Source organism: Panthera leo, chromosome C2, assembly GCF_018350215.1.
Source record: "Panthera leo isolate Ple1 chromosome C2, P.leo_Ple1_pat1.1, whole genome shotgun sequence".
Lineage (NCBI taxonomy): Eukaryota > Metazoa > Chordata > Mammalia > Carnivora > Felidae > Panthera > Panthera leo.
In genome coordinates, this window is record NC_056687.1 from 81,724,753 (window position 1) to 81,969,111 (window position 244,359).

The 244,359-nt window shown below is 39.7% G+C and overlaps 3 protein-coding genes and 1 long non-coding RNA gene across 11 annotated transcripts; 2 read left to right on the forward strand and 2 right to left on the reverse strand.

Annotated features, from left to right (window-relative positions):
- Window positions 1-611: 611 nt before the first annotated feature.
- On the forward strand, window positions 612-45,551 carry LIPH (lipase H). Its single transcript, XM_042903690.1, has 10 exons — window positions 612-806; window positions 18,722-19,089; window positions 20,322-20,430; window positions 26,159-26,260; window positions 27,921-28,010; window positions 31,133-31,300; window positions 32,624-32,719; window positions 34,564-34,675; window positions 42,935-43,108; window positions 44,502-45,551. The coding sequence occupies exons 1-10, from the start codon at window positions 758-760 to the stop codon at window positions 44,587-44,589; spliced, it is 1,356 nt and encodes a 451-aa protein (XP_042759624.1). The 5' UTR covers window positions 612-757; the 3' UTR covers window positions 44,590-45,551.
- Window positions 4,257-52,865, reverse strand: LOC122198845. Its single transcript, XR_006193182.1, has 3 exons — window positions 52,529-52,865; window positions 48,588-48,802; window positions 4,257-6,000 (listed from the first exon to the last, which is right to left on the reverse strand). It is a non-coding gene; the product is annotated as an uncharacterized LOC122198845 (long non-coding RNA).
- Window positions 52,866-52,951: 86 nt separating this feature from the next.
- TMEM41A (transmembrane protein 41A) lies at window positions 52,952-62,339 on the forward strand. Its single transcript, XM_042903691.1, has 5 exons — window positions 52,952-53,162; window positions 54,675-54,828; window positions 57,599-57,760; window positions 58,387-58,525; window positions 59,916-62,339. Exons 1-5 carry the CDS (start codon window positions 53,044-53,046, stop codon window positions 60,134-60,136), a joined length of 795 nt encoding a protein of 264 aa, XP_042759625.1. The 5' UTR covers window positions 52,952-53,043; the 3' UTR covers window positions 60,137-62,339.
- A 1,712-nt stretch (window positions 62,340-64,051) lies between these two features.
- On the reverse strand, window positions 64,052-234,805 carry MAP3K13 (mitogen-activated protein kinase kinase kinase 13). Of its 8 annotated transcripts, none has more exons than XM_042903684.1 (18): window positions 234,719-234,805; window positions 232,701-232,827; window positions 207,226-207,334; window positions 126,352-126,438; window positions 110,435-110,994; window positions 102,924-103,107; window positions 97,862-98,053; window positions 94,715-94,873; window positions 92,885-93,043; window positions 92,328-92,436; window positions 84,421-84,530; window positions 83,339-83,455; window positions 82,510-82,647; window positions 76,499-77,285; window positions 72,060-72,130; window positions 69,320-69,617; window positions 68,092-68,189; window positions 64,052-65,971 (listed from the first exon to the last, which is right to left on the reverse strand). In XM_042903684.1, the coding sequence occupies exons 5-18, from the start codon at window positions 110,907-110,909 to the stop codon at window positions 65,836-65,838; spliced, it is 3,033 nt and encodes a 1,010-aa protein (XP_042759618.1). In that variant the 5' UTR covers window positions 110,910-110,994; window positions 126,352-126,438; window positions 207,226-207,334; window positions 232,701-232,827; window positions 234,719-234,805; the 3' UTR covers window positions 64,052-65,835. The 8 variants fall into 8 exon arrangements, 7 of the variants coding, with proteins under 7 accessions (XP_042759618.1, XP_042759616.1, XP_042759617.1 ...); XM_042903682.1 differs by having other exon boundaries at window positions 207,226-207,353; XM_042903683.1 differs by having other exon boundaries at window positions 207,226-207,353; window positions 232,701-232,834; window positions 234,719-234,736.
- Window positions 234,806-244,359: the final 9,554 nt, after the last annotated feature.

Genomic DNA, 244,359 nt, shown 5'->3' on the forward strand with positions numbered 1-244,359 from the left:
GGTAATTAAATTACCTCATAGCCAGGAGAACACAAGTTCAGTTACTTCCAACACTGAAGTGGATGCATTCTGGCAGAACTCTCTATTTAAAGCTTTTGCATTTAATTTTCCTTTAGAAAGTAGGAGGCAAGGGTGAGGGAGAGATAGGCTCTGGATAGGAAGAAATAAAAATATGTATAATGCCATAAAAATGTTCCTTTAATCTGAAGCGTATCTGGACAAATACAGGTATATGAATGGACTTAATGAAATGTTCTTAACAAAATATAAAGACTGCCTGATGAGGAATGTGTGTGTGAATTAACATAAAAACTAGTTTTGTGGACACAGACCAACAGAATACTCATTGATTTGTTTCACTCACAAGAACAGGGAGGCAAATATCTCAGATCACACTTGATTTCAACATACCAAGCCAAGCCACTAATAAACCGCCCACAAAGAATGAAACTATTTTGAACTCGTCATTCTACAAATACACATTATAATATTAAGATATGCATAAAATTAAAAAAAAAAAAGATGTGCATAAAATTGTGTAAGGTAGAAAGTACTCGACCTTCCACTGAAAAGAGGAGGAGTCAAATATCCTGAAAGGGTTGGGACCCGCCTGCAGTCCCTGGGAACTTCCTGTTGTCACCACACCTCTGGTGTAGTTATCTGAGCTCCCTCTGAGCAAAGCCCTCAGTGGAAACTCCAAGGCTCTGCAAAGGAAATTATTCTTGTGAATGTGACACACACTCTCTCCAGTTTCCATATGCTGAGATTATCCTTCTTCTTCAGTTTGATCTGCTTGGTGAAAACAGGTAGGTCATTTAATGAATGGTTTACTTAATTATTTAAAAAATATTATTTTATATTGTCACTTTGCATTTTATCAGCCCACTCCCTTCAGTGGACTTTTTGAATCTTATTTAGTCATTGTGAAGGAAAGAAGATACGGATTAAATGAACTTTCTAACCCTGAACATTTTTTTTTCAGTAATGAAAGAAATTATTATTCCTTTGAATTAACTTCTTCTGATGTATGAAAAATAAATGTGTTGGGAAATCTAAAGGTTATTTTCTTTCATAGTTAAGTTTTCTGTGCCTTTCCACCTCTATGAAATAAAATCATTTATGTTGTAGAAATTTTAAGTTTTGTTTTATTGTAATATCTAATACATAGAGGATAGGTTTTTATAAGCTTTCATACACTGAGGGTTTATTTAAATTATCTTTTAGGAAAACATAGTTTTATTATGTAAACCCCTTGGAATTGTGTCTAGCATATTGATAACTTAAAAATTATTAATGATAATGAATAAAAATTAAAACAGTGACGTACAGGGGCATCTGGCTGGCTCAGTTGGAAGGGCATGCAACTCTTGATCTCTGGGTCATGAGTTTGAGCCCCGCGTTTAGTGTAGAGATTACTAAATAAATAAAACTAATTTACACAGCAAGATAACAAAAATAAAGTGAAATGCTGTTTTATTTTTATTTTAATTAATTAATTAATTAATTTTTGAGAGAGAGAGAGAGCACGAGGGGGAGAGAGAGAGAGAGAGAGAGAGATTGAGAATCCCAAGCAGGCTTCACGACCCTGGGATCATGACCTGAGCCGAAATCAAGAGTGGGAAGCTCACCTGACTGAAACCCCCAGGAGTCCCTGAAGTGAAATACTTTTTAAAAAGAAACTCAACACTTCTCAGCCTTCTTAGGAATCCAGTTCTTTTTCACATAGTTTATGGTAAAAAATTGGTACAGTTTTTTGAAGGGAAATGTGTTACATACAGTATCCGTAAAAATGTTTATGCCATTTGAACTACTAAAACCATTGCTGAGAATTCATTCTAAAGAAATAACTTTTGAAAGGAAAAAAACTTGGGGCGCCTGTCTGGCTCAGCAGGAAGACCACGTGACTCTTGATCTTGGGGTTGAGACTGCAAGCTCTACACTGAATGTAGAGATTACTTAAATAAATAAAACTTAAAAAAATAAGAAAATAAAAGAAAAAACTCATCTAGGAAGATGATTCTAACTATGTTATTTATAATAACTTGAAACTAGATATAGCAGAAATGTTTCTACACACAGTAATGGATAAAGTATCAACTTTTTAAAAAATGTAGCCTTTAAGATTCTGAAGCTATGCAGAAATGTGCAAACATGTTTATAAAATAATGCCAAGTAGACAAAACAATTCACATTTATAAGTCAACAAAGATAACAGCTATGTTAAAATCACGTATGTATGTCTGTAGATAAAGTTTAGGAGGGAAATGGAAAAATTAGCTGTATTAGGATTTCAGGCTTATAAACAAATTTTTCTCAATTTGTGCTTTTGAAGCTGATTTAATAGTAAATTAAAATTATGCTAATGATGATATTTTTCACCGAGAAGTCAACCTTTTAAGAAGTGTGTGTTTATAATAATTTTTAAATTTAGAAAATGAACATAAATTTAGAGATAGTTTTAGGAGAGTGGAACTAACCCTGACACAAAAGCCTGATGATAATTTGTGGGTACTTTCTTTGAATCTCGCATTATGGATCTCTATACATAAAGTTGGAACTTAATGTTTTTGTGATCTGCCTTTTTACTTAACATCTCATCAGCAAGGTCTTTTTTAAATGATTCTAGAAGACTTACTGCTGAATGACAGAATCTAAGGAGAGACACAGCACAATAAACTTCTGTAGCTAGAAGGAAAAAAACATAATTATAGCTGTAAACTAAATTTAGATTTCTCAGGATCTGCAAAACCATGAACTTGCAACTTCCAGGAGAGAGGGTTTGAATAATAGGCACCTGATAGTGGAAATTATTCATCACAAGTACATCGACTTTTTGTGTTTCCCCTTCTTTAGCTTGCCGTCCAAAAATCAACAACTATTAAGATGTGATTCTGAAATGCAGAGAATATAGGTCATTCACTTTTGGAAATCTTTGTTTTGCTCTAACCTTTGTGATATCATGGCAGGAATATTTGCCGTAATTTTACCAGTGAATAAAGCAATCGCTAGCAAGCTCTAGTGTGCACCAGAATCGCCCGGGGATTTGTTTAAAATGCAGAACACCCTCAGAGATCCAGACTCGGTGGGTCTGGGGCGAGAGCTTAAAATCTGCATTTCTTCTAACAGACCCTCTGGTTTTTCAGCTGCAGGTGGTCCAAGGAAAAAAGTTGATAACTATTTTTCTAAATTAAGGCTGTTGTCATAAATATATTTTAAAGTTATTCTTCTGTCAATATTTTGGCTTATGGCAAATTTGTATAAAACTATGTAGATATTTGCCTAGGACAAATAGCTTAGTGCCAAAAAAACAGAATTATTTCCTCAGATTTGAAATCCTCTACAGATAATTTATAACTCCATTTTTGGTGTGTGTGTGTGAGAGAGAGAGAGACACAGAGAGACAGAGAGACAGAGAAAGAGACAGAGACAGAGAGAGACTCCTCTGACAAGGAGACAAAGGTGAGTAAGGGGGTGGAGTGTGAATGTGCATATTTATGTACATGATTAAGAGAAGAGAGTGAGGAAATCTAGTATCTCTTTTGTTTTCTCAGTTGTATTCTTAAAAAATGCTGGTGGTTCGAAGCAGATATGTCCAACCAAGAGAGCATTTTGCCCATATACTTTTTGCCTATAGTTATTGGGGTAAAAAATAAACAAGAGGGGCGCCTGGGTGGTTCAGTCGGCTAAGCGTCCAACTCTGGCTCAGGTCACGACCTCACAGTTTGTGAGTTCGAAAGCCCCCACGTCAGGCTCTGTGCTGACAGCTCAGAGCCTGGAGGCTGCTTCAGATTCTGTGTCTCCTCCTCTCTGCCCCTCCCCAGCTCAGCTCACGTCTGTCTCTCTCTCTCTCTCTCTCTCAAAAATAAATAAACATTTAAAAAACAAACAAGAGATACTCCACCAGGTTTGGCCCTAGTCAACTGTGAATGTTTCTGTTGGGGAGCAAGAATTTCCTGTCCCCTTCAAAGTGCTTCTAGCAGGTCTAAGAATCAAATCGACAGGAGACAGATTAATAGGAGAAAATCAAATTCCACACAGACATGGAAATTCCAAAGACAGGCAAGATGAAGCATATCTATCATTCTCAGCTAAGGAGAAGGTAGGGGTCTAGGAATGAATTCACAAGAAATGAATTCACAGGAAAATGAAAAAGAGTTAAGTGTTTGGTAAACATGTTTGCTGGACCAGTCAGAAACAATGCGACACAGAGAATTTTTATTATTTTATTTTATTTTATTTTGTTTTGTTTTGTTTTATTTTATTTTTTTATTTTAGAGAGGGAGTGTGAGGGAGAGGAAAAAAGAATCTTTAGCAGGTTTCATACCCGAGTTCAGAGCTGAAAGCAGAGCTCCATCTCATGACCGTGCGATTGTGAGATCCTGACCCGAGCCAAAATCAAGAGTTTCACACTTAACCTACTGAGCTACCCAGGACATACAGAACTTTGATCAAAGAGGCCTTGCTAGGTTACTCCCCATCTACCACACCTAGTTCATAACAGAAGGGTTACCTATGGTGATAGCTCTCTTCCTGGAGTAGGTCTTCTATCTAAATCCTTTTAGGGCGTTGAGGGGGAGGTAAAGAGCTTTTTCAGAATCTGCTGGGTTTTGATTGTTTTGTACCTGAAGATAATCTTCATGCCAACGTGGCCTGTTTGGAGGCAGCCTGCCCTTGGCCCCTACACTTCACCATCTGGCTCAGAACAGGTTTTTGTGTTTTTGTTTTTAATTAAAGTTCATTTATTTTATGTATCTATATCTATCTATCTATAGAGAGAGAGTGTTAATTTCCAGATTTAAAAAATGTGATAGAATTTCATGGTAGGTAGATATTACTCCCCTCCCTCCCTTCTACTTCTGTTAAAAATAGGAGTCCAACTCATATTCTGATCTCTCCAAGGCAGTTTCTGGCCTAAAGGGATTTTCATTTCTGGGACTTTGGGAAATTACTTCAGAACATTGTTTTCAGGCAAGCATTAAAATGTGCTCTAGTGTGGGTTGCTGGAAACATGCTGGCTTCACCAATTAACATGTGGTGAGCTGTGTCCCAGACATTGACTAGTACCCGTTGCCCAGAATGCAGAATCCTCAACAGTGTATCCCTTAACCTTGGACTCAGTAAATATTTCAGGAAACATCAAGTCAGTATGCCTGACTGTGGACCTCAGTTCTAAAGAAGGTATGAGCACATCTGTGTCATGCTGGGGGGTAAAAGAAATGATTGCTTGAGCAAGCCCCGGAACCCAAAACTTGAAATAAAAGAAGTGTGAGTCAGGGCCACACTTGTTTCACTTCCTGACTACATACCATGCATCAAGATTAAATTAGGTGGAATTTCACGCCCGTCGCTTGGGTTTGGTCACTGGACTACAATTCCCCAACCATAAATCTAAGAGAAACTGATACTTTTCTTTCTAATCAATTGACCCAGCCACATTGAGAGGCTTAATAGGAAACGACCTGTGCTTATTGATTCTCATAGAATCTCAGAACTTTCTCTCCCCTTGCCCACACGTACAATTGCTTCATCAGTGGGTTATTTCTGTCTACAGTTCCATCTTCTCTTTTCACTGACAACTCTTTGGATCTGAGTCAGGAGCCTCTGCCTTTTTTTTTTTTTTTTTTTTTAGCCTCTGCTTTTTGTAGAAGTTTTCCCCAGGCAGAAATGTGGGAAATGAAATCCATCCCCAAAGCAGGTAGAAACTAAAAAGCTAGAAAACTGTGTGTGACACCAGAACAGCATGCTCCAGGGCAGTAGGCCTTCTGAAGATAAAGCAAAAGTATCCCTTGGAAGCTTCATCAGAAAAGGAGTGGGGTTGTCAGTGATCAATCCGAGGGAATCACACTTTCGTCTCCAACTGGGACTCAGATGAAACAGGTCAATCCACGGAAACAAATGTCTGTTTAGTCTCTTGTATCCTAAATAAATACAGCCAGTGGTTAAAGGTTGGAGATGTCCTTCCAATCAAGAGGGCGTTTTGTCTATCCAGTACAGTTTTCTCTGGCAAAGATAAAACAAGATAACAGCTATAAGTAGTTCCTCAGCCTGAGAATAAGAGTAGTTTATTTTGCACAGGAACAGCCACAAACCCTCCTCAGAAAGGCTGACTGAAATGGGAGTTTTATTTAACCTCCAGTGGTACGAAATGGAGGTCCATCGGAGAAAGAAAATGAAGCTTGTTTTGATATTGACACAAAAAGAGAAACTTCTGCCCAGTTACCTCCAAAAGACTTTTCATCTTTTCACTCTGAAAAGTTGGAAATTATAGGAACCATTTCTTAAAACAGTTGTATTGAGATATAATTCACATACATGTAATTCACCCATTTAAAGTGTACAATTCAGTATTTTTACTACATACACAGATATATGCAACTCTCACCAGTCAATTTTAGAACATTTTCATGACCTCCAAGAGGAACCTGATACCCTTTAGTTATTGCACCCCTGTGTCCCCATCTCCCTTCATCCTCCAGCCCCTAGCAACCACTGATCTACCTTCTGTCTCTGTAGATTTCCCTATTCTGGATATTTCATGGGAATGGAATAGTATGATTTGTGGCCTTTGGTGACTAGCTTCTTTCACTTATAATGTTTTCAAGATTCATCCTCATTGTAGCATATTGTTGCAGGATTTTTTTACCTCAATACCCGGGGTTCATTGAATAGCTGCTTCGAAGAAGGAACAGGAGGACACAAAATGAGCAGCAGGAAAAAGTTTATTAGAATATAATATCAGAAAGGATATTCGAAAGTGAATGCCCACAGCTATAGGCAAGGGTCCTTGTTTTATAAGGTTCTGGTCAGCCCTCCCATCCCTACCCACTTGTTCCTTCTTAGGCCCTACCCTTATTGGCTTGATAGCTCTAGGTGCTGGGTTGTCCATCCTGATTGGCTCGATTCTGTCGTATGAAGGGTGCTCTATGGCCATATCATTCCTGTGGGTCATAAGTTTTATGATCTACTACTTATTTTTAGTCAGGTCTTTTGTCAAATTCCAGAGGGGAACCTGAGGGGGAGTAGGTGGGTCTGTTACATTCTTAAGAGGAACCTTATGCCTGAGGGAGTTTGCTGTGGTCAGATACTCCCAGCATTGTTCCATAATATGTGTTTTTCCCCACCCAGGGACCTCAGGTTCTAATTCTTCCCCCTCTGCCTAATGAATCCTACCTATCTTTTCTTATCATAATATGGAACTATGAATATTAACTAAAGGATATTTAATAAGCCAAAAAAACCTGCTTAACATAAAGGTGACAAAACATCTATTTGGTCAACATTTTAATTCCAAGAGTAAAGTATGATTATGTTCAGATCTTTTAAATAAAATTAAAAGAAAATTTTAATTTCTTGCTACATTAATTTTTTGAGATTTGGGTTGTCTTTGGTCAGTAAGACTCCCCTGGAAATTTGTTTTCCTAAATAGAAGCCTCATGTCCTTTCAAACCAGCTAGCTTGCAGATCTTAGAATTTTGTGTCCAAAAGGAATGCAAGAGATTAGCTAAATCTCTAAGGAATGAGGAACCAATCTCTCAGTGTGAGAAAAGGGATGGCCCAAATAATTTATTTGTTTTGTCTTGTTAATGACAGAGCCGGAACCAAACCATGTTCTCTGACCAGGTAGAGCACTGTTACTAATATGCTTCCCTTTTCCAAAATCCTTCCAAAATGATGGAAGGAAAGTAATTGGTACTTACTGAGCACTTGCTTTATAGCAAATCCCACGCTAAGCAATTTACTTATTTTATTTAGCCTTCACAACAACCCTTTAAGATCAGTACTATGTTGGGGAGCAAGAATTTCTTGTACCCTTCAAGGTGCTTCTAGCCAGACCAAGAATCAAAATGACATGAGACAAAAGAAAATCAAATTTAGGGGCGCTTGGGTGACTCAGTCCATTAAGTGCCTAACTTGTGATTTTGGCTCAGGTCATGATTTCAGGGTTTCATGGGTTGGAGCCCCGTCTAGGACTCTGAGCACTGGCCTCAGGGAGCCTGCTTGGGATTCTCCCTGTTTCCCTCTCTCTCTGCCTCTCCCTGACTCATATTCTGTCTCAAAATAAATACATAAACTTAAAAAAAAAAAAAAAAAAGGAAAATCAAACTTAATTTAGTACCTATGGAGAATCCACACAGACATGGAAATTCCAAAGGACAGTCAGGCAAAATGTGGTATATATGTCATTCTAAACAGAGGAGAAGCAGGTATGGGTCTAGGACCTCAAAAGGAAGAAATGAATTCACAGGAAAATGAAAAAGTAAATATTTGGTCATCGTGTTTGCTGGGCCACTCAGAAACAATGGGGTAGAAAGAATTTTGGTCAAAGATGTCTTACTAGGTTCCTCCCTGTCTACAGTACCTACTTTATAACATAAGGTAGTCATCTATGGTGATAGCTATCTTCCTGGAACAGGTCCTCTATCTAAATTCTTTTTAGGCAGTTGAGGGGGAGGTAAAGAGGTTTTCCTGAATCTGCTTTTTGATTGCTTTTTAACTCAAAATAATCTTCATGCCAAGTAGCTCATGTTGGAGTGGACTGCCCTTGGCCCCTGCAACTATTAACCCAACTCATCTTCCACATCATCAACAACTATTAATTTTTAAGCATTTACTGTGCACCAGTGAATGCTTGCCTTATTAATTAATTAATTAATTTATTTAATTCTTTTCTTTCTTTCTTTCTTTCTTTCTTTCTTCTTCTTCTTCTTCTTTTTTTTTTTTTTTTAATTGAGAGAGAGAGGCAGAGAGAGAGAGAATCCCAAGCAGGCTCCAGGCCCAGCTAGGAGCCTGACCCAGAGCTCAATTTCATGACCTGACAGAAATCAACAGTTGGACGCTTAACTGACTGACCCACCAAGGCACCCTGCAGCTAATGCTTTAGATACTTCATAGACATTATGTCTATTTCTCACAACAATCCTGACAGCAGGGCTAGGATCAGGGTAAAGTCAGTGAGGCACTCACCAGGTGCAAATTTAAGGGGATAAGGGACACCTAAACTCAATAATCAAGATAAATTATATTTATGATTTTAAAGCAATAAAAATTTTATCTTTCACGATATTTTAATGCAATGTGCAAATGCTATTTTAATATTTAAGTGATACTTTACTGCAAATAATACTATGAATATCATTAATAATGCATTCTCACAATGCATAACAAATGATTTGGATAAGTGATACTTTTTTGGCATAAGTGATATTTTAGTGTAATGTCTTTGAGAGATGAAAATCCATGCAAATAAGTCAATGATGAAAAAAATCAAAATTTTAATAAAGATAGACTGTTTTACAACTCTGTGTTATTGTATAATGGAAAAGGTCATTGCCAACCAGCCAGCCATTCCTGGGTCTGTGCCATGTTCCTTTCCTTGCTAGGTGGTTTGGTTTATGAGAGTTAACAATGATATATAAACAGACTGAATAACAAAGGGCTATATCTATGATCATGGCTTTAAGTTTACTTATTTATTTTGAGAGAGACAGAGAGAAAGAACGAGCTGGGGAGGGGCAGAGGGAGAGGGGGACAGAGGATCCACATCGGGCTCTGTGCTTACAGTAGAGAGCCTGAAGCAGGGCTCAAACTCATGAACGTTGAGATCAAGACTTGAGCCAAAGTTGGACGCTTAACCAACTGAGCCACTCAGCTACCCCTATGGTCCTATGTTTTGACTGACTGTAGAGCTTTTACAAACTTTTCCCACTGGTTCAAAATCTGGGAGGATATTTTGATAAGTATATATATAGTTTTTTCTCTTTTGCCTCAGGCTCAATATGGCTCAGCAGAGCACTGCCTGACAGATTGGCATTACTATGGTCATTTTACACATGTGAAACTGAGGCTCAGAGAGGTTAGATAATTAATTACCTGAGGTCACATAGCTAGGAGGCAATGGAGTTGACTTCAAGTCTAGATCTGACTCTAAAATCCGTGCTTCCAAATCGGATTTGGGTATTATGTTTATGCCATTAGACCAGGTTGGCAAACTTTTTCCATGAAGAGCCAGATAGTAAATATTTTCAGCTTTGTGGGTCATTGGTCACTTTTACAATCACTCAACTTTGCCTTTCCTTATAACAGGAAAGCAGCCATAGACAATACATAAATGGTCACGGCCAACTTGGCCTGTGGGCGACCATGCATTAGATCATAACAAAATACCTCAGGCACAAATATGTTATTTCTGAAGATGTTCTATCCAGATTTCTTTGACATCCTATCCTACTCTACTCTTATCTTTGGCTGCTCTCCATAGGAGTCTGAATTCCTCATTGGATAGGAGATATCACCCATCCGATTGTTATTTTCCAATTGTTAACAGGAACTGGCACTTCAGAGTAATTGAATTTCAAAATAAGCTGAAGAGGAAAGGCCATGTTTTTCCGGCTTCCAATAAACTCTAATAGAAGAGGTTAAGCTTTAGAAACCAGTTTAACATGCTCTGGGTTACTTGGTTAAAGGCTCTATTAATACTACTTCTGAGTAAACTTGACTTTGTACCAAAACAACACAATAACCAAAAGGAGGTTTGCTTTCTGAATTATTTTAGAAATATAAACTAGAAATTAAATATGAATAAAAAGAACTATATTTATGAGGGTAAAGCAATTTAACAAATTTGCTATTCACAAATATCAGGTCCTTGCATGCCCTCCAAATTGTCTGAGAATTTGGGACCCAACAAGTCAAGTTCCTGCTCTAGGTGCTGGGGCACAATAATAGACAAAAAACAACACAGCGTTTACCCTCAAGGAACTTAAACTAACTTGTAACATGTCCAAAATAAACTTAAACTAATTTGGAACATAATTCCAAATTAAGATAAATTTATGTCCAAAATAAGATAAATTTAATATTTTCCTTTAAAATGTTACTAATTCTTGAGGGGAAAATAATGAATAACCTTAGGTAGTTTTAAGCAGAGAACATCAGAAATGGAATGCATAACCCATTTTTGTTTGCGTATTATTTTGCAGAGCTTATCACCTGCAGACATATTTTTTACATAGTTTCAGTCATAATGCATGTGTCACTTCATACTCCATTTATGTTATAAACATGACATCATACACTATTTGCAGCGTTCAGATGGATCATTCTGAATGACTGAATAATGTGTTAACAGGTTGATATTCGCTTCTTCATGCAACGTTTATTGGTGCCAACTCTAAGCCAGACTCTGTTGTTGGCACAGGGTATATACAACAATGGATAAACAGATCAGTTATCTTGGAGCATCTACACGAGCAGCGGAAATTATTTCAGAACAAAGAAAGAATGCTTCAGGCGTGTGGTAGGAAAAAAGCAAGTAGCATATAAGGGACAAAGTTCTCTAGAGTGGAATTCAATATAAGAAGAAAGTAGAATAAATAATAAATCCTGGGGGAAAGAATACTGTTCGAAGCCAGGTCGTCATTTAGGCCTAGGAATTCATTTATGGATATGAATAAACTTAGGAACTATATTACCCATTAACCCTTCTTGAAAAGGCAGTAATATTTAAAAATAAATATTTAAGACTCTACGTATTGATGTACCCACAGAAACAGAGAGTTTCTGTTCTATTTACTCAGAGTATCTATTCTACCTCCTCATTTTCTACCAAGAAAGGCAAGAAAGTTTAACACACGTTCCCTTTCACACCTTCTCTGTTCCCTCCTTCAGAACATACACACACATTTTTAAAAAATGTTTATTATTTATTCTGAGAGAGAGGGAGGGAGAGAAGCAAGTGGTGGGTGAGTGGGGTGGGGGGGAGGCGGGGGCTCAGATAGGAAGAGAGAGAATCCCAAGCAGATTCCACACTGTCAGTGCAGAGCCTGTCACGGGGCTTGATCTCACAGACCGTGACATCATGACCTGAGCCGAAATCGAGAGTAGGACACTTAACCCACTTAAGACACTTAAGCCACCAGGTGCTGCTTAAATATTTATTCTGAAACTCAAAAAGGAATCACTAGATGAACTAAAAAGAATTTTGGAACTAGTGAAAAGCAGGAGGTAGACACTGGATCAGTAGAGAGAAGTACTGAGTGTGCTGATACCATCATCATTTTTTTTATTTAAAAAATTATTTATTTTTTTAACGTTTATTTTTTGAGACAGAGACAGAGCATGAGTGAAGGAGGGGCAGAGAGAGAGGGAGACACAGAATCCAAAGCAGACTCCAGGCTCTGAGCTGTCAACACTGAGCCCCACACGGGGCCCGAATCCACAAACCATGAGATCATGACCTGAACTGAAGTCGGATGTTTAACCGACTGAGCCACCCAAGTATCCCTTAGACACTGTCTGTCACTAACTCAAGGACTAGAGCAGAGTAAGGGAAGACAACTGTTTTGACCAAGGACAGCAGCAGGAAACATGGCAGAAGTTAGAAACGTGCTCCCCAGTAGTCTGAAATACAGCTTCCAGATCCCCAAGAATTCTTGCTAGGGGTTCACACCGGTGGATAATGAAGTCTGAATAAATATACCCATGTTTGGAATCTGGAGCAGCTCTGTATGTAGTCTGCTTCTGGCCTACAGTCCACACATTTACATCCCATGAACAAAGATGTGGGTATTTCATATCAAGTTATAAAGGTAAACACCAGAAAAATTAAAGCAGGCAATAATCTTCCCAGTATGAGAAAGAATACGTAAATGAGAACAACAGAGTGAGACAACAGGGCAATCCATATGGCAACAGATGGTAAAGCAAGAATGCACTAAAATCAGAAAACATAGCATTACAGTATTAAGTCCATGCGTGTCAGCTGGGGTCCTCCCAGAAGCAGACACCGTCACGGGGCTGGACACACGAGCGATCTACCTGAGGAACTGTGTGGGAAGGACAAAGGAGGTGGGGGCAAGCAGAGAGAGCCTTTCCCCAACAATGCACATCTGACATGCAGGAAAGTGGGGGCGAGGAAGGATTGCACAGGAAGAGCTCAGCACAGTTGTGAGGATCCTTCAGCCAGGCTGATGGGGTGTGTCTGAGCCAGTTATTGGAATCTCACGTGAGGCAGGAGGAGCCTGCCTGGCCTGGCTCTAGTACCCCACTGTGGGTACTCAGTCACTGGCTGGGAGCGGCCTGAGGGAGCCACGGCTTCATGTGAACACTGTGGAGTGGCCGGAGGCACAGGTGACTCAGCCGTGCTCCCTGCAGCAGGGTCTAGTGAAGGCAGATCTGAGACAGGCACTTCTATGGCCTCCACACCAATTATGTCTGTTAGGCCAATAAACGTGAACTCACCTATTTTGTTTAACATTTTTTATTATTTTTTTTATATTTGAGAGAGAGAAAGAGACAGAGTGCGAGCAGGGGAGGGGCAGAGAGACGGAGACAGAATCTGAAGCAGGCTCCAGGCCCTGAGCTGTGAGCACAGAGCCCAACGTGGGGCTCGAACACCCAAGCAGTGAAATCATGACCTGAGCCGAAGTCGGATGCTTACCTGACTGAGCCACTCAGGTGCCCCTCATGTATTTTGTTGGAAAGCGTTCTCAGATTGGGCCATAAAATAAAACCCAGCTAGATGCTATATGAAAGATCCCTTAAAACACAGGGATTCAAAGGTTACAAAGGATAAAAACACGGTAGGCAAATGCTAACAAAAAGACGGTCTAGTTATAGCTTGTAATATTATTTGGTGGAATTCAAGGCAAATAAAGCACATAAAAATGAAGAAGGATATAATACCTGAAATATTAAGTCTAGGTAATAAAAGTAAAAATCTATGAAAATAAAACTTAATAGTTTGGGAACTTGAATTTGTCCTTCAGTGTAATGATGTTATACTTTGCTAAAGGGATCTTCCATTCTTAGTATTTAAATACATTATTTCACGATGATGTAAAAGAAGATTCTTGATTCCCAGACCAGGTGAAACTCCCCGTTTAATCCTCATTTTACACCATATTTCTTTTAACATGGCATATATCACAAGTTGCAATTTCATACTTGTTTGTGTGTTTTACTTCATTAATGCCTGACTCTCCCTCTAAAATGCCGCCTGACCCAGAACCTAGGAGAAAGAAGACTCTTGTTGGATGAATTGCACATTTCTTCCGAGGATGAGAGAAAATATATATAAAGCTGTTATAATATTTTGTACTAAGAGAAAGGAACGAGGAAATCCATTTTTCACTCAGTACTTACAATGGGCTTTTCCAGAGCCCAATGCATGCATTGAAAAATACATGAAGTCAGAGTGGTTCTAGCAAATGAAAAATAAATATCAACTTGTTCCGGAGGCTCCTGGGTGGCTCAGTCGGTTAAGCATCCAATTTCAGCTCAGGTCATGATCTCACAGTTTGTGAGTTCAAGCCCCACTTTGGGCTCTTTGCTGTCAGCACAGAGCCTGCTTTGGATCCTCTGTCCCCCTCCCTCTCTGTCTCTCTCTCTCTCTGAAAAATAAATCTTAAAAAAATCCACTTGTTCTGTCCTTTTTGCCTTTCAGTAACTGTCCGTTGTAAAGGGTCTGGTAAAGGCTCAGCAAGTCAAGGAGGTTGGCTGAGCTGTTCCATAGACATGAAAGGTGTGGCGGATGTGCTGAGAAATAGCTCTGGCCCAAACTTTACGACTCTTACCTGAGCCTTCCAATGACTCAGATATGTGACTTCTGACACACTGGCCTAATATTGCTCAAAACAAACAGATCTCTTCTTTGGAAGGGGATCTCTCCCTTCTCCAGTATGACCTCATTTGTGATTAATCTGAAAGCATTCCTTTCTGGGGCAGGTAGGTGGCAAGTGAAAGATGGCATGATTTCCCCAGGCCACCTGGTGAGTCAGTTACACAACAAGGAACAAAGCCCAGTTTTACTGATGGCTAAGACCAAGAGGCTCAGCCCTACCTCATGACACCTCCTGTTCAGTAAAATGACTAATTAAACAGTCAATTATGTGCTCTGGGTCTTGCTCTACAAGCACCAGACAAGTTTCAGTCCACGTTCTCCAGGAGCATGCAATCTACAGGAAGAGAAAAATGAAAGAGGCCAAGAGATGGAGAAAATATTTACATAGGTGAGTGAGTAATTCTGGCATTTAAGGCACAACATAGTGACTGTAGTTAATTATACAGTACTGTATACTTGAAATTTGCTAAGAGAGTAGATCTAAAATGTTCTTGCCACATACACAAAAATATGTAACTATGTGGGCGCATTAACCTTATTGTGGAAATCATTTTATAATGTACGCATATATCAACTCATCATGTTTTACCCTTTAAACTTACTCCAATGTTACTTGTTGACTATATCTCAATTAAGCTGTGGGGGGGGGGGGGAGGACAGACAATTGTAAGCATGCCTCACTGTATATACTACTTGCCAGTGTAGAGCAAAATGAGGAATATGTGAGTTTGGGGCTCAATTTTTAACCAGTATTTTCTAGGGTGAGGGATTTCAAAGCCTCAATTTTTAACCCTCTATTTGAGCTTCTTCTGCCTCTTCTATTTTGGCACTTCATTCATTGCTGAGTATCCAGAGCCTCTGCAAGAAGTTTTAAATAAAAGAATACATAGGGGAGCCCGGGTGGCTCAGTTAAGCGTCTGACTTTGGCTCAGGTCATGATATCATGGTTCTTGAATTGGAGCCCCACGTCTGGCTCTGTGCTGACAGCTCAGAGCCTGGAGCCTGCTTCAGATTCTGTGTCTCCCTTTCTCTCTGCCCCTCCCTGCCCCCCCCCCCCTTAAAAATAAATAAACATAAAAAAAAGCATACACGAATGGACTCAGGTTATTAAGAAAGGGTAGAGGGGCGCCAGAGTGGCTCAGTCAGTTAAGTGTCCAACTTCAGCTAAGATCATGATCTCACAGTTTGTGAATTAGAGCCCCGCATCGGGCTCTGTGCTGACAGCTCAGAGCCTAAAGCCTGCTTTGGATTTCTGTCTCCCTCCCTCTCTGCCCCTCTCCTGGTCTCTCTCTCTCTCTCTCTCTCTCTCTCTCTCTGTCTCTCTCTCTCTGTCTCTCTCTCAAAAATAAGCATTAAAAAAAAAAAAAAGAAAGAAAGAAAGGGCAGAGATGCCAGGATGAAGTCTGTTCTGAGGCTCAGAATGAGGGAAGAGCAATTCCTGGGTATGTAAGTATAGATTGACTGAGAATAAGGGCCCAGGACAAATGGTTCTTAAATTTCTACTGGAGGAAGACACAGCAGGTGTTTCCCAAGGTACTCCTGTCTCCTTTTGGCCAGTCGCAAGTCAACAGTCTTCTTCTTCTATGCCCTCCCACGAAGAATGGTCATCCATAGGACCTTGCCCCCTCTACTGAATAGCTAAAGGACCATCTCCAACTTGTACCTAGGGACTGTTTGTTGTTCCACTTCACCTCCTTCTGGACTCTTCTCTCTCAGCCAAGTAGGATGTAGGAGAGTGTGCCCTAATAGTTTTAAATCGTTTTTGTAATTAAAAAAAAAAAAGTTTTCTCAAACATCATATTGTTGGGTCTGCATGCCAATGTTGACCTGAGCTTTCATTTGATTGAGATTCATGATCACGGCCTTATACAATGTTGCAAAAGTAACACTTTATTTCAGTACTCAAGGACCCCAAAGCCCTCCTTCCTTCCTAACTCCTCTTTCAAGTTGCATCTTGATCTTTAGTTTATTTCCAACTTCCTGTTCCCTTTCAAGCAGATTTAAGCATTCTTGCCTACCTTCATTTTCTGATATCAGAACTTGCAACCTCCCTCCTGCTTTGCATGCTACTGATACGGCTCTTGCCCTTTCTTTTTTCCTTTTATTTAAGCTTTTCTTTGAAAATAATTTTAAACTTACAGAAAAGCTATAAGAACTCTTTAAAAATACACAGAACACCAATAATCCTTTACATGGACTCAACTACTGCTAACATTTTGCTACAAATGCTTTATCATTTACTGTCTCTCTTTGCCTCTAATTTTTTTTTTCTGAGCCATTTGAGAATAAGTTGGCCATTTAGTTATAGATAAACACTTTAGTTGTATTTCCTAAGAATTCAGATTTTCTCCTACAAAACCACTATATAGTTATCAACCTCAATTAATGTAACGCCAATACCATAATTTTATCTGATTTAGTGTTCATAGCCCAATTTTGTCAATTGACCCAATAATTTCTTGTATAGCAATTTTTTTCTTCCATGGCAGGATCCAGTCTAAGACCAGATAACTGCACTTATTCATCATCCTACCTCTTCAGTCTCCTTTAATCTAGAGCATTTCCACAGTCTTTCTTTGTCATTTATGACATTGATGTTTTTTAAGAATAGAGGCCTTTTTTATTTTTAATTTTTAAAACTTTTTTTCTTGAAAAAAAATTTTTTTTTTTGGTGCCATAAGCCCCCTTCCCTGGCAGCCTGGCCACAGCTACATCACACCCAGCTCCTACAGGTCCTTTAAAAAAAAAAAAAAAAAAAAAAGAATATTCCTCGTTTTGTGTTTGTCTGGTTTTTCCCCCATAATTAGGTTCAGGTTAATACATTCCCCACTGGAATACGACAGCAAGAGGCACATGTGTCCATCTGCCCCTCAATGGTAATGTTTAGTTTGACAACCTAGTCAAGGTGTTGTTCCATTTCTCCATTGCACAGTTACTACTTTCCCCTTACTCATTAGCAGTCTGTGGGAGGAAGTTTGAGGAAATACACATGTGCTCCTTCTCAAAATAACCACCTCCTCAGTTTAATTCTTGCATAACCAATTTATTATGATGGCTGCCAAATGATGAGTTTCAACCCCAGTGTTCACTCCACATTTACCAGCTGGCATTCAGCACTACACCTTAAGAGTCCTCCTCTCTCTTCCATTTATTTGTTTCTTTGCTTGTTTATCTTGTTTCTTTGCTTGTTTATCCTGTTTCTTTGCTTGTTACAGAATCGTGGATCTGTTGTTTCCCTAAAGGTCTATAGTTCATTACTGTCCTTAATTATTTTGTGCTCAAATTATCCCAGATCTGGCCAGCAGAAGCCCCTTCAAGCTGGCTTTCTAGGTCCTTGTGACATGTTTTTAAACACTCGCTTACACTCTGCCACGGCAAGATGTTCCAGCTTCATCATTTGCTTTTCTCCACCTCATCCCCAACCTTTCTCCTAAAGCCATCCTTAGAGCTTACTCAGCAGGATGAATGCTAGGTTGCTTGAGGAACAAAGAAGGATAGGGTCCAAGAAGGCACCGTGGTTCAACTGTTTCAGATGCTACTGAAAGGGTCAGGGCAAGGCACATCACGTTCTCCACTGTTGTCCCAGGCAGGTGCTCTAGACAAGGAAAGAGGTATTTGGACCATGCAGATGCAGTTACTGAGACCTCTACTAGGTGCTGGGCACTGTGAGGGATACATGGATTACAAAACACCATTCCAAGGAAGTGGGCCAGCAAGATAGACACACATGTACGTAAATATCCATCATGCACCCCTGAAAGTGTTTTCATTTTGCTGTCAATGAGACATACACAAGGTTTTGGGGAGTTCTGGGATGAAAGAGTATTAGGGCTGGGAGAGTTGGAGGAGGCTTCATTGGGGTGACTTTTGGATTAGACCTTGAAGGACAGTAAGACTTGGAAAAATGGTTTTCCTGCTGAAGAAGAAGTCACTACTTATGTGTGCTGAATAATGTATGACTTTGCAACTTCATTCAACTAGATCCAGCCTCCTGCTGGGTGCTGTAAAGCACAGAAGGAACTCCAGTGAATGTAGGGCAGCACTCTTGTTTGACGCCCAGCTAAGGAAAGAATTGTCATGCCATCTAATTTTTATTTTCAGACACAGATGAAACATGTCCTTCATTCACCAAACTGAGCTTTCACAGTGCAGTGGTCGGTACAGGACTAAATGTGAAGTTGATGCTCTACACCAGAAAAAATCTGACCTGTGCACAAGTCATCAACTCCACAATTTTGGGGAACTTGAATGTGACCAAGAAAACCACCTTTATTGTCCATGGATTCCGACCTACAGGCTCCCCTCCAGTTTGGATGGAGGACTTGGTACAGAGTTTGCTCTCCGTAGAAGACATGAATGTGATTGTTGTTGATTGGAATCGAGGAGCTACAACTGTGATATATAACCACGCCTCTAGTAAGACCAGAAAAGTAGCAGAAGTCTTGAAGAAATTTATCGACCAGGTGTTGGTAAGAGAGCATTCTCTGACATCATTCAGGGGCAAATTGAAGCTGGCCCATTATCTGGAGATTTAAAACCAAGAGATAGCTGCAGTGAACAGAGGGACTATTTTAAAAACCTGAATAAGCCCCAGGGAAGCTAGACTGAACGCCTAGAGGGAAGGCCCATAGATATGGTTGTGCAAGTTGTGCACTGCACATCTAAGGGAGCACAGCTGTCATTGTACATGTCACAGATCTATATATTTATTATGATATTGTCCCACCAATAACAGTAAAGTGTCCTCAGGAAGGGACATCTTTTCCTAATTCACATAAAGGTGTCTTACGGGTCAGAGAGATTTTTGTCTAGGGGTTTTCTGGCTTCACTGGAGAGAGATTCCTCATCTTCTATAAGTATTCCTTTTCCTAGAAAAGCCTAAGATTTACTGACCAGATTATCCAAAAACCAAAACTGATGAACATGGTCTGATGAGAGATTTGTGTGTGTGTGTATGATTTATATTTTTAGAAGACTCACAAAGATTAAATAGATCTTGAATTTTATTTAGTGATCTATCTCATGAATTGCCCCCCTTTATAAAAACAACAACAAAAAGTTACTTTATATCAGGACTATTTCAGAGAGAATTAGGTCAGGTGGCCACTGTGGCCAGAGGGAGCAGAAGTTTCACAAAGCTTTCCACTAAAGACACAGCCCTGGGAAAGTGAATATTAAAATGACTCATGACAGGCTGTCCCAGCAGACTGTGGTCAGTGTCGTCCCCCACCCCCACCCCTTCCTTTCCTTCCTTCTCTCTCCATGGAGAATTCATTAACTGAGCCAGCCTGAAGATAAAGGAGGTTATCAAAATGTTTCTTTGCCCTTCTCCTCAACTGGGAGGGATTTAAAGATGTCTCAGCTTGGTTTCTAGCAGAAGCATGAATAGAGACACCATGGCATAAAGGTTAAGGCACAGGCGTCGAGTTGAACAGACTGGTTTGACTCCTGCTCTGCCCCTCCCCAATTGCCTGATATTGGGCAGGTTACTTTGACGCTGGGCCTCAGTTTCCGCATCTGTATAATCAAAGAAGAATGTTTACTTTGTTGTTGTGACATTTAAATGAGCTCATAGGTATAAGTTGCTTAGAAATGTTTCTCCAAAGAAGTGTCTTCAAAGTCAAGTTTAGGCAATTTCTCCAAATGTTGTCAACTCCATGGCCCCTCACAATTTATAACGATGGACCTCTTAAAATTCCAGGTAGAAGGAGCTTCTCTTGACAACATTTATATGATTGGAGTAAGTCTAGGAGCCCACATATCCGGGTTTGTTGGAAAGATGTACAATGGGCAGCTGGGAAGAATTACAGGTAAGGCTTCTGTGAATGGACATGGGGTAGTTGGCCTGGGCAGGATGTTCACTGGGAGATCATGATACAGACAATTCAAGTCTTTGGGTTCAAAGCCAGCTCTTCCAATTATTTAACCTCTCTGAGTGTGTGTCCTTTTGTGCAAAGGTGAAGCCATGATAATACTGACCTCAGGTTATTATTTAATAAAATATGTGCAAAACACTCAGTAAGTTGTATATGCCATAGAAAACGTTGGTGGTAACTTTATTTCTCTTATGGTTAGGAATAACAGCTATGTCCCATGGGGATTTGATCTGTGCTGTCCAAACAGCGATCTTCCTTTCATTTAATCTAATATAGCCTGAACTACATACGTAATATGTTTCCATCCCCAGGCACAGCTGGAATCTCATGATAGGAAAATGAGACGGGAATTTTGATAGAGGGGTTTACTCTCTGAATATCAGCTTTCAGGACAAAGCTAAATGAAAACTCAGAAACAGCAGGTGAAATCCCAAACAAAGGTTCCTTTGCTGGGTTCTCTTGCCTACTGCTCCAGTAACTTTCCACAGCTACAGAGGATGGGATGAGGGAGGCTTTCTGTTTCAGAGACTCAAGTCTTCTCCCCCCATTCATACCCTTCCCAGAATCCATTCTTACACACAGAGAACTATTTTCAATCTAGGAAATCCGGAGGGTAGTAGACAATGAGGAAGAAGAGATTCAAACCAACTATACTTGTGAGGTAAACTTTTAGGGCCACTGTTTCTAAATGTGCTTCCTGGTACCCCTGGGCAAGTCATTCTCTCTCTCTCTCTGTGTCACATGTGCGCGTGCACACACACACACACACACACACGGGCGCGCGCGGTCACGCGCATCATGGATGTCTCCTTTAGCCCTGCTATTTGAGGTCACATTGTTCTGTTTTTCCTGGATATTTTCTCTCACTTTCACACCAGGGGCCAAGGCCTCCCTCATCTTATTTACCTGCTTTCCTCGGGAGGCAGAGCGCTTTTTTACATTTTTCACATTATTATTATTTTTGTTTTAGACTGCAACATGTCCTTTTAAAAAATTTCATTTCCCTTATGGGATCAAAGGACAGGTAGCTTGAATCTGCTTGTGTCCCTTATCTGTTGGAAACTCTTCTTCTGATGGGTGGGACTCTCCCTGAGAGTGTGTTAAGAACCTGAACAGCTCTCCAAAAAAAAAAAAAAAAAAAAAAAAAAAAAAGTCCTGATTTTTAGTGTCTGCTGATCTCCATGGTCTGAATACTCTCACCACTGCTGATTTCAAGCTACCAGTCTGACATTAATAACCACAAAGTTTGGGAAGAGGTGAGCAAAATCTGCCCTCCAGTCCTGGGCCTGGAGGGCTCCAGCCCACCACTACTTCATTCAGTCTCACCCCCAGCTTGGTTCCCAGCAAACCTGCTCCCATGACTATTGTGAATGTGAGTGCAGTGTAACCTGCTTTCTGACCGTGGAAATTCCCCAAGCCAGTCTGCCTTCCACTCTGGGCCCACGTGGCCCGGACTCAGCTAATGGTCCACAGCTCAATTTTCTGTGGCCCCTGACTTTCCCATGTCCTCCGGATTCCTCATCCTCTCTGATCCCCAAAGTCAAATCTCAGCTGTTCTCCAGAGCGGCTTCAGGGGTGAAGTGTTCCCCTTCTCTGCTCACCTTCCACCACCTTTTCTGACTGGGTTCACCAGATTGTAGAGTGGGAACTTAGTCTGTTGCCTAAGGATGAAATTCATACCCAACTCCCCCAATTGGATGGTTCTGCTTTTAATTATCTGGCCTGTAATGGTGGCTTTTTTCTTCCATTTCTCTTTCTTCTGACATTTTGTTTTTTTCTCTCCAGGCACATCTCCTGGTTTCTCAGTAACTTCTTAGTTTTTCTTTTTCTTTTTTAATTTTAAGTAGGCTCCCTGCCCAGTGTGGGGCTTGAACTCATGACCTTGAGATTAAGTCTCATGCTCTACCAACTGAGCCAGCCAGGCACCACTATTTCTCTTTAGCTTCTTTAGCACAAGATGGCAGAGCATAAGTGGATTTTAAAATATTCCAAGTACCTACATCACTTGATAATATATTACATTTGCTTCTCAAACTTAAGGGTGTAAAAAAATCTCCTTAGGGGTGCTGGTTACAATGCCAACTTGCTGAATCAGCACTCTGGGGGTGGGGTCCAGAAGTCTACTTAAAAAAAATTTTTTTTAATGTTTATTTATTTTTGAGACAGAGAGAGACAGAGCATGAATGGGGGAGGGTCAGAGAGAGAGAGAGGGACACACAGAATCTGAAGCAGGCTCCAGGCTCTGAGCTGTCAGCACAGAGCCTGATGTAGGGCTCAAACTCACAGACCGTGAGATCATGACCTGAGCCGAAGTTGGAAGCTCAACAGACTGAGCCACTCAGGTGCCCTTAGAAGTCTACTTTTAACCAGACAATGCAGGTGGTCTGAACACCATACTTTGAGAAATGACCATAGAGCTATGCTGTCCAATATAGTAGCCACTAACTAACTACATGTAGCCACTGAGCACTTGAAATGTGGCTAATGCAAACTGAGATGTTCTGTAAGTGCAAGATACACACTGGATTTCAAAGACTAAGTAAAAAGAAAAGGATATTAAAAATCTCAATTTTTGTATATGGAGTATATGTTGAAATGATAATATTTTAGATATGCTAGGTTAAATAAAATGGGTTAGATACAATGTATTATTGAAATTAATTCTCCTCTGGGTGCCTGGGTGGCTCAGTTGGTTGAGTGTCCAACTGATTTTGGCTCAGGTCATGATCGCAGTGTCATCGGATTGAGTCCCGAGTCAGGCCCTGTGCTGAACATGGAGCCTGCTTAAGATTCTCTCTCTCCCTCTGCCTCTCTCCCTTGCTCACAGGCTCTCTCTCTCTCTCAAATCAATAAATAAAATTTAAAAAAATAAAAAAATTAATTCTCCTTAATTCTATTTACTTTTTTAAAATTGGCTTCTAGAAATTTTAAAATTATATACGTAGCTCACATTATTGGACAGTGGTGCCTTAGAGAGTTCATGGTGAGGTTGGGGATGGGAATATGAGGCCCCTGAAACTGCATGCAAAATGTCAGCTGTCTGTCCTGGGGAGAGGTATATTTTGGATGTCCAGGGAGAGGTCTAGGACTTTCATCAAATTCTCTAACTGGTTAATACTGTAATAAAAGCCAATGAGGGGCACCTGGGTGGCTCAGTCGGTTGGGCATCCGACTTCAGCTCAGGTCATGATCTCACAGTTCATGAGTTTGAGACCCATGTCAGTCTCTGTGCTGACAGCTTGGAGCCTGGAGCCTGGAGCCTGCTTCAGATTCTGTGTCTCCCTCTCTGTCTGCCCCTCCCCCACTCATGCGCGCGCGCGCGCGCGCGCGCGCGCGCTCTCTCTCTCTCTCTCAAAAGTAAATAAACATTAAAAAAAATTAAAAAATAAAAGCCAATGAGCACTATCTAGACACTTTCTTGGTGATCTTTAGGCAATAAGAAAGAGCTCCATTTTCCCATTTTGTTTCTAGTCTATAATAATCTCAAAATGTTCTGGATTCAGATCTAGGAGTCCTTTTATATGTCTTCTGAGGTAGCCATTGATTCCACCTCCATTTTGCAGATTAAAAAAAACTGAGGCTCAGAGAAGTAAAGTGACCTGCCTAAGGTCATACAGCTGGTTGGTGCTAGGTTTGGGGCCCCACGTCACATCTGTCTGACTCCAATGGTCTCTGTCCACACAAAATATATTGCTTATTGGGCACTTTAACTGTGATTTTTGGCTGACATTGTAAGCTGATTATTTGCTACGAATTGTCACTAAGGTGATCATATATCCAAGCTCACTATCCCTGTCTCCATTTGTGCCTTCTGTCCTGACATAATTGTCAATAGTGCCCTCATCACTCTCAAATTTGCCCTGGTTTGAATGTTATATAGTAAACCAATTTATCTGCTATAGATCCAGAGGTTGCTACAAACTGGGGCTCTGACTGTTCCTTAGACCAGAAGGGCTTCCTGACCAAACTCTTTCCAAGATTATGAGTTTCTCACGCTGTGTTGAGGATGTCCTGCCGACTTGGGTGTCTGGGTGTTCATCCATCTCACATCAGTTTCAGTTGAGAACCGACCAAGGAAGAAGAAAAGCTGGAGGGGTGGGGAAGAGAAAGATAAGGAAAGGAGGCAGATAAAGACAAGCCTCAAGGAAGCAAAGTGTTGGCAGAGGAGAAATAGAAAGATTGAGGCTAGAACCAGGGAAGTCGAGGCAAGAATGCTACCTCTTGGATTTTATATCTAACCCCAGGGGATGGAAGATGCTATTTAAAATGTCTTTCACAGGGGGCGCCTGGGTGGCACAGTTAAGTGTCCGACTTTGGCTCAGGTCACGGTTCGTGGGTTCAAGTCCTGCATTGGGCTCTGTGCTGACAGCTCAGAGCCCTGAGCCTGTTTCAGATTCTCTGTCTCCTTCTCTCTCTGCCCCTCCCCCACTCACGCTCTGTCTCCCTCTGTCTCAAAAATAAAAAAAACATTAAAAACAAAATTTAAAATGTCTTTCATAGGTTAAAAATTTTGTTAAAAATTTTTTAAATATTTATTTATTTTTGAGACAGAGACAGAGCGTGAAGAGGGGAGGGGCAGAGAAAGAGGGAGACACAGAATCTGAAGCAGCTCCAGGCTCTGAGCTGTCAGCACAGAGCCCGACGCGGGGCTCGAACTCACGAACTGTGAGATTATGACCTGAGCTGAAGTCGGACGCTTTACCGACTGAGCCACCCAGGTGCTCCGATAGGTTAAAAATTTTGAAACATCCTTGAAACATTCTTCACTCCAGGTAGGTTTCTAGTAAGCAGGGTTTTGAGTATCTCTGGTGTTTTCCTGTTATTGTTTTAAAGTTGTTAGCTGTGGTTAGAACCTGGCAGGAGCTGCACTCTTGTTTTTCCAGCTGATGGTTAGGAATGCCCAGCTAACAGTGACCAAGGGCAAGAAATCAGCTCAGGCATTTATGGAGTGGGTTAATTCTGCAGGAACTGACACCCATTTTTTATCCCTCTTTGATATCTGGCCTGACCAGTGAGTTTCATACTTTCCCACTGAGCTTGCCAAACCCAGTGCAATGAAACCAAGAGCTCCATAGAGAGAGTTCGTTGCATTGTGAGGCTGCTACTCTGGTTAAAATACTTCAACTCCCCGAACCTCAGTTCATGCATCTGTAAAATGGGAATAATATCTACCCTGCCTCCCTAACAGGCTTGTGATGTGGATCATATGACTTAGGATATATGAATAAAAATTGAAACTGTACAGGAGTTTTATTAATAATAAGAAGGAAAGGTTGAGTGGGGTTTCTGGATCACTTAAAATAGAATCAGGATAAGTATAGCATCTGCTTTTTATATGCACCTTCAGGTGCTTTTTCCCAAGGAACCAGTTTATCCCCATGTCCCTGGTCCCCACGTCTGTGTGCTCCCTGCTATTGAGCCCTGCACAAGATATAGCTCCTAATGGGGTCTGGATGCCATTCTCAGAGGGCACCACCTCTGCTGTGGGAAAAGGCTACGGGGCTGTAGAAAGGAGGCTGACAAAGCAGGAAGGGAATGCGAGTGCTGGCCCACACGAGCGTGCCCTGCAGCCTACTTGCCATCCTCATGGAGAGGGATCAAAAGCCTGGCTGCAGGTGACTCATGGCGTGGGGCTACCAAGCTGACTCCGTTTTCTTTCCAGGTCTCGACCCTGCGGGCCCTTTATTCAATGGGAGACCTCCCGAGGACAGATTAGATCCCGGTGATGCACAGTTTGTTGACGTCATCCACTCCGACATTGATGGTAACATTCCTGTCCTTGTGGGTCAGTGAGCACCCGGCTCCCAGACTCCTAAAGAGTCTCCCCCTGAGGGGATCCTCATGCAGGGGTGGATCAGGTTCTTCCAGATTCCCTCTTTTCCTGCGGGGCAGGGTTCCAAATCCACCCAGGTATTGAAGGGACACTGGTTTAATGCAGGGATGCAGGATGTCTTGCTGGAGTGGAGGTTTCCCATCAACTTTTCTTATTTTTAAAGTGACCATCTTGACCAATCAAGGACAGGGTGATTTTCACACTGTGTGGACAAATGTTTCCACATATGCAGCAGGGTTTGGATGCATGATTTCCATTTTTTGGGTTTTTCTTGGGTCTTTCTCGTTTTCTTAAGCTGAAAGATAAGTTCCAGTGTTGTGTCTCTCTCTGGAGAGCGATTCTGAGCCATGTTTAGCTCTCCAACTTTCTCTGGATCTTCCTGGCCATTTCCATCTTTTATGATGCTGATTTCATAGCTGGGATTTGGTATAGGATATAGGGTTTGGGTGATGTTAAAGGTGAGTCTTTATATACAGACGTCTAGGACAAGAACTAGAGTAGGGACCTTGGAAGGCTGAGGGGACAGAGCAGAGTAGTCTTTAATAATACACCCTCTTTGTGATACAGCCACCTGAAAAACCCTTGATCACCTATCATGGGCTCTCTGATGTGGTATTCAGCAATTGTTGGCTTAAAGGAAACAGCTGCATTCTTACGACGCAGTTTGCAAAGCGTTACCTTACTTAAGTGCAGTACCTCGATGCCATTTTAATGCTTGATGGAATAGAGTAATTTATTTTTTATTCCTGGAGAGAAAGTGAATTTTGAGGAAAGAATAAGCTTTGCAGTCAGGCAGGGGTGGACTCAGATCCCAGGTTTTGTCCTTTCTAGCGGGATCATTTCATTCTGTAAGTCCTCTGATCCTCAGTGTCTTCATCTGTAACTTACTTCACCTGAATTTACCAATGGCCACTTTTTGGACAGTGTGAATGTTAGAGGAAAGGTGTATAAAAGGTATAAAAACCCCCACAGACACATGTAGGTTCTCCATATATAACAGGTATTATTATTATTGCAATGGTACACTATGTATACATGTATAAAGTCTTTTAATTCAAGCATTTGACCGATTAGTTTGTAGTTATAAGGTTAAAAAGAATAAGCAATTATTAAATCAATCTATATTTTTCCTGGTCCCCGTTTTCTAGAAGAGTTTCCACTTAAAAATTTTTTTTTCTTACAAAGTAAAAGTTCATTTTTTCCTGTTTCTTTCTTTTTTTTCTTCATTTTTCCCCCCATTTTTTATTCATTAAAGTCTGGCACAAATGCAGTTAGAGACCCAGGAAGCACTGGCAATTAGAAGGTTCCAGCCAAATATAAAGAAGAAACATACAGTTTTATCAGTCTTGCTGTGAATGACTGACCAAAACTCCCTTACATCTTGAGAAATATTGGAAATAGGTTCCCCTACTGTCTTTATAATCTCCTAGTTGGAAATCCCTGCTTCCTAACTAACTAGCTGGGTAGGTTTGAGCAAAATATTTAAATATGTAGAACAACAACAACACAAATGCCTGCCTATATCCTTCAGGCAAATGAGCTACATGATGTGAAAAGTTCAAAAATAAAACCATAATATATTTTCCTTTAGCACTGGGCTACAAGGAGCCATTAGGAAACATAGACTTCTACCCAAATGGAGGATTGGATCAACCTGGTTGCCCCAAAACAATATTGGGAGGTAAGGGCAAATACTTTATATATTGTATAATAGTGGTTTTTAAAAAGGCATATTTCAAAAATCTGATATCATTCTATGGGTAATAGTTTTTAATAGAAAACAAATCATCTGAGAAGATAGAGAGAGTATAAATATAAATGAAAAATGAAAAATTATTACTCAAATATACTACTTAAAAAAAACAAAACATTGCAGCATTATTGGCAATAATGAAGATACGGAAGCAACCCAAGTATCCATCGATAGATGAATGGATAAAGAAGATGTGGTATATTTACACAATGGAATATTGCTCAGCTATAAAAGGGAATCAATCAAATCATTTGCCACAACATGGATGAATCCACAGGCTATTATGCTAAGTGAAATTAGAGAAAGACAAAGGGGAGATGGGTGAAATGGGTGAAGGAAATTAGGAGTACATTTACCATGATGAGCACTGAATAACGTACAGAATTGCTGAACCATTATATTGTACATCTGAAACTAATATAACAGCGTATGTTAGTTATGCTTCACTTAAAAACATTTTTTTAATGTTTTTTATTCATTGTTTTTGAGACAGAGAGAGACAGAGCATGAACGGGGGAGGGTCAGAGAGAGAGGGAGACACAGAATCTGAAGCAGGCTCCAGGTTCTGAGCTGTCAGCACAGAGCCCGATGCGGGGCTTGAACTCACGGACTGTGAGATCATGACCTGAGCTGAAGTCGGACGCTTGGCCGACTGAGCCACCCAGGTGCCCCAATTATGCTTCATTTAAAAAATAAATTTAAAAAATAAGTAACCATAACCATATGATTAAGAGCTATTATGAATTATTGCTCTCTCATGAAAAGGTGTGTCTTTGACCTAGAAATTCCATATCTGGAAATCTCTCCTAGAGAAATAATGGAAAATGTAAACAAAAATCAAAGTGTAAAAATATCCGACATAGTATTATTTATAGTAGCTGCATTTTAAGAAATAATCTAAATATCCAACATGGAAAATTGTTAACTAACTATGATATGCCCACACAAAGGAATATAATTGCCAAAAAGTCATATTTTCAGATTAATGAAAATGCTTACAATGGGATGTTAAGTGAAAATGACACAAAACTATACAGTATCATCCCAATTTGTTTTTTAAATGTGTATTTGTACATGTGTAAGTATAGAAAAAAAGACCAAGCATAAATGCTGCAAATAATTATTAGGGGTGAACTGTGGATATTGGACTTCTGGGTGATTTTTGCAACATTATTTCCCATTATTTTGTATTTTCTAAATCAACATGTATTATTTTATAATAAGAAAAACTTCACAAAGCAAAAAAAAAAAAAAAAAAACGGTAGATGGCAACATAAAATAGTAGTATTTTATTCCGATAAAAAACCCATCCCTAGGTGCTCTTAATCTGTATTTCATCATTGCCAGAGAAAGTTAAACAATCATGGATATGATTCTAGAAAAAGGTAATCTTGTTACAAAACGGTAGCTGTATATGGCCCCATGGGGACGTGGTGTTTGAAAATGATCCAGATGAAATGGCATAAGTAGGGTCAACCATATTTCACCATAAATGGTGTGTGTTCAAATCCTGTCCTGTAGGATGTAGGGTAAATACCTCTGAGGAGCCAAGATAATGTGATTTGCTTATAAAGGCCATTCTCTGTATTGTTATCAACATCATTGTTTTGGCAAGTGAAAGTTCCAGGAACAATAAGTAAATATTGACTTGTCAGATTTGTTCCTGTCTGGCTTGGTCCCATGCCAACCCAAGTTTCTCCTCTCTTGCCCTAGTTTATTTCTGTCCTTCACTGAGCTCCTCTATGGGCATACATAAGTGGACTGTGCGGAAAGAAGAAACATTGTTCTGACTCAAGCAACAGTGCTTCTCCAAACCACTAGCTCACAATCATAACTCCTTTCTTATTTGGTTCACTGTTTCCTACTCAGATCCTCACCTCCTCTGATTACCCATCTTTGGGACCCAGTTCCCCTTCATCATCTGACCCATCAACCTTCCAACTACCTCTCAGTTTTGTGTGCTGCATTGCTTCATCATGTCCAACTCTCCTGACGCCGTCTCCATGCCTTGCTGGCCTCCTGTCTCACCACTGCATCACCTGGCACCCGCCAGGAATTAACTAGAGGCTTGCCTCTCGCCTCTTGTTGCCCATTCATGGCTTCTGGTGCCACCTCCTATTGTTCAGTTCTTCTCATTCCACCCTTCACTCTGTAGCAGAAACAGAGCCCCTGCCACTGGGCTTCTCTCATGAATGTAATCCCATTAGAGACCCCTTTAGGTCTCTGCCATGTCAGCCACCACCTTGGCTTGAGAACATTCCAGAGCTGTCACGGAGCCTGGTTAATTGAGTACAAGGTCCAGGAAAACTTGGTTACTTCTCCATGGCCCTCAATAACGTCACAGAATCCTCATGTTTATCTCTTGCCAACTCCCTACAATCATTCCTCATGCTTGTATCCTGAAAATCTCCCCACCTATAAACCCTCACCTCTTAGAGGTGATCTAGATTTGCCTTTTTACCTAGATTAAAGATCTCACCTGAGGGAGCCATTCTATGTATCCTCATTTTAGTTTACAAGGTCAGTCTTTACATTCTTGTTTCCTTCTGCCCCCAAGGTGGAGGCATCCCCCATCCTTTTTCAAAGCTGTCTCCTGTGCCTGCCCTCCTTGGGGATCTTCCTCTAACAATTACTCCTCAATGGCCCCTTTCTCTGATGTCTTTACTAGTTTAATGTGCTCTGCTGAAAATCTCTGGGGAAACTCTGACTACCATTGAATCTTTCTTGTTATTTTCACTGACAAAGGAAGGACATAGGTTGAATCCTGATTCAACCACATAACAGTCGTGTGACCTTGGTCAAGTCATTTAAGCTGAGTCTCAATGTGCTACTAGGTAAAATGGGGATGATCACGCCTATCTTCTTTTATCCTGCCATGTGCCAGTATGAATGCTGATCTATAGGTTTTTGTAAGGGTTAAATGGAAGCTGTTAGCACAGTGCTTGGCCTATAGCAGACAGATGGTGAACTGTGTGTGCCTATAATGTGTGACATATTATTGTTAAATGCTACGACTGCTCTACTCTTTCATCGTTCCCTTTATGATCAAGGATTGCAATATTTTAAGTGTGACCATCAGAGGTCCGTGTACCTGTACCTTTCTTCTCTGAGAGAGAACTGTGCTATCACTGCATATCCCTGTGACTCCTACCGGGACTATAGGAATGGCAAATGTGTCAACTGTGGCATGCCACAAAAGGAGTCCTGTCCCCTGCTGGGTAAGTCCAACAAGCAATTTTACCCTCTGATTAACAAATAGTTCATTTTGGGTAGAATCCGAGCACCACTTTACTATCTAAAAATGGGCCTGAAAATTGTGTGCTTAAAAAAGAATTTACTTAGCTTTTTCTAGCTAATTTGTTCTGTGAAATACTCTTGAATGTCCTAATCAGAAACCGTGTTAGAAAAGCCATTTATATACAATTTCAGCTAGAGGGCAGTACAACCTCCCTGGACACTCTAGCATAAAAAAGAAGGTTCCAAAGAGTTTCCAAGCCCACCCAGGGCAAAGTCACCTTATATAGCCTGCTCCCATGGGGACAGAACCTCTTCACGTACACAACCTCTCTGCTGGGGGAAGGTCACAGTGAGCTCTGACTCTCCTGTCAAATGAGCCTTGCAGAATGATCCCTTCCAACAAGCCTTGTCTGTAGATGCCCTCACGCCGCACCCTGGTTTCTATGTGCACATTCAGGGCGGGGTAACAGATACTGCGGAGGCTGCTTGGGTATTTGCTAAGGGTTGGTAGAAATATTCCAGATGGTGAGGACTGGAAACGGGATGATGATGAAAATTTTCTGATTGTTCTAAGGAAAAATCCAAGTTAACATTAGAGCATGCTACAGACAAGGGGTTCTCAACCTTGGTTGTGCAGAAATTAATTGGAAAGCTCTAGGGAGCTTTTAAAAATTACCAATGTTTCCATTCCAGATCAATTAGTCAGCATGCAAAGGCCATTCTCTAGGGGTGGGGACAGAAGAGAGAGAGAGAGACACCTCACTGATGTGACTCAGCTTCATTCCTGCAGGCACAGAAGTGAAGAAGAGTCCCCTGCTGGTTGACATAGTCACTTAGCAAGCTCAGGTTCTGTGGGATTTAGGGGCCTAATTGTAGTTCTTCAGGAAAGCACAGTGCTTTGCAAGAGTGATGCTATTTTAGGTATAAACCTGAAACTGCTTTAATCTATAAAATGAATGTATTACTGAAAAATGTCAGCGCTATTCTTAGCCTACCCAGTGTGTGAGAGAACCAGCACGCTACTGAGAACTAGGGTGATGTAATGTCAGGGAAAGGCAGGAGGAGCCACTGTAGTGTCATGTTGCCTGTCCCAGCTCTGAGGGACAGGGCAGCGAGCAAGATATGGTGGATGCAGGGGAGGCAGGCCCTGGTGGCCCTGCAGGTCCACCCCCACAGGGGTGGGTACGAGGGAGATTGTCTTGGTGGTGTGGGGGCTCAAACTCACTGCTCTCACTACCACCCCAGCTGCTTTTACATTTATAGAATGCATGCTAATGTTACATTTTTTCCAACTTGCTTTACAGGCTATTATGCTGATAATTGGAAAGAGTATTTAAAGCAGAAAAAGCCTCCTATGACTAAAGCGTTCTTTGACACAGCCGAGGAGAAACCATTCTGCAGTGAGTGGTGGATGTGGTTGTTTGCTTTTGCCCAACCCCCCCCCCCTTTTTTTAAGTTTATTTATTTTGAGAGAGACAGAGACAGTGTAAGTGGGGGAGGGGCCGAGAGGGAGGGAGAGAGAGAATCTCAAACAGGCTCCGTGGTGTCAGCGCACAGCCTGATGTGGGGCTTGAAGCCACGAAACCGTGAGATCATGACCTGAACCAAAACCAAGAGTCAGACACTCAACTGACTGAACCACCCAGGCACCCCCCAAACCCCTTCTTTTTAAAAAATGGCTGAGTCTCAGCTTCCTGGCTACCTCTTGGCAAATGAAGGGCAAGTTAAACTGTGGATTTTGGAACTGGGAAGACTTCGGTTGAATCCTGACTCTATCACATAATAGCTGTGTGACCTTGGTGAAGTCATTTAAACTCTTTGAGTCTCATTGTCCCGCTAGGTAATAATGCCTATCTTCTGGGTTAAGGATTAAATCTCAACAAATCGTAATTATTAGCTTCATTGGATGGCTATTCGTTTTACTTTTTTAATTAAAAAATTTTTTTTAAAGTATACTCTATGCCACACACAGGGCTTGAACTCATGACCCTGGGACCAAGAGTGGCATGCTCTACTGACTGAGCCAGCCGTGCACCCCTTAGATGGCCATTTTACTCACTAAGATCTTCCAGAAAATTTGCTTGCCCCCCAAAAGACATGACATTTCAGCTAGGTAAAATCAGGTGTCAGCTACATCCGTAGGTCAGTTTCAGCTCCAAAGCAACCATGATGACCTTCTACAGACATTGAGAGCTTGGGTATTCCAGATGGGGGCTAAGTGGGGCAGCAGATGATGAGATGTCCTGGGAAGTAGGAATTTTCTTGGGCAGATGGATGTCTTACAATCTTGTCCCCCTTTTCACTTTTCTTAGGAGCAACTCTTATAAAAGAGGGTGCAGATCAGTGGGGTTCCTTCCTCCTTTGGAGCCATGTGTGGCAGCCCAGGGATTGCTGTCTGCCTGGTCCAAGTGAGGCAAGTGCCTGAGTAATAGTGGGCCATGAAATGGCAACTCCAGGGTGGATCTTATTCCTTTGTGGGCCCAACATCTCCTGAGCTTCCTTCCCTTCCTATATTTCTCAGGCAATATTTGTATACATGTACCCATATATTTACCACTTTTTTGATTATCATTTTTTTCATGTATTTCGTAGATACAGGTAAGTGTGCTAATGATGGGAGAACACCAGAGCATGAGAAGAACTCAAAGAGGCAAACCTGACTTAGTCTAAGGGTCAGTGAAGGTCTCCTGGAGGAAGGGACTAAGCCAAAACCTGAAGGATGAGTTGGCAAAGGGGGCAAAGTAAGAGTGTTCGAGTGGGGAGAAGGCCCAGGAGCAAGAGGCAGCCTGGCAGTGCAGGCGACACACATGGTGTGGCATGACTGGGGAAGAGATGATGGCGGCTGGTGGACATAGCCCAGATTGCAGACAACCTTGTCAGCCGTGGAGGTTCTCTACATGGCCACCTGCTTGGTTTATTTTAAAAGGCAGGGAATGCAGTGAACCAATCATACTCAGCAGTAGGCCACCTTATCCTCAGTGAATAAGGTGGAATACCAATCCAACTGTGATGCCCAAACATGACAACTGGAGACCATTGGATTCTGCCATCATGAAGGCCATCTTTACCAAAAAGAATGGAAAGGAATTTTAGAAAATTCTGCCCAGATCTTTGCAGAGAAACTAGAGAGGAAGAGAACAAGAAACTCAAGTTATGAAGGAGGTTGGGTTTTTAGGAATTGACCTATCAGGAGAGCAGTTGAGAGTCTCTCTCTCTCTTACTGTGCTCTCTCCTTGTTTTGCAGTATATCATTACTTTGTGGACATTATAACTTGGAACAAGAACATAAGAAGAGGATCCATTACAATCAGATTGACAGACAGAGCTGGAAACACCACAGAATCCAAAATCAATCAGTAAGTTGGGCTGGGGTAGTTCACAGTTTGCTATTTCCTTTTCTGACTGGAGAAATTAAATCTCAAATATATCTACTTTCTTACTTATAGGTCTGTACTTATCTTTGTTCTACAAAAACATAAGGGGGCATTTTTCTTAGTTGCTTCTCATGGTTCTTGATCTTCTAGGCTCTGTACAAATGGAATTGGTACAGGGATTTACTTTCTTTCCTTCCTTCCTTTCTTTCTTCCTTCCCACCTCTCTCCCTCTCCCTCCCTCCTCTCTCCTTCCCTTCCTTCCTCTCCTCCTTCCTTCGTTTAAACATTTAATTACCAAAGTCATCCTTGCTTGCTGTGAAGGATTTATACAGTAAAGAAATATGTAACATAAAAGTGCAAATACTTGCCCCAGCCCAACAATCCCACATCTAAAGGCACTCACCCCCACACACATTTCAATCTTTTTATGCGCTCATAATATACATATATATAAACATGTAAATGTATGCTTCTCAAACTCAGAAAATGTGATGTGCAATAATAGAAAATTGGAAACACACTAAAAATCTAACAATGGGAAAATGGTTACTTAAATATTCCCATATAATAAAATACTATTCATAGGTTAATTTTTGCAACATATTGAATGAAATGCTTATAATATGCTAAATGAAAAATCCAGGATATTAAATTATATAAAGTACAAAATTAGTTCAACAATGTAAAAAAAAATGAAAAAGAAATATGCCTAACATGTTAGCTGGCCTTTGGGTGGTAGGAATATGAGTGCTTTATTCAGCTTCTCTTTACTTTTCAATTTTATATGATATTGTATATATAGAGTTTAAAAATAGTTAATCATTTTCATCAATTAATTTTATAATCAGGAAAAAGGGGGGAAATAATTCAAAGAAATTTGAGGTTCATTTTATTCATTTACTCAGGAAACATTTTTGGGGGGTCCTGTTATCTACTAGGCACTTGGGTTGTCTGTTGGCTTCACTCATAGAGGACCAACTAGAATGTCATCTGAAACTGGCAATTGCCTATAGGTTCACCATGTAGATGAATAGAGAAGGAGTGTGTTGGTGGCCTGGAGGTGACTTTTTTTTTTTAACATATCCTTGGATGATAATAACAACAGCCTTTCTTTATTGAACTAAACACATTACCCATGCTGGCTAATGCAATTCACACTAAAACCCTGTGAGGTGGTATTATAATCTGTATTATATACATAAGAACACAGGCTTAGAGAGGCCAAGTGATTGGCCAATATCACATGCCTTTCAGCACCAATGTCCCCAAACCCAGTGGTGCTACATTTTCAGGGAGGGCACGGCTAGGGGGCGCATCTTGAACAACCAGCGTCAGGTAGTTTATGGGCTGTGATCTTCAGTAAGGAAGCTGGGCAGAGACCTCATCTGGAGACTCTAAGAAATAGCAAGGGAAATTGTGCAGTTCTATGAGAAGTAGTGACCTACAAAATTTGGTTATTCATGCCAGTAACTGATTACATATTGGCTTTACATGTCTTAGCAATTTTAATTTTATGTAGTGAATTTCTCCCAACTAGGACTTCCTAACTGCAGAGGGGTTTTTTTCTCGATTAAGATAGAGACCTTAACCTCTCTATTTTATTCATGTTTAGTTGTTCTTATTTTAGTCATGCTTGTGAAAAGTCATCACCAATCAGAGAATATATGGAAAAAAAGGAAATGGTTACTCTATTACGTGGTGAGATTATCTCTACCCTTCTATTTTTTGCAAGGTAAACTATTAGATTTAGTGTTTAGTATTTTTACAATTTAAGAAAAGGAAAATAATATCAGAGTATGTGCCCTAAGTTTATTTGGTCTTACCAGACTATGGGTACAAATATAGTCACATTCAAGAATATTACCTTCCTGGTGACTCTCCCTGTATCCATGTTTTGGATGTATTTCTTTTTTACTTTATAACCTTTTTTTTTTTAATTGAGATATAATTCACACACCATCAAACTCACAGTTTTAAAGTTTACATTTCAGTGGTTTTGAGGATATTAACAAAATGTGCAAACGTCATTACCATCTAATTCCAGAACATTTTTTTAAAGTTTATGTATTTATTTTGAGAGAGAGAGAGAGAGAGAGCATAAGCAGGGGAGGGGCAGAGAGAGAGGAAGAGAGAATCATAAGCAGGCTCCGCACTGCTTATGAACCACAAGATCATGACCTGAGCTGAAATCAAGAGTCTGATGCTTAACCAACTGAGCCACCCAGGCGCCCCTCCGGAACATTTTTATCAATTCAAAAAGAAACCCTATACCTGTTAGTAATTCCTCATTCCTCCTTCCTCCCCACCCCCTGTCAACCACTAATCTGCTTTCTGTCTCTATAGATTTACCTATTTTGGGAATGTCATATAAATGGAATAATATAATATGTGGTCTTTTTGTGTCTGACTTTTTTTTTGCTTAATGTTTTCAGGATACTATAGCAATACTTCATTTTTTTTATGGTCAAATAATATTCCATGGTATGGATATGTCCCATTTTATTTCAATCCACTGACCTCTGGGTTATGAGCCCAGCTCACTCCCACTGTGCCATTCTGCTCACACATACCACATTTTATTTATTCTTTCGTCAGTTGATGGACATTCGGGTTATTTCCACTTTGGGGGCTATTATGAATAATGTTGCTATGAAAATGTGTCTCCATTTCCACGTAGACATACATTTTCATTTCTCTCGGGTATATACCTAGGAGTGGAATTGCTGGGTCATATGATAACTCCATTTCACATTTGTAGGAAATGCCAAAGCAGCTACAACATTTTACATTCCCACCAGCCATGTGTAAGAGTTTCAATTTCTCCACATCCTCGCCAACACTGTTATTATCTGTCTTTAAATTTTGTTCTTTTTAATTGTGATTGAAAAATGCAACATAAAATTTATCATCTTAATCATTTTTTGAGTGTACAATTTAGTAGTGTAAAGTATATTCACATTGTTGTGAAACATTTCCAGAACTTCTTCATCTTGCAAAACTCAAGCTCTATACCCATTAAATAACAACTCCCCCATTTCCCTCTCCCCCTAGCAACTACCATTCTAGTGTCCCTATGAATTTGACTACTTTAGATACCTCATATAAGTGGAATCCTACAATATTTATCTTTTTGTGATTGGCTTATTTTACCTAACATAGTATCTTCAAGGGTCATCCGTGTTATACCTTGTGACAGGATTTCTCTTGTTTTTTAAAGGCAGAGTAATATTTTGTATGTATATGTCACATTTTGTATGTCTTTATCACAGACATATCCATCTTCTTTATTGTAGCCATTCTAGTGGGCATTATGGTATATCTCATGATTTTGTTTCGCAATTCCCTAATGATTAATAACATTGAGGCTTTCATGTGCTTACTGGACATTTCTAGATATTTTTTTGGGAAATGTCTATTCAGGTCCTTTATTCATTTTTCCCCCTTTTATTTATTTTTGAGAGGTCGGGGGAAGGGCACAGAGGGAGGGGAACAGAAGGTCCAAAGTGGGCTCCCCTGAGGGAGACCAATTCGGGGCTCGAACTTACAAACGATGAACTGTGAACTAGGAGATCACGACCTGAGCCGAAGTTGGATGTCCAACCGACTAAGCTACCGAGTGCCCTCATTTTTTTCCCTTTTAAATAGACTTCATTTTTTAGAGCAGTTTTAGATTCACAGCAAAATTAAACAGGAAGTGCAGAGATTTCCCATATACCCTCTTGCCCACATACACACAGCCTCCCTGCTATCAAAACCTGATAATAGGGTGGCATACACACTTACAGCTGAAGCATCTACATTGACACATCATTACCCAAAGTCCATAACCTACATTAGGGTTCACTGGTGGTGGTGTACATTCTATGGGTTTTGACAAACGTGTAAGAACATATACCAACCATTATAGGATCATGGAGTTGTTTCACTGCCCTAAAAATCCTCTATGTTCTGCCTATAATATCCTTCTCTTCCCTAACCTTTGGCAGGGAATGGTCTTTTTACTGTCTCCATAGTTTTGCCTTTTCCAGAATGTCATGTAATTGGAGTCATACAGTATGTAATCTTCAGAGTGGCTTCTTTCACTTAATAATAGAATTTAAACTTCTTCATTTTTTTTTCATAGCTTGCTAGTTCATTTCCTTTTAGCACTGAATAATATTCCACTGTCTGAACGTACTACAGTTTATTAATCCATTTTCCTGATGAAGGACATTTTGGCTATTTGATAATTCTGAATAAAGCTGCTATAAACATCCGGGTATAGGTTTTTTGTGTGTGTGTGCCTTAGTCACTTTATTTTTATTTTTAAAAACAGGCATTTATTATTTTATTTTTATTTTTATAGTTTTTGAGGGGGGGGGCACAAGTGAGCAAGAGACAGAGAGAGAGAGAGAATCCCAGGAGGGGGAGAGAGAGAAGTGGGGCTCATCCGAAGCAGGGCTCGAGCTCACAAACCATGAGATCATGACCTGAGCCGAAGTCAGATGTTTAATGACTGAGCCACCCAGGGGCCCCTCACTCACTTTAAAATTGAGTTATCTTTTTATTGTTGATTTGCAAGAATTTTTTTTGTACTCTGGACACAAATCCTTGATAGTTTTAGGTCTCACTTAGGTCTTTGATCCATTTTGAGTTCACTTTTGCATATAAATGATGTAGGATGTCCTACTTCATTCTTTTGCCTTTGAACATCCAGTTGTCACAGCACTATTTATTGAAAAAACTATTCTTTTTCTGTGAATGTCTTGACATCCTTGCCTAAGTCAGGTGACAGTGAATGGGAGGGCTTCTTTCTGGACTCTCAATTCTATTCCATTGATCTATACATCTATCCTTATGCAAGTACCACATTGTCATGTAGCTTATAGCATTACTGTGGCTTTCTAACAAATTTTGAAATCAGGAAGTGTGAATCCCCGAAGTTGGGTCTTTTTCAAAGTTGTTTTGACTATTCTGGGTCTCTTGAATTTCCATATGCATTTTAAAATTAGTTTGACAATTTCTGCAAAAAAAGAAAAAAGAAAAAAGAAAAAAAGGCAGCTGGGATTTTGATAGGGATTGTTTCTGTCCCCTTAGGTGGTAGGAAGTTTTACTTGGAAATCATTTTTAGTTCACCCCTCCCCAGAGAGTCTCCTATTCAACTCCCCTCCATGACTGGCTTTGTTTCATGTCTGATTGCACTGCACTGAAAAAGACAACTCATTACTAACTTTGAAAAAAGGCCAACAAAAGTGGATTTCAGTATTTCTGCCCTCACATATTTTTAAGGTTCCTCAGTATTCTTTACTTTCCTCTTAGTTCAGTGTGATTCAAAAGGGTTTTAGTTTTGTTTTTGCTTTAATTGTATCCACCATTAGGAGTTTCCAGGGTGGTTAGTGTACCTACTACCAGACACAAACATCTGGCTCCTATTATAGGTTCGCTGGCTCTTGTTCCCTTTATTCTTATATGAACTCAATACCTTGGTTTGTGCCTCCCCGTGTATTTCTGGACATCCCTCCAGGTAGAAGAGGGGGTCCTACCTGTACTCAGAGACAAACTTCACCAGCTCCAAGAGGTCTTTTCCCTCTCCTGCCTTCCATCTACCCCCACGGGGTTTTGCCATCTGCAGGGTGCCATCACCCTCTCCTGAGTCTCTGCACTCTTGTGGTTCCACAGCTGCTCCTGGAGAGGGATCCAATTCAGGATCACTGACTGAGGTTGGTTATCCTGTCTCTTTAGTCTTCACATAGGAATAGTTCGTCCATCTTTCCTCGACTTTCCTGACTTTACAGGTCAGTTATTTTCAGAATGTCTTCCATTTGGGTTTGTCTGATGCTTCCTCATGATGACATTCAGATCATGCATCTCTGGCAAAAACTGCATATAAGTGACGTTATGTTTGGCTCCGTGTGTCCTATTAGGAGGCCCACACTTTGGTTCATTTCATTAACTTGGATCAGTTTATTACGGTGTTTTTTTCCCCCCAGTTTCTCCACTATGCAGTTACTGTTTTTCCTTGGTATTAGTAAGTATGTTGCAGGGAGGTACTTTGAGACCCATTATTCCTAAAATGTCCCATTATTCCTGAAACTTTTACCCAATAGTTTTGATGTTTTGTGGTTGGATTGTTACTATGATGGTTGAATGGTGATTTTTCAAATTCATCATTTAGGAAAAGCTTTCTTTTCCTCCCATTTATTTATTCATTTATTTGGTTATATCAATATGGACTCGTGGATTTTTATTTTATTTTAAATGTTTATTTATTTTTGAGAGAGTGGGAGAGAGAGACGGAGACAGAGTTCTGAAGTGGCTCTGTGCTGACAGCAGAGAGCCCAACGCCGGGCTTGAACTCACGAACCATGAGATCATGACCTGAGCCAAAGTTGGACGCTTAATTGACTGAGACATCCAGGCGCCCTGGATTTTTATTTTATTAATGGAGACTTATAATTAGTTACTACCATTATTTATTTATTTTGATATTTAAATTGTCTCAAATCTGGCCATTAGAAGCTCTTCAAACTGGGTCTGCACGCTTTTTTTAAAATGCATTTTTTATTGTGATGGAAACATATAATGTAAAATTTATCATCTTAATCATTTATAAGATGTTCAGTAGTGTTAAGTGTTCAGTAAGTGTTAAGTAAGTTCAGTAGTGTTAAGAATATTCACATTATTGTGAAATAAATCTCCAGAACTTTTCACCTTGCAAACTGAAATTCTATACCCATTGAACAACAACTCCCTTTTCTCTCTCCCTCCAGCCTCTGATAACTACCATTCTACTTTGTTTCTATGAATTTGATTACTTTAGACACCTTATATAAATGGAGTCAAACAATATATATCTTTTTGTGATTGGCTTATTTAGCGGAATGTCCTCAATGTTTATCCATGTTGTAGCATGTGACAGAATTTCCTTCATTTTAAAGGCTGAATAATATTCATTGTATGTATCACATGTTGATAATCCATTATCCACTGATGGGCATTTGGGTTGCTTCTACCTCTTGGCTCTTATGAATGACGCTGCTATGAACATGGGTGTGCAAATATCTCTTGGAGACCTTGCTTTCATTTCTTTGGGGCACATACCCGGAAGTAGAATTGCTGGATCATATGGCAATTCTATTTTTAATTCTTTGAAGAGACCCCATACCATTTGCCATTGTGGTCGTACCATTTTACATTCCTAGCAACAGTGCACAAGAGTTCCAATTTCTCCGTATCCTCATCAACACTTCTTCGCCATCCTAATTCACGTGAAGTGATTCTGTATTCTTTTGAACATTTCCACCATTCTGTGAGCATTCCTTACTTTCTGGCATACGGCTTGTTGCAGGATCACTTTGCACTTTCCCTGACCTAGCCCTGGAATCAACCATTTCTCCCGGAAGCCTCCTACCCATTCCTTTTAGCGAGGATGGTATTTAGAAACTAAAATCTGGGCACCTTTCAGATTAGTTTTACTTGTGGCACTTTTGCTCCTCCCAGGACTCAACACATGATTCTAGTGAGGCTGGGGTGACACACACCCCCTCACCCTAATCCCCACCTCCAAACTGATGATTCATTTCTAGAGCAAGTCTCCCATTTCTGAACCAGGGGGCTCGCCATGGTCTACTTCTCCAGGTCCCTAGAGGGACACTGACCCAGTGAACCTCCCCAGTGGATATTCCGTAGGCTCAATTTGAGATTCCAACTGTAGGAAGCATCACATACATAGGAAAAAGTATTGGAACTTAGGATTTAGCTATTTTATTTGAGAGGCATGACTGAAAAAAATATTTGCTTAAGTATAACTTCTAAATTAGTATCTAGTTGGGCTAAACATATACATATGCATCTAGCAATGCAGTTTAATGGAAAGATTATAACTTTGAACTCTGAACTGAGTTTGAATCCCTGCACTGATTCTGATAAGCACTGTGACCTGGGTGAGTTTAAGCTCTGCAAGCATCTGTTTCCTTGTCTGTAAAATGAAGATAATAATAGTCATCTTGAAGAATTTTTCAGGGGAATGGAGACATGTGTCAAGAAATGAGGATGCTATCCGGTATATAGTAGGCAGAGCATGCCTCTCTTATGCCATAATATTTCATCATTCCTGGGGCCAGCAGCTTCACTTATGCAATCCTCTGAAATCCAGCAGACTGTGGGGTCAAGGGACCACCTGCTTATGAGTGATTTGTAGCTTTTGAAACTGTTTTCTTTCGTTAGCAATCTATATCCACTTACTTCATTTCTTCTCTCCAGTGAACCTGCAACTTTTCAGAAATACCACCAAGTGAGTCTGCTTGCAAGATTTAATCAAGACTTGGATAAAGTTGCAGCCATTTCCTTGGTGTTCTCTACAGGGTCTACAATAGGCCCGAAGTATAAGCTCAGGATTCTCCGAATGAAGTTGAGGTCGCTTGCCCATCCAGAGAGGTGAGCCATCAGCAGCGTTTGACAAGCTCTGGTTTTCCAAAGATGCTGTTGGTTTCTGTCCAATCTCCTTGGTCTGATGTTTTAGTAGGACCTCATCAATTACAATGAAGGAAGTGGAGGGTTTTCAAAAAATAGACTTGATAAAGATGAGTAGCCCCATAATTCAAGACAATTTTACTGGTAGGAGCTTAAAGATAAATGGCCCAATTAATCCAAAAAAAATAATATTGCTACATGCTTACAGTTATATAATTCTTCCCTAATCACTCCACCCACACTGCTTGCAAGCTGGTATATGTTGTGGAAAAGAAAGCCTCATATAATCTGGCAAATGCACAGCCTAGTATAAAAAAAGGTACAGAATAATTGGAATATTTTATTCCATGGATACAGTATGAAAGTACTACTCCAGGTTGAATTTGATAACTGCCCTGAGAATGTGCTTGTTCTTAGGAAATACACACTGAAGTATTACGGGGTAAACAACCTATCTTCATTGGTTCCAAAAAAATAAGCAACAGAGTGTGTGTGTGTGTGTGTGTGTGTGTGTGTGTGTGCACGTGTGTATGTACAGGGAGGACAGAGTCAAAGGGGGAGAAAGAGCAAAGCTGTGGTGGCATGTACGTTTTGTGACTAATGCCACTCCAATGTATAGTCCTAGCATACAATGTATGGACAAGACAGAAAATGCTGTGAGCATTCAGCACTTTATGCTTATTGAATTCTTTTTAAATTTTAATGTTTATTTATTTATTTTGAGAGAGAGATTGTAAGCAGGGGTGGGGCAGAGACAGAGGGGGAGAAAGAGAAAGAATCCCAAGCAGGCTCCATGCTGCCAGTACAGAGCCCGATGCCAGGCTTGAACCCACAAACCCTGAGATCATGACCTGAGCTGAAAACAAGAGTCAGAGGCTTAACCTACTGAGCCACCCAGGTGACCCTGGATTCCTTTTTCCTGAAGGCAAACATTTAATAATGCAAGTTTCTTCTAAGAGGACAGTCATTACATCTTAAAACCATGAGACTTTTCAATACTTTTTTTTTCCGGACTACCAAAGGAATACATGTTGATTTTATAAAATCTGGAAAGTGCAAAAAGTGTTAAGAAGCAGAAAAATACCATCCATAATGTTATTATTCAGGGGCAACAACTGTTATTTCTTTCTAACCTCCTTTCTATCATTGCTTTAAACCTGGAAATAGGTGGTAAATAAAATTTTATACCTCATTGTTGTTGATGTGGGCTATGCTTATTTACCATAAGCACTTTCCTGTAATGTTAGAAATAATTGCTCCACAATTTTATAACCTAAGGATATAATACAATTTATTTTTCTAGAATGGGATATTTTTACTACTTGATTGGCAAGGATATCCTGTCTTATTTTTACAGGCCCCAGTTGTGTCGGTATGATCTTGTTCTGATGGAAAACACCGAAACAGTCTTCCAACCTATTCTGTGCCCAAAGTTGCAGATGTAACATGTCGGGACACATGGGCACCAGTGACATCAAGAAAGCTACAACTACAGGCTTTTTTAAAGCGTCACCTCACCTTTTCCTCAAGGCACATGGACGTATGAATAAGCAGGGTTTTTTCCAGCAGCGTCCCATGGATGTCACATTGCAAAATGTCAAACGACCTTGGATTATGGAACAGTCCTGGGAAGGGAGCCCCTAAGTAGGGCAAGTCAGAAATAGCCAGGCTCCCAACAGCCCAGTGCCTTGTCTGGCTGCGTCCTGGGGCCTCGTTTGTTCTGGCCTGTCAGTTCTGCTGCCAGTCACTCAGGCAGCTCTGCTCATCAAGCATCTTAAAGGGAAGGTCTAACAGGAGACCTCACTCTGGACTCGACCCCACATGCCCTGTGCCAAACTCCTCCAGGTCCCTGCATGCAGAAAGGAATGGAGACTGACCTACCTCACAGGGCTGCTGTGTGGGTTCGGGAGGCAAGTCTGTGAAGGGTTCTTTGAAATCCCATGGGGGCCACATCTGTGAGTGGTTTGATAAATGTGAATATGCTTTTATTTATTTTGCTTTGGCTTAGCTAATATGCAATAAGAGAGCTCCTCCTTATTGACAACAGCCTGTCTCTTGGGCTGTTTGCTCTGGGAAGGCAGGAAAGCCACACCCCAGCTTCCTATCTCCTCTAAAGTGGGTTGGTGCTGGAGGAAGTGGGGACAGAGAGACAGCAAAGGGGGCAGCTGCTGGGACTAAGATAGTAAGTGGATAAGGGAAGAAGGGCAGATGAAGAGAGTGACAGCCTTGCTTACAGTGACAGTGGATGGAGAGATAGGAGAGAAACAAATGGAGCTTGTTTTTCAGTTGAAGTGAAGAAGGGTCACTTTACAGGCCAATTCTCATTTTAAGCAATCCTTAAGAAATGTTTATCTTTTGGGGCACCTGGGTGGATCAGTTGGTTAAGCAGCCAACTCTTGATCTCAGCTCAGGTCATGATCTCACGGTTCATGAGTTCGGGCCCTATGGTGGGCTCTGTACTGACAGGATGGAACCTGCTTGGGATTCTCTCCACCCCCCCCAACCCCTCCCCCACTCTGGCTCTCTCAAACTAAACTAAAAAAAAAAAAAAAGAAATGTTTATTTTTCTTTGTTACTGATGGAATCTGTGGTTATTTGAAGGAAATTTAGAAAATACACAGATGCAAAAAGAAAATATGCTATCTACAATCCACCTGTTGGGGATAATTAAGGCAAACCTTTTGGAATGATGCTAACTTGTGTTGCTAACAGGTGAATTCAAAGCATACACTGGTTTGCTCTTGGAGCACCGGAGGCCTCCAGTTTGAGAAATTCTTAGGCTTCCCCAGGAGTAGGTATGATCAGTGAATGTAAATTGACAACAGCAGCTAAAACAAGAGACGTTGGAGGGCCAAGGCCAGAACAAGGGACGACCATCCCAGGACCAGGGTGCCCAATGCAGGCAGTCACAGGGGCGGGCACCACCCAGCCCATGACTGTGGCCACTGCAGGCGGGTTCCTGAGATTCCTGAGAGTCACAGGCTCTATAACCTCCTCCTTATCCAAGTGACTGTTCTACAGCTTTCTGTGAGAATACCCCTTTTAAAAGAAATGGACTCTTCATTTTATAAACTATAGAGCTCTGTAAATATATTCCTGTGTGGCACATCATTTACAGATTTCTACGTGTATCACATACACTCTTCACCTCGATGAAGGGTGCCTAAAGTGAATGCCTGATCTTGGAAAGGAATGAGGCTTCGAGAAGCTTCTGTCCACTTGGATATCATCTCACCCTTCATCCCACTTCCCACATTTCTTCAGCAATTTGTGCACAGACAGATCAATGTGCTGATAGGCCCTGATTTCTTTTTAAGGTTCTACTGGTCCCAAAATTTGATTAGTATAGCCATTTCTTTGTCCTTTCCCTTCCTTGTAGGAAGGGGGCCAAAACAACAGTAGGAAAACATTACGAATAGCATTTCTATCATTTATAAACTTCTCAGGCTGGAGGGTCTCTCTCAGCTTTTTTTTTTTTTTTTTTTAATGTTTATTTTGAGAGAGAGTGCAGGAGAGAGGCAGAGAGAGAATCCCAAGCAGGCTCTGCACTGTCAGGCAGAGCCCGATGCGGGCTCAGTCTCATAAACCATGAGATCAGTACCTGAGCTGAGATCAAGAGTCAGATGCTTAACTGACTGAGCCACACAGGCGTCCCTTTCAGCTTCTTCCCTAGTGTCTCCTAGCATAGTACCTGGCTTACTGGGGAATGGGTGGATGGATGGACCAATGGATGAATGAATAAAGGAAGGAAGTTTGTTCCCTGGATGGAGATGAATTTCAATGAGTCTCACGTGATTTGGAGAAATGAAAGCAGTTACAGGTGTGGCCACTCCCTTTGTAGATTCTCCCAAGGCCCCTGAACTTCCCGCTCTCCCTTGTCATCTTTGTTTCTTTTCCCCTCTCTTTGTCAGAGTGTCTGTCTGAATCCCAAATCCAAGATGCAATTAAATTGTAGTCTACCCACTTCCCTCCATCTTCACCAGTTGTCTTCTACTGAGTTTTGTTTTGTTTTTTTTTACATTTATTTGTGTGATTATTTGATTAATGTCTGTCTTCTCCACTTGACTGCTCTGCAAGGCAGGGGCCATGTGCCCACTGTGGCACCTACGATGTAGACTGTGCCCAGGAAATATTAAATGAACACTCGCCATTATCTTCGGAGCCCTTAAACCGTGTCCAGTTCCCTCTACTCCCAGCCATTGCTCATTCCTGAGATGCCCACCCTTCTCTGCCTTAGCCTTCTCTCCCAGCACCTTTTTTATTATTGTTTCTGTTCTCTCTGGCGACCCATGCTCCATTTCCCAGAGTCCCTGGGAAAAAAAAGAGAGGTTGGCTCTTTCTTCACTCATCTTAGAACCTTCCAGATGGTCCTGACACCATTCTTCAGCAAGCCCACCTGTGCTGAATGCAAAGAGATTTTGCTCTCTCCCACTTTCCTGTTTCAGTGCCTCAGCCAAAACCCTCCAGGTCCTTCCAGAATTCCTGGATGACTCCAAGCTGTGGTCTGAAGTCCCCCTTGCTTTCCACAACTCCCTTCTGCCACCTGCTTTGCCGTTGACTTTGTATGTGCATCGTCATTGCTTTTATTATGTTATATTGTAATATATTTCTGTGTCTGTACCCACTCTGAAACTGTGAGCACAAGAGCAGCTGCGGGTTATTTGCTGCCCTAGTACCCAGCACAGTGCCAGGTACAAAGCAAGTGCCCAATAAATGTCTGCCAAACAAAATGGAATGGATTCATCTTTACAATTTGAGGGAGGGAGTCACAGCCACTCAGATTTAGACATCAACACTTAACTGTGGTGCTTCCCAAACCCTAAACTTCTAACTTCTCATCCTTGGATCCCTGCTCCATGCTCTCAGTCCTGCAAAACCCTATCTTTGCCAAGGAGACCTTGGATAACACTAACAGAAATCTACTCATACTAACCCAAATTTTACTAGAGAGGACTTGTGGAAACCCGAGAGCTGAACCATCAGCCTTCAAGAAGAGCAGGGATGGGGGCAGCTGAAACCCTTTAGCAAGAGTTCATGGACCTTTATTAACCCTGTGCTCTGCCATGAGTCTCTCTGACTCAGCTCGGTTCCCTCACAGGGCAGCTGTGGACCACTGCAGTCATTAGTACCATTGTGTCCCCAGCTATTCAATCACTAGGTGGCCCAATTCCAAAGTCCAGGGAGAGGAGCCAACCCTTAGATCCTCCTCTTGGGGAAGGTGTCCATCCTGTTCCAATCAGTTATGGTTGGAATGGGGATAGGGAAGCTAAATCATGTGGTCCTCGAGCTACTCCTTTCAATTGCTCTGTGCAGATCCAATTAAGCCAGTAAAGGAAGTTGAGCACTATTGACAAAGAGCCTCGGTGAGTGCCTGGCTAATTCACTCTCACTGGAACCTCTTGCCTTTTCTTCCCTCCCGCTTCCCTGAGCCATTGGCACCTACCTGCTTGTCCAGCATGTGTCCTTGGTAGGGGGTCACCGTTGTCCTTTGTCAGGCTGCCTGGGCATGTGCTGTAAATGAATGGTCTCAACGGAGGCTGGTGTAGCTTGCAGGTGGTGCGCCAGTGGGTTAGAGTTAGGTCTGCAGGTGCTGGGTCAGGAAGACAGATCAGCGTGGAGGTGGGTTGGGAGTGAGAAGCGCAGTCCAAGCCTTCTTCCCTAAGCAGACAGGTTGAGCAGGAGAAATCAGAATAGGAATCCGGGAGAGTGGGGCAGGTCAGGCAGCAAGCAGAGGCTTGGGTAGTGAGCCTGAGGAAGTTAGGTTTCCATCTCCCAAAAGAGTTCTGTTAAAGGTCTCTTACCAACGCGGGTCAGTGGAATCCCACAACCTTCATGTCTCTTTGCTGGGTTTTTCCATGGACTTGGACTCTGTACACTGGTTCCTTTTCTAACAGGGTTCCTTGGACTCTCAGGACACTTGTCCCCCTCATCAACATCCCTAAATAAACCATCTTGTTCTCTGGTTCCATGATTTCCTTACCAGGCTTCTGATCTCAGTCCTCTCTCAAGAAGGTAGCATAAGGTAAGAGGTTAGGTTCTGGTGTGTGACTTCTGTTGACTTAACTCTTCCTAAGGTCCCCTTTCCTGGACTGTAAAGTGGGACTATTAAGAGTCCCTGCTTCACAAGGGGTGTTACGTGGCATAAATACATTTATGCATGCATGTAAAATGCTTACCGTGGAGTCTGGAGTGTACTAAGTTCTCAATAACTATCAGCTGCCGTTACTTTCCAAAGTCTCGGTGTCTCCCTAGGAGATCTTCTCATCTCCCGTTTCAACTCTCTAGACAGATGACCCCCAGATCTGAATGCAGTTAGAGCTCTGGATTTTCACCTGCTTGTTGAGAGGCAACAGGGCAGAGGAAAGAGCATGGGCTCAGGAGGGGCAGACAGGGGCTTGAGTCCTGTTCAGCATTCACAACTGTGGCCCTCAGCAGCATTCACAAGAGTGCCTTCCTCTGAACACCTGCTCATCCACTCATCATCAGTGGATTAATGATACTTGCTTCTCTGGAATTGAATAAGCTGAATAAGTCACGTCCATTTCCCTCATAGCACCTATTATACTCTATAATTATAACTCTCACTGGAGCCTCTTGCTGTCCCCCGACCAAAGGGAAAGTCAAGTCCTTGACAGTAGAAGCCTTGCCTTCTTGTTCACTACTGTTCCTTGTCCCAGTACACTCCTGGCATAGGCTCAATAATGTTAATTTTTCATTTACTTTCTCTCCTCCTATATTCCTTTGACTTCTCAAAATCCATATGTACCAATCCAAACAACTAATCATTTCTTCACTAGACCTGACCCACTAATTTAACAAACATTTGTTAAATGCCAATTTTAAGCCAAACACAGGGCTAAGAGTTGGGACAACAGACAGATGAGACATTTATTTATAGAAATGTTTACTGTAGGGGCGCCTGGGTGGCTCAGTTGGTTAAGCGTACGACTTCGGCTCAGGTCATGATCTCGCGGTTTGTGAGTTTGAGCCCCATGTCGGGCTCTGTGCAGACAGCTCAGAGCCTGGAGCCTGCTTCAGATTCTGTGTCTCCCCTCTCTCTGCCCCTCTCATGCTCTGTCTCTCTCAATAATAAATAAACGTTAAAAAAATTTTTAAAAAATGTTTACTGTCTACTGGGGAGGTGAATAATGACATAGTATTTGCAATAATAGTAATACACTCACAGGGAACCCCCCACACAGAGAAGGAACAATCTGACTGTAGGAGCTGGATAAGGCTTTTCAGAGGGGGTGACAATTGTCCTGGGTGGTCATGAAAGAGTAGCAATTTTTCTGACAGAGATTGCCAGACAGAGGGAAGAGTGTCTTTAGAGACATGAACTAACATGGTGCATAAGCTCAGCTGGAATGGAGGGCTTGAGGGAAGAAAATGAGAATGAAATTGATAATTTCCCCACATTTTTAAAGTGGAAAATTTCCAACATATACAGAAATAGAATAAATGGCATAAAGATCTACCTGCATGTGCCCATGATCCAGTTTGAACAATTATCAATTCAATGGCCAATCTTGTTTCATTTACATCCCTACCCACTAAACTCCCATCCCATTGTTTTGATGCAAATCCCAGACATTGAATCATTTCATTCATAAATACCTCAGTAAAGCATTTCAGTAAAGCATACCCCCCTTTTTTTCCCTTTTTACAGATGTGTCGTAGTACAGATATATCCTATCAATGCGACTTGTTTGTTCGATGTTCATCCCTGATATGTCTATGGTGACTGCACTATATCAGGATATACAGACTTGGCTCCCTCTTTTAGGAAGCTACTTAGTGTTCCTTTTGTGACTATTTCACAATTAACGTCACCAGTCCCCAACTGATGGGCATTTAAGTTGTTCCCAACCTCTTAATAACAAAACAAAGCTGGGAGAATACCCTTGAACCCACACCTTTGTCTGCGGGCGTATCTGTAGGTTAAATTCCTGGACGTGGAATTGCTAGGACCTGGTACACTTCGAATTCTGACAGGCACTCCCTATTTGGCCGAAGAGGTGCTTTGAATGATATGGTGAGGGTGCTTACTCTCTGTTGTCTAGGCTCGTGGCATTTTGGGGTCCTCTCTGCCTCTTCTCCATGTAATCAGTCATATGTCCTACCAGCTCAGCTCCTCCTTGTGTGTCCATCCTCTTCCCTTCATTCCCATTGCTGTGGTCCTGGCTCAGCCTGCATCCTTTTTTTTAACCAGGACAGTTGCAACTACCAATTCAGAATGTATTTTAATCATCTGCCAGAGCAAATATCCAAAAACGGGAACTAAATCATTCCCTTTGGTGTCTCACCGTGTACCATATTGAAAAATCCACCTCCTGAGGCCGCTTCCCAGTGTTTTCCAGTTTGTCTCCAACTTCTCGCTCATTTCTCATACAGTTTAGGCTTCACAAAACTGGACTCTGGTGCCTTACTTGGGCCCCCAGCTCACCTTCTCCCTCCTTTCTCTGTTGTGGAAGTCCTGCTCATCTTTAAGGTACACTCAAACCATGCCTCCTCCATGAATCCACACAGTGTAGGACCACTAATTTTGGACGCAGGTTGACCTGGATTCTAATCCTAACACACAAACTGTCTCTTTTAACATCTGGAGTCCTCTGCTCACGAGAGGAATACGTTTTCATTTGTGAATAGGATTACCAGCTTTGGGCTTATGAATGTCTTAATAGTTGAAGGCCTCAGAGATACATGTTTTCCAGGATACCTAAGACCCCCTTTTACTGTTCTTAAAATGATTACAGCTGCTACCCTTAAACCTCACTTAACAATGTCAAGAGCCTTATCAATAACAGAAAGTTATCCACATAAGGACCCTTCTAAATATAAAAACAAGAGCTGTGGTCATAGCCAAGGCTGCCATCTTCCTGAGGAATATTCCAGAGATCAGTTTAGCTGATAATTTAGAATCATAGGTTCATGGCTTGAATCAGGCACAGCAGACCTAGAAATTATGATGAGAAATCTTACCAGAAACCTTAACAAAATAAGCTGACTCTGCCGCCGGAGCTATCAGAGACTAGCAAAGATCTTGAGATGCCCTAGCTCAGGTGGTCCTAGACAACAGTAATCAGGGCTTTCTTCTGGGGGGATGTCACTTAATCTGAGGCTCAGATTTTTCAGTTAAATAAAGACAGGGCGCCTGGGTGGCTCAGTCAGTTACATGTCCGCCGCTTGGTTTCGGCTCAGGTCATGATCTCACAGTAACGGGTTCGAGCCCTGCATCTGACTCTGTGCTGACAGCGCAGAGCCTGCTTGGGATTCTCTCTCTCCCTGTTTCTCTTTCTCTTTCTCTCTCTCTCTCTGCCCCTCCCCTGCTTGCTTTCTCTCTCTCTTAAAAATTTTTTTTAAAATAAAGACAAAAATACCAACCTTGTGGGATAATGGGCATATAGTAGGCGCTGAATAAAAAGTAATTTTCATCATTTTGTGGTGACTATGACCCTCCCACCGCACTTGATTGGAGCACTGGCTGTATTTGCTTTGTATCACAGCTGGTTGTGGACAAGAGTATCTTGAGCACTAGACTGCAAGCCCGCTGTGGGCAGGGCGCGTGAATCACCCCTGATCTCCCAGCGCCTGGCAAAGAGCCTGCAAATAAGCAAAGAAAGAGTCAAAGGTAAACGTGTAAAAAGATGAGCGGATGGGAGGTCAGACGCACCCGTGGAGCTGCCCGAAGACAGGGTTTCTCTGGAATCTCGACCGGCAGGCACAACTTGCGCAGCGCAGGCCGGAGGCGGGGCCTGGATTCGGGGGCGGGGCTTGGTGCGGACCCCGCCCCGGTCCGTCCGTGAATACGCTCCGGAGGCATAGGCCAACGCGCAGCCTCGCCCGGCGCTGCCTGCAGGCTCCTCTGTGGCCCGGCGGGTCCGGTCGCCGGCGCCGAGATGCGCCCCCTGCTTGGCTTCCTGCTGGTCTTCGTCTGCTGCACCTTCGCCCTGTACTTGCTGTCGACGCGACTGCCCCGCGGGCGGACGCTGGGCCCGGACGAGGAGACTGGAGGCAGGTGCGTGGCGCGGGTGGCGAGGGCCGCGGTTCGGGTCCGAGGAAGGGAGACAGATACGAGGATGGGGTCTTCGAATCGGAGATTGGGTTCCAGGATCGGAGGCGTCGGGGGCCGGGGTTCAGGTCTGGGACTGGAGATCAGGGTCGGTGTCCTGGCCGCGTCTGTCCGGTCTCGGGCGGGCGGGGTGGATGGGAGTTGTGGTCCGCCCGGACTGAACCTGCGCTGTGCTGGTTGCGCGGAGTGCAGTTTCGGCGCGCTATCCGTGGCTTTGCACGCAGGGCGGTGATTTGCCGAGGGAAACGCGGCGCCTCATGCCGGCGGCACCGGTTCGCGCACCTCTGTCTGCGCCGTGGCATCACCACGGGAGCCGGGTGCCGATCGCCTTCCCGGCCCAGCCCTGACCCGCATTTTCAGCCGACCCTCGCCCTTGTGTGGTCCCGCAGCCTCATCTCTACGACCGCTTTCGGCCTCCCTCCGTCGTTCTTCCCACCCCATCTCACTTCCGTCAGCCCTGCCCTTGGGACTCTACGGCATTCGGTCTGCAGAAGTGTTGCAAGGACCTCTTTAAATATTCACGAATTAATTATCGGAGCCGCCCCTCTTCCTGAATATCTCTACTTTCCCCCTTCTCATGACCATCTGGGTGGGGCTGGAGGCGGTGCAATTCCTACCGGGCTGGTTTGCCGTCAGTGTTGCATACTGTTCAAAAAGTTTATGGAAATGTGCCTGCCACAGCATGGCGTTCACAAGAATGTTACTGATATTTGAATATGAGGGTAACTTTTCGGTTACCCTAGTTGGGAGGTTGGGAAGGCTCTGCTGTGTGTGTCAGACACACTAAGAGAAACATTCTGATGAGAACTAGGAGGGTGTGTTCATAATTGATCATTGATAGATTCAAGGGTTATTCTTATGTCAGAGGCAAGGTAGCCCTTACACTGTCACCCTTGTATAGGGTTCAGAATGCACTAAGGGCCAGATAAAGAGCGGGGTGAACAAGCAGCCTCTTTGAAAGGATTAGTTCAAGCTTGACATATTATCAAGAAGGTTATGTTTGTGGTGTGGGACAGATATACTTTCCAAGAGAATCTTTAATTGGCTTGTTAGTGACTGATAAAACAGTCTTTTACCTAGTAACTCAGGAGCAGTGTGAAGTTTTAATTGTCCTTGGCCTGAAGTTTGTGGGGGAAGGGGTGTTCCAGGAAGGGAAGGCAGTTTAGGACATTTAGTTCTTGCCTGAAAATTAATCCATTTGTCTCTTAAGAATAGATCCTAAAACCTGAGAACTAAAAGGAAACTTAACACTCATTTTTTCTATAAGGACCCCGAGGCCCAGGGACTAGCCTGAGATCACACTACTGGACAGTAGCAGAGTTGAGATGTTAACCCAGGTCTCTTGCTTCCAAAAGCGGGGCTCTTATGTCTGTGTCTTTGGAAAGAGGACACAAAGGACTTTTCTAGGTGCTAGGCTGATCTGGTCTCATGTTTCCATCTGCTTTTCCAAATCCCCAGGTCACTGTGGTTCCCCTCAGACTTGGCCGAGCTGCGGGAACTTTCTGAGGTCCTTCGAGAGTACCGGAAGGAGCACCAGGCCTACGTGTTCCTGCTGTTCTGCAGTGCCTACCTCTACAAACAGGGCTTTGCCATCCCTGGCTCCAGCTTCCTGGTCAGTGCCTTGCCCTCCTTCTGTGTGTGCTAGAAAGCTACCTTCTGTCTTATTTATTTATTTATTTATTTATTTATTTATTTTTATTTTGGAGAGAGAGAGAGCCTGTGCACAAGCAGGGGAGGGGCAGAAAGAAGGAGACACAAAATCAGAAGCATGCTCCAGGCTCTGAGCTGTCAGCACAGAACCCATCGTGGGCTTGACCCCACAAACTGAGAGATCGTGACCTGATCTGGAGTCGGATGCTTATCCGACTGAGCCACCCAGTGCCCCCTCCCCCCCTTTTCCCCAATATTTATTTATTTTTGAGAACACAAGGTGGGGAGGGGCAGAGAGAGGGGGCCAGATGATCCAAAGCGGGCTCTGTGCTGACAGCAATGAACCTTATGTAGGGCTTGAACTTAAAAACCGTAAGATCATGACCTGAGCTGAAGTCAGATGCTCAACCGACTGAGCCACCCAGGTGCTCTGCCACCTTCTGTCTTTGTAGAGTCCGCCTCAGGCTGCAAATCATATGGTCCAGAGCTAGACTACTGTGGCAATGATTTGATGACAGCTTCCCAAGTGTCAGACACTTTCACAGTTGCCTCACTGACCTTAGTTAATTCTCCTAACAGCCTTATAACGTGGGCCTGATTATCACACTTTACAAATAAGGAAACAGGCAGTGAGAAGTAACTGTCCAAGTTGACAGTGAGGAGGGGCAGGGCTGGGGTCTGAGCCCATGTCTGCCCAGCTCCAGAGTCTCAAATGTGCTGTTTTTGTTTCTAAGGCATTGATGGCTGTGTGCTGTCCTGGACACACACACACAATCTGAGCTGGCTCAGCTGTTCCTCCTCAGAGCTTCCATAATGTTCTGATTTTGGCACTGTTTTCTGTTATTTATTTTTTTTAAATCCGTTTTTTCCACCAGTCTTTGAGCTTTTGGCGAAGGAACAGGCCTGTTCCTTACTCTCAGCTTTGTATTTCTTTGCCTGGTACAGGGAAGTGCCTTCACAAATGTTCGATGAACAAATGCAAGTTGTTCATGATGATGCTAGACTGGCGAGGCTGGAAGCTTCTCTGGTGTGGGGAGGAAAAGTTATTTGGAATTCCCAGACGGCCCCCAGCACTCGGAGCCGCAGTGCTGGGCCTAGACATGTGCTCTAGTCGCGGGCTGCTTCTCATCCACCCCTACCTCAGATTCTACAGAAGAACCTTGCTGTGCTCCCTGCAGCGTTTTAAGCTGCTGCATGTAAATATGTGTATATTTTAGGGCTTGGGGTGGGTTTGAATCCCAGCTGTGTAACCATGAGCCAGCCCTTTAACTTCTGCAACCCCATTTCCTCATCTGGAGAACGGGGATACTCACACAACCCCCTAGGACTGTTGCGTGGCGGAACTGAATGGAACGTGGGCATAGAGCAGCTGGCTCAGTGATGGTGCCTGGCATGCAATGGCCTTCAGCATTTGTTGAATGACTAAGAGACTGAGCAGGAAATCCCTGAAAGCTTCCTTCTGTCATGCTTCTTTCTCCTGCCCTGGCATGGAGCCTCCTCACCCCAGGCTCAGCTGGATGCACTTAAGCAATCTCTTTGTTGGAAACTGGAAGAAAAGCAAACATGTCCATGCCGAGAGAGACAGGGGAGGTGTGTGGTCCTGGAAGTCAGGGGCTGGCTTCTTGGGGTTGCCCCTGTACCTGCCCTCCCTCTTGAGCTGATCCCTCTTCAGGGCAAAGAGTCAGATGCTACCGGAGGGTGAATCCTGTCTCTGCCTAGTGTGAGCTTGGGCCTGATACTTAGTCTCTTATCCCCGTAGAATGGTGTAAGGATGGCAGATGACACAGGGTCATCATGAGGATTAAATAAGACATACAGTCAAGCACTTAACATACAGTAGGTGCTCATCAGACCCCCACCTTCTCACTTCTAACTTCCCCTTTTACTTTCTGTCTTGGATCCCATGTTGACAGGGTGATGTCTACTGGCCAAAGTGTGTTTAGGGCATACCGGTTCACTTTCCATTTTTGTTAATCTAAGACTTTGGTGAGTGTCAGCTAGAGCTCTCATCAACATGGAACCCCCAGTGTTGTGTACCACATAGATGTAATTCCAGCAAGAAGCAAAGAAGGAAGACGTTTTATATAGCTTATGTGGTCTTATTGAAGGAGAGAATTCATGGTTTGTGTTCATTTAAGATAGTTAAAATAATGTGTGAGTTCCATTTCTCCCTTCTTGGAGCACCAATGTTTGCAGGACCTACTACAACCCAGGCAGCAGGCTGGGGGCTGTATACACTGTTATCCCATTTAATTATCACCTGCCTTCTGAAGTGTTAATCTTCCCTGTTTAAAAGGTGAAGAGACCAAGGCCAAGATTGGAGTTTCCAGCTCTTCCATCACTTTTTGTTGACACCTTTAAAATGGGAGTTGAGGGGGGCGCCTGGGTGGCTCAGTTGGTTGAATGTCTGACTTCCGCTCAGGTCGTGATCTCGCGGTCCATGAGGTCGAGCCCCGGGTCGGGCTCTGTGCTGACAGCTCAGAGCCTGGATCCTCCTTCAGATTCTGTGTCTTCCTCCCTTTCTGCCTCTCCCCCACTCACACTGTGTCTCCCTCTCTCTTTCAAAAATAAATAAACACTAAAAAAAAAAATAATAAAATAAAATGGGAATTGGGTTTTGGTTGGGAAAATCACTAAAAGAGGGGGGAACCTATGACTCTTGGGCTCCAGTACAAGGTGGCTGGTAGCCACCAGATGTTCTAATGGCTGAGGGTTTTGTTTTGTTTTTGCAGAACATTTTAGCTGGTGCTTTGTTTGGACCATGGCTGGGGCTTCTGCTGTGTTGTGTGTTGACATCAGTGGGCGCCACATGCTGCTATCTGCTCTCTAGTATTTTTGGCAAACAGCTGGTGGTCTCCTACTTCCCTGATAAAGTATGCCTGCTGCAGAGGAAGGTAAGCGGAGGGGCCACAACTGAGTGCCGGGCCCTGGAGTGTCACCTCAGGGCCCTGCGGAGTTTCCCACTGTGCTCCTCCACCCTGCTTTGGAGCTCCCGGGGGTTCCTTTTGATGTGATCAAGAGTCACAGACCTGGGATCAAATTCCAGCCTCATCATTACCAGCTCTGTGATTTGGGGCAAGTTCCTGACTTCTTGGAGCTTCAGGTACTTTCATTTAAAAAATGAGGAAAACATGGGGCGCCTGGGTGGCTCAGTCGGTTGAGCGTCCGACTTCGGCTCAGGTCATGATCTCACGGTCTATGAGTTCGAGCCCCGTGTCGGGCTCTGTGCTGACAACTTAGAGCCTGGAGCCTTCTTTGGATTCTGTGTCTCCTTCTCTCTCTGCCCCTCCCCTGCTCATGCTCCGTCTCTCTCTCTCTCTCTCTCTCTCTCTCTGTCAAAAATAAACATTAAAAAAAAAAAAAATTTAAAAGATGAGGAAAACAATCTCTACTCTGGAGGGTTGTTGGAAGATTCAGGAAGAGAATATGTGAAGTATCTAGAAAAGTGCTTGGCACTAACAGATTGTCATGTCTAGAGATTCTTTCTGCTTCTTAATGACCTTGTCTTTTTTGGCTACAGGTGGAAGAGAACAGAAACAGCTTGTTTTTTTTCTTACTGTTTTTGAGACTTTTCCCCATGACACCAAACTGGTTCTTGAACCTCTCAGCTCCGATTCTGAACATCCCGATTGTGCATTTCTTCTTCTCTGTTCTGATCGGTAAGAAGCTGGTGGGTTAAGTCTGTGTCTTCAGCATGGTCATGTTGGGGGCCTGCCCTGGGTTATCAGCCACATGGGCATGTGCCTGGCTCTGGCCTCTGATTAAGATCTGCCTTGAAAAAAAGAGGTGGTGCTAGTGAAGTTCTTTGTTGCCTTTTGACAATTGTATGACCTTCAATAAGCTACTTACCCTCCATGAACCATTTGGCCAGATGAGGGGCTGGGACCAGAGCAGTGTTTCTCAAAGTCTGTGCCTTGGTTCGCCTTTATCAGAGTGGTAATGTGCTAACATCCTGTAAAATCAGTGACTGTTGTTTTCTCCACACTAGAAGTAAACCAACCCTACTTTAAGCCTAGGCAAGGATTGCCTCTCTTAAACCTACTTTAGAGCATGGAGGGAAAGACTATTCAGGGCTTCCAGGTGGAACATAACAAATCTGTGGTTGAACAACTGCTGTTGATAGGGAATTCTTGAGAGAAAGTAAGATCTTAAAGCAAAATTGACCACAGCTCATTCTGGTCATTTTGGCTTTCAAACAAAGTGCCTCAGTACCTCAGTTAGCAGCCTGTAATTACCTAGGTGGCAGAAGGCTTGGCAAGACTCTGGAGACCGGGGCTCCAGTCCCCCTTCTGACAAGCTGTGTGACCTTGAGTACTCTATGAACTTGAGGCATCTACTGTAGGGAAGGAACAGGTTGTTAGGGGGTCCCAAACCAGTCAGAGTCTCCGGGGTAGAGGTCAGGAAAAGCTATTAGAGTTTCCTGGGTTTTACTCCAGGCCCAGGTAACCAGAATCTCTGTGGGGAGCCCAAGAATGTGTTTTTAACAGCTTCCCCTGGGATTGTTATATAACCAGCCTGTCTGCTACCAGTCAGACTTTTGGGATCCAGTGGATTTGATGATCGCTTAGAGACAGTATAGAACATGAAAGTAGTACTATTTCTAAGAAACGTGTTTTTCTCTTAGCATGCTATAAATCTCATAATACTGATACCTCTCATTACTTAGGCTGTTGGATGCTCAGAACCCAGTTTGGGGCACTTCTAGCAAATTGGTGAACCTTATACTTTTTGTACTAACTGTATCTCCTGATTAACTTATTCTTGACTTTTCTTTTTCCTATTAAACATTTTTTGTCTTATGGTAGTATATGTGTTTTTATAAATCATCTCAAGCCTGTTTGTTAAACAAGGCAGTTGTTTATGGGAAGTGAGGAAAGGAGGGGAAGGAGTAGAGAGGGAGGGAAAGAGGTAATGTGCTGAGGGGTCAGGAGTTAGGAAAAAAAAAAAAAATTCTGGAGTCTGGGTTGTGAATTCCTGGGGACATTTGTGAAGGGCTATTATTTTTTATTTTGCTGCCCCTAGTAACAGGCTCTTTCCCTTTTCTTCCAGGTTTGGTCCCATACAATTTTATCTGTGTGCAGACAGGCTCCATCCTGTCAACTCTGACCTCTCTGGATGCTCTTTTCTCCTGGGAAACGGTCTTCAAGCTTTTGGCCATTGCTCTGGTGGCCTTAGTTCCTGGAACCCTCATTAAAAAATTTAGTCAAAAGGACCTGCATTTGAATGAAATAAGCAACACTAATCATCTAAATAGTAGAAAGGACACGTGATCTGGGTTTTTGGTTGCCATGTCCTTGGACTTTGTTGTTTATTTGTATAATGGGTGTGGTCCTGTGCAGCCCGTCATTGTTTTTTAATTACCCTCAACAGGTGATTTTGGACACTATATATCTGTGTGCAGTGTTTTTATAAAGGACGCTCTGTTCTAGAAGGTGAACTGTATCAGGTTCTCAAACCAGTCCTGGTTTAGCAGGGTACTCTGTGAAACGGATGGCCTTCTAGAAAATCCTATTTGTATTTTGTTGAAAAACAAGGAACTCAGGATGGTCTGTTGTATTTGTCTCTCAGCAAGCCCCGCGCTGCTTCAGGAGAGGATGCTGATTGTCCTTAATCCAGAGTGCCTCTTCTGCAAAGTGATAGGCTGTTGTGACAGGTGTTCTGTTAAATCCCTAGTGGATGTTACTGGTGTAAATGATGTGAACCCACATCACTGACATTACCTTTTATCCTGTTAGTCTCATGGAGAGTGTTTTCTTCTGTATTTTTTTTTTTTTTTTTTTTTTTTTTTGCCAATGACCTACCTCTTCCATAAACCAAGGGGAACTAGCTGACAAACTGCATAGAACTTTCACATACAACTCAAATGCACAGTGATTTCTGTGATGCTTTGTGTTCAGATGCACTGATGTTACCAAACATGTCAAATCTCTTGGTTGCGTGTTCTGACAATTCAGCTGATTGCAAATAGACTATTAAATATGAATGCAGCAAATTCTGCATGTTATGGGTATATTCTGGGGACACTCTTACCTGTCTGAATGGGGCAGGGCCCCTTGACTCACTGGAACCAAATGACCTGTCGGTACATTTTCTAATCTGTCCTTTCTGTGTGGGAATCCTGTCTCTGTCCTGCTAGGAGAATGGATTCAGTACACTCAGCTATCAGCCAGCATAGCCTCTGAATTTTTTTCGTTTTGTCATTTGTCAAGAATAACTGAGGAATAATTCTATTTTATCTTTTAATCCAAGGGGGAGAACTTGGTTTTGGATTACTGTGTTGTGTTGTATTTTTAATGATCTGTAGCTGCTGCTGCTGCTTACAGCTGCAGTACTGAACTGGCACAGACCTGGGTTAATGCTTCCAAGTACAGGAGGACCTTGGCACCTACACTGACCATCTCTGGGATCCTGTACCATACAGGACTAACTCGTCATTTCTTACCAGAACCGTTGCTGTTGGGCATCCTCTGCTGGGTTTTGATTTGGTGCGGCCAAGAATCTTGCCAAGGCTTTCCCTCAAGCCACGTGTTCTGCATGAATTCTTGAGAATACTCCTGTTCAGGAGGAAGAATGAATTCCTAAGCAGTGTTTTTTGGACAAGCTATGATCCAAAAAACACGACAAGGACTTCATTTTTAAAGGCATATTGCTTTAGAAGAAGCATGCTTACAGGAGCAGGGGTGAGGAGAAGGCTGTGTGAAATCTCTGGCTCTTTGTGTTCTGGAGGAGCAGGAGGCAAGGGGAAGCCAGTATGTTTTCTACACGACTGCAAGTGTGTGCCCTTTATCAAGATCCTTATGTTTGTCTCTCTCCCTCTTGCCTCGTGATTTTGCTACACTGTGCCTTACCAGTTGTGAGTTTACAGGCAAAGCAATTTCCCAAATAAATGGATATAAACGTTCTGTATGGGGTGTGTTGTACATGTTGCTCACGTTCAGTTCCCCTTGCCAGCGGGAATCAGGATTGGCTGAAAATCAAACAATCCAAAATGGTGTTTTAGCATCACTCTCAGGAGGCTTCTTACCAGTATGATTCCTTAGAAGCCAGATTTTCATTTTCACCTTTTCCTTCTCTACACTTACTTTATAGTGGAGTCACTAATGAAGAGTAGCTGCAAGATGGGCAGCAGGAAGGCCATGGGAAAAAAGAAGGGCACGTGTCCACCACCAAGAGGAAACTATTAAGAGAGGGATGGTTGTCCCCTCCTTCTGTAGGTGTGTCTGAAACCACAGCCACAGAAACCTTCTCCACACCCGGCTTTCCTGGCTGCAGGCCACCCTGCATGTGAAGTTTTCCTTTCCCTACAGCTCTGACAAGTGCTGAGACCTGTGAAGGCAGCTTTCGGGACACAAACAGAACCTGAGGAAAAGACACGACCAGAAAGGAGTGAAGCACGCTTTTTGTTTAATTCCATGCATTGGTTTGCTTCGATAGTCGCTCTTGTTCCCATCAGTGTACAATTATTCAGTACAAATGGAGCTGGCATCAGAAACCACAGGGAGCAGGGGACTGACGGTACTGGAGGTCCAGGGAGACAGATGAGGAAGCTCATTTTGAGACTTAACCCCAAAAAAGAATTTGCTCCAAGTTGATAGGAACTCAAATTATTGCAATAAAGAATCAGAGTGGGTCTTCCCACTTCCAGAGTCTGAGAAGAGGGCACTGGAGGTGGAAAGCCACCCAGATGATACGGTCAATAAGGGATATCTTCTTGGGGCACCTTGGTGGCTCAGTTAAGCATCTGACTCTGGGCTTCGGCTCAGGTCATGATCTCACAGTTCCTGAGTTTGAGCCCCATATTGGGCTCTGTGCTGACAGTGTGGAGCCTGCTTGGGATTTTCTCCCTCTGTCTCTCCTTCTCTGCCCCTCCCCTGTTCTGTTAAAATAAATAAGGTTAAAAAAAAAAATTGTGAAAAAAAAAAAAGGCTATCTTCCTAAGAGCTTGCACATTCTGGCTGCAGGGTCCCTCTGTGTATGACCATTGGAGGACCCCGTCTGTCAGGTCACTGGGCAACAGCCTGGGGCCAGGAGGCAGCATTCCCGAGTGTGGTGAAGTGGCTCCAGAGAGTAAGCCTGGGGGTCGGGGGTCTGCCGAAAGTTTTCTTACAGTGGCCTTGCATCTGCCTAGGGGCTTGTCTCTACGAAATCCTGCCGTCATGTTCTGGTCATGTGACAAGTTAACAAAAGCTTTAGTCCAACTCCTTTGGCGTAACCCTGTTTTTCAGAGCAGTGCTTTCAGAGCTCCCCTCTTGTGCCACCTGTCCCTGAGAAATGCTCCAGGTTCCAGAAGGCTCTTCCACTTGGCAACCTACTTCATTCCAGTTTGAATAGGCTCTTGCAGTACTGGCTGGAACATGCAAACAGACTAATGTAATTCTTACGTGCTAGTCTGTGAGGTTGGTAACATTGGTGATATGAGTATAGTAAGTAGGACATTTATTCTATGAAATCAGCAAAGAAGAAAAATCTTGCTGCCTGGAAAGGCACTAAATTCATACTGACAGTACAAGTCAAAGTCTTAAGAATATCACACTGTTTTGATACATTAGCCTCACAGAGTCTAAGAAAGAAGCAGGTAACTGGGACCTAACTTTAGCTTTCTGTTTATAGAAGGGGAGGGAGGAACATGCCTATTTAACACAATGAAATGACGTAAATGAAGAGACACTTTGGAATTCAATCCATCAGTGACTGGAAATTATTCAGTTGGAATTGTAGTCCAAAAGGGCGGTGGGTGGAAGCAAGTGGCCTTTTTCCTGCCAGTGGTGCTGACCTCCACAGCCACAGGGTGGGCTCCAAAAGGAGAACACTGGTGTGGTCCTGTCATTCTCCCTTCAGGGCTAACTCAAGATCTCAAACCACCTTGAGAAAATTGTGAGGTTCGAGTTGGGATGCTGAAATAGATGTCCCCTTTTCCAATCAAGCTGTCATTGTTTCTCCAAGTGCTGTGTTATGAGAGGTTCTGAGGCTGTGTCCGGGCTGGGTGGGAACGAATATGGCGATCAAGAAATAACATCAGTCTTGGGTGTTAGGGTGGAGGTGGTAGGTGGCGGTATGTGATAGTATATTGGCTTCTGGTTTCGTGGAAAAACAAAACAGCAAACTGTACTGCAGAGCAAGGCAGGAATCCCTTGCATTCCAAGTATGTTCTATCCTAGAGAATTCGGTTCCAGGAAGTTCAAGTAGGAACATTTTACGAAAAGGGGGAACACTTGAGACAAAAAGTCATGGGGATAAAAAAGTAAATTAGGTGATCAGTGAGGATGCATTCACACGGAAAGGATGTGTCAGGGCTTCACAGTAGGGGAGGGCATTTAAAATTGGGTTGGTACCAGGAAAATTCCAAATCATCGTATCTATTACTTAGGATAAGAGGGAAGTTTAGCACAATGAGGCCCTGAAATATATGTCCAGTACCTAGTACGTCCTACAAAAAAATCCTTAATTCTAGAAGGATGGTTTGTTGATACTAAAGTTTTAAATATCTGAACTTCAAGTAGGCTATACCAAATCCTTTTTGAGTAGGAGCTCCCCCAATCTTGCAAACAGGTCTAAACTTCAGTGGCGGTAAGGTCTATTATGATTTCGAAGTGAATGTTGGCTTCTCAGTCCCTCTGCAAAGCAATTTTAATAGGAATTGTTACCAGAGGACATGATCTAGAAATAGATGAAAATCAGAACCAATGTTCATCTGCAACACAAATTAAAACTCGTTATCTTGCAGTCAGTCAAAAACAGATGCTAAATGAATGTGGACACTGATCCCAAGGGGGTTAAGCTTTCCATCAACAATGAAGCTTGAAATCACAGTCTTTTAAGGTTCCTTAAAGCATTGTGGCACAGTCCTCAGGACTGAAGGATCAGCTCTTCAATTTCCTGAGCTCTAAGATTCAGCACTCTTCAGAGGATGTGGAGCTGTTCTCCAAGAAACACACACAGATTCAAAATTGTCCTGGTTAGCTCAAGGCAGGCAGTGAAGGGCAAGGCTGGGATAGAGAAGGCATTTCTCTTTTTAACCTAGACTATTTTTAACCTAGACTTTTCTGAAGCCTCTCGTCACTTCTACTAAAAATAAATAAATAAATAAAAGGGTTCAATGTGGAGCTTTATTCAACTCTCAACAATACAGTGAATGACTCATGATTCAACACTGTCTACTACCCTAACATGCTTATAACAGTTAACCCAGATAGGTATATGGCATTATCATATTTGGGAATTCAAAAAACATCAAAGTTATGAGGTATCAGGTGTAGGTTTTCGAGGAAGACCATCACTGAAAGATGTAAGACAGAAGCTGACCCTCCTGTTTCCTTTTGCCACTACAGGTGGGCAAGAACTGGACGAGCTAAAGTGTGTTCTATGGTGGAGAGAAAGGGGACATAGACTTGTTCCCAGAAGAAATGAACCAGAGAGATTCATAGTTTAGTGTGGTCTGAAGTCTCAAGAGATGAACTCTCAGTTCCCAGAAGAAATGAACCAGAGAGATTCACAGTTGAGTGTGGTCTGAAGTCCAAGGATGGAAAATATGGCCTTTTAAGGTACTTTTCCGGCCCAATCACCCTCTAAGTGAGTAGGCCTCCTTCTAGAATGCCTCTAGTCTTATTACGGGATGACATCATAGCTAGGCATTTTATGTCAATGTCATGATATACATATTCTTTTTGTTTGCTTGTTTCTTTTTATGTTTCCCTGCTACTCCCAGCCAGGAGAAGTAAAAAGCTGGTACTATGGGACCTGGAAAGAAGGAGATGACAAACTGTGCTGCCTGCTCTTGAATCTGCCTAACCCATGGGCCCCGGGCAGCAACTCTCAGGTCGGCTCCTCCCAGGGGACTAAATAATTCTCTTTTTGCCTCTAATGTAGTCCCATGATTTTATTTCTTAAGAAACTTGAGAAAGTTTACAGCTTTTGAAGTATTTGTCCATCCACTCAGTCATCTGCCCACCCGGGAGCTTTCAGGATCAAGTCAAAGCCACAGTGCATCCACTGGCCTCCAGGGCAGAACCCGCATCCTCAGATGATTGTTGTTGCACACAGAAAATGAGGGAATACAACTAAGATGAATACCAGGGAGCTCCCAAATGGCAGTTCCATTTTCATTCCTTCATAAAAATCATAAAAACCCATAATTATTCATGGTTAGCAATAAACACAATCATTGTGCTACACTGTAAAGCCACACCTTCTGATCGACAGAAAATGAGAATGATAATTATTATAAAACAAAATAACAGTGATAATAATGCCATAACTTAAGATCTTTCATGTAGTCCAGCTACAGAATTTATACAAAATGGAATAATTTAATGCAAACAATACTGCTCTCTGTATAAGTTAAACATTTTCCTTCATCTTACCTAAGAGCTATAAATTATAGACACTAAATTTTAAATCAACGACTCAACATAAAGTGTAAACACATGGAGGGATCAGACAAGCAAAGGAAGTGCTCTAAATTCCCTCCACCTTTCCTTTTTGGCTGATGCAATCGGCGACCCCCAGCGGAGGGCAACGTTTTCAACTTTGCTGGAAATAGTTTAATACCTGTAATGTGTAAGTCTTTCCTAATGTCCAACGTGATGCAGTGTCAAAGAGTCAAGCCATGTTCTTCAGGTCTTGAGCCTAGAGAGGTTGTTTGACAGTAACCTATCTTGGAGACAGAGATGGAAACTAGGCCAACACCCGTTTTTATATAAAATTCTAGATAAAAATTTCCTTGAAGCTGAGGCATGATGAAATTCCTTGGGATGCTTTTCAAAGACTGTGACCCCAGAGACAAGCCAGGACCTCATGTCTTGGACAATGTAAAATCTCTCTAATTGCTGCTCAGCATCAGTTGTTCTTTCTATAAATTTCCAGATTCAATTATTCTAACTGCATTGATCCAAAGTGCAGTAAAATACACTTTACCAGTTGCATTTAACAAAAATGCTACTGTAATGTGGGAGGGGTTGACTTTTACAAGTTGCTTATGCTGCCTTTATCCTGATAGTGGTAGCCAGGCACTAAAGCTTCCCAGATAGAATGAGTTAATGAATAAAAACAAGGGGGTGGTTCGGGATTGGACTTTGGACAGACTCACACACACGCTAGCTGCCTTCAAAGTCTGTTCTGTTTGAATCAATATGACTCTAGTAGACAAGTAACCTGGTTCCACAGAGGGGTGATCTGATCTTCTTCACGTAGCTGAACTGAGACATTGTGAGAATGCGCTTTCACAAATTCCACATTTGCTTTTCTAATACTGTTGTAAATTTCCTTTTTCTCTTTTTGGCACCCCCTGCCTTTTTTCCCAAAGGAAGTGGTCAACAGGTGGAAAGGAAATAGGCTATACGAAAATGGCACTTGAGTCTGAAAAATCAACACATTGGTCAAGGTAACACATTTGTCAAGGTAATGACAATGACAGCATTAAAAAGGGAAGCATTTGTCAAAGACAAGGCTTGATGCTATCTGTAAGTCTCACTACCAAATGCTGCTTCAAGTTCTTAAAATGAAATCAGCTTCCAGATGTGTAGTTGTCTATTTTCCTCCTAGAGGAAGCACATGCCCTCAAGGACCTTGGGTGCAAGTATCTGGTCATCAGTCTCTTCTAGATCATTTCCATCACCCATGTGGGCAAGCTGGTTGAACTTAATGTGGTCTGTTCACAAGTTACCTGGAATTGCTTTTCTTTGTTTTCTAAAATAATCAGTATGTCTTGCTCTGGCTCTTCTTCGTCTCTTATGGCCAAAAGAACTGGTCCCCATTGTTCAAGTAGCAATAATATCTCCTGGCCCCACAAATTCCCAATGATGTTGCTCCTAAATTCCACTTCTTTCTTTTTTTTCTTTCTTCCTTTATTTCTCTCTCTCTTTTTGCAAGAAATTATTGTGTCTGTCTCTATATCATATATAGTTCACTCTTTACAGTACAAAGTGTTAAAATGTCAAACAAAAATAAATATCAATGTTACAGTAGCTAGAATATTCAATAAAATAGATCCCTGCCATTCTTGATTGAAATGTTCAGTGAGACTTAATTTCATTTGGATATTTTTTTCCAAGAGATTTGCGAAGTCTCATGTTCCTGTTATTGCAGCTCATTTCTAGGGGTAAGAAAGAGGGGGCAGCTCTCTTCCCAGACGAAAAAGCAGGGAGAGAGTGGGAAGAGTCTGGGGGTGGGATGGATCTGAAATGCCAGTATAGTCATGAGATCTTCAGGATGGGTTTTCTTTCATTACCAAGTAGCAGAGTTGTAGTGTTTATTGGTCCTGACTGTGGCATCAGAACACTCTCCATCTGAAGAGTCACAGTCCGATTCTTCAAACTGCATAGGATTCTGCAAAGTTGAGACAAAAGAAAACCTGAATTTGTTTGGGAAATCACTTAGTAAACATGTATGGAACACTTCCCAGAGGACAGGCACTGTGCTGGGTTGCTGGCTATGATACATGAGACCAGGTCCTGTCCTTGCAGGGCTTCTGGAGAGACAAGACATATAAACATGACATGGCCTTATATGTGGAATTTAAGAAACAAAACAGATGAACAAGGGGAAGGGAAGGAAAAATAAAATAAGATAAAAACAGAGAGGGAGGCAAACCATAAGAGGCTCTTAACGACAGAGAGCAAACTGAGGGTTGCTGGAGGGAGGTGGGTGAGGGATGGGCCAAATGGGGGATGGGCTCTAAAGAGGGCACTTGTTGGGATGAGCACTGGGTGTTGTATGTAAGAGATGAACCACTAAATTCTACTCCTGAAGTCAATACTAAACTACTATACTATATGTTAACTAACTGGAATTTAAGGAAAATCTTGGAAGAAAAAAAATGATGATGTCGATGATGATAGCAATTATAGCAATACCACCTCAGCCCCATTTACATAGTGTTCACTATGTGCCAGGCACTGCTGTAAGTGGTTTTCATCTAGGGAATTCATTTAATCCTCACAAGCACCCTAGGAGATAAGTGCTGTTAATCACTCCCATTTTACGGATAAGGAAACTGACCTACAGGGAGGTTAGTAGCTTGCCCAATGCTGTGGTCAGTCAGTAGAGAACTCAGGCTGGGACTGGCATCTAGGCAGTCAGATTCCACGTGTAAACTTACAACCACTCTGCTATCCTGCCTTCAAAGGCAGCACTGGACAGGCATTGAAGTGTTCCCTGTGCTATGAGAGCATCATCCAGGGGACATGGAGAGGGGAGGCTCATACCCTTAACCACAAGGGAGATGGGGTCAGGAGAAGGAGATGTTTGAGTTAAATCTTAGAAGAAAGGATGCCCGAGCAGTTCGATGTTTGTGCCTCATTTAGGAGAACTGCCTTTATTTCAGGGAGCTCTGTGGATCTCTGCACTTCTACTTACTTCCAGGAGGCAGTTGTTTTATCTTATACCCTAAATGACTTGAGTATGCTCTAAACCCAAAGAGCTACAGTGATCAGAGGAGAAGGCAGGAGAAGCCCCACCTCGTAGCCACGTTCCTCCGCACACAGCTTGCCCAGAGACATCTGCGTCTTCACGCGGCGCACGGCGCACTCCTTGTCAGAGAGCCCATCTGAATGCGAGGATATCTCAATGGGGATCTCTGGCGTCTGGGACAGCAGATCATCTAGCTTCTCCGCCAGGCGGTCTTCCAGTTTATCCGCTAACTCATCAGGACTGTTGGAGTGGTCGCTGGTATTTCCCTCCTCTCCATCAGACACAGAGAAATTCTCAGAGCTAAAGGTTGAATACGACTGGCAGCTGCTGATACAGCGATGGGGCCTAGAACCACAAAAAACCAGAGGACCTTAATCACAGGAACAGCTACTGTTCTTAGACCATAGCCTTGGTGAGAGGTTTTCTAGGTTCCTCCCTGCCCCCGAGGGAGACTCAAAACTCCAGGTGGATAGACACTATCATATTTTATAAGACCAGTGCTCTAACCCCTGAGCTATGGAGCCAACACTATTAAATTTTAAAGCAAACGAGAAGGAAATTTGCATTTCCTGTTCATTTGGTTTGTATGTTTATGTGGCTAAACAGTACACTCCACTGTTGATGGCTACTACTGGTCTTTGAGAAACTCAGCAGCTCTGATCACAGTTGTGTACACGCATGCATGGTATGGAAAAGTTCAAACTGAAATTCAGCTGCTTATACACAGACCTCCCAGATTCTTACAGGTAAACGAGTCTTGAGAGATTCTTTGGTCTAACTCATTTCTCAGGCCATAACACTAGAGCCAGACAAGGAAAGTGACTTGTTCCAGGCCACACCATCAGAGAAGGCAGAGCTGCAGCTTGGGCCGGGTCTACGCATACCCTGCTCAGTGTCATCCTCTACCAGCTGCATTTCCCACTGGGCATGGCGGCTGTGGAAGGCCACGTGTGTCCGTCCTGTCAGCCAACCCCCAGTGCAGATGAGCTTGGAAGGAACGTTCCCTCTGCAGCTATGGCCACTGCCTAGTCAGCTAATGACTGATTCCTGTTAACATGTGGGTTTAGCTCAGATGAGGCAAAATCTTCAGGGGGTGGGGAGCAGAGGGAGAATTTGCAAAAGTTCTTCAGTTTTTCCCCATTGTTTATAAGTAGCCTAGCAAATAAGAATGCTGTTAGTTCACTTTGGTTTCAAAAGAAAACAAATAATAAAAAGAAGACTGACTTTTTCCTCTGTCATTGTCAGATCTTTCTGTATCTCTTAGTACAAAGTGATTTTGATGGCATACGATCTGAGCCTCGCCAATGACAAGGTCAGGTGATAGGCTACAAGGCTGGGGGGATCAAGGACACCTGAAAAGAGCCTGTGGGAGAAGGAAATTAAAGTAGGACTTACACAACATCTCAAGGCTAGGAATCCAGAAAAGAGATAGGGAGCAAAATGTTATAAAAAGGAAAACCATGCAGTAAAAACATACATATAATTTGCATCATGGCCAACAAGAAAGGCGGGAAGCCATTAGGTGGGCTGAGTGTATGGTGTGTCATGGGAACAAAGCTGGGAGTCACGTAATTGTGATGTCGGTAGAGTGAGTTCAGAGAACGAAAAGACATTTTACTCAGATTCAATCTCACTGCATAGGAGAAACCAAGGAGGCAATAAGGCAGCAATAGCAATGTGGCAGGAATAGCTCAGGGGATGAGAACAGATTTCAATTCTTTGTACAGCGTTGGGACCCAGAATACAATTTACCAAAGGAATCCCTTGGTTTGCAGAGAATTCCTGTTTCTGGGCAGGTACACAAACCTTTCTGGCAGATTCTTAGAGCCATATTCTTCAAGAACAGAATGCCTAATTGCAGAAAAGGCTTTCTTGGAGGAAAACTACCTTCCCCACTCCTACATAAGGGCAGCTCTTTTCTAGAAGTAGGGGGATGTAGTACTTCTTTAATTTACAATGACTATTTCTGGCTAAGCACGAAGCTATTTTTAAGGCTGGGTTGAAGGAGGACTCAACCTAATTAATTATACTTAACTTGAGGCATAAAATCCAAGGCATGGAGAGTGCTATGGACTGAACTGTGTTCCCTCCCACCTCCACCCCAATTAGTATATTGAAGCCCTACCCCAGTGTGACTGAATCTGGAGATAGGCTCCTAGGAGATAATTAAGGTTAAATGAGATCATAAGTGCAGGTCCAAAATCCCACGGGACTGTGATCTTATAAGAGGAAGATATTTTCCCTTCCCTTCATTCCCTTCTCCACCTTCTCTGTCCCATACTCCCCCACCTCAACCCTGTAAGGACACAGCAATAAGGCTGCTGTCTGCAAGCTAGGAAGAGAGTCCTCACCAGGAACCTTGATCTGGGACTTCCCAGCCTCCAGAACCGTGAAAGATAAATTCCCATTGTTTAAGCCACCCAGCCTGTGGTATTTTGTTATAGCAGCCCAAGAGACTAATAAAAGGAGGTACACCAGAAACGAATGATATTATCCACAAAACAGCATGGCCATCTCTCATAAAATTCCCACTACATTCTCAAATGCACATTGAATCCATATTTATACTCCTCATCTTGAAGTTCCTAAGAAATGAATTCTGATGAACTAGAATCTGCTGTGCATAGCCATCCGCCAAAATGTGGCAATGGGAAAGGAAGAATTGTGAGTTCAAATCTCCCTACCAGGTGGTTGTTCGAAGGTGATCTGTGACTGAACAGGAGGTATGGCAAACTCAGGATTTTCCCCATTACAATGAAAGCAGTCACAGGTGTTTATTGGTTTTACCTCTGTCTTCGTGGAAATTCAACTTCACTATCTACTTCCCCTTCTTCTTCTTCTGAGGAGTCATCTCCACTCTGAGGAGAACAAGGGGAGAGTTTTACCTCAATCTGTCTCTGTCTCTCTCTCTCTCTCTCATACACACATACACACACACACTCCATATAAAAGATTTAATTATAATAAAAAGGCATTGAATAGTAGTTTGCTGAATGTCATCTTTAAACATATATAAACATATATTTATTCATTCAGCAACTTTTCCTCAGTGTCCATGATGACTGGGTCTGTGCTCTTTGCTGGAAGACACACAGACCTGAGTAAATGTGAGCCTTGCCCTCAGGTAGGTGAGGACTCCATGAGACTGTCCAAGGTGAGCGATGAGGAGGGGAAACTAGAGACAAGGTCTGGATTTGGCGGCAGCCTTATAATTATTGTTATTCATGGTTCCAGGCCCTGACACAGGGACTCCACCAAGAAGTGATCTTTCAATTCTTCAAAACCTAACAACTACTTTCCCCCTTTTATGTCACCAGTCACCTTTTCACTAATATTATAGTTACTATGCTTGTATCATTTGCACTACTAAGGCATACATTATTTGAGGGTCAGGCCATATCTTGTATTGTATTTCTCATTCCACCATGAATACCACACTGCATACACTGCACTAAACAGGTGCTCAGTACATTATTGAGCCCGCATGTTGGCCAGGATAAAGGAGCTCTGCTTGGGACATCTGAGGCCTTGTGATTGCTAGGGCTCTGAGGTTCATCTGGAAGTCTGGGTAAGTGTCCTGAGAAGATGATCTTCCTTCACAGGAAGAGTCCATTTCTCTTTGAGGACATAAGAACAGTCACACTTAAAATCAGCTGTCCTTACCCACAGAATCATGATGCACTGGATTACTATCACCCCTTGCGAGGTGGGTAACTGGGCCCAAGTAATCGTACCAAAGTTTGAGGATAATTTACTTTTAAAGTCAGGGTTTTTAAAAATTTTTTTAAAAATGTTTTTATTTATTTTGGAGACAGAGAGTGACAGAGCATAAGCGGGGAAGGGGAAGAGAGAGAGGGAGACACAGAATCTGAAGCAGGCTCCAGGCTCTGAGCTGTCAGCACAGAGCCTGATGTGGGGCTTGAACTCACAGACTGTGAGATCATGACCTGAGCTGAAGTCGGACGCTTAACCAACGGAGCCACCCAGGTGCCCCTTAAAGTCAGTTTTAATATCCATCACTCTTACCAATTTGTATTCTGATATGCCTTTTTGAGTAGTAAAGACAGGCATGGGGTTATACTGACTGCCGAGATGAGCATTTACCCTAGGTATACCTCGGAAGTGTATCCCGGTCGAGAGAAGTTGAACTGTCCTGTGGGAGTGCTGTTCCAGGGAGGCCAAATGTATGGGGTGTGTGTTTCCTGGCCCGTGGGCCCAAAGAATGCATCAAAATGGCATCAGAATGGCTCAAAGATACATGTTACTTAGGAGGGGACTGGGGTGACTGCTAAAGGGTGCGGGGTTTGTTTGTGGGATGATGAAAATATTCTAAAATTGGTTGTGGTGGTGACTGCATAGCTATGAATAAAAGCACTGAGTTGTACACTTAATAGGAGAGCTTTATGGTATGTAAATTATATCTCAATAAAGTTGTTACTGAAAAAAATACATGTTACTGGCCATATAGGGAGTAAGAGCACCCAAAACACAACTTAATCTCTGGGAATGCTTAGTCACTCGGGAGAAGCACTCGGGAGAAGAAATACAGTTCTGAGATAGTAGCCCTCAGCTTCAACTTCTTTTTTTAAAAATTGAAGTGTAATTAATTTTTATATAAGTTCCAGGTGTGTAACATAGTGATTCAACAAGTGCATATATTATGCTATGCTTGCCAAAACAAGTATAGTTATCATAGGTCACCTTACAAAGTTATTACAGTATTATTGACTATATTTCCTATGCTTTACTCTTCATCCCTTGTGACCTATTTATTTTATAACTGGAAGTCCGAACCTCTTAAACCCCTTTACCTATTTCACCCATTCCCCCACCCCCACCCCTTTGGCAACCACTAGTTCTCCACATTTATGAATCTATTTCTTCTTTGTTCATTTGTTTTGTTTTTTAGATTCCACACATAAGTGAATGATATGGTATCTGTCTCTTTATGTCTGACTTATTTCACTTAGCATAATACCCTTTAGGTCCATCCATGTTGTCACAAATGGCAAGATTTCATTCTTTTTTTATGTCTGAGTATATCCCATTGTATGTATGTATGAATATATGTATGTATGTATGTAAGTGTGTATGTGTGTGTGTGTGTGTGTATAAGTGCACACACACACACACACACACACACACACACACACACACACCATATCTTCTTTATCCATTCATCCATTGATGGACACTCAGGTTATTTCCGTATCTTGGCCATTGTAAACAATACTGCAATAAACACAAGGGTGCACATATTTTTTCTAATTAGTGCTTTCGTTTTCTTTGGGTAAATACCCAGAAGTGAAGTTACTAGGTCATAGGGTGGTTCTATTTTTAATATTTTGAGGAATCTCCATACTGTTTATCATAGTGGCTGCACGAGTTGACATTCCCACCAACACTGCACATGAGTTCCCTTTTTTCCACATCCTCTCCAACTTGTTATTTCTTATCTTCTTGATGCTAGTCATTCTTTTTTTATTTAATGTTTACTTATTTTTGAGAGAGAGACACACACACACACAGAGTGGGCGTGGGGGAGGGGCAGAAAAAAAGGGGATGACAGAATCTGAAGCAGTCTCCAGGCTTCCAGGCTTCATGTTGTCAGCATAGAGCCTGACATGGGGCTCGAACCCACAAACTGTGAGATCATGACCTGAGCTGAAGTCAGATGCTTAACCAACTGAGCCACCCAGGCATCCCTGATTCTAGTCATTCTGAATTATATGTCAACTTCTTTTAAATGTCTAGTTGACCAAAACAAGCTCATTTACATTTTAGACCCTTTCATTCCTTCACCTGAGCTCCTGCTGAATGTTGCTGAAGTGAAGCATTACTGAAGGACTGAGTGGGTATCTGCCCTGTGCTAAATACTTTTCATACATAATCTTATTTTTAACTCATTAGCAAAATGAGCTAACATTTTTGGAAGATTGTTATGTTCCAGGCCCTGTTCAAAATGCTTTATATGTATTAACCCATTTAATCCACATCAGCCAGTGAGGCAGGGGCCAGTATTTGCCCCATTTATAGACAAGGGCAGCATAGAGGTTCTAAATGTAAGAGCCTTGCTTTGAACTCATTTCTCTCTGGCTCCCAGGCTCATGCTGTTAACCACTATGGTAGACTGCCTCCAAGCTAATAAACCCTAGGCATCTAGTGGGTGAGGAGGAGAAGAACAGGTTTGAATGACAAAGAACTCGCTGGGTCATGATGGTTATTAATAAAGGCAGGGCTTTCCAAAATATACTGTTTTTCTTAATATTTTATTTTTTCTTAAGTAGGCTCCACAACTAACGTGGGACTTGAACTCATGACCCTAAGTTCAAGAGTCACATACATGCTCTACCAACTGAGCCAGGCAAACACTCCTCCAAAATATATTATGAAGAAGGCTAGTTCCATGGGATATTAATAGATGTTATTTTTAAAGCCATTATGGCCAACTAGGTGAGGAAAATGCTGGATTAAACAAGGTACAGTATGATTTTTTTTTTTTCCAGAGAGAGGGTACAAGTGAATGAGGGGCAGAGAGAGAGGGAGAGAGAAAGAATTCCATGAGGGGCAGAGAGGGAGGAAGAAGAGGGTGAGAGAGAGAAGCAGGGTTCAGCTGATGCAGGGTTCCAGCTTACCCGAAGTGGGACACATGCTCACCCAAAGCGGGGCTGGAGCTCACCGGATGTGGTGTTCAAACAGCTGAACTGTGAGATCATGACCTGAGCTGAAGCCCAATGCTTAACCGACTGAGCCACTCAGACGCCCCTGTATGATTTTTTTAAAGCCTAGGATTTGCTGATGTGCACAAGGAATCTCCAAGAGAGGACAGAGAATACTGTTTTTCAAACTTGTTTTATAATGGGACCCTTCCTTCTTGCAACATCCATCATGACTAGGCTAGGGTAGTTCTAGTTTTGATTACAGATCCCTGGTTATCTATTATCTATTATCTATTATCTATTATCCCTGGTTATCTATCTATAACTTATATATATTTGAACCAGTCCTCTGGGGTCAGTAGTTCCCAAAGTGTATTCTCTCTATCACTTAAGCAGTGTGGCAAGAGAGCATCTAAGCTAAAAAAAACCCTTCTGTTTATGCTTCTGCCATCTCATCCTTTTACAAAACGGACACGTGTTACACATGTTTTCCAATATGCACCACACGACAGGCTCTAACATTCCATGAAGGCCGTGGCACACACTGCTGTTGTCATTACGGCTTACCTTTTGCAGGGGCCTTGTGTTTCGAGGTAGCACTGGGGGGGTGACGTGATGAGGGATGCCAAGGGATGATGCAGACCTACAGCCTTTGAATTCATTTTCTTCCATTTTCTCAGAACCCTGGGCATTTTCCGAGAGGGGATTGTGTGCTGGTGACTTGAAAAGGTCGGGTCTCCTCCCCACTGGCTCAGCAGAGGGTATGTCTAAAGAACCACACCGTTCTGGCCTGCACTGGAGGCAGGGGTCATAAGGGTCAGCCTGACAACAGCCCCAGGGGCCAGCTGGGCCCTCGTCAGGCTCAGAACTTCTCCAGCAATCTGCCGCCATGGCTGTGGAGATGAGGTCAGGGCTAGAGCCAGGCATCTGTCTTTGAGCATGGTTGCTGAGTGGGCTCCGCAGGGCTGCTGCTGGGCCAAAATACCTCAGGTTGTTGGCGCAGGTTGCAATGTCCTGTCCGTGCATGTTGAGTCTGGGATGGTGACTCTGAGGCACGGCAGGAGGGCATTGTTGGTATTGCTGCTGCAGAGGATTATGGTGATGGGAAGAAGGGTACTGGGATTGAGCTTGGTGTACATAAGTGGGATGGGGTGAATTTTCTTGCACTGGCTGGTTTTTCAAGATTGCTGCAAAGTCACTATGGCTGCCTCTGCTATTCCCTCGGCGGTGGCGGGGTTTGCTCCGATATCGGCTCTTGCTGCTTGAGGTGGACATTTTGGGACTTCCAGACAAAGGGGACGCGGCGGGAGCCACCTCCATACTGGGGATACCTTCAGATCTCAACAGATCTGGCCTGGGAGAAAACAAAAGGTTGAGTTTTAAACGTATGAAAATACACATTCAAGTTAGGGGAAATGTAACCCAAACCTTAAGATACACACACACCCTGTGATACAGCAGTCACGTAGGCAGGGATTTATCCAGTGGAGACAACAGATGTGCATGAAGATGTGTGTCTGAAGATGTTATGTTATACCATAGTTTAAAACACCAGAAAATTAGAAGCAACTTAGATGTTCACCCATAGAGGATTTCCTTTATTCCTTTTGGATATTATTCTGTGCCTCACTAGCTAAGGTGCTCAATCCCTTTAAATTCTAATTCTACCCTATAGGCTTCTTAATCTCTTCCTTATAATCTCATCTATCAGCCTGGTGTCAATATGCCAAAGCATAGGCATGGGTTTGCCCATGATCAGAAATCTGTCTGATGATGGATCTAGATAGATCCCACAAAAGATCACAAATCACAGGGGTCTGATACAAGAGAAGGAAACCTCAGATTAATTAGGCAAGAGGCTAAGCTTAAGGATCTTGGTTTAGACATGGTCTCCTGGGTCTGGGACTATGTCCATCCATCTCTGTATGGGAGGGGCATTAGCAGGGAGCCCTGCTCACACTCAGTACTCAAAAATGTTTAAGGAAGACTGAGAAAGGGGTGGAGCCAGAGGAAGGGGAAACAGTACGGAGCCTAGGAGGTTGAACAGACCCAGCAAGAGAAGGGCCAGCGAGGAGTGACCTGGCATTGTCCTGGCTCCTTACGGGAGGAGGTCCTCTCACAGTCCTGTTTTCAAGTGCTGTCTGGGCTGGTCATGTAGGTCATGTGCAAGAGGAAGCCAGAGCTTGAAGGTAAACCTCACACACACTGATTCCAGGGTGCACAGGTAAACAATAGCTGGTTTCTGATTGATGAATGGGTATGGGCAGAGACTTGAGGATATCAGGTAGGACCACTACATCCTTCCTTCTTTGGGACCAGATAGACACAAATCAGCAAATTACAGAGCAGGAAGACCCAAACTTTTTTTAAACAACAGAATCTTTTTCTTAAATGAATTATGAAAAATTCAGTATATAAAATAGATATAGTAAGAGAACAGACTGGTAGTTTCCAGATATGGGGAGTAGGAGAAGATGGGTGAAATGGGTGAAGAGCATCCAAAAGGTACAAACTTCTGGTTATAAAATATATAAGTCCTGTGGATGTAATGTACAGCATGGAGACTATAGTTAATGATACAGTTGATCTTTGAATAACAGGCACGGTCAAAAATCCAAGCATAACTTTTGACTCCAGAAAACTTAATAATAGCCTGCTGTTGACCAGATGTCTTACTGATAAGATAAATAGTGGATTCATACATATGTTGTATATTATATGTATTATATACTGTATTTTTAAAGTGAGCTAGGGAAAAGAAAATGTTAAGAAAATCATAAGAGAAAATACATATACCGGACTGTGCTGCAAAACATTCATATATAAGTGCATCTGTTGGAAACCATGTTGTTCAATCGTCAGCTGTTTCAAATATTGCATATTTGAAAGTCTCTAAGAGGTCTTGAAAGTTATTATCACAAGAAAAAAATGTATTTATTTATTTAAAAAAAATTTTTTTTAATGTTTATTTTTGAGAGAGACACACACACACACACACACAGTGCAAGTGGAGGAGGGGCAGAGAGAGAGGAAGACACAGAATCCGAAGCAGGCTTCAGGCTCTGAGCTGTCAGCACAGAGCCCTACGCGGGACTCGAACCCACAAACTGTGAGATCACGACCCGAGCCGAAGTCAGACACTTAACTGATTGAGTCACTCACGTGCCCCCAAAATGTAATTATTTATGCTGAATTATTTATGCAGATGAATGGATCACATAACTAGAGTTCTGTGATAATTATTTCAAAATATATACATGTTTATTGAATTGTTACATTGTACACTTGAAACTAATATGATGTTTTATGTCAAGTATATCTCCCGCCCCGCCCTACCCCGCCAGATATAGTGGAACAGTTGAAGAGGGGTGGCAGAGTAGAACCCCCTCCCAGGGCTCCCCCTCCTCATCTTCTCTACTTCTGCAGTAATCCCTGACACCTCTATGCGGGCCCAGGGGTGTCTCAGACGTTGCTTGAAAACCACAGATACAGTCCCGTCTTCACCTTATGTGAGGAGGAATCCAAAGCCCAAGTGTCTCATGGTCTCACAGTGCATTACTGGCAAAATCCAGACAAGAAGTTTCTCCTAATTTCCAGTCTGGCTTATCAGAGATTCAGAGGACAAGCTTAAAGGTACCTACAAATCACTTGGGGCTTATTAAAATGGTTGAATAGGTCAGGTCTGGGGCCTAAGAGTCTGCATTTCTAATAATGTGAGCACACGAGCAGGGGAGGGCTGAGAGAGAGAGGCAAAGAGCGAATCCCAAGTAGGCTCTGTGCTGACAGTGCAGAGCATGACACGGGGCTCGATCCATGAACTGTGAGATCATGACCTGAGCTGAGAAATCAGGAGTTGGATGCTCAACCGACTGAGCCACCCAGGCGCCCCAAGAGCTAACACACTCTCAGATGATGCTGAACTGAGGACTGCATTTGAATAGCTAGGGCTCACCGGAAATTAGTAGGTATCAGGTTGTAGGAGATGGGTTTTTCTTCTTTCTCAGGAGGACGGTTCAAGGCTCATCTTAGAACAGAAGTTCCAGGTAACACTGGTATATAATAATGTGGGCAGGGTATTGTGCTGCTATAAGCGTCTTCCTGCCTCAGATTCATGGTTCTGTCGTCACCTGGCCAAATTGTGCCAGAGAAAGTATGTGAATTGAGGAGGTCCTGGGGCTTTTACTGAGGCAAGAGAGCCATCCAAGGCCCAGTTATGGGTATCTACTTACACAGTGATTGGCCAGGGTGGGACCTAAAAGAGAGCTGAGGTAGAAGTGTCCCGGGGCACTGGGTGGCTCAGTTGGTTAGGTGACCAGCTTCGGCTCAGGTCATGATCTCACAGTTTGTGAGTTTGAGCCCCGTGTCGGGCTCTGTGCTAATAGCTCAGAGCCTGGAGCCTGCTTCAGATTCTGTGTCTCCCTCTCTCTCTACCCCTCCCCTGCTCACACTGTGTCTCTCTCTGCCTCTCAATAATAAGTAAACGTTAAAAAAAATTAATAAGTGTCCTAAGTCAGGTGAAGCCTGCTTTTATTGAACCTAGCAGTACAAACATCACAGAATAACAATGATACAGCACTTCACCATTTACAAAGCACTTTATAATGTATAAGACACTTGTTTCCTATGATTCATTTTCCAATATTCATTTTACAGATAATGGCACTGAGGGATCCTAGAGGTTAATTGGCTTGTATCCATCACAAAATAGGTTAAATGCCAGGACTGATAACTCAAACCCCCGTCTTTTGACACTAAGGAATAGCTCTTCCCCATTCCAAGCTTCTCTTTATTTTGAGGTGTTTGGACTATTGTACTGGATTATACTTACTTGTGATAGGCTTAGTGGATCCATACTTGAACTCTGATTCTCTTCTTTTTAATCCCCAACTGAACCCAGACTGACACACCATAGATGGTGGATGGTTTTTCCTCCCTGATCTCCTCAAGGGTCACTGGGCTTCTAACTTAATCATTGGATTGTCCAAATAATCTGAAACTGAAATCCTCCAGGGGCAAGTAGAACTCTTTGCAGCTCAAATACCTGTTCCAGGTTGCCTTCCTGGATGAGTTCAGTTAGCTTGGAGACTAAGCATCTGCTGATGATGGCAAACTCTTCCAAACATATTCCTCATAGCCAAAATTAAAAGTAAACGTGAGCTCATACTATTTTCTCCTCCAAAGCTCTTAGTTTTATCTGTAGCAGAATGGAGGGAGGAGCCAGAAGGTGAACTCTGTCCCTGATTAATACAGCAAAACAAAGAGGTGTTGGGATCTGCAGAGGTTTTGCCAGGTGCCATCTGCAAACAGTTTCTCAGAACTGACTAGAAGGTGGTCAGGGGTGGTAAGTAAAGGCAAAATTGGAATTAATCCATGTAGTTACTCCTTAGTAGTTTAGATTTCTATTAGTCATGCTATGGTAGAATGGCCACCATTCTTAAAGCCTTAAAATACATTTTTGGTTTTAATTTTGTCCTTACTTTGATCCTTACTGCATTGTTCTCAAGTCTCACCATTGGGACTATACGCCAGGTTTAGGGACATTTCTCTCCTCTACATTACTTGGCTGGAACGGAGTCCACTCTCCATTATTTGGGAGGAATGGAGATCTAGCAGAGCCTGATAATAAAACAACTGACTAGAAGAGCATTCTAAGATTAAACTAATACAAGGAAAATGTGCTGTAATTAGTGGAAAGGGCAATCTTTTAAAAAATTATTCAAAAACTAATTTTTAGTACCTATGGTTTATAATTTTATCTTAAAAATTTTTTTTAACATTTATTCATTTTTGAGAAATAGAGTGTGAGTGGGGAGGGGCAGAGAGCAAAGGAGATACAGAATCCAAAGCAAGCTCCAGGCTCTGAGCCGTCAGCACAGAGCCCGACGTGGGGCTCAAACTCACAGACCATGAGATCATGGCCTGAGCCGAAGTCGGACGCTTATCTGACTGAGGTACCCAGGCACTCTTCACATTTATCTTTTTAAACTTCACAGAAGTCCCATGCAGGAGTAGAAATGACCGGACCCACACGGTTTGGTATAGGTAATTATCAAAGCCCCTCCTTTTGTTTTTGGTGGTAGATTTATAGACACTTACTACATTATTAAAAAGAACTCAATGAATAAATAAAAGTGGGACATACATGGACCAATGTTGCATAAAACAAGAATTATGATGAACCCAATTCTGTGTGCTACGGGTCAAAAAAAGAAAAAGAAATCTCATGTGTGATCGTTATACCATTTTACCTATGGGGTTGACAGAGGTCAAGTGACATGACCCACATCATGCAGTTTATCAGAGGCAGAGCTGGGATTTGAATCTAGGTCTGTCTGGCCCCCAGTGCTTTTTCTTTTCACTATTCCATGCTAAGTCAATAAACATCTCTGTCCTCAGACAGTAAAAACTAGACTCCTAGAGTTTGTGACGCATTCTCTCACTTTCCCATCCTGTTTTATCTAGAGCCAAGCGTGCCAATGATGAGCTACGGAGTGGACACACCAACCATGATGTGATAATGTATTTTTAGGGAGATATTTTCCCATTTCTCTGAATACCAGGTTGGGACAGTGTCTCACCGTTTGGTCTGCATCCCTGATTTATGAGGCGCACCTTTCCTCTTCATGAGTTTCTCCATGGCGTTGGGGTGGATTATTGGACGGACGGGGTGTCGTTTGTAAGTTCCAGGGTACTTCTTTTCTACTGCTTGCTCACGCCTGCAGAACGAAAGGAAAAGCCACATCTCAGTCACTGCAGACAGATGGGCAGAATGTTTTCACAGGCTAATTCCACTCACAGATGCCGGGCACACTTAACAGATATATGCTCTTTGAATTACAAGGTTACTATTCAGGTTAAAAAGGGGAGAAAAGATACGAAATTCAACGAATGTGACTTAACTGTGCTCTTCTACTCTCAGGTGGACTCAGGGGCTGACCTTCCCTCCCCCAACACACCTCATGGGAGACACAATGTGATGGTAGATGACCTACTTATTTTCGGTTGCTGTTTTGGTCAGGACCAGCGGGTTTTCTTGCCCTTGTCAAGAATACCTTAAACCACTTTCATCAGCCACCTTACTTCCCTGGGGGGGCAAAAAGCTCCCACTCATCCACACCAAGCTTTTCTAGAAAGGAGGACTCTTTCTTGGGGTCATTCAATAGGGTGAAGTTGCAAATGGCTATCAAGTGCCCATTTCTCTACGACGAGCTCTGCAGCAGCTCCACCCAACTGAAACTTCTTCAGGGGAAGAGACCTGCACACAGCACGTCCCTTAGGGAATGTTGGGTAATTGAATAAAGTATTTGCTATTTTTAGTTTTGAGTAGTAGCAGTGTGGAGGAGCAGTACATTTCTGCTGATTGGTAGACCCAACTCAGTAAGGACAGACAGAAGTCTGGATACATACTTAATGAGCTCCTTCTCCCGCATTTCCAGCTGCAGCATGATGGCACTCAGTTCCATGTATAAATTATTAGCCCGCTCAAGTTTTCTCTCATAGTGTTCACGAATATCCAAAGCATGCCTATCAAAGAAAATACAGCATCAGCAAAGCTGGCTACCTTGGGGGAGAACAAAGAATCACACTAGTGAAATAAGAACCAGGATGGTTTATCTCAAAAACATGGGTGTGGGGCGCCTGAGTGGCTTAGTTGGTTAGGCATCTGACTTCAGCTCAGGTCATGATCTTGCGGTTCACAGGTTTGAGCCCTGTGTTGGGCTCTGCGCTGACAGCTCGGAGTCTGGAGCCTGCTTCAGATTCTGTGTCTCCCTCTCTCTCTGCCCCTTCCTGGCTCGCACTCTGTCTCTCTCTCAAAAATAAACATTAAAAAAAAAAGCATTGGTCTGAGTGTCATCTAAATTTAAGGATGCCCTTTTTGATGTAATGACTCTGACAAGTTGGAGTGGGGGATGGGAAACCCAAGCTTTCACTTGGTTTATCCTTAGGGGTCACATCGAGCTATACAGAATAGCCAGGAGGGCCACAGATAAAATCTGAATGTGATTTGTGTATAATTTGTAGCCTTTGTGCAGTGTTGATGGTATCTTAATAAGAATACTATATGTTAATGGGAATATGCAATCAAGGCTGACCCCATGACCTTGCACTTATCTGTGGTACAGATCTTGCCTAATACAGTGGCTATCTATGATTGTGTCTTGTACCTCTTCATTGATCATAAGCACCTTGAGACCAGGCGCTATGTCTTATAAAGTGCTGCCTTCCAGGTCACCTAGGACAGGCACTGAATGAAGAAAGAGCATTGCTCCAAGAGTGTTTGCTGCAGAGATATAATAAAGGAGGATAACAAGATTGCAAGGAGAAGACAGAACAGCAGTATAAAGGACAGCTAACTTTTAAAGAGAATTAACAGTAAGTAGCACAGGTGAAAGGTGTGTACGAGGCAAAATGGTGATTCACAAGGAGAGTTCCTGCCAGTATCTGAAGATCTAGGGACAAGAAGAGATGGGAAGGACAGAGCGGCAGACCTGAGCTCTTCTCTGCGCCTCCGAATCAGTTCTTCATCTAATCGGTGTATACAGGTTCCCTCACTTTTGATCTTCTCAAAGTGTTTTTTCACCTCTTCTCTCCATTCAGCCTGGGTAGGACAAATTAGACTTTGTTAATAGTCTAGGAGTGTTAATCCCTGATAGAACCATGGGGTCATGTGCAAGATTTTTTTTCCCTGAATGCTTTTACTGAAGAGACTTAACAAATAAATGTTCAATAACTATTAGTTGATTACAGCAAAATACCTCATGCTCTGCTATCTGCACCCCCCACCCCACACACCATGACCTTATTTTCTGTATTTAGTCCAACATGTGATGCTGTCTCTTTTTCCAGTTTTCTTGTAATACTGGCCACCAGAAATATCACAGCTGGCATACTAGCCATCACCCCTGGAATAAGAGCTCAGTTTTAAGTGAAGATGGTGGCTGAGGTGACCTGGTTAGAAACAAAGGCTCTGATAACCCTCTGTATAAGTATATGCTAGTGAGAATATGATGATGTTTACAATTGGCTCCAGAAGTCCTCTTAGGTTCTGTTTATGAAAATACCTTGAAAAAATATTGGTAGAAGACCCAAGGGGAAGGAACAAGAGGAGTTGGGAATAAAAATATAGGAAATTATACAGGAATTTGGGTGTGAGGGAAAGAACAGGAAAGGAGAAAGAGTATGGCTAAACTATTTAATAGTTGGACAAAATTTTTAGAATGGGGATAAATGTCTAATATGTGAGTTCAATTGTTCAAAATGTGAGCCCTTTCCAATTTCCTAAACCGTTAGTAAAGTCTCTGACATTCACCTTGACTTTGGATGAGTGTTTTTGTTTTTTTAGACATCAAGGAAAGGTGCTGAACTTCACGTTTGGGTCAATGACAGGACAAAGATAGAGAAACAACCACAAGATGGCAGGGATGGGGCCCCAAAATTTTAGAAAGGTAGAGCCAGAGGGACCAGGAAATTATAAATTTCCCAGGAATTCACAGAAGCGTTAGGACACGGGACTTTCCACAGAGCATGGAATTCCAAGCCCATTTTATCTAAATTTTAGGGAATAGAAAAACCTCTGCTGCAATATAGTCTACAGGCAATTTCTAGAAAAGAGCTAAAAGAGATATTTCCTCAAATTACATATAAACTACAATCCCCAAGAAGCTAATGAGACTAAGATAATTTCCAGTAAAGGCTAGACATATAACTAAATGCCTCTAATTACATATTCTTCCTCTGGAGCTATTCTATTACTTTTAGATTCATGTTTAAAATTATTTCTCTAGATCATGGAAGAAGTTATGCTTAAGTAATTGTGAAATTCCAGAAGGTTTCTCCCCAAATTTGCTATTTCTCATTTAGTTTTTAGAGGAAATCATATCATACGTATTTAAAAAGTGATCATCCTGCTAATCTATTTATAATACGCTAGACCTTCCTGTATCTCTCTATATATGTTGACTGACCATTGGAGAAAGATTTCTGTCAGTCAGCTGACTTTTGGGCACCAAACCTGCCGAACAACGTCATCAGAAAGTCAAGGTCATCAGAAAGTCAGATCCAGAATGCACTGCCCATTGTTTGGTAACAGTCTTTGACAGTATCTAAGCAATAAATGCAGGTTTGGTTGAGCTCCTAAAGTAATGCTGTTCTGTCAATCATCAGATCAAAGTCTGAAGTAAAAAGAATATCTGAGCCTCAAGAAGCCTAAGATCGGGGTGCCTGGGTGGCTCAGTTGGTTAAGCGTCTGACGTCAGGTCAGGTCATGATCTCACGGTTTATGAGTTCGAGCCTCACGTTGGGCTCTGTGCTGACAGCTCTGAGCCTAGAGCCTGCTTTGGATTCTGTGTCTCCCTCTCTCTCTCTGCCCTTCCCCCCACTTGCACTCTGTCTCTCTCTCTCTCTCTCTCTCTCTCTCAAAAATAAACACTAAAAAAAAATTAAAAAAAAAAAAAGAAGCCTAAGATTGACAATCAAGAGATGTTAGACCAAAAAAGGATAAGGGAGCTGGCCAGGTCTGGGCCTTAAAGTGTCCTCTTTTGTGCAAAAATATATCAGTAGATCCTAGTACAATACCTAAAAAGAAGGGACCAGGAAAAGAAACATCTCCCTCTGGTGGTCAGGAATCAGATGTCACAGAATAGATTTTTTTTTTTTTTTTTTTTTTTTTTCCCATTTCTTGAGGAAATAAACCCTTTTGAAGATTGGAACCTGTTAAAAAGGAGATTTCCAAAAAGAAGTACCCCCTTCCCTATGAAGACGGAACAAGATATATGGGAAAACACCAGTACTGATTAATCATATATTTTCCCAGCAGGTATAGTGTTACTGGTAGATGTTAATTTTGGACTTTCACCACATTTGCTTAGAATCTTTACATTATAGGAGTTCCAATTTGCACTTAATCTTCAGTGCAGACATGTCTGGGTATATCTGAAAAAATGGAAGGTGGGTAGGCCTGAAACCAATTTGTAAAGACTGAGGTGCCTCGGAGAGAACATATGGCATGAGAGAAGGAGGAATCCTACATGAACCTGACCTATAACAAAGCCACGATAAGAGTGGAGAAGCATTTCCCATTGTTTCATTAAAATGCCTGTAAAACACTGGGCCATAAACAGCACTGCTCTGTTACCTTTAACAAAGTGTAACTCACCAGAGAAAGGAAGAGGTCATTGTGTAAATAGAACAATATGCAGCTTTGGAATCTTGAGAATTCCAAGCTTCAGTTACAGCAGGAAATGGCAGCACTCAGTGGGTGATGGCAGTGCCTTAAAGATACGGCAGCACCCAATAGATGCCAGCTGGGGACTACGGTCTTGTGGCAGAAAACAATGCTAACCCATAAAGTAATATCTAGCAGATACTAGGCAGGAGACTACTGTGTCTGGCCATTCAGTGGAAAGCAGAGCAGATGTTACAATGTATGAAGTTACTGAGATCCCCACTCTTTACTGGGGATTCCCCCAAAATGCACTGGGGGGCAGTGAAGGGAGGGAACACGAGGTGCTTCACAAGGTATTCTTGCATAAGCAGGTAAGGGAAAAATCTAGTGACACCTAGGTTATTACCATTAATGGGATCCTTTAAAAAATTTTTTTAGTTCTTTTTAAAAAAATGTTTATTTTTGAGAGAGAGAGAGAGTACAAGCAGGGCAAGGGCAGAGAGAGAGGTGGGGTACAGAGAATCCAAAGCAGGCTCTGCTGACAGCAGAGAGCCTGACGTGGGGCTTTGAACTTAAGAACCACAAGACAGTGACCTGAGCTGAAGTTGGATACTTAACCAACTGAGCCACCCAGGCACCCCAACTGGATCCTTTTAATGTCCCGGATAAGGCCTGGGAAAGGTCACAACATTTAAAAGGTTTTTGTCTTCTCCAGCCTTCCAGTTATTCAATCAGTAGATTGAATATGTAAATTCATAGAGACAGAAAGTACAACAGAGATTACCAGGGGCGAGGGGAGGAGGGAATGGGAAGTTATTGCTTAATGGGATGATGAAAACTTTTGGAAATTGTGGTGACAGTTTCACAATGTTGTAAATTTAATGAATGCCACTGAACTGTACACTTCAAAATGGGTAAAGTGGCAATTTTTGTATTATATGTATTTTACCACAGATTTTAAAGAGGAAAAAAAGAAGTTGAGCCAGCTCCAGCCTAGCTGAAGGAAGAGAGAAGCAGGACCGTAGGAGGCTAAGTGGCTGGAAACCATAGATTCTGAGTCAGAAAAGACTTAGAGGTCATCAAGGACAACCCTTTACTGGCACATGAATCCCCTTTACTGCCTTCCCAGGTAAGTAAGTGCCCAGCCTCTGCCCAAGTACCTACTTGCTCATGAAATAGCTCTTTTTTTTTTTTTTAAGTTTAAAAAATTTATTTAAGTAATCTCTACATTCCATGAGGGGCTCGAACTCATGATCCCAAGATAAAGTATTGTATGCTGTTCCAGCTGAGCCAGCCAGGCACCCCGTGATGAGATTACTCTTGAGGAGCACAGTCTGTCTCTATAATGAGCTTGGTGTATGCAACTCCCAGCCCCTGAATTTGAGTGGTCGCAGTGGTACTCAAGAGGGAACCAGATGGTACAAAAAGCAGAGGGTGGTGGGAGAACTTAGAAGCAGGGCACATGGCCCATCTAGCAGCAGGGATCTGGGACCCCCGATAAAATGTTTCCTAAAGACTGATATCAAATGCAGTTGAATACCAGGAACAATAATTGCCTACTGGGAGGAATGGGTTATTGTCTAGGAACAAGGCAGTGGCTTTGGCAGAATCAAATACTGTACTGAAATTGGTTGCTTCGTTCATCTGTTCTGTGTGTGCTGCATCTTTATACGTGTGTAGGCTGAGCAACAGCTAAAGCAATTTCTCTCAGAAAGAAGTCAGCTGGGCTCTTGCCGGTGCTCTTGCCTGACAGTTTTGGTGGAAAGTGGAGACCTGTGGCTAACCACTGCTGATTGATGCTGACAGGGCTTTGTCAGCAGGCAGGAGGAGGGGAAGCCTCAGGTACGAGGGGCACAATCAGCTCTTCCCCTTTGGGATGGCATAAAACCAAGGCACCGTGAAGAGGAGTTCCCCAGCTGCCATCTTATCTGTCTCAGGAGCTCGACAGCATGTAACAACCTGGAGGAAGCTTCATTTCCGTAGCTTTGTGGGCCATGAATAACATCTTAAATCGGATAGTTCTTTAGTTTCCAATACAGTTGCATTTCTGTCTTCTCATTTGATCCTAGCTAAAACTCCATAAGGAAGAGAAAAGATGATTATCTTCATTGTTTAGATGAGTAAGCTGAGGTTTAGAGAAATTTAGCAACTTGTCTAAGATCATAGGACAAGGGCTTAGACTCAAGTCTGTTGCTTTTCTGAGTACTTCAGTACATAAATTCAGTTCATAAATACTTTATCAGTAGCCAGAGATAGTCTGAATTTCAAACCCAGAGACAAATCAGCTTGTAAGTATCTGAAATAATTCTAGGAACTAGCAAGGATAGCAGATTTGGGGCTATTTAAGGAGAGGTAAAATTTCATGTTGGGAGAAAAATGTAGAAGAATTGATGAATATTAAAAGATTTCCAATGTAATGTTTTCCCTTTCCTTTCTTCCCCCACTTCTTCCCTTCAAGAATATGTTTATTTATTTACTTTGAGAGAGACAGAGAGAGAGAGAGAAAGCATGAGCAGAGAAGGGGCAGAGAAAGAGGGAGACAGAGAATCCCAATCAGGGTCTGCACTGTCAGCACAGAGCCCGATGTGGGGCTCGATCTCATGAACTGTGAGATCATGACCTGAGCTGAAATCAAGAGTTGGACCTTAACCGACTGAGCCACCAAGGTGCTCCCCAAAGAAACTTTTCTGAGTTCAATTTTACTCGTAAAAGTGAGTTTGTACAAATAAAGATACCAAATGTGGGTGCTTAGTTGCATGACATTGTACTTTGCATAGGGTGGGTACTCAGAAAATGTGTCACTGGCTTCATAAGTGACGTTCTGGGAGCATTCAGGTAAAATCTGCCTAGAATTTGAAGTTTTCCAAGTATATACAGTTATGCGGTCTCAATGGCTTGTGAGTTAGTACTGTCACCAAAAACTGCTTTTCCAAATTCTGGTATATATACTTTTATGGTAAGGGAAGCAAAGCTGTGATTGAAATCATATCCTAAAGTCTGAAAGACTCCCTAGAAAGTACTTACTATTACTCTCTTTCATTTCACGAAAGGGCCTAAGTCTTTTTCGGAATACTAACACAAAAAGAAATTGGGCAGATTTCTTTTCCAGTGGCCCTTATTTATGTGTATTTGAATAGAGAGGTCATGGTTTTTGAAAGTTCTAAGGGAGTTTATTGGAATGCACATCAAAGGACATAGGAAATGATATGATAAAGTCAACCCCCCTACATCCTTGCGTTTTCTCTGAAACCAAACACTTTGCTTACATAATAATTCCTCAGAAACACTACAGATCTGTGGGGGCAATCCTGACTATTTAAAGACACAGTTGTGAGGAGAGCTATGTTTGTGGACCATAGAGTGTGTGTTGGAACTTGGGGCAACAAGATAAAAGTCTCTGATTTATCAGTCCTTAGGCGGTCCGAGATAAAACAAAACAAAACAAAAAAACAAACAAAAAAACCCCCACCTTGTATTTTTATTAAGGTATCCCCTAATGTCTGATGGGCAGTGTCTGCATTTATCAGACATGTGAGAAGCAGGTACTCCAAGCCTCGAGTCGGGCCAGGTCGTAAAGCATACTGGAGGGCTTGTTGAACTCGTAGGGATGATGCCCCTCCCAGTGCGGTACTCTTTTCAACACATACTTTCCTGGTAGGTACCCTCATCACCCACTGGAGATGGGTGGAGATGAGGGGTAGACTGAGATACCAATTGTTAATAAAACGTCTTCTCCGAGAATGACTCTTTTAAGTGATACTGCAAGTGAGTGCAGAGATGAAATCCTTATGACGTTACAGCATTTTTATTCAACAGTCACAAATTGTTCCCCCTCTGCACCCATGCCCTCACAGAGTGCCAGGGCAGATTTCCTCGCCAAGAGGTGAAGTCTGCTTCTCATCCTGGGGTTGGCCTGTGACTTGCTTTGACCAAAGAGACATTAGCACGCATGGTGCACACCTAGGCTTGAAAATCCCTTGTGCCCTGGGTCTTGCTGTCTTACCGAATTTGTGACCCTGATAACAGCTTGTGAACAAGCCCAAGCTAGGCTGCCGAGGGACAAGAGGCCACGTGGAAGAGAACCGAGGTGCTCTTGGTGACAGCCAGCCAATCACCACACTTGTGAATGAAGCTGCCGAGAACCTGCCAGCCTCCCAGGGGACCCAGCAATGGACTACAGATACGTGAGTGAGCCCAGTGGAAGCCGGCAGGAGAACCGCCCACCCAAACTGCGGACCCACAGAACCATAAGCTAAACTAAAGCTTATTGTTTTAAGCCATAAGTCTGGAATGGTCCGTAAGACAGTAAAGGCTAACAGATACATTAAATTACATTTTATCTGGGGCACCTGGGTGGCTCAGTCAGTTGAGCGTCTGACTGGCTCAGGTCATGATCTCACAGTTCTTGGGTTTGAGCCCCGCATCGGGCTCTGTGCTGATAGCTCAGAGCCTGAAGCCTGTTTCAGATTCTGTGTCTTCCTCTCTCTCTGCCCCTCCCCCACTCGCGCTCTGTCTCCCTCTGTCTCAAAAATAAATAAACATTTAAAAAATTACATTTTATCTGGTGCTCGTGGGTGACACATAAAGGTAGAGGAAAGGTTCTCTCTGGGCCTGATTCCATCATGGGCTCTCTCTCTCTGGTATTTCACTTCCCTCCTCTGTACTTTAGCTTTTCCCCTTCAAGGGAAGCAATCTTTTCATGAAGGTCAGCAGTAATTTTTTTTTTTTTAATTTTTTTTTAATGTTTATTTTTGACAGACAGAGAGAGAGTGACAGAGCATGAGTGGGGGAGGGGCAGAGAGAGAGGGAGACACAGAATCCAAAGCAGGCTCCAGGCTCTGAGCTGTCAGCACAGAGCCCGACGCGGGGCTTGAACCCACAGACCGCGAGATCATGACCTGAGCCGAAGTTGGACACTCAACTGACTGAGCCACCCAGGCGCCCCTGGTCAGCAGTAATTCTAATTCAAATATATTCCTCTTTACTCTTCAACAGTTTCACCACTATGAGGATGACATTCCAATACATGTTCCTTTCAAATGAGATAATGATATATCTTAAGTGTTTAAAAAGCTCCAAAATTTCCTCTGTGTGAGGGATCATAATTACTGCTTCACAATGACTAGGGCTGTATCATTGTTACAAGAATCGGAATGGTTCTGAGTTACTCTTTCTCATCGAGACCTCCCTGTCTGTGTGTTCAGTACACTCGAAGAGAGTTTCCAGACTCACCTGAGACTTGAAGTAGGTTTCTTGTGGGGTGGCAAGAACATCAGCAGAAGCGATGTCTAAATGCATGAGCGTCTGTCGGAAAGAAGGCCGGTTGCGAGGTTTACTCTGCCTACAAGTTAAAAAAAGACAGCTTGTGCACTGCGGAAGTTGGATCCAGGAGGATAAAGATTTTATTCTGCTTTATAAAAAACATTTTTGGCTCCACACCTGGCTATTTCTCAAGCAGTGTTCATGCACTGAGGAGCAAAAGGAAAATGTAATTATGAGAAACCTATAATAATAAAATGGAAATCTGTAGGATCAGTGACCTGTTTGATAATAATAGTCCCTTAGGACAAGTAAAGTAATAATAGTTACCATAGCTATCATTTATTAAGGCCTATTGTAGCAGGATATAACAAATTCATTATTTATAAATAACTCCAAGTCCACCAGTCTTTAACCAGTTGATTTGTTCCAAATCCATATTAGAGACTTCCCTGAAGTTTTAGAGAAATTTTAAATGTGGTTTTGAGGAAGAAGGTAAAAGAGAATATTGGGAGAAATGTATTTCTTACCATGTCTGTTTCATAAGGATTTTGAATCCATCAGGGCAAGTGGAAGGAACTGGAAGGTGTAGGCTATTGCTTCCAACACCCCAAATGATGGCTGAAGAGTCCACATCTTTGTAAGGGATCTCTCCTGTCAGCAGCTCCCAAAGCACCACTCCAAAAGACCTACAGTAGTACCAGGAACAGGTACCAAAGACACGGCAGAAAGACTGGTTTGTATTTTTGTTCTCTATTCATTTTTAATCAAAAGTATATCCAGTTTCAAAATTCTAATACTGCCATAAGAAGAACAGAAACAGAAAAACTCTGAAAAACAAATTCAGTAAGGGGTAACCAACGCTGCTAGATATTAAGACATATTATAAGGTTTTTATAATTAACTCTGGCACGTGAATAGACAGCCGGACTCCGTGAATGTAATAAAGATCCATAAATAGGCCAAATACATATGGGATTGAGTATGTGATAGAAGCGACATCCCAAACCAATGAGGGAAAACAGACTACACAATATATGCCATTGGGACAACTGGGGGAAAAATTAAATCTACATCTTACATCAAGATAAATTCCCAAAGAATCAAAAATTCAAATGTGAAAAGAAAAAATGAAGCCATAAACATCCTGAAAGAACACATGAGAATTTTTTTTCTTTTTACTAATCTTACAGTGGTGAAGGCTTTCCAGTTATGAAATCCAGAAGCCATAAGGGGAGAGCATTTTCAAAAAAATCTAGCATGGAGAAAGAACACCATAAACAAAATAGCAAAGGTGAAAAGTATCTGTAATTCCTATACACAAAAGGCTAATCTCCTTAGTGTACAAAATACACTTATAAATTGATAAGAATAAAGATCAGAAAGTTTAGCAAGGGATCAGAATAGTTCACAAATAAGGAATTACAAATGGTTTGTGAACATATGAAAAAATGAACAACCTAACTTATGAGAGGAATGTGCATTAAAGCCACACCCAAGATACCATTTGTTACCTAGACGGTTGGCAAAAATCCAAAAATTTAACACATTTTGGTGGTGAGACTGAGAAAACACTTATACATTTCTGTTGGGAATGTAATCGGTATAATCCCTAAGGAGGATGCGTTGGTAATAATTACCCAAATTACAAATGATCCCACATTTCTACTTTATCTTATTCTGGTGTTACATGTAATTTTAATATATGCTATTATTTTGTTTTTAAGGCTAAAAGTTATTAGTAGCCAATTTTAAGAATGGAAGAAAAGTAACTACAGGGAAATATACTATTAATAGTAAAGATTCATAATCTCAAAGGAAAAACTGGTAAAGATTTTAAAAGGCCAAAAAAAAAAAAAAAGCATAGCTCATAGGGACTGTTTATTAAAAGGGCAAATAGTCCTATTATATACTTTAGATAGCTCTAAAGCACATAAACTGTATTACAGCAAAGTACATCACTGATATATCCAGTGATGGTCTGAGTCACCAAGACTAAGTAAACTTTGTTTAATGTATTTTACTTAAGAAGTTGAGAATTATATAATATATTTCAGAAAGACTTTGATACTAAATGCTTATTTGAAGTAAATTTTCGATTTTCCAGAGAGTTCAGCACATTCTGTGAAAGTCTCCAAAACTGATGATTTACTAAATACATATTCACCCTATTATCTCTCAATCCTTCTTAACACATTCATCGTTACACTGGTTAGTACCTCAGATAAGAGGAGACTGAAATCAGCCAGGAGCGAGGGACACTAAAGAATATTTTGGGAAAGCAGAAGAGTTGAAGGAGGAAAGGTCTAATAGGGTGAAGTGGGAGAGGCTTTCTAGTTGGGACAGATGGCACCACTCACCATATATCGACTTTTTCAGAGACAGGTTCATTGCGTATCACCTCTGGTGCCATCCACGCAACTGTGCCAGCAAAGGACATCTTGGTACTTTTGTCACTGAGTTCCTTAGATGTACCAAAATCTGAAATTTTTACTGCATCTGTGTGAGTCACCAAAACACTTTAAAAAGAAATAGAGAGAACATCCAGATCATTAGTACTAATAAACACCATGACTGTAATTGGCAACTTAGTTTGCTGCCTCCTACTTGTGGAATTCAGCTTGTGAGTTCCAATATTACTGGGGCATCAGCATCACTCAAACATGTGAGGCAGCACAGCATAGTGGGCTTTTTCTACCTGGTTTGAGCCTGCCTCCACCACTTACTGGCTGTGTGACCTCTGCTACCTAATTCTCCGAAGCTGGTTTTCTCATTTGTAAGATGGGGACAATTTGGGTCACAGTATGTTCTCCAGAATTCAAACATGCAGAAAACTCTGAAAATAGTATATAAATATTTTCTCATCTATATCAAGCAAACTCATTTTATTTATCTGTGGCTCATTAGAGAGTGTTGTCCTAGACTTTGCTGGGGGTGTGAGGTAATGCTATCTGATATCCTCTGACTCTAAGAGTTTTGGATACGGAACTATGAGCCTATAATAATGGCCTTCATGGAATTTTCATTTGAATTAAATGAGATTAGATATATAAAACACCCCTCCTCTATAGATATCAGTTTCCATCCTTGCCAGTCTCAGACAAATCACTAAGAAAAACACTTCTTTTAAAACATTGTTTAAATAACGGCCAACTAAAATCATGCATGGAACCATGACACTAAAAGCTAATAAGGAAAAGCTGGGACACATTTAGGCTTAAGCAGATTCCACACAAGTCGTGTTCTCCTTTTCACGGTATTTATCTGAAATGTTACCTGGGGAAAATTGCTCGTTTAGCAGATGAATACAATCTGGTACCAGTTGAATCCAAAATAGTAATATCCTTACACACCAGACTGAATTCACTTGAAATAACCTGTTTATAACTTTAGAATATTCATGAGTTAGGGTTTCAGAGGCTTAATGATATAGAGACCTATTTTTAATAATAAGAAGGCTTGATATTCAGAGTATCAGAATTGAGGTGGCTAGAAAACAGGAAACTTCTCTATCTCCTCCCTTGTCTGAACCAGGGACGTCACATTTGCCCCCCTCTCCATCAGTGTCACATGGCTTTCTATTTACCAGATTTACAACTGCTTTAGAATACCTTCATCCACATCCTACACCTGACTTTGCACCTGATATGTAAAATTTACATAATTTGCACACTTTGATTTAATGGTGTTAGTCTTGGTGAAAATGCATAAGGATTTAAATATTATGGGGTATCTGGCATAACTGCAGAACTGATGGCATCATATACCATGAAAGTCAGAAAAGGCAATAAGCCCCTAGAAAGAAAAATACTAGACGCTTCCTCTTCTGTCTCTTTTGTGCTGCTCACTATGGGATTTCTTGGCATGAGAAGAGGGAATGGACATGGGGACAGACTAAAGAGCACATGAGGTTGGAACTTTTGTCAGGTCTTCTCTGAGACAAAGCTGGGGTCACACAGCCTAAGATTTAATGGCAGGTCATGGAATCTCTCTTTACTACAAGCCAGACTGATCTTTGTCTTCTCAAAGTTAGCCTGGAATGCAAAGAGGCCAAGGCTGCTGGAAGTTCAGGGGAATACTGATAATGGAGGGAAAGGCTCATTGGGTGACTTATTACTCTAATCTCTAAATGAGAGGAGTTAAAGAAAGTAGCATGTGACTTTATATATTCTAAAATTTCCTGACCTCTTCCTCTCAAGTGAATTCTCCAGGAGAACAACGTGGTTAAGGAGACCATTCAAAGAGGCCTTGGGCAGTATTTTGTGTCCCTTATGTGTATGTAGTGGATGACAAAAGCAACAGGTTGTGTAAGAATGTGAACATATGCAATGAAATAGAGTTCATTTGCAAGTAAAGCAGGAGAAGGTTGTTCAGGGAGCTAGTGACTATGATAAGCACCAATGAGAATCATGGTGACAAATTAGAGCTGCTTTGAAGTTTATAATCGAGGATTGATTGGTGTCTTCCATCGAGAGGATTCACTGAATCCTTCACTTTCACATGATGAGGTAGAATTTAGACTTTTTGGTCTAAAAGTTCTGGGTTCAAGTCCTAGCTCCATGACTTCAGGCTTTTCTAATATAAAATAAGAATAATTATACTTGTTGCAGCTGCCCCACACAATTTTTGCTAAGATCAAAGCAGATGTGATTACAGATATTGAAAAAAATACTGTAGACTATGAAAGTGCTAATTTTGAAAAGAGATTAATTCCTCTCTCCTTCTCTAAACCAAAAATGTGATGAGAAATAATAAAAATAATGTTTAAGTATAGGAGCTACAATGAAATCTATCATTTTATCAGTTCCTTTCTTCCTTTCATGCAGTTTGCGGGAACTGAATTAACACTCCTCTTAAAGTGGTTAGTGATGGCCAAAGAACAGAAATTACTAGAAACAACCTGTTTCTCTTAAATAGCCAGTTTATATTATCTTATGGATACCATGAACCTTGAAACTATGTATTTCCTTCTTTGCTTAGATTCTACGAAGGTCAAAGCCAAATCCATAGTCCACCTCTAACAACTGTACGGAATCCTGTGGCATACATGTTGTGAGCAAGCTTTAGTTCTAATGCTCGTATTTTCTCTTTGCCTCAGTCTCTTATTTATCTGTTTTTATCCTGTTGTATACATCTTTGAAACTTGGTTTCTAAAACTTGGGTCTTTGGGGAAAACACTAGGAAAACGACAAAGCAAGCCATTAGATGGAAACATTTGGCATTAATTATCTGAGATAATGGAAAGTGAATACTTCAGTTAATAAAGAATCTTGTTTCACAGTTGCACAATCAAAATGCAACCAAAAGGAGAAAACTAGTGTCAGGTGCCTAGAGCTATCTGCCATTTAGGTAAGTCAACTGGTCAACAATAATCCAGAAAATATGCAAATAGGGTACCCTCCATGCTGATTTAAACTGAACTGAAAGTATGATGCCTGAAAACTTCAACTATGCTCGATAAAATTCCTTATTTTAAAGCAATACAACAAAACGGATGAAAAACTCACTTAGGTGATTTGAGATCACGGTGAATAATTTTATGGAGGTGCAAATAATTCATTCCACTTGCAATTCCTGTAGACCAGTCCACTAGCAATCGGGGTGTGATCTTCCTGCCAGCTCGCAAAACCTCATAGAGTTGTCCGTGGGCACAGTATTCCATGATGATGCAGTAACATGGGGCCTGAGTACAAACACCCCTTTCAAGAAAACACAAGCACGTTTATAAATACACACATACATACAAACATACATATATCCGTATTTATATTTTAAGAATATTTAATAAATGTACTAATTAAGACCCAGTTCTTTACCTATATAATTTTTAAAAGGCATAATCTTTCCCGATTCATCAATTACCATTAAAACCCCTCTGGTCTACAGGCTTCCCTGTTATGCGCATAGACAATTTTCATTAATTTGATTCACTCCAGATTATCTCTGTTTTGTGCTGTATCTGGTGCTTTTCTGTGGGTCCATTCCATTCTGGAACAAAGAGCACCTTTCCTGAGACATATGTAGGCCAAGGATTATGTTGTTTTAGATCTTTAAGAATAATTTAAATATCTTCCTGTTAAAATTAAATAGAGGGTTTTATATATAGTGTATAGGGAGAATTCAAATAAAACATTGCTATTTTTACTATTAATAATTGAATTTTGAATTTGCCAAATTTAAGATAACTAGACTGAGGACCCCAAAAAGAGTTAATTTTCTGTATTATATAGTCTTTGAAAAACATTTCTGTTTTAAAAATATTTAAAAATATTTTTTAATGTTTATTTATTTATATTTGAGAGAGAGAGCAAGAGGGGATACACAGTGAGAGAGGGAGAGAGAGAATCCCAAACAGACTCTGTGCTGTTTGTGTAGAGCCCGATGTGGGGCTGGATCCCACAAACCATGAGATCATAACCTGAGCCAAAGTCAAGAGTTGGACCTTTGACTGAGCCACCCAGGTGCCCCTAGAATAAAAACAATACTATACAATGTATCACATATCTATGTGGTCTGTGCTTCCATCAATTCCTACATCTTCCACAAAGCCTTTTCTGATTATTCCAGTCCAAGAAGATCTTTCTCTTCTATAAATTCCTATGCTACACAGGAGCCATTAGTTTTTTATATGCAATTTTCCTCTCCCCATACAGACTATAGGCTCCTTGAAGGGAAGGTCTTGGATTCTTTGGATTCTTTTCTTTCTACCATGAGGCCTAGAAGTTCACAGCAAGTCCTTTGCAAATTTTTTATTTTTTTGAGAGAGAGAGAGAGAGTGAGCAAGTGGGGTAGGGGAGAGGCAGATGGAGAAAGAGAGAATCTCAAGTAGGCTCGACGCCCAGCATGGAGCCCAACCTGGGCTTGATCTAACAACTGTAAGATCATGACCTGAGCTGAAATCGAGGGTCAGATGCTTAACTGATGGAGCCATCCAGCCACCTAACTTTGCAAATATTTTTTTCTTTTTCTTTCTTTCTTTCTTTCTTTCTTTCTTTCTTTCTTTCTTTCTTTCTTTCTTTCTGCAAATATATGTTTTTAAGTTTATTTATTTATTTTGAGAGAGACAGAGACAGCACAGTGGGGAAGGGGCAGAGAGAGAGGGAAATAGAGAATCCCAAGCAGGCTCTGCACTGTCAGCACAGAGCCCGATGCGGGGCTTAATCTCACAAACCATGAGATCATGACCTGAGCCCAAACCAAGAACTGGAAGTTTAACTGACTGAGCCACCCAGGTGCCCCATTTTTGCAAATATTTCTTAGCTTCAACTTAACTTTCTCTGCTGATAAAATCCTTCGCAGAGACACGTGCAGATGCAAGGGGTAGGAAGAAAGGAACTAACATGGAAGAACATCTTTTATTTGTCCAGAATATTTCCATGTTTATTTGTCTTATTTAATCTTCCCCAAACCATTGCACAATAAATATGACCTTCCATTTTTACAGGTAAGGCTCAGAGAGGGAAAGTGACTTGCCCTAGATCATAGACCTGTGACAGGGCTGGGATTCAAATCCAGTCTAACTTCAAAGCCCATGCTCTTTCCACTCACCATGTTACAACTGCCTCCCTTTTTTTGCTTTTTAACTTCTGTATACATAAGCATATTGGGGATTCCTATATTAATGCTCCCTTAGAAAAGTGGTAATAGTCATATCAGCCCTACGTCACACTTTTGTTCTGAAGATGAGAAAAGAGAAGAAAAATTATCGTATGCAATGATATGATGATGAGAAGATTTAGAGGCCATGGCTTGTGATCATGTGAAAGTCTTATAACAAAGGCAGGTCATGAAGAAGAGTAATTACTCTTCATTTCCCCTGCCTTCATATGCCTGTCAAATGCCACAAAGCTGTTTCTATTACTCTCTTATCATTTTCTAAGCTACCCAGAATTCCCACCCTCATTTCTAATGAAAATTTTTTTCAAGTTCCTGTTACTTTTTAGGAGACCTCAGTGGAGTACAAATATACCACAACCATAAGCAGGCAATTTAATTTTCACTACAGAAAAACAATGAATAGGCAGGAACAATGTAACGTGCTCAAGGATATCAAAATAAATATTTGTCTGAAGCCACTCAGCAGCCTATTCAAGTATGTTTTAACCTGTCACACAAACAGACAGAAAGGGTAACAGTGATATGTTATGTACTTTTCATGTTTCTTGACTAATGAATGAGAAGCAATCATTCCATCAACCCTGTACTATGACAAGGCGTCTTAGTAGCTATAAATAGCAGCTCTATAATCACTTCTAATTGCTACCTTTTCTTCCCTTTGGCACCCGATGCCATTAGGAACAGTCAGGTTGGGTTTTTTCAAAGATTGCTTTCAAAAAACTGGGGAAAAAATACATAATTCTTCGCTTTCACTTCCCCTTCTGTATACAGTTCTTAACTTCAAAGGAAGCTGTAGGCACAGCAATCAGTATCCAGAGAGACATACTGAAATCTAATCATGCCTTCATATCTTCCAGACGGTCCTGAATGATTCATTGGCCAAGCAACACATGGCACAGATGGCTGCGAACATAACACTGCACAATGCCTCAAGAGTGTGGTGTAATGGGCCAGGGACACAGTCTCACTATTGTTTTCCATGTAGAGGTAAAGACTATTCAAGCATCTTTGGCCTATATAATGGGGTACCGGCATGGCAATACTTGCCCAAAATGCTGAAAACTGCAAATGTAGGTAGGAGGGTCAGAGGAGTGAGGTGGGGAAAAGGTTGTGAGGAAAAAGGAAAAAGCAAAAGAAAGGAAGGAAAAATAAAGCTTCTCACACCCAATACTAAAGGTAGGACACATTTCTACCTTTAGTTACTCAGGACATCTTGCTAGAAAGCCTTCATACCTGGGACCTACAGCCCAGCTCACTTCAGGACGCCAAAAAGCCATGCTAATCTATAGAATATTCTGTGTCTCAAACTCAGTATCCTAGTAATCTAAGCTTAAAAGTTTAGTTAAATGGAAGTTAAATGAAAGGCCCTGCCTTCCACTTAGAATGTAGCATACTAGAAGTGATGATTTTCTCAGGGAAGGAAAATGAAGGAAAGAAGTGAGTCTCTGACAGTCTGTCTACAAATAATTCTTCAATTGTCTTTTGAAATTTATCATCTTTGGAAAGATTATAATTCATCTCTATAGTATTTCATTTTCATCTCATATCCTCCTGCCCTAATAGGACAACAAAAGATCGAATCATTACAACAACTGAAGCTCTCTCCCATGTCCACTGTATTGATGTGCCTTCCACAAGGAAATAAATCCAAGCATTTCAGTTAGTATCCCAGCTGAATGCTTCTCTTCTTTTCACACCTCTTTCCCTTTCCATAAAGGGGTCTTGTTTGGGAATCAAAACTCAACATCAATACTCACTTAAACGCATTCTACAAAACTGGTACCCAAGATTTCTATTCCTTAGTTGAGGGCTGTGATTCCATTGAAATATCATCACATGACCTGTTTACCTTTATAATGAAAGTTTTATCAAGAAAGGATCCCTCTTGGGGGCTGGGAAAAGTTCCTCCTAGTTTAGGGAAGGGGAATTTGTATATTATTCCACTTTTAGCTGTAGCCTCATCAGTCATACTATTTTCCAGGATTGAAATACATATATATATGTATGTATACATACATACATAAAATATATATATTTTACACACACACACACACACACACACACACATATAAAATATACCAAGAATCTCTAGTTTCTAAACTTTCCTTCTACCTAAAGGCTAGCTTTCCTATTCTTCATCGTCCTTCCTGTAAAGTCACTCACCATTCATTTGTTGAAGGCTAGGGCAGAATTTGGAGGTTGGCAAGACAGGGAACTCAAGAGAAAGGTACTGGCAGAAGAGATTACACATATTTAGAGTTCAGTACTGCTAAATTTGGGGAATTCAGCAAATTTACCTTTGTGCCTCCCCTTTTTACTAGTGGTTCCTGCTAATATTATGAAAATAACAGTCTGAACTAGAAAGATATATTCATACACTCTTGGAAATGACTACTTTCTGGAATGAGCATAGCATACAACTTACTATGCTTGAAAAAGGATCTAGCAAAACTTGAGGCAAGGAGAAATACTCCGAAGGTGCCTGTTATTACAAGTTAATATTTAATAAGGGAGGCTAATAGAAACTAATAAAAAAAATACCTGTCTGTTGCACAGGGACCAATTGTTCTGTGATCACTTCAGACATTAACTTTGTTTTCTTAAGTGAATTTTAAGATGTACAGGTTATCTTGAAGTGACTTCTGTCATCCCACTAATAAATGGGGTTGATTCATCAGATCTGACTGCTTCGCAAAAATCCACCTTCTCTCTCTCCGTCCCATGTACATCCTTTCTGAGAAGGGTGTACTCTGGCAAAAAGAGCTGCTAGATTGTAAGATCCTTAAACCCATGACTTTCATTGAATCGTTCTTTGGTATCCTCCCCAAACACCTAGCGCAGTATTAAGTCTATAGAGTATTCTTAATATGTCTTTCCAAGCAGGAACTCATATGTAGATACTGGGGCAAAGAAAATCTCTCTATTTCTTTTTTAAAAAAAGCCTTGACCTACTTGAAAGCGATGATGTTAGGGTGCTTCAACTTCCTCAAATGCTTGATATCCGTCTCATTCTGTTCTCTCACTTTCTTGATGGCCACCTCCTCCGCTCGGAACTTGCCCAAGAAGACAGCTCCTTGGGCTCCACTACCCAGCCACTGCAGCTCTGAGATCTCCTCAAATGGCACTTCCCAAGTATCTAGGCACACAAGCGAGAAACAAACTTAGAGGGATCTCAGAATTTGCTCAGGGACCATTCTACAAGGCCGCTCCGGAGGTACCAACTTCAGCATCACCCAGAGTGATCTCTGCACTTTGACTCCTACCTGGTAACTCACCAAAAGATATAACCTTTCTACAGGTCTTGGTACTACAGATCAGATGTTCTCACATATTAGTTTGTATCAGTTTTTAACCAATGGAATCATGCAGATCAGAGATCTCCAATAGACTCTCCTCCAAACGAAACATATTTTGATATTCCCATGGCCCCACCTCACTTCAAGCTTCCATGTTCGATCCACTTATTTTGTCTCTATACCACTATCCCTACTCCATCACCCGTGGTACGTGTTGTTTTATTCCTCTTTGAATTTCGAGGCAGATGTTCAATTAATCCTTGCTGAATGAATTTTCAATGATACTCTCCCAAGGACCTAATTATGCATAATATTTATATTAATATTTACCTTTTATTGAGTACTAGTGTAGTATAGAGCTTTACATCTCATGTGCCTATTCTTTCAACAATCTTATAAATCTGGCCTTATTATGGTTATTTGTAGATGAGAAAACAGAGACAAGAAGATTAAGAACTTACCCAAGGTCATAGAGCTGGTAAGTGGCAGAACTTGGCCCAGAACTCAAAAATTGGCTGATTCCAGGGACAGTGCTTTTTCCACTGTACCACATTGCCTCTCATTAAGTAACTAAGAGGGTCATTAGCCATGATAGATTTACTCATATAGATGCACTATTTTCAAGCTTCTCTCTTTCTTAGATTTCGATTTTTTTGCACCAAAAAAGTAACAGGGGTCATTTCTAAGTGGCAACATTATTGATGATTCATATTATGTTCTTTATCCTTTTCTGTATTCGTTTTTTTTTACCACGAGCCTGTAATACTTTTATAGTGAATAAAATGCTATTTTAAATAAGGCACTTCAAAAATTCAATCAATATGTGCTTTAATCTCATGGAACTTAAAAAGAAGAATATGATCCATTGATGCTTCTCCTTGCCCCACTTTTTATCAGTGCATTGTCACTACACTGCTAAGAAATAAACATCAAAGTACCCGAAGTCCCATGGAGTGAGGAGAGGATGATGACAATGTCAAAGGTTATGGGAGATTTTCATTAGATCACCAATCACTAAAAGGTCACTGTTGGCAGAACACTGAACGAGGTAGTGTTGAGTCAGCTTTGAAGATATTCTGGTCTTGAAAGCAAATCAACTCACATCTACTATGGTGATGAAGCAGCAGAAAGAAGTCATCAGTACCTAGAAGGGAAATGTATTTCCTTCTTCTCTAACTTTCTCAACCTTAAGAGAAAAGAAATTCTGTAAATTCTTAATAAGATGTGGCTTCTCATTACAGCGGTCAAAACATGACCTTCCATATGATTACATAGAGCTCAACAAATAAAAGGGAGGGTGGTTGATAGCATAGGTATTTAACCCATTTTTCTGCTATGAGCAGATTAAAGGTTTCTGCTCTATTGAAGTTAGATGGATGTTATCTAAAAACAAATTTCTCTAAAACAGAAATAGCTCACAATTATGAAGTCACCACACAAACAAATGATACCAAGTAAGATGTGAAGGGAAAGAGTAACTTAAAGCCTTGACTGCTTCGAGTATCTTGCTGGCTTCGAATGACTGACAGGAGTTAAGTGTCTCACACGGTCTCACTTCCATCCCCAAGGGCTTATCTGTGCAGCACACACAGGACCCGGATATCGATGGCATACTGTCAGAGGGGTTTAGTGGTTAGGTGTCCAGTGAAGAACTAAACACAGTTTCATTTTGGCCATTCAGGGCTCAATAAAGTACTCTTACTGGATTCTGGGACAAGAACATACGGGGCAATATTTTTCTGAGAAACTTCATAAATGCCCAAGTTATCCTAATTTTTAATATAATAACTACTAAAATTAGATATCTTTGGGTGTTTTTCCCCCTATTTACTCAATTTTTATTTACTGTTAAATGCTAGAAACACTAGAAAATATTAGAAAAAACAACAAAAGAAAGTATTTTATCTGCAATCCCATTCTGTATTCAGTTTTCATCTAACCTTCTGGTCTTTGCTTGTATGTATATAGCTGTGTAAAAGTTGTATGTGACATATAACCTTTTCCACTTTTTTCATGTATTGTGTATTTCCCATGTATTTACAGGTTTTATTATAGGCTTTAATAGTTGCTTACTGTACCCTTTTACCTTTTCTTTTTCCATCTTTTTGTTTGCTGATTTAAATTGGATACTTTTTTCTTTCTTTATATTATTTCCTCAAAATCAGTCCTTAGGTTAAAGAGTATAGATTCCTGGCTCTTCGTATACCATTCAAAACTGCCATTCAACAGGATTTCGCTAGTTTTTGCTGACAGTATTAATGTATGAGTGTGTTCCTTTTACTTTAACTTTGCTAGCAATGAATATTGTCAATAGTCTTTTTGGTTCTAATTTATTTAGGTGTAAAGTAGTGTTTTATAAGTTCGCACTACTTTGATTGCCAGTCATATAGAATATTTTCTCCACATCCGTTTAACACTCACATCTGCTGTGCATGAATGGTCATTTTTATCTGTTGTGCATTTATCTGTTGCGGTCTTACAGTTCTCTAAACTGGAGGGAGTTTTCTATTTCTTCGATACATATGAAAAGAATATTTTTAAAAAGACTTTTTCTTTGTATTTTACTATTTTTTGAATGAAATATTTTCATAGATGCATGTCATTTCCCTTGAAATTTCTTCTACTGCCCAATCAATCTTCTAAGAGTGATCTATAGTTGATTTTATTTTAAGTTTAACCTTTATATCCATCTGGAGTTTATTTTGGTGTATGGAGTGAGGACCAAGGCAAGTTCATTTTTTTCATATTGTTATTTAATGATTCCAAACCAATTTGTTAAATAATTCTTTCTTTTCATATCATTTTATACTGTTTATATTATAATTTATTATATTTTTAGTGTATATATGTTTTTAAGCAATCTCTATGCCCAACGTGGGGCTCAAACTCATGACCCCTAGATGAAGAGTTGCATGCTCTACCGACTGAGCCAGCTAGGCACCCCTATGATTTATTATATTCTTATTTTTAATGTTTTTATTTATTCTTGAGAGAGAGAGAGACAGAGCATGAGTTGGGGAGGGGCAGAGAGAGAGGGAGAAACAAAATCCGAGGCAGGCCCAGGCTCCAAGCTGTCAACACAGAGCCCGATGCAGGGCTTGAACCCACAAACTGCAAAATCATGACCTGAGCTGAAGTTGGACGCTTCACCGACTGAGCCACCCAGGCACCCCTAGTATATTTTTAAATAAATAATTCCTATTATTTATTATTTTTATAAAATGAGAAATAAATTAAAATACAAATGATAAATACATTTGACACTCAAATACCAAAAAGGTTGATGATTCAATACTAAAGGATAAAATTTTCCTGTGCTAACAGTAGCTCATGCCTGTGTTATTCAGCTATGTTTAGCCAATTCTCAATTATCCATAGAAAAATAGAGGGGACCACACTGGAAATTCAGGAACCTTCATATACTTCAACCACCTTCCCATCAGTCTGTTTACTGGACAGAAGTATCAGAAGTAAAAGTGATTGATGTGGTTTAATCCTCTTGTCCCATCCCAATGTCCCTGTCAATATCTAGTTGGCAGCCAACGAATAGGAAAATGATAGAAAAAAGAATGTTAATAATGAGGACGTGCAAAATTGGAGGCTCCCGACAGTTGATGAGCGACCAACCTGGCTGTGTTCGGTTCAGGATTAGTCCCAGACTTTCTACTGCTTTTATATCTGTTCATTGGTACTATTCCCCAGCTTTTATCTTATGATTCATCACTATGACTACTATTTTAATTCCAATATCCACTGTGATCCGTAACCACATGCCCCCCCACTTTAAGGCATAAGTTCTCCTTAGTTTGTGTTCAGACTTCACTATGACAATACTTGCTATAAGACTGGGAACTATTTGGCAGTAAAAGATTTCAATTACACATGCTACCTTACTTGGACTTCACTACCAAATACTAAATGAGAGATGAAGATGTCATTAAAATTTTTGAAAAATCAAGTGAAATTTCCTTGTAAGTATACCAAATGCAGAGACACATCTGTTCTGTGGGCTATCCTCTGGTTGACTGTAATCCAGGATTAAAGATTAGCTCCCTGATCCCAGAGCTGACAAGGAAAAAAACTACACCTAGTTTCTGGCTAGTGAATCTCTTTCACGGCCCACAGTAACACCAGCCTGCAGTGGGGTATCCTGTCATCTGCTGAGGAGTTAGGCAGCTATAATCTGCCTTGTAAGCTTAAGCTGACCAGGCCGGTTTCTTATTTACTCTTGAAATAAGCCTTTCTGAAAGTCACATAATCAATTGGAAGACAATTAAATACAAGTTTACAGGATAATTCAAAAGTTTGTAAAGCTCCTGTTGACAGACACATAAGATGTATCCGTTGCTCCTCTTTATGAGCCTGAACCTACATTTGGGTCCTGAGACCTCCAAATTACCACCAAAATAATTATTAGACTGGACAAGTTAAGACCCTAAAAACCAAATGCAGTTCATCACATAAGCAGATATTAGTAGGTTTTATGTCTAAGTAGAGAAGAAGGAACTTTTAAAGTAGTAATAAATTGAGGGCGGTTATCTCTGGGTTGTGGGATGACAAGTGATTTTTATTTTCTTCTTTGTGTTTATCTTTATTCCCAAGTTTTAAAATAATAATACTGTTTAACATAGAAACCCCTAAAGTTTGTGTGACAAGGGACAGCTTTTTAACTTCCTTGAAGGCTTAAGACCATAGCGGGGGAAAGAAAGGTGGAATGTGCAGGGTGAATGGGATGGGAGGATGTATGAAAGACAGAGAGAGAGAGGCAGACAGACACATCCTGGGGACTGACAAAGAATTACTGCATGGAGCAGGAATGGATATTGTGATTGACAAATCCTGGAAAGCACACCTGGGATCGACAGATTTGCCAACAAATCCCAATACACTTATGGGAAAGGGGTATAGAAGGAGAGGCTGGTATTGGTTAAGAGAAGGTATTTCAGAAATATGAGAAAATGAGAAAAGAAAAATGAGACAAGTGGTGACTGATGTCAACTGGCTGTTGTGGAAAAGCCAGCAACAGTCTCGACTGAAAGAGATGAACATATTTTTAAGAGAGTCACAGAGTCCAACATGCAGTTATAAAATAAATAAAACAGTCTCATTTCTGATCTATATTTCCGGTCCTTTCCAAAATGTCTTGATGAGAGAACTGTTAACCAAATCATTTACATGAGGCTACCAAGATACCTATCAAAAGCCTTAAAAAGCCACAAACCCTCTTAACCCAACCACTCCCTCTTCTAAGAACTTATCCTAAGGAAACCAAAGACATGATAAAAATAATCACAGACATAATCAAAGATATGTGTGAAAATTAAATAATAAACAGATGTTCATTGCAGTGTAGCTTATGATCACTAAAAACAGCAAACTGCCAAGCGATTGAGGATTGCTTAAATAAATCTTAGCACATTCATGCAATTTAATATAATGCAAGCATTAAAAATGCTGAGGAAGTATGTTTCATGATATGGGAAATGTTCACAATGTGAAGTGAAAAAGCGTAACTAGTTTAACTCTGTATCTATTAAAGCACACAAACACACACACAATAAGACTAATATATATACCAAAAACATTAATAGTGGAAACTAGGGATCACAGATAAATAGTTTTACTTTTTGGGGGAAACTTACCTGTAAGTTACCAATCTTTCTACATATATTACTTTTGATACAAGGAAGAAAAAAATTCTTTTAAAGAATATAAATGGAGTTATAAAGAACACTAGGGCCATGTGTTCTCTTCAGATGCATAATGCTTGAATCGGTATATATGAATATGTAAATTACACAATGATGAGAGTTAATTTACTTTTCCAAAAGCTGTGAGATCTAGACATAATAATGCTTCTCAAGATTGGTTAGATACTTGTTCTTTCCTCACAATGTGAGCTTTCTGTGACCTGGCTGTAAGAAAATGATTCCTTTTGGGGAGCCTGGCTGGCTCAGTCAGTTGGGCGACTGACTTCAGCTCAAGTCATGATCTCACAGTCTGTTCTGTGGGTTCGAGCCCTGCGTCAGGATCTGTGTTGACAGCTCAGAGCCTGGAACCTGCTTCAGATTCTGTGTCTCCGTCTCTCTCTTCTCCTCCCCCCCTTGTGTTCTATCAAAAATAAACATTTAAAAAAAATAATTTAAAAAAAAAGAAAATGATTCCTTTTTACTACAACCTACGATAGGGCAGCAATTTTCAGGCACAGAACCATGTGGCTTCTGTCTGGCTTAGAATCAACCCAGTGGCCATCAGAATTTTTGACTGAATAAATTTTCAATAAAAAAGTTTCCATAGGCTTCATGCCCAGCGTGGAACCCAACGTGGTGCTAGAACTCACGACCCTGAGATCAAGACCTGAGTTGAGATCACGAGTGGGACGCTTATCCGACTGAGCCACCCAGGTAACTCCTCAACAAAAAATTTTTAAACATGCATTCACTGTGTGATTTATTTATAAATTATGTATCTGTACAGCTTTATTCAAATACCAAATATATATGAAAACACGCATGAAAATAGAAATTTAAAATGATGATAGGAGGAACAGGAGCTCTAACATCTTCTTCCTCATAACGCTGTGGATTGTCTTTATGTACCTAACTTGACACCACTTGACTGGACAGCTGCAAAAGATGGGCTTCAAAAAAAAGACCAACCAAATGTGAATCTGTTCCAGTCAGAAGGTTTATAGGAGATTGGTATGGGGTATTCATCTGATACTAGTTTTCTTTTTAATTTATATCAAAGTTAGCTAGCATATAGTGAAACAATGATTTCAGGAGTAGATTCCTTAATGTCCCTTACCCATTTGGCCCATCCCCCTTCCCACAACCCCTCCAGTAACCCTCTGTTTGTTCTCTATATTTAAGAGTCTCTTATGTTTTGTCTTCCTCTCTGTTTTTATATTATTTTTGCTTCCCTTCCCTTATGTTCATCTGTTTTGTATCTTAAAGTCCTCATATGAGTGAAGTCGTATGATATTTATCTTTCTCTGACTGACTAATTTTGCTTAGCATAATACCCTGTAATTCCATCTACATACTTGCAAATGGCAAGATTTCATTCTTTTTGATTGGCACCAGTTTTTTAAATCAAAGGTTGTCCAGTGAATGGTGGTGGTATGTTTATACAGGAAATGTTTCCCAAATCCACACTCTAACTTACCTTGCTGCTGCAATTTGTAATCAGTGGAATATGCCTTGCCAATGATATTCCATACAGGCCTCAAGCATCCAAATAGTCCTTCCAGAAACCCACCACTGCCGCTACCCGACCTGCTGAACTGAATCTTGATGTCTTCGGTTCCACTTGTGCTCTCTCTGTCCGTGGTGTTGCTGTTCCCCTGAGACACGGCCATTTCCGATTCATCTTGTTCCCTTAGCTGAAGAACGCTGTTCTCAAACTGGTCCCTGGAATCTTCGCTCACACTCGTCAACACTGTTGTGGTGATGGGGCTGTTCATGTTCTCGGTTAGCTCTGCGTGTACTCCCCCCTTTTCCTGCGGGTCCTTAAGAAGCTTGGGTGAAGGGTGGCTCCCCGTAGGTGTGAGCTCATCTTGTAGTCCATTGAAGGTTCTGTTTTCACTCAAGGGTAAGTGTGGGGAAGAGGAGCAGCTCAGGTGCTCCTGAGGGTTGGCCATCGTGCCATGAGTGTGCCCAGGATCCTGAGATGACACTCAGAGGATTAGGAGGACAGAGTTCTGATGCAAGAGAGGGCTCCAAAACCTGGGAAAACAGGAGGAGGACATGAGTTCACCCTTCCTTTCATCACCCACACTACTACACTTCTGTTTTTAATAACAAGAATATTGAAACAATGGGGATTGGTTAAATAAATACATCCACATGATGGAATACTGTGCAGCAATTAAAAATCATGCTGTAGAAGAGTATTAACTAACCTGAGAAAACGTTCAAGACATGTTAATATAAAAAACAGGTGAGAACAATATGTATAACATAAACCCTTACATTTTTTAAAAATTCGTATTTAAATTCCAGTTAGTTAACATACAGCATAATAGTAGTTTCAGGTGATATAATATGGTGATGCAACACTTCCATACATCACCTGGTGCTCATCACAAGTGCACTCAATCCCCATGATCTGTTTAAACCATCCCCCAACTTTTATTTGAAAAGACACATAAACACATATTTGTGTGTGTGTAAGAAAAAAGACTGGAAGAATACACTCCAAGAATTAACTATTGTTAACTACTAACTTTTGTTAATTCTAGGTGGTTAGATTTGGGAGAGGCTTATGTCGTTGTGTTTCTCAAAATATTCCAAGCATTCTACATTAACGTGTTGCTATAAAGTGAATGTTTGTGTCCCCCTCCTCCAAAATCCGTATGTTGAAACCCAATTCCCAATGTGATAGTATTTGGAAGTGAGGTCTTTGGGATGTGATTAGGTCAGAAAGGTGGAGCCCTCAGAGGATTAGTGCCCTTATAACAGAGATCCCGGAGTGAGGCATCTGGGTGGCTCAGTTGGTTGACTGTCTGACTCTTGATTTCAGCTCAGGTCATGATCTCAGGGTTGTGGGATTGAGCCTGCTTAAAATTCTCTCTCTCTCCTCATTCTCTCTTGCTCAAAAAAAAAAAAAAAAAAAATACTGGAGAGCTCCCAGTATTTCCTCTTCTGCCATGTGAGGACACAGTGAGAAAACAGCTGTCTCTGAACCAGGAAGGAGGCCCTTACCAGACATATAGAATATGCCAGTGGCTTGATCTTGGATTTCCTAGCCTCTAGAACTGTGAGAAATACATATTTGTTCTTTGAGCCACCTGGTCTATGGTATTTTTGTTATAGCAGCCTAAACAGACTAAGACATATATATTAGGTTTATAATCAGAAAAAAAAGTTTCCCTTCCCAAACAGAAATTAAATATCTTGATACACACACTTTTATTAAAAACTATATCCTGCTCATTTTTTCCCTAATTTCTTTAGTGTTTTATCTATTGGGGCATTGTTTTGCTTTCTAAAGTATTCATTAAGTCATTTAGATAAATGTCTTCTGTACGTGACAAGATAAATTCCTAAGATATAAAATTTGTTTTTACTGTACTAAACCAATTCTGGGGCACAGACTAAGCCCCAGTGCTTTAAACTTATTAATTGCTTTTGATATGTCCATTAGCACCAATTTTCCAGGGAAACCCAACCTCTGAAAAGAAAGACATGGGATTGCTCCAGATTGTCCAGATCATGCAAATTCAATCTTAAATTTATTCAATGTATGTCTATTATCAGAAATTTACTTTCTTTACAAATCCCTATATAATAGTTATTCCTTTCTTCCTTCACTCTGTATTAAACATCTAGAATACATTAGAAGTCAGGGTATGAAGATAATCTCACTTTACAGAGGAAGCAAGAAACAGACCAACAATGACTGACAGCATAGTGCTTATAATGAATCAACCACGTGCTCTAGGGGCACAGAATAGGGAGGGATACTTTCAGAGCTAGCTACCCAAAGGTGGTAACTATTGATCAGTGTTGGAAGTATAGAACCTCATCAGGCATGCAGGAGAGGGGTGAGTGAGAGAAGACGGAGAGGGTGCCACAGGTGTGGGGAAAGTATGAACGAGGGCATGGAGGCATGAAAGACTATGGAGTATATGAGAAATCGAAGTGGATGGAATGCAGGTTATATGTATACATAGAAAGATAAGAATGGAGAGAAAGTCAGGGTCTATGTTATAAGGAGCTTTGTATGCTAGGCTAAAAGACTTGGATTTTATGCTGAAGGTGATGGGGACTCAATAGTATCCTATATTAAGGTTTGTGGATAAAAAGAAATTATCCCTATTTTATTAATTTCTCATCTGCATTACGGAGACCCAAAATTTTTAAAGTTTTTTTATTTATTCATTAGGGGGGAGGGGCAAAGAGAGGGGGAGAAAGAGAATCTCAAGCAGGCTCCCAACTGTCAGCGCAGAGCCTGATGCAGGGCTTGATCCCACAAACTCTGAGATCATGACCTAGGCTGAAATCAAGAGTCGGACACTTAGCCGACTTAGCCACCCAGGCACCCCTCTGAGACCCAAATTTTAAGCCTTGTTTTCATTGCCTATGAGGAGCTTGTGTGAATGAACCAATGAAAATACCATATCCTTTGAAGTCTCATTCATTCATTTAAACATGTATTGAGCTCCTATCACATGCTATACAATGTGTTAGGCATTAATGAATGATACATATGTTTCTACTCTATAGGAACTTAAAATCTAGAGGGAAAGACCAAATGATGAGAAAAGCCATATGGTTAGATATGTAGTACACAGACATGAACAAGGTGCCATGAGGGCTCAGGAAAATAAACATCAAATATGTCTAGAGATGTCATAGAGGAAATGCTGTTTGGGTTGGAGGGTAAACCAAGTAAAAGTGAGACCTGACATTCCAGGAAGTCAAAGTTGGGTGTCCAACTTTGGCTCAGGCCATGATCTCATGGTTTGCAAGTTTGAGCCCCACATTGGGCTTTCTGCTCTCAGCAAAGAGCCCTCTTCGATTCCTGTCTCTCTCTCTCTGCCTTTCCCCTGTTTGTGTGCTCATGCTCTCTCTCTCTAAAAAATAAATAAATGTTAAAAAAAATAAAAAAAAGAGGTAGGACTTGAGATGAATCTTTGAAAAGAGGATGATTTGAGATCCATAGAAGAAAGGAAGTCAGGTTGGCTAAGGGAATTAGCAGAGGCAAGCAGAAACCACCTGCGCATGTGTGAGAAGTTTGGTAACTCAGAAATAATGGAATAGCCAGCTAATGTTGGGGAGCAGTTAAGGTAATGCCTTTCCTTCATATATGGGTTCTGAAAGTTCATAAAATGATGCAGATGATTTTTCCTTTAAATAAATCAGAGAGATGAGGTTGGGTTGGATGAGGTTAGCTTAGAGGTGGACTTAAATTCTAGGGAATGGAGAAATTTGGGAGCTAGGAAGCTGCCTGGGACTATAAGGTTGGGGGGAAAAGTAATAAAAAGAAAAGCTGAAGCCCTCTGTTACAGCAATAGCTGTTTGCAGAATTGACCCTCATTCCTGTCACCCTATCCTCCCCACCCCATTCCTTTTGTGCTGATCTCTCAGCTTTCACATTACTGATCCCTTTGTTTTGTTTTCCTGCTGATTTCTTGCCACAACCTTGAGCTCTCTTGACTTTGCCCTCTCTTACCTTGCTCTGATTGAGGTCTTTTAAGACTGCTGACTCGATACTATCTGCCCTGGCCACTGCCTCAGCAGTTACTTCCAGTCTACCTTTCCCAGTTGGGACTCATGGTTATGCTATACAGCACAGGGTGTACATCGTGCTTTTGGCTCACATCAGACTTCAGGGTAATGCAAATACCCAAATGAATATGTGAATTTCAGCCAAACACCTATTTGTGCAATTTGTTCTTTGAATCTGACTATAGAACTTTATGTTAATTCCTGGTGAATTTCCATTTTTGTCAGTTTGTATTCTGAGTTTCTCCCTAATGACACCACATTGTAATGAGTTCATGCACTAAAAGTTAGAAAAATATGTTTGTTTTGTAACCTTTTCCTACTTCTAAGAGGTTAAGGGTGCACATGAAGCAGACTAGTCCCCCCTGGCACTGGGAATGAGTCTAAGGAAGAGAACTTCAGCATGCTCATCAACTTGGTTTGATTTTTTTTTTTTTTTTGAAGTTTATTTATTTTGAGAGAGAGAGAGAGAGAGAGAGAGAGAGCACATCAGGGCAGGGGCAAAGAGAGAGGGAGAGAGAGTCCAGGCAGGGTCCATGCTGTCAATGCAGAGCCTGATGCAGGGCTCAAACACACCAACCGTGAGATCATGACCTGAGTAGAAACCAAGAGTCAGGCACGTAAACTACTGGACCACCCAGGTGCCCCTTGGTTTGACATTTATCAAGGAATGTCTAGCAAGGAATATGGTCCAAACGACTTGCTTTACCTATGAGAATAACATTCATATGTTCAAATTCAAATTCCTATGATATTGCTGACCTGCTCAATGCAACAGCTAATCAGTGGCAGAGCTGGAAATGAATTCTCCTTCCTCATCCTACAGTCTTTCCCTAGTCTGGTTGTTTGTTTATTCAGACAGAGAGATACAAATAGCTGTGGTATCATGATCATTGATGACAAAAACAATAGTAATTCTCACTGTTATTTTATTTTATTTTATTTTTTTTTTTTTTAATTTTTTTTTCAACGTTTTTATTTTTATTTTTGGGACAGAGAGAGACAGAGCATGAATGGGGGAGGGACAGAGAGAGAGGGAGACACAGAATCGGAAACAGGCTCCAGGCTCCGAGCCATCAGCCCAGAGCCCGACGCGGGGCTCGAACTCGCGGACCTCGCGGACCGTGAGATCGTGACCTGGCTGAAGTCGGACGCTTAACCGACTGCGCCACCCAGGCGCCCCTCTCACTGTTATTTTAGATGCACTAAAGACACTCTCAAGAAAGCACAAGTATCCACCTAGAGGGATGACTGTACCAGTCAACAGAGCCGCGACAGGCCATCCAGCTACTGGCAACTCAGCAGTGCTCTGGGAGGGGGCACAAGCAAGGGGAACCTCAAGGCGTGTATAAAGATGTGTACAGTCCAAGAGGCTTCCCTCTGTTCACCAAGAATATCAGGTCCAATCTCAACCAACAAAGGCAGAGAAATGGAGAGGCACAAGAACAAAGGGAAATAAATCATTCCGTGACTGTCTTAAAATATGAGCAGAGCTGACTACGTTTAAGAAGAGTGTAGGAGGGTAAAGATAGCTAAATTTTACCTGTGTGTATGTGAACACACCCACACACTGCCACTGCACAGTGAAGAAGCTGGTAAGTGCAAACAGGCAACACAGGCAGCCCCACTCTAACTGCTCCTTTGCCATCTCAGTGCCTCTCTCCCTGTCCAGATTTGGCTCAGGCACCCTCATGGCAACTGTTTGGATCTTTTAATTCATGAGAAGTCAAAGCTAGTATTGACCAGAAAATATTAAAAATGAAAACAGAAAAAAAAATGAGGCAAAATTTTTAAACATTGAGAGTCAAATGGAGAAAGATAAGGAAGAGCAGGAGGGTAAAAGGGAAAGGTTGGAATGTCACCTTTCTCAGTAGGAAGCTCTGTGAGCAGGGGTGCAGGGGAAGTGATGCTGCTGTTACCTTTAAGGGCTTTTGAATCTGCCAGAGGCACAAGGTAGTGCTTCCATATCTGCCCTCCCGGCACATTTCCCTTGCCCTGTGAATTTCTCAGCTCCAAGAGGAGGAAGTGGTTTGTGCAAAATTAGTAGGTAGGGGCTGGAGACGGTAGCAGCTGTGCATTTGCCAGGGCACTGCCAATTTCTGGAAATTACCTTGGCTTTGTGCCAAAATGGATTCGGCACAGAGAAAAGGGAATGGAAGAAGCGATGTGGCCAGATAGCCCTTGAGTTCTTGTGTTTTTCTTATATAATACAAAAATTTCCAAGTTGCTAATAAAGGGTACTTTTATAATAGATTAGGTTTTGAGTTTTATACCATAAATATGAGTATGTCAAAGATTTTGGAAGAATTTGCCCCATAGATAAAGTTTTTGGTATAACTAAAATTGAATAAAATTATAAATTAAGAATTATTGCTGAGATTTCTTGAATGGCATTAAGCTATCCCCAAGCTGTCTTCTCTTTGCTTGGCATTTTCTGGACTTAAAATAAATCCAACTCTTCCATCTCTACAATTCATATAACAGTATCTAGGGCATAAGAGACATTTCTGCTACTAAGGCATCATTCCCATTTTAAAACTGGGATTAAGCTACTTGTTTGTAGTAATAACATAAAATTGATCTCCCCAGGCTAGAGGTCTGTTAATAAGATCCTGATTTGAACTTAAAGAAAAAAATAGATAGCTTTTTCTAATGGAACATAAAAAATCATAAGTATGTGATTTAAATTAGATCAAAAGAGTGGCCTACACATCCCTACAAAGCAGCTCCAGCCACTTCTCATCCTGCAAGCAGCCCCAGCAGGGACCAGCACCACTGCAAAGTGACTCCTGCCCTGGAAAGGGGAAGGTAACCACACACACCAGTTCCACTACAGCCACAGGAGGCAAACCTTATAACTGACAGCGTGGAGAGTGCCCTGCCAATCAGTACATCTGTAGCCCCAACATACAGTCTGGGGGCAGTCATCTGATCCTACTGCTGGCCTTGCCTACCAACAAAAACCTCTCAAAGGCAGCATAGGGAGAGAGCCCTGGAGTTCAGGGTCACTGCAGCCCAGGCAGAGGGATTGGAGGCAGGTATCCAGTTTGTCTGCAGGACTGCCCATCAATGAAAGCTTCTCAGGGGACAATGTGGGGAGAGTGTCCTGCATTTGATTGTGGCCTGGGCAAATGAACTGAGGGCAGGTATCTGGTCTTACTGTTGACACTGACCAAATACAAGCTTACAGCAGCCCCAGACCTGCCCTTTAGCACAGGAACCAAACCTGGCCCACGACAGGCAAAGTGGGCCATTGCAGCTAAATGGACTGAAGGCAAATGAGGCTCAGCCACAACAGTAAGGTGCACACAACCCACATAGGAGATTCCCCTGAAGTGCTGGTTTTGGTGAACAGCGGACACTATGCTACAGGGCACAACAAGACCTCTTCTTCAAAAGGCCACTATTTTTTCAAGATCAGGAGACATAAATGACTTTCCTAACACACAGAAACAGACACAGAGAGATAAAATGAGGAGACAGAGGGATATGTCCTAATGAAGGGACATGACAAAGTCACAGCAAGAGAGCTAAATGAAACAGAGATAAGCAATATGCCTGATAAAGAACTGAAAGTAATGGTCATAAAGATACTCACTCAACTTGAGAAAAGAGTGAAGGATCTCAGTGAGATCTTCAACAAAGAGATAGAAAATATAAAAAAGAACCAATAAGACATGAAGAGCTCAATAACTGAAGTTAAAAACACACTAGAGGGAATGAGGAGCAGATTAGAGGAGCAGAAGAACATATCAGCTACCTGGAGGACAGGGTAATGAAAAGCAATCAAGATGAAAAGCAAAAAGGAAAATGAATAATTAAAAATGAGAATAGGTTAAGGGAACTCAGTGACATCATCATGCATAATAACATTTGCATTATAGGGATCCCAGAAGAAGAGACTGAAAAAGGAGCAAAAAAATTTATTTGAAGAAATAATAGCTAAAAACTTCCCTAATATGGTGAAGTAAACAGAAATCCAGATCCAGGAAGCACAGAGAGTCCCCAAACAAATCAACCCAAAGAGGTCTACACCAAGACACATAATTATTAAAATGGCCAAAAGTAGTGATAGAGAATTTTAAAAGTGTCAAGGGAAAAGAAAATAGGTACATACAAGGGAAACCCCATAAAGCTATCAGCTCATTTTTCAACAGAATCTTTGTAGGCCAGAGGGAGTGGCATGAAATACTCAAAGTCCTGAAAGAAAAAAACCCTGCAACCAAGAATACTCTATCCAGGAAGGCTACCATTTACAATAGAAGAAGAGACAGAGTTTCCCAAACAGAACTTTGAGAATTCAACATCACTAAATCAGCCTTACAAGAAATGTTAAAGGGAGTTCTTCGAGTATAAAGAAAAGCCTATAATCAGAAGAAAGAAAATTATGAAAGGAAAAAATTTCACAGGTAAATAGAAACATAATAAAAGTAGTAGATTAATCACTTATAAAACCAGTACAGAGGTTAAAGCACAAAATAAATAAAATCAATTATAGCTATGAAAATCAGTCAAAAGATTCACAAAATTAAAGAATGTAAAGTATAAGATAATATACATAAAACGTGGGGCGAGAGAATAACAATTTAGTGCTTTTAGAATGAGTTCAAACAGAGGCATCTGGGTGGCTCAGTCGGTTAAGCACCAGACTTCAGCTCAGGTCGTGATCTCACATTTTGTGAGTTCGAGCCCCACGTCAGGCTCTGTGCTAACAGCTCAAAGCCTGGAGCCTGCTTCAGATCCTGTGTCTCCCTCTCTCTCTGCCCCTCCCCTGCTTGTACTCTGTCTGTCTCTCTCTCTCTCAAAACTAAATAAACATTAAAAAGTTTTTTTCTTACAAAAAAGAATGAGTTTAAACTTAAAAAAAGAGTTGTCTACAATTGCACCTTACCTCTAACTTGCTCTCTTAACTGGGAATCGTCTACTGAAACTCCTATTTGAAAGGACAATAACCTCATATCAACCAAATTCACTGACCTACCTCATTCCTCATCTTTATAGTATTTCATTCAACAATCATGCATTCAAAAATATTGCTTCAGTGCCTAAAATTTACATATATTTTTCATTAAGATTATGAATACTTAATAATATTGAAAGTATGCTATAGCCAACAAAATATAACAATTACAAAACGGCAAATTCTCCATGGTAATATTACTTTCTGAACACTAGTACCTATAAATACAATCATGATTAAAGCTAAAATAATTTTTATGTAGGTTTTTTAAATAAAATTTTTAAATGTTTACTTATTTTTGAGATGGAGGGAAGGGCAGAGGGAGAGGGAGACAGAAGATCTGAAGCAGACTCTACCCTGTCACCACAGAGCCCGATGTGGGGCTCTAACTCACAAACCATGAGATCATGACCTGAATCAAAGTCAGACACTTAACCGACTGAGCCTACCAGGCACCCCTATTATTATGTAGGTTTAAAAATGAATAAAGATGCTTTATTTTCAGAGTTGTAGACTATAAATTTATCAAGAAATAGAAACTTGTGAGGCTTCAAATATACCTTAAATGCTAAATGCCTCAAATGCTAAACATATTTCTTGACTAAAGAAATGATTTCCCCATAACTTCATAAGTCTTTAATAAATAGTATGGACTATGGTAAGTACAAATATTCCAGAATAGAATCTACATTTTCTGACCTAAATCTGACTTGTAGTAGCTAGATAAGTTTACTTAAAATGTCTTAAATAGTAAGATATAGACATATATGCCTTTAAATATACAAACATTAATAAATACAAAAATAATTATATATGCATTCCAAGAACATAAGAAAATAGGTTTAAAAGGTCAACAGTGGTTATCACTGTTGTTCTTTTAAATGTTTTATATTTCCCCAAATTTCTAGTATTAGCATGCATTACTCTTTTAGTAAGAAGTTTTCAATCCAAATATCTGTTGCTTTATACACATAGACTAAAAGCTTTACTACTTTTGCATATACGAAAAATCATATGAAATGTTAAGGACGTTGTTGAGAAACCTGTCAGTGTTTGCTAAGGCTTGCAAACAGCTTAAGAATAATTATAAACTGAAAACAAAAGAATAAAAACAGATGACAACGAGGAAACAAAAGTTGACAACTCCTATTTTGTTTTTACCTTTTTGACTAGTAAGGATCATAATCAAGCTGGAGAAGGTAGCATAATCATGACTAAGAGACTGGAAACTCAAGACAGATGAAGAGACAAAGGTGTATCTAAGTGTTGTGATTATTTCCATCTTCTAAGGTCAAGATGAATAACATGCAAAGGCACTAGAACTCTTGCATTTAGGATCACAAAAACGCCCTTTGGTAAAGGATTACCTTTAGGAACTGTGAGCAAAACAGCTATCCGTGGAAAAGTAGAAGATAGAGAAATACCCTAATTAAAAAAAAAAAGGAAAAGGAGGCTTACAAAATACGTAGAATTATGAACTTGAATTAGTCCCTGGTAAAAGCTTCCAGTACACAGTAAGCACTCAATGAATGCTAGTCCCTTTTCTTCTTTTCTTTGCCTATTAGTTTATGCCTTCCCCTTCTCTTTTTGGATATCTATGGCTCTAAGATAAATAATTCATCAGACTGGTGGATGCCAGAGGGAGGTGGGGAAATCGGCAAACTGGGTGATAGGGAGTGAGAGGTACAGGCTTCCAGTCATGGAATGAATAAGTCATGGGAATACAGTCAATGGTATTGTAAGAGCGTTATATGGTTAACAGATGGTAGCTACAATAGTAGTGAGCATAGCGTAGCATATAGAGTTATTGATCACTATGCTGTGCACGTGAAACTAATGGAACACTGTGTCAACTCTACTATCCTTCAACAAAAACATAACAAAAATAAAATAAAATTTTAAATGACTAATAGCATAAAAAGATAAATAGTTCAGGAGGACAACTGAAATGACAGTGGAAATTAATTTAAAATTATTATTTAAGGGGCGCTTGGGTGGCTCAGTCGGTTGAACGGCCAACTTCGGCTCAGGTCATGATCTCGCGGTCCGTGAGTTCGAGCCCCACGTCGGGCTCTGTGCTGACAGCTCGAAGCCTGGAGCCTGTTTTGGATTCTGTGTCTCCCTCTCTCTGACCCTCCCCCGTTCATGCTCTGTCTCTCCCTGTCTCAAAAATAAATAAAACGTTAAAAAAATTTTTTTAATTATTATTTAGAATTAAAATTATTTTTAAAAATTTGGGCTATAATGCACACTTTAAAATTATTTCCCAATCAATTCAGAACCTTCTATATACTTCATGATATGGAGAGCAATATTGTGAGGGGATAGGAGGGAAAGCACTGTAGGAAGATAGACCTGGATTCAAATCCTCATCATTAACTTGCGCTGAACTCTCTAAACCTCAATTTCATTATATCCATAACTGGTATAACACCAGATCCCACGCACTTAAGAGACTAGAGAATTGCATGAGATCATGTATAGATAACACACCCAATACGCACTGAATCCTCAATACTTGCTAACTATCCAAGTCTTTAACTAGAAAAACTAGAATAAGAAGACATATGTCAATATGCTCAATATATATGTGAAATCAAGGGACATGAGAAAAAGGGAAAATGGAAGGTAAGTTTTTCGTAAGTGGAAAAGTGAGAAAAAGAGGAAAAGAAGGCGGGGAAAGATCAATACACTTAGAAACTGAGACACATTGAGCTTTTTACATTCATATGAAATTATAAATGAAGACACAAAGAATCAATAAACAGAGACATGGGGTCAAAAGGGCAAAAGTAAGATGGAAAACAGAAGAGGATAATCTCAAGTGTATGCAGCTTCTTTTTCATATTTAATTTCCTTTGTCTGTAATTTAATTATAGCAGTTATTTTTATTTTTTATTTATTTTTTTTACATTCCAGGGTTTAATTAAATTGAAAAAAGAGGGAAGGCTGTATGTAGCTATAGTAATGTTTAGGAGAGTATCAATGCTATGTCATTTCAATATTTGGGAGAAAAAAATTGCCATGTTTCTAAATTGCTATGTTAAATTAGGAGTTAATTTTATTGATTCAAGAAAATATCTCTAGGAAAAGGATGCTTATACTTTAAACAAAAGGGCAATTAGAACATAAGAGAATCATTGCAGAACCATGGTCCCAAGGGAGATCATGGAATGTTCTTCCCTAGAGATATGGATGGTTTCACACCATGTTAGGTGCTCTGCCTTTCAGGGATTGCCTAACCCCACTCTTGTGTCACCTAACTTTCAGCAATGTTACTACCTTCAGGCAGTTTGCCTTCACTTTCCTAAGGAAGGCTTATGTCCAGGGCAGAGTCTAAAAAGTTTGCTGTAGCTCTAAGCCTAGAGAACTCTGTACAATGGCAACTTCCCACAAACTTAGAAAAATTATAAAAAATAGTCCTTACGTGATAAATTTAATATTGTAGTAAAATGAGTGAGCTCTGGATTCAAACTCTCTGGGTCCTAATGCTGATTCTGTCCATGGGAAAGTTTCTTATCTTTGTGTGCCTCAGTTTCCGTTACCAAAAACCCTCATAGGGTTGTAATGAGGATTAAATAACACTTGCGGAGTGCTTAACATACTACCTGGCACAGAGTAAGCACTCAGTAAAAGTCTCCTATTTATATTTTAAATTAACAAACATTTTATTTTTAAGTAAGAAAGTATATGCTTATTAATAATAACTATATAATTAAAGGAGTAAGATCAAATAAAAACATATATTTTATTTTAAAATTTAATTTAACAGTTAAAAAGGCAAGAAAGACTTTATTTAAAACTATTGCAATAGGGGCGCCTGTGTGGCTCAGTCGGTTGAGCGTCCGACTTCGGCTCAGGTCATGATCTCGCACTCCGTGGGTTCGAGCCCCGCGTCAGGCTCTGTGCTGACAGCTCAGAGCCTGGAGCCTGTTTCGGATTCTGTGTCTCCCTCTCTCTCTGACCCTCCCCCGTTCATGCTTTGTCTCTCCCTGTCTCAAAAATAAATAAAACGTTAAAAAAAAATTAAAAAAAAAAAAACTATTGCAATAGAGGAGAGGGACAAAAAGCAGGAGGATTTGTAAACATTGGGGTAAGCTAATGAAAAATACTTGGAGGACTGTGAGGTGTGAGAAGTGGGAAGTTTGGTCAACGAGATTAGGCCATCTATGAAAACATATACTTTATTATTATTATTAATTTATCTTTTTAAAATTGAAATAGAGTTGACACAATTCATACAACATAGTGATTCAACAACTCTATATGTTATGCTGTGCTCACCATAAATGTAGTCGCCATCTGTCCCCATATAACGCTAGTACAATACCATTGACTGTATTCCCCATGCTGTACCTTTCATACTCATGATTTATTCACTCCATAACTGAAAGTCTGTATCTCCCACTTCCCCTGACCCATTTTGTCCATCCCTCCTCCTGATTTCTGGCAACCATTAGTTTGTTCTCTGTATTTATGAGTCTGTCTCTGTTTTTTGTTTGTTCATTTGTTTTGTTTTTTAGGTTCCACATATAAGTGAAATCACATGGTATTTGTCTTTCTCTGCCTGACTTATTTCACTTAGAATAATACCCTATAGGGTCCATCCATGTTGTCCCAAATGGCGAGATCTCATCTTTTTTTATGGCTAAGCAATATTCCTGTGTGTATGTGTGTACACACACATATATACACACCCACATACACATAAATACACACACATACCACATCTTTATCCATTCATCTAATCAATGGACACAAATTGCTTCCACATCTTAGCTATTGAAAATAGTCATGCAATAAACATAGGGGTACATTTATCTTTTTTTTTTTTTTTTTTTTTTTTTTTAATTTTTTTTTTTCAACATTTTTTTTTTATTTATTTTTGGGACAGAGAGAGACAGAGCATGAACGGGGGAGGGGCAGAGAGAGAGGGAGACACAGAATCGGAAACAGGCTCCAGGCTCCGAGCCATCAGCCCAGAGCCTGACGCGGGGCTCGAACTCACGGACCGCGAGATCGTGACCTGGCTGAAGTCGGACGCTTAACCGACTGCGCCACCCAGGCACCCCTACATTTATCTTTTTTAATTAGTGTTTTCATTTCCTTTGGGTAAACACACAGTAGCGGAACTAACTACTGGATTGTATGGTATTTCTGTTTTTAATTTTTTGGGGAACCTCTATACTGTTTTCCACAGTGGGTGCACCAATTTACATTCCCACCAACAGTGCGCAAGTGTTCCTCCTTTTCCATATCCTCACCAACACTTTTTATTTCTTGTCTTAAAATTTTTTTTTAATGTTTATGAGAGAGAGAGAGAGAGAGAGAGAGAGAGAGAGAGAGAGAGAGAGAGAGAATGAGTGGGGGAGGGGCAGAGAGAGAGGAAGACACAGAATCCAAAGCAGGCTCCAGGCTCCAAACTGTCAGCACAGAGCCTGACGCAGGGCTTGAACTCACGGACTGCGAGATCATGACCTGAGCCAGAGCTGGATGCTTAACTCAGGCAACTCTATTTCTTGTCTTTTTGCTTCTAGCCATTCTGACAGGTATAAGGTGATATCTCATTGTGGTCTTGATTTGATTTTCCTGATAATAAGTGTGTCTATTGGCCATCTATATGTGTCTATTGGCCACATGTCTATTGGCCATCTATATGTCTTCTTTTGAAAAATGTCTATTCAGGTCCTCTGGCCATTTTTAAATCAGATTGTTTTGTTGGTGTTAAGCTTTATAATTTCTTTACATATTTTGGATAATAACCCTTTATCAGATATTTCATTTGCAAATATCTTCTCCCATTCAGTAGGTTGCCTTTTTGTTTTGTTGATGGTTTCCTTGACTGCACAGAGAATATTAAAACAATTTGTCCTCAGTTACTTCATGGCTATAACTTTGGAAAAAGAAAACCTTAAGGTTGTCCCAAAGGATGGCTATTTCAATTTTATAATAAAAAGAACTTTCCTTTCTTTAGAGAGAACAAGCAAGCGAGCAGGGGAGAGGAGCAGAGTGGGTGGGGGGAGAGAGGGGGAGAGAAAAAGAAAGAGAGAATCTTAAGCAGGCTCCACAGAGCCCAACACAGGGCTCGATCCCATGACCCTGGGAACATGACCTGATTTGAGATCAAGAATCAGATGCTCAACTGACTGAGCCACCAAGGTGTCCCATAAGACCTCTTATTTCCAAGGGGTTAAGTAGAGCAGCTTAGCCCAGAAATAAGTAATGGCCTAGCCTGCAGGATTTGACATCACTATTCATTGGCCTGAGGCCCTGAGTCTCCTCTGACTATTCTTGTAGTCTCTATGCATTTTCTAGTTTTCAAAGAAAAAAAAAATCTTTTTTGGATGTAAGTTGAAGAATTACAGCTGTTGAGACCATAATAATCCCCAAATTAGGAGACAGTATGAGTAGCACAAGTTAGTACTTTGATGTTGAGGATAAACACATAATTAATAATTACTTCTTATAAGTATCAGAGTCTTAGGATACACATTAACTACATTTGTTTACTATGTCACCTGTATCTTCCTTTGTAGATGAGGTATGTTTCTAAAGAACAAAATAAGCAGAATCCAATTAGAGATTAATTCATATTCCAAATGTGCTGGGGACGAAATTGAAGGAAATTTTTTATGTTGTGTATAATCATTTTTCTGACTTAGGATTTTCTGAAGTATGTGTGAATACTGCTTGCATGATGAGCAAGCAGTAGAAGCAGGCACTATCACTGAAGAAGGACCCTATGTTAGCCCAGGCCCTAACAAATGGGGCAAGTGAGAATTTAATGAGACTGCTTACAAAAGTCAGGACAGAAAAAGCCACAGGGATGGTATTATGCCCCAAAGCTAGTAATAGCCAGTAGGCTTTAACTGGGGAGGGGAAAGAATGCTCACCAGAACCTGGAGAGTGTAGCTATACAAGAAGGTCATCCAACAAGAGCTGTGGCCTTTGGTAGAGGGATGCAACCATGGTGCACTGACCTGATAAGGAGAGAGTCAGTGGAGTTAATATTGAACCACAATTTCACTTTCCTTTTGCTTTCAAAGACCCTGCAGGTGTTTGCCAATGGTTGAACCCAACAGAGAACCAGAGGACGAGAAAGTCCACTGATGCAGTCCAGACAAGTCAACCTCCAGGGACACAGAACAGGGTGATTTGAGCAGGACAGAAAGTGGATCTGATCCTAAGCCCCACACCAGTGGAGATCCTGCTGCTACAGGTAGACACATAAGGGTCAAAGTTGGAAATGCAACCCACTGTGCTGAGCCTCAGCTATTAAGAGGTCTACATCTGGCTTCTGAATTTTTTGGTTTGGTGAGAAAATTTGAACTCTGGTATCAGTCATGGGCTCTACAGCAGTTGGGTGTCTGTTGGACAACTATTCCTTCCGCCTGGGCTGAAGTATGGGGGGTATTTTCCCTTCTAAACATGCAAAATTCTATCCATGAGTCTCAATACTATGTAATATGTTCCAAAAAAAAAGTATTTCATCAATAAAAACTAAATGATATATAGATACTGTGATTAAATACTTATAGCGGAGGCCGTCTACTACACATGGGTTCTGAAAAATGGGCATCTTCATAGGACTTATGTGAGTATTAAATGAGATAATAGGCATGAAAGAGCTTTTTAAGCTATGAAGTAGTATTCTGATGCTAGTTGTTCCTATTAAAATATATGCCAACCATAGGGAGGTGAGGGATAGTGTACTGCTTGGTAAGACCTCATTGGCTCTGCAGTCGGGAGCTACTGTTTATGACTCTCAGCAAGTGAGAGAGGAGAAAATATTTTTTAATAAAATTGTATTATTAAAGTTCTATTTTCCCATTAAATTTACTGTCATTATTTGGACTATTTAGTTGGATAGTAAAATATAACAGAAGTAGAGATACGAATATAATGCATTCAATACTTGTTTTATGCTATATAACATTAAACCAAATAATACATTGCCACCTTGGTATAACAGAGCTATTGGAGAGCATCAGTAAAAGACTTCCAAGGGTATATTTGGAATTTCCCACAAAGCACTAGGTCCTGCATACTGCTCCTGGGCAAGTCCTACATGTACTTGGCAAACAAGAAGTCAACAGGGGTCCTTCTGCCTTCCCTGCATCACTTAGGAATGATAGAACCATAGATTGTTAGAATTGCGGGGAGCAAACGTTAGGTCATGACTCCCATTTTTCAACAGAAGTAACTCATTCTCATTAGTTTGTCAATTCACTAGGAGAATGCAAGTATCATTTATATCTGTACCTCATCCCTCCTCTTTCCCTTCCTTCTAGCTTCAAAATTTAGTTCAGAACCTGATATAATATGATGCAGTTTACTTTTTGGATGGGAGAACTTTACATACACACCAACACACACATTCACACAGAGAGAGCAATATGAAAAACAATATATTAAAATCAATAGCTAACATTTGTTGAGATTATTGCCACTCATTCTTCTGCCCATGTCACCTGTATTAACTTTTTTAATCCTCACATCAACCCTTTGAGAACAGCATTATTACTAACCTGATAAGAACTGATAAGAAAGTGATGCACTGAGAGTTCAAATAATTCACTACAACTACTAAGTGGTAAAGACAGGAGGTGAACCCAGCTCCAGTTCCAGTCCCAAAGCCTGGGCCTGAGCTTTTAGTCCAAGCCCATGGCCCCACTCACAACACTCTACTGTCAATATTCTAATGGGCTTCTATTTAATTAAGAAATGTCTAAGTCAGAAAAATATGGACTCAACTCACGTTTTGCTTCAGGCTGAGGTTCTACATTTAGGATAAAGCTAAAACTTCCTGGTAACAAATAAAGATAAGTGGAGAATTCTAAAATATGCCCATCTTCTGTAGGGTTGACTCCATTATATTTTAACACTAAACCTCTATGCCTGCGCTGTCTAATACTGTAGCTTCCAGTTACATGTGGTTATTTAACTTAAAATCCATTAAAATTAAATTAAAATTCGGTTCCTAAGTTGCTCAGGTCCATTTCAAGTGCTCAGGAGCCACATGTGGCTAGCGGCAACCATACCGGACAGTGCAAAATAGAACATTTCCATCACCACAGGTTCTTTGTACAGCTGTGCCCTGTGTGTTTTATTCACCTGAATAGATTTGTTTGTTGTGAGAATTAATAAGTATTGTGGCTTCCCTTTGTACATGAGGCTTTGCTAAATGCATAGAACTCGATTACTTCTTTTATTTTTTTTTTATTTTTTTTTTAACGTTTATTTATTTTTGAGACAGAGAGAGACACAGCATGAACGGGGGAGGGTCAGAGAGAGAGAGAGGGAGACACAGAATCTGAAGCAGGCTCCAGGCTCTGAGCCATCAGCACAGAGCCCGACGCGGGGCTCGAACCCACGGACCTCGAGATCATGCCCTGAGCCGAAGTCGGCCAGTTAACCGACTGAGCCACCCAGGCGCCCCACGATTACTTCTTTTAAAATAACAGGTTTGCTCTCATATTTTAGTAATGCCTGTGAATTAAATGCTTTAAATACATCTCATCCCAGTGATGGTTTGCCAGGATTAAATCTGAGATTTTTTTTTAAAAAGATTTTCCAGGAGACCATAACCAGGTGTCCAAAATAATGAAAGGAGCCAAAGGAATAATTTTCTTTTTTTTTTTTCCACCCAGAGTCCCTTTTATTCCAAGGTAATATTAACATTCAATATCCTTCCAGTACCTTCTCTATACCCATCCAGACATGCACACTCACATACAGACATATGCAAAATCTCATCTTTTGAAAATGAAGTGTATTGTACATATCATTCTGCAACTTGGCCTTCTTGCTTATCACTGCATCATGGACACCTCTCCAAGTTGGCAGATAGCAATAAAATATATTTTTTTAAATAGCTGCACAGTCTTCTCTAGTATGGATGTGGCATAACTAATCTCTCCCTGATGGCAGAAACTGATTTGGTTTCCAGTTTAGAGCACTGGAAGACACTGAGGCAAATGAGCTGTAACATGCATCTGATCTCTACCTCCTGATGTTTGCTTTTCAGAGATCCTCTGAAATTGGATGGTTAAGTCAAAGCATATGTATATATTTTTTTATATTGCACAATAACTTTCAAAAATGGTAACAACCGAATATCCAGCCAGCAATGTGTAAGACTGCCCATTTCCTAACATGCTTACTAGTAATGGGTACTTTCTTTTTTTTTCAATATATGAAATTTATTGTCAAATTGGTTTCCATACAACACCCAGTGCTCATCCCAAAAGGTGCCCTCCTCAATACCCATCACCCACCCTCCCCTCCCTCCCACTCCCCCATCAACCCTCAGTTTGTTCTCAGTTTTTACGAGTCTCTTATGCTTTGGCTCTCTCCCACTCTAACCTCTTTTTTTTTTCCCCCTTCCCCTCCCCCATGGGTTTCTGTTAAGTTTCTTAGGATCCACATAAGAGTGAAAACATATGGTATCTGTCTTTCTCTGTATGGCTTATTTCACTTAGCATCACACTCTCCAGTTCCATCCACGTTGTTACAAAGGGCCATATTTTGTTCTTTCTCATCGCCCTGTAGTACTCCATTGTGTATATAAACCACAATTTCTTTATCCATTCATCAGTTGATGGACATTTAGACTCTTTCCATAATTTGGCTATTGTTGAGAGTGCTGCTGTAAACATTGGGGCACAAGTGCCCCTATGCATCAGTACTCCTGTATCCCTTGGGTAAATTCCTAGCAGTGCTATTGCTGGGTCATAGGGTAGGTCTATTTTTAATTTTCTGAGGAACCTCCACACTGTTTTCCAGAGTGGCTGCACCAATTTGCATTCCCACCAACAGTGCAAGAGGGTTCCCGTTTCTCCACATCCTCTCCAGCATCTATAGTCTCCTGATTTGTTCATTTTGGCCACTCTGACTGGCGTGAGGTGATATCTGAGTGTGGTTTTGATTTGTATTTCCCTGATAAGGAGTGACGTTGAGCATCTTTTCATGTGCCTGTTGGCCATCCGGATGTCTTCTTTAGAGAAGTGTCTATTCATGTTTTCTGCCCATTTCTTCACTGGGTTATTTGTTTTTTGGGTGTGGAGTTTGGTGAGCTCTTTATAGATTTTGGATACTAGCCCTTTGTCCGATATGTCATTTGCAAATATCTTTTCCCATTCCGTTGGTTGCCTTTTAGTTTTGTTGGTTGTTTCCTTTGCTGTGCAGAAGATTTTTATCTTCATAAGGTCCCAGTAATTCATTTTTGCTTTTAATTCCCTTGCCTTTGGGGATGTGTCGAGTTAAGAGATTGCTACGGCTGAGGTCAGAGAGGTCTTTTCCTGCTTTCTCCTCTAGGGTTTTGATGGTTTCCTGTCTCGCATTCAGGTCCTTTATCCATTTTGAGTTTATTTTTGTGAATGGTGTGAGAAAGTGGTCTAGTTTCAACCTTCTGCATGTTGCTGTCCAGTTCTCCCAGCACCATTTGTTAAAGAGACTGTCTTTTTTCCATTGGATGTTCTTTCCTGCTTTGTCAAAGATTAGTTGGCCATACGTTTGTGGGTCTAGTTCTGGGGTTTCAATTCTATTCCATTGGTCTATGTGTCTGTTTTTGTGCCACAAAGGAATAATTTTCAAGTACCTAAGCAGTTTCAACAGTCATTTGTGGAGAATTCAGAGTTGAAATTGTGTCATTGCTATTTTCATAGTTACCCTTCTTTGAACTCTCTAATCACAGGACGAGTGAAGGTAAAAGGCAGAGAAGTAGGAAAAGGCTAATGGAGGGAAGAGTGAACACAACCAGAAGTTGCTACTAAATCACCAACAGCTCTTGTCACTTCTCAGAGATGACTGCATTACAGATAACCAGGATAAAAATTCCAAGAGGAGCAAAGAACTCTAGACTCTGGATCCAAGGTCCAATTCTAACTGAGAAGTAATTAAAATCACAATAAAATCCTATTGCTTTAGACTTTTAACATTGTTCTGTTCTCCTCACTTAATACTGTTTTTGCTCACAGAAGCAGTCCTAAGTTTTAATTTTTTAAGATAATGATTCAATCCAGATGATACCCTTCAAAATGTATGATAGAACATTTTGGGTTTTACCAAGAATAGAAATTTGAAATTGGCAAAGATCAATCATTTTTCACCTGTCCCATGTCATTGTTTTGGAACGTGAATTTGACTTTATGCTAGAGAGTAATCTAAATCTGTTACTTAATTATTCATTGGGGTAGTTTCCATTTCTATTCCCAATATATAGCTGAAATTTGCAGACTACTAAAGGATCCTTGATAAGTCCCATCTGTTCAAGGTGAGGATGACAAAGAAGAACATCAATAAATATTAAATATTTATTCTAAGTGTTAAAAAATAATAAATGAATAAGACAGTTCTAATGGAAAGAAAAATAAATGTCAAATAATAACTGTGACAGAAACCAGGATGTAGTCCCTCAATACAAAGATTAATATTACATAGGATGGAATTTAAAGATGTATTTCACTGTCTCCCTTCAGAAATTATAATCTGAACTCATTACAAGTGCATGTTTTAAAAATATCTGTCTCTAAAAAGTGGTGCATAAATCATTTTTTTAAAAAAGAAAACATTAAAAAATTCCCAATACAAGTTACTATTTGAAATAATACTGGTAATGGGGCGCCTGGGTGGCTCAGTCGGTTAAACGTCCAGCTTCGACTCAGGTCATGATCTCATGGCTTGTGAGGTTGAGCCCCGCGTAGGGATCTGTGCTGACAGCTCGGAGCCTGGAGCCTGCTTCAGATTCCGTGTCTCCCTCTCTCTCTGCCCCTAACCCACTCGCATTCTGTCTCTCTCTCTCTCAAAAATAAATAAACATTGAAATAATACCGGTAAATCTATTTACAAAATGGAAAATCCTTTTGAAATCCTAATGATTGCTTTATTATTGTACTTGTTTCGTTAATTTGAGTTTTCTTCTGTTTCAGTGTCTGGTTTGAAGCCACTAGTTAACTCAGGAGCCATCGCTTTTCATAGCTCTTGGTAAATCAGCCTGAGTAGTTAATATATCCTTATAATTTGTCCTGGGCTTAAAACCAGATAACCAAACTTGTTAAAAATATGTGCATAATAATAGCAATTTTTTTTAACGTTATTTATTTAGTTTGAGAGAGAGAGAGCACACCCGAGAGAGAGTGAGCAGGGGAGGGGCCAAGAGAGAAGGAGAGAGAGAATCCCAAGCAGTTTCCACATTCAGCATGGAGCCTGACATGGGGCTGGATCCCACATTGCGAGATCACGACCCGAGCCTCACACCTGAACCAATATCAAGAGTCAGTGGCTTAACCCACTGAGCCACCCAGGCACCGTTAGCAACTGGGTTTTATACGAAGGCTTGAAGAATCTTCTTATAAGTAAACTATAAGGGTTGGTACATGGACTTTATGATGCCTATTCTGGCTATGTGGAAGCATCCTCCCACTTTTCTGGTTCTCAGTAACTACTGGCATGTTTAGCTGTTCTTAAAATATAGCATGATCTATAGCCACAACACCTTGTAAAGTGAGGACAAGAAGAAACAACTCTACCCAAAGAACGTACAAAATGCCAGTGGCCCTTTTGGCCTAAAAGTTTGTCTGTGACAATAGCTTTGAAGGGGCTGTAATTATTCTTTTGTGAGTACTACTTCCAAAAGGAATAGATATAACATAATCATCATCTGCTTCCCTTCATAATCCATTAAAAAATCTTATTCATCGGGGCGCCTGGGTGGCGCAGTCGGTTAAGCGTCCGACTTCAGCCAGGTCACGATCTCGCGGTCCGTGAGTTCGAGCCCCGCGTCAGGCTCTGGGCTGATGGCTCGGAGCCTGGAGCCTGTTTCCGATTCTGTGTCTCCCTCTCTCTCTGCCCCTCCCCCGTTCATGCTCTGTCTCTCTCTGTCCCAAAAATGAATAAAAAAACGTTGAAAAAAAATTTTTTTTTAAAAATCTTATTCATGTGTTAAGCTTGTTTTTTATTAAACCTTAAAACCTTTATCTTGTCACTAACAATATTATAAATGACCTCTTAAATACGTATGTTTCTTTCTCTAGAAGAGAAGCTTGCTGAGTGTAGGGGCTATCTTATAACCGTTTTCCCCAACACCTAGCATGCAACCCGACATTAATAAAGTTCTTATGAATTAATGAATTGAGGTAAAAATGCCTTCAAAATTTAAAAGTAACACTTTAAAAATTTTGTTCCAAAATGCTTTCATGCTTAAGGTGATGGACATCTATAATTCAGAATTTATGCACCATGAGTTTGTAAATATCAACCTGTGTTCATTTATACTGATGAGTCTTATAAGTTCCAGCCTACATTCCTAAGGCAGGAAACACATACCCCTTGAATCATTTTAACTGATTCTGATCCATCTTCAACTTCACACCATCTTTCCCCAAGATTACCACCCAGAATTATGCTCCAAATGTAACTGCTCCCATGGTTGTGGATTAAGGAGAACATATTGTTTTTTATTTCATTGCTAGACCCTTTCTGACGATGACCAACATGTTAGTGGGTCATGAACATACACTGCGTACATCTCATCAGTGAATAACTTGCCATTACTACAAAGTTCCTCTCAGAACTGTAATGAATTAGAGCATAATAAAGACCAATATATTATAAACAGTTGCTTTCCCCATGTCAATTACATTATGCTTATGATGTGTTGTAATAGGAAAGAACGTGGAGTTTCAAGTTGGAAGATCTTATTTGAATCCTAGCTCTGCCATATATTTTTTAAACAAGTTATAGAAATACCTCATTTGTTCATTGGCATTAATAAACTTCTCTTTTAGGGTTGTTGTAGATGCAAATCAAACTAGCAGGTGTCTTTTTAAATTTACAATAGTCAAGACATGGAAGCAATCTAAGTGTCTATCAGTGGATGAATGGATAAAGAAAATGTGATGTACACACACACACACACACACACACACACACACACACACATACACTCGAATATTCAGCCATAAAAAAGAATGAACTCTTGCCATTTGCAACAACATGGTTGGACCCTGAGGGCATTATGCTGAGTGAAAGAAGTCAATAGAGAAAGACATACCATATATGACCTCACTTAGACATGATATCTAAAAAATAAGACAAAAAAACCCAAGCTCTTAGGTACAGAGAATAGACTGGTGGTTGCCAGAGGTAGGCGGTAGTGTGGGCAAAATGGGTGAAGGGGGTCAAAAGGCACAAACTTTCAGTTATAAAATAAATAAGTCATGGGGATGTAATGTACAGCATGGTGACTACAGTTAATAATACCATTTTGCATATATGAAAGTTGCTAAAAGAGTAAATGTTAAAAGTTCGCATCACAAGATAAAAAATTTTAGAATGATGCATTAAAATAAATGTTATTTATTGTGATGATCATTTCACCATATATACAGATACCTAATCATGATATCATATATCTGAAACTAATAAAATGTAATATGTCAATTATAACTCAAAAACAAAACAGACATTTTATTGAGTGCTTACTATAAAGACTCTGAAGTCTTTAAATGGTTTCTTTCTGTCATCTTGGCATTTCTCACCAAGATACGTTTAATTTCAATGGGAAAATAGGAACATTTCATTCTATACTCACACTCTCTGATTTTTAAAAAATCATTAAATAAGAATCCTAGCTAAACCTGGTAAATTGAATACAATCTCTAGTTCTCCCCATCCCCACACCAAACCACACTAACATGAAAGTAAGGCAAAAAACAAAAAAACAAAAAAACCCCAAAAAACAAAAAAACCCAGCAGGCAATAAAGTGGGTGAATCTCAAAAGCACTATGCTAAGAAAAAAAAAAAAGCCAAACACAAAAGGCTACATACTATGATTTCACTTATGAAATTCATTTATAGCACAGACAAAACCACACGGACAGAAAATACAACAATGGTTATTAACAAGGGCAGGGGAGGGGGACCGACTTGGGTGTTTTCCTCCCTAACTCAAGAACTGAGATCTTCAAAAGGCATTCTGAAAGCAAGGTCCCTGAGCTTCCCTGAGCAATGGCAGAACCACCAGAACACATCGATAGCCTTCCAAAAGGCTCATTGGAAACCATCAGTGTTCTAAATACACTGCTTTTCCTGACACTTTTACCAGAATGCTTTTGATACAGACAAAGTTCATTTTGGTATGTGAATTGTAGCATTCATATTGCTTTACAACTTTCCACGTGTGTATATGTTAGAATTAATTTTTAATTAGAACCCTTTAGCATCCTTTGAGATAGGGGTGCCTCAAGGTGTTTCTAAATGAAAGTGAATAAGCATGAGTCTAGAGAATAAAAGGAGATAAGAATTTAGCCTATCAAGCTTACATGTCTGTAGAATCTAAAAACCACCCCTAGAGTTTTCCAGCTCAGAGTCGGTGTTGAGTTAAAGGTTATGGTAAAGATCCAGGATCTGGTGGCAGAAAATGGTTAAGGAAGGAGACACTGGTTATATCCTGAGGGTTCAGAGACAGACACATAATCAGCCCATGAATCTTTTCCCTCCCTTACTGAGGCAAATCAAAATGTCCTTCGCATAAAATCTAGGGTTTCTATCATCCTTTTATTATTTTCTTTCCTTTCCAGGCTTGCTTTCAGAATGAATTTTTTTTTTTAATTTTTATTTTAGAGAGAGAGAGAGAGAGAGAGAGAGCGAGCGCACATGAGCAGGGGAGAGGCGCAGAGGAAGAGAGAGAGAAAATCTTAAGCAGACTCCACACTCAGTGTGGAGCCCAAAGCAGGGCTCTATCCCAGAACCCTGGGTTCATGACCTGAGCCAAAATCAAGAGTCCAACACTCAATTGATGGAGCCACCCAGGTGCCCCTCAGTATGATTTTTTTTTTTTTGAGAAAGAGAGAGAGGGCACAAGTGAGCAAGGGGCAGAGAGAGAGAAAAAGAGTCTGGGGAGAGGCAGAGAAAGAGAGAGAGAGGGAGAGAAATGGAACTCACCCAAAGTGGGGCTCATGCTTACCCAATGTGGGACTCGAACTCACGAACTGTGAGATTATGACCTGAGCTGAAGTCAGATGCTTAACAACTGAGCCACCCAGGTGCTCCTCAGTATGAATTTTTAAATTTTATTTTACTGAATAAATTCTGGAACATACCCCACATCTCTTCTGGGGTGATCCCACCCTCCCTACTCTATAATTTCCAACTTCCATTGCAAGATTTTTCCACAGAGCCCTTTTTCACTTGCCCAGCATAATGAAAGTAGATTCATCGGTGAGAATGGATTTTTGCAATGAAGCATCCTTTCAATCTTACTAGACTAAAATGAATTGAGCACCAAAAATTTAAATATGAAAATAAATCATTAAATTAAGTACCTTTGAGGAACCACAAAGCCCTTATACCTAGTAGACTCAATGGCCTTCTTCTCATAATCATAGAAATAACAATAGGGCTAGGATGTTCCACTAATTATACATAACTTAGAAATTAAGCCACTTACAATGCCTTGGACAATCCAGGTTTGGGGATTAGTGGCTTTTTCCTTCAGCCTACATATGTCTAATCCTGTGGGACAAAATTAAAGGCATGATTGGTTGTGCACACAGAGAAGCTCAAAGAGCCTGATTATTTTTTAACCCCAGTAGATTCAGCTTCTGATTCTGATTTATTCTCTTTTTCTCTCTTTCCTTACTCCCAGTCTAGGCAAAATCAAGAGAAAAGCCAAATTCCACAATAGCTAGGGTTTAGTTTGAGAGTCAAAGGGGTAGAATAAAAATGTATTTAGCATTCTCCTAAATAGGCCTGCCATGTTACTGGCTTTATTTCAAGACCTTTCTTGTTGACATGGCAGTATAATTTAATTAAGGGAAGGTGCTACAAAAAGAGAAGTTGAGAACGAAATTGCTGGCTAGGGATGACTAAATTGAGAGTCAAGTGGTACCCTAGGCTTCCTGTTTTTCTGACTTCAAACTGTTTTCGGTAATTTTCCCTGGGGCCCTCCAGTCTTTTTTTTGCTTTTCTGCTACTGGACTCTCACTGCTTTTTCACCCATGATCCCTACATTATACAATTCTAGGAGGCCTCATTCCCAATGACAGCCCTGCTTTTATTATTTCTCTCTTCTGCAAATGATTCTCAAAGTTGAAACTATTTCCCACAAGATCCACTGATGTCAACTGGCTGTTTCACTTTGGGGAATTACAACCAAGTGTTTTAAACACACGAGTAACACTGTAAAGGAACTAGAGTAGTCCTTCCAATACCCTTGCTGCAATAATCAGAATATCTGTGTCTCCCCAAAGTTTGTATGTTGAAATCCTAGTCCCTAAAAGTGATGGTATTAGTAGGTGGGGCCTCTGGCAGATGCTGAGGTCATGAGAGTGGAGTCCTTGTGAATGGGATTAGTGCCCTTATAAAAGAGGCTCCAGAGAGATCCCTTGCCCTTCTGCCATGGCAGAACACAGCAAGAAGTCTGCGACCCAGAAGAGGGCCCTCATCCAACCATGCCAGTACTCTGATCTGACTTCCAACCTCTAGAGCTGTGAGCAATAAATTTCTGTTGTTTATAAGCTACCCAGTCTGTGGTGTTTTGTTACAGCAGCCTGAATAGACAAAGACACTCACTTAGTAACCATGCACTGAGAGTGTGCCTGACAATTATGATGCCACGGATGATGGACTAGAGATATATTAGACCATCCTACCCTCGAGGAGCATTCAACCTAGTGTTTCAGATAGGCGAGTAAAGAAGTAACTACAGTACAGGGCGGAACTAAGTAAGACTTTAAGAGCTGAGATTCAGCTAGAATCTACAGGGCTGTAAAATGCCCAGCACAGTAGATGGCAATAACTAACTGAAATAACTAACATACTGTGTTTTAGTGCAATAACTAAACTGGGGGGTGCAATAACTAACTAACTGAAAATATCAGGGGAAATCTCCATAGAGGAAGAAAAAATGTCATCAACAAAGTGGGGTCATGAAGTAAGAGTCACACCAGCAGAGAAGGGGTGAGGATGGGGGAGCTGTTTGGAGCACACATACGTTCCCATCGAACAGAATTTCATAAAGAAGAGAATGGAGGGTGGAACGGATTCTGTGAGCAATTCAAACAAATAGCAGCACTTACAGACTGAACTAAAAAAAATTAAAAGAAAAAGAATGGAGGGCAAAAAAATAAAAGGCATTTTCCAGGAATAGCAAGCAGTCTGGAATAGTTGGAACATAAGGTGCATGGAGGGCAGTGATCAGCACAGCTATAACTATAGGGTGGTGTTGCATCATGGAAGGTTTGGAATGCTGAGCTAACAACTCTCTTTTCTCTGATCAGATGAACTTGGCTTCATAAAAACCACGACTCATTACTCATGCAATGATCAAAAAAACGTTTGTTCAAGACCACAGTAATTGGAATGAGCAAAATATGCAGTTTCTGAAATCATGCTATTACTCTAAATAACGCTTACATACCTTATTAACAAAATAGTATTGTTTGGGGCATAAAACTGGGGTAGTTGCCTGTAGTACATTCATTGACACAAACCCATTCTTCAAAGCCACTTCTAGAAATCTAATGGTGGCCAGAAAGGAATAAACATGCTGGCCTTTGAGCAAAAAGGAACATGCCGTAGGAAACGTTCAACATACTGAGAGGCACTGCTAGTAAGAACAGCATCTAAGGGCTTCTGACAATTTTATATGTTAACAGGACCAGCTACAAAATTTGCAGGACCACTGCCAAATGAAAATGCTAGACGCTCTGTTCAAGAACTATTAAGAATTTCAAGACAGGGGCGCCTGGGTGGCTCAGTCGGTTGAGCGTCCGACTTCAGCTCAGGTCACGATCTCACGGACCGTGAGTTCGAGCCCCGCGTCAGGGTCTGGGCTGATGGCTCAGAGCCTGGAGCCTGCTTCCAGTTCTGTGTCTCCCTCTCTCTCTGCCCCTCCCCCGTTCATGCTCTGTCTCTCTCTGTCTCAAAAATAAATAAACGTTAAAAAAAATTTTTTTTTTTTAATTAAAAAAAAAAAAAAAAAGAATTTCAAGACAAAGATAGCAGAGCATTAAGCCATGTGCGGGGCCCTACGGTTATACACCCATGAAGCTGGTCTGATTGCCAACTGTAACTTTTAATGATAATCCACTTAGTTTACACAGCCTGGGTTGTGTAAAGCAGCTCTCACATTCAAGTGTGAACTTCTGCCACCAATTTACTCCTTAGAATTTAACCCAACCCCATCAGTCTGCTTTCCTCTCAGCCTTTGCCGGCAATGGTGACTACAGAGAGCCTGTCTTAGACAAGCACTAGCTTCCTCACCTATTCTTATAATGCCATTCTTCTGTACGCTGAAAATAGGCCCTCTCTCTTTAATCAGTTTTTAAAAAATATTTTAATGTTTATTTTTGAGAGAGAGACAGAGTGCAAGTTGGGGAGGGGCAGAGGAGACACAGAATCCAAAGCAGGCTCCAGGATCTGAGCTGTCAGCACAGAGCCCGACATGGCTGGAACTCACGGACGGTGAGATCATGACCTGAGCCAAAGTTGGGCGCTTAACCAACGGAGCCACATAGGGCCCCTCTCTTTAATATTTTATGTTTAAAATTTTACCTCTTCATAAAGTCTTCACTAATAGGAGGTAAGGTAATAAGTTCTCAACCACATCCAGGACTTAATCTTAAATCGATGCAATATTTAGGCTACTATTTCTGCAGAGTGTAAATAGAGCTACTACCACTACTGCTGATATTGATGAAGGTGGCCAAGCACCTAGGTTCTATGCTGGAAAATTGATCAATGGTGATCCCACTGCTACACGACTTCCTTGTTCTTTATATCTTAGCCCTATTCCTCAGCACGTTGACACTTTCCCCAAAGGAAAGAGGAGAAGAAAAAAAGACTTAGGTCAGCCAATTTTGTTACTTGTTAATAGGGTTGGTAAGAAAAAAACCTGCTAATGACTTAAATAAATTAATTTTTTATTAATTACAGCTCCTGAATTATCTGTGCATTTCATTTATTCTCCCTGACCCTCAATGATAAACTGACCATTAGGCTCATCTCTGTCAATTAGTTGGTTGTCCTAGGCAATAAAATCATTGAGAAAAGGCATCATGTCTTTTTGAGGTGTATTAGTACATCATATACATAGCGTTAGCTGTCAACAGAAAAAACTGAAACAGATCATTTACTGTAGTTGTGAATTCTTCCAAACTAATATGTGTATTACATAGAGCCTTAGGCTTCCTGCTATATTATCTGAGTGCAAGTTGTCACATTGTTCGTATACTACCATCACTGAAGAACTTCAAACAAGACCCTTCAGAGTGCTAAGTGGGATTAATTTGTTTAGACTTCACCAGTTTCAGAACATCTAAACATCTGAATCAGATATTCTGAACTGATTTGAATTAAACTCTTTGTATTACATTACCACTGTTTGTTTAAGCTACATAGGAATTATTTTGCTCTACGAACAGTTTCCAATGTACTATATATGTAGCTGATGTTTGGCACACAGTTCGTCTTTTTTTTTTTTTTTTTTTCATTTTGCCTTTCTGTTTTGGATTTGAGAAGACAATATACTACTGTACTGTGAATATGAGAAGAAGGCTTTTTCTTTTTATATGCAGAAGATATATCTAAGTACCTGAGAACATTTTCCCTTCTGAGTCACAGCTTAACAACATTAGCAGACGCAGTTCAGCCAGAGGGGAATTGAATAGCAGCTGAGTACAGTCTAATAATTTACTCTGGGGAAAGCCCTTGGAATTCAGAGGCACATTGCCCAGCTGGAGAGACAAATCTAATCTCTGCTAATGATGTTCCTCCTTCTCTTTCCTATCAGGGCTGGGCTTTTTACACATGCGCACATAATTATATATGCACACTCAGAGTCCAGTGAAGCCAAACAACACAGCACCCAGTATTAAATTACACAGTAAGACTTCCAGGCGTCATCTGGCTTCTATATCCTGTCCAATAAAATGCTGCCCATGTTCATGTTGTGGAGCTGTTAAAGGTCTCAAGAGTTCAAAACCATATACAGCTAAATACTAAAATTCAAAAGTGATAATATTATGGTGTTATTTTAGACCGAATATAATAAGTATGACTTCTTAAACTGGCTCAAGTGAACGAATACATATTAAGGAGACGGACACATGGACTTTGTCCTAAAAAAGACGTGAGACTGTTGACAAAAATGCACGCAATACAATAGGGAAATAGATGAAGGGAAAATAAGACTGAAAGGTAAAAAACAAAAAACAAAAAACAAAAAAGCCAAAGTAAAACCAGTGGACAAAGTAATTTGTATGCTAAATACTGTTAAAGAAGGTACAAATTTGGACCAGAGCTTTCTGTGGATCAAATGAAAGAGAAAGACACAATTAATTATTTGAGTAAGATAAAAACACACCAATTGTCCAGATGAAGCAGTTGCTACTCGTACTAAGACCTGTTAGGCCTTTTTTTCCATTGATCCACACAAAATGAGGAAGATAAAATAGCCTCAACAATATGTTCACAACAAATACAGCAGCATCTTTCCTGGGACAGTTTTCAGGACGCCTCTCCCTACAAGATATTCCAGAAGAGCAATGCTTACAGCAAGATTTTCCAAGCACTTAGAAAATCTGATTTAAACCAGAAGGTCATGGACTACATCTTCTTCAGGAAATCTTCCCTGATCATCATTTATCATTCAAGCTTTCAAAAAAACTGAGTTGCTGGAATGCTAATATTCTGGGTTTACGTGTAAAGGGTAGACCCATAAGTCATAACAATCAACCAAGAAGAAAGAGCTGATATCCTCCAATGAAAATTCAGAAATGTGACCAGAATTAGTGTCTCCAAACCTCATTTCCGTACAGAATTCGACCAAGAAAAATAAGCCTGACCATGTGGTTATAACATTATAATGTATAACGTTCTTTACACTCGGATGAAACTTTATTTTTTTCAATGTTTTTATAGGTATTTTTTTATACAAAGCCCTTTGCAAATACCATCAATTATTTTAAAAAGAATGAAGCAATTGAATAGTTAATACCTCTGCTGCTTTACTGAAGTAAATGGGGAGGGGGAGGGGGGAGGGTCACCATCTGGGGCTATAAATTATAATCCTGCTACATGGTAATGGATGGAGGGCTGATCCATGAAGCTCCCCTAGGAGAATCCATCTATCGGTGCAGCCATCCATAGAAGGCACTAAAGAAAAGGGCGGCTCCAGGTCCAGACAAGGGACTGCTGCAGCAAAAGGATACAGAGCTGGCTGATTTTCAAAAGCAACTCTCAGACATCACCCCCCCTTCACCCACACCCAATTTCTGAATTCAGGAAATTACAGGGAAAATTCTCATACTTTAAATACTGGCAATTAAAGGGAAAGTGAGGATTTGAGAAGTTCTGGGCAAAAAAAATTCTCAAGTGAAAAAGACAAACGATTGATTCAGAGCTGCTTCCCCTATCTTTAATGAACGTCCAAATATGTCTCGAAAAGAAAAAAGTGACATTATTTACCATAGAATGAAAACTACTGAGAGGGGAGACTGGCTGGCTTGTTGGTAGAACATGGAACTCCAACTCTTGATCTTGGAGCTGTGAGTTGGAGCCCCATGTTTGGGTGTAGAGATTACTTAAAAAAAAAAAAAAAAAAAAAAAAATATATATATATATATATATATATATATATATATATAATATACACATTTTATAAAAAATATTTTTATAAAAATATATAGAGAGTTTAAAAAATATTTGAGAGAGAGAGTGCACGCACACATGCAAGCAGGGGAGGGGCAGAGAGGGAGGGAGAGAGACAGAATCCTAAGCAGGCTCCACACTCAGCACAGAGCCCAACATAGGGGCTGGATCTCAAAACGATTAGCTCATGACCTGAGCGGAAATCAAGAGTCAGATGCTTAACTGACTGAGCTACCCAGGCACACCAACCTCCCAAAAATAAAATCTTAAAAAAAAAAACAAAAAAACAAAAAACTTCTGAGAAGTTAGCCTAGCAAAAAGCTTCATGATTTTGCATGCATCTGCCTGTATAAAGTTTTACATCCCAAACAAGGTGCCCTAGTAGCTGGTACTTCTCTTTTGCCTCTTAGGCTAAGGGATTTGTTGCTTTGGACAATTTCCTCCAAATATGATAATTTCATAAATGATATGAGCAACTAAGAAAACAAAAGGCAGAAATGATCCTAATAAGAAGGAAAACAGCGCTGAGAATTCAGTTTATAAAAATAATCAGAAAATTACAAGTGGAAAGAAAAACTTACAGTCAAGATACTTTTTGAGGTCTTACACTAAGCCTTAAAGGGCACCTGAGATCATTTTTAGAAAAAGAATCCAAGGGCTTCTGGGGGGTTCAGTTGGTTGAGTGCCAGACTTGTGATTTCTGCTAAGAGCATGATCTCATAGTTTGTGAGTTTGAGCCCCGCATTGGGCTCCTCACTGTCACCAGGGAAGCTGTTTGGGATTCTCTCTCTCTCCCTCTCTCTCTGGCCCTCCCCCGTGTTCTCTCTCTCTCTCTCTCTCTCTCTCTCAAAATAAATAAATTCTAAAAAGAAAGAAAAGAAAGAGAATACAAATTAGAAGTGCTAAAACAATATGGTTTTTTGGTATGTTGCTTAAATACCTAAAGCTTAAACCTATCACATCTCCTAAGATACTCAAGGACTTTCCCAGCCATTCTCACATCAGCTTTCACCACAGCCATCTGAGAAAGGCATGCATCAGATTTGCCACTGAACTCACAAGACTGCATGGAAAAACTCTCATTTCTGTGAGGAAGGTGACTGCTTATCAGATATTTTCTATTCAGCTCATTCATGATTCAACAAATTCTTTGTTAATCACCTACGGTGCTGGCTCCGTGTCAAGCAATGACGAGGAAGCAAAGATGAACAAGGTGGTGGACTTACTCTGAAGGAGCTGACAATCTATCAGAGGAGAAATAGATAAATAAATTATTGAAAGATGATGCTATTTAAGGGCAGAAAATGGATGGATGGACGCTAAAGTATGGGAAAGGTTACTATGGAGAGACCGGGAAAAATCTGAGAGTTATTTAGAAGATAGGATTGACAGGACACAGTGACTGGCTGGGTGTGATGGTCAAAGAGTTTTCTAGTGAGGAGGACTACATGCTGCCACTAATTGAGGCATAAAATCCTGAACAGGTGACAGCATGGGAACTTCAGTGAGAAGGTAACAAGCTATGGTTTCCACTTTCACATATTCGATCAGGCAAGGCAGCTGTAAATGGAATAAGGAAGTAGCTAAACTGAAACTGGGACAAAGGGCTGCAAACACTGTTGAGACAAACATTAAGAGAAAGGTTTCACATCATTGTTATACTCATATCAGTTATACATTTTATGGACTCACTTTACCCTTAGCTTGGTGACCAGTATTATCTCTCAAGGGTCATTTTATCATTTTCTTTTATCTCTTTCATGATCCTCCCGAATCTACCAAAAAGCTCTTCACCCTCCCCCACACCACACATCATACACACAAATAATCTCCTCCTACTCTTTCCTAAATCCAAGAGTGTTCCTTTCTTCAAATCCCTCTGTCTTCCATGAGCCACTTTCTGGGTCTCTTCAAAAAATCAGTGACGGCTAATGGGTATGACAGTGAACACAGATAATAAGCTACTTTTATCATTTAAGGCCAAGTCCATATTCCCATTTGTTATTTACACCTTTATTGTTTCATTCCTTCATTTAAACTTTGAATAGTGCACTTCTGAAGAGAACACTACTTCTGAGGGCTATGACTGTCAAGAATTAGGACTGTCTGATGTTAGGGCAGCACTGTTCCTAAGGCCTTACAGAGCAGCTCCTATTTCTATGAATATTGGAGTATATCTGCATTGACCCTGAGACTTTAGGTCCCAGGGAAAATGATTCTGATTCTGCATAAATCTGCAAGGGATAAGAAGCATGACTGCACCAGTACAAGAAAGAAGTTAGCACTGCAATTCAAGAAATGTTTCCTGAGTGCCCGCTGCATGCCAGGTGCGTACGATGCTTCTTAGAAGCTATGCGGGGGTATAAAGGTGTAAAGATGGCATCCTCTTTATCTTTTGGTATCCTCAGATATTTCATGATTAACAACAATGGTCCTTGCTCTCCAGAACTCAAGTCCAGTGGGGGAGATAGCCACAAACATAAATGAGGGCAGGCCATGATAAATGCTTATAACAGAGGTGCGAAGTACAGTGGGATAATAAATAATAGATTCTTCTTTCTGCTTTGGGGAACGAGAGTCTGTTCATCTGTCTTCACAAGGATACGAGACCAACAGTTTGAAATCTGGAGAGGAAAATGTCTTTCTCGTTGATGCATCCAACAAGCCTTAATATTTTTGAATCTACAACAGATAGGGAATTAAGGTTGGACCCCTGGATGGTAGGCCCGAATCTGCTGCCAGGTGCTCCTTCTGAGGTCTTGGTGATTTCTCAGAACAGACAGCATTGCTTGTCACTCTTTACTACAGCACACCATTTCCAACACTCCTTCTCCCACATCTGTGCACGTGCCCCAAACCCCCTTGAGTCTATTGGCTTCTCTCATCATGGCTTCTGTACTGCCTTCCTCTTCACTATCCACCCCACACACAGGAAAAGGGGTGACCCTAGAGCCTCCAGCAAGTTATTTCACAGGACAAAAAGGCTGCAGATTTCCTTTAAATGCAGCCCTTCCAGAAGGCAAGGATAGGCCAGGCAACCTTTCAAAGTCCCCTTGGCATACGGGCAGGCTCTACTCCTGTCTCATGGTCATTGCCACTGACAGGCCTGGGACCAAAGCCCAACAGGAATATAAAAAAGTCCCTGGCTCCAATCCATTCCCCAATCCTCATGTGAAGCAGAAAAATGTGGTTTTGTGTCTTTTTGGCCATATGACTTCTCAGATAGAAGAATCAGACTGATGACTTCCTTTCCCTCCCCTCTAAAAAGGAGAACAAAGAAAAAAAGTCTTGAAGCAGGGAGCTTCTCATGAAGCTTTAAGGAGATATTTATACATAATTAAAAGGAAAGATTTAGATTTTCCTCATCAAAATCAAAATAAGTTTATCTATGTTAAACCTAAATATTTGCCATGCTAAAAGATGTTCCATATTAAAGCATTTTTTTTACTGTATAATAGCATTTGATACTACTCAACATTTATGACTTCAGTAATTTTGCAGTTTAATGATTTGGAAAGAAGCTACCAGGAATCAGGAGTCCCCACTGTGTCATAAATTAGTTGTTTGGCCTTGGGCAAGTCACCTAACCTCTTTGGGCCTCAATCTCCTTATCTGCAAATGGAAGGAACCGGACTAGAATGGTCTCCAAGGTCCCTTTTAACAATTAAAAAAAAAAAAAAGAAAAAGAAAAAAGTTCTGCCAATATACAGAATCAGAACAATCAAGAACGGAAAAGGATATCTCACAACTGATTCGCTCTCTCCATCACTGGAAATGCTCAATCTGTTAGAGAATTCTAAGACTCCCAAAGAAGATTGAACCAAATGACCTCTCCTATGTCTTTCAGTCATAAGATTCTGTCAATCGATGGATTACTTCTGAAGATTATAAAGCAATTACAGAAAAAGATTAATTTAATAGTACAGGCGGGGAAGGGGAACACCATCTTCTAGGTAAAATAAATGCTTGCTGTTACGGTAACAGAGCAATGACAGGTATAGCAAGTCACGGTGTAGCTAATAGGGACTGTTTGTCTTGGGCCAGGTTGCTAGGTGGTGTAAATAATTGCAAACACAACACCCAGCAATGAAAAGGTCTAAATGTCTTCAGTCACTCCACTGTGAGTATATAGGGTTTCATCACATAAAGCCTTCTGAGTGCCAGGCAGAAAAACTAAGGAAGGACAGAAGAGGATCACAATTGGGTCTCATTTGTTTGGGAGCATACAGACACTCCCTGCGGTGTGCTCCATTGGTCTATGTTCTTAGGGACATATGTCAAGAGACTGGCAAAAAATAACAATAATCCCTGCATTTTCTTACATTTATATATTGAGTGGAGTTTCCAAGGTAATTCCATATATTTTAATTTCATTTCAGCCCCATAATAGCCATGTAAGGTGAACAGAACAGGTGTTATCGACCCTCCACTGAGGAAAACTGAGGCTTACCAAGATTTAGTAGCATCCCCCTTCCCCAATAATGGGAAACAGATCAAATCCTTATTATATCACTTTCAACTCCCTGAAATGCTTTTGTCACAAGAGGTCTGGCAGGATAGATGTACCTGTTTGTGATTTCAGTGTATTTGCATATTTCAGGAAATAGCTGAGGAATGGAATACTCCCATGGAATTTCAGGAAATTCCTTTTAAAAAGGAAACCAACAACAATCTTCAATCGTAATGGTATTTTAAAACTGAATTAGAAATAGACATTAAATTAGAAATGCCTGTTGAATCTGAAAAATAAAGGGGACCAAAATTCTATAACTAATCAAAACAAATTTAAGTTCTTATATAGCAATGTGATTCTGGAAACATGTAATGTATACTGGGAAGAAAAAAAAGCAAAGCATTTTAAATAGGTGATAGATATATCAAGAAACAAAATCTTTCTACAGGAATTATATTTAAAAAAAAACAAATTTAGATTGGATAAGAATTAAACAAAAGATTTAAGTCTTAAATATAGCCCATGTTAAAATAAAGGCAGATTTTTGTATAAAGTAAGCATGTAAACCACTTTAAGCCTTAGAAGAAAAACATACTAACATCTGTTAAGATAACTATTACACTTCTACTTTTTACATATTTTATTTCATTTAATCTTTTTACCTTCATGAAGGTCAATAGCATCACCATTTATAGATTAAAAACTAAGGCTCTGAGAGGTTAAATAACTTGTCCAAGGTTATAGGACATCCAATTTCAAGCTGGGTCCTTTCAGAAGGTTACCTCTCCTTAGAAAAAGTATATTTAGGGAGCCTGGGAAGCTTAGTCTGTTAAGTGTCTGACTTTTGATTTTAGTTCAGGTCATGATGTCACAGTTGTGGGATCAAGCCCCGCATCAGGCTCCATGCTGAGTACTGAGTGTGGAGCCTCCCTGGGATTCTCTCTCTCCTCTCTGCCCTACCCTGACTCATGCTCTCTCTCTTTCTCAAAATAAATAAAAATAAACAAAAATAAACATTTAAAAAAGTATATCTAAAATTTTCAGTTATATTTAGTTACTAGAAACATAAGAAATTTAAAAATTAAAGTACCTCAGTCATTTGGGCCTCTGACTTCAGCTCAGGTCATGATCTCACCATGCATAAGTTTGAGCCCTGCATCTGGTTCCGTGCTGACAGCTCTGACCCTGGAGCCTGCTTCAGATTCTGTGTCTCCCTCTCTCTCTCTCTGCCCCTCCCCCATTCATGCTCTCTTTGTCTCTCAAAAATAAATAAACATTACAAAAAAAAGAAAATTCTATGAGATTGTAATTTAATTCACTCATCCTAGTGACATGAGTTTTAGAGTCAAAAGAATTGGGTTTGAATCCTAGAATCCTCACGTGAGCAGCCAAATGATCTGAGGTAAGCCCTTAAATTCTACAGGCCACAATCCAATATGTTCGTCTTTCATTCTATATATTTATGAAATGTCATTACTGGATGTTATGCTAGACATTCCAGGGAAAGAAAGATACACAAGACATGGTTCTCTGTACTCGGGGAGTTTATTTGCTTTAAATCTACTTTGTTAAATCAAAATCTCTTTCTACATTATTTTAAACATTAAAAAAATGTTTATTCATTTATTTTGAGGGGTGGGAGGAAGGGGCAGAGAGAGAGGGAGAGAGAGAATTCCAAGCAGACTCGGCCCTGTCAGTGTATAGCCCAATGTGGGGCCCGAGCTCATGAACTGTGAGATCATGACCTGATGCTTAACCAACTGAGCCACCCAGGTGCCTCTGCAGTTGTTGATTATTAATGTTCTGTGGATAGTGACTGGTTTTGCCTCTAACTGCATATTCATTTTGACATGTCAGCATTCCTTGTTGCTTACATATATATGTGTTCTTTGAATTTTCCTTATAGCATCTTACTCGTTCCCTCATTAATTCCATTCTCTCCATAGCCAGAGGGCTTTTCCAACATGTAATTCTGAACATGCTACTTAACATTGTAAAATCTCTGGTTCCTAAAATAAAGTCCAACCCTCTTGGCATGATTTGCTTCTCTCGCCTCATGTTTGATACAGCCCTGCAATTCACCAAATTCTTTTTGTTTCTCTGAATTCACTGCCCTCTCCCCCACTTCTGGGCACTGGTAGTCCCCGTTGCATGCAATTCACTCAGTACACTCTTCCTGCTCACCTCTTGCTTTTAGGGCTCATGTCTGTTATCAGTTTCTTCCTGGATCACTCAAGTCTGGGTGAGATGCTCCACTTATGTCCTCCTCTAGCAGCCTATACTCATTTACCCCTTCCCCTCCTCCCCCAGTAGCACGTATCTCTATATTACAATGACTCTCTGATGATCTCCCCTACTAGACTATAAGTTCTGTGAGGGCAGGTGCATGACTAGGTTGTTCACTACATCCCCAGTATGCAGCACAGCATCCAGCACAGAGCAGTCATTCAAGAACATATTCTTAAAGCTGCATTACCTGCATGGTCCAAGGATAATAACAGGAGCTTTGTTATACAAATCCTTCTCAAGGACTGTGATCTACCTCACCCACCCTACCCCTCCCCTACAAAAAAAAAGCACAGGCTATACTCAAATAGAATATGTGTACTTCCGTTTTAGGCTTCTATTTTACAGAGTCAGAGTGAAATATTCAACTGATCTGCTTTTTAAAGGGTGAACAGCTCCATAAAATGGCCATTCCTAGGAGAGATGAAAGATGGTTTTGTTTTACTTTGTCTATGGCAAGGGAAAGGGAATGGGAGCAGAAAAAAGCATGAAGAAGGGAAGAGAAGGGCAGAATCATGAGAAATGGCCAGAGCACACATGCTCAGCCTTTCATTCAACCCTCACTAGGTTCTATAATTACCCTCATTACATCCATGGTGGGGGGGAAACTTACGGGTGTTCAGTAACTTAAAAGGCATAGATAGCTAATAAATGGGACTGCCAGGACTCAACTCTCTGACTTCAGAAGCCAAGCTATCAACCATGTTAAAAGAGTGGAAAATGTAGAAAAATTAGAAAAACTCTGTTTATGCAAGACAAATTATTGACAAAGCTTGGTTTCAGTAGTACCAATTAAGTACCTAGTTTGCCTTTGCTAGGGGTATGTAAGTCTGAATTTCTCTTGAATATGAACATGTGACTTGGAACAATTTTGATTTGGCTTAACAGAGAGAGGATACTTTCTTACACTAATGTCAATAAGGTCTTTTCTAAGAAGGTCAATTCCTTAACCAGAATATATTGCCTCTGTCTCTCAAGGAGGTGAAAAGGTGCTCTCTCTTAGTACTTTATACCTCTGAAAGAACTAGTAAGACACACATTTTAAAAGTGTAACATTATAAAAGCATCTTAATGGTATTACAAAAACTTGAGAAATACAGAAAAGATAATTCTATCACCCTAACTCAAAAAACTGTGGTGTATTTCCATCAATTTTTTACTCGCAGGGCTTGATCTCATGAACTGTGAGATCATGACCTGAGCCTAAATCAAGAGTTGGATGCTTCACTGACTGAGCCACCCAGGTGCCCCCAAAGAATCTTAAACATAATTCTTGAAACTTTTACTCCTAATTCTTTTCTCTTACCAATACATATACATATTTTCATCTCATTGCACAGATTATATCACCATCATCTAAAAATGGCAGCATACATTCTATCAATTGGCTATTAACTAAGTTAACTCCATTTTGCTTTGTTCCGTAAAATCACTGCGAACACTGAATTAGTGGATACTGAACCACACTGTTCCTAGGAGAAATACAGGGGTATGGTTTCTGGTCATTTCTTTTTTATTCAGAGAGAGATGGTGCAAGTGATCAAGGGCAGAGAGAGAGAGAGAGAGAGAGAGTATCTCATGAGGAGCTAAGAGAGAGAGGGAGAGAGAGAGTATCTCATGAGGAGCAGAGAGAGAGAGGGAGAGAGAGAGAAGTGGGGCTCACCCGAAGCGGGGCTTGAGCTCACCCGGAGCGGGACTTGAACTCATGAACCATGAGATAATGACCTGAGCCTAAGTCAGATGCTTAACCGACTGAGCCACCCGGGCGCCCAGGCTATTTTTCTATTAAAATAATTCTGTGATTAATATCTTTATGCCTAAAACTTCCTCCTCTTTTAGGAGTATTTCCTTAGAAACTACTGATAGTTATAATTTTGGCAAAGCCTGCTTAATGCAGCAGTTCTTGGAATGGATCATACCTAGATTCTTCAAATCCTCACTACTTAAAAAGTGTGGGCCTAGGACTAGTGTCATCAGCATCACCTGGGCACTAATTAGAAATGCTGACAAAATCACCTGAAACTAAATGAATTAGAATCTGGTTTTTAACAAAATCCTAGGCAGTTCCTATGCACATGAGAAGTCAGACAAGTTCTATTAACCAAGGATTCTCACATTTTAGTATGCATCAGTGTCACCTGTCAGCTGTTAAGACACAGCTCCCTGGGCACCCTCCATTCCCAGCATTTCAGATTCAGAACATCTGGGGAGTGGCCTGAAAATGTGTATTTTTAACAAGTTCCCAGATGATGCTTGATGGTTCTGCTTCTAGGACCACACTTTGAGAACTGCTGTGTAAGCTGCTTCAGGAGTAGGTCTCTTGCTAGATTTATTTATTCATTATTTTTTATTTTTAGGTAGGCTCCATGCCCAGCATGTAGCCCAACATGGGGCTTGAATTCATGACCCTGAGATCAAGACCTGAGCTAAGATCGAGAATCAGACACTTAACCAACTAAGCCACCCAAGCACCCTGATCTTGTAGGATTTAAACTTGAAGTTTTCAAACTGGTAATACATCTTTTTTTTTTTTGAGGGGGAAGGTAGGGAAAAATAACTGATGCATTTCAAAAGAAATCCTCACTGAATAGGGCCATGTTTGTGGAAGCGAGCTAGCTAGTCAGGATGGTTAGACCTACTCACGGCTGGTGGGGGGAGGCCAATACGGATGGGTCAACTGAGAAACAGAAATAGAAGGAAAAAATTATTTTTTTTCCTCTTGTTATTTAGGCACACTTTATTAAAAATCTAACATTAAAGTATCTGAAAAAATCTTATTGAATAGTTTTCATTAACTATATTTTATGGACTACATACAAAAATAGAATCTGGAGAATCTGCTTGGTAAAAAGTGTCAAAGAAAATCTTTTCTTTTTCTTTTTACTTTTTCCTGTGATAATATACAGCAATGAAAGGATAGGTCCCCAAACCAGGCCCTCAAGCTTACTTTCTGGGTCTTTGGCAAATCCTTAGCTGCAACCACCCAGGAATAAGCCAGAAGAGATTTCCTTAGAAAATGGAAGTCCTGAGACTACAGTTTCCTCATCCTGAGTCTTCATGTAAATCCCCATGCATAACTCTTCTCCGGCATAAAGACATCTCTGAGTACAAGCCATATGCATCTCAGGTAAATCACAATTGCCATTTCACATTGCTCTTGAGCTTGGCGAAGCTTTACTAAGTACAGTCAGTCTCCTGGATAGGTAACTCCCTTGGAATGACTTCCTTTTCCTTACCCTAGGGACCTTTTTGCTCTGCATTAATAATGAGGTTCTCTTGGTCATTCCTTTTCACTTTCCAGACATGGCCCAAGGCTTTTAGAATCTGCATGGCTAGCTGTTCTTTTGTTTTTAAAACTATTCCATGGGCTTTTAAATAGTTAGCAGGAAAAAGACAAAGGCTATTTATAAGACCATCTGTGGCAAAAGCAGTTCTAACTCTAACAAACACCACTATCAAAGGTGTTAAGATTCAGTTAAAGGAAACCCTTATCAATGTAAATAACCTGTGATCAAAGGAGAGCCTGTCAGTGATGGGGACCGTCTACTGTTTCAAAGTGTTATGGCAGAAGCCCTGATTGGAGAAAAGATCGTAATAGAAAATATAAAGGATTATGTGATTGTTTTCTCTTTCTCAAAGAAATCTGCTCTGGTCTCCAGGGCTCTGAGAACACTTAAAGGTTAGATTAGAGCCTAACTTTGATCATTAACATAAGCAGTATAAAGCAAATGTTCAGCTATTTTTGATTAGACAAACAGATGGAAGGGGTTCTGTTCAAAAATGGCCAGAAACAGGAGGAGGAAGATGAGGAGGGGGATGGAGAACCTGGCAAAGGAGTAAAATTTCTTTTCAAATTGGCTCTTGAGCCCTAGCAGCTGTAATATCAGGTGGGTATTTCCCAGGAGTTTCTATGCTTACACAAAGATTCTAAACGAATCTATAATTTCGGTCTAGAAAGTAGTGACTGGAAATATCCAAAGGCATGTTACATCTGTCTCTTTTTGGTGTGCGTATGTATTTGAATTTGTTACGAGGGAGGAAATAATTGGTGAGTAATTAGTAAAATGCTTAATCTCACTTTAATCAAAAGATTATCTTCCCCGGGAAAACTCAATCATGGCTTTGTATTTTGGTGGGCTTGATCTCACTGGTCTCAATTATCCATGGTTATCCGCGCCTGCAGATAGCCTACTGTGTCCCATTAGAGGCAGGCAGGACAGCTACCACAAATGCAGGCACAGTGCCTCGGGGGTAATAAGTAGCCTCGGTGGACGTATTTTGCAAATTGAACCCTCTTTAGTAATAGCAACTGTGACAGCCCTCTTTAGGACTCTAAATGAATCTTTTTTTTTCTTCCCCAGTCTGGTTCCCAAATCTACTTGGTTTAAGATGAGAGCTGCCCTCCTAGCTGCCATTTGCCTATGGTGAACCATCAGCCCGGCCAGTCTCCTTGGGCTCTGCCTACCCCCTCCCCCCCCACCCCCCATTCAGTTTTTTCTATCACCTTTCTCCAGTCCTTTGTGTTTGACTATTTCTTAAGTCCTTCACCCTCAATCAACTCATTTTTCCATTTTTCTGGCCTTTTTGGAATCTAGAGTTTCACTGAAATGTCCTCTTTGTACTGTTCAATTCAACTATCACCCCAGCCCAGGAATACAACACAAATTAGCAGATTGAAGACAATTACCATCTATCAGTGGGAAGTCCTACATTGTTTTCCCCTAATTTTTAAACAATTAAAATTGCACAGTTACTACACCTTCCTCTTAGGGTTGCCCTGCAATACACGATTGCTTTTTGCAAGACATAAGTATTCCAACACATGTAAGTATTGTCACTAAATGGATCCCACTATCTGAAGTTATTCCAGCTGTTAGGACTAGACATTGGACATCTCGGCTTGACTACTATACAAATGAAAAAGAATATTTTCTTATATTATTCTAGATCATAGATGATACTATTCTAGATTGATGAAATAAACACAGAAATACATGAAATAAATACAGAAATGGAAAGGATGCTTTCTGTTTTGTAATTTTTACATTTTATCTGTTTCCTTAAAAAAATCCACACTCAAAACACCAATCCACAACCAACTTGTTATTTGAAGAATTCTAGAAAGAATAATTTTCAAAAGCTAGCAACTCTCATACAAAATAACAAAATCTTATTTTTTCACAAAATCTTATTTTTTCAAAGACTGGTTGTACCACTTATGGATTTAGTGGCTTCATTTTCTTAATTAGTGTCGTCTTTCATTATGCTTCAGCCTGATTTAAAGAATGATAGGCGATAGTGAGAGATGGACAGAAAGAACAAATATCATCAATTTTGCTTCTTAAGAACACTTACAAAAGTCAGATCAGGGAAAAGGCTGTAACACACAACCAAACTCAGTTTATTAGATTATCTGTTGCCATATTCCTTATTAGCCCAGACCACCAAATCACGAGTTTAGTGGAAGCTCTCTCTTGACTGCAAAGAACAATGGCCGAGACAAATAACATTTATAAGGGCATGGTTAAAGATGGCAAGGTCAGATCTCATCAGGCCTTTATTTCCTACTTATGAGAAGTCCATAGGCAGATCTAAGTGATTTAACCTTTCTATGTCTCACCCAGATAGCTCCATCTGAAACATTTCTGACATTTTCCCCTCCTCGTCAGCTACAGCAGTATCCCATGGGGGTTAACACCTCTAGAAAAGTACTATGAACGAACTGGAATAAAGGTAGATTTTAACCAGATGGTCTTAGAAGCTGTCACTTGTCTATTTGATGTTGGTAATAATGAGATTCCAAGAACCTTACAATGTTAGAATTAGAAAAGACATTTGAGATCACTAAAAAAATTCTATCTCATATTTTCAAATGAAAGTTGAAGACAAATTTTAAAAAGCTCAAAGAATTGTCTTGCCAAGCATGACCTGATACTGCTCCCTAGGTCCTTACTGCCACAGTCTGGTTGTTTATCCACTGCATCATTGTGCCTTATAGCAGGCACACAGAAAGCACATTGATTTTATCCATTTTAAGTAATCTTTTAGATAATAAGCCAGGTAAATGGTTGCATTAAAAAAACCCTCATTATTAAAAACTTTACAAGGGTTTGATTCACCCTGTGTGCAAGGTGGTGCATGTAAATCTTCTGCTAAAGTATAATAAGTAAAAGAAATTTAAGCCTACACTGGCAGTTCCTTGCTCGATTCATCTGAATACTAGAACACATCCTCCTCATTGACAATCACTCACCATGAAGTGATTCTCAGTGGTGACATTATGAAAGGACACCCCCCCCAACACACACACACACACACACACACACACACACACACACACACACATCCACATACATCTATCCTAATAGGGCAGCAAGCAAAATTTGAAAAAGTTTCTCAAGTACCACCCCTGCTCTGGACTCTACCCAGCAGAAAAATCACTAATCCACCCCACCCCACCCCCAAAAACGGTACTCATACAATAAACAAATGTAGACAAAAAAGTGTCTACTCTGTGTCAGGCACACAGGCTGTAAAGTGAATGAATCCTAAATATTCACTTTGAGTCTTAATACTTAGAAGCAGCACTCTTTATATACCCATTGTGCCTGACTTGGTCAACCAATGACCCCTTGGTTTGATGGTTCCTTAATCTCTCTGAATCTATATATGCATATACAGCATACAATGAGAAAGTCCCTTTAAAAATTTTTTTTTTTTACATTTTAATTAAATTATTTTTTTAAGTAGGCTCCACACCCAATGTGGGGATTGAACTCATGACTCTGAGATCAAGAGCCACATGCTCTACTGACTGAACTAGCCAGTTGCCCTGAAAAAAAAGGCCCTTTTTTACTTTACTCCACTCCCAGCACTCTCTATTCCTCTCCCACCTTTACTTTTCTCTTTAACATTTATCACTGCCTAAACATAATTTACTTCATTGTTTGTCTTCCCCAAGAGGGCGAGAATTTTTGTCTGTTTTTTTTTTCACTGCTGTGTGTAGTCAGCACCTAGAACACATACGAAATGCTCAAGAAGTATCTGTTGGTTAAAAGCATGCCAACATTTTGACACCTGCCAGTTCTATCTGATACATCCTCTTTTCCATTATAGCCTCCTGACCATTCCCTTCAATCATTCTCTCATCCCTAGTATATTGCCCCTCTGTCCTTGTAGGATTTTTCCTGCCAGTTATATGTAGGCACAGTATAGCTAGCCTGGGCTCCATGATTAACTGTCACATGATAATCTTCATTTACACACACCTTCTTATCTTTCACTGCACCTGCCATACCAACACTTAGCCCTATGTTACCTCCACCACCCAACTTATCTTACTGTATTGTCCAGTCCAGAGCATTGCAAGAGAAGACCTTAGAGTCATGCTAAGACTGGACCAATGACAAGTCAAGGTAGACCTCAATGTTCAAAATCCATGGTATACAAAAGAAAGAGAATGGGACGAAGATTTAGAGCTGGATTTGAAAACTGTGTATACTGTGCACCACTTGGTATCTTTGGCTGAGTCAGCAACCTTCCTGAGCCTGTTTTCTCATCTATACAATGGGGATAGTAGTACCTACTTCATATCATGAGGATATTTTAAATGAAATAATGTATGTGAAAGGCCTAGCAGATTCCTAGGCATGTAGAAGTTGCTTAATAAGTGTTAGTTTCTTCTCTTCCTTTAATGTATTTCACTAATGTCCGATGATGCCCTATTTGAAAATGACTAATTCTTACTTAGCAAGAAAATCCATGCTTTCTGGTATGAACCTTCTTAATTTTCCTCTCTTACCTCCTTTCCATATAGAATTTTATATCTTCACTCTCTGCTCCTGATTCAGAAGCAGTGTCCTTCTTTTTTTCTACAACTAACCCTCTATCCACACCAGTAGTTTTCAATCCTGGCTGCACATTAGAATCATCAATGGAGATGTCTGGGCCCCACCACAGACCAATTAAATATGATTCTCTGGAGGTGGGAGCATGGTATCAGTATTTTTTTAAGTTCCTGGTAGGGTGCCAAGATAATTCAGTGGGGGAAAGAACAGTCTTTTCAACAAATATTGTTGGAACTGGATATCCTCATTTAAAAGAAAGTAGTTGAACACTTCCTTATACCATGCACAAAAATTAATTAAAACTGGATCATAGACTTAAATGTAAGAGCTAAAACTCTAAAACCCTTTGAAAAAACATAGGGATAAATCTTCATAACCTTGGGGTAGACAAAGTCTTCTTGGATAGGACACTAAGAGCACAAATAACAACAACAAAAGTGAAGAAATTGAATTTCATCAAAATTTAAAATTTTGGTGCTACAAATAATATCACCAAGAAAGGAAAAAGACAACTCACAGAACGAAAAAAAGTATCTGCAAACTGTGTATCTGATAAGGAACTTGTATCTAGACCAAATCAAAGACTCCTTTTTTTAAGTTTATTTATTTGTTTTGAGAGAGAGAGAGAGACAGCGTGAGAGGGAAAGGGACAGAGAGAGAGGCAGAAAGAGAGAATCCCAAGCAGGCTCCACACTGTCAGCACAGAGCCCGACATGGGGCTCAAACTCAGGAACCGTGAGATTATGACCTGAGTCAAAATCAAGAGTTGGACGCTTAACCAACTGAGCCACCAGGCATCCCAGAACATATCAAAGACTCTTAAAGTCAATTATAAAAAGAGAAATAACTTAACTTTTTAGATGGGCAAAGGATCTGAATAGACATTTCTCCAAAGAAGAAATACAGAGAGCCAATAAGCACAGAAAAAAATGCTCAACATCATTAACCATTAGGGACATGTATACAAAAACACGGAGATAGCATTTCAAATCCACTAAGATCACTTTTATCAAAACTATAGATAGTAAGAAGTGTTGACAAGATTGTGGAAAGATCGAAAGCCTCACATACTGCTGGAGGGAATATAAAATGGTACAGCTGCTTCGGGAAACATTTTGGCAGTTCCTGAAAATGTGAAACAGAGTTATCATGTGATCTAGCAATTCCACTCCTAGGTATATACCCGAGAGAAATGAAAACATATGTTCACACAAGAACTTGTATGCAGATTTTCATAGCAGCATTATACATAACAGCCAAAAAGTAGAAACAGCCCAAATGTCCATCGACTGATGGATGGATAAGTAAAATATGGTGTATCTGTACAGTGGAATATTATTCCACAATGAAAGGAATGAAGTACTGATGTATGTTAAAACATGGAGAACTCTGAAAACCTTATTTAAGTGAAAGAAGCTAGTCACAAAAGCCTGTATAGTATATGATTTCATTAATACGAAATGATCAAAATAGGCAAATCTATGTATAGAGAAAGTGGATTAGTGGTTGCCTAGAGCTGGGGGGTTGAGAGGAGATAAGGAGTGACTGCTAATGCGTATGAGTTTTTGTTTTATTTTACATTGATGAAAATATTCTAAAAGTGATTGTGGTGATGGTTGAAGAACCCTATGAACATACTAAAAACTACTGAAAAGGAAACAGAGAGAGACAGAAAGTTCCCCAGTTAATTCCAATCTTCACAATACTGTATGTGAATGGTATCTTACCTTCTAGATTCCTTGGGAGGAAATATGGCATCTTCTAAATCTTTCTCTCACCCATAGCCTTAAGAAATAATAACCAACACAGGAGGGTGATATCTTTTGAATGACTTTTTTTTTAAATAAAGGAGTTTTGTTGGTGAATGCTTTTATTTTAATCAAAATTGCAAGAGTCAGGCTGTCACCTGGCAGCATTGGTCATCTTGGCTATCTTGATTCATTTGAGCTCCCCAAGTAGTTAATTCAGCTGTAGCACATAAAGAGAGGGTAGGTAGACAGTGTAAACCAAACTGACCAGTTCTGCCATCCAAAGTACTGTAGTTCCCTCATATACCAGTAGATGTGGCCTCTGGCCCTTAGGAACCATTCTTTTGACAGTTCCCCAGGACATGGCTCTGGTTTGACTGACTTTGTTTACTAAATAAATTAATTCCTACTTCTGGAGTAGCTTCAATTTTGAAACAGAAAGCCATCTATTGACAGTCACTGATACACAGGATTTTATTGTTTGATATTAAACAATTAAGAGTTATTGTTTTTCCCCCCACAAGTACATTATACAGGAAAATAAATATAATCTAGAATACAGCCACTAGGAGTGGAGAGAGAGGGAGATTCTATATCTACTCTGTGTCTTAAAGGGATAGTTTTACTTTAATAAATGCAAAGGGCAGACTGCATCTCCCTCATGGAAATAAAGCTCTCTCAACAAAATGTATAGAAAGACAGTATCTGATGAACATTCCTTGAGTTTGATTTATATAAATACACTTTTTCAAAAAAAATCCTAAGAATTTAGTCTTTTGATCCAGCTGGGGTCTAGACTTCAATAATTTGAAACAACTTTGCAATTGCTACTTCCAACAAAGTCTGAAGGTACGCAAAAGAAGAAAATGATAAAATGAGTCTAGATGTTTGCAAACACAGGGGAAGTGTGTCATTTGTTCAACTCAGCAAATAAAAGATGGCAAAATATGAAGCCATAGTTGTCTGAGTACAGGACAAAGATCTGATTTAGAATCAGGCAGAAGTTTTCCCTTCTATAGCTCTAGGGAGTTCAGATGGACTCAGAAAAACCATCTGATCGAGGGCAATGTCAAGATGAGAAAAGAAAATTCCAAGCCCTTATATGATTTTGAATGAGTTAACAGTTGGAAGACTCACTAGTAATTCCAAATATATCGTTACGGTCCTAGCTTAGAAGCCCTATTTCATGAGAAAAGATTATAATATGAAAATCTCAGAACTAATTGATTATACGAGGTAAACATGACAAGCCTGGATGATAAGAAATTAACGGACATTTTGCTTTCCCTCTCACTGAAAAGAGTGGCCAGGTACATGCTGCCCACTAGAATACAATTTGCTCAAAGTGAGGGAGTTAGAAAATGCTATTAGGTTATCTGGGTTGAGGAGCTGACCCGGGGCCGAGCATGGGGCCGAGCATGTCACCGTGTCACATCCCTCTTCTTTACCATCACTACTTTCACCAGAATAATCCAGAACCTTGGAGAATAAATTAAATCACAAATGCTAACTTTTTGCCAAAACTCCAAGCAAAGTATCAAACCAACTTAATACATTGGAACCTAGCAGAACTTTTCCACGTTTGCCAAACACAGCCGAATGAACTATTTTCAGCTCGGAGTTCATCTTCAGAAAAGATGTGCATTTCTGTGCAATATAATGATGGAATATATTGAGAAACCACTTCTTAATTTTCATCGAGGGGTCTCTTAAAAATCAGAATTTAAGGTTTAATTCCCCTTTTGTCTCTGGTGCCGGCTTTCAGGTTTTTAAAAATATGAAATGCACAGCGTGACATAAAGAGCTGCAAATATGTATAAATACACCACGGTAGCTCCCATAATAAAAGCTTATTGGGGGGAAAAATGGTCGGGCAAGTATTCCTCTTCCCCCGATTGCAATCTCAAGTCCCAGACCGGTACGCAATTACGAAACAAAGGGGAGGTGAAGGGTGAGAAACAACAGAAAAAGCAGCAGAAAGGAAGACAAGTACTCAGCAAGCCTGAGGCTGCTTGGTCTGGCTGGCCCGGCTGGCCCCAGCACCTTTCTGGGACCAGTTCCGGGCTTTTCCTCTAACATAACCCACATCATCTTCTCAGAGAAATAAATCTGCCTTTAAGGGAAGCCAAGCTAGCATTCAGAGGTAACGTGCAGAACCGTAAATGAAAAATGTCCACGTCTAGCAGGCAGACAAGCCAAGGAAAACCAGCTGTCAGTTTCGGTGGCTCCTAGCTCTAACGGGGTTTCAGGTTACTCTTTGCCTCTGTCTCTCTTTCTCACCCTGTCTCCCTCAGTAATATCAGCTTTCTAATCAACTCAAATCTCAAATACCTTCTCCAGCTGTCCTTGGGAAATAAATGCTGATGAAACAGAAAAAAGAGTAAGATACTCACAACAATGAAGAATTCCTACACATGCCGGTCCATTTTCTTGCTTTAGAAAGATGGAAGGTTAATTTAAAAAGCCTTGCAGAATTAGAAAAATAAGGGGGAGGGGGATTCCACCCACACAATCCTCCAGCCCACCGCAAAGAAGCCCAAAGGCTTGCTGACGTCACGGATTCATGAATGGATGTAAATCGGGCTGGTTTAGGATTCCGCACAGACTTCGCTGTGGTGTGTGCCATGAAAAAGAAAGGGAGGGTCCAGAGCAGACCCGACCAATAGGCTTCAGGCACTCATGGCCTGCCTTCTTTTAGAAGGAATCTGGTCACAGAATAAACAGAGCCCGCCAATCAGGCGTCTGCCACTGCCATAAGACAGACTGGCAGCTCAGGGTGGGGGTGTGGAGGGGGGGAGGAGGGCGCTCGTGTGCGTGTGTGTGTGCGTGCGTGCGTGTGTGTGTGTGTGTGTGTGTATGTAGCTGTGATAGTCATGAAAACATTATTATTGCTATTGAATGAAGGAATCAAAATAGAAATTCAGTGGAATCAGTGCTACTAAAAATCCATATAGAAGAAATCACAATCTTTTATTTATTAGAGCTATTTTCTTTAATTCCTTTCTTGCTGTTGGGCAATGTGCCTGATCTGATGGGATAAAAACAAATTAGAGTCAGGGAAACAGTCTCTAAAACTAGTGACCAGTAAGAAATGTATACCCTGCACATCAAGGCTTGTAAAAGCAAAATAGTAAGGAAATGATAATGGGAATAACCTAAGGATTAAGATACAGAAATATATAAGGCAATATTATGTAACTGTAATTAATTTTTAGAACAATATCATCTTTGTAATGTATCAAAAGTGGGTGTGGAAGAGTGATTGCCTGCTACATTTAAATAAGGTAGGTAAATATTTCCTCATTAAGATACAGCTCCAAAAGAGCTCTTCATGATTCTTAGAGCAAATTTTGGTTTTAATAAGGTACCTTATTATTAACAGCAAAATCAGCTATATTAAATCCTCCTAGGAGCCCATGACATTTAAAAAATTGTTTAATTAAAAAAATCTTACCAGCTTTACTGAGGTATAAATGATATACAAAGAACTGCACATACTTAATGTGTACAATTTGGTGAGCTTAGAATTATGCAAACACCCATGATATCATTACCACAGTCAAACAGTAGACATATCACAGGTTTCCTTGTGTTCCTTTGGAGGTTTTTTGGTTTGTCTTTATGGTAAGAATACTTAACATGAGACCTACCCTCTTAGCAAATTTTGAAGTGTACAATATAATACTGCATTGTTAACTATAGGCACTATGTTATAGAGCAGATCTCTAAGAACTTACTCATCTAGCATAACTGAAACGTTATATCCATCGAATAACAATTCGTATTTCCCTCTCCACCCACCCCCGCCCCCCATCCCTGACAACCACTATTGTATTCTCTGCTTCTAGGAGTTTGACTATTTTAGATATCTCATTTAAGTGGAATCATACAGTATTTGTCTTTTTGTGACTGGCTTATTTTACATGGCATAATGTCCTTCAGGCTCATCCATGTTGTTGCAAGTGGCAGAATTTCTTTTTTTTAAGTTTTTTTTTAATATCCCCCTGTATGTATACACCAGATTTTCTTTATCCATTCATCTGCCTATGGACACTTGGATTGTTACCATATGTTACCTATTGTGAATAGTGCTACAATGAACATGGGACTGCAGATATCTCTTGGAGATCTTGACTTCAGTTATTTTGGACATATCCAGACGTGGGATTGCTGAATCATATGATAGTTCTATTTTTAATTTTATGAGGAATCTCCATACTGTTTTCCATAGCCACTACACCATTTTACATACCCACCAACAGCGTACAAGGGTTCTAATTTCTCCAAACCTTGCCAACACGTGCTATCTTTTTCTAAATAATAGCTATCCTATGAGGTGTGAGGTGATATCTCACTGTGATTTTGCTTTGCATTTCTCTGATAATTAATGATACTGTGCACCTTTTCATATACCTATTGGTCATCTGTATGTGTGTCTTCTTTGAAGAAATGTCTATTCAAGTCCTTTGCCCATTCTTGACACTGGTTTTGGCAATAATTTCTTGAAATAACATCAAAAGAACAGGCAACAAAAGCAAAAATAGACAAGTGGGACTACATCGAACTAAAAAGCTTTAATCAACAGAATGAAAAAGGCAACCTACAGACTAGGAGAAACATTTGCACAACACGTATCTGATAAAAGATTAATTTCCAAAATATAAGGAACTCATAAAACACAACAGCAAAATAAAGAAGTCATAACATTTCTTTACTCTTTATTTTAAAATTGTTAGAAGTTACACAAAAGTGGAAATTAACATAATTCCCTAGACCCCATCATTTCACTTCGCGATTACCAATACTTTACTAACACTGATCACAAGTTTTTTTTTTAACTTGGGAAGCCCTTGAAACTTGAACAATAGTGGTTAATATGAAGCCTTGGTTATGAGGTGTCCAGTGGCCAAGAACATTCTGAACAGAGATCTTACTCTATCTCTTAATCAGACTATTTGTACAGCTGAGAGAAGGAGAGCAGTTGCCTGTTTCTGCGTGGCTATGGAGGCTTCAAGCCTGACACTAGTATTACACACTGCTTAGCTCATTTGGAAAAACAAAATGAAACAAAACTTTCCAGGACTATTTTATACACAGCAAAGATGTTCAGGGCACTGTTCTGTATACTCCAGCAATTGACCATCACTGGCAGACAACATACTTAACAAATTTCTCTAAAGGAGCTTATTGTGGAATAGGACTATGGAAAATATAGACCAAAGAAGTTTACCCCTGTTTACAGGTGTGCTCAAGACAAATGCAGTACTGGTACATTCCTAGTAGGCCTGAGTGCAACACATTGGCTTATATCAATATGTACGGGTACTAGGATTATTTTAGAATGCATGAGTGGAAAGGAGATGAAGAATATACATCTCTGGCTCTTTTAACAGCAATCAAAACCAACCAGGATACACTAAAAGAATCAGATTTATAAAAAATTGTTTTTCTTCCAAAATAACCCAGACTAATAGAAGGAGGCAATCTCTTTGTGGAACATGTCAACAAGATGGCCAATTCTGCTCTAGAAGCTAACACATTTGCTGTAAGGTTTGACAACAACATCATTACTCAACAAGTCTACCAGGGATCAGGGTAGTCTCTGATGCAATTCAGAAGAAAACAGTCTATAAATTGTTCTAAACACAGCCACCTAAGAAGTTGGCTCAATATGTAATCTGGAAAATAAAAACTAGCTGTCTCTATGAACTTGCCATTTTAGTAGATGAATTTGATCTAGGTTAGCGCTTCCCTGTACCACAGAAATATCAACTGAGCCAACAATTTCTCCATGTTGAGTATCATGGGAAATCATCTGGAAGATAAGTTATCTCCCCAAATTACAGAAACTATAGAGGCCATTCTTGGAGGAAGTTATTGTTGTTTTTGGAACAGAAGGAAGGCAGGGAGAGGGAGCCATGAAAATGTCCATTCTAGAGCAGCACTGCCTAAGAACTTTCTGTGATGATGGAAACGTTCTATAATTTGCACGAATACAGTAGCCACATGTGGCTGTTCGGCATTTAAGATGTGACTAATGTGACTGAGGAGTTGAATTTTAAATTATATTTCAGTTAATTTAAACTTTAAATAAAATAGTCACATGTGACTGGCTGGTACCTACTGTATGGGACACTGCAACTCTAGAGATATCAAGCCAAGTCCCATCATCAAAAGTGACTTTTTATTTCAGTGTGTGGGCATGCCAAGTGTAGAGGACTACAAAGCCATCATCAAGGTAAGTAAGCACTTTTAAGAGCCAAATGAACCTCAGGGTGCCTGGGTGGCTCAGTTGTTTAGTTGTCTGACTCTTGATTTCAGCTCAGGTCATGATCTCATGGTGTGTAAGTTTGAGCCCTGCATTGGGCTCCATGCTGACAGTGTGGAGCATGCTTGGGATTCTCTCTTCCCCACTCTCTCTCTCTCTCTGCCCCTCCCTCATGCTCTTTTCAAATCTCAATAATGACTGGAGGATAACTCTGGTCTTGTTTCCCAATAAGATATTCAAATCTCATTACTAGAAAATGACCTAAGAATAGAAGTTAAGGTACAATTATTCTGCTATAAAAATATAAGCTCTTCTACGGATGGTTTTTTTGAGAAAAATGGTCTTTTATAAAGGAAAATGACTCATTTAAGCCACAATCTAAGAGAAGTTCAAAGTGTAACCCAGTGACAATTTTTGTCAGAAACACCATGAAAAAGAATGAGGATAATGACCTCAAGGCTAATGCATGAAGATTCGTATTTCTTCCACAGGCACCAGTGTGTAGTAGTTAACAGCTAGTAAAGAGATCTGGGTTCAAATCCTGACTCTGTCACTTGTTAATTATGTAAGTTCAGGTAAACGGGAGGTTCAATTTTCTCATTAAAATGGAGGTAATAATAGGTCATGTCTATCATGTGAAAGCTAAATAAAATAATATATGAGAAGATTAGCATAGAACATGTAATATAGAAGATATTCAGCAAGCAATACTAATAGTTTATTAGTATAGAATACTAATGCGTATTCTTATTTTACTGTTGTTATTCAAATACCATGGGACTTTCTATTCTCACAAGGGAAATTTCAACAACTCTGCAGATCCAGGGATAAACGCCACAGAGAAAAACACATGTTTATTTTGCTTAGAATAAGCTTGAACAGCTCTTTGTAGGAAATTCTTAAAAATATGTACCGGTGACACATCTTCCAAGGAAAAGCTCTTCCAAATCATTTTCCTTTGGAAGATTGCAGGATAGTTGCTGAGGTTCTGAAGCTGAGAGGGGTAAAACCCTCTGGAAGTTAAGCCAGGTGACCAGCAACTCTCTTTATCACAAAACAAACACAAAACAATGCTAAATTTTTCTAAATAAAACTGCGGTTTATATACAACAGTTTGAACTAATATGGGAAATAATCTGTCTACTAGGTGACAATACTGGTCAAAATTCTTTACTTTCATATAAGAATGTAAATTCTAACTTTGCCTATTTTCAAAGCATATGGTTTGATAGCATGGACAGCAATGTCAATATGCAAGATTCAAATTTCAATATTCAAAGACTTCCGTGAACTGTTAATTCAATTTTGTTGTTATTGTTGCCGTCTGGTTCCCATTAGATGCCTAGCTGAGAAAGTGATTTTTAAGAAACATCTAAGGAATTCTTTTAAGTAGCACTAAAATTTATCCTTGTATCAAGTGAGATAGATCATCAGAAAGCTACATGTTACCTAAATATCATTAGCTTAGTGCCTCTTAGCAGAATCACTGTCACCGAGTTCTATCACTTTCATGTTATGGCCTTGCTTTTAACAAGAATTATTATAAGGAACAGCAATATTGATTATCTTGCACGATGTCTCCTATGCAAGGAATTCACAACACTTGTTTTAGAACTTAATACCAGGGAAAAGCTGAAGAATTATTAGGCATCCACATTTTCAATAATAACAATGTAATCTACTGAATTTCCATTTTTCTGTCCTTCTGGTGGGGAGCTCAAAGTTAACTTTATACTCAAATCTGTCTATCATTCAATCTGTATATCTATATCTAATTTATTTTAGCTTTTGTGGTTAGCATATTTGCCTTCTCTTTCTTGTTTTGGGTTTAATTTCCCTTTTATTAACCGTATTGTATATATACTTCATGATAGGGACTTCAAATCCTTTTTGAAACAGACTATAAATAAAAATGTATACTAAACACACATCTATTAACTTTAAAAAATATGGAAGTCTCATGTCTATAAATTCTACAGTCAACTTTATGATAAAAGAAAACCCTAAAGATACACATAATTATGGCAAACTTTGAAAAATATTCTGAGTTAAATGGATTTGAAGTCTTTAATATTTTTTATCAAAGTATAATAAAACATCTAGTTAGCTGGAGAAGAGCAATTGCTTAGAGATTTTATATGCTATAAAATAAATCTTTACAATAAATCTTAACAGCTTAATGAAGTTTTAATGTATTATCCCTGTCAAAAGGATGACTACAAAGGATGTAAGAATTCTTCTCTGATCAATAATGAGAGTGCACCGAAATAAATCAAAAGCAAATGGATTTCTCAATTAATAAAATATTTAGCATCCCTGAAATACACCATTCCATAATATACAAATTCTGGCAAGGTACCACAAACCTAACCTTTGTGAGACTAAAAATACTATCTTGAGTTTATAAAGGCATTTCCATATTGCAAAAGGAAAAGGAAAATTTCTGCATTACTTTACTCATCCACATAGAATTCATACTGCTTCTGAGAGGCCATGTAAACCATCTAACTTCTGTTCTTCTGAACCTGTTTTAATTTCCCCCCTTCTTTAGCTAGATACAAGTTGGCATTTCCATTTTAGCTTCATAGTGCAAGCAACAGAACTGAAGAGCCAAACATAGGAAGAGTGAACATCTGCCATTTTGTTTTTAGTTTGCTCCTGCATCTTCTGCATTTGAGAGCACAGTCTCTCCACCACATTCAGTCCAAGTGGTTCAGAGGGAGCTGAAGCCACCAGAAGCTAGGGCTCCAAGAGCGAACACATGGCACAAGGCTGGCATTGCCTTTTGTACTAAACTATCTTCCTTACATAAGTGTGTTCTTTTACAGTATGGGATATCTAAATTCCAGAAATAATGATCGGGAACAAATCTGGTCGTTAGACATTCTTTGTAAACAATCCTGCACTTAGCTTTATGCTTTACAAAGTACTTTAAAATAGGGAAGATATTAGTCCTATTTTATATGTGAGAAAACTAAGGTTCAGGGAGATCTAATTTAGCTCTATCTAAACTCTGTAACCTATTGCCTCTACTTTTAAATTCTATCCATTACCCCTTGTCCCTCCCCCATTAAAGACCTGTCTACATTCAATGACTAAAAATTAAAAGTGAACTAAAAAAGCGGCAAAGCAAAGATTAAAAAAGCCATCTCTTGATATCAAGGAGCTTTGGTGAGATGACCAACTACACAAAATGGTGAAGGTGCTAAATCAGTGGGACAGAAAGGGATGTTTTACTTGAGGATGGAGAATAGCACTAGAAGGAAGTTAACTGACATTTGGGGGTGAGAATATTCTTGCTTGCATGGGACTTTCCGACATAATGCAAAATGTTTAGCGCCCGTCCAGACCTGTAATAGCACCAGGCTTTGTCATAGTTAAAGAAGTCCCCCATGTGTGTCTCCGTAGGCACGAGGGGATTGGGACTGACTGCACTACTTTGAGACCTACAGGTTAGGCTATAGAGTGGTGCTCTCTGCTGCCCTCTGGTGACATACAGAGATAAGATAAAAGCCCCTAGCAGAAAAACAGGCCCCATCCTTTGGAGAAAAATGTCCCAAGAGCAAAGAAACACCAAAGCTGCCTGATGTTAAGGCTTAGCAAGAGCTTTGGAAATGTGGGGTGAGGCTGAATAAAGGCTGGGAGCCCTCCTCCCGGTCCAGACCATAGCTAGTACTTGCCGTTTGCTTGTCTTTGGCAAATTGGCATGTTTGTAAAGGGAATAAAGGCTTGTCCTTAAGCAAACACACATTGTCCTTATGCTGCAGTTTGCCCAGGGCTTGAAGTAGGTCTTCTCTCTCTGATACAATGATTATTTGGGACTGGGTGGTTACAGTCAGTTATAATAAGGAAGAAAACTGGAACTGGACCTCAAAGAGGAAGGATTTGGGGAAACAGGATATGAGAGAACAAGGACAGCTGTTCCAAGGTAGCTTATATCAAAGGTAAAGCTGGTAAGGCACACGCTAGTGCTTTTCATGCCAATACAGGATCAGCGTGTACAAGTGCAGTAGATAAGGAACTGGAAGTCAGAGTGGATAATACATTAACACTGAGTCAGTAAACCATGAACTGTTTTTAAAATGAGCCTTACACAACTATCCGTGAATAGGCTCACACTATACAGATTCACACTTGATACTACAGTCAGTACCTTATTATTAACACTACTGAAGGGAGCAGAGAAGATAAAACCCAAGGATATGTCAGGGAAGTATCTGTTTTCAAGTTTACTCATAAATATAATTATATGTGATGTCTTAAAGCCAAATGAGGAAGCCACACTGGGAAAACTCTTGGTTTTCTATTACCAATGATTACATGCTACCCCCCAAATAAGGTAATACTATCTTTACTGCGAGCAGTAAAAGACAGCAGCTGCTGCTAGCAGCAACCTGCTCCCAATCAATCTACCTGTCTTTATATAATATATATTTTAAAAATGTTACTACTTCATAGGTTCTTATCTAGTCTGCTTGAGATTGAGAATTAGGGTTTGACATGTAACATTCACTAAACAAGCAACAAATAGAGCAGGGTGTTGGTGGGGGGAGGTATGAACATAGTGCTTACTTAGATGTCCTGAAAAAATCAATGCATAAATTAAATACACACATTTTTATTGAATGCCATCTATGTTTGAGATAGCTTGACACGCACTGTGGGGTGTATATGTAGGGATAAATCACAGATCCTGATCTCAGCCTATTTCATTAAATAAGAAGCACAATAAGCAGCAAAATAAAAAAACTGTTATTGTGGCTTAAAATAACAAAGCAGATGAGGCGCCTGGGTGGCTCAGTTGGTTAAGCATCTTGCTCTTGATTTCGGCTTAGGTCACGATATCACGGTTCGTGAGTTCCAGCCCCACTCGGGGCACTGGCAGTGCAGATCCTGCTTAGGATTTTCTCCTTCTCCTCTCTTTCTGCCCCTCCCCTGCTCTCTCTCTCTCAAAATAAATAAATAAATAAACTTAAAATAACAGAAAATAGAATCTGTCCCCCAGTATTCAATCTCTTCTCTTTCCTTTTAGGTATACAACGCTTACCCCACCCCCACTCTTAAAGTTTTAGGTGAGTACATGCTATGCTCCTGAAGACTTTATTCTACTGACTATGGATGTGACCACATGACTAAGTTCTAGCCCATGGGAAGTCAGTAGAAGTGAGGTCTGCAACTTCCAGGTCTTCTTATCCATGAGGCTAAGCTGCTGGTCCTGGAGTGTCTTCCTTCCCGTGCTGAGTCAGCTTCTACCATGCACATGATGAAACCACCCACAGGCAATAGCAGAGGAACAAAACAATGAACTTTGGGCTTTGATGTTCTAGTGAATCAGAGTTGTTTATCTGTACCACAACACCTGCCTACTTTAGGATTGTTAATGAAGGCTGAAATAACAGCCTTTCTTTTTTGAGCCACCAAATTTTGTTGAGACCCTTACTGCTGTTTAGCCTTATAGCCCAACTAATGTCTCTTGTTACAAGGTGTTATATGGTTATTTCCTCAACGAAACAGAGAAGAAATAATTGTTCCAAACATCTTGAGAAGAAATGCTGACTCAGAGGATCAAGGACCTACCTGAAAGAAACCTTAAAGGTCAAATCTACTCTGTCTTTTTTTACATATGAAGAAATTGAGGTTGAGATTTGTCCATCGTGTTTGAATTTGTGACAGAGCCAGGAATTGATCCCAGGTCTCCTGAGTGTTTTTGTAGTACACTATCCTGTCTAAAAAATAACAGTGACCACTAATGGTACCTCTTTCTTTTCCTGACACAGTTAAGATTCACTCAGTACCCCTGGGACATGGAAGGCTATCCCCAGTTCTAAAGGAAAGCCAACAAGAATTTTTTAAAGTCACATTTTTTTGTCTCAAAGGCATCTGAAATCTAACACAAGAGAAAATTCTAGAATAGCTATATGGTACTACTAAAACAAGGATGAAGAAACAAAAACATAGACCTAAACAATTAGCGATCCAGCAACCTATAAGTGGAAATGGTCATACAAGAATTATACAAGCAGTTTATCTCCTGATAACAAATCCTCTGAAATTTAGAAAATATGATTGGAAAATACTTGAATCAATTCTTAATTGCTCTATTAAAACCTAATTAAACATGCCAGGGCCTGAAAATACATTTTCCATTCTTACAAAATTCCTTTTACTCTTAGCCCAGAAAGTTGTAATGCTTTAAGTTTTTAAAAACCACCCCCAAAAGCCACAGCCTAGGCATCTCTTCTGTGTTGGCTAGTTAACAACAGCCATCCTTTACCAGAAACCTCTTTGGTAAGCTATGCTGTTGCTGAGGAGGAAGAGTTATGCATACGCCATTGTAAGTGCACAGTCCTCCACAGAGCGCTGAAGTGAGCAGTTTTAGGGAGATACGAAAGGCAAGAATGCAAGGAGAGGGTTGGTCCCAGTTCAGAACAATCTGGTCTCTCTGCCATCAAAACTATCATTAGCTTTCAATAGGCCATAGTAGCAAAACCCACAACTGCAGGGCCTACTTTATAGTCTCCCTCCTGGCTATGAAACATAATATCTACCTGTCACTGTAGTTTGGAAACAAACACAGTTGTATTTCCAAATCCCCTGTTGTAGTGTTGGTCGTCCCTGTCATGAAAGGATCACAGACAATGCTTATTCAACTTCAGGGGGAGTATTAAGATCTATAGAAAATTATTACAAATACTCTTGGCCCTGAATTTTAAAGTTAGCAAAATGAAGCCCCGCTGAAGACCACCCATAAAGAAGCAGTGGCCTCAAAAGGCCACATTATCTTAGCATGTATTTTTAGTGTATTAAATTAATCAAAATTCTTTCTGTACTAAATAGTCATCGTTCAAAAGGCCACTCCTTGGGGCACCTGGGTGGCTCAGTCAATTAAGCGTTGGACTTCAGCTCAGGTCATGATCTCGTGGTTTGTGAGTTCAAGCCCTGCATTGGGCTCTGCACTGACAACTCAGAGTCTGGAGCCAGAGTCTGGATTCTGTGTCTTCCTCTCTCTGCCCCTCCCCCACTCACACTCTGTGTGTGTGTGTGTGTGTGTGTGTGTGTGTGTGTGTGTGTGTGTGTGTCTCAAAAATAAAGAAACATTAAAAAAGAAATTTTTTTAAAAAAAAGACAATAGGTCACTCTTCTGCAAAAGAGGCTGGTGTCTTGAAGTTGCTTTCACTATAAATCTAAAAAGATGTGTGTGAGGGGAGAATAAGATTCTAGAAAAAAAAGTAAAACATACTCTAATTAGTAAATATTTGAAAAACAAAATGCGTTTTCCGAGGAAGAGTATTTGTTGGAGTTTACTTCTTAGCTGGACTATGAAATACTCACAAATTTCATGCTGAATGTCCATTTCTGAGTAGCTTTCATCACAAAGCTCTTCACATTTAGGGCTAGTTTCCTTATACTGTCCCCTATAAATGCCTGGTTACATTTTGAAGCAAATGAAGTAATGCTTTCTGCTGCTGCCACCTAGTGCAAACTTGAAAAATATGCCTGAAAATTTTTATTTATTTTTTTTTATTTATTTTTTAATTTTTTTAATGTTTATTTATTTTTGAGACAGAGAGAGACAGAGCATGAATGGGGGAGGGTCAGAGAGAGGGACACACAGAATCTGAAACAGGCTCCAGGCTCTGAGCTGTCAGCACAGAACCTGACACGGGGCTTGAACTCGCGGACCGCAAGATCATGACCTGAGCCGAAGTCGGACGCTTAACCAACTGAGCCACCCAGGCGCCCCGCCTGAAAATTTTTAAAGACAAAATGCAGTATATTACTGAAGAATAATTTATAAGTAGACTGAGATCAATGGTATCATGTTAATTAAGCTACTGATTATTCCAGAAACTTGAATGAAGATCAATAAGTTAGTCTTGCATAAAGAGGGTAAATAAGCTAAGAATAGTATTAGGTGGCTTTGTCAAAGCCACAGCTTGACAGATACGTTTTCTCTAATCGATCGTATATACAAAACATAGTCTATTCTTTGGTTGAGAAAAACCCGACTCAGAGCTACCAGAAAAATGAAGAAGAAAATATACTTTTACAAATTTGAACAACTTTGAGTTCAAAAATTACCAGGGTAGATAAACAAACAAATACAGTAGGGGGAGGAGGAAAACGTTCATGAACAGGCAATTCACAAAAAGAGAGATGCAAAGACCAATGAGAAAAAATGTGTAACTTCGGTATCAAAGAATGGCAAATTAAAACAAAATGAGATACCAGATTCTCCTTGCAAAGTGGCTAATATTGTTTTTTTACATGTGGTAATATGCCACTTTGGAAAGGATGTGGGAAAACTCTTTCTTTCTTTCTTTTTTTTTAGTATAGTTGACACACAACGTTACATTGTTTCAGGTGTACCACACTTTGATTGGACAGCTCTGTAAGTTATGCCATGTTCACCAACAGTGTAGCTACCATCAAACAGACACTCTCACACACCTCTGATGGTTAAATAATTGTTACAACTTTTTTGGAGTACAATTACTTGGCAAAAGGTATCAGTAGACTTCAGGTGTAAATACCCTTTGGTCCAAAATTCACCTTTAAGGAATTTATTCTAAACGAGTAATCAGGAACTTGTAAAAATGGTCTAGCTATAAATATTTCATTACATAATCATTTAAAACAAAAATAATTTGGAACACTAGAATACCCCTAAAGAGAAGATTTGTTAAATGTATTATGGGAAAACTATACAATAGAATATTTAAAACCTTTACAAATTATATACTAAAATATATAAAAGTATTCATGACAAAGTGTAAAAAAAGGAAGGTAACATGATAATAGGTACTATGTGACCCAATATCTATCTATATATGTATGTATGTATGTGTATATATACACATACATACACACACATATACATATATATATACACATACACACACATCTAGAAGAATATATATAATATTAACCATGGTTATCTCCATATGTAGGGAGAGGGATAATTTTATTTTTTTCTCCTTTAATCTAGATTTCTCAATTATCTATGAAGTACAAATGTATTACTTTTGGAAAAAAATAAAAATTTTAAAGTCGCTAATTTTTTTTCTTCTAAGATTTTATTTAAATTGAAGTTAGTGAACATATAGTGTACTATAGGTTTCAGGAGTAAAATTTAGTGATTCATCACTTACATATAACACCCAGTGCTCATTACAGTTGCTAATTTAATAATTCTCAATGTTGTTAAGTCAGACACTCAACCAACTGAGCCACCCAGGCACTCCCTCCCCCTGTAATTTTAAAGGAGATATCAAATTTCAAGACACAGATGGCATGGAAACAATTTTGTAATATACCATGCTGTAGTAGGTGATATGTCTTTTCACTAGAATGAGGAATGGATAAAGAAGATGTGGTGTATACACACACACACACACACACACACACACACACACAATGGAATATTACCTGGTGAGCAAAATGAATGAAATCTTGCCATTTGCAACAATGTGGATAGAACTAGAATGCACTATGCTCAGTGAAATAAATCAGAGAAAGATAAATATCATGATTTCATTCACATGTGGAATTTAAGAAACAAAACAGATGAACATGGAGAAGGGAAAGAAAAATAAAATTAGATAAAAACAGAGAGGGAGGCAAACCATAAGAGACTCTTAAACACAGAGAACAAACTGAGGGTTGCTGGAAGGGTGTTGGGTGGGGAGATGGGCTAATTGGGTGATGGGTATTGAGGGCACTTGTTGGGATGAGCACTGGGTGTTATATGTAAATGATGAAACACTAAATTCTACTCCTGAAACCATTATTACACTATATGTTAACTAACTTGGATTTAAATAAATGTTTTAAAAAAGAATGAGAGATGGTCACAGTTGGCATAAGCTTTGTGGAGGTGGGAGAATTTGGGACTAAAAAAGCCCTACTGAGAAGGTGTGTGTGTGTGTGTGTGTGTGTGTGTGTGTGTGTGTTGACTTACTTTGTTTTGCAAGAAAATAGAAAAGTGAGGATGGCAACAGAGATTATGAGATGAGTAGAAAGGAAGTGGGAAGCCCCAAAAAGGGGCACAGTCACCTGGTGAAAGAGAATGACAGCTGGAATCACAGAGAACACAAGAGGTTTAGAGAGCTACTGTGGGAAATGCAAATAGATACCAATTAAAGGTCACCAACCAACAGTAAGGAACCTAACTGAGGATGAAAGTAATCAACATGGCAGCAGAAAAAAATGATTAGGGAAGTACTCTGGGTTGGGCCCCAAGAAGGAAGAGCCAAAGATTGACAAGGGGTAGAGGAAGTGATTGTTGAAACGGCTAATGATGTTCCAAGCTGGATGAGGCATAAAGGGAAAGGGATCGGGGATGTATTCAGTTTGGCTACCATGGTGTCTACTACATGTATGACACATGGTAGAACAGTATATGTTTAAGAAAATAAAAAATGAGGAGAGACTGTAGAAAGAGAGAGGTAAGACAACTGATATAACTGAGTACCTACTATCAGATTCTTTGGGCACAGATAAATCTATCATCTTCCGTCTCTTTTGCCTTCTCCCTTGCCATATCCATGTCTCTCCCTTTCAAAAATTTCCTATGACTTACCTACTCACTTTCTTGTCCTTTGTCACCAAACTTCTTGTAAGAACGCTATCTGCCAGGGCTGGCAGAACGAGCCCTATGGGCCTCTACTCCTCCTTCCACACCCATGGCAGATGTAGCCAGTAGATGATGGCACTTTTTCCATTGCCACAGACCATAAACATATGTAAAACTGAACAGCACTAGCAAAGGGCCTTGTATATGGTAAGCATTCAGTAAAAATTCACTGAGTGAATGAATGAAGGCATGTCACACGTTAAGGTGGATTTGGGATCTATCACATCTATTAGTTGCCCTTCTAATTCTAAGGTCTTACTAAAACTTGAATACAACCTATGTAGGTATGATTGAAAAGGAACAAATAATAGAACTTTTTATACTGTATCTGTGACCTTGTGAAAATGGGCTCCCTTTGTGCTACTGGCAACGGCACCTTAGGCTCCCCATATACAGGAAGCCTTTGCTCAAGGTCAGTTTACCTAGCTGTATGTCAAGTTGTTTCCAGCTACAGTATTTTCCAGCCTGAAGGTGTGTTTGGGATTAGGTATATCTTTTATCTTCCTTGCTTTTTGCTTTCCCATATTTATTCATTTTTCCTCCATTCTTCTAATTCAATACCCTCCTTGGTGTCATCCATTTGTAGCACAGAGGATAAAAACAAACAAAACAAAACAAAAAACTCTGAAACAAAAAACAATGGACCACATTCTTTTTTTTAGGTACAGAAATTATCTTTGGTGAGGCATTTAGTCCACCTTGCAGATAGTATTTGCATGATCACCATGTCCATTGAGATAGACATATTCTTTAAAAAATTTTTTTCTAATGTTTTTTTGAGAGACAGAGTATGTGTGGGGGGAGGGGCTCTCATGACCTCTGCTTCCTAATGTTCACACCTTTGTGTGATCCCTTACCTTAAGTGTGAATGAGACTTACTTCCAATCAATAGAATACTGAAAAGGTGCTGGGATGTATGTGATTACATGCACATAATTATGTGATGATGCTGTATAAAACCCAAAATGCCTGTCTTGCTGAAATGTCTCTCTGGCTAGCCATGAGGAAGCAAGTGGCCATGTTGGGAAACCCCACATGTAAAGGAAGTATGATGGCTTCTATAAGCTGATAGCACCCTCTGGCCAACAGGTAATAACAACCAAAGGGGAAAAAATCCCAAAACAAATTCTCAGTCCTAACCCACAAGGAATTGAATGCAGTCAACAATCACAGGAGTACTCCAGTTGAATCCAGCCCTGGCCAAACCTTGATTGAAGCCTTGTAAGACCATAAGCAGAAAGCCCAACAAGGCCATGTTCAGAGCCCTCTTCCACAGAAATTGGGGCAATAAATGTGTATTATTCTAAGCCACTAAGTTTGTGATAATACTGTTATCAGCAATACAAAACTAACATACTCACAGAACTCAGCACCATCCCAACTAGAGACAACTTGGTTTATACTTACAGAAAGCAACTAAAACCCTCAAGGCACACTTAATAAAGATTGTAATGGCATACCCTAATACTCCTTTTTAAATATATAATAGCAAGTAACATAACAGAGCAAACATCCTACCTGATGACTCAAATAAACATGGTTGCAAACCTAATATTTTGTTAGCGACAGTCAAAATCAGTAGCAATGATCACAGTGCTATGTTGGTTAATAAGGAGAATTATGAAAAATATGGGAGATACAGCCCTTGCCTTCCACTATACTTTGTTTCCTAAAGTCTTATCTATGTTATCTGAGAGTTTCCTTATAAAAAGGTTTCATTCCCCAGTATGTTTCTAAAATAGCAAAGTCTGTGGCGTAGATAAGACACGCAGAACAGCTTACGGCCTGCATTCAAAACTGTACAAGGAGCGGATGAGTGGACTGGTTATGTACTGCAGCATAACAAATTGCCCTGAAACTCAGCAGCTTAAAAAAAACAAACATGTATTATCTCACACAGTTTCTAAAGGTCAGGAATCTGGGAGCAGCTTAGGTGGGTGGTTCTGGCTCAGGGTCTCAGGAAGTTTCAGTCAAGCTGTTGACCAGGGATGCAGTTCACTTACATGGCTGTTTGCAGGAGGCCCCAGGTCCTTGCCATGTGGACCTTTCACCAGGGCTGTCGTCTGGGTGTCCTCGTGACAAGGCAGCTGGCTTTCCCCAGAGCAAGTTATCAAGAGCAAGCAAAAAGCTGCAGTGCTTTTTATGACCTAGTTTGGGGATTGGCAAACTTTTTCTTAAAGGGCTAGACAGTAAATATTTTAGGTTTGCATGCCATGTGGTCTCTACTGTAACTACTCACCTCAGTTGTTTTAGAGCAAAAACAACCATATATAATACATAAACAAATGGGCCTGGTACAATCCAATACAACTTTACAAAAATTGGCGGCCGGCCTACGGACCGTAGTTTGCCAAGCCCTGCTCTGGTCTTCAAACCTGTATTCCCTCATTTTCCCTTTATTCATTAGAGGCAAGTCATTAGGTCCAGTCCACCGTCAAGAGGAGAGGAATCAGGCTCTGCCTCTTGAAAAAAATACAAACATTTGTGCACATATCTTATAACTATGACAATGAACTGAACACATAACAAGCAGAATGTGGGTTAAACATTGCAAAAGTTTCCTAAGGCTATTGTAACAAGTTATGCAAACTGAGTAGCTCCCAGTTCTTGAGACTAGATGTGTGAAACCATGGTGTGTCAGCAGGGCCATGCTCCCCCTGAGGGCTCTAAGGAAGAATCCTTTGCCTCTTCACAACATGTGGTGGCTCCCAGCAATCCGTGCCATTCCTTGCCTTGTAGCTGCTTTGCTCCAATCTCTCCCTCTGTCTTCACATGGCCCTTTCCTCTATGTGTATCTCTCTGTGTTCTCTCCTCTTTTTGTAATTTAACCCACCACAACATACAATAGTGTTTCCCTCCACATTCACATTCATCTAGAACTTCAGATGTGACCTTCTTAGGAAATAGAGTCTTTGCAGATGTAATTATTTAAGTTAATATGAGGTCATACTAGATCGAGTGGGCCTTAAAATCCAATGACCAGTATCCTTATAAGAGGAGGAAAGGATATACATGTAAGCCCTAAAATATGTAAGGGAAGTTCCTCAAAATCCTCAGGATAAAGTACTAAGTCCTTAACTTGGCACATGAAGCCATTTTTAAAGCAATCCTACCAACTTGTCTGTCCTCACTTCCTGCCTCTCCTAGTTCTAGGCTCCAGCCAAAGTGAACTGCTTATTCTCCTAACCTACAGGCTCCATGACCTTCCTGTTGCCTCTGCCTAGAGGCACCTGTCAGCCCTTCCTTGCTGCTACTATTCTCTAAGGATTTGTTCAAATATCCCTTCCTTCAGAAACCCTTGATGACCTTTTTGGATCTGTTGGAGGTCCTTCCTCGGTTTCCACAGCACCCTATGCATATATAACACATTTCTATTGTAATGGCTGGTGTAGAAGTTTCTATTCTGTACCAAACCCTAAGAGTCTTAAAGTCTGTAACCGTGTCATTTTCATTCCTGTGTCCTCAGCATTTAGAAGAATACTTAAACAGAAGGTGTTTAAGAAACATTTGTTGGTTGAATAAAGTTACAGATTTTTCTTCTTATAAATTCTTTTTTTAAGTTTATTTATTTAGTTTGAGAGAGAGAACAAGAGAGCAAGTGGGGGATGGGCAGACGGAGAGGGGGAGAGAGAATCCCAATCTCCGCACTGAGAGCCCTGCCATAGGGCTGGATCCCACAAAATGTGAGATCATGACTTGACCCAAGATCAAGAGCTGGATGTTTAACCAACTGAACCAACCAGGCACCCCTGTTCTTATAAATTCTAAATCACAGGATAAAATCTCTTTGGGCTGGGATACTTTTAACCCAACTTGCATGAACACAGCAAGTTGGATTTGATATTCCAATAGCTACTTTTATGACAGTCCTTTTAGGCCTGGGCATGGCAATGAAGACCTATTGATGCACAACTGGCCTGCATCTAGCACATATAAGTGCAGGTATGCTGATAGATACGGTTCGTTTTTAAAAAAATTTTTTTTAAGTTTATTTATTTTTGAGAGAGACAGCACTAGCAGGGGAGGGGAAGAGAGAGAGAGAGAGAAGGAGAGAGACACAGAATCTGAAACAGGTTCCAGGATCTGAGCTGTCAGCACAGAGCCTGATGTGGGGCTTGAACTCATGAGCTGTGAGACCGTGACCTGAGCAGAAGTCAGAGACTTAACCAACTGAGCCACCCAGGCACCCCTGATTAATATGGTTCTTAATCCCTTCTACCACTCTCTACCAACCAGGTAATAGGAACTGTGAAGTAGTGCTGAATAGTCTACTTTTAGAATATATAAATCAAAGTAGAAATGTGCTTTGTCTGACTTTTTTCTTTCTTGATACTTGAAGGCCCCTTACTTTAAGCAATGGAATTCAGATATAGCAAGAACATTTTTTATTTTTATTGAGATAATAGCAGATTCGCATATAGTTATAAGAAATAATATGGACAGATCCCTTGTAAATGCTGTCCAGTTTTCCCCAGTGGTAACATTTTGCACTATAATAAAATATATATCGCAAGCAGGATAGTGACATTGATATGATCTGCTGGCCTTATTTATATTTCTCCAGTTTTACTTAGATTCAGGTGTGTGTGTGTGTATTACAGTCTATGCAATTTTATCATCTGTATAAGTTCATTTATCCACTTCCACAGTTAAGAAACTGAAGAGTTTCAAAAAAAAAAAAAAAAAAGAAACTGAAGAGTTTCAACACTGCAAGTATCCCTCATGTTATGCTAATATATGCATATATGCTAATATAGTATAATTCTACCACATCCGATGGGATGTGTTTTGTGTTCTTGTCATATGTTTTCTATTTGCAGTTTTTACATTTTATGAGAAATGACATAATGTTAATAAGTAGACTATGATAATTTAAGGATACTTAGGAAAATCTCTGGAGCAAATACTAAAAATATTTGAAAGCTATAGCTCAACAGTCATTAGATGAATTGACATGAATACTACAAAATATCTGATAATCAGTGAGTGAATCAAAGAAGGAAATGGGGCACAAATTCCAGATAGGATAAATAGAAAACAAAGGAAAGGCACACGTAAGTGCAACCAGATCAATAAATACATAAAATATAGATGGACTAGAAGGTAGAGACCGTGAGACTGGATTAAAAAAGCAAGACTCAACCATATGCTATTTATAAAAAAGACACCTCAAATATAAAACCACAGACAAGATGGGAGTGGGGGAAGGGGAGACGTACCATGGAAATACTAAACATAAAAAAGCTGGTGTGACTGTATATTATCAGACTAAGTAGATTTCAAGGCAAAGAGTATTAGCAGAGATAAAGGGGGAGATTTAATAATAATAAAAGCAACTTAATCAAGAAGACCTAAGAACCCTAAATATGGTTGTACTTAACAACAGAGCTCCAAGTACAAAACTGACAGAACTAAAGAGAGAAATAGGTAAGACCACAATCATACAGATTTTAAAACACCTTTTTAAATCAAAACCACACTCAGATATCACCTCACGCCAGTCAGAGTGGCCAAAATGAACAAATCAGGAGACTATAGACGCTGGAGAGGATGTGGAGAAACGGGAACCCTCTTGCACTGTTGGTGGGAATGCAAACTGGCGCAGCCACTCTGGAAAACAGTGTGGAGGTTCCTTAAAAAATTAAAAATAGACCTACCCTATGACCCAGCAATAGCACTGCTAGGAATTTACCCAAGGGATACAGGAGTACTGATGCATAGGGGCACTTGTACCCCAATGTTTATAGCAGCACTCTCAACAATAGCCAAATTATGGAAAGAGCCTAAATGTCCATCAACTGATGAATGGATAAAGAAATTGTGGTTTATATACACAATGGAGTACTACGTGGCAATGAGAATGAAATATGGCCCTTTGCAGCAACGTGGATGGAACTGGAGAGTGTTATGCTAAGTGAAATAAGCCATACAGAGAAAGACAGATACCACATGTGTTCACTCTTATGTGGATCCTGAGAAACTTAAGAGGAACCCATGGGGGAGGGGAAGGAAAAACAAACAAAAAAAAGAGGTTAGAGTGGGAGAGAGCCAAAGCATAAGAGACTCTTAAAAACTGAGAACAAACTGTGAGGGTTGATGGAGGGTGGGAGGGAGGGGCGGGTGGGTGATGGGTATTGAGGAGGGCACCTGTTGGGATGAGCACTGGGTGTTGTATGGAAACCAATTTGACAATAAATTTCATGTATTTAAAAAAAAAATGAAAAAAAACCCCACCTTTTTTAGTAACAGTACTACACCAAAAAAAAAAAAAACAAAACAAAACAAAACAAAAACAAAAACAAAAAACAATCAGTAAGCAGATAGATTTAAACAATACTCTCAACCATCTTGACGTAATTGACACTTAGAGAACACTGCACTCTGTGCAGAGAAGTCTCACCCACATAGATCTTACTCTAGGTCTTAACATGGATCTCAAATTTTCAAAAGACTGAAGTCTTTTTATCTGTTTTTTGTATATCAATATCTTTCTAAAAAATCACTGTAATATTTGGATACTAAACAACACACATCTCATGACCCATGGATGAGAAACAAATCACCAGGAAAATAAGATTTCAAACTAAATGAAAATGAAGAAAGCGTATCAGAATGTGTGAGATACAACTAAACCAGTGCTTAGAGGAAATTTTATAGCTTTAAATGTGTAGTTTAGAGAAGGACTTAAAAGCAATGATTTGCTTCCACCAAAAAAGACTGGAAAAATTAACTAAACAAACTATTAAAAAATAAACTAAACCCAAAGAAAGAAGAAGAAATAATAAAGATAAGAACAGAAACCAATGAAATTTAAAAACACAGAAATTTAATAAATTTTCTATAGCTAATTTTTTTTACAATATTAATGAAACTGTCAATACCTTAGCAAGACAGATGGGGAAAAAAGGAAATAAAAAACAAACTGTGTTAAGTGAAAGGAGTCAATCTAAGAAAGCCACCTACTGTATGATTCCAGCTATATGGCATTCTGGAAAAGGCAAAACTATGGAGACGGTAAAAAGATCAGTGGTTGCCAGAGGTTTGTGGTAGGGAGGAAGGATGAAGAGGTGGAACACAAGGGATTTTTATGGCAGTGAAACTGTTCTGTATGATACAATGCAAAGAACGAGCCCTAATGTAAACTATGGACTTTAATTAATAAAAATGTATTGTTATTGGTTCATCAATCCTACAAATGTACCATGCTACTCCCAGATATTAATAATAGGGAAAACTGAGTATAGGGGTGAGGAAGGATATGGAAACTCTTTGTGCTTTTTGCTCATTCTCAGATAAACCTAAAACAGCAAAGAAGAGTCTATTGATTTAAAAAAGACAAAAGTAAAAAATTGCCATTAGGAATGAAAGAAGGGATATCATGTCAAATACTGAAGACACTAAGAACAATACAAATGTTATGAATGTTTTGCCAGTATATGCAACAATTTAGATAATATGGACAAATCTTGAAAAATGTAAATTACTTAAACTGACTTAAAAAGAATTAGAAAAATCTAAGTCTCCCCATATCTATTAAAATAATCCATAATGAATCAAATTCATAATAAAAATCTTCTCTCAAAAAAAGCCTCCAGGCCCACATGGCTTCACCAGGGAATAAAAGATCAAACATTTACTATCATCACTATCACGACCCACTACTGCCCATAAAAAATAACATGAATTCTACACAAACTCAGAAAACGGGAAGAGTAAAACACTTATTAATTCATTCTAGAATGTCAGCATAACCCTGATACAAAAACATAACCAAGACATCATTAAAAAAAACAAAGTGACAGACCAATATCCTTCACAGATACTGATATTCCTCATTGCATCCCACATAGATGCAAAAATGTTCTTCCAAGCACCAGTAAATTGAATCTAGCGATTTTTTTAAGACACATAGCACAACATGACTGAAATGGCAGTTCTCCCAAGAATGCAAAGTTGGTTTATTGTCAGAAAACCCAAACAATGTAATATATGACATTAAGAGAATAAAAGAGAATAATGATACAGCCATCTCAATAGATGCAGCAAAAGCATCTGACAGAACTCAACACTGCTTCCTAATAAAAATTCTCATAAAACTAGGAACAGAAGAGAAGCTCCTCAAACTGATAAAACGTATCTACAAAAAAACCTACAGCAATACCATACTCATGATGAAACATGAAATGAGTTTCCTCTAAGATTGGGAACAAGGCAAGGATGCCCACCCTCACCACTGCAATTCAACATATATATGAAGCGCTCAGGACAAGACCTGACACGTAGGTGTTCCGTAAATGTTATTAACTTCTGGGTCGTATGAGGTGTATGCTCAGCTTTAATAGATATTACCAAACAGTTTTCCAAAGAGGTTGGTGTGGACCTTTTTTATAATGATGATCTTTTTCTGTTTTTAAAAATTAAAATATTAAAAGGAGTCCACCACAATAACCATTGATCATGTTTTTTGCACATTACCTTTAAGGCTTTTTATTGCCTGTTTATCAGTGAGCTAGGATTGTGGTTTTTATGCAGTTTTGTATCTCACTTTTTAAACTTAACATTAAGGGGCACCTGGGTGGCTCAGTCGGTTGGGCGTCCGACTTCGGCTCAGGTCATGATCTCACGGTTCATGGGTTCGAGCCCTGCATCGGGCTCTGTGCTGACAGCTCAGAGCCTGGAGCCTGCTTCAAATTCTGTGTCTCTCTCTCTCTCTGACCCTCCCCCGTTCATGCTCTGTCTCTCTCTGTCTCAAAAATAAATAAACATAAAAAAAAAAAATTAAAAAGAAATAAACTTAACATTAAAACATAAACATTTTGGGGCACCTGGGTGGTTCAGTTGGGTCGGTTGAGCGACCAACTTCAGCTCAGGTCATGATCTCACAGTTCGTGGGTTCTAGCCCCGCATTGGGCTCTGACAGCTCAGAGCCTGGACCCTGCTTCTGATTCTGTCTCCCCCTCTCCCTACCCTTCCCCAGCTTGCACTCTCTCTCAAAAATAAATAAACATTAAAAAAAAAATAAAAACAAAAAAACATAAACATCTTCCCATGTTTCAAAAAGCTTAAAGACTTATTACACATGTGTGATTTGAGTAAGTTAGGAAACTTACTTTGTTCTTATTCACAAATTCTGAAAAAATATTTTGTAGTCCATTGAATATTTTTGAACATCATTTATAATGTTAAATAAATCACATCTTGTTATGAAATTAATAGCCTCTTTTTCTTTTTAAAACTTGCCTCCTGTTTTATTGAGATATAATTGCAAAAATTATATATATTTAGAGTGTACATGTGATGGTGATGGTTTGATACACATGTTCATTGTGAAAGGATTACCACAATTAACACATCCATCATCTCACATAGTTACCATTTGTGTGTGTGTATATAGTGAGAACATTTAAGATACACTTTCTTCGAAAATTTCAAGTACTCAATACAGTATTACTAACTATAGTTGCTATGCTGTACATTGTATCTCCAGAATTTATTCATCTTACAACTAAAAGTCCGCACCCTTTAACCAATGTCTTCCATCTTTCCTACCTCACAGTCCCTGGTAACCACAGTTCTACTCTGAGTCTCATGTTTTTAGATTCCACACATAAGTAAGATAATACAGTATTTATCTTTCTGAGTTATTTTACTTAATATCCTCTGGGCTCATCTGTGTTGTCCCAAGGGTTTCCCTTTTTTATGGCTGAATATTCCATTGTATATATACACCCCACATTTTCTTTCTCCACTCATCCATCGATGGACATATAGGTTGCTTCCATATGTTGACTACTGTGAACAATGCTGCAATGAACATGGGAGAACAGATCATCTCAAGATCTTGATTTTATTTCCTTTGGATATATAACCTCTAGTGGGCTTGCTGAGTTGAATTGTAGTTCTATTTTTGATTTTTTAAGGAACCTCTACACCATTTCCCATAATGGTTGTACCAGTCTTTCTTTTTCTGATATTGAGCCACTTTTTACCGTTAGGTAAAATTCTAGCTTTCATCAGTGAGTTTATGTTCATTAGAGGTATGGAATGATAATTTGCTTGATAGTGCCTATTTTTAATTAACTAATTTGAGGACCACTGTTATAAATGTTATAAATGATTTGAGCCTGGGTGGCTCAGTCGGTTAAGCATCCAACTTTGGCTCAGGTCATGATCTCATGGTTCATGACTTTGAGGCCTGCATCAGTCTCTGCTGACGGCTTGGAGCCTGGAACCTGCTTTGGATTCTGTGTCTCCCTCTCTCTCTGCCCTTGTCCCGCTCATGCTCTCTCTCTCTCGAAAATAAACATCAAAAAAAAATTTTTTTAAGTCAAAAAAATCATTTGAAAATATTATTGGACAATATTTTGTTTTTGTTTAATGTTGTTTTAAATTTATTTTTGAGAAGGAGAGAAAGAGAGCGCATGCGAGTGGGGTAAGGGCAGAGAGAGAAGGATACAGAGGATCCGAAGGAGGCTCCGCTGTGAGAGGACAGCCGGTTGTGGGGTTCCAACTCATGAACTGTGAGCTCATGACGTGAGCCAAACATGGATGCTTAACTGACTGAGCCACCCAGGCACCCCTTGGGTAATGTTTTTTGAATTATATTTTTAAAATATTAAAATGTATCTTTGTCATAAATACAAATTTTCTTTTTGAGGAACTTAATGCAATATAACTTTCTTTAAGCAGCGCTTTAGAATCTTTTCACATGATATTAATCTCTGGTTTATAATATTTCTGACCATTATTTATGCAAGTATTTTTCCAGTTTATGAAAAAAATATTGATTCCTTTTAATGAAACTGAAATATGATTTCAATTTTCTATGTTTTTTTCTTATGTATACTAATAAACTTAATACTTAGTACTAAAGATTTTGGGGGGAAATTAATAGAGTCAGAAATATACTTATGTGAAATCTTATTTAATTGTTCCCTTGAAGATGTGGCACAGATTGTGTGTTCCAAGGGTTTTATTTGAATCAAGTATTTCTTTTGATTTTACAATTTGCTTGACTTTTCTAAATTTTGTTATGAAATTAGCCTTGCATTATTTTCTCTCTTATTGTGTTAGCGTTTTTGGAAATAAATTATCTTAAGAATTCCCATACCTCATTACTGAGAAACTGTACATTATAAACCATGGCTCTACCCCTTTCAAGCTATGTAACCTTGGGCATGTTACATTGAATCATCTGTAAAATGGAGACAGGACAGTGGTGGTGGTGATAATTAGAATACCTACCTACATGGTCATTATAAAGGTTAAACAAGATAAGGCATGGCAGCCCAAAGCACAATGCCTGGCTCACAAATGTTTCCTAATATTTTAATCTAGTCAGTCACTAAACCCAACTGATTCTAAATATCATTCAAGTTTATGCCCTACTCTTGGTTCTCACAGCCTTTGCCTTAGGTACTTTTCATGTGTCACCTGAACTGTTAACAATACCCCCTTTATCTCCCTACTTCTAATCTCTTTACCCTTCAATTCACACAAGAGTGATCTTTGTAGAACACAGTCTGATTATTTCACTTCTCTCATGAAAATCTTTTGATGACTCTCCATCACATAGAACAAAGTTTCCCAAATTTTATTCACTCCCGTACTTCTTCCCAAGTGTTGCATTTGGTTTCTTTACCTGGACTGTTTTCCCCATCTTTCTCCTAAAGAATTTATTCCTCATAATTTATCTTATTTTATCTGCAAGAAGGATGTTGCCTAATGTAAAGTGAAGATTTTATTTCAGACCCTTTTTACTTAAAAAAAATTTTGCTTACCTGTAATTTACACACATGAAATGCACAGATCTCAAGCGTTCAATTTAATAAGTGTTGACAATTCTATACATCCATGTAACTACCAACAAAATCAAGATTTAGAACATTTCCAGAACTCTTGAAAGTTCTCTGATGACACTTTCCAGTAAATAAAATATCCTCCTCTTCCCTTCCCAACAAAAATGTTCTGACAAAAAAAATTTCTTAGGGTCACCGAACCATAATTCTTCTCATTGATATTAAAAGTGCTTTGCATTACAACTTGCATGATCATTTTTATGGTCCCATATTACTGTGCAAAGTTAGGATGATCTGTATTTTTAAGTATTTCATTTTACTTCTTTTTTGGCATTGTAGCTCTGTGTATGTGTATGTGTATGTGTGCACGTACCTGTATGTGTTAATGGATACCCTAAAGCAGAAGTCAGCAAACTACAGCACATGGGCCAAATCCAAATGGCCTGTTTTTATAAATAACACTTCATTAGAATCCAACCCTAATTCATTTATATATTGTCTATGTCTGTTTTTGTGCTGCAAAGGCAGAGTTAGTTGCTACAAAGACCATTTTGCCCACAAAGCCTAAAATATTTATTATTTGGTCCTTTACCGAAAAAATTATCTAACCATTGCCCTAAAGCATTGATTCTTAAATTCTAGTGTATATCAGAATCACAGAGAGATTATTGTGCCACATCCCCAGAGTTTTTAATTCAGTTAGGTCTATGGTGGAACCAAGAGAATTTGATTTCTAACAAGATCCCAGGTGATCCTGATGCTGTTGGTCTGCCAACCACACTTTGGGAACCACTATTTGAGAGATTACCTTATATAATTTTAATGTATTACAGTCTACCTCCTATTATACTACCTCATTTCCACCCTTTGTACTCTTGTTGTCACATATTTTGTTTCTTTATATGCTCTTTACTGTACGTTATTATTTTTGCTTTGAACAGGCCATAACTTTTTTTTGTAAATTAATGCACAGTAAAATGGACTTTTATGGTGTACAGTTCCTACAGCTTTTAACTTATGTATGGACTCTTGTCACTGCTACCACAATAACTTCCTCTGTTAAGGGACCTAGTAGAAAAGAAGAGCATCAAAGTATTAAAAAAAAAAAAAAAAAAAAAAAGAATCAAAAAGAAATGCTAGAAATAAAAAATACCAAAATGGAAAAACTCATTTGATAGATGTAAGGGTCATGCTATTGAGTGAAGGTAACTTCTGTACCAGGTTGTAAAATTTTCATGTTTTCTATCTTTTTCTTGATTCAGTGAACCAGCACTATTAACATCTACCTACATGTAGTGATTTCCAATTTGTTATTTATTGCTGCTAATGTGTATCTTGAATGATTTCTTAAGTGTATTGTCTGAACACTTTATTTAAACTTTCCAGTTGGAAAAAATTTCAACTTTCACTTTTTTTTTTTTTTTTTTGAGAGAGAGACAGCGCAAGTGGGAGAGGGGCAGAGAGAGAGGGAAACACAGAACCCAAAGCAGGCTCCAGGCTCTGAGCTGTCAGCACAGAGCCCAATGTGGGGCTCGAACCCATGAACCATGAGATCATGACCTAAGCCAGAGTTGGACACATAACCAATTGAGCCACCCTATTTTTTTTTTTTTTTTTTTTACTCTCACACTTTCTCAGAGCAGCCATATAAGCCATCTTATTTTTCATGTCTGTTTCTATGGACCCTATTATCTAATAATTTTCTAGATAATAGATTATACAAGCATCCTTTTTCAATTTTTTATTAAGATTTTATTTTTAAGTAATGTCTACACCCAACATGGGGGCTCGAACTCACAGCCCCAAGATCAAGAGTTAAATGCTCCACAGACTGAGCCAGCCAGGTGCCCTTCAATTTTTAAATTAGTAACTTTTTATAGTCTTCTTTTGATAAATTTGTTTACTAGTGTATGACCCCCTGGTTCTTTTAGGGAACTTCAGTGAGAAAAGCTTATAGTTTCTTAAATACTTGGTAGCCATTGTGCCTCCACCCCCACCATCTTATTAAATTCTGAAAGCTATAAGGACAATGGAAAGACAGCCTACAGGTGGGTTCAGTAGCTCTGAAATCTTCCATTCTGATTATAATAAAGGATCAGGCTGATAGAAAAGAGATCAAGTTTCTTTCAGCTCCCAGGTCCAGGTTAATAAGCAGTAGAGTTCAATAAGCATCCATCCATTTGACCCCCACAGCCCCAGATGCCTTCTGTAGTACTTCTTATCTGTTTATCCTACCTTAATATAGGCTAAAAATTGGTTTTCAATTTTTAATGTAAAATTCTTTTTATTGTCATTTACACTGTTATCTTGCCTCTACCTATTTGCCTAAGTATCTCTCTCTCCTGTTTTTCTTTGATGAGTTGTGTCATAAAATACTGTGAGGGCTGTGTTTACTTTGTGTTGCATTTATCGAGAAGTACAAAAAAAGGTTGTTCCTTACTTTCCAGGTGTTCCATAATTGTCTTTGATGTGTATAAAACATCTTGTGACAATCATTCTTAAGTTTGTATTGCAAATACATTTTAAATGAATTTTACCAGCATCCAGCACACCATTTTGCTGGTATACATCTCACAATATGACATTCAAGATTTATTCCTTAAATTCCAGAATAATGCTCAAAGGAATCTATTATCTGGTGATCATTCCACTTGTTGTCCTGGGAAGAAGGCAGAGTGAGATATTATTATCTCATTTTCCAGATGAGGAAGTGGAGGCATAGAGATGATTAAATAGGACATCACATGTAAAAGTATCTGTGACAGAGCCTGGTATATATGTCGTTGTGTGTGTGTGTATACATATACATACAGACACACACATACATCTTTTGCAATGAGGTGAAGGGTATATTTTTTCCTCTTTACAATAATATATTTACTTACCATCAAAAAGCAAATTGGTGGCAGGTCTGAAATTAAAGCTACTTAACTTCTAGTCTAGTCTTTCTAGTAAGCTCTATTCGGATGACACAGATGATATTTCCATATCTGGCTAATAGCTTTCCATAATCAGGACAAACTAACATCTATTACTGTAGTTCAATTTTAGAAATATAATCCAGAAAAAGAAGATGTGGTATATATACACAATGGAATATTACTTAGCAATCAGAAAGAATGAAATCTTACCATTTGCAACAATGTGGATGAACTAGAGTGTATTATGCTAAGCGAAATAAGACAAATTTGTCAGAGAAAGACATATCATATGGTTTTACTCATATGTGGAATTTAAGGAACAAAACAGATGAACATAGGGGAAGGGAAGCAAAACTAAGATGAAAACAGAGAGGCAGACAAACCATAGAGACTCTTACATACAGAAAACAAACTGAAGGCTGCTGGCAGGGTGTTGGGTGGGGGATGGGCTAAATGAGTGATGGGCATTAAGGAGGGCACTTGGGATGAGCACTGGGCGTTACATGTAAGTGATGAATCACTAAGTTCTACACCTGAAATCATTATTACACTTTATGTTAACTAACTTGGATTTAAGTTTTAAAAATCTTTTTTTTTTTTTAATGTTTATTTATTTTTGAGAGAGACAGAGACAGAATGCGAGTGTGTTGGGGGCAGAGAGAGAGGGAGACACAGAATCTGAAGCAGGCTCCAGGCTCTAAGCTGTCAGCACAGAGCCAAAGTGGGGCTCGAACTCACAAGCTGTGAGATCATGACCTGAGTCAAAGTCGGATGCTCAACCGACTGAACCACCCAGGCGCCCCTAAATTTTAAAAATCTTTAAAAATGTATCTATACGAATCTATCTAGAGATATAATCCATAGATATCATAGGCACACTTCCTTAAACTTTGTTCTTTATACATTTCTTTTTTAATTTTTTTTTAACATTTATTTATTGCTGAGAGACAGAGACAGAGCATGAGCAGGGGAGGGGCAGAGAGGGAGGGAGACACAGAATCTGAAGCAGGCTCCAGGCTCTGAGCTGTCAGCACAGAACCCCATGCGGGGGTCAAACCCACGAACTGCGAGATCATGACCTGAGCCAAAGTTGGACGCTTAACCGACTGAGCCACCCAGGCGCCCTGTTCTTTATACATTTCTACTGGCATTACATATCATTTCGACTTCTTGAGATCTCTTTCCTTGAACAGAGAGAGCCTTGGGCCAAATTTTGGTTTAGGTGAAGTTTGGCTTTGTTTTCCTTCTACCTTCTTTTCTGGTTCTTCTATTTCTTATGTGACAACTCATATTCCATGAAAATCAGTTCATGGGCAGCAACAGCAGGCAGAGGAATATAATTAGGACAGGGAACCATGAGTCAGAAACTAGAAATGCCACAGAAAAGCATCTCCAGCAATTAGGAACTGGGAGGAGTGAGGGCAATCTGAGTGAAGTAAAGGGTTAACAATTTGGAGTTTGACAGGCAGTGAGGAAGCAGGGCAGAGCAGACCAGCAGAGTACAATGCTTTGCACCTTCAATCACCCATTATTTCTTTTACTATGGTGAATTCCAATCTAATATGACATTGACTTAGAATCCTACTAGTAGTAATAATTCCAACAGTTGGCTGGCTGACCAGTCATTTGGAGTGAAGTGTGATCACAGTTCTTTGGCAGAGGGTTTTCTTTATTCTGGTTGTTGAAATAGATGCAATTATATTAACTCACACTAAAGAGGGAGAAACTGATCGTTAATTTATTGCACGTCTCAAAAATAGTATGTTTTGAGGAAAGAACCAAAGCAACAACTTCTCCAAGTATATTCTATGGCATACTGACTCCTGCGGTTTAGCTGAATGCTCCAGAGGAAAACAAGGATTCTGTGGTCAAAAACTTAGGGAAATGTTACATGACCTTCTTACTAGAAACATCAACATATTAAAGATCCTGAGAAGCCTTGTAGTAAATATATAAACTCATTCAATTTTATTTACTTTTGTGGTTAGTGCTTTTAGTGTCCTGTTCAAGAAATCTTTGCATACCCCAAGACTGCAAAGATATTTTCCATTGTTTTTTTCTATCTTTCTGGTTCTGGGTTTTATGTTTAGATCTATAATCAATGTCTATTTAATTTTTGTGTATGGAACGATAAAGACATGACAGTTCTTTTCTTTCTGTCCTATAGGAAAATCCATTTGGTCCACATGTTTAAAAAGACTCCCTTTGTCATTGAACTGATGTGCCACCTTGATCAAATATCAATTGACCTTATACGTGTAGGTCTATTTCTGGACATTCTATTCTGCTCCCTTGATATATTCATCTATTCTTAGAGCAATAATTGTTGATAACAGTATAACAATATATAACAATAATAACAGTTGATAGCTTTTTAAATTTTTTAAATGTTTATTTTAGAGAGACAGAGCACAAACAGGGGAGGGCCAGAGAGAGAGGGAGACACAGAATGGAAGCAAGCTCCACGCTCTGAGCTGTCAGTACAGAACCCGAAGTGGGACTCGAACCCATGAACCGTGAGATCATGACCTAAGCCAAAGTCGGCTGCTCAACCGACTGAGCCACCCAGGAGTCCCAATAGTTGATAACTTTATAGTTAAGTCTTAAAAGCACATATTATAAATCATCCAACTTGTTCTTTTTCAAGATTTTGGCTATTCAATATCCATTACATTACCAGATAAATTTTAGAATCAGCTTGACAATTTCTTCAAAAACACCTGCTGGAATTTTGATAGGAATTGCACTGGCTCTATAAATTTATTTAAGGAGAACTGGCATCTTAACAATTTTGAGTTTTATAATCCATGATCATGTTTTTTTGTTTGTTTTTGCTTTTTAAGATTGTTGATTGGTTGATTTTATAGTAGGCTCCATGCCCAATGTGGGGCTTGAACTCAGGACCCTGAGAGTAAGAGTTGCATGCTCTACCAACTAAGCCAGCCCAGTGCCCCAGTGGTATTTTTATTGAGCTTTTTAATTGTCATCTTTCATTTTTCTCAGTAATGTTTTGTATTTTTCAGTATAAAGGTCCTTGTGCTCTTTTTAAAGATTCATTGCTATGTATTTGATATTTTTAATGGTGATATTTTCATCTATTTTCTAATTGTTTTATCTGTCCTAATTATTTCCAATATAAGTTTTTATATTGACTAACTGGTGACCTTGCAAAATTCATTAATTAGTTCAAATAGCTTTTTATAGATTCTACAGGGGTTTCTGTATACACAATCATACGATATGTAAATAATGATAACTTTTGCTTCCTTTCTGGACTTTGGCCTTTATTTCTTTTTCTTGCCTTATCATACTGGTTCTATATTAAGCACCTAATATACATCATCTCATTTAATCTTTACAACAATTCATTGTTATTGCTATTTACATAAGGCAAGAAAACTGAGACTCAGAAATGTTCAGTAACTTGCCCACTCAAGATTGCACAACTATTAACAGATCTAGAATTCAACCCCAGGCACTTTTACTCCAAACATGTACCAGTGACCCCTAGCTTATGAGTTTGGAAAACTGAGAGGCACAAAAGCCAAAAAAAAATTATCAAATTAATAATGGGAAAAAATCCCATCAAAGGCAAAGGATATGAACAATTCACAGAAAAAAAAGGTTTCTTTTAAATATGAAAAGATGCTCAACCCCGCTCATAAGGAGAGATACACACATTAAAACAATGCTAAAATGATGCAGCCTCTATGGACAGAAGTATGTAATTATTGAAAAATTGAAAAATATAACTACCATGTGATTCAACAATCTCACTTCTGGGTATATATCCAAAAAAACTGAAAGCAGGATGACCTCAAAATGTTACCTGCACACCCATATTCATAGCAGCATTATTCACAACAGCCAAGAAGCAGAAATAATCCAAGTGTCCATCAATGGACAAATGGATAAACAAACTGTGGTATACAATGGAATGTTATTCAACCTTAAAAGGGAAGGAAATCCTGTGATTTGCTATAACACAGGTGAAACTTGAGGACTTTACACAAAGTGAAATAAGCCAATCACAAAAAGACAAAAACGGTGTGATTCCACTTATATGAGGTATGTAAAGTAATCAAACTCATAGAGATAGAAAGTAGAGTGGTGGTTGCCAGGGGCTGGAGGGAGGGGGAAATGGGGAGTTGTTATTTAGTGGGTATAGAGTTTCAGTTTGGCAAGGTGAAAAAGTTCTGGAGATCTGTTTCACAACAATGTTAATATACTTATTACTGTTGAACTGAACACTTAAAAATGGTTAAGATGGTAAATTTTATATTCTGTGTTTCTCATCACAATTTAAATTTAAAAATTATTTTTTAAAACTTTAACAAATTTTATTATGAATTCTAAAAAAAGCTATGCTGAAACCATTTTTTAACCTATCAGATGGGCAAAAATCCAAAAGTCTGATAACAATCTCTTAGTTGGCAAGGATATGAGAAACAGTATTTTTTATTCACTGCTGGTAGAGTACAAATTGGTACAAACCCTGTGAAAGGCGACTAAGCAATATTTATGGCACCTTTTGTTACAGCTATTATACTGTGATAAATTTAATCTTGGAGATATATTGTATGCATGTATGAAATGATATATGCATGGGTTATGAACTTCAGCATTATTTACAATGGGAAGATACTGGAAACAACCAAAATGCCCATCACTAAGTGACTAGTTGGATAAATTACAATACATCCATACAATGGAATACTATACAGCTATTTAAAAGTGAAGACATTAAAAAAAAAATAAAAATAAATAAAATTGAAGACATTCAACATATATTACAAATTAAAAAATTAATAACAGTATGTGTAACAGTATTTGTAAAAAGGAGAAAAGAATCTGTGTATAGTTTTATATTTCCCGGCATGTACATCAAGAAACTCTGGAAGGATACATGGAATAGTAATAATAATAGCAGTTTGGGGCCCTGAATGGAAACTGAATGGATAGAGGACTGGTAAGGAAGGAAGACTTTTCAATGCACAGTTTTCTGTAAATTTTGGTTTGGGAGTCATGTGAATATATCGCCTATTCAAAAAATTAACTAAAAAACTTCTATGCTTAAAAATAAATTTTAATGGCACTGACATTAATATATTCATAAAATGAGTATTTACGAGGTGTCTACTATATGTCAAGTAGGTACTATCTTGGACACTGGCGATATAGCACTGAACAAGACAAGTTTCTTATATTCTAGTGGGAAAGAATGTATATGTTGATTTTATTTAAAAAAATATACACACACATATAATTCTGAATATTATATATATTCATTCATATATAGCATGTACATTTGACTATATGTCGTATGTGTGTATACATATATATTTTTTCGATAAAATGAATAAATAATAAATAAATTTTTCGATAAATGAATTCATTTTTCGATAAAATGAATAAATAAAAAATAAATAAACGTTAAAAAAATTTAAAAAAAATAGTGCTAGGTAGCTATTTTTTTTTAACTTTTTAAAATTTATTTTGGAGACAGGGAGAGACAGAGCATGAACAGGGGAGGGTCAGAGAAAGGGAGACACAGAATCTGAAACAGGCTCCAGGCTCCGAGCTGTCAGCACAGAGCCCGACGCGGGGCTCGAACTCACGGACCGCGAGATCATGACCTGAGCGAAGTCGGCGAGATCATGACCTGAGCGAAGTCGGACGCTTAACCAACTGAGCCACTCAGGCGCCCCGGCTATTGTTAAAAGTCAATTAAGGTAAAGGAAAAAAGGGCAATGTGGCAGAAGTTGGGCAGTAGTGCCTCAGAAGAGGAGGTATTTGAGTAGAGATCTGAATGAAAAGAAGGAAGAAACAATACAGGGAAGAGCTTTCCAGGCAGCAAAGACCCTGAGGCATGAACAAGTTTGCTGTGTTCCAGAAGCAGTAAAAACACTTACTTAGCTGGAGCAAACTGTGTGAAGGGAACAATGGTAGATAATGATGTTAAACAGATGGTCAGAAGGTAGATCATGGGGGCTTTGTAGGGCAGGAGCAAGGGTTTGGATGTTAGAGGCTCTTACAGAAGGTTTTTAAAAATATCTGAAAGGAGCCCAAAGGCTAGGAAGAAGGTCGAGTAGGAGGACCCTGAGCTCACCTTGTCCCATGGATGCAACCAGATAACATTCACATCAGTGTAAGTAACCCAGAAAATGACCCGAAGACTGGCAGAGCAAACTCTACAACTAAATGTAAAGAAGAGGCCACATCAAAGAGGATAGGAAGGTCAGAGACGCAGTGGGAAAGCTAAATGGACCCACAGGACTGTCTGCCGGAGGGAGGGACGAGTGAACTCAGAGAAGGGAAGAAATAGATGTCACAGTGTCCCGGTGTCATAACCTGGAAGCCCACAGGGGGAAGATGAATCCCCATAACATTTGGCTTTGAAAACTAGAGGGGCTGGATTTTGCAAGTACTTACAACCAGTGGGACTTAAAGCCTGGAATTTTAAAAATCAGTGAGCTCAGTTCTGGGGGAGCTTTGGAGAGTGATAGGAAACTGCGCTCTTACCCTTAGAGAGACAGCACAATGAACAGCTCAGGAAGATACAACATGGAAGCAGTAGTTTGAAAATGCCTGGGGCATATGGGAAGGAGAGGTATTTACTCATCTTAGAGCCTGTCCTGGAGAGTTAGGGATTATAGGGAGACTCCTGCAGGAACAAAGGAGCTGGCAGGTGCTATTTCCCTCACCTGCCCCCCGGCATAAATACACAGTCACCTGCACAGCACCAACATTCCCTACCTAGCTTGCTTACACCAAGCCCTGGCCCCCGTTAGCCAAGCTTGCCTCAGTCCAGGTGCTGCAGGTCCCCTCCCCAAGACACCTGAGCAAACCTTGCAAACACCATGTCTTCTGACCCATGTACTTTATGGAGCCTCAATCCTGACAGCAGGAGCAGTGGATCCCCTTTCATAGAGGCCCTGCACACACCTTGTTAAAATTGCATGCACCACGTCCATGTATTTTATGGATTAGCCCAGCCAGTCCTGTTCCCAGCAGCAGAGGCACGTCCCTTCTTCCCATGTCCAAATCTTGCAGGCACTACAGCCTTGCCCCGAAGCATGTTGCAGATCTACCCCCTCCAACAGACTTTCTTTTTTTTTTTTTTTAATGTTTTATTTATTCTTGAGAGAGAGACAGACAGAGACAGAGAGAGACAGAGAGAGACAGAGCAGAGCATGAGTGAGGGAGAGTCAGAGAGAGGGACACAGAATCCGAAGCAGACTTCAGGTTCTGAGCTGTCAACACAGAGCACAACATGGGGCTCAAACTCACTAGCTGTGAGATCATGACTTGAGCCGAAGTCGGATGCTCAACCGACTGAGCCACCCAGGCGCCCCTAGCCCCTCCAACAGACTATCAGTTAGAGTCCACTCAAACCAGGGCCACAAGCCTGGCAGTGTGCAAGCAGCCCCGACAGGGGCCAGCACCAATCCAAAGAGACTCCTGCCCTGGGGACAGGGAAAGATACACACACAAATCAGACTATGGCCCCACAAATGTGCTGGGGCAGACAGCTGGTCTGATTGCAGGCCTCCTCCAACAACAAAAACTTCTTAGGGGACAAACAGGGAAAGCACCCTGCAGTTTGGTGCTACTACATCTCTGGCAAATGCCTGGTCTGACTAAACTCAAGCCAAAGGCAGCCCCAGATCGGCCCACTAACAACATAGGTACCAAACCCTGCCCACAACAGGCAAAGAGAGCCATTGGAGATGACTGGACTGTGGGAAAAAGCAGCTCAGTCACAACAGCCAAAAAGTAGCATGCAACACACATACGAGACACCCCTGCAGTGCCAGGTTCTAGAGAGGACACTGCATTGTAGAGCACTACAGGATCTCTTCTTCATAAGGCCAATGCTTTCAAGGTCAGGAGACATAGCTGACTTTTCTAACACACAGAAACAGACATAGAGAGTTAGACAAAATGAGAAAAGAGAGGAATATGTCCCAAATGAAAGAACAGTATAAAATCACAGCACGAGAACGAAATGAAATGGAGATAGGTAATATGCCGGTAAAAAATTTCAAGTAACAGTCACAAAGATACTCACTGGACTTGAGAAAAAAGTGGAGGACATCAATGAGACTGTTAACAAACAGATAAAAAAGAACCAATCAGAGATGAAATAATAAATGAAAATAAAAATCCAGTAGATGGAATAAATAGCAGACTAGAGGAAGCATAAGAATGAATCATCAATCTGGAGGAAAGAGTAATGAAAAAGCTGAGCAGGTGACAGAACAAAATTATGCAAAATGAGAATAGACTTAGGGAACTCAGTGACTCCATCAAGCATAATAACATTCATATTATAGGGATCCTAGAAGAAGAAAGAGAAAAGGGGGCAGAAAATTTATCTGAAGAAAAAATAGCTGAAAACATCCCAAATCAAGGGAAGGAAACAGAAATTCAGATCCAAAAGGCACAGAGATCCCCCAACAAAATCAACCCAAACAGGTCCAAACCAAGACATATAGTAATTAAAATGGCAAAAAAGTAGTGATAAAGAGAGAATTTTAAAAGAAGCAAGAGAAAAAAAAGACCCTTGCATACAAGGGAAACCTTGTAAGGCTGTTAGCAGAAATTCTGCAGGCCAGAAAGGAGTGGCATGATATATTTAATGTGCTGAAAGGAAAAAAATCTGTAGCCAAGAACACTCCATCCAGCAAGACTATCATTCAGAATAGAAGGAGAAATAGAGTTTCCCAGACAAACAAAAGTGAAAGAAATTCATGACCATTTAACCAGCCCTACAAGAAATGTATGCTTTGAGTGGAAAGGAAAGACCATAAGTATGAGTAAGAAAAGTAGGAAGCACAAAAGCAGTAAAGTATATCTGTATTAATCAGTCACAGGACTCACACACACAAAAAAGGATGTAATGTATGACACTATATACCTAAAACGTTGAGAGGAGGAGGAATAAAGAATGGGTTCAGACTTAAGCAACCATCAACTTAATATTGACTTCTATATGCAGAAGATGTTTTATATACAGACCTAATGGTAACCACAAATCAAAAACCAGTAATAGATATGCAAAGAATAAAGAGCAATGAATCCAAGTATATCACTAAAGAAAGCCAACTTATCATGAGAGAAGAGAGCAAGAGAAGGTACAGAAAAGAATATGCTGCCTACAGGAGACTCATTTCAGACCTATAGACACATGCAGATTGAAAGTGAGGTCATGGAGAAACAGTTATCATGCAAACTTATGTGAAAAGAAAGCCAGGGTAGCAATGCTTAACGCAAACAAAATAGACTAAACAAAGACTGTAACAAGAGACAGAGAAGAACACTATATAATCATAAAAGGGGACAATCCAACAAGAAGACATAACAATTGTAAATATTTATGCACCCAACATGGAAGATCCTATATACATAAAACAGTTAGTAACAAATATAAAGGAACTTATCAATAGTAATACAATAATAGTAGGGGATTCTAACACTCCACTTACAACATCAGACAGATCATCCAAACAGAAATCAATAAGGAAACAGTGGCTTTGAATGATACATTGAATCAGATGGCTCTAACAGATATATTCAGAACATTCCATCCTAAAAAAGCAGAATACACATTCTTTTCAAGTGCACACAGAACATTCTCCAGAATAGATCATATATTAGGCCACAAAACAAGACTCAACAAATGCACAAAGATTCAAGTCATAACACGCATTTTTCAGACCACAACACCATTAAACTAGAAATCAACCACAAGAAAAAAATCTCAAAGACCACAAATACATACAGATTAAATTACATGGAGACAAATGAAAACGAAAATACAATGGTCTAAAACAAAAGCGGTTTTGTTTTTATTTTAATTAACAAAAGTGGTTCTAAGAGGGTAGTTTATAACAATACAGGCCTACCTCAAGAAGCAAGAAAACAACTCAACCTAACCTTACACCTAAAGGACTTAGAAAAGAACAACAAACAAAACTCAAAACCAGCACCAGCTGAAAGAAGGAAATAAAGATTAGACCAGAAATAAATGATACAGAAATGAAAAAACAGAAACAATAGAACAGATCAATGAAACCAGGAACTGGTTCTTTGAAAAAAATCAACAAAATTGATAAACCTCTAGCCAGATTTATAAAAAGAGAGAGGGAGGACTCAAGTAAACAAAATCAGAAAGAGGGGAAATAACCACCAATACCACAAAAACACAAGGAGAATATTATGAGGGGCGCCTGGGTGGCTCAGTCGGTTAAGCGTCCGACTTCAGCTCGGGTCATGATCTCACGGTCCGTGAGTTCGAGCCCCGCGTGGGGCTCTGTGCTGCCAGCTCAGAGCCTGGAGCCTGCTTCTGATTCTGTGTCTCCCTCTCTCTCTGCCCCTCCCCTCCTCATGCTCGGACTCTCTCTGTCTCAAAGATAAATAAAAACATTAAAAAAAAATTAAAAAAAAAATTATATGACAACAAATTGGATGATCTAGAAGAACTGGATGAATTCCTAGAAACACATAAACTACCAAAAATGAAGAAGAAATAGAAAATTTTAACAAACCAATTACCAGTACTGAAATTGAATCAATAATCAAAAAACTCACAACAAACGAAAGTCCAGGACCAGATGCCTACACAGCTGAATTCTACCAAACACTTAAAGAAGAGCTAATACCTATTCTTCCTAAACTTTTCCAAAAAATAGAAGAGGAAGGAAAGCTTCCAAATTCATTCTATGAGGCCAACGTTACCCTGACACGGAAACCAGATTAAGACATCACCAAATAAAAGAACTACAGGCCAATATCTCTGATGAACATAGATCAAAAACCTTCAACAAAATATTAGCAACCTGAACCCAACAATACACTAAAAAAAATCATTCACCATGATCAAGTGGGATTTATTCCTGGGATGCAAGACTGGTTCAATATTCACAAATCAATCAACATGATACATCACATCAACAAGAGAAAGGATAAGAACCATATGATAATTTCAATAGATTCAGAAGGAGCATTTGACAGACTACAACACCCATTCATGATAAAAACCTTCAATGAAGATTAGAGGGAACATACCTCAACATATTAAAGGCCTCATATGAAAAACCCACGGCTAACATCATACTTGATGGGGAAAAACTGAGAGCTTTTCCCCTAAGTTCAATAACAAGACAAGGATGTCCACTCTCATCACTTTTATTCAACATAGTACTGGAAATCCTAGCCATAGCAATCAGATAAGAAAAAGCTGGTAAGGAAAAAGTAAAACTTTCGCTATTTGCAGATGATATGATACTTTATGTAGAAAATCTGAGATACTCCACCAAACAACTACTAGAATTGATAAATGAATTCAGTAAGGTCTCAGAATATAAAAATCAATGTACAGAAATCCATTGCATTTTTAAAGTTTATTTATTTTAAGAGAGCAAGAGAGCAAGCATGGGTGTCAGAGATACAGAGAGGGAGAGAGAATACCCTAAGTTCATACTCACGAACAACGAGATCATCACCTGCACTGAAATCAAGAGTCTGATGCTGAACTTACTGAGCCACCCAGGTGCCCCTAATCCACTGCATTTCTATATACTAATAATGAAGCAGCAGAAAGAGAAATTTAAAAAACTACCCCATTTCAACTGCACCAAAAATAATACCTAGGAATAAACTTAACCAATGAGGTGAAAGACCTGTACTCTGAAAAGTATAAAACATGGATGAAAGAAATTGAAGATGACACAAAGAAATATAAAGACATTTCATGCTCATTAATTGGAAGATCAAATATTGTTAAAATGTCCATACTACCCCAAGTAATCTACACATTTAATGCAATCCCTATCAAAATACCACCAGCATTTTTTACAGAACTAGAACAAACAATCCTAAAATTTGTATAGAACCACAAAGACTCTGAGTAGCCAAAGCAATCTTGAAAAACACAACAAAACAGGAGATATTACAATTTCAGACTTAAGTTATATTACAAAGCTGTAGTAATCAAAACGGTATGGTACTGGCACAAAAACAGACACATAGATCAATAGAACAGAATAAAAGGCCTAGAATAAACCTATATTATATGGTCAATTAGTCTTCAACAAAGCAGGAAAGAATATCCAATGGGAAAAAGTCGCTTCAACAAATGGTGTTGGAAAAACTGGACAGGTACATACAAAAGAATGAAACTGGACCACTTTTTTACACCATACACAAAAATAAACTCAAAGTGGATCAAAGACCTAAATGGAGGCCTGAAACCATAAAAATCCTAAAGAGAGCCAAGGCAGTAATTTTTCTGACATTGGCCATAACAACAAAGCAGAATACACATTCTTTTCAAGTGTACACAGAACATTCTCCAGAACAGATCACATATTAGGCCACAAAACAAGTCTCAAAAAATGCAAAAAGATTTAAGTCATAACATGCATTTTTCAGACCAAAGATATGTCTCCTGAAGAAAGATAAACAAAAGCAAAAATAAACAACTGAGACATCAAAATAAAAAGCTTCTGTACAGCAAAGGAAATAATCAACAAAACTAAAAGACAACTTACTGAATGGGAGAAGATATTTGCAAATGACATATCCAATTAAAGGTCAGTATGCAAAATATATGAAGGACTTATACAAGTCAACACCAAAAAAAAAAAAAAAATTCAATTAAAATATGGGCAGAAGACACGAACAGGTATTTCTCCAAAGAAGACATACAGATGGCCAACAGACATAAAAAAATGCTCAACATGACTCATCATCAGGGAAATGCAAATCAAAAGCCCAATGAGATATCACCTCGCACCTGTCAGAATGGCTAAAATAAAAAACTCAAGAAACAACAAGTACTGGTGAGGATGTAGAGAAAAAGGAACCCTCGTGCATTGTGGGTGGCAATACAAACTGGTGTAGCTACAGTGTAAGACAGTATGGAGGTTCCTCATTAAAAATAGAGCTACCTTGGGGCGCCTGAGTGGCTCAGTCAGTTAAGTGTCTGACTCTTGATCTCAGCTCAGGTCATGATCTCAAGGTTTGTGAGTTCAAGCCCCCCATGAGGCTCTGTGCTTACATCGCAGAGCCTGCTTGGGATTCTGTCTCTCCTTCTCTCTGCCCCTCCCTTGCTGTGCTGTCTCTCTCAAAATAAATTAACTAAAAAGTTTTTAATTAAAAAAAAAAAATAGAGTTACCATATGCTCCAGCAATTGCACTACTGGGTATTTACACAAAGAATACAAAAACACTAATTCAAAGGGTTACATGCACCCCTATGTTTATTGCAGCATAATTTACAACAGTCAAATTATAGAAGCAGCCCAAGTGTCCATTAATAGATGAATAAAGAAGATGTGGTGTGTGTGTGTGTATGGATGGATCTAGAAAGTATAATGCTAAGTGAAATAAGCCAGTCAGAAAGAGAAATACCATATGATTTCACACATATGTGGAATGTAAGAAACAAAACAGGACCTCCTGGTTGGCTCATTTGGTTGAGCGTCTGACTCTTGATTTCAGCTCAGATTCATGATCCCAGGGTCCAGCATGGATCAACCCCCACATTGGGGCTCCAACATCAGGGCTCCAACAGAGCCTGCTTGGGATTCTCTCTCTCTCTCTCTCTCTCTCTCTCTCTCTCTTTCTCTCTCTCTCTCTCTCCTTCTGCCCCTCTCTCCCCTGCTTGTGAGCTCTCTCTCTAAAAAAAAAGAAACAAATATACAAAGAAAAGGTAGACAAACCAAAAGCCAGTCTCTTAACTATGGAGATCAAACAGAGCAGTATGGGGGGGGGGGGGGGATGGGTGAAATAGGTGAAGGAAATTAAGAGTACACTTAGCATGATGAGAACTGAGTAATGTATAGAATTGTTGAATCACTATATTGTACAAGTCAAACTAATATAACACTGTACATTAAGTACATTGGAATTTAAAAAAAAAGAAAAAGGGCACCCTTCCTACTCAGCTCCCATGAAGGGAGGGGGGCATGACTTAGCAGACACCTGGGGATGAAGAGAACATCACCATCCTGTGGTTCAGCAGTGAACCAAAGTTTCATCTGTGGCCTTGTGTCCTTTCCTAGCACCAAAGAGGCTTCCAACCAGACCTCAGGCTTAGACAGAACCCTAACTATAAAAATGTCAATTAAAAATAGAAAAACAAATGAAAAAATATCCAAAATGGTCTTACGATTCAGCTGGTACACCCTTGTATGGCCTTCCAGGTTGTTAAAAGATTGAAAGAGCTTCTTCCCTGGCAATAGAGCCACCTGCCATGCTGACTCCCTTCCTAAGACCTTTCCACCACTGCCCACCAACAACCAACAACTATAAGTAACCTGGCCCAGGAGAGGCTATTGAGTGGGAGGAATGAATCAGCTCAGGAACCAAGAATCATGGAGATTCAGCAAGCTAAAGGGTGAGTAAATGTTTCACTTTATTACAGTCCTAGAACCTGCTTAGGACAGTGTGTCTTGGGCTTCTATTCCACCCATGGTCAGTTGGGGCCAATTACCATCATCTGGGCTTCCGCTCAGTCCTGCAGAAATATGAGGCAGTCTAGAGAAACAGACTGGATGTCCCTGAGATCTGAGATAAAGACAGAGGAAAGGGGAAACCTTGTGTACTTACTTCTACATAAACAATGTGTATCCTCAGCACTCCTTGATTGATTTGAAAGGCTACTGGCTAACAGGTGGCATTTATAACTTTTATATATTAATGACATCAAACTTTGTTTCTATATTAAAAGTCATAAAATTGTCCTGTACCAGGAGTGTTTTTTTTAAAATACATGTGGCAAAACAGAAAAAGAAAATATCAACTTCTCCAACACCAAATGCAAACTTAACATTCTTAGAGCCGCACTCAATAAAGTCAATGTTTGTGTAACGATGTGTATAGTTCCTGGAATCTTTATCAACGTTGAACTGCAACAGCTGAAATACAACAATTTCAATTTAATATATGAAATTTTATTGTACTGGGAATTTAGACTGGGAAATTAGTATGCATGTCAAAATCTTAAAACAGATTTCTACAAAGTTGCATGAAATTCCTAAAGCTGCTTGCCATTTCCCTCTATTTCACCAAGTCCCTCCCCTTTGAAAACACTTTATACTGTTCTTAAATCTAGGCTCTCAACAGCTTATTACATTGTATTAAGTTCTACTTTATTTTCATTCATTTCATTTCTTTGGATCACAAAACCCCCAGTTTATCTGAAAGACTATTAAATATTTGCTAACATAAACTTGTAACATGAACCTGAACTAAAGGAAAAGCCGCTGGAAAGAGCACAGGGGAGAAATCTAAGCACTACCTAAGATTATTTCTAGGTATTATTTTCTGGCCGCAAACATCTTCACTCAGCCAAAGACAAGACATTAAAAGCCATCTTATGCAAGCAGGACCCGTTTTAGCAGAACACCTGCTGAAAAATTTCATGGTGTTCCTCTTCATTTTTTAAAATGCTGAAGCTTTCTTTTAACTAAGTGTAGTTACACAAGATTTACACCAGGCAAGACCTTATTTTAATCTAAGATGGAAATTATTCCCACCATCTTTCTACATTGGAATGTATTTTTAAAAAAAATTACTTACACCACACAGCAAAGTGAAATCTGGACAGACAGCATGAAACTACCGGCAGCCACCTATTTCCTCACAGACTAAACTTTGTTCCCTTCCTGGCTGTTTCTGGATCAGGTTCACACTGATACACGTTTACTGTGGCCTTGGAAGCTACCACCCAGTGGAGCGAGGTGGGAGGGTTTGTTAATTTAACTACTGCTTGACCACTATTTATCAGCAGCTTCTTTAAAGTCGAGTTCAACGTGTTTAAAGAGACAAACGCAAGGAAGATCATAAGGTGAGCCTGAAAAATCTCTTAATCTCTGATAGTTGGGCTTTGGTTTCTGAGGACGTTCCTTTCCCATATGTTCCTGGGGGAAAAACTAATGTAGTCGTTCCTCTGAGCTTCAAAAGCCGTGTTTTCTTTTAATAAAAGTTTTCTCTTGTCCTTAGAATCTATACATTGTGCAATCATGGAAAAAAAGAGACCAGAAAGTTGCTTCTCCCCCACCTTCATTCCCTCTCTTTCACTAGTTAGGGGAATAATGCAGAGTTCTTGTTAAACTTAGTTCTTTCTGACATTGAAACCACCTGCTTACCTAAGAGTAAAAGTGGATCCCGAATTCTGTTCTTGGCAAGATAAAATGTTATGCTGCTTCATCTTCTTCCACATCCCCAAGCTTCTTTCTCTTCTGAGCTACTGTATTTCTGTAATTTGTAGCATTAGCTGTTGAAGCAGAAACCATTTATTATGTACTTACTGCACTAATCACTTTATAAACATTATCTCATTCTCTCCTAGGCAACATATTTGGGGATCATCTTCAATTCTTCTTAGTCTGCTTCTCTATCCAATTAGCCCCTTCTCTATCCTGGTGATCTTCTGCAGTTAGAACTGTGGTAGGCAGAATAATGGTCCCCCACAAAGATGTCCATTCTCTTATCACCAGAAGCTGTGAATATGTTACTTTACATGGCACAAGGGACTTTGGCAATGTGGTTAAGGTTAAGGACTTTTAGATGGGGGAGATCATCCAGATGGGGCCAATCTGACCACACGAATCCTTTAAAAGCAGTGAGCCTTTCTCAGCTGTGGTCAGTGAGGACTGGACTTGCTTCTGCTGGCTTTGAAGGGGAAGGAAGGGAACCACTAGAAGCTAGAAAAGGCAGGAAAACAGATTCTCTTCTAGATCCTCCAGAAAGAGATGCAGCCCTGATGATACCACAGTTTTAGCCTATTGAGATCCGTGTTGGATTTTTTTTTCCTAATGTTTATTTATTTTGAGAGAGAACACGTGTGCAAGTGGGGGAGGGGCAGAGAGAGAGAGAAAATCCCAAGCAGATTCCACCTTTCTAGGGCAGAGCCCACCTCGGGGCTAGATCCCATGAACGGTGAGATCATGACCTGAGCCAAGATCAAGAGTCAGGGGGCTAACGAAGCCACCCAGGCACCCCTTTGTGTTGGATTTCTCACCTACAGAACTGTAAGATAATAAACATGCATTGCTTTAGTCCGCTAAGTTTGTGATAATTCATCACGACCGCAATAGAAACATAATACAGGTACTTTAATTTCAAAATTAATTTCCTTTGAAAATTTAATACCAAAACTGAATAGTATACTCCAAATGAAGTCTGATAAAGAAAAAACTAATTGTGGAACTACTAAGTTCCTTATTCTGATGCCACACTTGGTGGACTCCTTATCACACCAGGTGCCTGACTCTACCCTCATTCTTTCTTTCAACTAATTTTGGAGATGAAATGCAGAGCTTTATGTTCAATTGAAATTTCACCTTATTTGTTTTAGCCCATCCTTCCCAACGATTAAGATTATGTTTAATCATGCCTCTGTACTGTCATAGGAAGTACCTTTTTAAGCCTAACTGCATTTACTTAATTCTCATGTATCCATCAAGTTATTAGTAAATAAACATTGACCAATCAAGATCAAAAACAGAGTTCTGAAATGGAGGACAAATTTTTGTTATTAGAGATCTTCAGTTTGACACTGATCATGAAACAAAACTCTTTGGGAGGCGCCTGGATGCTCAGTTGGTTAAGCATCCTACCCTTGACTTTAGCTCAGGTTATGATCTCATGGTTGGTGAGATCAAGCCCCACATCAGGCTCTGAGCTAACAGCATGGAGCCTGCTTGGGATTCTCTCTCTCCCTCTCTCTCTGTCTTTCCCCAATGCACACTCACTCTCACACAATATATACATAAACATAAAAAAGGAAACTTCTTTGGGTACACAAGTTTGATCAGCTACAAACCACCTACTCTCATACAGCTTACTTTTTTTTTTAATTTCTCACACATATCAAGAGAATAAAATGCCTTAATAAATAAAGATGTGTCCACAGCATACTGGAAATGGAGATGTGGTTAGGTTGATATGAGCAGTTTTTGTTTTTTAATAGTTTGGTGCTGTCTCAATGATTATCATTTTCTTTGTTAAGAGTTTACAAACTATCAGGGTGCCTGGATGGTTCAGTCAGTTAAGTGTCTGACTCTTGATCTTGGTTCAGATCATGATCTCATGGTTTGAGAGATTGAGCCCTGCCTTGGACTCTATGCTGACAAAGCAGTGCCTGCTTGGGTTTCTCTCTCTCCCTCCCTCTCTGCCCCTCCCCAACTGGCACTGTCTTTCTCTTTCTTTCCCAATAATTAAATAAATAAATAAGCAAACAAACTTAAAAAAAAAGTTTACAAACTATCAGTTAATTATTCTTTCTAGAAGTCTACTTGAAATTAAAAGAAAGTTTATCCAATTGAAGGAAGTGACAACTAATTCTGTCTCAAAAGAGGATATGTGAATGGAGAGGGGGATAGGGGAAACACTATGAAAGAAGGCATGGTGGAAGGAATGAGCACAGGGCACCCTTGGGAGAGTATAAAAACCCAGCTGGTTAGAGCGATAGTGGTTATTGGAAGGTAGTGTGAACTGGGGTTGAAACATATGATGTAGTCTTAAAAGGGGGACTAGGACTTCAACTTAACACAGGAGAAAATAGAAAGAAGTAAAAGATTATTTTTTAAAGTTTATTTTTGAGAGAGAGAGCATGAGCGTGTGTGCCCAAGTAGGGGAGGGGCAGAGAGAGGGAAAGAGAGAATCCTAAGCAGGCTGCATGCTGACAGCATCAGTGGGGAGGGGGTGCTCAATTCCACAGACCTCGAGATCATGACCTGAGCTGAAATCAAAAGCCAGGTGCTCAACCGACTGAGCCACCCAGATGCCCCAAGAATTAAAGGATTTTAAAGCAAGAAAATGAAATAATAACAGTAGTGCTTTAATAGCCTAATTGAAAAATGGGAAAGTATATGAAGAGTTCACAGAAGAAAATGTAAATGGCTCTTAAATACATGTAAAGACACTCCACCTCATTTTTAATAAGAGAAATATAAATTGAAGGTACAATGACATAATTTTAAGCTATATTTTAACCTATCAAATTGGCAAAATTCAAAGTCTCATAAGACACAATTTTGGTGAGGCTATAGGGAAATAATAGAGGATAAAATGGTGGAAACTCTAAAATGCAAATTGGCAATCAAATTATGAATGTGCATTCCCTTTTACCTAGTAGTAACTAAAAACATACACATGTAAAATGATGTATGTTGGTGGATATTCAACAGAGAGAATTGTTTGCAAAGGTAAAAGGGGTCAATCAGTAGGGAACTGGCAAATCAAATTACAGTACAGATATCCAATAAGACACTAGAATTTAAAAAAAAAAAGCAACTTTGTGTTATTGATTAAAATAATGAAACTATAACAAATTTTAAAAAAGATAGACCAGCATATTTTGAATGCAACTATTTGTGTATGTATGAAAGAGTATGTGTGTGTATGTATATGAGTTATGTATTCAGAGAATCTCTTAGGAAGAATATCCAAGAAACCAGAAACAATGGGTCGTCTTTAAGGAAGAGACAGGATAGTTATAGTTCAGAGGTATGAAGGAAACTTCTATATCCTTTTGTCTGTTTTGAATTCTCACCAAAGTTGATATTACCTATTTAAAAATTGATAGGTGTGCTAAATAGCAATGTTGTATTCTGGAATAGAAAAAAGTATAGTAGTGGGGTGCCTGGGTGGCTCAGTCAGTTGAGCAGTCCAACTCTTGATTTTGGCTCAGATCAAGATTCCAGGGTCATGGGATTGAGCCCTGCATCGGGCTCTGTGCTGAGCATGGAGCCTGCTTAAGATTCTCACTCTCTCTCTCTCTCTCTCTCTCTCTCTCTCTCTTCCCCTCTCCCTTACTGTCTCCCTCTTTCTCTAAAATAAAAGAAAAAGTACAGTAGGAAAAAGTCTGGTGAAAACTTACAGTCTGGATTTTAGTTGTCATGCACCAATGTTAATTTCTTAATTTTGAAATTAAGCCAAAGCCAAACAAGCCAAAGTTATGAGAGGTGTTAACATCAGGAGAAACTGAGTGAAGATACCATTTTTGCAACTTTTTATAAACCTAAAATTATCTCAAAAATAAAAAATTTCATAAACCAATAAATAAATATTAAACACTTATTAGGGCAGTTGCAGGGGCAATGGCTTGGAGAGAAGAGGGATTAGAATCAAAGAGGCCAGATGGGAAACTGGGAGTAATCTTGACATGAGGTGCATTAGGGTAATAGTTATGAAAATACAATGAAACGAGCTAATGTGGAGATGAGATTCATTTCAAAAGAAAAAAAATCAACAAAATACTTGCAATAGCAGAAAGCAGAGATAAGATCAGTGATGCCGGTGACAAAAGATGGAACTGAGAGGAGGAAGCTTATTTAAAAGGGAATGAAGTTCATTCATTCATTCATTCATTCATCCATTCATAAGTATTTGCTGGTACCCTCATGCCAGGCTCTATGCAAGGCACTGGGGATATGAATAAGTTTATAAATGCCAAGTAAGAAGTGACCCTAAAATGTCCAAGCTCAATTGTCCAAAAGGCATTTGGACATTACAGGGTGACAGTCCTGGTAAGGGCACAGAACTGGGGTAGCTGAGAAAGATGACAGAGACTGAGGACGAAGAAGCGAAAACTGAGCCATGGGACAGAAACACAATTAGGGGGAGAGAGGAGTAGCAAAGGAGACAGGGAAGGAATGGTCAAAGGGGATAGAAAATAAGTAGGACATGGCAATTTCCTGGAAACCAAGATAAAAGAAAGATTAAAGAAGAAGGGTTCCATCAAATGCACTGTTCAAAAAATGAGGGTAGACAAAAGTCCATAAGACAGTTAACAAGAGAAATAGCTGATGGCAAAGGAGGTCACTCAAGAGAACTTTTTCACCTTCAGTAAAGCCTAAATGGAACCCAAATTACCCAAATTACAGAAGTCAAAATTTTCTTACAAGAAAGCACTTCTAATTTAAAGGCCTTTGGGAAATGAGATCCCATCTATTATCATGCTTCTCAAACTGAGATACTTGAAACCACAAAATAGATCTGTATGCAACATCAATTTTGTTTGGAAGAAAATATATTGAAACAGAGGAATGCAAACTATGCATGAGCTCTGAAGACAAATCCTGAAATTTCAAGCATAGAATGTCTTATAGGAGGTCCCCTTCCAAATTCTAGGGCTACAAATTCATTCTCTGCTTCTTTAAAGGGGTTCTTGGGCAGAGATCTGAGAAGCACTGATGTAATGGCCAGCTATACTGAAATGTACCCTTTCTACTGAAATTCAGGATACCTAGAACTTAAAAAATAACTTTATGGGTGGCTCAGTCAGTTAAACATTTAACTTGATTTGGGTTCAGGTCGTGATCTCATGGTTCGTGAGTTCAAGCCCTGTGTCAAGCTCTGTGCTGACAGCTCAGAGCCTGGAGCCTACTTCAGATTCTGTGTCTCCCTCTCTCTCTACCTTTCTCCCTCTCTCTCTCTCTCTCAAAAATGAACATTAAAAAAAAAAGAAAATGTCATGGAAAAACTATCTAGGGTTAGTGATTTTTGTAAAATCAATGGTCTACTCTGATGTCATGTGAATGGAGAAATTATCATCATTTCTTATCCTAGTGCAATTCTGATACTTAAGAGATTTTTACTGTTTAAAAGAAAATCAACTTTAAGAATGGTTAAAATAAACCAGCTTCTTTTCTAAGTGTTTGGGTTTTTAAACTAAAAGCTATATAGCAAACACCTCTCATATTCCATCTTATATACACTCCCTTACATTTCAAGGCTAAGAAAAAAAAAAAAAAAAGCTAATGCAACGCTAAACCTAGAATATAGAATGACAGCTCTCACAAGTATTTCATTCAGCCCAGGCTGTTGGCTCTCATGATTAAAAACAACTAACAACTATGGGGGCGCGTTATCACTTCTTAACACCACCCATGGCCTATAACTCTCTGCGGTCTCATTTTAAAGGAATTTTGACATTATCATATTTCGAGAAAGCAAATATGAATTGGTAACCTAGGGAATAAACAATACATTATTTTCTTTTCCCACCTGACCTTCATAATCATGAGATTGGTAGAATTCTCAATGATTCCCTTTTCGTCTTAAATATATATTCATGGATGTGAATTGAATACATGCACTTTGAATGTCAGGTAAGTGGAATTATTAACACCACCATGCAATTTGGTATTTCCTGAAAGAAATGAAGCATGTTTCTACAACCAGCAATTCAACTCTCAGGCACACCCCCAAGCAGAGCTTCTCAACTGCCGTGCCATGGTGCCCAGGTAGGCAACAAACAGGTTACAGGTGTGCCCAGATATGGCTCTCCTCAGCTCTCCAGCCAAGCAGAAGCTCCCAGGCCAGAGACACGGCTTTGTTCTTTTAAGGCAGCATGTGAAACAAACACTACCTATCATTTCCTATGTGTGCCATGACATGCAAAAGGTTGAGAAACATTGACAGAGAAGTTCTTGCACATGTATACCAGATACGTATACAGGAATATATGTATATATAGGAACAATGTTTGTAGTATCTAAAAACTGGTGCATCTCAAATGTCTATTGATCAATTCATCTGCTAATAAATTCTGGAGTACTTGTACAATGCAATATTATACAGCAGTGAAAACTAATGAGCAATAGCTATGTGCATTGACACAGATAAATACAAAAATATAATTCTGAGTAAAAAAAAAAAAATTCCCAGAAAAACACGCATGATAGGATTCCATTTTTATGAAGTTCCAAAACATGTTAAACTAATCAATATACCATTTGGGGGTACACAGTGCGTGATAAAAACCACTGAAAAAAGAAAATTAACAAAAAAAAAATTCAGAACTTTAGTTACCTCTGAGGGAGCAAGAGAAGTTTGGGAGAAGAGAGGAATATATACGGTATATTGGAGGTAAAGGTAACAGAGCTTTTTTAAAACTGGGCTATAGGGAAATGTAATATGTTTTCTACATAGTTATTCGATAAACCCTACAGATATTTTATAAACATTGTGTATCTACTCAATATTTAATAAGCATATTTTATAAGAGCCCTACTTTGTCCAAAAGTAGATAGTGAATGCATGTGCTGTCCCTGTAATAGTATGAAGTACATGGAATGGTAGGGAACAGAAAGCATGAAATTCTACAGAACACTGCAGGTCAGGCCCTGAATCTTTCACAAAGGCCCTACAGACTCACACATGAGTGCAACAATAAGAGATTTGAAAGCTAGACAGTAATTAAAATTAAAACAAAATTTAATATGCTATCATTTTATGAGGCACCATATACACAAATTTTAACATTAACTAAAATATGGATTTAAAGAATCAGGACCGAATAAACTGCCAGCCTGTGGATGAATAACTCCTCTTGCTATTTTCTAAACAGTCAACATTTCATTGTGTATTTAGACCACACAAAAGACATTTACAGAATCACAATACTTTAATTCATCATGTATATCCAGCAAATGTTTGCTTAGTCAAATGCCTGTCTGTTTGTCAATGTCATTTAAGGGCAGGTTTATAAAGCTTCAAGAGCAAGAACTGGGTCTGTTTCAACTGATATGACTCCCAAGGAAAGCACAATGAAAACATTTTAAGAATTCTGTCTGTCCTCTGACTCCTTTTATTTTAAGGACTAGACAGTGAAAAGCCATTTTTCTAAGCAGTGGATATTTTGCCAATATAAAAGTGATATAAGCACTTAACCTCCAATAGATACACTTAACCTCCAAATTAATTAAATTTATTATTTTTTATTTGAAATATAAAAGAAATCCAGTTTGAACTCTCCCTTAAAAAAAAAAAAAAACAACTAGCAGCAGATAGGTTAATGTTTACACAAAGCCAATTTTTTTCTCTTTGTTTTTTTTTTTTTTTCCTTTAAAGTTTAATGGGTGAATGACCTTGCTGGAATTCCCCGTCAGTTCTGGAGTATCTGTTTGGAAATTTCAAATAGAAACTACTTTCACATGATACATTCGAATGGTATGCCAAGTGGTATCTGTCTCTGCACCTTCAACCTGGACGTTATATAACAGATGAATCAATAAACTTTACACAAAATGAAAGGCTTCTTTTTCTCCTTATGCTATTTAAGAAAAGATCACTTAAACGTGTTTGGCGTTATATATTTATAGAGCCAGTTACACATAGAAAACCTTCACATATTTACCCTGTTCAAGAAAATTGCCCTTGATACAGCTTCAAGTTATCTAAGACAGACCAGTTTTTAAGCATGTCAAACACTGAACATTTCAGGCTGAAATGAGAATCTGAGCCAAGAATTAATTCCTGTTAACTAGTAAACATTAGTTATACAAGTAGAATAACTATCTTAAAATCTAGATAATATAAGTCATTTTTATTTTGCTTTATTTTGGAATTTCTTAAAATACTTACTTTCACTGAGAGGGAGTTATCTCAGATTTATTGTGTAAGGCTTTGGACACGCTGCCTTTTCCAGTGTGTGGCAATTATGAAACTAACTCGAAACCACCAATAATCAATAGGGTCATAAGTAACAGTGGGGATGATTTAGAACAGAAACAAAAGACTTCCCCAACAAAAATTTTCCCCACACCTCTTAGTTTCACCCTTGGCTCTTCTCTCCCTCATTTTCAGAAGATGAAAGTACATTAAATGTTGCCTAGGATTTTAGCCCAGTCATCTATCCTGCTGTCAAAAATTGGTTCAGGATAGATAAAAATGAAACATTTCACAATCTGAGTTTCTATAGAACTTGTCAGTGTCTCAGAAGTCGAGATGAAGGGTAGAGTGAATGGGGAAAGACTATCAGGGAAAGTTCAGGAGAGGAATCACTGCATTTGAACATTGTCCCTAGACTATTTCTCTACCATTTTATAATAGTGCCTGGAATCTTCTCATTACAGGTTTCTTAAAGAATTTTAATCCATTAGTATGACATCACAATAGTTACAGGATAGAATTAGAAGCCATTGAATTGTTCCTCTTGCCCAAGCTCACAATGTTTCCTGTCCCTACCTACGTCTAGTTAGGAAGAACAATGAATGGGATAGTAATTCAATGTCTAACTGTGGCCCTGATTTTTCAGAGGAAGTTGGAATAAAAATGTGATGGCGAGAGGCAGGGAAGAAAGAAAACTTAATCAAATTTAATGCTCTCAAGCATTCCCCCTTCCATCTCCACGTCCCTATTCCCATCTAGTTAGCAAAAACGAAAAAAAAAAACAAAAACTTTTGCTATTAGTTTAGAAATATTAGTTATGTAACATAAACAATTCATAATTATTTCCTAACCTTTACATTCCAAAATGCTTTCTTTAAAAGTGGTGCAGGGGCGCCTGGGTGGCTCAGTCGGTTAAGCGGCCGACTTCAGCTCAGGTCATGACCTCTCGGTCCGTGAGTTCAAGCCCTGCGTCGGGCTCTGTGCTGACAGCTCAGAGCCTGGAGCCTGTTTCAGATTCTGTGTCTCCCTCTCTCTGATCCTCCCCTGTTCATTCTCTGTCTCTCCCTGTCTCAAAAATAAATAAAACTTAAAAAAAAAAAAAAAAAAAGTGGTGCAGTATAGGGACACCTGGGTGGCTCAGTCGGCTAAGTATCTGACTCTAATTTCAGCTCAGGTCATGATCTCACAGTTGTGAGGTTGGGCTCTGCACTGGGCGTGAAGCCTGCTTAAGATTCTCTCTTTCTCCCTCTCCCTCTGCTCCTCTCCACTCATGCTCTCTTTCTTTCTCAAAATAAAAATAAAAAATAAAATAAATAAAAGACGCAATGCAATATGGACAGATGTCTTAAAGCATATTAGTAAAAACAACGCATCTCAGGCAAGGGAGGGGATTTTAAGAACACCTTTTATGATTTTTAATATATTTTGGCACACATATATTTATAACCAAAAAGATTCCAATAAGGTAATTTTCATTTTGGAAAATAAAAAAATATAAGCCATTCAATGCAAAGATTTTTATGTGATGTTACCTACCAAACAGTAAACTCTTAAATGTAAAAAGAAGTGTTTTGGCTTCTAGGATATAGTTTCATTTTCACAAATTATGGAAAGTATATTCAGAGCCCTTTGTTGTCGTTGTTGTTGTTCAGAGCTTTCTCTTCTTGACCTCCTTTGTCCTAATGACTCCCATATTGATGTATTCTGCTCAGACCTCTTTTTTCTTCTATGGTTAGTCTTGAAATTTCTTAATCAAAAACAGTAATAGCTAATGTATGTTAAGCCAGACATTGTTCTGAACACTTTACCTAATCAATTTAATCTTTACAACAACCCTGGGAGATACTTCCAGTTTAAAAACATACTGTTATCCCCACTTTACAGATTAGCATCTGGAAACAGAGGTGGTTAATACCCCATTTGCAACAGGGCAGAGTAGCAAAATTTGTGTTTTAAATAATTTGCTTGTCTTTTCCTTTTCCTTTGTTGTTGTTGTTTTTTTTAAATCTCTTTAGGAAGTATTCCCAAAGGAATGATACATGGAGAAAAAGGGTATGTGATTTTGTTATTTTCATTATGTATCTCCATGTTTTTTTCCCAGGATTTTTCTTTTTTTTTTTTTTTTTTTTTTTTTTCAACGTTTTTTATTTATTTTTGGGACAGAGAGAGACAGAGCATGAACGGGGGAGGGGCAGAGAGAGGGGGAGACACAGAATCGGAAACAGGCTCCAGGCTCTGAGCCATCAGCCCAGAGCCCGACGCGGGGCTCGAACTCACGGACCGCGAGATCGTGACCTGGCTGAAGTTGGACGCTTAACCGACTGCGCCACCCAGGCGCCCCTTCCCAGGATTTTTCTAATGCAGTGATTCTCAACTTATTGTCTCTGGACCAGCAGCATCACCATTACATGGGAACTTGTTAGAAATGCAAATTATCTATCAGGTCCCATCCATCCCTACTAAATCAGAAACTCTAGGGTAAGGCCTACCAATATGTTTTTGTTTACACACACACGCACCTAATTTTTGTTAAATTACTCCTCTGGAGTGATTCTGATGCATATTAAAGTTTGAGAACCATTGTTCTAAAGGGTAATATAGCCATCGGTTATGCAAAAGATCCCATTTGGCCACATATTTAATGTACTGAGGTGTAACTGCCTATCTTTTACTAATTTTATTGCATCTCTTGGAAAGGGGCACTCATTTCCACAAATATTTATTAAGCATCTACTATGTGCTTGAGAATGAGTGCTTGAAGAGCTAACCGTCTAGTTGGACAAGGAGAAATGTATTTTTTATTATTTTTTTAAATGTTTATTTATTTTTGCAAGAGACAGTGTAAGTAAGGGGAAGGACAGAGAGAAAGGGGGACAGAGGATCCAAAACAGGCTTTGCATTGATAGCAGCAAGCCTGATGCAGGGCTCAAACCCATGAACCGTGAGATCATGACCTGAGCTAGAGTTGGAGGCTCAAGTGACTGAGCCACCCAGGCGCCCCTACAGGGAGAAATTTAATAATTACAATGCCAGGTAGTAATTCAGTGACAGAGATGCACTGATGCTGAGGGGAAGTAAACTGTAGTAGGTTATGTCTTGATCTCTTAGGAATTGCTGTACTCTACCGCACCATTTGAGAAACGTTATTTTATGCCAGTATATCCTACCCCTCACCCAGGGCCCATGCCCCAAATCAGGGCATTACCATAGCAGCACTCACTGTTATACAGTGATTAACAAACTCAGCAAGGTAGTTCCTCCGTGGTTAGAATCCAGAGCCTGTGTAGAGAAAGGAGCCAGTGTCTAGAGTTCCTAAGAGTCTAAAGAGCTTTCCTATTCTACTCCACAGGTAACTTGACAATAATTCACCCTTTTCCCACCACTATCTCATGTTTTTCATGACTGTGTCAGATAGTTTCCAAAATATAAAAACTTTCAAATACCCTCTGTACCCTTCCAAGTTCACATTCTCCTCCATAATACTTTAATCACTATTCTGAATCTAGTGTTTATCAACCCCCCCAAAGTACTATTTTTCATCTTTATGAAAATGTATAAGGTGCTTTTGAAACTTATTTTACTTAACATTCCTTTTTGAGATTGATCCCTGTTGAGGTAAGAAGCTCTATAATGCACTGGTGAATTTATGCCATTGAATGAATAGCCCAGCAAAGTTTATTCATCCATTTTCCTCTTGATAGATGTTTGGGCTATTTCTTTTTTTCTTTCTCTTTTAAAATAGTGATGCAATAAGGGCATCTGGGTGGCACAGTCTATTAAGCGTCCGACTTCAGCTCAGGTCATGATCTCATGATCTCATGGTAAAGGGGTTTGAGCCCCATGTTGGGCTCTGCACTGACAGCATGGAGCCTGCTGGGGATTCTCTGTCTCCAGCCTCCCTCTGCCCCTCCCCTGCTTGCACACATGCATGTGCTCTCTCCCAGAAATAAATAAGCATTTAAAAAATAAAACAGTGATGCAATGAACATTTTAATAGATCACTTCAGCAAATATGAAGGGCCACCACATTTTTAAAAAATGTGTCTGAATCTTCTTTCCCCTTTTTTATAGTTTATATTTCTCTGCTAAAATTCTTCATCTGTTCATGCATATGTCCTGCCTTTTCCACTAGATTCTTTAACATACTAGTCACAATTAAAGTTCCTGTCTGATAGTTCCAACATGAATCATCTCTGGTGCTGGGTCTGTCTGTTGCTTTGTATCTTAAAAATACATATATTTTAAATATATTTCATATATTTTTAAATTTTTGATTTAATGCCACACACTGACTACAGAATAACCATACAAACTAGGGAAAAGAATAGTAACTCTTGGAAAAATGTGCATGCCTATTCTTCTGTCCTGCAACCAGGTAAACTGAAATTCCAAAGAGACATAATCTAGTCAGTAGGTGAGCTGGTTTTATTGTTGCTATAGTTACTTTCTGTGCCTCTTCCTCCAGCAGTGGGCAACAGCTACTTTGTGCTTAGTGTGGACCCCAGGATACTCAGGTTTTATTCAGTGTTCCTGCTCCACACTCAGCTTTCAGTGGTCACTGCATGTCTGTGCCACAGAAGGGGTTCTTTCTCTGCATCCTTGCCCCTTCTGAAGAGATAGACTGCTGTTGTTTGTTACTCATTGTTAAGTGTATTCGTTCTCTTGGTCTGGACTCAGTCTTAGGCAGGCCCTATACGTCTATGCCTCAGGTATAGACACCCCCAACCCCCCGTGGCAGTGAAACTCTGCCTTGTATCTATAAGGGAACACTGCAAAAACCCCTCCAGCACGCCAGACCCCATACTAACCACAAGTAGTAGCAGCAGCTAATGGTGGAGAGTTTCCTGTACCTCCCAGCGCAGAAAGCTTTTGCTTCTACCTTACCCTCAGAAGCAATGAATCTTTGCCTGGACCCTGAAAAACAAAGTTTCCTGTCCCTTCCCCAGTGACTTAAGATTTTTGCTTCACACAAGAAAATTATTGGTGGGGCACCTGGGTGACTCAGTCGGTTAAGCATCTGACTTTGGCTCAGGTCATGATCTTGTGTGAGTTCAAGCCCTGGATCGGGCTCTGTGCTGACAGGGTAAGATGGCTAAATAGGAAGCCCCAGATCTAGTTCTCCCAATGAGACACTAACTTAACAATATATGGTCTAAAAGGCCTGTATGTGGCCTCCAAAAACCAGTTAAGAAGTTGTAGTACCCCGGAAAAACTCAAACCCAAGAACAGCCACATTGAATGGGTAAGAAAGCCATTTCATTTCACCTGTTGTAGCCCTTCCCCCAAGGTGGTACACTTCTGTGTGATCAGAAGTAAACACCCAATCCACAGCAACTCCATCAGAATGAGAAGAACAGAACATTCCAAATATTCGAAAGACTGCCTGAGAGACTGGTTTGTCTCATCTGACTTGGAACGCTGAGGCATACTTTGGATGGATGCCTTGGGGTCACTGGAAATGGGAGAACACAGAGTTGAGCTCTTGCACCAGAAAGCCTACAATACCACAGATGAACATCAGAGCGAACAAAAGATTACCAACTCCTGAAAAAGCAACTGGAGAACCTTTCTAACTGGCACGCAAACAAGCCCAGAGAAGATGCATACCCATGCCAAGTTTGAGAAGTCTCCAGAATCTTTAGTTGGCTGACTGATGAAAGTCTCCCTGTGTATGAAGCCAGTCCATAGAACCGAGAGAGGTAGCTGTTTTTTCAAATGCACAAATCCCAGCAAAATTCCCTGAAAAAACAGAAACGTGGCCCAAAGTCAAGGGAACAAAATAAATCTTCAGAAACTGATCCTGAAGGGATGGAAGTGCATGAATTACCTGACAAAAAATGCAAAACAATCATCTTAAAGATGTTCACTGTGCTAAAAGAGAGCATGGTCAAATAAAAGAAATTAGGAAAATGATGCATGAACAAAATGAGAACACCAACAAAGACAGAAACAGAAATTCTAGAGCAGAAGAAAACGAATGGGAAAATCCCCAAATATGTGGAAATTAAACAACACACTCTTAACCACGGTCAAAGAAAAAAAATCACATAAGAAATTAGAAAACACTTTGAGACAAATAAAAACAGAAACACAACATACCAAAATTTATAGGGGGCAACAAAAGCAGTATTAAGAATGGAGCTTATAAGGGGCGCCTGGGTGGCTCAGTCGGCTAAGCGTCCGACTTCGGCTCAGGTCACGATCTCACTGTCCGTGGGTTCGAGCCCCGCGTCGGGCTCTGTGCTGACTGCTCAGAGCCTGGAGCCTTTTCAGATTCTGTGTCTCCCTCTCTCTGACCCTCCCCCGTTCATGCTCTGTCTCTCTCTGTCTCAAAAATAAACGTAAAAAAAAAAAAAAAAAAAAAAAATTAAAAAAAAAAAAAAAAAAGAATGGAGCTTATAGCAGTAAATGCCTACATTTAAGAAGAAAAAAGAAAGAAAGAAAGAAAGGAAGGAAGGAAGAAAGAAATAAAGAAAGATTAAAAGTTAAAAAAAATAAAGAAGAAAAAAGATCTCAAATCAATAACCTAACTTAAAGAACTAGAAAAAGAACAAACTAAACCCAATTAGCAGAAGGAAGGAAATAATAAAAATTAGTGCAGTAATAAACAAAATTTGGAAAAAATTTAAAAATCAACAAAATGAAAGGCTGATTTTTAAAAAGATCAACAAAATTGACAAGTCTTAGCTTCATGAAGAAAAATTAAAAAAGAGAAAATTCAAACAAAAATCCAAAGTTGAAGAGGAAATACTACAACTGATACTGCAGAAATAAAAAAATCAGAGAGTACTATGAGCAACTATCAACTGTGTACCAACATGTCTCCTCATATTCTTTTTTTTTTTTTTTGAGAAACATGGAACATAAATGAGTTTTCAAAAATACACATTTTCATTATTTCTCTAAGTCTAATGTTGGTTCAGTTCTCCTCTTTCAATCCTGAAAAGCAGGGCAGAACAGAAGATTTTATTTCAAAAAGTACTGTTTATGTCCAGGTCAAAGATAGAAAGGAGAAAGGTAAAAAAGAAGAAAAAGTCAAATAAGAGCACATTTTGCCAGTGGAACCCCACCTAGCTAAATATTCTCATCTTTTGCTTCAAAATACCAGCCTTGTTTAACAAAGTACTGCAGTTAACTGAAAGGCTTGCAGTCTACACTCACACACATCCCCTGTTTATCTCTGACCTACAGTGATCTCCACAATTCTCAGACTCAGTTTTAAATGGCAAAAAGACAAAACAGAATTGGGAAAGTATACATCACATGAACACAAAGGCATGTACTCTATGATGTCCCATTTAACTTCACACACACACACAAATACACACACACATGCACGCACATACACACCAGGTAACTTTCATTTTGGTTACTATATCGGTGAAAGATTTCTTGAAGTCTAATTCATCTGCTTTACTCCCAATCCTTCACCTCAATTCAATTGTTAATTATATAAAAGTCTATTTCTTTTTTTCAAGTTTTATTGATATAATTAACATACATAACCTTGCATTGGTTAAAGTGTAGGGCAATCATTTGATACATGTATATACTGCAGAATGAAAACTCTTTCTTTTTTTTTTTTTTAAGTTTATTTATTTTGAGAGAGAAAGAGTGTGAGTGGGGGAGGGGCAGGGAGAGGAGGAGACAGAATTCCAAGCAGGCTCTGCATTGTCAGGGCAGAGCCCTACACAGGGCTCCAACCCACAAACTGCGAGATCATGACCTGAGCTGAAGTCGGACTTTTAACCGACTGAGCCACCCAGGCGCCCATGAAAAATCAATTTCTAAGTTGCCAATTCTCTACCTCAAGAGGAAGGAGGCCATAACCACTGGAATCTCATACTATCTTATGATTAGAGTCAGAGAAACTAGAATAATTAATGTCCTGGTAGGTTTCTTTGACAGTGGACTTTCAAAATTATTCCATTACTAAGTTTGAATCAACCTTGGAAATGTCCTGCACACAATATAAGCATGGTGGCCATGACTGTCATCTCTCAGATGTAGCAGAGGCTTTATTATGGATAGACTGTTCATGTTTTATACCAATGGAGAATTTCCTAATACAGATAGCAAGTTCTTTCTAGGAGAGTAATTTCATGGGAGCACCTGGGTGGCTCAGTCAGGTAAGCATCTGGCTCTTGATTTTGGCTCAGGCCAAGATCTCATAGTCAAGCCCCGAGTTTGGCTCTTCACTGACAGCATGGAGCCTACTTGGGATTCTCTCTCCCTCTCTCTGCCCCTCCTGGACTCATGTGTGTGTTCTCTCTCTCTCTCTCTCAAAATAAATAAATAATACATTTTTAAAAGAAGAGTAATTTCATGACTTCCTATTGTTAAATCAAGTAGGTTTTCTGGGTTTCTATGTATGACCCCAATGTCTGTGACCTGTGCCACAGAACAAAGTTCATTATTCCAGTCCAATGATCATTTCTGATCAAGTTAAATTCTTTAATAAGCCAAATTTACAACTTGCCTCTTGTTCTGGGTGCTGGGGAGAAACAATGCTGAATAGTGTGTCAGTCAGAGGTAAGTACCATGGAGAAAAATAAAGCAGGGAAGGGGAAGAGAAATGTCATGGGGTGGTGATGAGTTTACAATTTTAAATAAGACGGTCAGAGAGGGACTTATTGAGGGGACAAACCGTGACGTGAAGGAACTGAAGATGAGAGATTAAACCCACAAAGATATCTAAGGCAAGAGCATTTCAGGCACAGGGAATATCAAGTACCAAGTTCCCAAGGCAGAACAGAGATTTGTGTTTCTGAGGGTCAGCTAGGAGACCAGAATGGCTGGGGCTGACCATCAGATGATCGAGAGATAAGGGGAGAGCAAAGGCAGCTCAGGTAAGGCCCTGGAGACCATCATAAAGACTCTGGCTTATAAATGGAATGAGATGAGAAGCAACTGGAAGGTTCTGAAGAGAAGAAATTACATAAATTAGAAGAATGTACAGTATCTGAAATATCTAAATGAAAAGAGTGGTAGCTGTGGGAAGCATTAGTCTGCAAATATTTACTGAATCCATACTATTTACTAGGATTTTCCTAGGCACAGAGCCCAACACAGGGCTTGAACCCACAAATCTTGAGATTATGATGTGAGTCAAAGTCAGATGCTTAACCGACTGAGCCACCCAGGTACCCCTAGAGTTGTGTTTTTTGAAGATGACTCAAAAGAAATTAGAGTTGTATTTTTAGAAGATGACTCTAGGGGCACCTGGGCGGCTCAGTCGGTTGAGCCTCCGACTTCGGCTCAGGTCATGATCTCTCAGTTCGTGAGTTCGAGCCCCGCGTCCGACTCTGTGCTGACAGCTCAGAGCCTGGAGCCTGCTTCGGATTCTGTGACTCCCTCTCTCTCTGCCCCTCCCCTGCTTGTGCTCTGTCCCTCTCTCTCAAAAATGAATAAACGTAAAAAAAAAATTTTTTTTAAAGATGACTCTAAAAGCAATGAGATTAGAGGAGTAAGGAGTGTGTACAGCAGGCCAATCAGCTATTAAAGAAGTGAGGGCAAAGATAATGGAGGTGTAAATAAGTGTAGTGGATGTGGGAATAGAAAGATGTGGAGAGTTTGAAAGACACTTAGGAGGGAGAAAAGACAGAATATGATGGATTAAATTCCTGAGAGTTGAGGAAGAAAGTCAAGAATGGCTGAGGTTGCCTACTTTTCTTGACTTTTTGTGTAGATAGATCCTATCTCCTTCACAGAGAGAATATAGATACCGATGTGATTCCTTCTGCAGAGGAGGAATAAGAAAAAGCTGATCATATATGCTAATAAGCCTATATGCCATTGCTGCCAATTGTTATACACAAATTGCACAAGTTATGCAATTTGTTGTTTCCACTGATGTATGAAACTTGGCTATGACTGTTCAGCAAAATAAAGCAGCTGGATTCTACATCTTAAATCTTCTGATAAATATTCATGTTGCTAGTATTATATAGATTTATATAACACAAATTATATACATGATTTAAGCACATTTACATTATACATGCTTACAAAGCAGGGAACATCAATGTTTTCTACAGCATTCCATCAAAGCTTAAGTAAATAATCCCAAGGCACCAAATATAAATTTTCAGTACACTATAGCACTAAAGACTTAGTTCTTTAAAAGTCACCTTATTCCTACCAATGCTGTCACCAAAAAAGTGGATTATCTGTTTTTAGGAAAAGTTGAATAATACTGGTGACTTACTTAAGTCATTAAAGATAAATTTAGGGGGCGCCTGGGTGGCGCAGTCGGTTAAGCGTCCGACTTCAGCCAGGTCACGATCTCGCGGTCCGTGAGTTCGAGCCCCGCGTCAGGCTCTGGGCTGATGGCTCAGAGCCTGGAGCCTGTTTCTGATTCTGTGTCTCCCTCTCTCTCTGCCCCTCCCCCGTTCATGCTCTGTCTCTCTGTGTCCCAAAAATAAATAAAACACGTTGAAAGAAAAAAAAAAATTAAAAAAAAAAAAAAAGATAAATTTAGTCACTCAAAGAAAGACAACTTGACATTTTCTCTTTTAGAGACCATCAAACTCCTAGTCGTGCTAACTATATTCTCTATAGCCTGTCTGCCTGGAGTCCTCAAACAACTTTAACCTAAATGGGAGCTTTTTGTTTTCCATTAGGCCAAGAAGACAAAAGCAAAAGATTTTTAAAAGAAAATACATTTGATACAATCTTTCTACTAGTATGAGGTTGAACCAACCTTAAATGTTTTTAACATTTAAGAGTTGATGTGTCAGAGTTGATGGTATTAGAATATTAAATAAAATACCCAGAAGGCCTAGAGGCTTTCTTTGTGCTCTGAAATGAAAAAAAATCTCATTAATTAGGCTAAAAATCAGAGTGATATTAATCGTCAATTCCTTTGTCACAAATAGCAGTAGTATGAAGTAAAAAAGAAACGGTGTCCTAAGAATCCAAATGGGTAGAAAAGCATTAATGCTAAAATAAGACACCTGGATCAGCGACTACAACTCATAGGAAAAAAATGCATTTTATTTATGACGAAGTACACAAATACAAATACACACACATTCACACATACATATTACTGTACTCTTACTGTGTGGGATGCAGGGTGAAATTTTTTGCTCTACGTTCCTTCACTTAACAAAAATGCTGGTCACAACTTAGTAGGCAAATGCTGTGAGCTACGAATGTATTACAACACATAACTGCTCTAGAGGAATATAAATGCTAACTTACAATTTTAGGGAAATTTACAGTTTTCTTCCTTCTTAGAATTAGCCTGCAAGAGTACTCTGAGTACTCAGTGAAAACAAAAATTAACATAGCCTTGTTCCCATGTATGTATCCTGGATGTGATGTCCACTTTCAATGTGCTTAAATCATCTACATTCCCAGGCCCAAGACCTGAGGGAATGACTTGTAACAGGACTCTATGCCCATACTGCACATTTATATAAAAGTCCTTTTTATATACATTATTTCATTTGACCCTCACAACAACCCTGGAAGGTAGGCAGGGAAGATATTATCAGATTTACTTTACAGATGAAATTAAGGTTGAGAGGGTATGTGACTTTCCCAGTTACAAAATATCTAGTAAGAGGCAGAGAATAAGCATCATTAACTTTTAGGTCAAGGGCTCTTCTCTCTAAGCCACTGACAATATAATCTGACCTCAAATATTTTTACCACTTCACTCTCACTGCTTTTTGTTGATTCAGGTTTTTATAGGCTACAACAAAAGACCTGATTCTAAACTTATCATGCCCAGTTTATGCTTCTCTACTGATGAAAACTATGGCCACTGGACATATATTCCTTTGGAAGGCACTGTTCCTTGGCTCCAATCTGAAGGAACATAAGCAATATGAAAGACCGTAAAGGCCAAGGAAATTGAAGAGAAATCAGAGGAAAGGATATAAAATGGAATGCTTTGGTGGATTTTAGTCCCTGTAAGCTTTTACTTTTGTAAGAGGATTCAATGAAGAGCTTTAATGCAGATGAAACTTGAGGCTTTTGAAGAGGATCTAAGTCTTGATGAAGTTATTCAAACTCAAATCTTGAATGCATAATGATGGAGGGCCCCACGGTCTTCAAAAATGTGTACTTGATGTTTAAAACACACACACACACACACACACACACACACACACAAATTCTACTAGCAAGCCTAATCAATTTTTTTAAGGGTTCTGAAAAGCTTTAACTCTTTGGCCAATAATTAGACTACCAGATACCATGCTGAAAGAATAGAAAGAGAAAACCCAAGTGAAATAAAGAAAAAGAAAAGGAAACAAAGATTTTAAGAGATATAGTATACAGAATGGCTAAATATGCTCACTGGCTTATCTAATTAATATTCTTCAAATTGCAGAAATCAAACTTCTTATAGAACCAACCGGGGCTGTAGTCAGATAAACTGACTTAATGATAATTTCCTGAATCTCTCTGATCACTAGCCACGGTATTCGATAGTCTAAAACAGCTTTTGATCTTTGAAAGCATGGCCAAAATATTTGTTGGAAGAGACAGCATAAAATAAGGTTGCTTTTGTGGGGTACAGAAAGAAACTGAACTAGGAATATTATGGTTTGAAAATATTTAACAAGGGAGAAAAGACAACACCATACAGTGGAAAAATTCAGACCAGTTTGCAGGTTTTAATGAAAAACATATAGTAAATCTCACGGACTACCTTAGTGCTCATTGTTTCTTTTTATTTTATGTCCTCCTATAAACCTGCCTTTTTTCCAAGAAAACTTTTAAGCTTTTAAAAATTAACAATAATAATAGCAACTAATATATACTGATTCTATACTTTGTGCTGGGCACTACTCTAAGAATTTTATGTAGATTAATTTATTTAACCCTCACAACAATCTTATGAATTTGATAATTGTGTTATCCTCAATTTACAAAGGAAGAAACTGAGGCACACAAAAATTAAGAAAATCTGGTAGTTTACCTGGCTGATAAATAGTGGAATTAGGATTCAAACTCGGGCCCTCTGTCTCAAGACTATCAACCTATACCCACTAATATAAAATTGGTTTCAGTGCAACAAAATCGACCAAGACTAAGGCTTTCTTCAAATCAGCATTCTGCCATGTCACAATCTTTCACTGCATGTTCTGATTAGAAAGGATAGTGACTAATTTCAGTTTCCAAACAGGAGTAATGTAGAATCAGTTTCAGCAGTCACTACTCCAAAGTGACATCCTGCAGGAATGTCAAAGGACTTTAAAAATAACATACCACTAAAATATTAATAATGGTAGGGGATTATAGGTGATTATTTCTCTTTTGGTGATATATAAATATAAATATATATATATATGTGTATATTTATATCACCCCAAAATGTATTTCTGTATTCTAGTTTTTGTCAAGTGGACATGGGTCACTTGTATAATAAAATAAAGGCTGTTACACATGTCATCACCATTATTAGCATGGATATATATTGAACTTACAATAGCACTTGGCCCACTCACAATTTGCTGCTTCTAGCATACTGTGGGGTAAGATACCAGTTAATTAAGCCTATTAGAACTATCTTTTAAAAAAAAAGTCAATAAACTGACTAAGGACCTAAGAAAAAGCCTATGGGTTTTGCATCTTAAAATTTGGCAAGTCAGGTAATTTTTAAATTTACTTCCTGGTTTAGGTAAGTTGAGATTAGTGGATAAGTGATCGGTGGATAAGTTAGCTATCAGTATTTAATGACAGGGATGATACGGGCACCTGGGTGGCTCAGTTGGTTAAGCATCCGACTTTGGCTCAGGTCATGATCTCGCCGTTCCTGAGTTCAAGCCCTGCATTGGGCTCTGTGCTGACAGCTTGCAGCCTGGAGCCTATTTCAGATTCTGTGTCTCCCTCTCTCTCTCTGCCCTTGCCCTGCTTGCGCTCTGTCTCTCTGTCTCTCTCTCAAAAATAAATAAATATTTAAAAAAAACTTTAAAGACAGGGATGATAGAATGTATACTCATACTGTGATAAATACTTCATTGCAGTATAAAAAGAAATTGTTAGGATTTGAAAGGAACCTTTATAATAATCTAGTACAATCTTCCATACAATGAGAATCCCCTATACAACAGTCCTGATGTTCAATGTTCAATATCTGCTTAAGCAGCCCTAATGACCTCAAGTTCACTGCCTCTAGACACAATCTGCTCCCCTGCTGACTAGTTTCCTACCTTTATTTGGCCTCAAACAACAGACAAGTATGCTTCCTAGCCTACAGTTTCTCCAACTCTTCCAAAGTCTTCTATTTTCTGAACAAAATGGTCCAGTCCCCTCCATCTAGATCACCACAGTTATCCTTTTACATAATCACAAAACTGATTAAAAACAATTCTTGTGTTCTTCAAGGTATAAATAACAATGAAATCAGGTTCTGTAGAATAATGTCTTGTTAGTTAGTGGATCTAGTTCATCCATCTTGGTCATACACAATTGGAAAGGTAGTAAAGACTTATGGTCCGAGCTCAAATTCAAATTGAACAGCCATATATTTTTGAGTGCTCCTTTCTTTTCTCTTCCCCAAAACAATACCACAGAACAGAATCTTAAGATATACCTTCATCCATAATCTTACATGTAGCTAGATTTTAATTTTCTCTCAGGCTTCTATCTACCTTGCCATCACTTGAACTTGTGAATGATCTTAAAACATCCCAAATTCTTTAAGTTGCTCTCATAATCATGAATTAGCCCACGACAGGCCCAGCTCTGAGGTCTTAAAATTCTGACTTTTTCTCCTGTGCTAACTGGGTATCTTTCTATCCAGAACTTCTGGTTTTACAGAAAATTGTATATACATTATATACATTATTATTGTATACATTATACATTTATATACATTTTATATACATTATGTGTAAAATAAAATATATATGCATTTTATAAATCCATATCTATATGCATAGACAAACACGTATACATGTATCTTCCCCAATTCTATGTTATCTACATGTAACTTTCCTGTTCACGTGCTCCTTTCTTTCTATGTGTTACCTTTACCATATCCATCTTGACTCTGGAAAACACAGTCTACCCTTGGATTCAATTCATTGCAAGAAAAGGAGTCCAACTCTAGGCATCCTGCCCAATGATTTCCACTTTGTGGCTTGTAGTGATTAATCTCATTGACCTCAAGAAGCAAAGCATCATTTAACTTAAAGGATTATATGCAAAATACTCTGCCAAAGTATGTATAAAACACCTAACATACCATAATCTGTTCTATTGCATTAATCATGACTCAGTCCCCCTGATAAGTGGCCTTCATTTTGATTTCATGAAATACACAATCAGTGGTATCATAGAGGTATGTATCTTACAAAGCCTATTCTTAAGCAAGTTTCAAATAAAATCCCTTTACTAATGAAATGAAGATTATTATATCTTTAAATTTCTTGTATTCACCTATTACTATTCCAAATTTCCCACAATGAAACTGTGGAAAGACAAAGATGGCTAGAGAAGTAAATGTCACGAGAAATTTTTGCTGAGTCCCATGACAAATAATCAGTCACTTCAAACTATTCTTTGTGGTTTACTGATTGTGCTAACAGAGAGAATAAGCCATTCTTTGAAATGTTTTAAACCAGCTCTAAACATCAAGACAAAGTAAAAGAATAACTAAGATTTGTTTAAAGAGTAGAGTCCTTCAATTGCAATTCAAATAAAACAAAGTCCATCACATTCAGTAATACTGAGAGGCTCAGAAGAACCATGCCTATATAATGCAAACCTAGCTTGCAAACAAAGGTAACATCCATATTACCTAGTGAGGTCAGCAACATGCTATAAATTCTATGTGAGTATAAATTCAAGATTAAAAGCCTATAATAATATCATCAAACCTTCCATGCAGCTCTGACAAAATGTTACCTCACTTAGGCAACCCTACTCCCTCTGAATGATGCAAATAATTATAAGGACAAAAGTCATAGGAATAGTTGTTGGCTCCCATAATTCTTAAATTAGGCTGAAGCCTTGTCATTTGTTTGTTCTTTAGTATTATAAAAACATGTTCATAATTGAAAATTCAATCCACCAAAAAGAGTATACAGAAAAAAATATGTCATCTTCCTACTGTAAACCTATAGTCCCATTTACCAGGAGTACCTGTCAATAGTTTCTCACATAGATTTAAAGAAATTTTACATGTATATATATAAATGTATGCTTTTAAAAACACAAAGTGAAAACATACTATACAAAGAGTTCTATATCGTTTTTTTCTCAGTTAACAATATATCTTAGAGGTTTTGCCATATCTCTGCCTATGAATTTGCTTCGTTCATTCTAAGAGCTACAAAGTACTACGTTGCATGAAGGCATTTATTTAACCAGACCTCTGCTGAGGGATGTTTAGGTTATTCCTACTTTGCTTTTTTAATTTTAAATAATATGGTAATGATACCTTTATATACAAATTTTTGTATGCAAGCACAAATATATATGAAAGATGAACTCCTAGAAGTACTGGCTGGTTTTGGAATTGAGCAAATTCTAAAAAAGCAGTCAGTGTGTCTACAAAGGAGACCAGGAAAAACTATAAGTTTAATGCTTAGTGATTAAAAGATGCTGAACATGATCACAAAGTTAGAAGTTAAGGATTTGAAAGTTAAACTCCTAAGCTAGGAAAGGTGAAATAGGAAAAAAAAACAGAAAGCTGACCCCTGGGACAGAAAGATAAAAGGCCTGTAGAATGAATCATGTAAGAGATTTTTTTTTAAAGGAAAAAAAAATAGCATAAATAAAGCAGGATAAAGGGTGAAAAAAAAGAACTTTTTTTTTTTTTTTTACTTTTCTCGCTTTAACCTAACATATAAAGTAAAATTGGCCAAAAGATTTGGTACATATATTATTACAGAGCCAAACTTGGATGTGAGATGATTTAAATGACTATCTGAGGCCCTATTGCTACAGGGTATCCCCAGGTTGATATATTCTATCAGGCCCTAATGTGCTGAGGGATCTCCCAAAAAAAAAAGAGGGTAGAGCAGTAATCTTCCAGGAATAATATAACTTGCCAATCTCTTTAATTTCTGATCAATTTTATAGGGAATGGTAATAATTGCCTCATATATACAGAACAAACTTCTCTCTGGAAGGTCTAGATTAAAACATAATTTGAAGAGACTCATTCTACATTTTCCAAACACAATCCTACAATTACCTAGACCGATCCAAGGCTGTTCTATTTCTCACCTAACATAAAACATAGTCAACAACTTACCTTTCCCAAAGTGCTAGGATTTGAATGCCACAATACAAATTGATTCATGTTTTTGTCCAATAATGGTCGGTGGATTTCTTTAAATGAAGTCCATGTTAGAGTCCATTGATATCAGTGTTCTGCAAAACTGAAACCTCAAGAACGTCAATGCACATACTTAAGTTACCACTTGGACACTAACTTACTATGAATAATAGTTGTGATAGTTATTATTATGAATATAGACATTTAGATATGCAAAATCAGTGAATATGACCTTGGACAGCAGAGTGAGGTGGCAAAACTATATTTTCAAGTAAGACATTACTATTAACAAAATCTAGAGGATCTCAAAACAGTGCTTTGTACCAAATTTATATGTATTCTAAAGGTGGCACCATAGTGAGAACATGTAAAGATGGTAATGATTTGGATACCAACACTTTCCAGAAATTGGGAAAACAAGTTTTAAAGGCAGGCAAACTTTTTAAATTTAAATGACTATAAAAATGTATTTACATGTCTACTTTCTAGGTTTTTTCAACCTATTTTTAAAAATATCTTGAATTTCTTTTTTACGATTTTATTTTTAAGTAATCTCTACATCTAACACAGGGCTCAAACCCACAACCCTGAGATCAAGTCACATGCTCCACTGACCGAGGCAGCCAGGTGCCCCTTGGATTTTTAAATCTAAAAATGCTTACTAGTTTCTTCTCTGTAAAAACAAACAAAGGCATACATTCAGGTTTTCCTATTCCATTATATCCAGTCTAAAAAGATTCTAGAACCTCTTAGGAGCTACATTAGACAGCACAAAGCCCATAAACACAATCACTGCATCCAGATAATGATTCATGCCCAGATCCCGTTACACTGCCTGATGTGTCCGTCCTCCACACTTTTTCTCATTTGACAATCGAAACCAATCTGGTTACAGCACCTGTTCTTTAGGTCTGTGCCCATTCTTCATCACATTTAAGACACCTAAACAAATATTTTATAGAGAAGACAATTTAATCTCCTGGGAGTCATTCTTTTGGATGCCTCCTACAACTGTGTGTAAGGAGTTGATGTTATGTGAACACACCAGGTGAAATCTCTGACTGGACTTTTATAAATTAATATTTTCATCTTTGTTATGAAATAATTCTTATTTACCTCTCAAATGTAATTAGTACCCCAATATAAGAAAGAAAACATGGAAAAAACAGAAAGTAAGTTACATTGCTGAAAAGAAAGCACTTATATCACTAATTAAAAGCTCCGTGCTACACCTGCAGCTTACCGTTTGATGGCCACCTCCCCCACCTACCCCATTACCTGGAAGTTCTTCCCAGAAAAGTAAAAGAATCTGAAAGAAGCTAAATTAGTCGCCTTATCCTCCACGCCCACCATCGAAAATATTAAGACAAATATTTCTAAATTGCAATAACCCCACAAAACAACAATCGTGTTCTGAATACTCCTTCAGCATCCTCGTAACTCACAGGCTAGCAAACTAAATTGGAGTCACTTCCACACTCAGGTAGAGATCCTGAAGTTCGGGAGAAGTTCTCCCTTCTCAGTGAGAATCTGGTTCGTGCGTTCATATTAAATTATTCATTCATCCAACAACATCTAAAGAATGCCCAATAGTGGCAAGGCATTGTCCTGGATTAAGAGGTGAAGTACCTGTCCCCTATTAACAGAACGGAGGCGGGGGTCGGAGTGAGTAAGAAATGAACTCTAGATCTGCTCATCTCAATGCCCAGGCTCCACCTCTAACCCCAGAGCGCCAAGGCTCAGGAGCTCATGAACCCCCGGCGATGACCAATTCCTGAAGTCTCAACCTGTATTTCCTCGACGACCTGGGTCCTCACAACCCGGTTCCCAAAGTTCCTCGCACCCCTGTCTCCCCGGGCAGTCCCACGGCAAGGAGCTTTTCTTCCAGCCTAACGCAAGCCACCTCTCCCTGCCCAAACTGGGGCCTGCAGCAAGCTAGGCCGCCAACCTCAACTGCCACCCCTGACCCCGTCCAAGTTTGGCCCGCAGGTTACCTGCCCCGGATCCAAGGTTCCAGGATGACCACAGACGCTCCGCCCCTCCCATCGCGACGCCCTCCACCACCAGGGACCGCCTCCAGGGCGTAACTTCCTGTGCATCACTTCCGGCCGAAATTCCGCTACGCCAGGTAGTCACGCTCAGCGCCCAACCTCGCTAGATGTCACTTCCGATTTCTTCCTCGGTTTCCCCCGGATCCCAAAGCGCTCCTGATCCTATTTATCGGGTTCTCTTGCGGCCAGCTTTTTTAAACGGTTGTATAATCCAGCTCGGAGAAGTTCATTTTTTGTTTTTCAGACTTCTTTGCCAGCTTCTGCAGGCTTCTGAAGTTTCTTATGCTCCCTCTGTGTCTTGAACACAGATTGTTGTGATTTTTCCGATTTCTCTGCGCCGTGGAGTGCTTGGGAGTGTGGGCAGCTGTGCTGCCAAGTTCCGAATGCTGCCTCTCACTTGTAAGAGTGTTAACCTTGGCAAGTCACTTAACCTTTCTGTGCCCGTTTTTTTGTGAAACAGAGATGATCCTCGTACCTGGAACATGGAGGGGGTGTATTTCTTGAGATTATACATGTAAAACTCTGGCTCAATGAAGGCTTAACCATTAGAAGCACTCTCTTGTTTCCTGTTGGAACATGTAAGTAGTTAGGAAAGCTGGAACCGATTTTCCTGTTATCTGTTGTATCCTCAGCATGTAATGAAGTGATTAATGATACTTGGTACCTTCCTCTGAACTGTGAGCTCCTCCAAAGGTGGAATTTTGTATAGGAACATACTTCAGCCCTATTTGAAATCACCTACCTGCTTGGTTATTATGCTAGATACTGGGAGAAAGGTGAATAAAACCCAGGTTCTTCCCTCAAAAATATGGAGATAATAAATTGTGGAAGAAAGAAAGTTAACCGAGGAAAAAACTGGAGATCAGTTGAGGTGAGAATTTATCCTTACAACAAAAACCTCACAGAATGTTAGAAGTGAAAAGAACTTTAATTTAGTTGACCTCTTGATGTTACAAGTAAGGAAAACTGGATCCAAAGAAGCAACTGACTAAGAGTCACACAATTAATGGCAGGGCTAGGACTAGAAGTGGAGTCTCAAAATCCTCACTACCTTCCTCCATTTCCCAAATCTGCCTCAAGGTGTTAATTAGGTAAAAGCAGGTTCACTTTCAAGACCTTCACTCTTAAGTGAAAAGGACTAGGAAAATCCCAGTCCAGGAGAGGCAGGAGCAATGTAACCTAGCAGATGTCACATGATTCTGAAGGAGCAATGTAACCTAGCAGATATCACATGGTTCTGATGATCATCTATCTGAATGTTCTGGTCTGGCACTGCTGAGTTCATTTCAAACACAGTCCCCTCTCGCCTGGCATATTTCTTATATTTACCCAGAACTGAGGGATGAAGCATTCACTCCTGTGAGTTCTATCTTGTTTTAATTGGCTGGATAAGAATAAGTAACTGATCCAAGCAGTAACCAAAGGTTAACAGAAAGATTGTGAATGCATTGCCAATAATTTAACAAAATTTTATTTAGACTTCTTTATTGCTAGGAATTTCTCTTAAATATTTAATCTTTGTTCTAGGAATATTGACAAAGCTAGCATGGTATTATTATTGAAATGTCAGTAATAAGTCTATGTTCCAAATAATCAGGTAATTCCATAGACCCATAGAATAATGTAATTGGTGTGGATGAAATTTAAAGTTTTTTCCAACTCAATCACTTAAAAAAGTCAATGACATTTTTAGTGTATCTATGGACCATAGGTATTAAATAATCTACTGAAAATCACAGTTAGCCAGTGGCAGTCAATAGAGAACTGATCAGAATCTAGAATGACTAGTTCTGACTAGAATCTAGAACTGACTAGTTCTAGAATCAGCCTCTTGATTCCATTCATTCATTTATTCATTCATTCAGGAGAGACACCATGCCAGGCATTGGGATACAAATATGAATAAAATAATCTTCCTTCGAGGAACTTCCTATCTGGTGTGGGAGGCAGAACTTATTTTTCTTAAGATTTTATTTTTTTAAATATAATTTATTGTCAAATTGGCTTCCATATAACACCCAGTGCTCATCCCAACAAGTGCCCTCCATTAAGTAATCGCTACATCCAACATGGAGCTCGAACTTACAACTTCGAAATCAAAAGCCACATGCTCTACTGACTGAGTCATCTGGGCACCCCAGAGAGGCAGAACTTTTAATGGAAAAAATAATTCAGTGTTAATATTATCATAGGTTCATCTAGTTCCTTCTTTCAATCAAAATAATTTTGCCCTTTTGCTACCAAAATACTATAACTTGATAAAAATAAATGCAAAAAAATATGTTTTAATTATATGTAAAATCTTTCAAAGCACATTTTTAAGAGTTTGAAACAATCACAATTCACATTGGTCTTAGAGTCAACATTTGGGTTCTAAGCCTACATCTGCTATTAACTAGCCACGTGAACTTAGACAAATCACTTCATTTCTCTGGGCCTCAAATTCCTCTTTAAGGTCCTTCCTGGAGTAAACATTTTCTTGTTTTGTGTAGTAGAAAACAATGTGTATTTCCCACTGTGACTACTAGGTGAGATGCTTTCTCTTCCTCCTTCCCTCCCTCCCTCTTCCTTTCATTCCTTCCTTTCTCTCTCTCCCACCTTCCCTCTGTCCATCTCTCTCTCTCTTCCTTTCTCTATCTCTTCCTCTCTTTCTCTTTCTTCCTTCCTTTGTTCCCTTCCTTCCTTCCTTTGTTCCCTTCCTTCCTTCCTTCCTTCCTTCCTTCCTTCATCTGATGAAGACATCGTTACACTGCCTATCTGAACAACCATGTATATGGGTAACAACTGAATATCCCAAGACTTTGGGAGATAACAGGCCTTTAAATGTTTGTTGAATGAGTGAAAGAATGAATAGATTTTAGGATTATTTCTGGGCCCTTTTATCCCTACTATTACTGCCTTTTCTTCTATTAAAATACTCTTTTGAAAGATGTGGTGGTAGAAGGAGGAAGAAAAGAGACAATTGATAGGAGTTGGGTTGGACCCTGCATTGCATCTCAAAGCAAACATCAGTGTGCTGTGGTATTTATAGATGAAATCCTGTAGTGTCTGAGATGTATTTTAAAACAATATTGGAAGGGTTCAGATGATAAAGATTAGTCATATATTGATATTTTTGAAGTTGGGTATATTGGGTTTCATTATATTCTTTCTATATTTTGTATATGCTTGAAAATTTCCACAACACAAAGTTAAAAATAAAATCATGAGTGCATTTCCCTTCCTCTAGTCAAGACCAAGTTCAAACTATCCCATGGGATCTCAATTTGGATGCTTTAGGCTGATGTTACAGGAAACTTGTCACAGACTGTTTTTGAGTAGACACTGATATGAAGATGGGGATTTTTATTAGGAAAGGGCAGGAGCAGGGTTTGTCTGAGGAAGATGTTGAACTGCTATTCAGGTCAAAGGAATCTTCAGCCTACTTGGGAGAGAGCTGTAGAGTGAGTGATGCCCATCAGAGTATCCTGTGGCAGGTTGAAATGGCCCTTTGTATTGGATGCTGTCTGCCTCAGGAAGGGTATAATTTCAAGCAAGGCAGCTCTCTGCAGCTGAGATAGACCCCAGAGAATCTGAAAGCTGGGGCCTGCCTGCTGGCCATACTCCCTGGAACTGTGCAGCAAGTCCTTCCTTGAAAGGGAATCTGGGCAGCACATCTTTGAGGCTTCCACAAAACATAGCAAAACATTGCTTAAACATAGGGGATGTGTTGACTTCTGTCAGTGGACTGTCATGGCAGTCATCAGGGTTAGTTGTTCCAGCAACTCTGATATCATTCAGGACCCATCCTTCTTCCCCTCTCTACTCTGCCTTCAGTAGCATCTGCTTCAGCTTAGGACCAGCTTCTCTTGACATGGCAAAATGACTATAGCAGCTCATCTCACATCTACATATTGCACACACTCTCAGAGGGGATGGATATGCATTCAGTAATTCCAAGGTGATTCTCAGGCTAGAAAAGAGCAAAAATATACATTCATTTCTAGACTTGACACTCTACAATACTTATCTTTTCAACTGTAGAGCTTTACACTACTCACCATTAAATGTCATGCTGTTACAAACTCACCCTAGAATTCTGTATCAGGATAGGCAGGGTACTGCTGCAGGAAATAAACAATATCTTTAAACAACGCAAATTAATTTCTTAATCATGCTAAAGGATTAGTCTGGGTTTGCAGAGGGACTCAGCTCATTGTAGTCACTGGCAAACCTAGACCAGTTGAACAACACTGTTGAATGTTGCCAGTAGCAAAGCCGAAGGAAAAAAGAGTCTGGTGAAGCACCATTGACTTAATGCTTCACGTTTTATTGGCTAGAGTAATGTCACATGACCTCACTTCAAGTGGGCAGGGAAGTGCACTCCTACCATGGGTAACAAGGGGTGAAAACTAGACTGTTTCTGAACAGCAGTGATGACCAGTACAAAGCCAGCTCTGTATTTTACATCTCACTGACACGAACTCATCTAGAATCCAACTCTGATAATTTGTGAATAAAATATAAAGCAGTAGGAAAATTCCTCAACAGTTTCTTTCATTTAATTCTATTTAATTCTATTTTAATGTGAGCAATTATAGATGTATATATGAAATTATTCTGACATTATTAGTTGCTCAGTTTGGAAGTGGTTCAAGGTAGAATCAAGTCAAGAACAGTGCAGGGGCACCTGGGTGGCTCAGTTGGTTAAGTGTCTGACTCTTGGTTTCAGCTCAGCTCATGATCTCATGATCGAACCCTGAGCTGGGCTCCATGCTGACAGTGCAGAGTCTGCTTGAAATTCTCTCTCTCCCTTTTTCTCTGTCCTTACCCTGCTTGTGCATGCACTCCCTCTCAAAATAAGTAAATAAATTTTAAGAAAAAAAGCTTCCCAGAGAATTTTAATGCACATCCTTGGTTAAGAAAGTCTCATGAGGGAAATTTATGGTAGTCCACTGCACCGTTCTTTTTTCTTTTTAATTTTAAAATTTATTTATTTATTTTGAGAGAAAGAGAAAGAGAGAGAATCCCAAGCAGACAGCATGGAACTTGGTGTGGGGGCTCCAATTCACAAACCATGAGATCATGTCCTGAGCAGAGATCAAGAGTGAGCAGAGATCAAGAATCAGACGCTTAACCAACTGAGTCAACCAGGAACCCCTCTCTTTTTTAACCAGGAACCCCTCTCTTTTTTAAACTATTGGGTCTGCCCAGAATCAGAACCTCCCAGAGTGAGTGCCAGATGTGTGTATTTTCTAGGTGAAGGAGATTAAAAGTTCAATTATCTTTTTTTTTAAGTTTCTTTATTCATTTTGAGAGAGGGAGAGAGCACTCACATGCAAGTAGGGGAGGGGGAGAGAGAGAGAGAGAGAGAGAGAGAGAGAGAGAGAGAGAGAGAGAGAGAATCCCAACAGGCTCCGCACTGACAGCCCCAGTGTGGGGCTCTAACTCATAAACCAGGAGAGCATGACCTGGGCTGAAGTTGGATGCTTAAACTGACTGAGCCACCCAGATGCCCCCAAAAGTTCACTTATCTTGATGAGCACTGAGTAATATATGGAACTGGTAAGTCACTATATTGTGTACCTGAAATGAATATAACACTGTATGTTAACTACACTGGAATTTAAAAATTTTTAAATATTTTTAAAAGGCCATATGTTTAGAACAACAAAACAAAACTGGGAAAGGATATTTTCCCACGTGTCCACAGTGTTATTTCTCATTGATAAAATTACAGATGATTTTCTTCTTTTTGTCAGCCTACATTTTCTACAGTATTTTCAAAATGCTAGCTTCCTCCTCCCCCTTCCTGAGTTAAGATCTACTGTCCCATAATACTATGAAGAAAGCAGTATGAAGGCAGGTACCATATCTGTTTTTGCTCACATTGCATTAGCAGTGCCTTGTTTGTATAACTGGTCAATAAAATTATGATTGGTTAGATATTCATAAAACATAGTTACACACAACCCACAGCATGTCCACAAGGATTCCATTTTCTCACCTTGTTCAATTTCTCTAGGAATTTCAACACAACATTTCTCTGACCCTCTGATATATTAATCCTTACAAAACTGAAAGAAAATTAATTTGGCATATCTTGTTCTGAGTGAACATTATATATTTTTGATAATCACCACTTCCTTTTCACAAACTATTTCCTTAATGAATTCTTCTGAAATTTCATAACGTATTAATTTAGAGCTCACCAATCTGCAACATCTTTTATCTTCTTGCCTATTCAAAAATTGAAACATTTGCCCTCCATTAGTTTTCTGCTCCCTTTCATTTTCCTTGAGATTTCTCAAGGCTATAATCATGTGGCTTAACATCGAGGCACTTTGACAGGAAACCTGGAAATACATAACAGTTGCTAGACATTTGATAATTCTATTAATGGAGGTATGAGTTATGACAACCTGTTTTATTTTGACCTTAAAAATTCATGTTATATTAATTTGCAAACTGTTATTCAAAGCATATGGGAATAAAATCCTAGAGGAAAGACACAATTTAATCCATCTCAAAAGAACATAATACTAATAATGGCTAATAATATGACTATTTTTCCTAAGTGATTTCCATAAGCCAGGCAGATTCTATTTAGAATTCACTCAGAAAGGAAGAAGGCCATGTTTGGTGACAAAGAAAGCACAATATAACTCATGAACAAAAAAATAATAAAAAATAGACAACAAGAACTGGCACGGATTTGGAGAAATTGGAAACTCACATATTGCTGGCCGAAGTGTCAAGTGGTACAGCTGCTTTGGAAAACAGTTTGACAGTTCCTTAAAAAAGACATATACAACCCAAGTGTCCATTGGCAGATGAATGGATAAAGAAGAGGTATACACACACACACACACACACACTGAAATATTATTAAGCCATACAAAAGAATGAATGTTGGAGTGCCTGGGTGATTCAGTTGGTTGAGCGTCTGACTTGATTTCTGTTCAAGTCATGATCCAGGGTCAGGAGATCAAGCCCCATGTTGGGCTCCGTGCTGAGCATCGAGCCTGCTTAAGATTCTCTCTCTCCTTCTGCCCCTCTCCCCGGCTTAGGCACTGTCTCTCTCCCTCTCTCTCTGTCTCTCAAAGATAAATTTTAAAAATTAGAAAAAAAAAAGAATGTTGCCATTTGCAAACACATGGAAGGAGCTGGAGAGTTTAATGCTAAGTGAAACAAGTCAAACAGAAAAAGACAAAACCATATGATTTCACCCATATGCAAATATACAAAGCAAATATACAAAGGACAAACTGGTGATTGCCACAGGGGAGGTGTGTACAGGGGTTAGGGAAAATAGATAAAAGAGATTAAGTGTACATTTGTAATGAGCACTGAGTAATGTATAGAGATGTTTAACCTTTATATTGTACACCTGAAACCAATATAGCACTGTATGTTAATTATAGTTCAATAAAGAAAATTTTGTTTTTAAAAGTTAAACATAGAATTACCATATGACCCAGCAATTCTACTAGGTATATACCAAAGAGAATTAAAATCCTAGTTTATGCAAAAACTTGTACATGAAGTGTTCATAGCAGCATTATTCACTGTCGTAGACTCTGGCTCTAAAGTTCTCTCTTGTCTAGCAAGAGAGTGGGACACAGGAACAAAAGCAAGAGATGGCTAATGTCTGGGAAAAGACAAGAGCCCCGAATAAGGGCTCTTGCCCTGTGTTTATTCAGATCAGAAGGCTTACAAACGTGATAGGCGTGTACAAAGAGACAAAGAAACTGGGAATATTAACTTGGGGATGTGAGGAAAAAGGGGGTTTTTGAAGATATACAGTGTTTGGGGGTTTGGGTCAATATAAAACAAAATCCTGGCGCCAGGCAGATGGGTAGATGGTTTTTAACGGCACACAGGAGGTGCCGTGTCTGTTTAACTTAGCTAGCCTAGGGGATGAGACAGATAGGGGAAATAACCTCAGGGTTGACAAGGCACCTTTTTTTTGTTGTTGACTGTCTCTGCCCTGGGCTGCTTTGCCTGCAGCACAGAGGTGCATAGTCCAAGTCCCCAATTTACCTAACCTGGCCCTATCCTCCTGTGAAAGCAGCTTTTCTGCTATAGTACTAAATTGGGGGTGCTTCTACCCTGAATATCTTATCTTGTTTATTTCATATACCTATGTATTGGGCACCTTTGCGCCTGTTCCTATTTAGGCCTTTGCCTCTCCCTCTCAATTCTGGGGGCTCTGCACCCCTTCTCTATTTTGGGGTGCATTTGCACCTTCATATTCCTGGCACCTTTGTACCCCCCTATTCTTGAGCTGCCAATATGGTTTACCTAAACTTGGGTGTGAGCATTTTGTGGCTTTGTATTTCCTTATGCCTTGTTAACCCACTGGTGTAAGCCGGGGGATTCCTAAGCTTATCCTCCACAATTCACAATAGCCAAAAAGTGGAAATAACCCAAATATCCATAAATTGATGACTAGATAAATAAAATGTGGTATATACATACAGTGAACTATTATTCAGCCATAAAAAGAGATGGAGTACTGATACATGCCACAACATGGATGAATCTTAAAAGCATGCCAACACAGGCTCCAGAACCAGACTTTCTGGGTCCACACTTCCATTCCACTTCTTAGTAGCAAAGTGGCCTTAGGCAAGATAGCTCTCTGTGCCTCTTCTATAAAATGGTGATTAACAATGATGCCTTATCCATAGGGTTGTGGTGAGGACTAAGTGTATTAATACATGCAAAGCATTTAGGGCAAAGCATGGCACATGGAGAGAATGAAATATTAGTTATTTTATTTTGTATTATTGTGTTTATTATCCTAAATGTACTTAGCTGGAGAAACCACTTGAATCACAATATGGTGTTAGAATTGAAGACAATGTTCTATAGAACATCTAAATGAGAAAAAAAAAAACTTTTCTACCTGCCTATTTCAAAGGAGAAAACTTGCACAATTTTAAGTGTTAAGCCTTTTCTTATGAAACATCAAAAGCTCATTTTTCAAAATGTCCTTTATTACTTTGGTTTGCATCCTATCAACTTAAAGGGCTTTGTCCACCCTCCCCCAGAAAAATAATGTCAGGTGGAGGCTACATCTTTTCTGTTTATTTTAATTTATAAAATATCCAGTAACCTTTAGGTGTAGCTATTAATGCCCAAATCTTTCTTCTCATGATAATTCATATGGAAAAGCTGGCTTGTGTGGTTTTTTTTTTAAGCATTAACATTTCTCCATTCTGGACAGTTTTGCTTACTTTTTAGGAAAAAAAGAATCAAATGTGACCTAACGTAAACTATGAATTATGATTCAGAAGAGTGGAAGTCATTGCCATTTCTGTGGCTTCAAATACCAAGATTGCCTGGCTGCCTGTGGTACTCAGGCTGACTTTTGTTGCTCTGCCCCATAAAAGGGCGTCTACTGCAGTGACTGCATGGGGCTGTTATGGGTTGAACTGTGTTCCTCAAAAAGCTGTAAAGTCCATGAGACACCTGGGTGATCATCAGACTCTTGGTTTTGGCCTAGGTCACAATCTCATGGTTTGTGGGTGTGATACCCATGTTGGGCTCTGTGCTGTCAGTGCAGGGCCAGCTTGGGATTCTCTCTCTACCCACCCCCC

Coding starts and splice junctions, on each gene's coding strand:
- MAP3K13 (XM_042903685.1), bottom strand. CDS start 110,909: ATGGCCAACCCTCAGGAGCACCTGAGCTGCTCCTCTTCCCCACACTTA. Junction 103,108..110,434: donor TTACAAATTGCAGCAGCAAG/GTAAGTTAGAGT, acceptor TTGTGTGCCTAG/ATACTTGGGAAGTGCCATTT. Junction 69,618..72,059: donor GAATTTCCACGAAGACAGAG/GTAAAACCAATA, acceptor TTGTGGTTCTAG/GCCCCATCGCTGTATCAGCA.
- LIPH (XM_042903690.1), top strand. CDS start 758: ATGCTGAGATTATCCTTCTTCTTCAGTTTGATCTGCTTGGTGAAAACA. Junction 19,090..20,321: donor AATTTATCGACCAGGTGTTG/GTAAGAGAGCAT, acceptor TTAAAATTCCAG/GTAGAAGGAGCTTCTCTTGA. Junction 28,011..31,132: donor CCCCAAAACAATATTGGGAG/GTAAGGGCAAAT, acceptor TTTATGATCAAG/GATTGCAATATTTTAAGTGT.
- TMEM41A (XM_042903691.1), top strand. CDS start 53,044: ATGCGCCCCCTGCTTGGCTTCCTGCTGGTCTTCGTCTGCTGCACCTTC. Junction 57,761..58,386: donor TATGCCTGCTGCAGAGGAAG/GTAAGCGGAGGG, acceptor TTTTGGCTACAG/GTGGAAGAGAACAGAAACAG. Junction 58,526..59,915: donor CTTCTTCTCTGTTCTGATCG/GTAAGAAGCTGG, acceptor CTTTTCTTCCAG/GTTTGGTCCCATACAATTTT.